The 288,358-nt window shown below is 36.6% G+C and overlaps 3 protein-coding genes and 2 pseudogenes across 3 annotated transcripts; 4 read left to right on the forward strand and 1 right to left on the reverse strand.

Annotated features, from left to right (window-relative positions):
* Positions 1-14,851: 14,851 nt before the first annotated feature.
* On the reverse strand, positions 14,852-180,833 carry LOC121437320 (annotated as a pseudogene).
* A 453-nt stretch (positions 180,834-181,286) lies between these two features.
* LOC121437321 (melanoma-associated antigen B4-like) lies at positions 181,287-185,024 on the forward strand. The gene is made up of 3 exons (XM_041637196.1): positions 181,287-181,319; positions 182,881-182,955; positions 183,486-185,024. Exons 1-3 carry the CDS (start codon positions 181,287-181,289, stop codon positions 185,022-185,024), a joined length of 1,647 nt encoding a protein of 548 aa, XP_041493130.1.
* A 32,743-nt stretch (positions 185,025-217,767) lies between these two features.
* On the forward strand, positions 217,768-219,209 carry LOC121437323 (melanoma-associated antigen 10-like). Its single transcript, XM_041637197.1, has 2 exons — positions 217,768-217,771; positions 217,909-219,209. The coding sequence occupies exon 2, from the start codon at positions 217,920-217,922 to the stop codon at positions 219,207-219,209; it is 1,290 nt and encodes a 429-aa protein (XP_041493131.1). The 5' UTR covers positions 217,768-217,771; positions 217,909-217,919.
* Positions 219,210-232,871: 13,662 nt separating this feature from the next.
* On the forward strand, positions 232,872-234,137 carry LOC121437324 (annotated as a pseudogene).
* Positions 234,138-264,382: 30,245 nt separating this feature from the next.
* On the forward strand, positions 264,383-265,033 carry LOC121437325 (rhox homeobox family member 1-like). Its single transcript, XM_041637198.1, has one exon. The coding sequence runs from the start codon at positions 264,383-264,385 to the stop codon at positions 265,031-265,033; it is 651 nt and encodes a 216-aa protein (XP_041493132.1).
* Positions 265,034-288,358: the final 23,325 nt, after the last annotated feature.

The following is a 288,358-nucleotide window of genomic DNA, read 5'->3' on the forward strand; positions in this document are numbered from 1 at the left end:
GGAGCTGGGGGAGGGATGTTTGTGCTCTCTTCTGGGACAATCCGCCCCTGGATAGCACACACTCACCCGTCCAGATGGGATTCCTCAGCAACTCCACTGTGTTGATCTTATCACATGCTTAATGTCATTTTTTACTAGTAATAATCAAGTGGGCTGCTGCTATTATTACCTCTGTTTTACAGATGAAAATAAGACTGTAAGATTAAGCTCATGTGTTAGTGATTGTAGATCCATGGTCTGTTTCTGTATGTTTTCATAACTTAAGAACCCAGTTTTCCAACAGCAATTCAATTAGATCTTCCTGTCCTTTGCCCTGGTGATCATATATACTGTGAGCATTTCATGAATAAAATCTAATCTTAGGATTGCATTGATTTTGCCTGTATTCCACCTTCAGACAGTCTAGTGGATAACAGTGATAGCAAAACAACTTTGGCAATACTACTAACATTCATCCTTTGGGAAGTGTGCTGATTCCCAGAAAGAAGGTGTAAGTTACAAAGCCCCTGGGGTAGGTTCAATTGATGCTCTGAGTCAGGATTTACAAGCATGGGGAAACAGTTCCTTTAAATGACAATGACAAAGAGAAACCATTTTAATGTGATCCAGATACAGTTATGATTTTGATTAAATGTTTGCTAGTAACCATACTTACATGGGAACATCTGCCCACTGATGAGCTCCCTGGAGTTTTAGCAGCTGAATTTATTTAAAAAACACAACTCCAAATGCTCTCTGAGGAGAAAAGTTTGGGAGGAACACATCTCACTTATATTTCTTTCATTTTTAACACAATTAGAAGATCTAAATAAATGTTTACCAGTCAGACAAAACTGTTTCCTTACCCAACTCCAGAGCGTTGACTTTGTATGTGCTCAGTGTGTGCTGATGTCTGCATCTAAGTCATGTGTGTGCCTCATGCTGGAATGTTCAAGATAAGTGCATAGCTCCAAATGTCTATAATAGTAACTCACTGCTATTCTTCTAAATACACACACATACATGCACACACACACATACACACACATTCATTTCTTCCTTTCACCACTGCCCTCTAAGATACCTTTTTATTGACATTTATATATTCTTCTGGACTCTATATCAGAAAAAACTTTAGTTACTTCCTAGTGTACCATATAATTACAAGAAACTGGAAAAAAATCCTCAGTAGTTTTCAGAATCCAGATGGGTACTCTGGGATGTTGTTTGAACAGGTTAACTGTCTTTTGAGTGTACCAGGATTCTTCCCACCTTGTTTCATCACCTATACTGAAGTCACCATGGTAGAGATTATCCAGCATTACCTGGATTTTATTCCAATATTGTCCTGTATATTACTAAATTAGATAAATTTATCCCTGAAACATCATAAGTCCTTTTTATGATCTTTCTAACTAAGAGACTCATGTCACTTCAAATTTATTTCTTAATGTTTCATTTATCTCACTTTTCTAATTCTAAACTGGAAGCACCCTGAGGGGATCAACTCCCTCACTACATTTTCTGGGTGAGATATAGTTTTCTATACATACTGAAGAGGCTAGAAGTATGGTGGGTGGCTGTCCTGATCTTCACTGACACTCACAAATCATTTCTCTTACATTATACTTTATGATATAGGCATCCTCCTCGGTTCCTAACATTGGAGATATTTACTGCCATGTGCTCACTCTTCCCATACCTTTCATCTTCTGTCTTTCCAGTCACTCTTCCTCATTAAGTAAACCTCTTTAGGTAATGAATCACTGCTCTTTTCTCTTCCTTTACTTCTGACACCATTTTGGCAACTTCAACCATTTGTATATGTTCATTTAATGCTTATCAGTCTTTAGACCCCTTTCTCAGTGATATTTTTCTCTGTGTCACACATAAACCACTGACTTTAATGGTTATGACCTAGACACCAAATTGACTATATTACATCTGTCAGTAGCCATAATGTCATGATTTTATTCTCTGCAATTAATCTATAACATCATCTATTCTCAGATAAAGTTATTCATTCTATGTTTGCTATAGATCTCATTTGTATTGCTTTGACTACTCCTATTTGCAACTGTCTTCTTGCTCATTAATGTAATCAGTTTCATCGAATTATTCACATCAGCACGCAAATGTGCTATAAGCATATCTCCCTTAAAAAGAGTTTTTCAAGCCAGATGCAACTCTAGCTATTGTTCCATATTTTTCCTTCTAGTAACAAACATCTAACAAATTCTGTATCAAAGCCTCGCTTTATATTTTTCCTAAACAGTCACTATTCAAGTTTATATTAAATAATCTCTATTCTTTTATTTTACTTTTTTCATACTACCAGTTTTAATAGTCATTTATAGACATCCACTTCACTTTTGCAAAACTTACCAAGTTTAACTTTTTGTAACATTATCTTCACCTTTTGGGATGTTCAATTCCACTGTACTTTTCTGGCTTCAGCTCTATTTTCTATATGCTCAGAGGTCAAAATGTTGCATCACTTAGAAAAAAAAAGACAAACTCTGTTTCCACCATAGCTGTATAAGAGTTTCATTTTTCCCATAGTCTTCCAAAAATGTAGTTTATTTTTGAAAATATTTAAGATTATAGCCATTCTAGTGGCTTCCTTGGCTTTTTTAGCTTGGGCCTGTGGTGATGCACAACATTATGGAAGGTGGCATGTGGCAGCACAGAGTTGCTTACTTTGTGGTGATTATAAATTAGAGTGGGGAGAGAAAGAAGAACATGGATCCAACACACCCTCCAAATCCACCTCTTTCCCTTAACTTATATCTTTGAACTAGGTCCTCCCCCTCTCTGAGTGCCCATCACTTCCCAATAGCATCTTTAGCTGGAGACTAAAATTTCAAGATTTGTAGAGTCACATAAATTTCAAATTCCAACAAACCTTTTGGTTATCATATTAAAAATTTGGTTATTATATTGTTACTATATAGCAAATGTATTTTATATTTATATTTTTCAATCCACTGGAGAATAAGCAACCTATCCAGGGGCTAACTCCCTGAAGAGAATTGATGTTCCCCTCCCCCAGTAACTATCAACTGCCAATAGCTCCTTAGGTAGAAGGCAGTTTAACAACATGTACTCACGTAGTAGGTTCTCCCCTAGGGTCTATGGTCGACCAGCCTTGGAGATTTTTGACTCAGTTAACAACACCAGCTATGACTTCAGTCTTTTGAAGTAGGCCTTAAATCTCGTTATAAAGCAGCTTGTTACTCCTAAATATTCCTGCCACTGTTCAACCAATGGATTTATATTTCTAGGTCAGTCATCTTTGTAGCTTACAAGGTTAAAAGCTGGGTAAAACTGATAATTACTTTTATCTACCAGTAACATTCACAGCATCTCCCTGCACTAAAAATTAACTAGATAAATAGCAACTTAATGTCTTCATATACTGGAACCAAAATTCATTATTTCTTCTGCAATATGGTCTTACCAGAATAGTTTGTTTGACCACCAAGAGCAATACCCATGCCCTGTATTGTTTTGGAGGCCTCTGGGACCACTTTGATCAACAACTATTTTTTTTAACTTTTTAATTAATTAATTGTTTTTATTTTAAAATTTAAAATTTCCCATTTTGATTTTTTAATGTTAATACGATATATTTCAGTCATATTCTTTTACATCTCAAAAGCCTCCCAAATCTCTTCTCCTTAACCACCTACCTTCATATTATTTCTCTTTCTTAAAACATTCACATACACATACATACACACACACACACACACACACACACACACACACACAAACAAACACACATTGAGACAAACAACAAAAAAGTATGAATACAAACAAGCAAATGAACCAAACAAAATACATTGAAGTCATTTTACGTTGGTCAACTATTCCTATAACCAGTGTCATCCCAATGAAGAAAACCATTTTCTCACTTGCCAAACAAGTATTGATTGCAAACAGCTACTAGTGTAGAGATGGAATTTTGCTTATACTTCAGCCTTCTCAGTTCTGAGATTTTATCTGATCTGAACCTGTGGAAATCTTCTGTATACTGTTTCAGTCACTCATATATCTATCAGTCCTTTTGTGTTTGGAAGACACTTCTCTTTGGAGGCATCAAACACCTATGACTCTTGCAACCATTCTGCCTCCTCTTATACATTGATTTATAAACCTTGAGGTAATGACTGTGATACGGACATTCAATTTAGGGCTGAGTACTTCAAATATTCTCACTCTCTATATGTTATATAGTACTGTGTTTCTATATTAATTGTTATCTAGTGAAATAAGAAGCTTCTGTGATAAGAGTTGAAGAATGTACTATTCTATGGAAATAGGACTAAGTTTGTACAAGTCATTTTATTGCTATGTTCACTCAGCAGAATCATTTTAGGAGGCTTCCCCATAGAGCCTATGAATGAAGTAATCTCAGGTTCTTGGCCTCATTAACAGTGTAGGATATGGATTCCATCTTCTAGAGTAGGCCTTGAATCTAATCAAAAGGTTGGTGGTTGGTCCCATTACATTTCTGTCACTATTTTCCCAGTTGGTGTATCTTGCCGTCAGCTTGCTATTGTAACTTACAGGGTGATATTGACAATTGTTTTTCTCTTCTGGCAGCATATATAGTACCTCCCAGCGTAATGAACACTAGTCAGTAGGCTGAAGCTCTAGTTGACCACCACCTTTTTTTTCTCCATGTTTGATGGATTAATATATGATATCTTTGGCAATAGTTTTTACTTTTGGATTGTGGAATGTAATCAAATATCATTAGCAATAACTTTGAATGTTTGACAGGGTCTAAAGTACCCTTTTTACCAGTGAGTGTAAAAGATATAACCCATTGCTGGTATTGTGAATTTTATTTGGTAACATACAATGTATAGTTTGAAAATGGGCCAGCAGAATGATATTTAGTTTTCAGTCTTGGGGCAATTTTTTGTTTTATAATTCAAGCTCTGGTCCCAGATTTGAAATTCAGATTACAGGCAGTCCTGTATCAGTGTAGTGGATGGGATGGGTCACAAATTAGCATGTTTCTAAAGCCCGTACATATAGTCTTACTCCAAAGACAGCAGAGCCAGAGAGAGGAAGACTCTAGGTCTAGCCACAAATGGTAGCAAATCCCAAGGGGATGGAGATGGTCTAGAGAAGGGGGTTGAGTGTGCAGCACCAGAAGGTCTAAGAGTACTCTAGAGAGACTAGAATATGAGAGGGGAAAGAGTACACAGAAATCCTACTTGAGTTCAGCCATCTGTGACTGCGGTGTGGTCCCTGAAGAGAGTGGCTCTGCAATTAGCACAAAGTCAGAAAGGAAAAGCACTGGGCTCTGAGAAGTAACTGAGCGGAGTGGTGAGGAAGAATTGGAGGCATCCTGCTTCTGCATCTAGAATGGTGGTTGAGTTCTGAGAATGGGGTTGGGATGCTTGGGTACTGCAGCTTTTAAAATGCGCATTGATGAATTAGTTGGTGATGGTGGCTCACACCTTTAATCCCAGCACTGGGAAGGCAAAGGCAGGTGGATCTCTCTGAGTTCAAGCCAGCCTGGTCTAGAGTGCAAATTCAGGACATGCTCCAACGCTATAGAGAGAAACTTAAACAGACAAAAAATGAATTGTTTATACTTATTCATTGTTGGTTGTGCTTTGTGGGCTGTCTACAATACATTGCCATGTTTTATATCTAACAGTTCTATATAACTTAGGACAAAAATCAAACACATACATTCAACAGATATGAATATTTATCATAAAAAACAAATCAGTAATTCAGAGGTTGCCAGACAATCTCTAACATTAAAGCTATCTTCTTCTACATAAACTTCTTTTTTCTTGGAGTTTTGGTGGCTATTTAAGTTTTTTTTTCAGTTTTCTAAAATTTTATATGCATGTGTGCATGCACATATGTGTGTTAGTATACTCATTTATGAATGTCCATGTAAATGAGTGTGGCCAATGTTGCTCATCTGTGTCTATTACTTTCACCATTATTTTTCTGAGACAGGTTCTCTCATGAAACCTATAGTTCGCTTGCTTCAGCTAAACTGGCTAACTAGTATGGCCCCAGGGATCTAGTTTCTCTGCCATACTCCAGGCACTGGAATCAAATAAGCTAAGCATGCCATCATGCTTAGCTTCTTATTTGGGTACTAAATTTAGTCCCTGTTACTTGCATGGAAGTCACTTTGCCAATTGAACCATTTTCTTTTTTTTTTTTTTTTGTCACTTCAATTTTTTTCTATTATTTATTTATTAAAGATTTCTGACTCTTCCCTGCCACCGCCTCTCATTTCCCTCCCCCTCCCCCAATCAAGTCCCCCTCCCTCCTCAGCCCGAATAGCAATCAGGGTTCCCTGCCCTGTGGGAAGACCAAGGAACCCCCACCTCCATCCAAGTCTAGTAAGTTGAGCATCCAAACTGCCTAGGCTCCTACAAAGCCAGTACGTGCAGTAGGATCAGAAACCCATTGCCATTGTTCTTGAGTTCTCAGTAGTCCTCATTGTCCGCTATGTTCAGAGAGTCCGGTTTTATCCCAGGCTTTTTCAGACCCAGGCCAGCTGGCCTTGGTGAGTTCCCAGTAGAACATCCCCATTGTCTCAGTGTGTGGGTGCACCCCTTGCGGTCCTGAGTTTCTGGCTTGTGCTCTCTCTCCTTCTGCTCCTGATTTGAACCTTGAGAATTATGTCCGGTGCTCCAATGTGGGTCTCTGTCTCTGTCTCCTTTCATTGCCTGATGAAGGTTAATATTCAGGAGGATGCCTATAAGTTTTTCTTTGGGTTCTCCTTATTTATCTTCTCTAGGATCACTAATTATAGGCTCAATGTCCTTTGTTTATGGCTAGAAACCAAATATGAGTGAGTACATCCCATGTTCCTCTTTTTGGGTCTGGCTTACCTCACTCAGGATAGTGTTTTCTATTTCCATCCATTTGCATGCAAAATTCAAGAAGCCCTTGTTTTTTACTGCTGAGTAATACTCTAATATGTATATATTCCATACTTTCTTCATCCATTCTTCCATTGAAGGGCATCTAGGTTGTTTCCAGGTTCTGGCTATTACAAACAATGCTGCTATGAACATCGTAGAGCATATACTTTTGTTGTATGATAAGGCCTCTCTTGGGTATATTCCCAAGAGTGGTATGGGGTAAGTTGATCCTGAATTTCCTGAGAAACCGTCACACTGCTTTGCAAAGTGGTTGCACAAGTTTGCATTCCCACCAGCAATGGATGAGTGTACCCCTTTCTCCACAACCTCTCCAGCAAAGGCTATCACTGGTGTTTTTTATTTTAGCCATTCTGACAGGTGTAAGATGGTATCTTAAAGTTGTCTTGATTTGCATTTCCCTGATCGCAAGGGAAGTTGAGCATGACCTTAAGTGTCTTTTGGCCATTTGAACTTCTTCTGTTGAGAATTCTCTGTTCAGCTCAGTGCCCCATTTTATAATTGGGCTGATTAGCCTTTTACGGTCTAGTTTCTTGAGTTCTTTATATATTTAGGAGATCAGCCCTTTGTCAGTTGCGGGGTTGGTGAAGATCTTCTCCCAGTCAGTAGGTTGCCTTTATGTCTTAGCGACAGTTTCCTTTGCTTTACAGAAGCTTCTCAATCTCAGGAGGTCTCATTTATTCAATGAGGTCCTTAATGTCTGTGCTGCTTGGGTTATACATAGGAAGTGGTCCCCTGTTCCCATGTGTTGTAGAGTACTTCCCACTTTCTCTTCTATCAGGTTCAGTGTGTTCGGACTGATATTAAGGTCTTTAATCCATTTGGACTTGAGTTTTGTGCATGGTTATAGATATGGATCTATTTTCATTCTTCTACAGGTTGACATCCAGTTATGCCAGCACAAGTTGTTGAAGATGCTCTCTTTTTTCCATTGTATACTTTTTGTTCCTTTATCGAAAATCAGGTGTTCATAGGTTTGTGGCTTAATGTAAGCGTCTTCTATTTGATTCCATTGGTCGACATCTTTGTTTTTATGCCAATACCAAGCTGTTTTCAATACTGTAGCTCTGTAGTAGAGTTTGCAGTCAGGGATGGTAATGCCTCTACAAGATCCTTTATTGTATAAGATTGTTTTGGCTATCCTGGGTTTTTTGTTTTTCCATATAAAGTTGATTATTGTCTTCTCCAGATCTGTGAAGAAGTTTGATGTGATTTCGATGGGGATTGCATTGAATCTATAGATTGCTTTTGGTAGAATTGCCATTTTTACTATGTTGATCCTCCCAATCCAGGAGCAAGGGAGATCTTTCCATTTTCTGGTGTCCTCTTCAATTTCTTTCTTCAAAGACTTAAAGTTTTTGTCAAATAGATCTTTCACATCCTTGGTCAGAGTTACCCCAAGATATTTTATGCTATTTGCGGCTATTGTGAAATGTGATGCTTCTCTGATTTCCCTCTCTGTTTCCTTATCCTTAGTGTATAGGAAGGCAACTGACTTTTTGGAGTTGATCTTGTATCCTGCCACATTACTAAAGGTGTTTATCAGCTGTAGGTGTTCTTTGGTAGAGTTTTTGGGGTCGCTTATGTATACTATCATATCATCTGCAAATAACGAGAGCTTAACTTCTTCTTTTCCGATACGAATCCCCTTGATCCATTTATGTTGTCTTATTGCTATTGCTAGAACTTCAAGCACTATATTGAAGAGGTATGGAGAGAGTGGACATCCTTGTCGTGTTCCTGATTTTAGTGGGATGGCTTTGAGTTTTTCTCCGTTTAATTTAATGTTAGCTGTTGGACTTGTTGTAAATAGCTTTTATTATATTTAGGTCTGACCCTTGTATCCCTAATCTCTCCAAGACTTTTATCATAAAGGGATGTTGAATTTTGTCAAATGCTTTTTCAGCATCTAATGAAATGATCATATGGTTTTTGTTTTTAGTTTATTTATATGGTGGATTACATTGATAGATTTGTGTATGTTGAACCAGCCCTGCAACTCTGGGATGAAGCCTACTTGCTCATGATGGAGAAGTTTTCTAATGTGTTCTTAGATTCGGTTTGCCAGTATTTTATTGAGAATTTTTGCATTGATATTCATGAGTTGTGCTAGTGAAGGGTCGCTAGATGCCTCAGTTATTGTAGGCACTGTTGGCAATGTTGGATTCCTTGGGTTGCGATTTTCCTTCTATTACTTTCTGTAGGGCTGGATTCGTGGCTACGTATTGTTTAAATTTGTTCTTATCCTGGAATGTCTTGTTTTCTCCATTTATACTGAATGACAGCTTGGCTGGGTATAGTAGTCTGGGATTGCATCCATGGTCTCTTAGCTTTTGCAGTACTTCTATCCAGGACCTTCTGGCTTTCATTGTTTCCATAGAGATGTCAGGTGTAAGTCTGATCGGTTTACCTTTATAAGTTACTTGGCCTTTTTCCTTTGCAGCTCTTAATATTCTTTCTTTAACCTGTATATTTTGTGTTTTGATTATTATATGGCATGGGGATGTTTTTCTTTGATCCAGTCTGTTTGGTGTTCTGTATGCTTCTTGAATATTCAAAGGAATATCTTTCTTTATGTTGGGAAAGTTTTCTTCCACAATTTTGTTAAAAATATTTTCTGGGTTTTTGAGCTGTGACTCTTCTCCTTCTTCTAATCCTATTATTCTTAGGTTTGGTCTTTTTATTGTGTCCCATAATTCCTGGATGTTTTGTGATGAGAATTTGTTGGCTTTGCAGTTTTCTTTGATCAGAGTGTTTATTTTCTCTATGGTGTCCTCAGAATCTGAGATTCTTTCTTCTATTTCTTGTATTCTATTGATTATGCTTGTTTCTGTAGGCTCTGCTCGTTGACCTAGATTTTCCATATCCAACTGGTCCTCATTTTGTGTTTTCTTCCTTGCTTCCATTTCAGTTTTCAATTCTTGAACTGTTTCCATTACCTGTTTGATCATTCTTTCTTGGTTTCCCAGGGTATTATGTACATATTTACTCATTTCTTCAAATTTTTGGTTATACTCCTCATCCATTTCTATAAGGGCATTTTTCACATGATGTTTAAGGGACTCTATTGCTTTCATAAAGTCAATTTTTTCCACTTCTTCTGTGTTAGGGTGTTGAAGACCTTCTGTTGTAAGATCATTGCGTTCTGGTGTTTTCATGCTGATTTTCAGATTATTGGGTGAGTTCTTGCCTTGGCGCCTGCCCATCTCCTCCTATCGATGCTATCTAAGGGGTCATTTAAAACTGGTTCAGGTTTCCCTGTTGGCCAGGGTCTCCTCTTACAAAATGCCCTTGCTCTGTTTCCTGGTTCCTGCCGGGGGCCAAGATCCCTCTCACCCCTCAGAAGGGTCTTCAGGAATAGGACCCAGCTCCTCCTTTGCCAGGGACCTCACCAACGAAGGGCCTACCTCTTTGATTTAATTGTAGTGGGGCGATCTGCTCTCAGTGTTGCGTGCGGTCCCTGCAGCCTACCTCTGCTGCCAGGATGGTTCCTGCCGCCTGCGGCCTGTGTCCTCTGCTGCCGCTCAGGTCCCAGCCAGTCCCAGCCAGTCCCCGCTGGTCCCTGCCTGCCGGGGAGGGCGTCCTTCGGCTGCCTTAGCAGTCCGGGTTCCCAATTGAACCATTTTCTAGAGACCTCAAGGTTTTGCCATTAAAATGTGAGTGGGAGTGACTACTCTCCCTTTTGAGTATTGCATCATCTTGTAGACCTGTTTCCTTTTTCCTGAAAAACTTAATGCATCCAAAGGCAGTTTGGATGCTTTACTTACTAGACCTGGATGGAGGTGGGGGTTCCTTGGACTTCCCACAGGACAGGGAACCCTGATTGCTTTTAGGGCTGAGGGGGGGGGACTTAATTGGGGGAGGGGGAGGGAAATGGGAGGCGGTGGTGGGGAAGAGACAGAAATCTTTAATAAATAAATAAATAAAAATAAATAAAAAATAAAAAACTTAACTGCATATTTACAATGGCTCTACTCCAAAAGCATAGGGGAACCTAAGGTTTAATTTATTTACTAAACTATGTAATCTCTATCCAATATATTGATTTGTTGTATAATATTATTTTAAGGTGTGGTACATTTGTTTATACTGTGGAATTTTGTTTAAGGATGCAAAGATGTGTCACAATTTTTTATGTTGTTGCACTTGTTTATCTCTGTGAAGTTGTGATACTTGCCTGTCTAAAACACCTGATTGGTCTAGTAAAGAGCTGAATGGTCAATAGTGAGGCAGGAGGAAGGTTAGGCGGGGCTGTGAGGCAGAGAAAATAAATAGGAGAAATCTGGAAAGAAATTTTGAGGAACAAGATAGAACGAGGGGAGACGGACATCAGGGGCCAGCCACCCAGCTATACAGCAAGTCATGGAGAAAGAAGTAAAGAAATGTATACAGAAAGAGAGAGAGATAAATGCCCAGAGGCAAAAGACAGATGGACTAATTTAAGAAAAGTTGACAAGAAATAAGCCAAACTAAGGTTGGGCATTCATAAGAAAGAATAAGTCTCCATGTGTGATTTTGGGAGTGTTACTATAGAACTGGTTTTAGACTGTCTCTCAAAAGAGCAAAGAGAGTAAAAAGAGTAAAAAAAATGATTAAACAGTTTAAAACCAGGTTTGTTCTATAGTAACACTCAACTGTACCATAGTATACTAAGTACAAACTCTTTCTTTTCCATTATTTTTTAATTGAATTTAATATTATTTTTGACAATTGTGATTATATTAACTGGCATGCCTTCTTTTATACTCTTCCTATTGTTCCCCTTCTTCTTCCAAAACGGTCTGCTTCCCACTTTTATTTATTTTGTGATTGTGTTTAATTAGGGATGAGATCATGGGCTATTTATTAGATAGAGCAAGAACAACTTACCAGTAACTGTACCACTAAAGATAATGACACCCCCTTTCATTAACCGTTAACTGCCTATAGCTATCCAGGGAGGAGTTAAGTCTCATGAGCCCTTCCACCATGCATGATGGAATGTTGAAGGACCCAGCCTTGCTTGTTTCAAGCTGCATGGTCATGATTGCAATAACAGTGCAATATCCACAAATAGTTTTTCACAGCTTCTCTGATTAAGGCTGGGAGCCATTTTGTGTATGGGTATAGCCTTAATTTAAAACACATTGTTTCATTAGGTAAGTTTAGATATGTACCAGAAATATATTCCTTGCGTGGTTTTCAGGTAAGTGGGTGAAACTGTTTTAAAAAGTCTAAAAGGAGGTAATCCAGGCCTCAAGGGACAAATAGTGCGTATTCTATTTCATATGAGAATCCTAGCTTCAACTCTTTTAATATGGTATGTCTATAATGGAGTACCTTTGCAAGTCAGGAAACAAGAATGACAATAAGGGAAAAGAGTTACCTCAAGGAAGAGGGATTAGTAGAGCATAAGAAAAAAGAAAGGGAATATTGTTGGTGCAAAGCTTTACAGAGGGAGGACAAAGAGGGAATGGGGATGGTACAGGATGTGGGAAACTTAATCAAGACAGAATATAAATAAACCAAGATAACCCTACCACACAAAAGTGACATGGCTATTGAGGGAGTAAACAACTGCTCTCTGAAAGGATACGGGACCCTCCTCACTGGCGCAGGGGATTACTGCAAGCCTGGCTAACAATATTTGATTTAAATACATCTAAACTCTAAAATGTGTGTTTTGGCCTGAAACTATGTTTAATTGGGGTTTAAATAGCTGTGAAGAGACACCATGATGAAGGAACTCTTATAAAAGAACATATTTAATGTGGGGCTTGCTTACAGTTTCAGAGATTTAGTCCATTATCATTACAGTTGGTAGCATGGCAACATGGAGGCAGGCATGGTGCTAGGAAAGTAGCTGAGAGCTTTACATCCTGATCCACAGGCTGCAGGCAGAGGAGCCTTCTTGTGCATTTTTATGGAATAGAGATAGAGAAATTTCTCTGTGGTCTCTCATAAAGATACTAACATTAAAAGACTGGAATATTTATCATTAATGATGTTTTAAAGTCTTATCTGGAGATACAACACATAGGCATTAGGGCTCAGAATAAGAATATTCTGAAGCTGAACTATTAAAAACATGCGCATGTGTGTGCATGCACACACACACACACACACACACACACACACACACAAACATTACAGGTCAATAAAAATGAAAGGCCAAAATATTTTCAGACAATTTTTAAAAATGTACAAACATATGAAGTTTATTCTCATTTTTAATCTGTGAAATTAAAATATTTTTCTCATTCATATTTCCAAGCATAAATAATTCTCATGCAAATATTAATAATAGTAATAAGCAAATCCTTTGGTTTATTTAATGATAGATAGTTTACAAAGTACTTTACCAGAATTATTTAGTGCTATTATAAAACAACATTGTGATATATTTCCATCATTATCTTCAATTTATGTATGGGCCACTTGGGACCCAGTGAGGTAACAGGCTTTCTCAAGGTCATGGTGGTTTCAAATTATAAAGCAAAGCCAGAACCTTAATCCTGAAATCTCATTTTTGTAGTTTCTTATTAATGGGAGCAATAGCAAGCTGATTTCCAAGGCAATAGGCACTGTTCTAAATACTTGGCATAAATTAATACATTTAATTCTACAACAACCTTATAAGATATGTAAAATATGACTGTTACCTCCATTTTGCTCATGAGAAAATAGATACAGTTAAAGGATCTGTAACCAGCAATCTTCAGAAGAAAATTCACTACCCGATAGATACAATTCTAAATAATTCTAAATACCATAACATTAATCCAACTATTATTGCAAATTGCAAAACTCTGATACCTGTGAAGGTTTTAAACTATATTAAAATTTTACCACTGAACATATTTATAAGCAGGTATGTCAGTCTGCAGCTTCATAAAATGATGTGTTGTTACGTATCAAAACTTTCCAGGGGATGCAGCCGGAAATTCTGTTCACCCCAGATAGCAAACCCATGACAGACCAGATGCCAACAAAGTCCAGCATGGTGAAACAGTTTTATTGGGGTTAGTTACAGGAATATGTGTGAGGGATCATTTACAGGAGCAGAACTCATTCAAAGACAGCTGCATCACCAAAGCCCACCACGTGCTGGAAACCTGGAACACACTGCATACTTTACAGACAATGCAGCATGCTTGAGAATGTCTTGTGCAGGTCCAAGTGCCTCAGTTGGTCTAAACCTTCTACAGGCAGATCAGCTGTTTTCCAGTTCTTCCAGGGAGATGGTTTGCTCTCAGAGTCTTCTTTTGCAGCTCAGTTACCTTCTGTCAGGGAAAGAACTCTCAGCTTCTATTGCTTATTCTGGCAGGAAGGGGCATAGTGAATCTGGTCAGGTTCAGGGACTTCCTGAAGCTATTTTGAGTTGTTTACCATCCTGCTTAAGGACCTTTTTGCAGGGTAGAATATTTCAATTTGAAAGGATATACAACAGATATGTTATCAGTGAGATACAACGAAGGTACTCATAGATTAAAAAATGAATAATCCTTCTGTAACAAAATGTCAGCAACTAAATGGTTTTCATTTATCCAGAACTCAGCCAAAGCAATGAAAAGTTTCATCATTTGTATTTGAGCCCTAAGCATTCTTAGGGAGCTCCTGGAAACTCTCTGCATTAACTCAGTAACAGGAAAGAGTGAGTCAGCTATAGACCAATATTATTAATGAATTATTCTGCATCTGGAGAAACAAATATCTCACTGACATATGACATGGAAATGACAACAACAGACTAAAACTATAATCTCAGTGTTCTCTAATCAGTAGTGAAGGAGGTTAATTTGAGACCTTTAGGGAGAAGAGGCCTGTTTTGTTTTGTTTTGTTTTTTTTCCAAGCAACAATCACAACAAGCATTACCCTTTAGCTGCTGACAGTAAAGTTCAAAAATTCCATCATGTCCTAGTTTCTTGTACTTGATAAAGGTTAATAAAACACAGTTTCAGGAAAGCAACATTTCTCCATTTCTTAATCCTCTGAAAAAGACAATAATAGGTTTTTCTTATGTTTTATTAATTTATTTATTTAGGTTTTGAATTTGGTTTTTCTAGAAAGGGTTTCTGTATGTAGCAACACAGGCTGTCCTGGAATTCACTTTGTAGACCAGGTTAAATTCAAACTCACAGATCTACTTGCCCCTGCCTCCCAAGTGCTGAGATAAAAGGTACGTCCCACCGACGCCTGGCTTGGTAGATCTTATAGATCTGAATGTTGATGAGACGATCCCTTTAATACATTTTCTTGAGCTGATGATCGTTGGAGGAAGTACCATCAGGGGAAGATCTTTTGGGTTCCGGACACAAATCATGATTCTTCTCTCGTCAGGATTGGTTTTGAGTGTCAATCATTTTTTGCAGCTGTTCTACTCCTTGACCCAAGTAATCTGAATCCGTATCTTTGTAGTCTGCTCCAAAATGTCTCCACTGGAAACCATAAACTGGGTCCAGGTCCCCTTCCTGTCGTGCAGAGAATCCAATGCTGTCCAGAAAAATCTCGGGACCCATTGGCATCCCAGATTCTCACTCCTTTGGAGGACAGTTCTTTAGCATTTGTGCATCCTTTGATAAACCACAGCAACTCCTTCAAAACACCCTTCTAGAACACTCGTTTGGTTGTGAGCAGAGAAAATTCATCTCTCAGGTTGTATGGTGCCTGCATGCCTAACACCGACAAGGTGCCTGTGCCCGTGTGGTCCTCCTTGAAACCAGAGGGCATAATGTGCTCCACCTGCCCCAGATACTGCAGCTTCCCTGCCTTGGTGTCTCCAAGCCCTGCTGCTGAGCGGTGGACTACAGCTCCAACTCGGAGCCGGCAACCGCCCCACACCAGATGATAGTAACTAGCAGGGTTTACATTGTAGTCCTGTGGGAAGAGAATATCTGAGAATTGGCAATAGATTACCCATCAGAATTGCCACAGTAGCTGGACAGTGAATAGCTTATGGCATCTTAGAAATGACGTAATATTTCATCCAGGACCAAATAATTCCACGAGCTTCTGAAATCTTCAGATGTTTATCCTTTGACTCTTTAATCACTTGATCATTTTTAAAAATTCTTTCTTTTATTTTTGAGATTATAATATATTCATATCATTCCTCATAGTACAAGCCACATTCTGGTTACCAGTACTTTCAGAAATTTGTAGAAAACATATTAGTATCAGTTAATCTATAACTCAAAGGTTAGGTGAGAACAAGTAAAGTAGATGATTGAACAAGAATTCAAATACATATTGATAGGCATAAATGGGCAAAACACATCAAATTGACTTTTAATGAGATTGACTTAATTTTATACCTTCAAGATAAAAAAACCTATTTCACATAACCATATTGGGTAGACTCATTTAGCAATAGCACTTGTAGAAGATATCTGGTTTAATGTCAATGGCAGTATGTATGAGTCACATACGTTTATATAATTTCAATTTCCCAAAGAACAAATACTGTCTTTGGCGACATGCATAAGTGTTTAGTGACTAAAATGAGAGGAAGGGTAATAAACATTTCAGAACAGTATTTAACAGTCTACTAATTTGGGGGTGTATTTAAGAAGGATGAACAATGAAAATCTACTTAGAATAGGATTATTTTCCAAGATGATAAGAGACCCAATGCTGTCTTACCTGTAGAGAGTAAACAGAAAGGAACCAGGGCACCTTCCTTTGACACTTGGTGAGGTATAAAGCTGTTAGATGCTTATATTAAAAGAATGATATTCTGTCTTTCTTTTAATTGCCACAGAGTAGGAAAATAGAAGAGAAAAGAAGAAGTAAATATTTAAACCAAATAGGGCAGGAGACATTGCTTAATGATGTTAAAGACTACTGGCTGTTCTTAATACCACCTGGTTTCAATTTCCAGCACCCACAAGGCAGCTAACAGTCACCCATGACTCCAATTCCAGGGGATCTAATGCCCTCTTCTTGCTTTCACAGGCACTGCATGTTTGAGGTACATGCAAGCAAAGCACTCATATACATACATACATACATACATACATACATGAATGCATGCATTGCAAAATCCCAATATAAGTGCCAGGAAAGAAACAAACTAAAAGAGAATGTGTGGCAGTAAGTGGTGTGTTACTTTAGTTTAGTGTTGTCAGAAAAGGGCTTGAAAGGTAGAGATGAGTTTTGAGTGAAGAACTATATCGGTGCAACAAGTAAAGCCCACAAGAATAACATATAATTTTACACTGGTTTATTTAGAGTCTAAAATATGTACCAATCTGAATGATGCTTATGGAGAAGAAAGAGAAGTATTATACGTGAAGGTGCACATACACATAAACTTATTATATATAAGTCAGTTCTTATTTCTACAAATTATACATTTCTACATTCAACTAACTTTGTACAAGTAACTTAAAACTAAATCTATACTAAGAACATTATTCTATGGACAATATGATATAGTGCTTTTTAGCCAGCTTTCGGGTTTTAAACATTTTGTGTATTAAGCATTATGAGTAATCTAAAGGTGATTTAGCATATATGAGAGGATATATATAGTCTGTTAATAAACAACAAATCATTTCGTAGTATATGGAACTTCATTCATAAACTACTTCATATTTTTTTTATTGAGGAAAGAAGAAAAAAACATAAACAAAAAACAAGTTTCCACCTCCTCCCAGCCTCCCATTTCCCTCCCCCTCCTCCCACCCTTCTCCCCCTCCCCCCACTCCTCTCCCCCTCCCTCTCCAGTCCACAGAGCAGTCCGGGTTCCCTGCCCTGTGGTAAGTCCTAGGTCCTCCCCCCTCCGTCCATATCTAGGAAGGTGAACATCCAAACTGGCTAGGCTCCCACAAAGCCAGCACATTAAGTAGGATCAAAACCCCGTGCCATTGTCCTTGGTGTCTCATCAGCCCTCATTGTTCGCCATGTTCAGAGAGTCCGGTTTTATCCCATGCTTTTTCGGTCACAGTCCAGCTGGCCTTGGTGAGCTCCCCGTAGATCAGCTCCACCATCTCAGTGGGTGGGTGCACGCCTCGTGGTCCCGACTTCTTTGCTCATGTTCTCCCTCCTTCTGCTCCTCATTGGGACCTTGGGAGCTCAGTCCAGTGCTCCTGTGTGGGTCTCTGTCTCTCTCTATCCATCACCAGATGAAGATTCTATGATGATATGCAAGATATTCGTCAGTATTGCTCTAGGGTAGTGTCATTTCAGGTTCCCAATCCTCAGCTGCCCAAGGAACTAACTGGGAACCTCATCTTGGGCACTTGGGAGCCCCTCTAGGGTCAAGTCTCTTGCCCACCCTAAAGTGGCTCCCTTAACTAAGAATTGTGGTTCCGTGCTCCCCTATCCACCTTTCCTTTATCCCAATTCTCCTGTTTCCCCAGGTCCCCCCTCCTTCCCTTCTACCTTTTCTCTCCCCATCTCCCCTTACCCCCATCCCACCCCACCCCCAAGATCCCATTTTCTCCCCGGCAATTTGGTCTACTTCCCTTAGCCAAGAGGATAACTATATGTTTTTCCTTGGGTTCACCTTCTTACACTACTTCATATTTTTATCCATGTTTTTAAACTTTAATTTTCTTAGTCACTTTCCTATTCGATTTTTTCTCTTCTGCTCAAAATTTTTGCCCAATTATTTCCGTTAACTTATTTGCTGTGTACTTATAGGTTTAATGGACACTTATTTTTATATCCTGGATATTAATCCTTGATCTAATGTGTACATTGCAAATATTTTCTATCAGATATTCACTTTCCTCTCTGTTTTCTATATGATGTCTTTCAATATAAAGAGGTACCTAAATGTGAGGAAGGTAAATTATTGTGACTTTCTTTTAGAAATTACTTAATTTTATTGAATAGAATTGGTCTTTATAGACAAGGTCATATTGGCTTAGAATAAAGTAAAGAAATGAAATCTAAGAACAAGTCTTGCAATATTCATATTATAATATTTGTAAGTAATAGTATAAACCAATAGAGGAATCAGAGAAGCAACCAGCAATAATAACCTTTTTAATATAGAATTTTGGAGAGGTTCCCCACTTCCTTGGTTAGGTTTGGTCCTAGATATTTTATGTTTTTTGAAGCTATTATGAATGGGAATGTGTTGCTTATCTCCTCTGTATGCTTGTGGTGGAGGCTGGGCAAGTTGGCTCTGTATTCTGCCACAGTACTGAATTTTTCTATGATTTCCAATTCTCTGGTAGAGTTTTTGGGATTTCAAATGCATAGTATCAATATTATCAATAGAGTTTGATTTCTTCTTTCCCTATTCATATTCTTTTAATTTCCATTTCTGTGTATTAGTGTGATCTAGAATTTTAGACGCAAGTCATTATTAATGAACAGGTGATTACAAAAATAAGTTAGAAAAAAATAATGTGTTTTTCCTTATGTATTACTATACCATTTCTTATTTTTGCTTCTTATTGTTCCTTTTTGCCACCAGTGGAAGTATTTTATCTGCTAAATTTTATTGCTTTGTACTTTCTGGATTTTAATGGATTATATACTTTCAAAACACTAGTAGATATTGCCTTTACTCTTTTCAAAACCTCTACTTCATTGTTTTCCATGTATATTAAACTCCAAAGTGAGCCCATATCTTTCTTATTTCAATAGAGAAATTGAGACACATTTAAAACATTCTCCTTTCATTAAATTGGTCCCTATTTTTTAATGTAGTTTATAACTGAATTCAAATTATTGTGCCACTATTTACAGTTTATCTACTTGTTAAGAATATTGAAATAATTTGACTTTATTTGTGATTAATTTTAGAAGCTACAAAGACTTATTAATTATTCAATATTAGTTTGGTCCTATCTTTCCCCTTTCTGTATGTGCTACCTTTGCTAGACATATCAGTCAATGTAAATATTATTCAAATAACTTTTGAGTATACTGGAGGAGACTGTAGTCTGCTTTTTATACTTATAGCTGCGTATGCAAGTCTTGGATTGCAGTATTTTGATGTATCTGAAAATATCACACTATCCTTTTTCTCTATTTTGTGTTTCAGTTAAGACATGTGAGAAAGGTTTCACTTATTTCATTTTTAATTTAACTTACATTATTATTCAGCTGATTGTAGATATTTTTATGTCTTTAACAAAGAAAAGCAGAAAGATCAAAGAAGTTGCTTATGTATGTTTATATGTGATTCTCTTCACAATGATTTTTTCACAGGTTCAGATCTTCCGAAATACTTTAGCAGTTCAAAAAAGGTTACTTTTGATCAGATTTCTTTTTTTTTAAATTTATTTATTTATTAAAGATTTCTGTCTCTTCCCAGCCACCGCCTCCCATTTCCCTCCCCCTCCCCTAATTAAGTCCCCCCCCCTCAGCCCGAAAAGCAATCAGGGTTCCCTGTCCTGTGGGAAGTCCAAGGAACCCCCCACCTCCATCCAGGTCTAGTAAGTTGAGCATCCAAAATGCCTAGGCTCCCACAAAGCCAGTACGTGCAGTAGGATCAGAAACCCAGTGCCATTGTTCTTGAGTTCTCAGTAGTCCTCATTGTCCGTTATGTTCAGAGAGTCCGGTTTTATCCCAGGCTTTTCCAGACCCAGGCCAGCTGGTCTTGGTGAGTTCCCAGTAGAACATCCCCATTGTCTCAGTGTGTGGGTGCACCCCTCATGGTCCTGAGTTCCTTGCTCGTGCTCTCTCTCCTTCTGCTCCTGATTTGGACCGTGAGAATTCAGTCCTGTGCTCCAATGTGGGTCTCTGTCTCTGTCTCCTTTCATCGCTTGCTGAAGGTTAATATTCAGGCGGATGCCTATATGTTTTTCTTTGGGTTCTCCTTATTTAGCTTCTCTAGGATCACTAATTATAGGCTCAATGTCCTTGGTTTATGGCTAGAAACCAAATATGAGTGAGTACATCCCATGTTCCTCTTTTTGTGTCTGGCTTACCTCACTCAGGATAGTGTTTTCTATTTCCATCCATTTGTATGCAAAATTAAAGAAGTCCTTGTTTCTTACGGCTGAATAATACTCTAATATGTATATATTCCATACTTTCTTCATCCATTCTTCCATTGAAGGGCATCTAGGTTGTTTCCAGGTTCTGGCTATGACAAACAATGCTGCTATGAACATAGTAGAGCATATACTTTTGTTGTATGATAAGGCCTCTCTTGGGTATATTCCCAAGAGTGGTATTGCGGGGTCCAGGGGTAAGTTGATCCCAAATTTCCTGAGAAACTGCCACACTGCTTTCCAAAGTGGTTGCACAAGTTTGCATTCCCACCAGCAATGGATGAGTGTACCCCTTTCTCCACAACCTCTCCAACAAAGGCTATCATTGGTGTTTTTGATTTTCGCCATTCTGACAGGTGTAAGATGGTATCTTAAAGTTGTCTTGATTTGCATTTCCCTGATCGCTAAGGAAGTTGAGCATGACCTTAAGTGTCTTTTGGCCATTTGAAGTTCTTCTGTTGAGAATTCTCTGTTCAGCTCAATGCCCCATTTTATAATTGGGTTGGTTAGCCTTTTACAGTCTAGTTTCTTGAGTTCTTTATATATTTTGGAGATCAGACCTTTGTCAGTTGCGGGGTTGGTGAAGATCTTCTCCCAGTTAGTGGGTTGCCTTTGTGTCTTAGCGACAGTGTCCTTTGCTTTACAGAAGCTTCTCAGTCTCAGGATGTCCCATTTATTCAATGAGGTCCTTAATGTCTGTGCTGCTGGGGTTGTATGTAACAAGTGGTCTCCTGTGCCCATGTGTTATAGAGTACTTCCCACTTTCTCTTCTATCAGGTTTAGTGTGTTCAGACTGATATTGAGGTCTTTAATCCATTTGGACTTGAGTTTTGTGCATGGTGATAGATATGGATCTATTTTCATTCTTCTACAGGTTGACATCCAGTTTTGCCAGCACAATTTGTTGAAGATGCTCTCTTTTTTCCATTGTATACTTTTAGCTCCTTTATCAAAAATCAGGTGTTCATAGGTTTGTGGGTTAATGTCAGGGTCTTCTATTCGATTCCATTGGTCGACTTCTCTGTTTTTATGCCAATACCAAGCTGTTTTCAATACTGTAGCTCTGTAGTAGAGTTTGAAGTCAGGGATGGTAATGCCTCCAGACGCTCCTTTGTTGTATTAGATTGTTTTGGCTATCCTGGGTTTTTTGTTTTTCCATATAAAGTTGATTATTGTCTTCTCCAGATCTGTGAAGAAGTTTGAAGGGATCTTGATGGGGATTGCATTGAATCTAGAGATTGCTTTTGGTAGAATTGCCATTTTTACTATGTTGATCCTCCCAATCCAGGAGCAAGGAAGATCTTTCCATTTTCTGGTGTCCTCTTCAATTTCTTTCTTCAAAGACTTAAAGTTCTTGTCAAATAGATCTTTCACATCCTTGGTCAGAGTTACCCCAAGATATTTTATGCTATTTGTGGCTATCGTGAAAGGTGATGCTTCTCTAATTTCCCTCTCTGTTTCCTTATCCTTAGTGTATAGGAAGGCCACTGATTTTTTGGAGTTGATCTTGTATCCTGCCACATTACTAAAGGTGTTTATCAGCTGTAGGAGTTCTTTGGTAGAGTTTTTGGGGTCGCTTATGTATACTATCATATCATCTGCAAATAACGAGAGCTTAACTTCTTCTTTTCCGATACGAATCCCCTTGATCCCTTTATGTTTTCTTATTGCTATTGCTAGAACTTCAAGCACTATATTGAAGAGGTATGGAGAGAGTGGACATCCTTGTCGTGTTCCTGATTTTAGTGGGATGGCTTTGAGTTTTTCTCCATTTAATTTAATGTTAGCTGACGGCTTGCTGTAAATAGCTTTTATTATATTTAGGTATGACCCTTGTATCCCTAATCTCTCCAAGACTTTTATCATAAAGGGGTGTTGAATTTTGTCAAATGCTTTTTCAGCATCTAATGAAATGATCATATGGTTTTTTTCTTTCAGTTGATTTATATGCTGGATTACATTGATAGATTTGCGTATGTTGAACCAGCCCTGCATCTCTGGGATGAAGCCTACTTGATCATAATGGATAATTTTTCTAATGTGTTCTTGGATTCGGTTTGCCAGTATTTTATTGATAATTTTTGTGTCGATATTCATGAGTGAGATAGGCCTGTAATTTTCTTTCTTGTTTGGGTCTTTGTGTGGCTTTGGTATCAGGGTAACTGTAGCTTCATAAAAGGAATTTGGCAATGACTCTTCTGTTTCTATATTGTGAAATACATTAAGGAGTATAGGTATTAGCTCTTCTTGGAAGTTCTGGTAGAATTCTGCATTGAAACCATCTGGTCCTGGGCTTTTTTTGGAAGGTAGATTTTTGATAACGGTTTCTAGTTCTTCGCGACTAACAGGTCTATTTAGATCGTTCACCTGGTTTTGGTTTAGCTTTGGTATGTGGCACTTATCTAAAAACATGTCCATTTCTTTTGCATTTTCTTGTTTTGCGGCATACAGGCTTTTGTAGTAAGATCTAATGAGTCTCTGAATTTCCTCTGTGTCTGTGGTTATGTCCCTTTTTTCATTTCTGATCTTATTTATTTGCGTGTTCTCTCTCTGTCGTTTAATTAGTTTGGATAGGGGTTTGTCGATCTTGTTGATTTTCTCCAAGAACCAACTTTTTGTTTCATTGATTCTTTGGACTGTTTTCTGCGTTTCTATTTTGTTGATTTACGCCCTCAGTTTGATTATTTCAAGTCTTCTGCTCCTCCTGGGCGTGTCTGCTTCTTTTTTTTCTAAAGCTTTCAGGTGTGCTGTTAAGTCTCCGATGTATGCTTTCTCTGTTTTCTTTAAGTGGGCACTTAGTGCTATGAACTTTCCTCTTAGCACTGCTTTCATAGTGTCCCATAGGTTTGAGTATGTTGTTTCTCTATTTTCATTGAATTCCAGGAAGACTTTAATTTCCTTCTTGATTTCTTCCTTAACCCAGGTGTGGTTCAGTAGTTGACTGTTCAGTTTCCATGAGTTTGTCGGCTTTCTGGAGGTAGGATTGTTGTTGAATTCTAACTTTAATCCGTGGTGATCTGATAAGATGCAGGTGGACACTGATATTTTTTTGTATCTGTGGAGGTTTCCTTTGTTTCCGAGTATGTGGTCAATTTTCGAGAAGGTTCCATGGGCTGCAGAGAAGAAGGTATATTCTTTCCTATTTGGGTGGAATGTTCTATAGATGTCTGTTAAGTCCATTTGCTTCATTACCTCCAGTAGTTCTCTTACTTCTCTATTAGGTTTCTGTCTGATTGTCCTGTCCATTGCTGAGAGAGGTGTATTGAAGTCTCCTACTACTAGTGTGTGTGGTTTGATATCTGCCTTGAGTTTTAGTAATATTTCTTTTACTTACATGGGTGCTTTTATATTAGGGGCATAAATATTCAGGATTGAGACATCATCCTGACAAATTGTTCCTGTTATGAGTATAAAGTGTCCATCTCAATCTCTTCTGATTGATTTAAGTTTGATGTCAGTTTTGTTAGAAATTAATATGGCCACACCTGCTTTTTTCTTAGGACCATTTGCTTGAAAGACCTTTTCCCAACCCTTTACTCTGAGTAGATGCCTGTCTTTGTGGTTGAGATGTGTTTCTTGCAAACAGCAGAATGTTGGATCCTGTTTTCGTATCCAATCTCTTAGCCTGTGCCTTTTTATAGGTGAGTTGAGACCATTAATATTAAGTGATATTAATGACCAGTGGTTGTTCATGCCGGATATTCTTGTTGTTTTTGGTAGTAGAATTTGTGTGTCTCCCTTCTTTGAGTTGTGCTAGTGAAGGGTCGCTAGATGCCTGAGTTATTGTAGGCAGTGTTGGCAATGTTGGATTCCTTGGGTTGCGGTTTTCCTTCTATTACTTTCTGTAGGGCTGGATTCGTGGCTACGTATTGCTTAAATTTGTTCTTATCCTGGAATGTCTTGGTTTCTCCATTTATAGTGAACGAAAGCTTGGCTGGGTATAGTAGTCTGGGCTTGCATCCATGGTCTCTTAGCTTCTGCAGTACTTCTATCCAGGACCTTCTGGCTTTCATTGTTTCCATAGAGAAATCAGGTGTAAGTCTGATCGGTTTACCTTTATAAGTTACTTGGCCTTTTTTCCTTTGCAGCTCTTAGTATTCTTTCTTTAACCTGTATATTTTGTGTTTTGATTATTATATGGCGAGGGGATGTTTTCCTTTGATCCAGTCTGTTTGGTGTTCTGTATGCTTCTTGAATATTCAAAGGAATATCTTTCTTTAAGTTGGGAAAGTTTTCTTCCATAATTTTGTTCAAAATATTTTCTGGGCCTTTGAGCTGTGACTCTTCTCCTTCTTCTATTCCTATTATTCTTATATTTGGTTTTTTATTGTGTCCCATAATTCCTGAATGTTTTGTGATGAGAATTTGTTGGCTTTGATGTTTTCTTTGATCAGAGTGTTTATTTTCTCTATGGTGTCCTCAGAATCTGAGATTCTTTCTTCTATTTCTTGTATTCTATTGATTATGCTTGTTTCTGTAGGCTCTGCTCATTGACCTAGATTTTCCATATCCAGCTGGTCCTCAGTTTGTGTTTTCTTCCTTGCTTCCATTTCAGTTTTCAATTCTTGAACTGTTTCCATTACCTGTTTGATTGTTCTTTCTTGGTTTCCCAGGGTATTATGTACATATTTTCTCATTTCTTCAAATTTTTGGTTATACTTCTCATCCATTTCTATAAGGGCATTTTTCACATGTTGTTTAAGGGACTCTACTGCTTTCAAAAAGTCAATTTTTTCCACTTCTTCTGTGTTAGGGTGTTGGAGACCTTCTGTTGTAAGATCATTGCGTTCTGGTGTTTTCATGCTGATTTTCAGATTATTGGGTGAATTCTTTCCTTGACGCCTGCCCATCTCCTCCTATCGATGCTATCTAAGGGGTCTGTTCAAACTGGTTCAGGTTTCCCTGCTGGCCAGGGTCTCCTCTTACAAAATGCCCTTGCTCTGTTTCCTGGTTCCTGCCGGGGGGGGGGGCAAGATCCCTCTCACCCCTCAGAAGGGTCTTCAAGAATAGGACCGGGCTCCTCCTCTGCCAGGGACCTCCCCAACCGAATGCCTACCTCTTTGGTTTAATTGTAGTGGGGCGATCTGTTCTTGGTGTTTCGCGCGGTCTTTGCAGCCTGCTTCTGCTGCTGGGATGGTTCCCACCACCAGCAGCCTGTGTCCTCTGCTGCCGCTCTGGTCCCCGCCGGTTCCAGCCTGTCCCAGTTGGTCCCAGCTGGCTGTGCTGGGCGTCCTCAGGCCACCAGGTGTTCCGGCCGCCTTCCGCTGCCAGGTGTTCAGGCCCGCCGCTCTGTGTTCCGGCCGCCTTCCACCTGCCTCTGCCTCCCAAGTGCTGGGATTAAAAGCGTGCGCCACCACCGCCCAGCCATGTGAATAATTTTTAATTGAAGTATTTTCATACAATATATATGGGAGATAGAGAACATTTCTAATGTTTGCCAGAGATAACAGTGGTATATAAACAATAGTTCTTTGCGCAAAGCTGCATGCTGCCTGTTATATCAAGAGACTTTGTGTGTATATGTGTTTGTATGTGTCGATGTATGCTTGTGTGTCCATGTGTGTATGACAGTGGAAGCCTTCAGTCGATGTCATGTTTTCCTTATCTGTTCTCTCCCCTATGTTTCCAAGACAGGGTATCCCCCTCACTTGGAGCTCACTGATTTGGCTTAACTGGTTGTCTCCTGATCTACCATTATCTTCCTGTCTCTTACCCTACCAAACACTGTGATTCCAAGCATTCATAATAACACATGGGCTTTGATGTGCATTCTAGAAATAGGAACTTAGGTCTTTGTAACCTGCCCAGCAGGTCCAGTTATTCCAAGGTCTGAAGGGGCACTACCTGAAAGAATGTGGGCGAAAAAGGGAAAGAAGTCCAAGCAGGCAAAACAGAATTCTGTTCTCAATTTGTCAAGGTCTTCACTTTTGAAGCAAGCTTTTTGTCTTATATACTCTTCTGTAGTAGTAGGAGCGGCGGGCTGCGTCCCCGGCACCCGACTGCCCACACGGCTAGCTTTACCCAAAATAATTACATGGAAGCTGTATTCTTTTAAACTCCGCTTGGCCCATTTCTAGCTAGCCTCTTCTAGGCTAGCTCTCGCACCTGGACTAGCCCATTTCTAATAATCTGCTGTAGCCCATGAGCTGGCTTACCAGGAATGATCTTAACCTGCGTCTGTCTGAAGTGGGAGAATCATGGCGACTCACTGACTCAGCTTCCTTCTCCCAGCCTTCTGTTCTGTTTTCTCCACCCACCTATGTTTTAACCTATGAGGGCCAAAGCAGTTTCTTTATTGCTTAACCAATGAAATCAACAGATTGATATATGACACTCCCACATCACTTCCCCTTTTTCTGTCTAAACAAAAAAAGGAAGGCTTTAACTTTAACATAGCAAAATTACATATAGCAAAATAGTTATCAAGCAAGAATTACAGTTACAATATTTATATCTATTTTATCTTTTATCATAACTAAGGAAAACTATAACTATCTATTCATTCTTCAACTCCATCAATGACTCCAGAAGGATATAATACTACCTAAGTAAACAAGAAATAAGAAAACTCTAGAAATGACAGAGACATCTCGCTGCCTGGACAGTCACCTAAAGTTCCTCTGCACTGTTGGGCATCCATCTTCAGCCTTCAGGCCCATAGTATCCAGCAGACATTTTCATGAAGCAGGAAATTCCAAAGAGAGTTCAGTCACTTTCTGCTGTGTCCTGCAGAATGTCTCACAGACTCTTTCATGAGTCAGGAGCCCCGAAAGACCTTCTCACCTTTAGGCAAGTTCAGCAGTCCTCTCTCTGCGGGTTCTTTGTGTCCAGTTTATGCATCAGTCCAGGCAAGAGCAGTTTCTTGCCCAAATGGCTATCAAACTCCATAACGAGCCTCTTCAATGCCCATCTTCCTCTTGAAGTAGATTGGTGCCGCCAGGAGCAGACATGTCTCATTGTCATGAAAAGTCCTAAGTTAATAAAATATTTTAAATGCCATATTCTGCAGCCTTTGAGAGAGATAAAGAATGCCTATATGAAATATAACTCTATATATCTAGAAAATCTAACTAACATGACTACAAGCTTTACTATTATTGATGATTATCCATTAACAACCTATATTTTCTAATTATACATTATACTTTTAAAATAAACTACACAATCACAATGCCTTATTCAAGATCAGAAATACATATACATATACCAAAATTGGCCTTAAAATCCACACCAATGTAAATTACTCATACCTATATCATTTCCCCCTTTAAATGTAAAAGAACATTTATAAACAATATTTTGGGAACATGGGCGCAGTTTTTTTTCTCTCCAAACTGCTTCCTGCTGAATGGGGGCGCTGTTAATCAGATCATTTAGGGTGTAACCTGTGTGCCAGGTTTATCTCAGTTGGCAGTTGAGTGAAGTAATTTTTTGAGGGTGTTCACAGAAACTTTTCGGGAGGTCGTGGTCTAACATACCATATCGGGATAGATGCAATCCACAGGGTCTGGTCCTCTGTGAAAACAAAAGAAGACCCTCTCCAAAGCATCATATCCTTAGACCCAAATTTTGAAATCATAATACCCTTATATCCATTCTGGATTATCTTGGCAGCCCATGGAATGAAATGTCTCTCTGTACTTAGCTCCTTCACAGTCAAAAATTTTAAAGAAAGCACAATAGTACAAAGAATCCAGACTCTGTGAATTTTCCATTTTTATGTGGCTTATTTTTCTTTATTTCTTTTAATCTCTTAACTATCTGTACTCTGTCTCTTTAATGACTTTACCTTTTTAAAACCATTAACTTTATTCTCTATATTCTTTTTCTTCTCTCTCTCAAGCCTACATACATTCATCCAACAGTGTGACTCTTTTAGTGGTCTGAATCTGTCCTATTGTGAATCTGCAATTTTTTACTATCCAGGAGCACTTTTGATTTGCGCCGTTAAATCACTAGGAGAATTCTCAACAGAAGAACTTCAAATGGCCAAAAGACACTTAAGGTCATGCTCAACTTCACTAGCGATCAGGGAAATGCAAATCAAGACAACTTTAAGATACCATCTTACACCTGTCAGAATGGCTAAAATCAAAACCACCAATGACAGCCTTTGCTGGAGAGGTTGTGGAGAAAGGGGTACACTCACCCATTGCTGGTGGGAATGCAAACTTGTGCAACCACTCTGGAAAGCAGTGTTTCGGTTTCTCAGGAAGTTTGGGATCAACCTACCCCTGGATCCAGCAATACCACTCTTGGGAATATACCCAAGAGAGGCTCTATCATACAACAAAAGTATATGCTCAACTATGTTTCATGGCAGCATTGTTTGTAATAGCCAGAACCTGGAAACAACCTAGATGCCCTTCAATGGAAGAATGGATGAAGAAAGTATGGAATATATACATATTAGAGTATTACTCAGCAGTAAAAAACAATGACTTCTTGAATTTTGCATACAAATGGATGGAAATAGAAAACACTATCCTGAGTGAGGTAAGCCAGACCCAAAAAGATGAACATGGGATGTACTTACTCATATTTGGTTTCTAGCCATAAATAAAGGACATTGAGCTTATAATTCATGTTCCTAGAGAAGCTAAATAAGAAGGTGAATCCAAAGACAAACACATAGGCATCCTCATGAATATTTACCTTCATCAGACGATGAAAGGAGACCGAGACAGAGACCCACATTGGAGCACCGGACAGAAATCTCAAGGTCCAAATCAGGAGCAGAAGCTGACGGAGCACGAGCAAGGAACTCAGGACCACGAGGGGTACACCCACACACTGAGACAATGGGGATGTTCTATTGGGAACTCACCAAGGCCAGCTGGCCTAGGTATGAAAAAGCATGGGATAAATCCGGACTAGCTGAACATAGCGGACAATGAGGAATACTGAGAACTCAAGAACAATCGCAGTGGGTTTTTGATCCTACTGTAAGTACTGGCTTTGGGGGAGCCTAGGCAGTTTGAATGCTCACCTTAGGAGACCTGGATAGAGGTGGGCAGTCCTTGGGCTTCCCACAGGTCAGGGAACCCTGATTGCTCTTCGAGCAGATGAGGGAGGGGGACTTAATTGGGGGAGGGGGAGGGAAATGGGAAGCGGTTGCGGGGAGGAGGCAGAAATCCTTAATAAATAAATAAATAAATAAAAAAAAGAAATCCACTTCTTCACTAGGGCAATAGCTACCTGGTGTTTGCTTTGTGATAATGAACTAAGCTGTGAATTTATCTATTGTTCACTGTATAAAACTTCATAACAAAGCTTAAATACAAATAAATGTCAATATAAGGAAAAAAAATAAAATGACTGTTCAACAACAACAAAAAAAGAATCTAAGCTGTGACATTCCTAGGTCAAAAACAGGTAATGCCTGCTGGCCCCGCCCAGTCCAACATGTCAGAGCCGCTCGTGCCTCTGATCCTTGCACATTGCACCACTAGCATGGCAGAGCTGCTTGTGCCTCTGAGCTGTGGCACGCAATGTCCCCTTTTTAGGCACGCAGCAGTCTAGTTGCCATCAAACAAATCGCAGCACTTTACTCCAAATGCTCCATTCAAAAGCCCTGTCTCTCGCTGGAGCCAGACAGAGATTGCTATGGCGGCACAGCCCAGAAAGCCGGCATTTTAAAACAGCCAGTTTTTTCCTGCTGCTGAGTCAGGAAAATTTCTCTCTGCAGCATGCCACCCACAAACAGCAAAAATCTGTGTTAAACTTTCTTTTCCTTATTTTTAAGCCTTCTTGGTTTTTTTTATTAATTGAGAAAAGGAGAAAAAAAACAAGTTTCCACCTCCTCCCAGCCTCCCATTTCCCTCCCCCTCCCCCCACCCTTCTCCCCCTCCTCCCACCCTTCTCCCCCTTCCCTCACTCCTCTCCCCCTCCCTCTCCAGTCCAAAGACCAGTCAGGGTTCCCTGCCCTGTGGTAAGTCCTAGGTCCTCCCCTCCCCGTCCATATCTAGGAAGGTGAACATCCAACCTTCTAGGCTCCCACAAAGCCAGCACATTACGTAGGTTCAAAACCCCGTGCCATTGTCCTTGGTGTCTCATCAGCCCTCATTGTTCGCCATGCTCAGAGAGTCCAGTTTTATCCCATGCTTTTTCAGTCACAGTCCAGCTGGCCTTGGTGAGCTCCCAATAGATCAGCTCCACCATCTCAGTGGGTGGGTGCACCCCTCGTGGTCCCGACTTCTTTGCTCATGTTCTCCCTCCTTCTGTTCCTCATTGGGACCTTGGGAGCTCAGTCCAGTGCTCCAGTGTGGGTCTCTGTCTCTATCTCCATCCATCACCAGATGAAGGTTCTATGATGATATGCAAGATATTCGTCAGTATTGCTATAGGATAAGGTCATTTCAGGTTACCTATCCTCAGCTGCCCAAGGAACTAACTGGGGACCTCGGCTTGGGCATCTGGGAGCCCCTCTAGGTTCAAGTCTCTTGCCAACCCTAAGGTGGCTCCCTTAACTAAGAATTGTGCTTCTGTGCTCCCCTATCTAACCTTCTTTTATCCCAATCCTCCTTTTTCCCCAGGTTCCCCCATTCTCCCCTTCTCCCTTTTCTCTCCCCATCTCCCCTTACCCCCATCCCACCCCACCCCCAAGATCTCAATTTTCTCCCCGGTTCAAGAAGCATACAGAACACCGAATAGGCTGGATCAAAAAAACCATCCCCTCGCCATATAATTACCTTCTCGGGTTTTTACGTGGATTTAGTCCATCACGTCTGGGCGCCACTCTGTAGTAGTAGGAGCAGCGGGCTGCATCCCCTGCACTTGGCCGCCCACACGGCTAGCATTACCCGAAATAATTACACAGAAACTGTATTCTTTTAAACACCGCTTGGCCCATTTCTAGCTAGCCTCTTCTAGGCTAGCTCTTGCACCTGGACTAGCCCATTTCTAATAATCTGCTGTAGCCCATGAGCTGGCTTACCAGGAATGATCTTAACCTGCATCTGTCTGGAGTGGGAGAATCATGGCGACTCACTGACTCAGCTTCTTTCTCCCAGCCTTCTTTTCTGTTTTCTCCACCCACCTATGTTTTAACCTATGAGGGCCAAAGCAGTTTCTTTATTGCTTAACCAATGAAATCAACAGATTGATATATGACACTCCCACATCACTCTTCAGTGAGGAACTCGGTCAGGGGGAAATTGGGAAGGAGGAAGGAGGAAGGAGGAAGGGATTCTGCAGCTTGCCGCTTAGCAGGGCAGTTGCAAGGTCAGTTGCTAGAACACCTGCTGTTAGTGATAAGCAGCAAGCAATGAAGACACTCTGTGGTGCTTTCCAGAGCTTGAGTCTCCTAGGTTAGCACATAATGTTTTGGTTAACTTTAAGTTTTCTGTCTCAAAGTTATACTTCAAGGCCTTGTAAGAAAGGAGAAGCATGAAATGGCTCCTGACAGGTCTTCATGCTTTTGCAGCAAGTACTTTGACCATCTGAGTCAACTCTCTAGCTCCTTGTCAGTATACTATTGTTTGGAAAATCCACACCCATTAGTTGATATACATTATTTGTATAATTTATGCTATGATACAGGAGTTCACTATCTGGAATTGAGACTGTAAGGCATAAAAAGATTAAATCAGAAAAAAAGCTGTTTTCTGATTCTTTACATTAAAATTATGCTGACTCCCAAATAAAACTGCTAATCTATCATAACTTGAAAGCCCTATCCACATTAAGACTCCAATATTCATGTCTTGATAAACTTTAATCATTTCTCCTATAATTTCATTTTTATATACTTCTTATGTCATTTCATTAATAATTCTTCCCAAATAAGAACACTAATTTACTACTTACTAATAATCTATATTACTGGGTAAAGTGTACATGGACTTTTTACTAGAATACATTAATGCTAAAAGAAATAGATTTTCAAGAATTTCTTTGCATAATATGACCTTGTCTCCTACTACTTTGCTCTCTGCCTACTGTGGTTTCGGCACATTAAAGTATTATCCCTCCTTTAGTTTGCCAATCATGTTCATGCTTTGGAAGTGGATACTCTGTGTTTTCTGGGATAATTTCACTGCCTTTGTTCATCACTGTCTTCTACTTGTGTCACACAGACAGACTTATTCAGTCATCTACTGTACATTATTATTCTTTTTTGTAAATTCATTCTCATTTTAATGTGATAATTTTTATTCATTATTCTGACATAATTGATTTCCTTTACAGAAGTGTTGGCATCATGAGAGTATTTCACTATGATTGATATTATAATATTACTGCATATCACAGTTCGGTAGCATAGTATGTATTCAACTAATATTTACAGAGTCAATGAATAATGGATCTAGGAGATACATTGGAGAAGGGCTGTTTTGGAAATCAGTGGTAGGCCTTTAGAATGGTAATGTGCAAGAACCTGGGTTCTAAACTTAGTAGTGCAAAAACAAAACATGGACACCTTTAAGAAAATTGGTCGATTTATTTACATAGTTAGATAAATATAGTAAATATAATTTCAGCAAATATAAGTTCAGTAAACTTGAACTAATTACCTCCTTTTCAAACTTGGGTTTATCATCTGCAAAACTGAATAATTAATAACACATATCCTATAACTTGATACATTGATTAAAGTGCATATAAAAGTTTGATCAACTTCAAGTGTGTAAAGAAAATTTTCACTTTGGATTTTGTCCTGACTGCTTAGAAACAAAGCACTGAAAACTTGATTCTAGCTGTAAAGTAAATGCATTTCCATTATAAATCAGATTATGTAGATAACAAATGCTATTATTATTACAAATGGAATCCTTTTAAGTAGGAATACTAAGTGACTGTTGTCAATATATGTGAGTATATTAATATATGTGCATATGTGTATATATATATATGCAATATATAAACAATATGTATGGAGAAAAGGAAGGGGAGAAGTTATACTTTGTCTGATCTACAACTGTTTCTTTTTGCAACCTCTTTTCATATTTTCTTTGGAAATTGTACGTGGTCTCTAAACAAATGTCTTGGCAGGAACCAACATGGACCACTCTTTCCCAGTATTTATGAAATATTGAACACCCAAAGAATGAATATGAACATTTTAGCTTCTTGAAGTTTTGTTCTGCTCTAATTTCAATACATGTCATTCTTTCACCTTAATATAGTTTTATAGTTTGCATGTTTGATGTATTACATTATTAGAGTGACTAAATGTTCTACTTTTCTCAGGACTGAAGGAGTTACTGAGACAGCAATCAACCCTGGATAGAGTGATAATGCTGCCTTTGCATATATGTTTATGTGGTCATATGTGTAGATATATTAATGTAAGTGCAATATTTAAGCTAGAATCATGAGGTAAATCTGATGATATATACATTATGTCTCCAAACTGTTGTAAATACCATCTTTTCCTGAAAATTTCCTAGAAACAGGTATTATGCAATTCCTTTGAACTATATTTTTCCCTATCTTCATATTATATTTGAATTTCATTTCCCAAGACTTAGTACCTAAAAATCTTGAGCAGGTATAAATTCATTTTGTAGGAATTCATAACAAATGCCCATTCTTGCTTCTGTCTATCTCTGTTTCAACTAACTGAGAAGTAGTTTGCTATTAAAATAAGACAAAATCTTTATTTTTGCAATAAAGATCATGGAATAATTATCATGTATAGTCTTGTTGGAGGCTGAGCAATTTTATTCATTTAAGTGATGTGCATCTTTAACACACTGATGCAGAAGCATAAGACCACTTTATCATTATCATTAATCAATGCTGTTACCTTTACTTAAATGCTTGGTTCATTAACTCCCGTTCATTGTGATGAATCTTCAATCTCACTAAAAGAATGAAGCTATACTTTGCAGTAAGAAAATCAACAGTCCCTGAAGTTTTACCAAAATATATTTGAATTTGCTTCTCTTTTTTTACCCACTGAAAAGAGAATGTAAATTGAAAGAATTTTCAAAGAGGGATTATATGTGTCTCTCACTCAAACTCAGGCAAAAATTAATTCAGTGGGTCATTCACAAAATGAAGATATTAAAGAAGAACTTGGACATATTGAGAATAGGAGTACCAGTGGGAGGGGGCGTGAAAAAGGCAAATGGAGGATGACAAGATTGAAATTCATCATGGATGTGTCTGAAATCAGGGCTGGAGTGATGGCTCAGTAGTTGAAAGGATCAACTGAGGAAGTGTCCTTGGGGTGTGATTGCTAGCTGTAAAGTAAAGGATAGTCACTCTGCATTCCACAGACCCAGAGAGGTAAGGTAACAAAGAGATCACAAGGGGGACACTCAGATCTCCCTGGAAAGGTAAAATAAAGGAGATATCCTAGGAGAATTGGGGAGCAGGTGAGGGCAGGAACATGGGGGAATCATGTGAGTGAGGGATAGAGGGGATAATACTGGAAAGACAACTGTAAAGGGAGGCACTTAGGGTCCCATAGAAAACTGATGGAAAGAAAACTCCCAGGAAACTACAAGAATGATCCCAGACTCTAAGCAATAGGGATATGTAACCTGAACGGACCATTTCCTGTGACTAGGCAAGACTTCCAATGGAGGGATTGGGACACCAACCCAACTACATAACCTTCTACCTGTATTCAGTTTCCAGAATCCCACATGGCATCTGTAAACTCTGATTACAGGAACTCTTATGCAATGCTGTCTTCTGACATCCATGGATACCAGATATGTAAGTGTTACACATACATATACATGCAGGCAAAACACTAATACACATCAAATAAAATCACTCATACACATCAAATAGAATCTTTAAAATGTATGAAACTGCAAAAAAATAAAAGAGGGATTAAACGTTTAGTACTTTAAAATGTGCCAGAGTAAGTCTGGCAGTTGTGACACATGCCTTTAATCCCAGCAATGGGAAGGCATAGACAGGTGGATCTCAAAGTTTGAGGCCAGCCTGGTCTACAGAGTGAGTTCCAGGACAGCCAGGGCTACACAGAGACACCCTGTCACAAACAAAACAAAAAAAAAAAAACAAGCAAAAAAGGACTAATATACATTTGAAAATAAACAGTATTCAAATAACTCCTGTATAATATATTGCTATCGAGTATTGTTTTCTCTATATAGTTTGTTATCATCCCATGTCCTCTTGTTCTCAATATCAGCAAAGTCATTCAGGAAACTCAAACGTTTTTCAACATGTTCTAGTAGTTATCAATCAAGGTATTTGCTGAAGGATGGTATTCAAGAAATGTTGGTTCAAAAACTGAAGAAATTTTGGAATTGTAAATTTGTGCTGAGAATGTGCTAGGTGATATTCCCATGTCCCCCTTCACTTCCCCTTAAATTCATGATCTGCTCTGATTTAATATTATTACATGTATGTGTATACACACATATGTATGCATACATGTATATATGTATATTTATATATGTATATACAACTTACTAAGTCTATTTAGCATTGCTCATGTGTGCATTATTCAGAGTCGATCCCATGAAATTGGACTACCTATATGAGAACTTGTTACTAGAGAAAACCGATTGTCATTTCTCAGTAACCATTGACTGTCTGTAGCTCTTCTATGAGAAGGTCCTTGTGAAGATACTTCTATCTGAATTGACATGTCAATTGCTGTTATCATCATGGATATCTTGTTTTAAAATGATTAATTATAATAATTTTGTTTTCCAGTGATCTTTTCTGGCCACTGTAGATTAATAATGATGAGTATCTTATGTATAACAATATTTTCACAAAATCTTAACACATCTTACTACAACTTACCTTTTTCTGAATAATTTTACCAATTCTTGTAAAGTAGATTGAAGTCTTTATCTTTCATTGGGGCTCCACTTTCATCATTTTAATGTCAAGTTGTCTAGTCTATGTTATATGAAAATTCAAAATATTTAATGCTGAGTTCACCTCCCAAACCAAACAGAATATCCACACATTATTTATGGAATGTTTTTTGTATGCATGATGTATATGTATGTGTGTGTTTCTGTGTTTGTATGTGAATGAGGGTATGCGCATAGAGATCAGAGAGCAACCTGCAGTGTCAGTCCTCACCTTCCTCCTTTGAGATAGGGTCTCTGTTGTTCACTGCTTATGTATGTCAAACTAACTATTCTAACAATCCACAAGCATCCATAGATTATTTTTTCCACTTCCCATATTTCTATAAGAACACTAGAATTAGAGATGTATGCTACTGCAGTCATCTTCCATGGGTGCTAAAAATGTAATTCTGGTCCTCATGCTTGTGCATTACATGCCAAGAATTTTTCTCATGGAACCATTTCCCATCCCTGGACTCTTCATCTTTAACAAGAATCCCATGAGTGTATTGATCTTGGCTATTTTATTCTTTGATTAATATAATCAGTGCTTAGCACACTGCCTAAACTTTGGACAATCTTTGGTATTCGTTCCAAGGGTGAACATTCTTGTTATAGAACAACTCTGTGCTTTGGAAACAGAAATTTTCTGAATCACCTGCATCTTAGAACTTGACATTAAATACTTAGTGGATCACATCAGATTCAAACTGTTTGCTTATTTTGTATGCTTGTGGTGAGATTGCCATTTTTACTATGTTAATTCTATCTACTCAAGAACATGGGAAATCTTTCCACTTTCCTGTCTCTTCTTCAGTTTCTTTTTTCAAAGATTTAAAGTTCTTGTCATATAAATCTTCCACTTGTTTGGTTAGAGTTACTCCAAGATATTTTATGCTATTTATGACTATCGTAAAGGGTGATGCTTCTCTGATTTCCTTCTTGGCCCATTTATCATCTGAGTACAGGAGGGCTACTGATTTTTTGAGTTAATCTTGTATCCTGCTACATTACTGAAGGTGTTTATGAGTTGTAAAGCACAATCCCAGAGAACCTAGACAATAATGAGGACCCTAAGAGAGACATACATGGATCTAATCTACATGGGAAGTAGAAAATTACAAGATCTCCTGAGTAAATTGGGAGCATGAGAACTATGGGAGAGGGTTGAAGGGGAGGGTAGAGTCAGGGAGGCCAGCAGAGAAAAATGTAGAGCTCAATAAAATCAATTAAAAATTTGCTTATTTTGGCTCCATAACTTTTGAAGATTGCTGTCTTATTTCTGATGGTTTTGTATGGTCATTCTAGAAAAATATTAATTACTGGTATTCCATCAGGCAGACAAAATGCCAAACATAAAGTATTTTCCTTAGTGCCTTTGTAATACCTTCCACAATACATGTATGTGTTTAATGTACATACAAGGAATTAATACAATAGAATAACTCAACATAAGTTTATGTGGATAGTAATTAAATTCCTATTAGCTGTCTGTTATGTAGTGCTACTATATTACTCTAAATTCCAATATTCACTAAAAATCACATTTGTTCATACATACATATGCATAGACAGGCACAATATAAGAGGAGTCCAATTGGAGTCCAAAATATACAGGCCCGGAAACACTAGTCATTTAGTACTCAGAAGTGAACAGATGCTATACTGACCATCATTTTGGCAAGCAATATCTGCAGGCAGAAGGTGAACTAGATACTGTCCTGGTGTTAGAGGGAATTTTATTTCAGATTTTAGCTATTCGAACTGAGCCATCAGTAGTGTAGTCAGATTGCAGTGCACTGATAACCTAATACTGAAGAGGAAGCAATGAAAATCCCTTTATCACTCTAAGGTTTTTACAGGAGAATTTGAACTAGAGGACTATTAAGAGATACAGGACAGGAAAAATATGTCATACTTCAATAATTGACCTTGACACGGACATTTAAGAAATGTAAAGGTCAATATGATCGAAAATAAATAAAAGCAGATATTATGTAACCAAGCAATCATTTTTACTATATCATCTACCAAAGCCCTTTGCTTAATTCTGGGTGTTGAGATGAAACACCATGTTTTTATTAAAATATATTCTCAGTCTTCCAGGCATTTGAAATATGTCCTCATTGAAGGTCAATAAAACAAAGTTTATTTGTTTAGCTCAAACAACTTATTTCAATTGAAAAATTTCTTAATTCATGCTAGAAATCTTAGTGCTTCATGACTACACAGAAAAAAGTATCTGGCATTTTAGATAATTAATTTGATAGAGAATGTTCTTGGTATACACTTCCAGGAGGACACAAGAAGACCACAGCTATGTACCTAATGACGACTGAAGATAAATGGCTTTTAGCTTACTGTCTTAAAACCATGGTGTGTCATACTGTGATTAATGGTTTTATTTTGCATTCTTTTCTCCACCCCTTACCCAGCCTCAGTAATCAGACTTCAATGCCTTGCTCTTTTAAGCTTTAGACATAAGGTACAGATTCTTCATTCCCTGGGTATGCTCTTGCCTTTGTTTTTGTTTCCTGTGGGTAACAGGCTTAGCTCCCACTGATAAATGCTTATCCATTCATCACATCTCCATTCAAATATCACCTCCTTTGGGAAATTTCCAGTAAATAATTCCTAAGTCCAAATGAGCTAATTTTCCTCTATAAATTTCATGGCACATTCTTTAATTGCAGTATGTATCATATTGTAAATTATCATGGTTTTCTAAAATCATTTTATTAGGTAAAGGGCTCACATATGCATTAAATATTGTATTAATTTAATTATACCAGACCTCATTTCCTCAAAATTTTATGAAACTAAAGGCTTCTTAACAAGAAATAGGTGAGAGACAAGTGGGAAACATGGTAACCAGGATGGGAAATAGAGACACGAATAACCAAGATTAGGCCTGTGGTATCCATCTTTGTTTTTTAATAAAATCAGCAAAGTGATAACTACTTAGAAGACAAAGAGCATAGCTGGAATCTATCAAACATCTATCTATCTATCTATCTATCTATCTATCTATCTATCTATCTATCTATCTATCTATCTATCTATCTATCCTTTCGTTGAATATACTAAGAGTTATTTTCAATACTTCTGTACAATTTTTTATTTACTATTATTGTTTGTATGTATGTTTTGTGTGCGTATGAACATATGCCATGTAACAGATGTCAGGGTCAAAGAGCAACTTTTGGAGCCATTTCTCTTCTTCCATGTATAGATGGGTTTGAGAGTTCCAACTTAGGTCATAAGGCATGCACAGAATGTACTTTGCCCACTGAGTAATCTTGCTGACACCTACTAAGCAATATTTCACCAAATCATTAAAATCCCCTATTTTCAGACTTAACTTTCAGCTATTGACACCACAATGTCTCCTAACAAGCATGGGAATTCACCAGATTAATTTATTCCAACAACTCTTCTTTTGAATTTAGGAACAAAGGCTTAAAGAGACAAAGCAGTGTTTCTTTCATGGTTAAATTCTCAAACAGTGAAATCATCTCTCTGAATTACATCTATGAAATGACAAAAATTAATAGGAACTCAGTATTCATTTAGCCCAAAGTTCCACAAGAAAATGATTCTAAAGTAAATTTGAATACAATGTACTAAAAGTCATTTCTCATTTTCATTAGGTCAAGTTCCCTGATGTTCTTTTTATGTTGTTTTTTGTTTATTCACAAATGGTCAATTTCTGTAGAAATTTCATGCATTATTAAATTATTTGATTTATTTTGTTTTCTGTGTCTGTGAGAGTTTCTGAGTCTGTGGTTAGGTCCTTACAGATCAACAAACTGGCATTTTCTGTTATGCCATGCATTGCTTTTGTAGCTGCAGTAAGAAATTAGTTTGATCACTGGTGTAAACTATTTATATTATGAATGGATGGTATGAGAACATGTTTTCTCATTGCATTTCAGAGTGAAGTTTTTAGTATATTCCTGAAAAAATGTCAATGTCTGTCATATATCCAAGGAATCAGCTGGAGAAAAGGGAGCAATTGGAGGGATGTGGAGGTTATGAAGGAAAGATAGACTGAGGATTGATGAGATAGCTCACTATTTGAAGGCCAATATGCAAAGTCTAAGGACTTCAGTGTGAACCCTGGGACCAAGCAGGAAATTCGAAAAAGGCCTTTTGTGGTAGAACGTGTTAAGGGAAGGAGAGAGCAAATTATGGGTAAAGCAAAAGTAGTGAGTTGCAATACTGGGGGGGGGGTAGAAAGGCTTATTAAAGGAAAGGCTTGGGATTATAGGGGAAATCAGTGAGTAAAATGGGGGCTAACACAAAGAACATATGAAAAGATATATGTAAACCTACTATCTCAGGACTTAACTTGAAGAAAATATATAAGGAGGATAGTAGGACACTTGTGAAATGAAAGAAGATGGAGGATACCGAACAATAGTAGATTAAGTGGGTATGGAGGCTGAATAATTGGGAAAAGGATGGGGCAGTGAGTAGCTTAGCCAAAACTAAGAATTTATGGAAAGCTTTATGGGAACCTTTGGGGAGCATCTGAAGTCCTGAGTGAAAGTGCATTATAAACATGAACATTGCATGGGCGTGTCAAGAACTCCAGTGACTCAGGTCCATGGGAATGCCAACCCTTTCACGGGGTCAGTCTCAGAGAAATCGTGGTTTTCTCTGGTCCAAATATGGATGTTTAAAAGCAGTTTACATTTAGTTAAAACCAGTGTGCACAGAAACTCTCAACTGCAGCTTTCTCCTCCTGGATGGCAGCCACCTAAGTATGTTTCCTTCCAGACACCTGCCACTGAAGTTAGCTAAACTGCCTCCTTCTCATTTGTGCTGTACATATAAACTCACTGAATTTGTGAGTTGTTATTGGTGTGTCTCCATTAGAGTGCATGGCCTACCAGATCCCAGCTTCTCTGTACATGTATCTGCTGTTTTTTCACTCCTTCATCTCTGTAGTCAGGTCAATACCAAAGCACTGCAGATCATGCCAGAAACTCACTAGTTAGTAAACTAATCTCAATACACAACAACAAAGGAGTTTGAACATAATTGTCATGCATTTGTGAACAAAGCAACTATCAGAAGGCAATGCCAATTGAAGAAAAAAATCACAGGAAGAGGCATGGGATACCTCCCTGTGAGTTTGTATTAAGGAGGACCCACAGGCTCCAAGGCAACATTGGGCTATTGTCATTGCCTTTGGCTATCCACCAGAACCATATTACTGAAAGAACCACCCATTTTGACTAAAGGGTATAGAAAAATCAGTCTCACAACCAGAAATCTTCTCCCTTCTGCCTACCATTCACAGTTCTGGAAGGTACTCTGCAGGATTCTGGGGATGAAAAAAACCAACAATGTTCTTATTCAGTGCCATCATGCAGGGACTCCCCTGCCACACATTACCTGGCCTTAGTGATCTTCAAAACTAGAGAGGAAGATTATTTGAACCCTCTGCTTTCATGACTCAAAAACCATCACCATGTGGACAACACTGCCAAGTTCGATTAACATTTTTGGTTGGGAACTCACTCACTGAACCTCATTTATAGAAGCTTTTGTTTGCTTTTTGATATTTAGGAACATTAAAGTCCTTAGGCCTTTTCCTTTCAAGGCTGGAAGCTTAGGTGGGTAGAATTTTGCTTTGAGAGTACACTCTCCTTTTGTCCAATGCAAATCTGGCTTCTACTTAATAGTAAATAATTGTAGCCTTCCTCCAACATAATCTTTAGCTGTTACATTAACTTTGCCAGCATTTTTCTCACTCCGAATAGTACATTTTGTATTTCTTTCTGTCCCATTTGATCTTTTGTAATTTGGAGCTGCATAAGAGTGATTATTAATGGCAACAGGACATAGTCGTTATTAGGCTGCCTTGAAATCACCTCTGCCAAAGAAATTAGCATATTACTTTTAAATGTATCCTTTGCCAGTTCTGATGTCAAGAACAGAAAACAGCCATATTCTTTCAAAATATGACAACCCTGGTTTCTAGCCTACTTGCTACTCTTGTTCTTTCTGAAACCTCTTGAGCTCCATAATCCACACGACTATTCGCACTCCTGTCTCCCAAACTCCTACTAGGATAACCAATTACGCTCTGCTTACATCATTCAGTTACTTCAATCTTAATTCCAATGTCTTTTAAATTCCTCCAAAAAAGAAAGAAAAGAAAGAATAAAAGAAATGTTAAAAAAAATAAAGAAAACAGCATGGTCAGATGTTACGGGAGGTCCTCCCACTCCTCCAGCCTATCGCTGCTGAGATACCAGCCCATTGGGGCATGGTCTCTCTCCCTTTAAAAAAGTGGCCACTTCCCTCTCCTCTCTCTTCACTTCCTGCTCCGCCGGTGACTAGACTCCCTTCCTGGTTGCGCAGAGGGCTGACGGTGATCTGTAAGTTTTTTCCCCTTTAAATAAATACCACCCTATTAATCATAATTCCAAACTGGTGTGGCATTGTTTATGACTTACGCCTACAGTCAGATTTTACACTGAAAAAGCTAACTCCCTGCTATGATGTTCTGTATCAATTTCTTTCTCTTACTATTTCATTGGAACCCCAGCTCACTTCTGCTTGTTCTGGAAAGCACCATTCCGCTCTGTCTCCCTGCAAACCCCACCCTCTCAGAGAATCTCTGAACAAAGGGAAGGCACCAAAATGCCCAGTTCCACATTCTTGGTAGCTAGTGCAGTTTCTTCCCTGATGCCATCAGCAGCCTAAGTCCCCACCCAAATCTTCCAGCTTTTGGCCATACTTGGTCACAAACCCAGCTTGTGGCAGACACAGCAAAACAGCATTGGCACTTACCTACAGGCTATATAAGCTCCCTGTTTTAGTTTCTGTGTGTGACTTTAGCTTTGATCTCTGGGGCTGAAGAACTCACCTGGGAGTTGCTTTCCTCAAGTAAAGCTTTACTTTTACTTTTTCAATTCAGCTTGATCTACCTTACTGATTCAGCAGAGAAATCTATTACATGGGTACAGAAAACCTATTAGTTACTGTGATAAATACCATAATCAAGGTAACTTTTAGAATGAAGGGTATGTTTAGTCTTATAGTTCCAGAGGGTTATGAGTCCATCACAGGAGGAAGCATGGGAGCAAGCAGCATAGAGACTCACATCTTAAAACACTCACAGGAAGCAGAGAGGGTGAATTGCAACTGGGGTAAGGGATTGAAATGTCAAAGCTTGCCCCAGTGATGTATGTCCTTTAGCAAGGCCACATCTTACAGAATTCCTCGAATTATACCACCAACTGTTAGAGCCTATGGGGGACATTCTCATTCAAACTGCACAATATGTTTCTGCACTGGATCTGGCCATGAAGATATGGGCAAGGTAGGCACATTAAGTCTAATTTGGACTTAATAAATGCCTTCTCAGTAAATGAAGAAGTATATTTCACAATAGAGAAATTTGTAAATGTCCTAAGAAGACATAGAAGAGTTTCAATACATCTTGGATGGATTGGCTTGAAATGTGAGAAAACTACGTTTGCTTTAGTGCAATACTGAAACATGTTTAATATTTTAATATTAACCTATTCTTTAAAGCCAGCAATATGAAATAGATATCTTTTTAATTTGAGACCCCTACTGAAAGATTAATAGCCACACAACCCTGACAGGTCCCCAAGTGGGTGGGAGAGAGACAGATATGCCATACAGAGAGAGCTTGGGTATAGAGTTTATTTAGTGGGTGTTGGAAAGAGTATAAGGGTAAGGGGATTATGGAGGGAAGAGAGAGAGGGAAAGAAGAGAAGGGGGAAGGAAGGGAGAAGCAATGTTTACCTCTTCAGAAGAAGAAGGAGAGAGAGTAGACAGAGAGAAGGCAAGAGATAAGTTTGCCTTGGGGGGGGGGGATTGTGGTGGGTGGAGCTTGTCTCTTAAGAGGGACAGAATACCCAGGTGATAGGGAAGGCTAGTAAAATGATAACACTGTTATTATTATCTTGAAATAAGTTTGTCTTATACTCTAGATGTAAATGCTTAAAGGTATGCCGATGATCATACAAAATTAAAACAAAATATGTAAATAATAAGGGTATAGTACCATAAAGTGAAATAATCCTGGTGAGGTCAAATCACAGGGAAGCAAAAGAATGTTTAAGGGTATAGCTGCCTTACTAATAAGGAAAGATCTCATCCCAAACATCTCAATTCCATTAATAACCTGTCATAGTTATTTATCCATGCAGTTAGCTAAGCCTTCTTTTCACCCACCATCAGCTTTTAATGTAATGAAGTGGTTTACGATGGTCATTTTCTATTGTCTGTTTCCTGATCTTCAAGGTTAATTTAAATGAAATACTATTTATAATGTATGAGTATATAAAAATTGTACCATAAGTTTCTGACTTTTCAATGTAGCTGAGAAGCTCTACATATTTTCACAGAATTAATAATATTTATATTTCCCTTTTCTTCTCCCTTATATTTTCTCATTGATTTTTATTTATTTATTTATATATTTATTTATTTATTTATTTTTTGTTTTAGAGACAGGATTTTCCTATGCAGTAGTCTAGATTAACTGAGAACTCATGGTGCTTCTATCTCAGCCCCTTGATTATTGAGATTGCAAGCATTTGCCACCATGGCCAACTTTCATTTATTCATTTTAAAGTTTATATTTCTAAATTTTTTATGGTGGACCAGCCACTGGAGTTAGTTATCTACTTTAGATACAAATATCCATAAGACTAAAACGTTTTCTTAGATGGAATGATTAATATGATGGACTAGGAATCTAACTCAAGCTTATTGAGTCAATTATTACTAAACAAATATCTCTATATTTTTGAAGTTCTTTACTCTGAGATAGGGGAGAAAAAGAGAGCCAAGGTCTTAATCTTTCTGTCTCCCTTATTGGGTAAGACATTTACACAAATGGTTTAATTCTCCCCACTCAGTAAAGGCTTTGTTGACACAAAGGCACCCTGCTGCATTACAGGAATTTGATGGCCTGGATCAGTGATCTCTTGTCCTTTCCTCTGTCATTCCCTGTGTGCCAGTTCTTTTAACACTAGCTAGCTGAATAAGACTGTTAAGTAGGACCTCAGTAACTGAGAAAAGACAGTTATCACTTGAGTTAGAATAAAAACCAAACCAAATGTATTTCTTAGTTGTCTGTAGTTCTTCATCTAAGGTTAAGGCCAGCCCTGAGACATACATAATGACATCATACTGACTGAGCAGGATGTACTTACATATTTAGAAATTTAATATATCTACACATACCTGTTTGTACATATATACACACATATACTATGTATATGTATGTATGTAACAACAGTTAATGAAAACAGAGGCTATGAGTTGGAAAGAGAAAAAGGAGTGAGTATACTAGGATTTGCAGGGAGTAAAAGGAAGAGGAAATAATGCAATTATATTATAAATGCAAAACATAATTTGAGAAAGAACAAAGTGCACTTCCTGTAGATGTGTGCTCACTCTTTCAAGCACATCCTTTTGATTAAGAGTAAAATTTGCCTCGTTCAGACACTTCAAAAAATATATTTTTGCCCCAGTTGTATTTAATTTCTTAATAACAAATAGATGAACATATAAATTGTATTGGGACTGGCGAAGAAAGGAAATGTAGTAATGGGATAATGCTAAGCAGGGGCCGCGTAGCACACTCTGATGGGTGAAGAAGAATGTATTATTTCAACAGGTGAGACTTAAATAAAATCAGAAAAATGAAGACTTATACATTCAAAAATCAGAGAGAAGAATTTCTAAGCAAAAGTAACATCATCTGAAAATTCCCAAAAGTATTAAAAATATTTGTCTAATATATAAATAGAAATGGGCCAATATTTAAAAAGAGGAAAATAGAATACATGAGAAGACAGGAGCTAAGCTCTTTGAGGTTGCTATAGACCAGTGCTTTGGGGTGGGAGGATGTTAAAACTTGTGTACAGAAGTGTATTGTTATTTAATTATACTTTTTCTGAAAATTTTGTGGGGATAATGAATTAAGGAGAGGAAATTAAAAGATTTTATTCTTAAAACAAGTTTAATGAATCAAAGCAAAGAATGAAAAGGTAGCTTAAAGTAGCAGCTATAGAAAAATAAGTGGGTGACTTAAAGATAATATTTGTAGATATGGCTCATAAGTAATATTAAGATGCTTATTTCTCTTTATCCATTCCAAGACAGGGGTCCTTTGAATGAAGAATTAATGTCTTATTCGTATTTACTTCCAGATGAACCTATTCAATGAAAAACATGCTTAACAGCTTGTGGTATCGGGTACATGGAGTTCACTCATTAAATCTCAAGGTAGATTTTTCTACGCTTAATGAAACCCTTGCTAGTTTTGATACATTGAAACATAATGAACAGGACCATATCTTCTTTTACAATGTCCATTTAAGATCTTGCATAATGATCAGCAGCATTATTTTAGGATTCTCATTCTTCAGGTTTAAGAAACATGATCTTTTGATTTTTCTGTCATATGGAAATTCTAGCTTTTCATTGGTTATTCTATTACTTTCCTCGGGATTCTCATTAGCCATTTTATGTCTTGTTTAGAATGTGATAACAATGCACTCCTTGTGTGAACCCACCACAATTTTGTATATCAGTCAAATGCTAGATTTTGGTTCTATTTCTATTTATTTTTTAATAAAGTCAGATATTGTAAGGCCGTTTTTTCATTCTAAGAAATAGGGTCCAAAGGCTACATATTCTCTGTAAATGCACATTATACACAGACCTTAAAATGAAGTGGTGTTAGTTTTTTTCTTGCCTTTGTCTATGATGAAACTTATCTATTATTATCTTCCCTTTTATATAGGCTATTGCAATTTTCTTATATTTTACCCCTGGAAGTTTGGCATTTCACTATCTCTAGAAGAACTTAGTGTCAATTACATTTGTTCCTTCAAATTGCTTATAAAAACTGTCAGATTGGGCTGACCGCTAGGAGATTTCTCCATTTGTGGTTTTTGTGTAGAACAATTTTTTCTCTACATTGTTTCTTTTCTGCAATGCACCTTTCTTTTCACAACAAAAATAGTCTTTTCAAAATAAGTAACATAAGGCAACGTTTTTAAAAGGTATTTTGAAATGAAAATGGCATAAAAAATTGTTCTAGTTTTTCATATTATTGGCAATGGAAGAATTTAATCTGATTAAGTCAATATGATTTCCCTTATAGAAATTGCATTCCTCCATCATGAATATATCCCTTCAGATATGTGCTTATTTTTCATGACATTGTTTGATATGTAGTAAAATTTAGAATCCCCACCAAAACCTTTCTATCAATACCAACTAGCATTATTTCTACATTTCTGATTACTATTTTTACCATTAGCTAATAACTTCAGAATCATTCCCTTTTCATTAAATCATATCCTTTTCAGTTTTCCTATGCTTTAATTTATCAAGTAAATCTATAAATTCATAGCATTTTATAATTTCTCTTTGTGTCTTTACCTTTACTCTCTCCTAAGTATCATGAAATTAGCAGCTTCTTCCTCTTGTTCCGATCACCTGTATGTCAGGGTTTGAAGCTATCCATTGGAGCCTGGTAGATTCAACAGTACATACAACTAACAGTGACAGCCCTTCTCTCAGAATCTATCTCTCACTCATAATTCAGTGGTAAAATGTAGGTTTCCTTGAGCCCTTTTCCCATCTTCCATTGACTGTTTATAAGGCTGGTCTTGCATTGGCTCAGTGCAGGTGAACTACAGTTGATGCGAGTTAATGATTACAGTAGATTTTTTTTCAGTCTGGAGAATAGCATTTCATGCCCCTTAGCTCTTTCTTCTGCATCTTATAAACTCCCCACACCCTCCCCTGCAATGCTCTGTGAGCCTTACAGAGGATGGTATAAGGGATTTTGGGTTTGGGTCTACATCATTGCTTATTCTCTGCATCTTGAATTATCATGAGTATGAGGCTTTGCATTCACCACTGTTTATAGTAAAAAAAATGCTTCTCTGATCAATTTTGGGAACTGATTTTGTTTTGGGATTTACATATACACATAGGTATTTAGAAGGATGTTTGCTGCTGAATCAATTGAGTTACTATAAGAAATAGAATATTCACATGGGCCTACTTCCCCTGGCCTGGATTGTTAGCCAAGTTTTCAGTGCTAAACATTGCTTCCCCCATCAGCAGTACAAAGGTTCTTGAATTCATTCAGAATGCAACTGTCAGCCCTTCAAGAGTCAGACTACAGAACTAAACAGAAAGTGCATAAAAGAAAGAAGCCAGGCAGTGGTGGCACACACCTTTAATCCCAGCACTCCGGAGGCAGAGGCAGGTGGATCTCTATGAGTTCAAGGCCAACCTGGTCTATAAGAGTTAGTTCTAGGACAGACACCAAAGCAACAGAGAAACCTTGTCTCAAAAACAAAACAAAACAAAACAAAAACAAAAAAAGAAAGAAAAAAAGAAGAAAGAAATGTAAATGCCTAAGAAGCGCTTTATTTATTTGAAACTCTATAGCCCTTTTCCTTCTTTTCTTTCCTTTCAGTCCCCGCCTCTCATCTCCTCTCTGCTCCCCATCGATTCCTCCTCCATTTCTATTCAGAGAAGGGAAGGGCTCCAATGGATATCAACTAAAAATGTCGTATCAAGTTGAAGGCTGGATAGGCAATCCAGTATGAGGAATAGGATCCCAAAAGCTGACACAAGAACCACACTGTTAGGAGTTACATAAGAACATCAAGCTAACACAACTGTAACATACATGCAAAGTTCCTAGGCCAGTCCCAGGCAGGCGTTCTGGTCATCAGTTCGGTTTCTACGGGCTCCTATGGTCACAGGTAGTTGATTCTGTGGGTTTTCTTGTGATGCCCTTGACCCTTCTCGCTCCTACAATCCTTCCTCCCCCACATTCTCTTCCATGGAATTCTAAAAGCACTATCTAATATTTGGCGGTGGGTCTCTTCATCTTCCCTCAGTTGCTGGGTGAAGTATCTCTGAAAACTATTGGTCTAGAAATCATCCAGTCTATGAGTATAGCAGAATATCATTAGAAATCATTTCAGTGACTTTTTTAACCACACACACACACACACACACACACACACACACACACACACACACACGACTTGTGAGTGTATACCCAAAGGACTCTCATATAATCAAATGTACCCTATTTCAGGGATTCCTAAACATTAGTGTCCATTGTTGCCATATTCAGAATACCTAGGAAATGGAGACAGCCTAGATATTCAACAACTGTTGAGTGAATAATGAAGATGTAGTACATGTACACAATAGAACATTATCCAGCTATAGAAAAATAATGAAATTTGCAGAAAAATGGATTGAGTTAGAAAAAAAATCATATTAAGGTAACCCATATACAAGAGGACCAACACCTTGTTTTCTCTCATATGAAGGATTTTTCAAATCTTTAGTATTGTGTGTGTACGTGCAATGGAGTAAATAGTAAATAAGTTGGGGGAGTGTCACCTTAAGTAAGTGGATATTATATAAAATAGCCTAAAAAAAAGGAAAGAGTCAGAATAATGTGAGTGGTAATGTTTAGACAGAAAAAGAATCGTGCATTTGGAGTGTAAAGAAACCAATTGGTAAATATTTAAAAATATTTGACAAGCATTTGAATAAGGTGAAAGATAAAACTTAACTGTTAGACTTGGCAAGATGAATATTTGGTCTCCTTAGCAAGAATTATTTAAGTAAAAATATGGGAAAAAAACTGAATTAATGGACTAAAAAGACAGAGATTGTAAATATAGAAAGCAAATTTAAAAGATTTTCCTCTAAACAAGAATAGAGTTTAAAAAGGGGTAATATAGTAAGAAATGTAATGAAAGAGTTAGAGTTGAATGCAAGGGGATGATAGAACTGACAATGAATAGAGGGCTGTAAAAGAGTTCTTTTTTTTTTTTATTTTTCGAGACAGGGTTTCTCTATAATTTTGGAGCCTGTCCTGGAACAAACTCTTGTAGACCAGGCTGGCCTTGAACTCACAGAAATCCACCTGCCTCTGCCTCCCGAGTGCATGGATTAAAGGCATTGCCACCTCCATCCTGGTTGTCAAAGGGTTCTTTGTGCCAGTGTTAGCATATAGTTAAATTTTTGGGGCACTAGAGGGAGTAAGTACATGAGAAAGTGGTAGATAAACTTGGTATTTTGGTAAGAACAAAAATTCAGATCAAGACAGTGTTTCAGGAACAAATATAGGCACACATCACTGATAAGATATCTGAGTTGAAGAAATCAGAAATCATATTTTTGTAGGAATTACCTAAGATATGTATACTGAAGTGATGAATGATAAACCTGTGACTGGGTTTATGGTGGAAATTTCAAGGTATAATGAATGAGCATTTATATGTGTTTTGCAATGTTTTCTAAAAGTTCTTTGTGTCTCATGATGTTTTGACATTGCAGTACCTCAGAATCAAGGAAAAAACATATATACATAGGCAACACTAAGCAGATTCAACAGGTCTTAGTTATATATTTACTCATATTTATATGTATTCATACATGCATATATGGAAGAAAAAGAGGCTATTAATTTGGTGTGAAACGCACCTGGGAGCAAGTGGAGAGAGAAGAGAGTGGAGAAAATGTTGTAAATAAATTAAACATATATGTAATTAAAAATAAATGTATTAAGAAAAGAATAGAAATTATCATCCATGGCTAAGTATGGAAGAACAAACCTTTAATTCCGTCATTTGGAAAGCAGTGGCAAGTGGATCTTATAGTGACCTATATAGTGAGTTCCAGGTTAGCTAAGAGCTTCATAGTGAGACTCTATCTCAAAAAAATAAAAGGTTTTACTAGAATACAACATCTACTAAATTCCTTTATATGTATTGGCTTTGCTATATTGACAGAGGTCCTACGGCCATGAACTTTAAGTATCTGGCCCTATGGAGGCAAAGATTAGCAGTTTCTGGTCCAGACCTATGTCTCTTATACTTTAGTGGAAGAGAATTTTCTTTAATAATATGTATCCACCCCTCCCAGAGACTCATTCAATTAGTCTGCTGTGCATGCTAGTTCTGAAAATGATTCAAAATTGCTCCAGGTGATTCTCACACAGAGCTCTCAAGCAGCAAATGTGCTAGTACTTTGGTGTGAGTCAGGGTTGTCCAGCTTTTCTTTCAAGTGTAAATATTCCAAGGTATATTTGGTAGGATATATATATATATATATATTCTAAGATATATATATCTTAGAAAATATATTCTTATGTATATAATACACATAGAATGTATATACAGAATATATATAAACCTTAGAATGTATTATATATAATTTAAAGATTCATTATCTGGAGATCAGTTCAGTCAGTTGTGGGCCTGACAGTGTGTTTCTTTGATAATCAGTGAGAAGAGAAGAGAATTTGGCAAGGTAATTGTGGAAATGTGATCAAAGTGCATTTTACACACAAACACACACACACACACACACGTATATATATAGAGAGATATATAATTTTAGATGGATATTATTGTGAAAGAGTAAATGAGTTAATGAGTCCCTGACCATTGGTTAATTCAACAAGCATAATACCTCCTTTTAAGGACATAGAAGTTAATCGGACAAGAGGGTGTGTATTATGTTAAAGAATAATTTCATGAGAGAACCACTATGCATCAATTAAAATGGAAAACAATAGTAACAGGGGTAAATGAATGATTGGGGAATGGTGACAATTTAGTGAAATGATTTTTAAGGTTTTCAGATTAGTGCATTTTATTCTTAGTGTACCACACATAATTATTGATATAAATCTGCTGTGGGTACCTTGAACTTGTGCTCAGGTGTGAACAGATGATGATTCTATATTTGTTGTTCTTTTTGTATTGATCAATGAAAATATCATACCTTTGGTGTCACAGACCTTAAACCTTCTTCCTCTGGGTTAGGTAGAACAAACTTGTATAAATATTTCAGACAGAATTCCCAAAAGGTGGACATGTGTGTATTTTGCATATAGTTAATTTTAGTTTCTACATAAATGTTACTACATAAAAATGAATAAAGCATAATACTCAAAAAGGAAAGAAATTAGGAGAAGCAAAACATAAGTATTAAGTTTTCATTTCCATGGTAACAGTACTACTTATAAAGGGTTTTGATGCAAACCTTCACTCATGTTTGACAATAATTCAACCAAAGATAGGTGTTATTATTATTTTGCTAATAATGAAGCCAAGACCAAGAGATAGGAGATAGAAATGCATAGCTTGAAGTCAAACTACCTGGCAATATCTTCTATTTCTTATTATAATGAAAGGGTTGCTCACTCAATTCTGTGACTTGCCTCAACCTGCTTTCTCTCCTCTGTTCCCTGGGAGCTTGCTTATTTGCAGTTCAACAAGGCTCCTGCAATTTTGATTTGCTTTTGCCAGCTGTTCCTGCTGTTTGAAAGCTGGGCCATCAAAGCTCAGTTTGAATTCTGCCACTTTAGCCATGGAAACCTTTATCATTTTAACTGCCCTACTTGGAGCTTTAACTATAGTCAAGTACATTCCTTCTCAGTGGAGAAAGTACCAGATCAGGAACCTCATGTGGTTCAAGCAGCTTAACTGAAGATAGCTTACAGTCTCAAAGGAAGTGGCTATAGTGTCCTAGTGGGAGGACATTTCTAGCCAATGAGCATATATATATGTTCCACCACTGCTCTTCAAATGTTCCTTCTCTGCCTGGCCATCTGTATCTATGTTTATTGTAAGGATTCCTCTGCACAAAACAGACTTTTTTTTTTAATAGAATGCATCAACCCAAACTATTCTCCCAGCTTTTTCTCATTTATTATCACTAGAGACATTTCCTGCTATGACCATTTGTGAGCGGACATTTCAAAAATGAAGCATTGCATTTTTGAAATTCTCCATCATTCCTATGTGCACTATCAACACTAGAGAGCATGGACTTTTCTCATGTCTATCTCAATCAATACTGATGCAGACAGTTCTGAGCTTCACCACAGGCTCTTTTTCATCTTGAACTATATACTCTTTGCTCTGTATCCTTTAGTGATTTTCTCTGATTCTCAGACTAGCATCAAATAGAAACTGCAGTTGTTCATGAGTTCTTAACAAATGCTTTTTTCAAGTTCATTTTGGATCTAGATGTAAGGCATTTTCACATCCAGACACATTTTCATTCTTTGCCATTAGATAAAGTCACTTGCTGTATCTGAAAATGTTCTTCTTCTATCATTGAACCTTATAATTTAGTTCCCATTCACTACTTTAGCCTACCCTACCATTTTCTGATCATCTCCACAAAACATCACGCAACGCTTACATGCACATAAGTGCATACTTATTATTGTTGAAACAACAATATTGAAACCTCTGATCTCAATGGATTTAGGTGCCCAATATCTGAGTTAAAATTTCATTTCACTACTCATGTTGTATATGATCATGAACAAGTTGCCAAATCTCTCTGGATCACAGAGTTTACATCTGGAAAATGGAAAAATTAAAAGGATTTGCCTTAAGTCTTTCTTCTTCATGGTTACAAAAATGAAAGATGGTAGAGCACAAGAAATGCTGACTTTTCTGGTTTCAGAGACCAAACAGGTCCTTGTTCTTATTAGATAAGCACTCTACATGTGAGCTCCACACACAAGACACTATGCTTGAAACAAGATACTAAAATTATATGTCATTCTGTATGTGTTCTGTTTTTTATTTGTTAATGAAAAAATCTGTTTCTACCAATGGCTTAGCAGAACAAAGTCAGTTGGGAAATCTGAACAGAGATATATAGAGTAGGTGGAGTCAAGGAGACACTATGTAGTTGCTGAAGGAGACAGACGCCTGGAACTTTATCTGGTAAAGCACAGCATTGTGGCGACATACAGATGAATAGAAATGGGTTAATTTAAGTTACAAGAGCTAGCTAGAAAGGTGTTTGAGTCATTGGCCAAGCAGTGTTGTAATTAATATAATTTCTGTTTGGTTGTTTGGGTCTTGGTGGCTGGGAAATGAAAGAGCATTTTCCGACAACAAAAAGTAGAATGATTGTGAGCTGTGTGATTTCTACCATAGAGAGGGTTTCTGTTGGATGCAGTCAAGCTTACTGGTTTCACAAGGCTGCAATGAAGCTTGGATCTGGTAATAGCACAGGGACTGCCAATAAAAGGTATTCTGTAAATAATAGTGTTCATCCCTCCATTTCATACTTCCTTCCCTCATGAAGACTGCTTTCTCTTGTGTATGTTTTTGCTTTTGTATGTTAATTGTTATGCTGCTATTTAAAAACTAGCTTTATTGTTCTTGTTTTGAATAAAGTTCCTAAGCAGAAAAAATATAAATAGGAAAATCGTTAGGCATCAGCTTTTCTCACCCCTTCCCCAGGAACAATAGAGCAGTAACTCAATTTTTAGCAAATTTCTTTTGATTCTACAAAGAAGTAGCCCTTGTAAGAGCCCTGCCTTCTGGTCATTTGGTACCCAAAAGCTGTTAAGGAAACTGAAATCCATATTATTCTGCTGGAAATTATTCTTCTTAATTGAGTGAGGTCAGGAGTAAAGTATGACCATTTCTCTTTGGTTCAGCTGGGGACACTTTTCATTTTGCTGGTTTGCATTGTTTCATACAATTCCAGGACTCTTTGGGACTAACAAATGTCATCTTTATGATTCTAGTTCTAGTGTCTGAACTTGTTCTGGGTTCTTTCTACATATCCTGATTTAGTTGATAGTTGATACATTCTAAGGGGAGAAAGTTCACAATTCTCTTGGGATACATATCACTTGATAAAAGTTATGATAAGCCAGCTTTGGTCTATACTCAACATAAGGAGCTGCCTGTCTCTTACTCTTTCTTTATTTTAATTCTTTAATGATTTTATACCTGTGTATAATATATTTTGGTCATATTTCACTGCCCGTTGCTCTCCTGTATCTTTCTTTCTTCTACACTTGCCAAACTCCTTTCTTATAAACCCCCTTCCTACATTCATGCCTTTCAATTACGTTTTATGTTCTCTTTCTCCCTCTCTCCCTTCTTTCCTCTCACCTCTCCCTATCTCTCTATCTGTGTTTATGTGTATGTGTGTATTTCATTAAATATAATTAAGGTTGCTTGCATGAAAATGAATGGAGGATTATACCTTGGAGCATGGGCAACTACGTACCAGTGCCTATACCACTGGAGAAAATTGTAACAATCCCCACTTCAACTTAACTTCTAATAGGTCCTCATAGATGGGTGGGGACTCATCTTGTTTAGAAAATTTTACATATTCTATTATCACTCTATTGAGAATTCTGCATTATTTTTGCTCAGATAGGTGGAAAGGAAAGCCAATCATCATGATAATACGTGAGCGAATGGAGGAAGATGATAGATTCTCTTGATCACATGATTCTTCTGCTTGATCTGTGTTCATTATTTTCACATTCTTTTTTATTTTTTTCTTCAGGATGGCCTCTAAAGTATACAGAATCTACTGCAAATGTTGATAGTACATGCCTTATGGAGCATTATTAGCTGGAAATACAAATAAATTAGTGACCGTGAAGGTCAATAATAAGCACAGATTGTTGCTAACTAGTCATGTCGCATTGCACTAAAGCTACATCTTGATAAAGAAGAAAGGATGACACCCATTAGAGGAATTAATTCAGTGATGGCAGTGACACTTTCTTTGATGATTGATTCATGTATGCTATCACGTCTGAGAATTTTCTAATGGAACCAGGTATGGAGTTGGAAATCAATTGATGGCACTGATCCTGTGTTGGACCTGGATAATGTGTGTGTTATATGTCAAAAATAGTTAAAAAATAAAAACCTTAAAACAGAAAATAACTTATATAAAAATAAATGCTTGTGTAGTTATGTTTGTGATTTGTACTATAATTAAAAGCAAATGTTAATAATATTAAAAGCTCATAAAATAAAATATTACAATAAAGTCAGATGAATTTATTGTTGAAAAAGAAGTATGTGCAATCAGGGTTCCCTGACCTGTGGGAAGTCCAAGGACCACCCACCTCCATCCAGGTCTAGTAAGGTGAGCATCCAAACTGCCTCCCACAAAGCCAGCACAAGAGGGGGACTTGATTGGGGGAAGGGGAGGGAAATGGGAGGCGGTGGCGGGGAAGAGACAGAAATCTTTAATAAATAAATAAATAAATAAGTAAGTAAATAAATAGAACTTGGGTAGGTAGGGAAGGGAGTGGATGTGGGAAGAGTTTGAGGAGAGCTGAGTGTTCTCCCAATAAGTTAATGGGTTATTAGAAACATTCAAAGAACTGATAAAAAGTAGCTAAAAAGCAAAAAGAAAAGAAGTTTATGTGCACATTATTGCTATGTGTAAGTACAGTTAATACATTCAACTACTCACTGACTTAAACACAATTTCCAGTCCTGCAAGTTCCATTCATGGCATCTTATATTTTATCTTTTTTGGGGAGGGGGTTTGAGATGCAGTTTCTATGTAACTTTGGAAACTTTTCTGGAACTAGCTCTTATATACCAGGCTAGCCTCAAACTCATAGAGAACCATCTGCCTCTGCCTCCTGAGTGCTGGCATTAAAGGTGTGTGCCACCACTACCCGGCTTATATTTTTACTCTTGTACATGATAGTTCACTGTGCCTTTTATGGTTATATATGTTCATATATGCAAATGCCATTGTATCATAATTTTATTCAGTGAAGTAGTATGCTATATGCTTTAGTGGCCTGGGACCATTCTTGTAATATGTAGTCTAGGTATGTAGTAGGTCATATTATCTCATTTTGAGTAAGTACACACTATCATTTTTGTATGAAGAATTTGCCTCACAAGACATTACTCCTATGTTGTGTGATATATTCCAGTATCATGACAACAAATCCCTACATATTTAACATGTGATAGTTGTTACTATTATGAGCAACATTTATGAAGTTATTATTTCTTTACCTTTAAATCCACTACATTAAACTTGATGTATAGCTTTTTAATCTTTATTACATTGAGAGTAAAAGCAAAATGGTTAACATTGTATATGTTAAGATTAAAGACAACTAATGAGTGTATTAGTATCTTGTTTCTGTGATTACGTAGAAATGACCAAAGAAACTGGAAGAAGATTTAGTTTTGCTTACTAAGGTTTCAAAAGGATAAAAGTACATCATGGCAGAAAGCTATGATAGTGATGGGTATGATGGCAGGAGCAGGAAGCTATGAGATCACATTTTCAACCACAAACATGAAGAGAGAGCAAAGTGTGAGGTGAGAGAATGACATCTCAAATCCCATAACAACTGATGCACTTCCTCCAGCAAGGCTAGACCTCCCTTGATCTCCTGAAACACTGCCACCAACTGAGGATCAAGTATTCAAATATGTGAGTCTATGGGGATATTTCTAATTTAAACTACCACATTTCACTCCCTGGTGTTTTAGGCTCCTGGCCATATTATAATGTGAAATGCTTTTGATTAAGCTTAAAGATTCCCCATACTGTTTCTCTGTCATAATACTGTTTGAAAGTACAAAGTCTCTTCTGAGACTCAAGGCAATTTCTTAACTGTAGCCCTCAACAAATTAAAAAGGCAAAAAACATACTTCTAACATACGGTGGTGAAGAATGTACATTATCATTCCAAAAGGCAGCAATGAGAGTACAGTGAGGAAATACTAGACAAAAGAAAAAGTGAAAACAAACAAATAAGAAACCGGAAAGGCAAATACAAAATTCTGTAACCCCACGTCTGATATCTAGGATTTTAGTTTCAAAGAGATTAGGCAGCTTGGGCCCTCTTGATTTCCTGTCTGTATTATCCATCGTTCTCTTGGCTTGATTCTGTTCCCCATAAATAGCTCTTCTTCTTGGCAGATGTCTGTATGCTATAGCATCTCCAGCATCTAATGTTGCCTGACCTCAGGTACTTTCAGAAATCATGGAAGAAAAGAAACCCTCTCACTATTGCATCTTTCATCCCTCTAAAATCAGTGTTATACCATCAACAGTGTCAAGTTTGGCTGGCAGATTAGAATAAACACTGGTCCCTTTGAATATCATCAGAAGAAGATTTGTTTTTTATTCAGTTGCTTTCTAGGAGCATGAAACTCTTTAGTAATTCTCTTTTTACGACTTGGAAGTTTAGCTGGGTGGGGTGTTGCCCTCAGAGCACAGCTCTTTTTACTCCATTGTAGAACAGGAGACCTTGCCTCAATTCTGGCAATCTCCATAATATTTACAGTTTGTCTTCAGCACAAGTTTTTTTTATGGTAAAATTAAGCTCGCTTGTGTTCTTATTCTCTCTAAAACATATCCTTTAAATTTATTTTTGTTACACCTTTCTGCTTTCATTGTAGAACTGTAGAAGCATAATTAGTTACTAACATACCACAGATTTAGCATTGTGAAATCTCCTACTCCAAAGAAATTAGTTGATTATCATCATCATCATCATCATCATCATCATCATCATCATCATCATCATCATTGAGATAGGGTTTCTCTGTTTAGCCCTGGCTGTCCTGGAACTTGCTCTCTCTGTAGAGCAGACTGGCCTTGAAGTCACAGAAGTCCGACTTGCCTCTGCCTCCCAAGTGCTGGGATTAAGGACATGTGTCACCACCATGTGACAGTTTATTAGTTTTTAATTTACCTTCAGGCCAGTTCTTAGGACAAGAAGAGAAGGAAACCATAGTTTTTCCAAACAATGACAGGAATGGTCTCTAGCCCTTTTGTTAATTCCCCCCCCCCACCTCTGAATTCTATTGGGTTGGGTCACAGTTCACATTGCTCTTACTACTATGCTGCAGGCTTCTGTAAGAATGGTCTGTTATACTGGGCTTATAGTGTTTGACTTCTTTTGTAGTCTAAAGTTCCAAATTCTTCCATGCCTTACAGAGGAGTCTATCATGGATGGAAGACATGATGGCAAGCAGCAGGCATGGTGGCAGAAATAGGAAGCAGAGAGTTCATATCTTCAAACACAAAAAAAGCAAAAAGAGCAAACTGGAACTGGTATGAGGTTATAGACACTTAAAGCCAGCCCCAAGTGACATATATCCTCTAGCAAGTCTTCATTCCATAACCTCTGCAAAAGAATAATACCAACTATTCAAATATCTGAGTCTATTGGAGGTATTTCACATTTAAGCCACCTTAGAGGTTAATCTTATGATTATTTTTATCTGTATGTTAATACTCCCTTTAAAATGAATAAAATCTTGCTTCAAAGATATGTAACTGAGTAATTTAAAAGTAAGATCTTATTTCTGGTGTGTTTACTACTCTAAAAGTGGTGGAACCTGTATAATGGAGCCTTATATGAGGCCAACTAAAGTCAAAGGCAATAGCCAACCTTATTCAGAGCATCAGAAAATTTATACTTGGACAGTTAAGAAGAGTCTCATGGGTAAAGTGTATAATCAAAACCACAAGCCACGTGTAGCAAAAACGTGTTTTTTCCACAGAGGTATGTAAACAAACAATAGACAACTTTAATGAATATTCTAAAGTAAACTTGCTCCTATATGTTACACCTGGAAAAAAACACAAAAACATACCCCACGAACAATTCTATGATTTTGAAGAAACTGAGGACACAAAACTCTTATTTTCTCATAAGCATTCAGAATTTTCTTCCGATGACTCCATTCTTGGACACTGGTATATCTAGGTAAAGGGTAGTATATGCTGTCTTCGGAAACTGTTTGGCGCTATTCACCCACATTAACCCCATTATCAAGGAATTGCAAGTTACATTTCAGAAGCTCTTATTTCCACATGCCCTTGAGTTTGCATTTAGTAGGAAAGGTGTTCATCCAAGTAGTCCCTATTTAATGGTCCAAGAATCATTTGATTCGATCAGCTTACATTGTGTGCTGATTCCTCTACTCTGTGAAATATGTGTATGTTGACTTGGCACTGAGTGACATTATGCCACTAGTAATTTGTATATGTAAATTTGTTCTCAAAGAAGATAGTTCTTGCTGTTGCTTTACATAATTAGGTTCTGCTGTTGTACTTGATTAACCACAGTTCACCTTCATTCATACAGGTTCTATTTTCATGCTTGATACCACAGTACAGTGGAATTAGAGACAAAGGAATTGAACAAGTTTGTTAATTAACCTATACCTTATCACACTATTTATGGTAATTAAACATTTATGAGATAAGCTCCTGCATTTTGTAATACCGTGTCTTGGGAAGAGTAAAGTAAAACAAGGACACCTGCATACAGGAAAACACTCTCATTGCTAGGTAATGGAACCTGTCTGTAATCCCAGCATATAGGAGGCTAAGGTAGGATAGTTGAGTTTGATGTCAACCTGGATTGTACAACAATATATTGCATTTTGGAAAATAACCGAAATACAAAACCTCAGACTCATGTGGTAATTGGTAGAAAGCTGTTTGTAGTATGTGATTATGTGTGGGCTGTCAAATAGCAGACCAGTCACAATATGCCCAGGAAATGCAAAAGACAATTCCAATCATGAATATGAAAAGAATAGAGAGAGAAAAAAATTAGGAATGTAGATAGAAACTAGGTGACACCTATAGAAAACTTTTGATTTAAGGTAGTGCTAGATCTTTCCAAAACAGATTTGAGTATACAATAAAGAAAATTTCTGGACTTAAGGCGTGTATAATTTTCATAATTATGAGTGTATGCTTTTATTTTGTCCAATATATTATTTTCACTTTCTGCTTCTATTTCTTACTAGTAGTTTTTATTTTTTATATTAAGGTACAAAATAAAACTCTTCACACCTATAAATTTCTAGAGACAATATTTTATGTCCAGTACTTATTGTTTTTTAAAGATGTATTTTATTTATTTTACTTTGTATTTATGTGTGTTTGTGCTATGTGTGTGCAGGTGGCTGTATGAGTTAGGCATCAGATACCCTTGAGTAGAAGTTCTTGGCAGTTGTGAACCATCAGAAATTGGTATTATGAACCAATCTTGGGTCCTCTATGAGAGTAACAAATATTAATTGTGCCTAGTCCCTAATTTCTGTTTATTCTGGGCATGTGCATATGCCTCTTGATTCAGATGTAGAACTCTTAGCTCTTTCTCCAGTAAATGTCTGCCTGCATGCTACCATGCTTTCTGCCATTATGATAAGGGAATACATCTCTGAATTGTGTGTCAGTCTCTGTAGTATGAGGTGAGCAGTGGGCTATGTCCTGCCACTCAGCTAGCTTAGCCCCCAAAATAACCACACAAAAACTGTATTCATTTAAACACTGCCTGGCCCATTAGCTCTAGCCTCTTATTGACTAGCTCTCACATCTTGATTAATCCATTTCTGTTAAATCTGTGTATCATCACGTGACTGTGGCTAACAGGAAAGATTATAACCTACGTCTGTCTCAGGCTGGAGATTCATGGCATCTGCCTGTCTCTGCTCTTCTTCCCAGAATTCTGTTCTGTCTTCCCAGCATACCTGAGGGCTGCACTATCAAAAGGCCAAGGCATTCTCTTTGTTCAACCAATGAAAGCACCATAAATACAGAAGGGCCTCCTACACTAAGACCCAACTAAATGTTTTATTTGTTTGTTTGTTTTTTTTTTCATAAGAGTTGCCCTTGGCAATGGTGCCTTTTCACAGCAATAAAACCCTAACTAAGATAGCTTTTTTGTTCAGGTGATAGCAATGCAGGTTAGCTGATGTCATTATTTTGGGAGGCTTACGAGGTGTGGCCTTTTGTATATCACCAGAAGTGTTTTTTTTTTTTTTTCCGAGACAGGGTTTCTCCATAGCTTTTGGTTCCTGTCCTGTAGACCAGGCTGGCCTCGAACTCACAGAGATCCACCTGCCTCTGCCTCCCGAGTGCTGGGATTAAAGGCGTGCGCCACCACTGCCCGGCCAGAAGTGGTCTTTGAAACTTTATTCTTTTTGCTTCCTCATTGTGGGTTAAGATGTGAAATCTCAACACGGTCTCAGCCTTCATGCCTCCCTGCTGTCATAGTGGGGAACTGTTATCCCTTTAGAACCCTAAATCAAAAACCACTCTAGAGTATCTTTGGCCTTGGTGTTTTATCACAATAGAAAAGTACGTAAGACAAAGTATATATGCTAAACCTAATTATTATGCATAATTATAAGGTAGACAGAAGAAACATTTGTGATATTCTTTAGAAACTGTTTTAGAAAGTACTAATAAATGTAAATAGAAACCAAAATTAAGGAAAAACCAAACTAATATTTCAAATTGAGAAAAGATTATTTGTCACAGTAAGATGTGTATTTTATGTGTGTTTTATATTTATTTTGTTAAGATGTAATGAAATTATGATTATAATTATAATAAGCAATTTTCAGAACTATTTTCATTGTCTAAATCTCATTTAAATTCACTGGGGAGCTGAAATGCATTGATGAACATATTTAATATTTGTGGAGGAAATTTTAGACAATGCCTCTATATTTTCCCAGTATTTCTGAGTTTTACTTTACCAGTGACCTTGGGATCCTTGCTGTAAGATCACAGGTCAGGTGGATAAAGCACAACTAATTCACCTTAGAGTGCTTGAATAAGTAAATTCCCTTAGATTCAATCCAAGTGCCCATTTTTCTGACTTCAATGCTTTTACTGTATTAGCAAAATTAAAGCTTACATTCAAACTTCTATTACTTCACTCTTTTTATTTAGCAAATTTGTGAAGTTCAGTATGCTAAAAGTAGTTTTGGGACTTGGAATTGTGAAGCTATGCTAAAACTAAGGGAATGCCATATTGAGCTTCTGGTTTTTCTTATTGACTTTCCAGTAATAACTTCTTGTGTTTACTCCTAACACAGGCATAGAGCTCTTCCTTTTAAGGTGTTTTACCCGAAGGCAAAACTCCTGTTAATCACAAATCTGACATGACTTTGAATGGAAGGGTACATGGTGACTTTCAAAGTGTCTTTTGGAACAAAGCATGAGTGAATTTACATATGTTGGAAAACACATATCATGCCAGGGCATTGTACTCAAATTGTTACTTTTCTTACCCAACACATTTATGAAATGTATATCTCCCATTGTATTATTTACTCCAGATTGACCTGGGGGTGGGGGAACTGTTACCCAGTGTGAGTCAGGGGTCTCAGTTTCCATTCTCAGTTTGTGCAATGTCAGGCAACTGAATTCAATTAACTCTCTTTAATACAGGAGATGGTTCAGGAACCTACTTTCTGTCTGCTTTATACAGCCAGGAACAATTTCTCCTTGTATATGGATGGCATGAAATGTATTTTTGGTCTCTGTTAGTTGACATGCAAATGTATCCACTGTATCCAAGTAAAAACTCATTAGAAGCTGCTGGAATGCAATTGTGTTATCTCCCAGGAACACAGAAAATAGCATTAGTCATCAGTTCAGCGCATTTCCATTTGCTAACTGAGTGAAATCACCCACCCCATCCCCATTCCCCCATGGTTTCCAGAGAAGATTTTTATATTTTATTCCAGTTTCATCAGAAAAAGACTCTAGGTGTCTATTTATCACCAATATTTTTTTTATTTAAATTGAAAACTGTCACTATATCCTCCCATGAAAACTTTTGTAGCAAACTATTTCAAGAATGTCTGTTTTTTTTATGTTGTTAAAATTTCGACAATAATGTTTGGAATTGCTTAGATAATGAATATTTAAATAAATTAGACAGAATAAGGGGATTTATATATAGCAAAGGTATATAATATTTTGCTTATTTGAAGGAAGAGACTTGTTTTGCTGAGAGATTGTCAGAGCATTTTGTGTCTGAAGGTACTCCATTCATAGGAACATAAAAATTAGCATTTGAGACTGGGAGAAAGCTCTGTTGGTAAAATGCTTGTTTTAAAGGCATGAGGGACAGATTTTAACCCCTTCGAGCCCATGTAAAAAAGCCCAGCACGTCAGTGTATGCTTATAATTCCAATGCTGCAGAGGGGGAGACAAGTAGATTTCTTAGGATCTTTGGCCAGCTATGTTAGTCTAATTTAATTTTAAAGGTTAGGCTAATGAGAGACTGTCACCTAAGTTATGGTGGGCAGTGCCAGGGGAATGATATCAGACGTTGATCTCAGGCTTCACTATGCACATAAAAACAACTGCACAAATCCTCATGAACACACACACACACACACACACACACACACACACACACAAATACACTCACTGTATTGCTTCAGTTTTCTGAGTGATTGAATGGCAGATGTGTGCCACCAGACCTGCTTAGGCTTATATTTACTTTGTGCATATTGTCCATAAATATTTTTTCATTTAATATGATATTTGGAGTACTCATTTTCTTTCCTCTTTTTCTTTACTTCTCTCTTCCAAATCTTTTCTTTATTTTCATACGTGAATGCAGTAATTTATGATCATATCTCCTCCCTCATTTCCCCCTACAACTTCTCTCCTATTCCAACCAGTGTGTCCCCTTTCCAACTTCATGTTTTTTTTAAAATTTGTTTGTGTTGTTGTTGTTCATTTTAGCTCAAAATTATCATAATCTTGCCTCAGCCTCTGAAATGCTAGGATTGCAAATGTTTACCAACATACCCAGACAGATATTTTATTTTTCTCAGTTCTATGGTAGAACCCAGGGCTCACTAATTGCATGAAAGTAGTTGCTATTGAGCTACATCCCCAGAACCAACAGTTATTCTTTGAGAGTAGACATATTTCAATTGAAAAAGTATCATGTTCATTGAGGATAGCAATTCTTTGGTATTGATACAAAAACAGACATGCAAGACTAGACTAGAAGAGGAATACAAAATTCTATCCAATTTTTTTCAAAGATACAGAAAATTCAGCATCTCCAACAAGTGTTACAGAGAAACCTGGATTTTAACATGCAAAAAATTGAAACTAGATTATTATTATTATTATTTCTCATTTTTCACAAAACCCAGTTTCAACCAAATGAAAGACCTTAACGTAAAGCCTCAAACCTGAGAAAACTGTTGGAGAAGACAGTAGGAAATACACTACAACTTACTGGTATATAAGGACTTTCTGAACAGTGTTCCAGGACCTCAGGCAGTGAATTTTTAACGTCTTGAGTAGCCAGTCCTCTTCATCACTTGCACTAGTCACACATGTTATCAGTGCCTTTGCTTAAAATGCTCTTTCCATCTTGATGAATTATAAAGGCAAATATCAGCTTCTTCAGAATACGTTACTTACCCAGGGACTGGTTGTATATTACTTTCTCTATAGTTCCATAGATTCTCATACATGCATTTAAAATAATGTTTTCCCCACAGCTTGCCAGAAATGATTTATACACCTGCTTTTCCCTCTTAATTGTGGTCCAGGAGGACTGTAAACATGCTGTTCCTCTGCATATTTTTAACGGGTACCACAGAATCTGGGCAAAATTATCACTTGAGAAATGAATAAATGACTCCCCATAAAGTTTTATTTTAAAACAAATTCCTTTATCTTCTCTTGTCCCCTGACCATACATATGCATATTATATGACATCTAAAACTGGTATCTAAACTAATTTTCGAAGCAGTAAAACATATTTAAACAAAAGATTAAACAAAAGTTCTTGGGATTAAAAGCTTATCTCAGCATCTTACTGTGACAGTATATAACTATTACCATATGGACCTCACTGATAGTATCTGTGAATTGTTAATATAATTATGTATTTTGGATGTTCTCTTCAAAGCCAAAAACCACAGTAAACAGGGAGTGACAGATATTCCGAACATCATTTCTGTCTTAGTGAAGCTCTCTATTGCTGTGATAAAATAACATGGCCATAAACAACTTAGGGAAGAAGGGTTTATTTCAACTTAAATTTCCAGATTTGCAATCCACAATGAAGGGAAGTCAGAATAGAACTCAAGGCAATAACCCGGAGTCAGGATTGATGTAGAGGCCATGCAGGAGTGCTGCTTACTGGCTTGGTCTTCTTGCTTGATCAGTCTGCTTTCTTATACTACATAGGACCACCAGCCCAGTGGTGGCACCATTGCCTATGGATGGGCCATCCCATATCAATTTTTAATCAAGACAAATCTCAGAGACTTGTCTACTGTCAATCTTATCGAGACATTTTCTCAATTAAAGTTCCGTCTTCCCATTGTTTAAGTTTTTGTCAAGTTCACAAAAGCAATCTGCACAGTATCTCACTGTATTAGTCTCCAACTTAAAACGTTTGCCTTTCTTTTCTACACATACATCCACGTTCTAACAAAATAGTTACAAATAACATAATTCATATACATATATTTAGTATTATCAAGGCAAAAATTAAGAACTCTGTATGCACTGATTATCCATTCCTTCATTCATTGAGCAGATAGTATTTTGAATTAGTTGTTGTTCTAAATATTACTGATAAAATAGAGAAAAACAAGAACAATGTATCTCTGCTTCAATATGCATCACAGATTAGGTAGTCGGAACAGTTAATGAGCACAAAAAAGCTAAATGTATGCTGTCACATAGTAATGCTATTTGAAGGAGAAATAATGGCAGTTCACAGAGGGCTTCATTGAAAAATCAATATTTTTGAGGAAGGATGGAGATAGATATGGAACAGGCATGCAGAAAAAAAATAACTTATAACTAATGAACAAGTGCTATGGTCTTTGAGCAAAAATGGGCTTAGCTTACTCATAAGATGAGAAAGCAATCATATAGTGTATAGAAGAGTAGAAGAAGCAGGGTCCAAATGGTATCAAATTTGAATTTTGTACTGGGTGAAATAGAAAGCCATGGCTCATTTTGATGTGGCTGGAAAATGGCTCAGCAATTAAGATCACTTGCTGCTATTGCAGAGGATCTGGGTTTGGTCCCTAGCATGTACATATTGGCATACATATTTTCATTCATCTAGTTACAGTACATCAGATGCCTTCTTTGGCCTCCCCATACACTAGGCACATAGTACACTAAGCTACATGCATGCAAAACACTCTTATACACAAAATAAAAATAAACAATAATTTCTAAAAAATACAACCGTTTTAGTTAAGTTTCCATTGTTGTAATAAAATACCATGACCGAAAGTGTCTTGAGGATGAAAAGGTTTGTTTTACTTACAGTTCTACATCATAGGAAGTCAAGAACTCAAGCAGGGCAGAAACTTGGAGGCATGAGATGATATACAGGTTATGGAAAATACTGTTAACTAGCTTGATCAGCTTGGTTTATATTTTTAAAGAATTTTTCTTCTTTTTTATTCAATATATTTTAATCATATTCTTTGCCCTCCTCCAATTCTTCACAGATACTTCCCACATTCCTACCCACAAAACTTTATGTTCTGTCTCAAAAATAAAACAAATCAAATAATATTATTTTGTATAATTTTATTATTTTATAAAATATATGTACTTTTGATAAGTGGGCAGATATTAACTGAGAAACATGGATGAATCAGTGAATATCTCTCATACTGTCTCTGTGCATATTATTACCTGCACCTTGTATTTCTTGTATTAGTCATATTCAAGACAGCTCTAGTTTGGCTCAATATCCTCTCAACATGTTATATGAGTATTGCTAGTCTCCTCTGGGAATTGTGTATGCAATATACATACTTGAATCCTGGTACAAAGGAGATCTGGTAACCTGTATATGAATTGAAAAATAATGTTGACTGTCTTACATTAAGCTATCCTACTAAATCCATGGTGTTTTCTTATTATCATAAGTCAATGAGTTTTAGCTTGGTAGGGATTTTCTTCTCTTGTCCCATACCAAGGAAGATGGGCTAATGTTTGAACATAACTTTGGTACATATAACTTGGAGATAAGTCATAAGCACTGCACTAGATAGTGATCCAAACAAATCATTAGCAGGTACCAAGGACTGATGGTGTAGATGCTGAAAATTATTGTGTAAGCTTCAAATTTATTGTAGGTTTAGTATAGAGTGAGATAAACCAGACCACTTCAAGGATTACAAAATTCTGAAAGACATTGAGTAGGAACATTGGGAAATAGTGGTCTCAGAATCAGAAGGTGAGAAGGTAAAGAGCTTAGAAGAATCCCTTGTCCTTGTGCAATATGGCCAAGGACATACAGAGTGGAACATATGTTATTCAGTTACTATACTAACCTTGAGAATCAGTTGCTATGGAGAAAAAGGATTATAATATAATTTCATCCAGGCAAGATAGAGCTTCAAGTTCTCTAATCTCTCCCTGGAAAGAAAATGAATGTTGTTACCTGCCTTGTGTTTTATCTTTTTTCTCTTTCCCCTCTCTCTGCATTTTTTTTCCATTTGTTCTTTCACCTAACTCAATGAAGCCTGAGTTGGCACTATTATATATGGCAGTCCTCTGAGGTAAAGTGAGTTTGAAAGTCTTTTCACCATTTATCTAATCTCACAGATTGTGGGGTCAAGAGATCTGAGAGATGAGTAGTTACAACAGTGTTCTCTGTTAAAGCCTTCAATCCTTCTACTCCTTTGGACAAATATTTGTCAACTCCTAACATAACCAGGATTCTTAGATATAATCTAGTTTTTTTCAAAATTATGTGTTCAAATATTTTTCTTCATTTTTTATTGATTTTTATTGAGCTCTACATTTTTCTCTGCATCCCTCCATGCCTCTCCCCTCCCCTACAATCCTCTACCAAAGTCCCCATGCTCCCCATTTACACAGGAGATCTTGCCATTTTCTACTTCCCTTGTAGATTAGGTCTATGTATGTCTGTCTTAGGGTCCGATTCTTGTCTAAGTTTTCTGGGATTGTAATTTTTGGGTTGTTTTTCATTGCTTTATGTTTAAAAACCACTTATGAGTGAGTACAAGTGGTAATTGTCTCTCTGGATCTGGGTTACCTCACTCAAAATGATGTTTTCTAGCTCCATCCATTTTCCTGCAAAATTCAAGATGTCATTATTTTTTTCTGCTGAGTAGTACTCCATAGTGTAAATGTACCACGTTTTTCTTATCCATTCTTTGATCGAGGGGCATTTAGGTTGTTTCTAGGTTCTGGCTATGACAAACAATGCTGCTATGAGCATAGTTGAGCAGATGTCCTTGTGGCACGATTGAACATCCTTTGGATATATGCCTAAAAGTGGTATTTCTGGGTCTTGAGGAAGGTTGTTTCCTAATTTTCTGAGAAATCACCACACTGACATCCAAAGGGACTGTACCAGCTTGCACTCCCACCAGCAATGCCAAAGTATTCCCTTTTCCCCACAACTTCTCTAGAATAAGTTGTCATTAGTGTTTTTGATCTTGGTGGTCTCTAATGAAAACTATCACATCATCAGCAAATAGTGAGAGTTTGACTTCTTCTTTTCCAATCTGTTTCCCCTTGATCTCCTTTTGTTGCCATACTGCTCTGGCTAGGACATCAAGAACTATATTGAATAGATATGAAGAGAATGGACCATCTTGTCTTGTTCCAAATTTCAGTGGGATTGCTGGGAGTTTCTCTCCATTTAGTTTGATGTTGGCTGCTGGCTTGCTGTGTATTTCCTTTATTATGTTTTGTTATGTTCCTTGTATCCCTGCTCTCTCCAAGACCTTTATCATGAAGGGATGTTCTATTTTGTCGAAAACCTTTTTTTTTTTTGGCATCTAATGAGATGATCATGTGGTTTTTATTTATCAGTTTGTTTATATGGTGGATGATGTTGACAGATTTTCATATGATGGACCATCCCTGCACCTCTAGAATGAAGCCAACTTGATCATGGTGGATGATGGTTCTGATGTGTTCTTGGATTTGATTTGCCAGTACTTTCTTGAGTATTTTGCATCAACGTTCATGAGTGAGATTGGTCTGTAATTTTCTTTCTTAGTAATGTCTTTCTGTGGTTTGGGTATCAGGGTAATTGTAGCCTCATAAAAAGAGTTTTGCAATTTTCCTTCTGTTTCTATTGTGTGGAATAATTTGAGGATTATTGGTATTAGATCTTCTTTGAAAATCTTGTATAATTTTGAGCTGAAACCATCTGGTCCTGGCTTTTATTGGGAGACTTTCAATGAATGTTTCTATTTCTTCAGCAGTTACAAATCTGTTAATTTGCTTATCTGGTCTTGATTTAATTTGGCGAATAATGTTTATCCGGAGATTTTCCATTTCCTTTAAGCTTTCTAATTTTGTAGAGTACAGGTTTTCAAAATATGACCTGATGATTCTCTGTATTTCCTCTGTGTCTGTTTAGTTATGTCCCCCTTTTCATTTCTGATTTTGTTAATTTGGATTTTCTCTCTGCTTTTTGTTTAGTTTAGATAAAGGTTTGTCAATTTTGTTGATTTTCTTGAAGAACCAACTCTTTGTCTTTTTGATTCTTTGTATTGTTTCTTTTTTTTGATTTCAGCTCACAGTTCGATAATTTCCTGCTGTCTAGTTCTCTTGGGTGAGTTTGTTCCTTTTTGTTCTAAACTTTTCAAATGTTCTGTTAATTCACAAGTGTGGGATTTTTCCAGATTCTTTATGTAGGCACTTAGTGCTATGAACTTTCCTCTTAACACTGCTTTAATTGTGTCCCATTATTTTGGGTGTGTTTGTGGTCATTTTCATTGAACTTTAGGAAGTCTTTAATTTCTCCCTTTATTTCTTCCTTGAACCATTGATGATTCAGGTTAGCATTGTTTAATTCCCATGTGTTTGTGCATTTTCTGGAATTAGTATTGCTGTTGACTTCTAGTTTTAAATCATGGTGATCTGATAAGATACATGGGGTTATTCCAATATTTTTGTATTTGTTGATGTTTGTTTTGTTACCAAGTAAGTGGTCAGGTTTTGCAAAGGTTTCATGAGGTGCTGAGAAGAAGGTATATCCTTTTGGATGGAATATTCTATAGCTATCTGTTAAGTTCATTTAAGTCATAACACCTGTTAGTTTCCTTATTTCTCTGTTCATTTTTTGTCTGACTGACCTGTCCAGTGGTGAGAGGGGAGTGTTGAAGTCTCCCACTATTAGTGTGTGGGGTTTAATGTACGATTTAAGGTTTAGAAGTGTTTCTTTTATATATGAAGGTGCCCTTATATTCTGACCATAGATGTTCAGTATTGAGATTCCCTCTTGATGGATTTTCCCTCTGACTAATATGCAATGTCCCTCTTTGTCTCTTTTGATTGATTTTAGTTTGAAGTCTATTTTGTTAGATATTAGGATAGCTACACCCACTTGTTTCTTAGGTCCATTTTATTGAAATATTTTTTCCCAACCCTTTACTCTGAGATGATGTCTGTCTTTGAGGTTGAGGTGTAATTTTTGAATGCAGAAGAAGAATGGATTCTGTTTTTGTATCCAATCTTTAGCCTGTGCCTTTTTATAGGTGAGTTGAGTCTATTTATATTAAGCAATATTCATGATCAGTGATTGCCATCCCCTGTTAATTTAGTTTTAATTGTTGGTGATGTTAATTTGTGTATTTTTCCCTTCTTTGGGATTTGCTGTTATAAGAGCATCAATTGTCTATGTTTTTGTTGGTGTACCCAACTTCCTTGTGTTGGAGTTTTCCTTTTAGTATTTTGTGTCAGACTGGGTTTGTGGCTAGGTATTGGTGAAATCTAGTTTTGTCATGGAATATCTTGTTTTGTCCATCTATAGTGATTGAAAGTTTTGCTGGGTATAATAGTCTGGGCTGGCATCTCTGGACCCTTAATGTCTGCATAATGCTTGACCATGACCTTCTGGCTTTTATTTTCTCCAGTGAAAAGTCAGGTATAATTCTTAAAGGTCTCCCTTTATATGTTACTTGGCCATTTTCCTTTGCAGCTCTTAATATTCTTTCTTTATTGTATATGTTTAGTGTTTTGATTATTATGTGGCAAGGGAACTTTTTTTTTCATCCAGTCTATTTGGTGTTATATAAGCTCTTGTATCTTCATAGGTATATTTTTCTTTAGGTTGGGAAAGTTTTCTTCTATGACGTTGTTAAATATATTTTCTGTGCTTTCGAGTTGAACTTCTCCTTCTTCTATACCTATTATTCTTACATTTGGCTTTTTCATGGTGTCCCATATTTCCTAAATATTTTGGGTTAAGCTTTTGTTAGATTTAATGTTTTCTCTGACTGGCAAGTCTATTTCCTCTATTGTATCTTCAGTGCTTAAGAATCTCTCTTCCACCTCTTGTATTCTGTTGTTCATGCAGAATAAAAATTTTCTTTGAGGAAATTTCTCATTTACGCTTTAAGAGTTTCGAATATTCTCCTGAAATTATTTTTAGGTCATTATCTTATGCTTCATCTATATTTAGTTGCTCGAATCTTGCTGTTGTAGGATCTTTAGGTTTTATTGGTGTTTTGTTGCTCTTTGTGGTGTTGTGTGTGTTATTACCTTTTCCACTCATCTTTTCCTCTAATAGGTGTGGTTGTGGCTGTCTGTGGTTCTGTTGATTAATCTTCTAGGTACCAGTGAATCTAAAACTCAGGTGGTTGTTCATCTCTGGTCCAGTTGGTGCCACAGTTCTAGTTACCCCCATGGTCACTCTGTGTTCTGAGAGGTCACTCAGCACTCCCGGGCTTTGCTCCACTCCCTTGGAGTTTGCTGTCTCAAGCCTGCTCTAGCCTAGGTTACTGGCTTTGACCTGGTTGTGTAAATATTGGTCTAAATCTGCTCCTGAAGAGGTCCCTCACTTGGAGTTAGTCCTGCAAATGTCTCTGGCTCCGGTCTACTTCTTCAGAGCTCCCATGCTCAGGTGTGCCTAGACCCACATAGGACCTGGCTTAGGCTTACTCCCTCAGAGAGGTCCCAGACCAACGTCCAGACCCACAGAGATCCTGGCTCAGTACTACTCCCTCTGATGTCCCAGACTCATGCCTGGACTCACAGAGATCTCTGGTTACTGCCTATTCCCTCGGAGGTCCCAGATTCATGCCCAGACCCACAGAGCACCTGGCTCAGGCCTAGTTCCTCAGAGGTCCTAGACTCATGCCCAGACCCACAGGGTTCCTGACTTAGGTCTACTCCCTTGAATGTCCCAGATTCACATCTAGACCCTCAGTGGTCTCTAGCTCTTGCTCACCTGCTCAGCGGTTGCTCCCCTATACCTGTTCTGGTGGAGTTTACTCTCAGGTCTGCTCTGTCCCAGGTCTTTGGCTCTATCCTGGTCCACCAATGTCCCTGGACTCGATCTGCTCCCACTCCTGTGGAGCTTGCTTTCTCAGGCCCACTCTGGCCTAGGTAGCTGGTTCAGTCCCACTTCTCTTCTGGTAGAGTTCTCTGTCTCAGGTCTGATCTGATCTAGGTCGTTGGCTCAGTCCTCGACATAATTTAGTTTTAAGAAGAAAAATTCTCAGACATGAATCATCTAAAACCTTATAGCACATCAACAGCAAACTCATTATAATAAGTCAGATTTTCTAATGCCCTTTTAGAAAAAAAAATAAAATTGCTACCAAGACTTTTAACTAAGCCCATGTGGTAGTGGGAACATTAGATAAAAAGATATGTTTCTGAATTCAGAAGAATGCTTCCTCGTTTTGGAAGTCTGATTACCAAGGTCTTGTCTGGACATCAAAGTATTCAATTGACATATCTGTAAAATTAAAGCTTATGTGGAAACATGGGAAAATTAGTAACAGCATCTTAAATTCAAAAACAGTGAGTACCTAATGACAAAGCTATTCAAGTCTTCCATGGTATACAGGCATATTAAAATTACCTAACAGAAACAAGGGCAGTTGTGTATTAGGTGCTTCCTCATAAATAAAACTCAAATGACACACAAATATATTGTGGTGTATTCAAATTCTGGAAAGACTAATGTAGTATACCCTGGCAGTCATTAATATGCTTATTGGCTCAACACTGGGGAACATATTGGACTTGATTTTCATTGGTAAAGACTAGCTGTGATCAGCTTGATTTAAGAGTTACTTGAGACAAGGCGAAATCACTAGTAATGAAAAAAAATCTACTGTGATGATAATTAAGGTTGGACAAGTCAGGCTTCTTGCATCTACTCAGCCGGGAAGTCAAAATGTAGACATCCTTTATTGTATGAGCTCACAGGTTCTACCTCCTTCTAGCAATCAAGCTAGTGGGAGATCACTACACATTTCAAGAAAAAAAGCAAAGATTTTTGAGTAGAAATAATTGCTGTTGTGAAATTGATGTAATCTCCCTGTCTCTGTCTGTCTGTCTGTCTCTCTCTTTCTGTGTGTGTGTGTGCGCGTTTCCCCTCTCTTAATTTGTTGGTTTGTGATCATTTATTCCTTGTGTTTTCTTGGGTGTTAACTCCTTTAGGTTCAAGTTTTCTTTCTTATGCCTTCTGTAGGACTGGGCAGGACTGGGCTTTTAGACAGTGCTTAAATTCAGTTTTTATCACAGAAAGCCTTATTTTATACATCTATTGTGATTGAAAGTTTTACTGGGTGTGATAGTTTGATCTGGCATCTGTGGTCTCTTTGAGTTTGTAGAACATCTATCCAAGTTGTTTTGGCTTTTAGAGTCTCTACTGGGATGTCAGGGATTCTTCTAATAATTCATCTGTTATTTGGTCTTTTTCCCTTGAACATTCCTTCTTTGTTCTGTCCATTAGCATTTTAATTATTATGTGCTGAGGGGAATTTCGTTTTTGATCCAGTCAATTTAATGTTCTGTATGCTTCTTGTACCTTAGGCATCTCCTTATTTGTTAGGGATATTTTCCTCTATGATTTTGTTGAAAATATTTTCTGTGCCTTTGACCTGGGTTTCTTTTCCTTACTCTATTCCTATTACGCTTAGATATGCTCTTTTCACAGTGTCGCAGATTGCCTGGATGTTTTGTGCCAGAATTTTTCACACCTTATTTGGCTGAGGTATCACCTTCTCAATTGCGTTTTAAGTACCCTATATCCCTCTTCCATCTCTTTTATACAGTTTGTGAGGCTTGCCTGTTTGCATTCCTAAATTTTTCATTTTCATATTTTCCTCAGTTTGGTTTTTATTTATACTTTTTTCATTATTAGGTCTCGAACTGTTTTATACATTTCCATCCATGATTTGTGTTTTCATTGATGTCTTTATGGAATTTATTCCTTCCCTTTGTAAGGATCTCCATCATATATAAAGGTTATTTTAAAGTCTTAGTCTTGTGTTTCAGCTATGTTACAATTCTCAGGGCCTACTGTGCTAGGGTTGCTGGGCTCTCATGAAAAAAATCTTGTCCTGGCTATTTTTGATTGCTTTTTTTTCATCTGGTGTCTGGGTATTAGGGTTTGGGATGGTAGCAATTTTAAGTACTGGTTTCTGGCTTAGTCTTTGTTGGGTAGTTGTTTTTTTTTCCCCTTGGTTTCTATTGCTCTCTCTGGTCCTTTGGGTGGGTATAGTAGCTGTATGTTGCCTGGTAAGGTATTTTGGGACCCTGCTGGGTGGGGCCACTAGGGATTCCAGGTAAAATGTGTTTCTAGGGGTATTGGGAGCTTCCATTTAGAAATGGGATGGGCTAGGATGGGCAGGCTGAGGGGGTCCACAGGAGGGATGGGGGAAAGCAGGATCTGCTTTATCCCCTGGAAATGGAGGTAGAGAATGATAGGAGGCCAAGACAGGTGGATTGGTACAAAATGAGGATGAGACTGGGGGAATGGATTGGGAGGAGAGGAGGGAGAGTGAAGATATGCAGCTAGCCTACCTCCTTCCCTGGCTGACTTGGCCTATGGGTTTCTAGGAAATGCCTTTTGATGTTGGGGACTGAGATAATGTGATGAGTTGGGGGATGAAAGGTTGGAGAGGAAGAACTATGTGATATACTAGAGATGGGGGAAGAGAGGAAGAAAAAGCCACAGTAAGTGTTTCTGTTACAGAGGTGAGGATGACATTGGGGGATTGGATTTGGAGAACAGAAGAAATTTTATAGTTAGCCTTTATGCTTCCCTGTCCAGAGTGAAACACACATTATTTTAAAGATGAGTGCAGTAGGTACTTGAGGCAAAGCATTCCAAACCACAAAGGCTGCTGGTTCATTAAATGTATGGGTATATTGTCTTCACTTCATTTTACTGCAGAGCCAGAAAACAAATAATGCAAAAGGGCAAGGTTACACGTCTGTCACCTGGGCATCCTGATTTCTCTCTATTTCTTAAACAAGTATACCTGTGCATTATGGTTTTGACAGATTACTTCTTATTCTTTTAGTGGCTACTTCAAACAAAAAGATCGAAAGCTAAATGCTTCCTACTTTCATAACGTAGCTTCAGGCTTGTTGATGAGTGAGAAAGGTTCAGTATTCTGCAGGGGGTGTATATGTTATCACCACACAGGGAAATCATTGATGGGCTCATTATATATCTGATTACTTTCTTTATGTACCATAAGATCTTTGGATATTCGATGCAGATATTCTGTTCATGACCATATTTAGTATGAAAGGGAAGAAAGAATGCATAAATTTTACTCCATCTGAAAATGTTAATCAAAACCACAATATATTAATCATTTTTTAAAACTGTTAAACTTTTAACATTTAATAGACATTGTGCTCAAAGTCTGTCTCTTACTGTAAGAAATTGGCAAGAGTCTGGATGTATGCCAACAGAATGGTCTTCATTAATAATTCTGTTTTGGCAGTTTGATATTCTCTTCAAGTTTAGGGTTTTGATTGAAATGGAGAAAGCCCAGTGGAAAGATGGAACAGTTTATAGATCAGTAGCAACAAATTACTGGCTGAATGCTTTCACCTTTGTCTGCCTTCTCTTCAAGTCTCCAACCTTAGTTATTAGGAATTATTGGATTATTTAATATATTAAACATATTTAAGAAGGGTTGTAGCATAAATATGAGTAAAACAAGGAAGACTGTATCTTTCTGATTACACTGAATTTAGTGTTTACTGGGTTTCCTAGGTTTTCAAAGAAAAGTTATATTATTTCTAAGCACTGACCACAGAAATCTTTGATTTAAGAAGTGATTTTTAATTAGGAATTATTTTATCTTACCCGAGAACAGATGAGAGAGGAGGATTTGCTACTTGACCTGCTGAGTGAAAACTAAAAGTATAGGTAGACTTCTTATAATATATAATGTATAATGTAGACAGAGCTTAATATGTTTATAAATATCATATAATGTATAACATAGCACCCTAAAGAACAGTTATTCAATTAAGAGTGTTAGTACTAAGGTAGAGAATCCCTGCTGTAGGTTTAATGTCATTTTTCTCCATAGATATTCCATTGTCTCACATATGCTTTTCAATTTTATAAGTCAAAACTCTGTGTGTTTAGGCACTGTATATAGTAGTAATTCTGGAACAAACTTTGAAAAACCTGTGTTTTATTTTTGTAGGTTTTTTTGCTTATTTAGACTACACATTTGATTTTATTTTCTAACAGAACTATGAACCAGTTGGAGATCATTCCTGTGAACTTATCGCTAATCATGTAACTTAAAATAAGAAATAAAATCTTCCATATTTTATAAATATCTTGAAATGTTACATGATTTTGTTTAAGTATGCATTGGTATTATGTATCAATAAAAGTGAAAAATATTATAATGTCTCATATTTACAAAATATTTGTTCTACTTTTAGTGTAATAGGCATAATATTCCAGATAAACAGTAGTGTTTTTATGGATGACAAGTTTGTTTTACTAGTGGTGATATACAGACTTTGGAATGATGTACTGCACTAATAGGATTTGATTTGTCAGCCTTAGTCAGGTCTCATACTTTGGAAACCATTTGTTTAAAACAGATTGCCAGTCAACGAGACAAAGATAATGAGATGTGTTGTTCGTTGTACATTAAAATGATGCAAATGTTTGGGGTGTGTGTGTGTGATGAAATAGTGTTTTAATGTTCCTTGCCATAATTCTGAATGTTGTTGTTCACAAGTGTCCATAAATACAATGCATTTAGTTTTCATTGAGTCCAGGCAGTCCAAGAAATTATTGTCAGTATTAATGAATGGATAGTGAATATATATCTTGATAAGAGAAGTCAAACAAGCAAGATACAATGAGATATACTGGAGATAAGCAATCAGTCCACTGTTACTTCTCAGTGTTCCCTGGACTAATCCAACAGTGGGTCAAAATACGATGACATGAGAGCTCAAAGGGAAATGAAACAAAGCACAATTTCCTGACAGCTGACACTGAGCTTCATAGTCCAGACTTTGAAATCACACGAACTTTGGAGATAATATTGAAGACCTCCTTTTTATCTCAATGTTCTTGAGCAGTAAAACCTCTGAGAATCCCAGTACTTTTATTTATATCTATACTATGAGGATAATGATATTTAGATAAAAAATTTTTGTGAAGTTAGCAATGAGATATCACATAAAAGAAGATGATTAACATTTTATATGTTTGAAAATGCTATATTGTAAATAAAATGTATTGTTTCTTTCTGTTATCATTCAATTTATTTCCACTTAGACTTTTACTTATAAGTTTAAAGGAAATCCCCATAAGTAATGCTGTTCTTATGTAAGACTTTTTGGTTTAGGTATTCTTTTATTATTGCTACTATTTTATTTTTGACGTGGTGTTTTAATTTAACAATAATCGATGATTTACAAAATGTTAACTATAAACTTCCCGATGTTGACATTTCACAAGGAGTTGGTTTTGATGTGAGCTGCTTTTGACAAAAGGTATTTTATCAGGTTGGAAATGTGGAAGAGGAAAAGTGACTTTTTCATATAGAGTCTTGTCTTAGTTGTGTTGTTAGTGTTCTATAATATATAAGACTTATGTGGGATTCCTCTTTGTATACTATGAATATGTTTTGATACCATTGTTTAAAAAAAAGCAGCTTTAGCCTATGGCAGGGCAGAATGTAGGCAGGAAAATTAAGCTAAATGCAGGGAGAAAGAATGCAGAGACAGGCAGATGCCATGTAGCTGCTAAAGGAGAAAACACCAGAACCTTACTGGAAAACCATGAGCCTTGTGGTAAAATATAAATCAATAGAAAAGGGTTAATTTAAGACTTAAAAGTTAACTAGGAATATGCTTGAGCTATTGGCCAAGCAATGTTGTAATTAATGTAGATTTGTGTGATTATTTGGGTCTGGGCTGCCAGGGAAACGAAAGCAGAGTCTTCATTTACATAAGACTTCATTACTCAGCAATTCAAAATGAAGTAACTTACTTCTGAGCTTTTAGATATTCTGTGATATCTGGTATGGACAATGTTAATTCCCTCCTCTCTATATACATAGAGTTTGACTAGTCTAGAATTCCCTAAGTATACCTAAGTATAGCCTTGAATTCATAGAAATCTGCCTGCTTGTGCATACTGAGTATTGGATTTATAAGTGAGACAGTGTATAATTTATTAAAAAATAAATTTTATGCTACATTTAAATGTGTGTGCATAGACACATATGTGTTCATGTAAGTGTCACAAACACATATACACATACACTTTTTTCTTTTTTTTAATTAACTTATTTATTTATTAAAGATTTCTGCCTCCTCCCCGCCACCGCCTCCCATTTCCCTCCCCCTCCCCCGATCAAGTCCCCCTCCCTCGTCAGCTTGAAGAGCAATCAGGATTCCCTGCCCTGTGGGAAGTTCAAGGACCACCCACCTCCATCCAGGTCTAGTAAGGTGAGCATCCATACTGCCTAGACTCCCACAAAGCCAGTATGTGCAGTAGGATCAAAAACCCATTGCCATTGTTCTTGAGTTCTCAGTAGTCCTCATTGTCCGCTATGTTCAGAGAGTCCGGTTTTATCCCATGCTTTTTCAGACCCAGGCCAGCTGGCCTTAGTGGGTTCCTGATAGAACATCCCCATTGTCTCAGTGTGTGGGTGCACCCCTTGCGGTCCTGAGTTCCTTGCTCGTGCTCTGTCTCCTTCTGCTCCTACTTAATTGAAAATGCAGAAAAATAAATGTACTGAGTTCTGGTTGAAATATATTAAGAACTGCAGTAGCTGCTTAAGCAAATGGTTATGCATGAATATGATACAAACAGAAAATCCAAGTGAATAGGCTATTTAAGAGTATAGACTTCAGATTGTATTGTTGCCTATTTAGTTCAGCTATAATCTCATTATCCTGTAAAAGAATTATTTATACTTCACTTATATAAAATCTTATCTAATACATTGACATAACAAAATCTATCCTGAAGTACAACTTAAGTTATCAAATTCCCTTTTTCCTGAAATTTAGGGATGTTCAATTAGATTTGACCTCCATAACAATATTTCACGAAGAATAAGAAGCATAGGTTAGTGAATGTGAACATCAGTAGATAATTGGCAGATGAATGGCCTGGTAGGTATATTTGATTAAACTGAGAGATAGTCTTAAAATTAGGTGTCAAAATAAGGGCATAAATTGTACCATTATCTACTAAATTACTACTGTTTTCCAAATTTTAAAAGACAGGGACAGAAATAACCCTAATTATGTAACAGCATGTGTAATATTTAACTTCGTGTATGTCTACCTAGATCTCCCTAAATGCAGTCTGGTCAGTTCCACAGATGACAAGGCTATCTTAGGAGTCTTCTTTCTTTTGTTCCTTTTGGCTGATTAATATTAGTAGCTCCTTGAGTTACTAAAGATGAATCTTATGCCAATATGTTACCAAAGATTTTCATCAAAATAAATTTGTTGGAAAACAAGAGGAAGAATAGAAGGGAAGAACAAAGTGATAAATTTTTCTAAAGCAAGTTCGCACTCCAGGCTTCTAATTCTGGAAGTGTTGTAATGTTTACATTCTATTTTGACATTTCCATTGTTTCTTTTTTATTCAGTTATGCCCTCAACCTCAGTAGCTCAGTGATTTGCCCCATAGAAAGGATTCAGAGGGCATAAACAGATGGTGAATTCACCATGGAGGTTATCAGTCCATCAGTGTAGAATTATGCAGAAATAAGCCCAGAATGAGTTTAAGCCCATTTATTCTACCTTAAAGAAAGAAAAATGACTAATAACATGGATTTGAATAATTCTCTACCTTTGTGGAGTAGGATTAATTTGGTTTAGCTATATTTTATTCGTTCTTTACTCCTAATAGTTGTATTTTTCATTTCTGTTTAGGTAGTTATGAGTGTTATTTTATTGTGTCATTCTCATGATTTTTATAATCTAGCCATCTTTTCTTGAATGAGTCTGTATGTATTGTATGAACTTCAATGTTATCTTTATTTATTTATTTATTTATTTATTTATTTTGGTTTGGCGTCTGCAGCTATGCATTGGATTGTGTGATACTTGCTGTGTAGCCCAATAGCCAGAGTTAGCCTCAAATTTGCAGCAATCTTCCTATGTTTGCATGCTGATTGCTGAAACTACAGATACATGACAACATGCCAAACTTTAAAAACAAATTTTATCTTACTTTTTTTTGAGACAGTCTCTTTTTCTCTTGTCCTGTCTTTTATCATCATCATGATTTCACAGATATTTATCAGGGTGCACACTTTTTTGGATCATTTGGTTCTTTTTCTTGTTATTTAATCAAATGCTTCCTATTGATGATGATTCTGCAGTGACAATATTTGTGCATATAATTGTGTGTATGCCCTTTTTGCTGTTACCTTAGGTAATAATTATAAAATATCTGCTAATTAATTTTTTAATTGCAGCACAATGTTAATTGCCTTTCTAAAAACCCTAGTATAATTTATATGCTCATTCATACACAAATATTCTCACATCAGTTGGGAGTCCCCTTGCTCCTTTATTTGTGTTAAGATTTCCTCTTATTATTAATGTCACGAGAAAAATAAGACATTTTAATCTACACATTTAATAACAAGTGAAGAGGAACAATATTTAATTTTATAACTATTTTCAATGTTGTTTATCACCTGACTTATTGTATTGTTCATTACTCACTCACACCATTTAAAAATACTATTGTTCATGGTTTTATGTTCATTCATAAACACTTTGAATATTAAAGAAATGTATCTTCAAATGTATTGAAAATGCTTCCTTCCCAACTATCTTTTAATTTCATTTATATAATTTTTATCTAAAAAGATGCTTCAGGTTTCTGTCAGCATATTTATTGATTTTTATTAGTTTCTTGATATGCCTGTAAAGCTTAAAAAAGTATGACCCACATTAAGATAATATAATCACTTACATTTAAATATGGAATCTTGGTGTAATTTATTTGAGGGCATCACAATGCAATAATCAAGCTTACCAGTGAATACTTAGGCTTTTCTGGTAAGAAAGACTTGTATTGAGGTCAGGCTCCACCACTTAATTGCCAAATGACCTTAAGAAAACCACTTAACCTCTTGGATCCTGATTCTTCATCTGTGAAAAAGAAAAATCATACTTTTAGCTCACAGATTTGTGATCAAAATGAAAGAATTCGTTAGAAGAATTCAGAACAAAATGTGAAAAGCAGTTTGTATGCAATTTATATTAGTTGAGCTTCATAGTACACCCATTATCATTCCAAGTAGATAACTACCCTCCCACATGATTTATTGATTAGTTCTCTTTTAGCAAGATTGAAAATGATGCTTTCATTACAAACTTAATGGCAGTACATAATTAGATGCATGTCTAAACTCTATAATTAGTTCAATTGTTCTGTCTGTACATATCCATGACATAATTATAAGAATAAAGAAATAAAAATAGTTTTTCATATCTGTTATGTCAAGACTGTATGATTATTCCTCTTATCTAAAATTTGCTAACAAATGTTTCATTTATTCTGGCCAGACAAATTTTGGAATTACTGGGCTAAGATTCATATACAAATGAAAAGGATTTTACTCAACATTTTTTTTAATTTTTTATTTTTTGGTTTTTCGAGACAGGGTTTCTCTGAGGCTTTGGAGCCTGTCCTGGAACTAGCTCTGTAGACCAGGCTGGTCTCGAACTCACAGAGATCCGCCTGCCTCTGCCTCCCGAGTGCTGGGATTAAAGGCATGCGCCAACACCGCCCGGCTCAACATTATTTTTAATTTATTTTTTATCTAAATAATATTTAATTTTACATACTAGCCCCAGCTCTCCCCTTCCCTTCTTTTGCTCCCCACCTTCCCCCATCCCACCACCATACACTCCTCAGAGAAAGTAAAGCCTCCCTTGGGAAGTCAACAAATTGTGACATGTCATGTTGAGGCAGGACCAAGTCCTTCTCACCTGTATCAAGGATGACCTTGGTATTCCACTATAGGGAATGGACTCCAAAAATCCAGTTCATGAACCCAGGATAAGTCCTGGTCCCACTCCTAGGGCTCCATTCCCCAACAAATCAAGCCACGTAACTGTCACCCACATATAGAAGGGTTAGTTTGGTTTCATGAAGGGTCCCCAACTGTCAGTCCCTTGTCCATGAGTTACTAATATCTCAAGTCAGTTGTCTCCTTGGTTTTCCCAATAATGATCTTAACACCCATTGCTCATATGATCCCTCCTCCCTTTCTTCAACTAAGCTTCAGGAGCTCAGCCTAGTACTTGGCTGTGGATCACTGCATCTTGTTTCATCAGTTACTGATGGAAGTTTTATGATGACAATTAGGGTAGTCACTAATCTGATTATAGGGGTAGGTCAGTTCCTACCTACCCCTATAGTGATTATAGAGGTAGGCACCCTTTCCACTATTGTTAGGAGTCTTAGTTGTGGTCATTCTTGTGGATTCCTAGGAATTACCCTAGCACCTTATTTCTCCCCATCTAGAGTCCTCATATTCTAATCCCTGATCCCCTTCTTTCTGCTCCCCCTCCCAGTTTGCCCAGGAAATCTTAACTATTTCCCTTTCAGGGGGCTGTCTATGTGTGTACCTCTTAGGGTCCTCCTTTTTGCTAAGCTTCCCTGGGTTTATGGATTGCAGCCTGATTATTGTTTGCTTTATGTCCAATATTCATTTATGAATGAGTACATGTTGTATTTGTTTTTCTGGATCTGTGTTACCTCACTCACGATGTTTTGTTCTAGTTCTATTCATTTGTCTGCAAATTTCAAGATGCCATTGTTTTGTACTGCTGAGCAGCACTCCATTGTTTAAATGTACAACATTTTCTTTATCCATTCTTCTGTTGAAGGGCATCTTGTTGGTTTTTACTCCCACCAGCAGTTGAGGAGTGTTCCCCTTACTCCACATCCTCTCTAGCACAAGGTGTTACCAGTGTTTTTGATTTTTGATATTCTGACAGGTGTAAGATGGTATCTCAGAGTCATTTTGCTTTGCATTTCCCTGATAACTAAGGATGTCTTTCTGCCATTTGAGATTCTTCTTTTTGAGAATCCCAGTTTTTAATTGGATTTTGATATTTTGTTGTAAGTTTCTTGAGTTCTTTATATATTTTGGAAATCAGCCCTCTGTCAGATGTGGAGTTGATGAATTTCTTTTTATTTATTTTACATCTTTATCACAGCTTTCTCTCCCTCCTCTCCTCCCAGTCCCTCCCCCTACCTCCCTTCTCTCCACCTACCAATGCACTCCTCCTCTATTTCTATTTAGAAAAGAGCAGGCCTCCCATGGATAGCAACAAAACATGGATTTTTTTTGTGGGGGTTTGAGACAGAGTTTCGCAGCCTGTCCTGAAATGAGCTATTGTAGACCAGGCTGGCCTTGAACTCACAGACACCCACCCGCCTATGTGCCACCACTGCCCAGCCAAAATATAGAGTATTAAGTTGCAGTAAGACTAAGCAACTGGATAAACCTTGACAGGATTGTATTGAGACTGGACAAGGCAACCCAGTAACAGGAATAGGTTCCTAGAAGCCAGAAAAGGAGTCAGATACAATACTTGTTCTCACTGTTAGGAATCCGAGAGGAGGACCAAGCTACATATCTGTCACATATATGTAGAGGGCATAAGTCAGTCCCATGGAGGATCCCTGGTTGTCGTTTCATCTCTGTGATCTCCTCTGAGCCCAGATGAGTTGGTTATGTGTATTTTCTTGTGATGTCCTTGAAACCTCTGGCTTCTACAATTCCTCTCTCCTCTCTTGAACAAAATTGCCTGAGTTTGGCCTAATGTTTGCCTGTGTCTCTGCATCTGTTTCCATCAGTTGCAGAATGAAACTTTTCTGAAGACAATTGGGGTAACCACCAATCTATAAGTATAGTAGAATATCTTTACACATCATTACACTGACATTGTTTTATTCCCTATGGTAGTGTTTAGTTTTATTCTAGGTCTATGGATCATCTAGCAAAAGGTATAAATGCTAATTTTGAAATTAACTTCCTTCATGTCTGACATGAAATAAATATTTAGATACTTTTTTCTAAAATGTTTGTATGGTAGTCGTAAAATAATTTTAGATAATACTGAACATCCATTTTTATTCCTAGAATTAATTTAATTTTCTCATCCATAATCACACATAGTTGAGTTTTTATTTGACCCATATATTTTATCTGTTAAGAAACCATTAGTTGTCTATCAAGAATTGACATAATTTTATTTTTTAACATTTTGCATGAAAAGACCACATTCCAACATTTTTTCTAAAAACAACTTTCCTCATGTCTTTACCTATCTGTTAACAAAATTGTCAAGAACATGAAGGACTTAGTAGTTAATTTTTGTAACTGTGATCAAACACCATGACCCAGGAAATTTATTTGGGCTTATGATTCCTGAGGGATGAGGTTGTCATAGTGAGGAGGCATGACATCAAGGAGAAGGTCAGCAACATAAAGCTGAGAGCTCACATTTTCAAATGCAAGCATGAAGCTGAGACAGCCAAAAGGAAGGGACAGGAGATTTTTAAGTCTATCACCCGTGGCATACTTCTACTGACAAAATTATATATCACCTAAACTTCAACAAACAGTACCATGGATTGGAGGCAAAGTATACAGATGTCCAAGACTTTTCTCATTCAAGCTACAAATATGAACAAAAGTTCATTTTAAGTTTCATTTTAAATATACAAAGAACAGAGATACATGCATGCTATTACATTTCTGTAATGACCTGAGTTCTACCTTTATTCAGGTCATTTGTTGTTAATTTCTCTCAATAAGGTTTTATACAGTAGGTTGGTTGCCTTGTTTAGAAGAAATTTTATTGATTTTAAATATATTCCTTGGAATTTTCTTCATATTTTTGACTACTTACATAAATGGACTTTTTCATTACATTTAGTACTTTTTTGATATAAAAAGATTTTAATCATTGTATATTAATTTTGTAATATCTTGTATATTAAATACATAAAATTTTAACTTGTTCCTTTGTCTAATTACCTGCAACAGTGAGGAAAGCAGCATACAATTGTTTTCATAAAATTAATATTTTAAATTTTTTATGTATAATTCATACACTTAAAAATTCATTTTTAGTCTTTTTAAAATACACATGCAAAGTAATGGGGTTCATTATGGCATTTTCTTTGTTTTTTATTTTTTTTAAAAAAGAAAACAAACTATCTTTTTTCATTATACATAACAATTCAAGTTCCCACTCCCTCCCCTCCTCCCATTCTCTCCACATACCCTTCCACCCTACCCCTATCCAATTATTAGAGAGAGTAAGGCACATTGCTTTGGGGAAGGTCCAAGGCCCTCCCTAATATATCTAGGCTGAGAAAGGTATCATCTAAAGAGCATAGGTTCCCCAAAAGCCAGTGCATGCAGTAGGGATAAATCCTGGTGCTACTGCTAGTGACCCCTCTGTTTGCCCCAGCCATGCAAGTTTCAACCACATTTAGAGGAACTAGTTTGGTCCTATGCTTGTTCTTTCCCAGTCCGGCCGGAGTTGGTGAGCTCCCTTTAGCTCAGGTAGACTGTTTCAGCGGGTGAACCCATCATGGTTATGACCTCTTTGCTCATATTCTCATTCCTCCCACTCTTCAACTGGACTTTGGACCTCAGTCCAGTACTTCAATGCAGGTCTCTGCTTCTGTTTCCATCAGTTGCTGGATGAAGTTTCTATGGTGATATTTAAGATATACATCAGTCTGACTACAAGGGCAAGGCCAGTTTAGGCACACTCTCCTCTATTGCTTAGGGTCTTATCTGGGGTCATCCTTGTCGATTCCTGGGAATTTCTCTAGAGCCAGGTTTCTTGCTAACCCTATAATAGCTCCCTCAATCAAGATATTTTTTCCTTGCTCTCATCTCTGTCCTTCCTCTTTCTTGACTATCCCATTCCCTCAAGTTCTCCTCCCCCTCCCCTTCTCCCCTTTTCTTCCCCTTCCATCCTTCCTACTACTCCCCCCCACCCCATGCTCCCATTTTTTCAGGCAATCTTGTTTGCTTCCAATTTCCAGGGGGATCTATATATGTTTTTCTTAGGGTTCACCTTATTATTTAGCTTCTCTAGGATCAGAAACTACAAGCTCAATATCCTTTGTTTAGAGCTAGTATCCACTTATGAGTGAGTACATATAATATTTATCTATTTGGATTTGGGTTGCCTCACTCAGGATAGTGTTTTCTAATTCTTTCCATTTGCATGCAAAATTCAAGATGTCATTGTATGTTACTGCTGAGTAGTACTCTAATGTGTAGGACATTAGGCTCCAGAAGCAGTCCTAGGATATCTAGAGATCTGAGTACCAGCCTGAGAGAATCAATATGAGGCTCAACAGATGGTGGATAGAAGGCTAGAGAGGAGGTAGAGTAACTAATGACAGAGTAGCCAGCTGGACAAAGGCCAAAGTCTAGGATAAAGTATAGGAACAAGAAGGGCAGAAGAACAAATGCCTGGGAGGAGGCAACAGACTCAGGGCTGTTATGTAGAAGACAGAGGTAAGGCCAAAATCTAGGTATCAGGATTGGACATGGAGACTGGAAAAGAAGGGCAGAAGTCAGAGGAGGATGGCAAGTTTCTGAAAGGGAGGACAGGAGGTACAGCGAGTGTCTCAGAGGTCAAAGGAGAAAATGTTTACTGTATCTTTGTAATGAAACATTTGAATTAGGACATATGTATTTATTATTTGTTACATGCCGCATATCACGGCCCCGGTCTGTGCTCTATGCGCTAGACCCCAGTTCGCAAGCTTCGGGCAAGGGGCTGGAGGTTGAGAATACACACGCAGAGACAGACTAACATATAGACCTTCAATCACTGATACCAAAACCCCTCTTTATTAGTACCATGTAGGCTTAAATACACTGCAGTCAATGGCCAACAGGTTAAAATCCCATCCTCCGATCCTCTAAACTAGGCACAGCTTCTAGGAACTTTAATTAGAAGGTTCTAGGAGGGAAGAGCAGCTGAAGGCCAGGACTCATTAATCCCAACACCCAGCTAAAGGCCAGGACTCATTAGTCCCAACAGTTACATGTAGAAATTGTGAAGCTAAGCCTCCTAATGTACTAATCAACTACCATAATGCATGTGTACACCCTTTACAAGGCATTATAAAAAAGAACCACATTAATGAATGAAATATAAAAAATTAGCTAAATTTTAATAAGAATAATCATTTCAGTATAATAATCTATGTAGCATCATTTTAAAGTCATCTTTTTTATTACACAGATGAAAATTATTATAAGGTATGGGAATAACCAATATATACTAGACTTAGTCGAAAGCATTTAATAAGATTCAACTAATTCAATTAATTATTCTACAAACTCAATGACAGTTTTTATTATTATCTATATTTTAGGAACAAAAGGGAATGTTTAGAGTCCTTAAGAGATTATGGCTTTATTCACTGTATCAAGATATCATCTTGGAAGGAAGTGATTCCCAAAAGCACTGTGAGGATAATTTTTGTACACAGATCCACTCAATAATAAATTTAATATTCAGAAAGGCTAGGGGCTAAATCTGGATTATCTTATGGAAGCCAACATGATGAAGGTGGGAATATAACTTAGGTCACCATAAATGGAGTGCAGTTTCTTGAACAGACTTTTACTTAGTATTTCTTTACCTGCTTTTCTTTTGATTCCTTTCTTTAAAAGTTAATTGTTTGAGGATTTTATACATGTAAAGGGGAAATATGTTCATGCCTACTCCAACTTTCCTTCTCAACCCCTCCAATCCATTTTCAACACATCTCACTTCCAAATTAATGTTATTTTGTTTTTAATAAACTATCAAGTCCAATGAAGGGTGCTCATGTGTATTAGTTAGAGTTTCTATTGCTATAAGAAAACTCCAAGACTAAAAACAACTCAGAAGGGAAAGGGTTTATTTATACTTACAATGTCCAGGTCACCCTCCATCACTGAGAGGAGCAAGAACAGAAACTCAAAACAGTTCAGGAATCTGGCAGCTGAAATTGATGCAGAGGACATGGAGGACTGATGCTTACTAGATTTCTCAATCTTCTTTCTTACAGTTAAGACCACCAACCTAGGGGTGGCAATAAAAATATCAATCACTGTTGTGATATGAGCGGCAGGGCTGCGGCCTGGCTCCCAGCTAGCTTTACCTGAAATAATTACATGAAAACTGTATTTTAAACACTGCTTGGCCCATTAGCTTCAGCCTCTTACCAGTTAACTCTCACATCTTGATTAACCAACCCATTTCTATTAATGTGTGTGGCACCACGAGGTGGTGGCTTACCAGGAAGGATCTTAACCTGTGTCCATCTTGGAGAGGAGAGCTATAGTTTCTGCCTAAGGTGTCTGCCTCATTGCCTTCTTCCCAGCATTCTGTTCTGTCTACTCTGCCTATCTAAGTTCTGTCCTATCAAAGGCCAAGGCAGTTATTTATTAACCAATAAAAGTAACACATAGACAGATGACCATCCTCCATCAAATCACTAATTAAGAAAATGCCCTTAAGGCTTGCCAACAGGCCAATTTCATAAGGACATTTGATCAACCAAGGCCCTCTCTTCTTAAATGACTCTAGCTTATGTCAAGCTGACAAAGACATAGCCAGGAAAATATATGTGCATCATTTTAATGCATCTACTGGAACATAATTAACCTACCAGTGATCACACCCTTGAAAAAAACTGGCCCTTCCTTCTCCAGCAGCTATCAATTGTTCGTAGCTCTTCAGCTAGGGGTGGGGCCTTGTGAGCTCTTCCTATATTCATTCTGGGATTTTGGAGGACTTGATTGTGCAGGCCTTGTACATGGAGTCATATTTGGAATTGTAATCACAACAAACTAGTGAAACAGCAATGCAATTACACTAAAGGAAATCAGATTTGTCAAAAAGAAAAAAAAAGCTATGTTTTTCTAGCATCAAATTGTTTTTTCATTTTCCCAGAAATAATGATGAATAATGAAAAACACAATGTTTGTTAGTGAGCTAGAGAGTGACTGATAATGATCACCCAGAGTGTTTGATTTCACTGTCATTAATTTCTATTTTATTTTCTTATTTCTTTCAATTTTGAGATTGTAATATAACTACATAATTCCCCTTTATCATTCACACCTTCAACCAGCCCATATATAATTCCTTGCCCTCTTTCAAATATAAGTCCTAATTTTCATTACTATTAAATGCATATATTTAATTATCTATAAATATGTATTCCTGAATACAACCTGCTTAGTCTGTGTAATAATACTTTGTGTATATGTTTTCAGAGCTGACCAAGGACAACACTTATATACACGTCAACATGGGCAGAGATGTGATAGAGAGACCTCATCGTTACACAAAGAACTATAGGTTGGTAAGGACTGTTGAGAACAAATGTGTCTCGAGTATCTATTATCTGTAAGAGTAGGTACTCAGCACCAAGTATAAATCAGTGAGCCAAGTGGATAAAAATTTTTACAATGGTTTAGCCAATTCTGCTGGATAGAGTATGTTTTGAAGAGAAGTGTAGAAGTTACAGAAGCAGGATGACTGGCTTAGCAATGTAGAGGCAGTAATGGTATAAAAATACTAGCATTTGGTACACTCAAGAAGAGCTGAGGTGAAGTGCCATACAAAAACACAAATACTCAGATTTTAAATCAAGAACTTCTACAGAAGACAGGATTAGGGCAATTGAGGTGAAGATAGAAGGAACTGTGAAAGTATGTGCTTAGAACTGGTAGATAGCAGGTTTTCACTTTTGTTTTCTGTTTCATTTAGAAAAATACATTTAGTAATTTATTTGTAAAGGTGAAATTAGATTATTATAATTTAATAATGTATCTATTGCATGAAGATATAATTATATGATAATGTAACATAATAATCTAATTATTACTATAGTTATAAATATCTTCAGTACCAGCAGTTAGGATGAATGAGGAAGATCATGAGTTCAAGCCCATCTTGGGCTATGTGGGAGCTGTACATCAGCCTGATGTATCTGTTTCATTAGTTTATTTTAATTATTAGATTGTGAATATAGTTTTGAGGCCCAATCTTCCCCAGCATGCATTTTTATGCTTATAAAAATTAATAGTTAAAAAACTTTCAGTTTTTCTTTCTTCTTTTTTTTTTTTTTTTTTTTGGTTTTTCGAGACAGGTTTTCTCTGCAGCTTTGGTTCCTGTCCTGGAACTAGCTCTGTAGACCAGGCTGGTCTCGGACTCACAGAGATCCGCCTGTCTCTGCCTCCCGAGTGCTGGGATTAAAGGCGTGCGCTACCATCGCCCGGCTTCTTTTTGTATGTGTGCATGTGTTTGTGTGTGTGTGTCTGTGTGTGTGTGTTCATGTGTATGTATGTGCTGTCATGCCACGAAGCACATGTGGATGCCAGAGAATAACCTTCTGGAGTCACTTCTAGCCCTCCACCTTCTTGAGGTGGGGTCACACTTGTTTCTGTCAAGCACAGCATGCTCCAAGTTAGCTCACCAACAATTAACTGGATGAAGGTACTGCTCTGTGGGTTCCAAACTTTTCGCTGGGATCAAGATACATTTATTCTTAAGGAAAAAATCATAACAAACATTCCTAATGTGTAATCAATACGAAGCAGCAGGGTTAAGGGAACAGACATTGTTAATCTTTTTACTAATATGAACTTTCTAATATTTTAAATTCTTGAACAAGTTATCTTCAAGATTTAATTTTCTTCTTTATAAAGTGAAAATGATTGCAACATGTTTATTGATAATAGCATACTCTATATATTTAATAAGCGACAGCAATTTGGTATGTAGCAGAAACTATATTTTTACTTAGCCTACTTCCCCTAACCATCTATAAAAATCTAAATAGTTATGACTGTGTAAAAGTTGAGAGAGACAAGAGCTAGTTTACTTTTTCATAAATGACCCACTTCAGAGAAATTTACAGATCAACCTCTAAAATTCTCCCAAATTTCTGAATAATGCCTTTACTAAAACACTTTGGAGTGTTGGCTTTCTGTGGCCTTGGAGCCTGCTTTACAAAGGTTTGGCATATATTATTATGAAGAACACCATTTTATTTAAAAAGCTCATAAACCTTCATCCTCAACTATTACTGATTTAAGAGTAGCAGATATATGGAAACTTTCACACTCTACTGAACGGAATTATACATTCTTCTCTGGCCCACATAACTCATATTTCCAGGCTGCTTTCTTCTAAGTTTTCCCCTTTTCTGATTAATGACGTGAATAACACAGCTCTAGGCAGTTTTCTCTTATCTGACCATGCCACAAACTCACTTTCAGTTGACCTTCAGAAGACATTTGGCAGCAGTTTAGCAAAAATTCTTTAGTAATTCACATCAGAAAAAGAAGTTAGCTTCTAAAGCACACACACAATCACTTGTGCATGCAGATCCTTTTTTCATTACTTGGCTTTCATTTTTCTCAAGGAAAGTATAGTTAATTAGGTAAATATACAACAAATTTCTCATTAAAGATAAATGGAAACTGGGAAGATCACACGGATAAGTCATCTCCTGCCTTCTTAAGATTGAAAGAAGTATGTGCACTCTAGAGAGAACAGGGAAAATGTGTATATTATAGAGTTATATGTTTTAATAACTTCATCTCATCCTATTAAGACTCTGCACCCAATGGTACCATAAAAGGTTAATATTGAGATCAACCCTTAGAACATAAATTAGGCATTGCCATAACTTCCCCCAAATGAGCCTTAAGCTATGTAATGACTTGATCAGCAGGAAATTTCCTTTTTTATTAAAGAAATGAACATACACTGTATTGAGTGACATTGCTGAGAATGCCTAAATTTTCTCATTATCCTGCAAGTGTTTAAAATCACTATTACAGATTTCTGTAGGCCAAATCCCAGGTCCCAGTGGCCTCATTCAGAGTGCTATGAAATACTATTAGGGAACATTTGCTATTGCCCAAAAATACATACTTATAGAGCCATATCTGTTATTCTCTGGTAGAAATAAAATATTTTATTTTCATTCCTTCTGTAAAGAAAGGTCATTCTAGAATGTTATCCTGGAGTTACAGGCCACAAATCAATACTGGGGCATAATAAAAAATACCCTTCATTTATGTACTTTTTATAGTATCAAAAAGCACAACCTTATCTATCTTACCTTGCTCCTTGTATGGTTTTATGTTTCAGCATTAGATATTACTTTTTCACATTTGCAATTCATCACATTTAAAACTGGTACTTGTCCAACAAAAATAGTTTGATATCCTTGGCAAAGACATTATACTTTTGGATTGCCATCTATATCACTATCTCCAGAAAGAAATTTTTAGATGATAAGTAATGAAAAGGAGGCTTTATCACAGGTAAAATAATTCTACATGAATCTTCCCTGACACCTACTGCTTTCAAATCTGTCAAATTTAATTTGTAAACTTCAAAAATTCTTGTTTCATCAGCATCTTTACAGAGATGTGAAATTCTGAATATTTTGAAGGGTATAAAACATTAATTCTTTAAATTATGTCATGAGACTTAGTGGTATTCATATTTCTAGGATATTAATATTTCTCCTAACATATATTCTTTTTAAAGCATTCCTTTTAATGTTCCAATAATTGTCTTGTAAAGGTTCAAATGCTTCTTATTTAAATATTCAAACAATTATGAATTATTATTGTGATTTAGATTGCCCAGGAAAAACAATGGCAGGAATATACCAAAAGGATGTGCTTTCTTAACATTAGTACATTAAAGCTAACAATGCTGGAACTGCATTCATCCTTTATAAGTAGTGATTTATCTTTTCTTCTTGAGTGATTGTATTAACACAGAGATATAAACAGAGCTTCTATATGCAATTATTCCATATCATTACTATACAGAAGAGTAATATTTACATTAAATATGTGTTATAAACATAGACATATAATGGGTGCTCAACAAGTATTTATTTGATGTAAAGGTTTTATTATGTGAAGAAATTGCAACTCAGTGCTTTTAAACATCATGTTATTGAAGCACAACTTGGGGCTGGAGAGATGACTCAGTAGCTGAGACTCCTAGTTGCTCTTCCAGAGGACCCAGATTAGATTTCCTGCACTCACATGGTATCTTACAACTCTCTGCAATTCCAATACTAGAAGACTTGATGCATTATTCTGGCCTCTGAGGGCACTGCACACAAGTTGTGTACTTATGAGGGGCCTGCAGATGAATACCAGAGGAATAGGCATTTTTGCCCATCCTGAGAGACAAGTCAAGTTGGCATGGTGCTCTGCTCTCTATAATATCATGGGGTCATACATGTGAGCCTCTATGATATACCTCTGCACTTACACGGCAAACACACTCCACAGATAAGAAGGAACTTAATTTTTATCACTCTTGCTACACTGGCCAGGAAAGAATAAGATCCCAGAACCTTGATAGTTCAAAGGAAAGCAGAAGAATAAGTGCACCAAGGATAAGATCAAGCCAGTACTGACTGGATGTGACCTCCCTCCAACAGAGACCACCTAAATATAGAAAGAGTAGGAAGACATGGCTTAAGCTCTTCTCATTACTTTAAACTCTGACCCCCCTCAAAATTAAGCAAACACAAACAAAAACAAACAAAAAGAAACCAGCTAGGCCTCGGTTCTAGAGTGGAAAAGAAATGGTAGAGACAGAAGAGACGGGAAGGAGGCAGGGGGAACTCACCTCTTACTATTTTTTTTAAAGAATGGGATTAAAATGTCTTCATAATGAGTTTTTATTGTCTTCATAAATATGACTTGGAGTTACTTATTTAAATTTAGTGAGGATTGCTTGAAATTCAGTCCATTGGAAACAAAGATTACAGTGTTTCTCAAAATTGCTATAACCTAACTATGCAGTACCTTGAAATAAGAAGTTTGCCCCACATAACCTAGCACTGTAGTATAGAGATAGTAAAATAATAGATTATTAATAATTACAATTTATTCATCATTTACTTTATACCATGTGTATGAATGATTTACCTGGTTCATAATATTTACACCTTGCAGCATTTTGGCAAAGCCACTTCATTATTGTCACTTTGTGAAGAGGGAAAATAAAACATAAATAGCAAGAGGCTAAGTAACGTCATTCAAGGTCTTAGGTGTAGAAAGAGGAGAAAGCATTTTCATTTAAGCAAATGGGATCTAGTTTATACTCAGTTTCCATGCACCACAGCTTCTATGGATACTGTATAAGTAAGAATAGCTTTGCATAAGTACATGCAATAAAAATTAGTGAATAAATAGGCGTTGAATTTGAAGGTATATGGGAGATATTAGAGCGATGAAAGATAAGGGAGAAATCTTGTAACTATACTACAATCTCAAATATATAAAAAAGATTAAAATTAAATGGACAGAATTTTTAACAAATCAATTGCCCTGATAAAGCATAAAGCAATCAAGTCTAGAAATTGAGAAGATCAAAATTCTTAGGCAGATTTAAAAATTATGGGACAGAATTTGTAAAAGATCCATCTATATAAACTGGCAATACAACATGACACAGGTTTTTAGATAGCAGATTTTTGTGAGAGGTAAAACAGAACGAGGTAGAACTATTGTGGAGACTGTGCTCCTCTTGCATTGGGGAATGCTGCAGTGTGTAGAGAGGCTAGTAGGACTAGAAATATATGTTCTGATATATTCTTATATGGATTTAGTTTTATGCGTCATGCCAGGGAATGCATGATCCTGAATCAATGAACCAGGGAACTCAACTGAAGTTGTTTATCAGTGTTGAAGAGTGATCCTGTCACATGGAAAAAAGAATCAGGATATCACAGCTCAGTTTTTCCAAATTAATTGCATTTCTGAAGCTTATTCACTCAGAAACAGGACATGATGGAGCAAGAAGAGTTCATGTAGGTAAGAGTTAGCAGGGATGAAAAGGCTGCCAAAACAAAGTAACAAATAAGCCACATGCATATTGTTCTTAATATATGGTTCAAACTTAAAATTCATATACACATGTACACACACATCCTCAACAAGTATCATTGAGAGTTTGCAAATTTCTTTGATTTTCATTGTATCACATTTAAAGTAGAAATTGTCTTTTACATATTATTTATTCTTCTATAGCACTTAGTTATTTTACAATACTAATAAGCAATCAATATCATATAGTTTGCAAGGAGTAAGCCTTTACTTCTAATGGAAGGGATATAAATTGTTCAAGCTATTATATCAAACTATCATAAAGAGGCTTGGAGATCCAAGTTCAAAGTTCCAGAACATTTAACTTAATTCTAAATCTTCCGTTCTTCTGGTTAGTAGACAGCTGCCATTCCACCAAATAGTCTACTGCTCCTTCTGCACACACACACATATGCATACACACAAACACATACACACATATGCATGTATGCACACAGGCACACATACACACATGGACAGGTAAATGCAACCCACTGAGTCCATTTAGAGTTCTTTGCTCATATGTATATATGTTTATGTATGATCAATGAGGATTGGACAATCTCTTAGGATGTTCATCTCTGGAAGAGACTGTTCTCTCCCTCCTCAGAATCCATCAGTTGCCTGTAGCTGATCATCTATGGTGGCACCTTGTGAGGATCCCCACATCCACACTGATAAATCAACTGGTGTTTTCACTGAGGAGGTTTTGTTTATTCAACCATGTTGTTGAGAGTTCACGTGAGCCTCTTCCATGTCCTATACAAAAAATGCATCACAGCAGATGCCCTGGTTCTTTGGTTACTACAATCTTCTCAACCTGTCTTCTGTGATGCTCCCTGAGCCTTAGGTGTGAGGATTGTGCTACAGATGGTGTTACTTGGGGTTGAGCTCACAATGGTCAGTTGCCCTTTGAAATTTGACCAGTTGTGCCTTTCTGTAATGATTTCTTTCTGCAACAAAAAGAAGCTTCTTTGGTGTGTGGCAAAAACTTCAGTTATCTGTGGATATGAGAATATGTATTCGGCATGCAATTTTGAATTATAGTATTTTAGGAAAGCGGTAGTAGTAGGTTCACCACTAAGATACAGGATCTCACTAACTAATGTTGTTAGCTAAGTTTACAGCACCAAGTATGATGTTCTGCCTGTTGAGTGAGCCTTATGTCCAATTAGACAGCTTTTGGTTATTGAAAGGATGAGAGTGCTACTGTTGCCATTGGGAATATCTTCAGAATCATAGTGGTGGTTTCTTGGATTTGCTGTTGGGTGGGACTAATGATTGTTTTTTGCTTTGGCAGCTTGTAAAGCCCCCCTTTCACATGCTATGAGATGCAGTTCTCAGGGAGCAGGCTTGCAGGTTACTTTCTTCCTGGTTCTTCCAAGTGCTGTGATGAAAAGCTGTAGTATCTTTAACAATAAGGAAGAGCCATCAAGTTCTGGGAGGCAACTTAGTGCAATGGCAATAGTCTATGTTGTTTCTATAGTCTCTTAGATGATGCTGACCAACTCTTGAAGGGATGTTTCTAATGCCTGGTATCAGGCATTTTGGAGTTTATAGTTTTTGTAAGGAGCATTATCACCCCTAATATCTTTTCCAAATGTTAGCTATTAGTCTTTTTCAGAATTTTAATTTTATTCTGATTTTATGTTATATTTCACATTCTTTTTGACAGAAAAAGAATAAAATATTTTATTATTTTTTTTGGTAAATGTTTTCCATCTCACATAATTTTAAAATATAGAATTTAATTGCATACATAAATTATTAACCAACTCACTTTCAGTGGATATTCCTATCATTTTCCTTACTTTCACTAGTACTAAATGTCAGCCTGGCATTCTTATACTTGTTTAGAAGTAAACTTAATACAAATTCATTTATAGATGTTAGTAATTGTGTAGTGTGTTTCCTATACATTATTTCATTGGCTGTCGCAATGACTCATTATAAAAAAGTCAAGAAATTTTAAAATAAAATCTTTCCAAATTACAATGAAATAAGATTTTCTGAAGTAAAATCTCATTTCAGGATTGTTCAGTATCATTCCTCTTGAGACAATCAGAATAACTATAGTATAACTTAATTAAAATATGAGGCATGAAATGGAGTTATAACAAACATGACTAATCATAAAGAATACTGACCTGATTGAAATTACAGATTTCGAGATTTGAATTTTCCAAAATTAAATATCATTTTTATAGAAATTGCACTGACTAGCACATTGTGATTTTGGAGCTGTATGAGAATATTTATATCCAATAACATTCAATATCACTATACTCTAGTTACTTAAGATGAGACACATTAGAAGCCAAATGTACACGAGGACAAAATTTTTTTATGTTCCTGGCTGTACTCATGTTTTTCTTTTTTGTCATATTACCTAACACTGAAGAGACAATACATATTTTCTGAACCAATAAATAAATGGACACTCATTTCTCAGCACTGAGTAATATATAGTAATTTTATCATATCAGGGAAAATATAAAATAGCTTGCTCTTTTGTATCAATTTCTAGCTTTTCCCATAATATCTATGGGACAGGAGCTTAAATTTGTAAGAGTCCCCTTGGTGATTGAAAACTGCACCCATACTTCAGAACAAGTTACCCAGTGCAAGTTCATTATCATTTTCTCCAAGAGCTACTTTTTAATTGAACTATTTCTCTTATAGTTTTAAGTGTGACCTTGAATCTCTGAGAATAATTTCTCTTTATAAATTATCCTTTGTCCTTCCTCAAACAAATTGTGCCTATCTAGTTTGCCACCAGATGTGGCAAAATATTGGTAGGCAGTCATGTAGATTCGGCTAGAATAAATGGAAATAGCAAATGTGGATACATTTACCAATATTGAAAGAGCCATTTTAGGTATTCCATTTCTGTGTTCACTGATTTGCAGATGTTCTGAAAAGCATCCTGTAAATTTTTTCACTGTGTGAATCAAGAGATCATTCTAATCATTTAAAAGAGTTTTCATTATCAGAATTTTAAAGAAAGTTGTGTGCTATCAAATGATATTCAATATATATATTTTGAAAAGAAATATATTTTTGAATAGTTTCCATTGAAATTCTCCTAGAAAACTGGGCCATGTTGTGCCTTGCTTCTCAAATGGGAATGTAGATTGGAATGAATTTTGGTTTGACTGTGTCTCTGATGGCCTATTTACAGAAATGGGAATTTAAAAGCTGTTTCATTTTCTCCCTAGAGACTAACTTCATTTTCAGGAAAACCCATCCAGGACTAGTAAAGCATACACAGACAGACTTGGATTATAGTTTCAGTTTTGCCTGATAGGATTAGATTGTATCATTGGGATTTCATTTTCTCATTTATAAAGTAAGAGTTATTTTAACTTCTCATACATACAAGTCTCTCTAAAGTAATTAAAATCTGATTGAACCGTACACTAAATAATGTTTCCCAGATATCTAATTTCAGGCTAGCTTCAGAAACTTCTGTACAGATATTTAAATGTGTAGATACCATGTCCCTACCTTGAGAATCATATAAATCTCCAGTTTCTTTAAGTATTTTCTGTAAAAGCTTCTCTACGTAGACCTGCTGCACTCATCCCCATGAATCTCTAGCTTTTACAGCCCTGCTTGCAAATACCTCCCAGAATTGTTTCTTTCATTATGAACACACATTGGTTCAATTTGAAAATATATTTAATTTTTATCTTATTACTTTCATTGTATGAATTGTGCAAGTGTGGGCACATATGTTGAAGTCAGACAACAGAGTTTATGGAGTCAGTTTCTACCTTTATGTTGGGGATCAAACTCAGGTAGTCAAGCTTGATCACCAAGTGTTTTTACCCATCAAACTATCTTATCAGCCATAAAACATTCCTTTAGTTTCCCCATTTTTTCATGTGATTATTTTCTTTTAGACTCATTTACTCACATAACACTATAATTAAGATTTATTGTACAGAAGGAATTTTCTTTTTTATTTCATATTTTCTAGTTAAATTCAATGTCCCAATATGGAAGAACTAAATCAAAGGCTATTGACACTATTAGGAGAAATTGCTCTGGATAGAAGATTCAAATATGTAAATGCAATATTTGTAGAATATCAAAAGTTCCTTATAGAACAACTTAATAAAATTGCAAAAATATAGGATCATATTGCTCCATTTTGATTTGTGCTCTAATATTCAGTACTTTGCTAGCATTATTTGAATATTTCAATTTCAAAATTTATTTACAAACCTTGAAGGAGAGGATCTATTCCCTCGCGCACCTAAGTAATCACCCTTCTTAACACGGCACTGACTGGCATTATGTAGAGCCTTATTTGGAACTCCATGAATGTCCTACAGATGCATTTTCATTTCAGCTCACCTATCAGTCACCCTGCCCACTGTATGAGAAAATAATAACTTATTGAGACAATTTCCCTCCCATTCATTTTATAAATATACCTTTGTACCAAAATACCACAATGAAGTTAAATGACTTGTAGATTTTACCTAAAATGGCAATTATAATATTAAATAAAAGCACAAAAGACATGACACTATAATTATTTTTGTTTGCTTCTTTCTAGTTTTGTAAACATTTCAGATCTCTGACATTTGGTCCACTTTCTCATCATAATTCTCTTCTAGATGTCTTGTTTCTTCATCAAAGCAGTGTGCTGGCCTTTGTTCCTATTAACATTTTCCCTTTCCATTATGTTTTGATACATATTTATAGTGCCTGATTCATTTTTTAGCATTTAACTAGATATTGTAATTACTCTGTTCTTTGGTTTATATGTGACTTGTAACTATTCCAAAGCTGGAATCTCCTAGATGCTAATTTGAGTATCTGCCTTTCAATAGACATGCTGAATTTTCTCTGCTCCCTTCCCTGCCTCTCCCCTCCCCTTCAATCCTCTTCCAAGGATGCCAAGCTCCCAATTTACTCAGGAGATTTTGTATTTTTCTACTACTCATATAGATTAGATCTATGTATGTCTCTCTTAGGGTTTTCATTGTTGTCTAGGTTCTCTGGGATTGTGATTTGTGGGCTGGTTTTCTTTGCTTTATGTTTAAAAACCACTTATGAGTAAATACATGTGATAATTGTCTTTCTGGGTCTGGGTTACCTCACTCAAAATGATGTTTTCTAGCTCTATGCATTTTCCTGCAAAATTCAAGATATCATTATATTTTTCTGCTGAGTAGTACTCCATAGTGTAAATGTACCACATTTTCCCTATCCATTCTTTGGTCAAAGGGCATTTAGGTTGTTTCCAGGTTCTGGCTATGACAAACAATGCTGCTATGAGCACAGTTGAACACATGTCCTCGTGGCACGATTGAGCATCCTTTGAATATATACCTAAAAGTGGTATTACTGGGTCTTGAGGAAGGTTGTTTCCTCATTTTCTGAGAAATCACCACACTGACATCCAAAGGGACTGTACCAGCTTGCACTCCCACCAGCAATGCAGAAGTATTCCCTTTTCCCCACAACTTCTCCAGAATAGGTTGTCATCAGTGTTTTTGATCTTGGCCATTCTTATAGGTGTAAGATGGAATCTCAGAGTCGTTTTGATTTTTATTTCTCTGATGACTAAGGATGTTAAACATTTCCTTAAGTGTCTTTCAGCCATTTGAAATTCCTCTATTGGGAGCTCTCTCTTTAGGTGTGTACTCCATTTTTTTTAAATTGGATTATTTGTTCTTTTGATGAGCAATTTCTTGAGTTCTTTGTATATTTTGGAGATCAGAATTCTGTCTGATGTGGGGGTTAGTGAAGATTTTTTTTCCCATTTTGTAGACTGTTGTTTGTCTTGTTGACTATGTTCTTTGCTTTACAGAAATTTTTCCGTTTCAGGAGGTCCCATTAATTAATTGTTTCACTCAGTGTCTGTGCTGTTGGGGTTAGCTATATTTAGGAAGTGGTCTCCTGTGCCAATGTGTTCGAGTGTACTTTCCATTTCTCTTCTGTACTGTTCAGTGTGGTCGGCTTTATGTTGAGGCCTTTGGTCCATTTGGATTTGAGTTTTTGTGCATGGTGATAGATAAGGGTCTACTTTCATTCTTCTATGTGTTGATATCCAGTTATGCCAACACCAATTGTTAAATATGCTTTCTTTTTTCCATTTGATATTTTTTAACTCTTTGTCAAAAATCAGGTGTTCGAAGGTGTGTGGATTAATATCTGGGGCTTTGATTTGGTTCCATTGATCCTCATGTCTGTTTTTATGCCAACACCAGGCCATTTTCAGTACTGTAGCTCTGTAGTAGAGTTTGAAGTCAGGGATTGTGATACCTCCAGAAATTTTTTTTATTATACAGGACTGTTTTGGCTATCCTGTGTTTTTTTGATTTTCCATATGAAGTTGAGTACTGTTCTTTCAAGGTCTATGAAGAATTTTTCTGGGATTTCAATGGGCATTGCATTGAATCTGTAGATTGCTTTTGGTAAGAAAGAAATCAGAGAAACATCACCCTTCACAATAGTCACAAATAGCATAAATTATCTTGGACTAACTTTAACCAAAGAAGTGGAAGACTTAAATCTTTGAAGAAAGAAGTTGAAGAAGACACCGGAAAGTAGAAAGATTCCCCCATGCTCTTGGATAGGTAGAATTAACATAGTAAAAATGACACCTGTGTTTTTAAAAACAACTTGTGTGTTTACCTGTGAGCCATCATACCAGTTCTGAATGCTTCTTCTCAATCTTACTCTAAGGAATAGTTGTAATGGTACTGATTTGATTTGTGATATTTCCCTACAGTGTTCCATTAACTCATTTAAATACGTTACATATGTGTAACTTACTCATACCAGCAATTCTTAGTAGTATATATTGTTGAAGTGAAAAAGACAAGATTAGAAAAGAATAGGTAACCTGTGAAAGATCAAATAGCTGGTTTATACTCTAGTCATTTTGCTTGATGTTAGAGATTATGCATTAACCACCATATGTTAAAAAGAATTCCTACAATTCCTTGTGTGTCATGACTTGGGTATATCTTTAGGTCAAATGCTCATGTTTTCTTAGCTTTTTATAAAGAGTACATTAAGACATGCTATCTACAGAGAATTTTTTTCTGCTCTTTAAATTATTTATATGTACTTTTCAAATAGTATCTGTCTGCACCATGCCAAGCAAACAAAATGTTTTCCTTTATACTAATGGAATTTTTCTTGTACTTGCACATTTTCATTCTGGTTTTCATTATGCTTATTGTTTCTCTTATGTAAATTGTAAGATGTTATCTTGTCTAATATGTTCTAATTGTTCTTTATACTAGTTCTTCCTAAAGAATAAATGTTGCTTGGATTTCTATTTTTTATATTCAATTCTAGTGACCTTCAAATAATGCTTTGGTGAGTACGTTCCCTAGGTAAATATTGCTTTAGCATTAAGATGCCATTTACCACTCCTCATGTAATGTGAAATCTCATGAAGAATTTTTTCTTTGTATGTTGACATATTGAAAAACTGTTTCAAGTATAGGATAACTGGCAAATTACTATCAAAATACTTTGAAGAGGCATAGTGCTCTAACAATATCTTCATTAATCTACATGCTAAAACTTTATACTTAAGACTGATTAGAAATTTACTGCAAATAAATGTTATCATTAATATCCAGTTCTTTATTCATCCATTCTGTTTCTTTTGTCAAATACGTACTTTAGGGCAAAATAAACAAGGCAAAGGTGAAGAAGTACTCAAGGGTAGATAATCAGTAGGAAAATAAAATAAAAATAAGGTATTCCAGGGAAAAATGTTTACAAATGTGTTATGTATATCCTGATTCATTATAATACTGATCTGTGTGGAAAAGCTAGAAGTGCAGAATCAAACATTTTTCTGCAGCTTCTCACTTTGGTGGACTGTTCAAATCAGATATTTTAAGTACGATGTTGACCAGAGGCTAGTAGTGTTCTGTAAGGATGTGCTGGGAACACACACAGTATCATTTCCTCAACTATTCACTATGGACACAGCACAGAAGCCTCCATAGGCAATATGAAAATGTATTAACGTCACTGTGCTCTACCACACCTTTATTTATGGATAGCAATATCTGAATTTCTTATAATTTTGAGCCTGCTACAAAAATGCTGTTCATCTTCTGAGTTTTCAATAATTTCAGAGTGTAAAACACTCTTATCTAAGAATCCACAAACTAGACTTGGCATAAAGGAGCAGAAAGTTAACCCGATCCCCTGATCTAGTTCAAAGAAGAGTCATTTTGTAGAGTACCTGCCTATATTGGTAGATAGATATAATGTATAAAAGACAACTGTTTGAAATGTTTTCTAACATAGCTAAAAGTATTCAAATTCTTAGCTAGTTTTTTTTATTTTTATGTTATTATTAAAAACTAACAGCATTTTGCTTATCAGTTTTGTTCCTTGACTTCCTCGTAAACAGAAAATGGAGCAATAGTGAGCTAAATTCAGATATACTCATGAGGATTTTAGATAGGGAACCAGAATTTAAAAAGATATTGTGTGTTAGAAACATTTTCTCAGATGAGGTTTAATAAATACAACTAATTAAATAGTAGGAACAGATGGATTCAAACATCGTATTCATCCCATACAAAATATGAGTCTAGAAATAAATCACTTTATCAAGCCTTTCACATTGCTAAAGAAAGGTGCCTATTATGTAAGGTACTGAGGATTAAATGAACATTTAGCACAGTGTTATGCATAAGAACGTAAGTGTTTGCTACAAAATTCTTTTCTGCTTTTCTTACTCTGTATTTATGTTTATGTTTTGTCTATTGATGGGTTGCTGGCTATCCATCTTCCTTTCCTTTTCCTTTTTTTCTGTACAATTCACCTTTCTTCTTTTAGTGGAGGCATTTCTAATGTTCAGGAGGGGACAAAGTCTTATAGGGGTTAAGATGCCATTTTGCTCCATGGATATAGTGCAGAAAATTCTTGGGCAACATACACAAGCTTAAACAAGGGAAGTTAGAGGCCACTATTTGTTTTATTTTGGGCTCCTGAACTACAATATTCAGAAACTGTGCTTGGGCCTGGTAGCTTAGTTTTGAAAAAACTGTGGAAGTATTTTGACAGCTCGGTTTATTTTTATCTTCATCAAGAGTTAAATTATGCTTTAATTAAAATTTATCATTTTGTAAATAATTTTACATTTTTGTTAATTCCATGATTGCATATTGATCGCTCCAAATGAAGTAAAGGACTCTTTTTAAGTTATGAAATTTAATTGTATTGCATTTATTGATTTATTATAAATAGACAATCTTGTTTTACTAGGATTTCTATTTAAAGTGACTTTATAAGTTCAACATAGCGATGAATTTACCTCTAGTTCCAATTCTCATATTATTTATTTTTACTTCATGAGACTCTACACCTATGTGTTTACTTTAAGTATCAAGATGGCTAATGAATATTTTTTTAATTTGCCCTCTGTTTTGAAAATAATATTTTCAATTTTGAGATTGTAATATGATTATATCATTTCTCCCTTACCTCTCTGCAAATCCTATCATGTACTCTTTTCCTTGTTCTTTCTCAAATCCAAAACCTCTTTTTTCATTATCTTTACATATGTATATACATATATTTCTAAATACAACTTGCACATTCTAGATAATATTTGTGTTTTGGAACTGGCCATTTAATACTGGATAACAAGTTGATGTGTTATTCCCTGGGGAAGATTCTCTCACTCTCAGCATTCCTTAGTTGCCTGTTGTTTTTTGTGGGGTTTGAGGACTCATAAGAGTTCTCTGTTCCATGTTACCATATCTGTTGGTGTTGTCCTTCTTCAGGTCAAGTCATGTTGGTGATGCTTTATGGTGCTGTAGGATGTCTTACAGCCAGTGGTTATCTGCCCACTGGGGCGTGGCCTCTTATATTATTTATGCTGATGTAGAGCATGTGTCCTGTGGGATTCGGTTTCTGATCTCCATTTTAGCAGAGGATTCTGATTTGTGAGTCTACCCCTAAATAAATAACCATCTATTTCTCAATTCAGAGCTAGTGTAGGATTTCTTTTAAGCATCCTTCCATATTTGGTGCCCAGCATGGATTCTGTTGAAGTGAGACCGTATTGCTCCTGGCAGCACCAATCTATTCCCAAGACAATGTTCATTGCTGAAGAAACTCCACTTGTAGCTTGTTTTCTTCTTGGCAAAACTGGCCTTTGGGAAAAACTACCCATGCCTCAACCACTGACAAGTTGCTTGGTATCTGGAAATGGACAAGCAGAACTGTCAAATCTTGCTCAGACACGGTAAAACAGTTTTGAAAATTTTCCTGCCTCTGAAAATGGTCTGTCAGTTATTCTAAGCCTTAGCCAAAGTTGGTTACTTCAACATTGCGAATGAGACTTTGGGTGATTGCCCAGGTAGCCAGTTGTCTCTGTCATTTGTTGCACATTTTGAAAGTTGCTTAATTGCACTTTCTGCTTACTCAAGTAATATTATTTCCCTTCTCAGATCTTAAATGGGGTTGAAGACTAGATAGTTGTAGTTACTTTCCTCTCATGAATTGGCCAGGTTATTTATTATACAAGACTTAAACTAGTTAGGATAGGATAATTATTGAATATGTTTGTTCATATTGTATATAATTTTGTATTAGGCTTAAAACTCTATTATTTAAACAAAAGGGGAAGGTGCTGTAGGAAGTCTTACAGCCAGTGGTTACCCACCCACTAGGGTGTGGGCTCTTATACTATTTATGCCAACATAGAGCATGTATCCGGCCTCTTTTCCAGTTTTGGAAAACGATTTCTGATTTCCGTTTCAGAAGAGGATTCTGATTTGTGAGTCTAGCCCTAAATAAATAGCTGTCTATTTCTCAATTCTGAGCTAGTGTGGGATTTCTTTTAAGTGTCGCTCCACTTTATGGGTGTAACTTCTGACAATTCTAGGAGACAAAAATCTCACAGCGAACTTCCTGATCCTATGATTCTAACAATCTTTCCACCTTTTCTCTCACAATGATCCCCGAGTCTTAGGTGTGGGGATTACTTTACAAATTTATCCCTTGGGAGTGGGCAAAATCCATAACTCTGAATTTTGAACGACTGTGCGTTAAGTAATGAGTTCCATCTATTGTAAGAAGTTTCCTTAGTGAAGGAGTGTGTTGGTTTGAAGGAAAATGGCCCCCAAAGGGAATGGCACTGTTAAGAGGTGTGGTCTTATTGAAGTTGGTGTGGCTTTGTTGGAAGAAGTATGTCACTTTTGAAGAAGGCTTTGAGGTCTCTTCTGCTCAAACTTTGTGACACTCAGACAACTTCCTGTTGCCTGCAAGATGTAGGACTCTCAGATATTTTTCTAGCATTATATCTGCCTTCAAACTGACATATCTCACCATGATGATAATGGACAGAACCTCTGAAATATAAGTGAGTCACTCCAATTAAATATTCCTATTTATAATAGTATCTGTGGTCATGTTGTCTCTTCACAGCAATATAAACCCTAACTAAGACATATGTGTGGGTAGAAGGATAAATAGAAACTAGTTTAAGGATTATGAGGGCTTAGTAAAGTTGAGTTTGTAGATTCTCCTCAAAGAGACACAATTTCATTAGCTTTGGGTGATTGGCTAGGTTTTCAACACCAGTCATGGTTTTCCTTTTGGTGAGCATATCTTAAGCCCAATTAAAGAGATGTTTCTTATCACTGAGGTAAGCATGCTGCTACTGCACCCTTAGAGCTAGAGGTCCAGGCTGGCCATTATTGTACTTCATAGTTACCTTAACTAGGTAGGACTACTGGTTGCTTTCCTCCTTTGCAAGTTTGTATAGTACCTTATGTTACTTTTATCTATACCAAGAATGCCTCTCACCATTTTCCCTATTTCTCCCTTCAGATCACTTGTACCATACTACTTCCCTCTCTGTATTTCCAACAGATGGAAATCATTACTTAAAGCACAATCGTTCAAAATTCAGAGTTATAGATTTTGCCCACTCCCAAGGGATACATTTGTAAAGTAACTCCCATACCTAAGACTCAGGGATCATTGTGAGAGAAAAGGACACTCCCATCTCTTGCGATAATCATTTTTTACTTCACTGGTGTCTGCAGTTAATGAGTGGAACTTTTTAAAAATTTTTTTTTAATTTATTTGTTTATTAAAAGATTTCTGTCTCTTCCCGGCCACCGCCTCCCATTTCCCTCCCCCTCCCACAATTAAGTCCCCCCCCTCAGCCCGAAAAGCAATCAGGGTTCCCTGTCCTGTGGGAAGTCCAAGGAACCCCCACCTTCATCCAGGTCTAGTAAGTTGAGCATCCAAACTGCCTAGGCTCCCACAAAGCCAGTGTGTGCAGTAGGATCAGAAACCCATTGCCATTGTTCTTGAGTTCTCAGTAGTCCCCATTGTCCGCTATGTTCAGAGAGTCCGATAAGGAGAACCCAAAGAAAAACCATATAGGCATCCTCCTGAATATTAACCTTCAGCAGGCGATGAAAGGAGACAGAGACAGAGACCCACATTGGAGCACCAGACATAAATCTCAAGGTCCAAATCAGGAACAGAAGGAGAGAGAGCACGAGCAAGGAACTCAGGACCACAAGGGGTGTACCCACACACTGAGACAATGGGGATGTTCTACTGGGAACTCACCAAGACCAGCTGGCCTGGGTCTGGAAAAGCCTGGGATAAAACCGGACTCTCTGAGTGGAACTTTTTAAAAGCATATCTAATTTCTTTATTTTCCTTATTTTATTCTCACATATAATGCTATTTTTAATTATGTCTTTTAATATAATTTTCTTTTTCCTAAAGTAATATTATCTAACATCTATTAGTTGCATGATGGCCATGTATTTTAAGCATGAAAATGAACAAAAAGGAGCACGAGAATTTCAAAACTTTAATGGAGCTTTTAATTTGTATTAGTCAGATATTGTAGCAAAAATAGATGGCATATTCAAAATGAATAATTGAAGATATTATTATGGCTAGATTATTTACAAATATGTGGACAAGGTCATAGACTTCAAGCAAGGTACCATAGAGGACCAAATTATGCATTCTACATCTTCATTTGAGGTGTTTATTAAGGAAATGATGTGATGAGAAATAAATACTAGTAAATAGTGTCAGAGCATCTTTGGGCTTACAAAATTGGAAACAATGATTCTATTCCTATTCCTGCTATGACAAGGGAAGGCAGTATTTCCAGAACTCAGCTGAAACCCTACCTGTAGTAGAATTTTAAATATAAAGAAACATTCTACATCAATTCTGCAAGAAACAAATAAGTTATAGAAAATAACTGAAATTTCAGTTTTTCTCTACTTTCACAAATCTCACCAATATATCCTTTTGGTAAAGGGAGATAAATCAATACAGATTTCTCAGAAATTAAAACAAGAAGTAGATAGATAAGGATTCCATTTATAGAGACAAATCAAGCACAACTAGAATTTAATAATTGTGAACAGGTATATGAGTGGTTGAGTATTATATGGAGTGATAAATATTATGCTAGAAAATGTTGTGTACCATTGAAGAGAAAATTAAAAAAGAAATATTTTTATTTTCTGCTTACTAGTTGTCTAGTATTATTACTAAACTATTCTAGGCACATTGATATGCATACTACTATTCAAATCTAATAACATCACTATAGTAATATTCCAATGTTCTCTGTTTCTTATGACTTCTTTTTCTTCTGCTGGTTGACTTTGTCCAAATCTTATGTGATGGCCTTTGTTTTATCTTGTTATATGTTAATTTGGTATGTTTTGTTGTTTGCTTTTATAAGCCTGTTATTTTCTGATGATAGACAGAAAAGGAGTGGATCTGGATGAGAGAGGGTATGGGTAGGAACTGGAGGAGAGAGGGAGGGAGACCTAATCGGGATATATTGTAAGAGAAAACATTTTTTTTCAATAAAAGGGAAATCAAAACAAAAATAATGAAAATATTATAGATACTCTGTAAACATCATTTACTTTGGATATCGACCACTACTTAAGAATCTGTAATATCCTAGTTACACCTATTATTTTTAGTATTATTTTTAAAGAGTAGCTCAGAATAGATGCTTATGTTATTCTTCCAGAAAATACTTAAGTGTATAAGTATATCGGATAATTTTTTTCCAGGGTCTCTGAGCTATCCAGACTATAGTTCTTTGCCTTCCAGACTCCTTCTCTTTGTGTGGGCCTCAATTTGGACCAGTCATTTGTTGACCACTCTCATAAGTTTTGTACTACCATTACCTCACCATGTTGTACAGACAAGATGGATTATGGGTTGAAGATTTTGTAGCTGAATTGCTGTCTTAATACCACTATCTGGTTATAGAAGAGTACCAATTCAAACTCTCTAGATTTTGCTAGGTCTACCCTCATAGATTCTAGGGAGATTTCACTGCATTAGACTTCTACATCGCCACACAAATGTCCCCAATTTCAGTTGTCTCTCCTAGTATTCAATTTCTCTGTCACTCCCAACCACACCTTACCCTTCCTGTTCCCATTTCCATCTAATTCCAGTACACCCTCTGTAAAAAATCTGTTTTATTTCTCTTATTAGGGAGACCCATGCATCCTCCCACTCAGCCTTCTCTGTTATTTAGTCTCCCTTGGTCTGTGAACTGTAACATGATTATCTTTTACTTTATAGCTAATATCATGTTTGTTTTTCTGGATCTGGGTTGCCTCACTCAGGATGTTCTGTTCTAATTCTCTTCAATTGCTTTTAAATTTTGAGATATTAGTTTTTAAGAGCTGAGTAATACTACTCCTAACAGTGGAAACAAGGGTCACCTCTGACTCTCTTGCCTGCTCTTGGAACCCTTTTCCTCCTACTGAGTTGTCTCTTCCATAAGAGTTTGTGCCTAGTCTTATTATAATTTGTTATGCAGTGTTTAGGTAATATCCCTTAGAAGTCTGCAATTTTTTCTGAAGAGAAACAAAGGAGTTGATTTGGGGGAGAGGGGATGTGGGGGAGGACAGGAAGAAGTGGGAGGAGGGGAACTGTGGTAAGGATGTTGATGTGGGATTCCCCTCTGTATGCTGTGAATATATTTTATTGCCATTGGTTAATAAAGAAGGTACTTTGGGTCTGTGCAAAGTAGAATAGAGTTAGGTGTGGAAAACTAAACTGAAAGCTGGGAGAAAGAAGGTAGAGTCTGAAAGAAGCCATGTAGCCATTTGCAGGAGACAGAAGCCTCCACTAGAGCCCACCGGATCCTTGTCGGTAAGCCACAACCACATGGCTATACAGATTAATAGAAATGGGTTAATTTAAGTTAGAAGAGTTAGCCAAAAATGTGTTTAAGCTATTGGCTAAACAGTATTGCAAATCATAGAGTTTCTGTGAAATTATTTTGATTCTGGGCAGTCAGGAAACAAACAAGCAGCCTCTGACAACAGGGTGTAGTGTATGAAAGAAGAATAAAAGATATATATATATCTTTTATTCTTATAATATATTCAAATATATATATATATATATATATATACTTTGTGTAATAGTTTTGTTTCATTGTCATGCCATCATTATACCTAACCCACCTAATCACTATACCTAATTAACCTTGATTAGATCCTTTAAAATTGATACCATATATGCTTAAATTTCCCAGATTCTCTTCAATATTCTGAAAAAGAAACTAATAAAAACTTTCATTTGTATTAGTTAAGATCCAAACAAGTTCCAGCCATTACACTTGGCTATCACATTTCCTGTATCTTTTTACTAAGTGTTTTATACTGGTCATAACTTAAATCATGAAATTCAATGAGAGACCAACCAGATCATTTGTACTAGACTTTATCTCACAGATTTGACAGATGTCTTCCTCATGACATTATTTAACATACTGTATCCCTTGTATCTCTATCATTTGTATTTGCAATATATGTGTAGTTGGTATTAGAGTATTACTTGTATTTTTCTTCAATTTTTAGCAAAAATAGTTTGTGGGTGATAGGGTAGATTCCTTATTGCATCCTATCTGGAGGCACAAATGGCTGATTGTGGATCATCTTACTTTCAATAATGTAAACTGTTATGTGAATTCAAGTGCTATCTCTCTGATTCTTCTACCATTATATTTCTAATCAACATTTCTCTAAATGTTTTCCTATTGATTTTTTTAAAATATTTATTTATTTATTATGTATACAATATTTTTATCTGCGTTGTGCCTGAAGGCCAGAAGAGGGCACCAGACCTCATTACAGATGGTTGTGAGCCATCATGTGGTTGCTGGGAATTGAACTCAGGACCTTTGGAAGAGCAGGCAGTGCTCTTAACCACTAAGCCATCTCTCCAGCCCCTCCTATTGATTTTTTGACATAGTTTATTATGCTGTTAGAGATACCAAATATATTCTAAAGGTCTTCCTGAATTATGTGAGACTGTTATAAAGAAGAATTTTTTATCTCAAAATTTTATCTGATTACCTTAGTATATAGTTTATAAGGAATTAGAAGATAAATGCTTATTTTTCTCTCATTTTTAATGCTTTCAAATCAATGTTTTAATGTGTTAGTAACTTTTGATGTTACCTAATGAGATTTAATCATCAAGACTTCATGCATTTTGATCCATCAAAATCATCAAAGCTCATATTATGCCATTTTTAAGCAGTGAGGGCTCTCTCTAATTAACTTTTATATTCAAATTCTACTTAACTTCAAACTGAATTCTCTCTTTGAATTATATTCATTTTTGACAGCTATTGCTTTTGAATTGCTATATGTGGCTGCCGGAATTCAATGGCTTATTGCATAGATATTCTTCAACAATCTTGTTACTAGACACACATTTAATTGTGTTTAATATTCATTTTATCATAAAAAGTATTATCAGTTGTTTCAGAATCAATTAAGTCATTCATATCACCTATGCATTTATCTGTCTGTGCCTGCCTATCTATCTATCTATCTATCTATCTATCTATCTATCTATCTATCTATCTATCTATCTATCTATTTATCATCTATCATCTATTTATCTTTCTATCTACCTATCTATATATGTTGTATACCCTTTTCAAGTCTAGGTATGTGGAGAGATTATGAGATAATTCCAGAAAGGCTCAACATAATTAATTCTGGAAAACAATGTTATATGTCCTAAATGCCATTTCAGTACAAATGTGAAGTATTCTATATTTCTATTGCTGTTGCCTATACAACTTATGCTGCTCTTTATATTCAAGCAGGCAGAAAGTTTTAATTAGAATATATCATTTTCAGTGGATTTATAGAATTCAAAGGTTTTTACATCATAGTCAATTTCTGGAATGCTGCACTGAAAACACTACATATATTTAATATACACATGTTGATTATATAATGTGTTGTATATATAAACACACATATACATATGCAAAGACACCACACACATATGTGTATGTGTATACACACACACACACACACACACACACACATATATATATATATATATATATATATAGAGAGAGAGAGAGAGAGAGAGAGAGGGAGAGGGAGAGAGAGAGAGAGAGAGAGAGAGAGAGAGAGAGAGAGAGAGAGAGAGAGAGAGAGAGAGAGAGAAAGAGAGAGAGAGAGAGGAGGGGAGTCTAGTGTGGACTTTTGAAACCTCAAGTTCTACCCCAAGTGTCATACCTCCTACAATAAGACCATTCCTCCTAAAACAAATCCACACCTGTCCTAATTTTTTCTTAATCTTCCACCAGTTGTGAACCACACATTTAAATACCTTTGGGGGACCATTTTCAACATTCAACAACATATATCACATTTCCCTTTGTATTATTGCGTTTGAAGAGATATTAATATCTTCAAAGTTCCTCTAAGAAGCATTCAAATGAAAACAACTTTCTTCTTTAAGTATTAGTGGGTATTAAGAACAAATAGTGGTCCTCATAGATTGGTGGTAAACAGGAACATAGATCTGAACATTACTTTTAAACCAAACAGGGTACTACCAAAATATAGAGCTTTGACAGTGCCAGACTAATGCAAAGCAGCCATGTTGAGGAAAAATGAATACAATTTTGAGAAACATGGGAGCAGGAATTCATCGTCTTCTTTGCTACTAATTAATTGCATGATTGTAGGCTCTTATTTAAAACTTGAGATTTCAATTTCTTTATTTATAAGGGTATTAGGAAAATGTCCCCCACTCACTTTTCTAGGTTTCTTTATGCCAAATGAGGGGGCTGTTTTGTTCCTTTCTGAAATGTCAATCTTGCAGTGTTAGAAATATCTTATGAGTCACTAATATAAAGGTCACATTCTAATTCATAAATCCTTCATCGAAAGCTTAGAGATGTTCAGCTGTTAATAAGAACATGAAAGGGCAGCAGGCTGAATCATTTGTCTGAAAAAAACTTCTTTTTATTTTATAACTTTTTGATTGCTTTTTTATATCAATTCAATTTTAGTGGCTGATTTTTTTTCTGTTTATGGGATCTGAACATGATGGCTTTTCGTGCATCTTTTGGTGTTTTTATATTATCATTCCTTTTAGGCAGAGTTAGTTAAAGTCACATTTGTTCCTCAAGGCTCCTGCAGAATTTAACATTTCTAATTCATCAAAGTCAAGGGGCTATAGTAATACCATAACATATTTTATTCATTAAATACATTAAGGATTTTTTCCTTAGCTTACTTTCACTGATTTTGTTACAATGTTGTGTTTGGAGAAAATTGTTTCCTTTTATAATAAAAATAGCAGGCATAAACTACAGACTGACAAGTGAGAAGAGTTTAAAATGTTCATTTTCACTAATAATGAAATAAAACTTAGATCATTGATCTCTAGTTTTAGCTTATCAAATTGACAAATATATAAAAGGATAGATAATCTGGCAAGATCATAATACTTCTTGCTATTAGAATGATTAACTAAACTATACTATGATGATGAGCAGTTGATTAAAGCAATGTAAAACACATGAGAAATGAATGATAAATACATGATTTTCTTGGAAGAAATGCAGTGAAAACTCAGCAGCAGCAAATGTATTTCGATGATGCATGATTTTGGAAGCTTTATTTTTAATCTCTCTCTCTCTCTCTCTCTCTCTCTCTCTCTCTCTCTCTCTCTCTCTCTCTCTCTCTCTCTCTCTCTCCATCTGTGTGTGTGCATGTCATAAGTGTGTGGGTTCTTGTGGAGACCACCAGAAATTGTTAGTTCCCTGGAGAGCAGCTGGAGTTATAGTAATTTGTGAGCTACTTGATGTGGTGTTGGTGGAAGATCAGCAAGTACTCTGAAGTAGTGAGTCATCTCTCCAGCCCCATGTTAAGATGATTTAAATTTTTGTTATGTTTCTTTTCTTTCTTTCTATTTTTGAAAATTTCTTTCAACATAACCTGACTGTCCTGGAATTTGCTATGTAGACCAGGATTACTTAGAACTTACAGAGAGCTACTTGCCTCTGCCTCCTAAATGCTGGAATTAAAGACGTGGACCTCTGTGCCCAAATGGTGTTTTATTTTTAAGTTTTACCTTCGATTTTCCTCTAGTGTTTATCATTGCTTTCAATTAAGATAAAAACAAAACAGAATATGCATTTGTGTATTTATTCACGTGTGTATAAGAATTATCCCCAAATTGACCATTACTATTATTTTAAAAGTTTTATCTACCCCAAATGAAAGCAGCATTCTTAACTGAGCTGGAACTATGCATGTAGTTTGCTTATCTTTTGTTATATCAATGTCTTTTGTTTTGTTTTTTGTTTTATGGGTAGTAGATATTATCAATATCAATATTGGAGATATCATTAGTCAATCTAACTGAAGTATTATTTGGGCTATAAGCTTCCATAACTTGTTGTTGAGATATACAAGACTAGTTTTTGTTCTATAATAGTAAGAAAGTATATTTAAACTAATATTTTGCGCTATAAACTCAAAAGTAGAACCTTATCTAGGAAACCACCATTTTTTTATGCATACTATCTCTAGCAAACATGTAGCCATCGATATTTGGTAAGTCATAACTACTTGTAAGGGTAAATCTCTAGGTAAATCCTATCGCAAGAAAACTTGTTCAACTATGTTCATTGCAGCTTTATTCACAATAATCAGAACCTGGAAACAACAGAGATGTTCTTAAACCAAAGAATAGATGAAGAAAATATGGTACATTTATACTAGTATAGTGGAAACAATGTGGAATTTATGAAGTGTCCCTAGTGAGGACTCCTGGTAATGAATGATACGGAATCTAATCCTGCCATCTTTTCTAGCAAGGAAAGGTTTCCAGTGGAGAGACTAGGTTGTGTTCTTTTGAGTTGCTGACTGAAGGAGTCCCTTGAAGATTACTAAACAACACAAGCTGATGCTAAGACAGAAAGTGGCTCTCTAAAAACTGACAGCAGAACTTTCACACAGGTCATTGAACATAGAGAGGATGAGCTTGTGCCTGTATGGAGCCTTCAGCCCTGTGTCGTAGTCTCTTTGGAATTAGAAGGTACTCTGAAGTCTATTAAAGGAGAAATCTGTTCACCATCTCAGCCACAAAACCCTCCACCTGTCCTGCCTACAAGATGTCCTGGGGCAATGGTGGCACAAAACTTGTGAGAATGGCCAACCAATGTAGAGGCCCACAAGAGGGAGCCTGTGCCCTATAATGCCTAGATGGCCAGGATCCTGAGACTGAATAGCTCAATGACCTGGGGTAGATTCAAACCTAACTGGAAAAAAATCAATGAAATTATTCTGCTATACTCATAAATTGATGCCTTGAGTTGTCATCAAAGAGGCTTCCTCCTGCAGGAGATGAGAATTGGTGCAGGAATCCATTACCAGACATTATATGGAGAGGTTGTCTAAATTGCAGGTCTCCATCAGGTCCCTCCTCTCAGAGGTCTTGGAACCTTGCAGAAAAGGAGGAGGAAGACGTATGAGACTGAGGGTATGGAGTACACCAGGAAAACACACCCCACTAAGTCAACTAAAAAGGGCTTAAAGGGCTCACAGAGACTGAAGTTTAAGCACAGGGCCTGCATGGGTCTGTACCAGGTCCACTGTGTATATGTGTATGTCAGCTTGGTGTTTGTGGTACTTCTAACAGTAGGAGTGGATGTATTTCTGATTCTTTTGCCTGCTTTTGGGACTCTATTTCTCCTATTTGGTTATCTTGTCCTGCCTCCTATTGGGTTGCCTTGTCCAGGCTCGATATGAGGACTTTTCCTTTGTGTTGTTGTATCTTGTTTTGTCCTGTCTTGTTGCCATCTCTTGGATACTTGTTCCTTTTTGAAGAGGAAATAGAATTGAGTGTGTCTGGGGAGTGGGGCGGTGTGATGAGAAACTGTGAGGCTTGGAGAGAGGGGAAAATATGATGGGGATGTATTGTATGTGAGAACCTATTTCCAATATAATATAAAGCTTACAAATTTATATTATCACCCTCCCATAAGAGAAAAAAAATAAAGTTTTACATACCATATGTTCTGATCATGGTTTCTCATAACCAAACTTATCCCAGATCCTCCTTACCTTTCCAATTAAATACTCCTTTGTTTCTCTCTTTAGAAAACAAACAGGCACAAAACAATAAAAATAATTTTAAAAATGAAAAAAAAACGAGAGAAAGCCGAAGAAACATGCAAGGCACACACAAAACCCATAAAATCACAAAATTAGAAACCATAATGTATAAACAAAAGAGAATTAAGACACAAATAGTTCCACAAAAATAATATGAGACAAAAAAGTCTTGAAAAATAAATATCACAAAGTACATTTTATGTGTTGGTTGAAAGGTCTACTCCTTTTTGTCTGTTTTGTTTTATCTCTGTTTTGTTTTCAGCTTTTTTATTTTTATTGTTTCATTTTTATTGCCTGTGTAATTCACTTTTTTTTTCATTTGTTTAACATACCAACCAGTTTCCTCTTACTCCTCTCTCCCTGTCCCCCTTCCCTTTCCCATCTAGTTGTTCCCCATGTACTCCACCTCCATCTCCATTCAGAAAGGGACAGACCTCCCAAGGTCTTGCACAAAGCATGGCACATCATGTTGAAACAGGACCCAGCTCTTCCCTTAATGCAAGGAAGGTTCAGGTAATCCATCATGGGGAATAGGTTACCAAACACTAGCTAAGCACCACGTAAGGTCCTGCTCTCACTGTTAGAAGCCTTACTAGGAAATCAAGCTACAGTATTATCACACACATACAGAAGGCCTAGGTTGGTCCCATTCAGGCTCCTTGACTGTTGGCATGGTGAGCTCAGGTCTGCTGTCTCTATAGGTTCCTCAATCGCAACACCCATGCCTGGTACTTTATCTCCTCCCATTCTTCCACAGGACCCTCAGAGTTTAGCACAGTGCTTACCTGTGGATCTCTGCCTCTATTTCCATCAGTTACTGGATAGAGTATCTCTGATGGAAATTAGGGAAGTCATCGATCTACTTATAGTAGATAGCCAACCAGTTCAGGCACCCTCTCTATCATTGCTAAAAGTCTTATTTTAATTCATCTTTGTAGGTTCCTTAGGGTTTCCCTGGAACTAGGTTTCTCCCTAGTCTAAAATTGCCCCCATAGAGACATCTCCTTTTTTAATTCCCCTCTCCATCATGCCTCCAACAACCCTCTCACATCCAGTCCTCCTGACCTGCTCCCTCTAGTTTCCATCCTTCCATTCCCCCTCCCTAGGAGATCTTTTGTACTTCCCCTTCCCAGGAAAATCCTAGCATCCCGATCCTTGGGCCCACCTTGGATTTTTTTTTTTTTTTTGCCTCTCTGGGGCTGTGGATCGTAGATTGGCTATACTCTACTTTACTTCTGATAACCACCTATAACTGAAATATATCATTCTGTCATTCTGGGTCTGGGTTACCTCATTCAGGATGATTTTTTTTCTAATTTCATCCATTTGCCTGAAATTTTCATAAGGTCATAATTTTTTTGGTGCTGAGTAGTACTCCATTATATAAATGTACCACATTTTTCTTACCTGTTTTTCAGCTGAGGGGCATCTAGGTTGTTTCCAGGTTCTGGCTATTACAAATAATGCTGCTATGAACAAAGCTGAGCAAGTGTCCTTGTGGTGCGATTGCACATCTTTGGGGTATGTGCCTAAAATTGATATAGCAAGGTCTTGATGTAGAATGATCCCCAGTTTTCTAAGAAACCACCATACCAATTTCCAAAGAGGTTGTACAAGTTTGCACTCCCACCAGCAATGGAGGAGTGTTCCCCTTATTCCATATCCCCTCCAATATAAGCTGCCATCAGTGTTTTTGAGCTTAGTCATTCTGACAGGTATAACATGGCATCTCAGAGTCATTTTGATTTGCATTTCCCTGATGATTTAGGTTGCTGAGCAATTCTTTATGTGTCTTTTGGCCATTTAGGATTATTTTGTTGAGAATTCTCTGTTAAGATCTGTACCCCTTTTTAATTTTTATTTGGTATTTTGAAGTTTAGCTTCTGGAAAACTTTATATATTTTATAAATTAGGTTTCTGTCAGATGTGGGGTTGGTAAGGATCTTTTCCCACTCTGTAGGCTGCCATTTAGTCTTATTGACAGTGTCCTTTGCATTACAGAAGCCTTTCAGGTTTAGGAGGTTCCATTTATTGATTGTCGATCTCAGTGGCTGTGTTACTGGTGCTATATTAAGGAAATAGTCTCATGTGTCAATGTTTTCAAGGCTACTTCCCATTTTATCTTCTATCAGGTTCAGTGTCACTGGATTTATGGTAACGTCTTTGATCCATGTGGACCCGAGTTTTGTGCATAGTGATATTTATCAATCTATTTGTATTCTTCTACGTGTCAACATCCATTATGCCCGCACCAGTTGATGCAAATGCTTTCTTTTTCCCATTGTACCATTTTGGTTTCTTTGTCAAAGATCAGGTGTTCATAGGCATGCAGATTAATGTCACAGACTTTGATTCAATTCCATTGATCCATGCGTCTGTTTTTATGCCATCATCAAGCTGTTTTTATTATGATAGCTTTAGAGTAGAGTTTTAGGCTGGGGATTGTGATGCCTCCAAAAGTTGCTTTCTTGTACAGGATTGTTTTACCTATCCTGGATTTTTAGTTTTTCCATATGAAGTTGAGTAATGTTTTTTTTTTTTTTTTTGGACATCTGTGAAGAATTGTGTTGGAGTTTTGATGGGCACGGTAATGAATCTGTAGCTTGCTTTTGGTAAGATTGCCATTTTTACTATGTTGTACTACCTATCTAAGAGTATGGGAGACCTTTCCATTTTCTGATACCTTCTTCAATTTCTATCTTTAAAGAGTTAAAATTATTGTCATATAGGGGAGTTACCACAAGATATTTTATATTATTTGTGCCTACTGTAAAGGGTGATGTTTCTCTGTTTTTTTTTCTTGACTCATTTGTAAACAGGAAGGTTACTGATTTTTTGAATTAATCTTATATCCTGCCACATTACTGAAGGTGGTATTTATCAACTGGAGGAGTTCAAAGGGCCTATTCTTAAGTGTGATTAATATACCTAGTGAGACTCCACTGGAGAAAACTAATTTTTGCTTTGCAAATAGACAACAATTAGAGATAACTTCTTGGTTATGGATGGAAGTCCATTTCTACTTCCCCTGCTCAGTGTTGGAACCCCGTCTAGCTTGAACTTGTGTAGCCCTAAATGTACTGCCACAGTCCCTATGAGCTCATATGCAATCAGTCCTGTTGTGTCTGAAAATCACTGATTCCGTGATGTCATACATCCCCTTTGGCTCTTATAATGTTTCTGCCTCCTCTTCACTGATTCCTGAGGGGAGGAGTTTTATAAAGTCATATCATTTCAGACTACCATTTAGAAACCTTTGAAATTTCATACTCTCTGCACTCTCCAGTAGTAGGAGGGTAGCTGGAACAGGAGAATTAAATGTGGAGGGAAAAGGAAGAGAAAAGAATGGGAAGAGGAAGGGAAGGAAGGGAGTGCAGGGAAGGACAACTAATACAAAGGGCCGTATGAGTAGTCATATGGAACTCCAATACTGAAAAAGCTTTTATTTTTTTTTGTTTGTTTATTTATTTATTTATTTATTTATTGGTTTTTCAAGACAAGGCTTGTCTGTGTAACAACCCCGGCTATCCTGAAACTAGCTTTCTAGACCAGGCTGGCTTCGAACTCACAGAGATCCACCTGTCTCTGCTTCCTGAGTGCTGGGATTAAAGGTGTGCATCATTTGTTGAAGATGCTTTCTTTCTTCCATTGTATACTTTTAGCTCCTTTATCAAAAATGAGGTGTTCATAGGTTTGTGGGTTAAAATCCGGGTCTTCTATACGATTCCATTGGTCGACTTCTCTGTTTTTATGCCAGTACCACACTGTTTTCATTACTGTAGCTCTGTAATAGAGTTTGAAGTCAGGGATGATAATGCCTCCAGAAGATCCTTTATTGTATAGGATTGTTTTGGCTATCTTGGGTTTTTTGTTTTTCCATATAAAGTTGATTATTGTCCTCTCCAGATCTGTGAAGAATTTTGATGGGATCTTGATGGGGATTGCATTGAATCTATAAATTGCCTTAGGTAGAATTGCCATTTTTACTATGTTGATCCTCCCAATCCAAGAGCAAGGTAGATCCATCCATTTTTTGGTATCCTCTTCAATTTCTTTCTTCAATGCCTTAAAGTTCTTGTCAAATAGATCTTTAACTTCCTTGGTTAGATTTACCCCAAGATATTTAATGCTGTTTGTGGCTATCGTGAATGGTGAAGCTTCTCTGATTTCCCTCTCTGCTTCCCTATCCTTTGTGTATAAGAGGGCGACTGATTTTTTGGAGTTGATCTTGTATCCTGCCACATTACTAAAGCTGTTTATCAGCTGTAAAAGTTCTTTGGTGGAGTTTTGGGGGTCGCTTAAGTACACTATCATATCATCTGCGAATAACGAAAGTTTAACTTCTTCCTTTCCAATTCGAATCCCCTTGATCCCCTTATGTTGTCTTATTGCTATTGCTAGAACTTCAAGTACTATATTGAAGAGGTATGGAGAGAGTGGACATCCTTGTCGTGTTCCTGAGTTAAGCGGGATGGCTTTGAGTTTCTCTCCGTTTAATTTGATGTTAGCTGTCGGCTTGCTGTATATAGCTTTTATTATATTTAGGTATGACCCTTGTATCCCTAATCTCTCCAAGACTTTTAACATAAATGGATGTTGAATTTTGTCGAATGCTTTTTCAGCATCTAATGAGATGATCATATGGTTATTTTCCTTCAGTTTATTTATATGCTGGATTACATTGATAGATTTTCGTATGTTGAACCAGCCCTGCATCTCAGGAATGAAGCCTACTTGATCATAATGGATAATTTTCCTAATGTGTTCTTGGATTCGGTTTGCCAGTATTTTGTTGAGGATTTTTGCGTCGATGTTCATGAGTGAGATTGGCCTGTAATTCTCTTTCCTGGTTGAGTCTTTGTGTGGTTTTGGTATCAGAGTAACTGTAGCTTCATAAAAGGAATTAGGTAATGATCCTTCTGTTTCTATTTTGTGGAATACATTAAGGAGTATGGGTATTAGCTCTTCTTGGATGTTCTGGTAGAATTCCGCATTGAAACCATCTGGTCCTGGGCTTTTTTTGGTAGGGAGGTTTTTGATAACAGCTTCTAATTCTTCGCAACCAACAGGTCTGTTTAGATTGTTCACCTGATCCTGGTGTAACTTTGGTATATGGTATTTATCTAAAAAAGTGTCCATTTCTTTTACATTTTCCAGTTTTGTGTTATACAGGCTTTTGTAATATGATCTGATGATTCTCTGAATTTCCTCCGTGTCTGTGGTTATGTCCCCCTTTTCATTTCTGATCTTATTAATTTGTGTATTCTCTCTCTGCCCTTTGATTAGTTTGGATAGGGGTTTATCAATCTTGTTGATTTTCTCCAGGAACCAGCTTTTTGTTTCATTGATTCTTTGGATTGTTTTCTGTGTTTCTATTTTGTTGATTTCAGCCCTCAGTTTGATTATTTCCAATCTTCTACTCCTCCTAGGTGAGTCTGCTTCTTTTTTCCTAGAGCTTTCAGGTGGGCTGTTAAGTCTTCAATATGTGCTTTCTCTGTTTTCTTTAAGTGGGCACTTAGTGCGATGAACTTTCCTCTTAGCACTGCTTTCATAGTGTCCCATAAGTTCGAGTATGTTGTTTCTTTATTTTCATTGAATTCAAGGAAGACTTTAATTTCTTTCTTTATTTCTTCCTTAATCCAGGTATGGTTCAGAAGTTGACTGTTCAGTTTCCATGAGTTTGTAGGCTTTCTGGGGGTAGCATTGTTGTTGAATTCTAACTTTAATCCATGGTGATCTGATAAGACACAGGTCGTTACTAATATTTTTTTGTAACTGTGTAAGTTAGCTTTGTTACCGAGTATGTGGTCAATTTTCGAGACGGTTCCATGAGCTGCAGAGAAGAAGGTATATTCTTTCCTCTTCGAGTGGAATAATCTATAGATGTCTGTTAAGTCCATTTGCTTCATTACCTCCATTAATGCTCTAATTTCTCTGTTAGGTTTCTGTTTGATTGACCTGTCCATTGGTGAGAGAGGAGTGTTGAAGTCTCCTACTATTAGTGTGTGTGGTTTGATGGCTGCCTTGAGTTTTAGTAATGTTTCTTTTACATACGTGGGCGCTTTTATATTAGGGGCATAGATATTCAGGATTGAGACTTCATCCTGATGAACTGTTCCTGTTATGAGTATAAAATGTCCCTCTCCATCTCTTCTGATTGATTTAAGTTTGAAGTCAACTTTGTTAGAAATTAGTATGGCCACACCTGCTTGTTTCTTAGGACCATTTGCTTGATAAGCCTTTTCCCAGCCCTTTACTCTGAGTAGGTGCCTGTCTTTGTGGTTGAGGTGTGTTTCTTGTAGACAGCAGAACGTTGGATCCTGTTTTCGTATCCAATCCCTTAGCCTGTGCCTTTTTATAGGTGAGTTGAGCCCATTGACATTAAGTGATATTAATGACCAGTGGTTGTTAACTCCGGTCACTTTTTTAGTAGTAGGGTTTGTGTGTTTCCCTTCTTTGAGTTGCGCTGGTGAAAGGTCTCTAGATGACTGAGTTATTGTGGGCATTGTTGGACTCCTTGGTTAGTGATTTTCCTTCTATAATTTTCTGTAAGGCTGGATTTGTGGCTACGTATTGTTTGAATTTGTTTTTATCCTGGAAAATTTTGTTTTCTCCATTTATAGTGAACGAAAGCTTGGGTGGATATAGTAGTCTGGGCTTGCATCCATGATCTCTTAGTTTTTGCAGTACATCTATCCAGGACCTTCTGGCTTTCATGGTTTCCATAGAGAAGTCAGGTGTAAGTCTGATAGGTTTACCTTTATAAGTAACTTGGCCTTTTTCCTTTGCGGCTCTTAATATTCTTTCTTTATTCTGTGTATTTTGTGTTTCGATTATCATATGGCGAGGGGATGTTTTTTTTTTGATCCAGCCTATTTGCGGTTCTGTATGCTTCTTGAACCTTCATAGGTACCTCTCTCTTCAGGTTGGGAAAGATTTCTTCTATAATTTTATTAAGTATATTTTCTGTACCGTTGAGCTGCACTTCTTCTCCTTCTTCTACTCCAATTATTCTTAGGTTTGGTCTTTTTATTGTGTCCCAAATTTCCTGAATGTTTTGTGATGAGAATTTGTTGGTTTTGCTGTTTTCTTTGATCAGTGTGTTTATTTTTTCTATGGTATCTTCAGTGTCTGATATTCTCTCTTCTATCTCTTGTAATCTGTTGTTAGTACTTGTTTCTGTCATTCCTGTTCGTTTACCCAGATTTTCCATCTCCATTCTTCCCTCGGTTTGTGCTTTCTTCATTGCTTCCATTTCATTCTTCATGTCTTGAACCGCTTATGTCAACCTGTAGAAGAATGAAAATAGACCCACATCTTTCACCGTGCACAAAACTCAAGTCCAAATGGATTAAGGACCTCAATATCAGCCCGAACACACTGAAAAGGATAGAAGAGAAAGTGGTAAATACCCTACAATAGATGGGCACAGGAGATCGCTTCCTATGTATAACCCCAGAAGCACAGACATTAAGAGCAACATTGAATAAATGGGACCTACTAAAACTGAGAAGCTTCTGCAAAGCAAAGGACACTGTCACTAAGACACAAAGGCAACCTACTGACTGGGAGAAGATCTTCACCAACCCCGCAACAGACAAAGGTCTGATCTCCAAAATATATAGAGAACTCAAGAAACTAGACTTTAAAATGCTAATTAACCCAATTAAAAAATGGGGCACTGATCTGAACAGAGAATTCTCAACAGAAGAAGTTCAAATGGCCAAAAGACACTTAAGGTCATGCTCAACTTCCTTAGCAATCAGGGAAATGCAAATCAAAACAACTTTGAGATAAAGGTGTGCATCACCACTGCCAAAGGAAATGTCTTAATTCATGTTTTTTTTGCCTTGTATTGACTATATAACGTGACTATCTCATTCATATAATGGCACAATAGAATGTGAGGTTTTGTTTGTAATATTATTATTATTATATTTCAGATTTATTTATAGAGTTGAAGGATAATTTATAGAGAATGGCAAGTGCCCAGTTTGATCACATGCTTAGCTATTTTTCAATTGGCTCAATTAAATTTTGGTTAAACAAAGGGTGAACATATGGCTGTCTAATTTTTGGCTACCATAATTGTTTTGACTGTGTGTCATAGCCTGATCACCAGTAACATTGTAAACATGTGCATCTATAAAAAGATTAAATCTGATTATTGTTCAATGGGGATCTATTTCAGCCACAGGAAAGTAATTCTGCATACTCTACATGTGCTTGAAAATAACATCATGTTGTGTTGATAGCTATAACTCTAAAAAATATAGGTGATAATTGTAAATTTTCCTTCTTGAAAGCATCTATGTTTTTATGACATTCTCCTCTTTAATGCTTATTATCATTTTCTCTGATCTGTTGCAAACTAAGAGTAAAACACATCCTTTTTGTTCACTACTGACTGTACATTGTATTATATTCCTTAACAAATACCAGGTATCCAATTTTTATCATTATTACATATGTAATATGCATTTACACATATAGATGATATTTATTGATTTTATACTTAAGGATTCATTAATTTTCATCATCTTGTTCCCAGTTTCTAATAAAGTTTCAGATAATTGTTAGGTTCACTATAAACTGTAACTGTAGGTTTTTTGTGTATTTTCAGATGGCCACTAAGAATGTAACCTATTGATTTATAATAAACTCCAATGCTATTACTTATTGAACATTTATATATATGTATATATATACATATATATATATAGCATTATATAAAGAGAATGCTTTCATTGGTAATGTATAAATATATTTATGTAAATTTATTTATTCATCCAATAAAATCACCAATCAAGAGTTGAATATGGAGGAAACATTTAACATATTGATGTAATATTCTAGCCATGTTTGGGTATTTATTTGAATTCCGTAAAGATTCTACTTTGAATTATCAGGCTGTTTCTTACCACTGGGGCTTCTGATGTTTTTTTTTTTTTTCTAGTTTTTCCCCTAGTCTCTTAGATCAAAATAGTCTTAAATATTGAACAAAAAAGTTTATGAAATTGAAGTTGTGTTGAATTTATTTGAAAGTTATCTTCTACTAATGACTAACTTAAGGGAATAATTTTCCTAATGTCTACCAATGTGCTTGGTCCACAACTGAGTTAAAATATATTTATTTGCTCTGTTTAGTGTTAAAAGAGAAAAATGAATTCACTACTGAGAGTAAAATAGCATAAAAATAAATGGACCTAGTTCTGTTTGTTTAAGAAATATGTGTTTGCATTTACACCTTCTAAATTAGAGCACCAATAAAATGTAACTGATTGCTGTGTTAACTCTTTTTGCAAAATAGCAAGATTATGGAAAATGTTGCCAAATACACATGAAAAACGTTCAAATCCTGAATACCTACTGGGCATACTTTTACATAACTTCCAGAATATTTGCTCATGACTTTTAATCTTTTTAAATCTGACAGTTTCAATGTTAAACTTAAACCAATATCCCCACATTTCTTTTTTGTTTCATGTTTCCTTTTGTTTTTAAACTCTTCTCTCAATCCCCCCCCCCCACCGCCCCGTGTGTGTATGTGTGTGTGTGTGCGTGTGTATGTTTAGAAGAACGGAAGGCAGAAGGGAAGAAAGGGAGAGAAGAAAAGCATGAAGGAGGTAGGGAGAGAGGAAGGGAAGGAAGGAGAGAGAGGGGTCACAAGCCAATGTTTTTTTGTACTACCTAAAAGTCCTATAAATGGAAAATTATGCATTAGGGGTAGGATTGTTTGCTTTCTTTCTTTTTTTTTTTTTGGTTTTTCGAGACAGGGTTTCTCTGTGGCTTTGGAGCCTGTCCTGGAACTAGCTCTGTAGACCAGGCTGGTCTCGAACTCACAGAGATCCGCCTGCCTCTGCCTCCCAAGTGTTGGGATTAAAGGCGTGCGCCATCATCGCCCGGCTATGGATTGTTTTCTTTCATGACTTTGTTTCTTCATAATATTTTATATCTTTATCTTGGCAAAGAAATACATCATTTGTGGTGAGATTACACTTTACTTTATAAAAACATTCCTTGAATATTTTATTACTTAGCAACCATAAAATCAACCCTGGGCATCAAAATAGGTTTTTTTCTCAGTTTGTGAAAAATAAGCAGTATAGTTAAAGAGCTTTGCTAAAGCCATGCTGCTAAATGTTTACCTGTCTGACAGTCAAATATATCTCAGTGAATCAACTTTTACCCTTTCCAGTAGCAGGGTAATTGTAGGAATTTTCTCAGCAGGACTTACAACACGCAACACCATACCTTATCACACTCAAACCATCACTCTGGGTGAGTCTGAAAAGCATTCAAAGAAAAGTTAAATCACTTTACTCTAGACTGGTTCAGCTAACTTTTGGGAATATTCTCATATTTTTGCTTGACATTGTATTTTATCCTCAGTACTCAGTCCTAAGGGAAACTCATTCTCCCTTGTCTGTTTTTTTCTGAGGGGAGGCTGACTTCATCATGATAGTTCCAACTCTGAACAGACTTTTCATCCCAGGTGGCTGAGTAGAGGAAAAAAAAAACAAATTTCAGTATAATAGATTTTAACAACTACCACCACAACAAGAAATTCTGGGGAAAATTTTACTTTGGTTTCTTGGAATGTCTTTAACTGTCACTCATTTATTTTTACTTCCCTCATTTCCTTCAAACATTATTACTGTTTAAGTAAATAGAATAACTTGCAATCCTCCAGATTGCAAGAGAAATGTTGAAAATATGACAAAAAATGCAGAGAGAATGCTGTCTTTAATGAGCCCAGAATCTAGAGAAGCAAACAGCTATAGTGTCATTTAAAAATTCCAGCTTATAATAACAACTGTTCAAAATGTATCTGTTTCTTACAGGTAAACAAGCTAAGACATGCAAAGGCTTTTATTGCTTCTTTAAAGAGTAATGTTTGGGCAATGGCAATCTGACGACTAGTTAGATAGTTCCTACCTTGCTTGCTCAATGATGAGATGATTTCTCAAAGTAAGAGATTTTAAAAATAGAAGAGTATATCAACATTCAGAAAGATGCAAATAGATTCATATATATTACTTTGCATAAAACTCATGTCTTAGTATATCAAAGAATTCAGCATAAAACCAGATACACTGAAACTGATAGAAGAGAAAGTAGGGAAATAACTTTAAACACATTGGCAGAGGAGACAATCTCCAGAATAGCACACCAGTAGTGCTGAAACTAAGATTTATAATTAATAAATTAGACCTCATGAAATTGAAAATTTTCTGAAAAGTAAAGGACACTTTCAACAGGACAAAAACAACAGCCTACATGATGGGGAAAGATTTCTCCCAACCCCACATGTGACAGAGGGTTACTATCCAAAATATTTGCAGAACTCAAGAAACTAGACATTAACAATCCAAATAAACCAATTAAAATGGGATAAAGCTCTAAACCGAATTCTCTACAAAGGGATCTCAAATGGACCAGAAACACTTACAGAAATGTACAACATACTTAGCCATAGGGAAATACAAGTCAAAATGACTCAGATTCCATCTTATATCAGTCAGAATGGCTAAGATAAAAAACACAAATGACAATTCATGCTGGTGAGGATGTGGATGAAGGTGAACACTCCTTCACTGCTGGTGAGAGTGCACACTTGTACAGCCACTTTTAAAATCAATATGGAGATTTCTCAGGAAATTAGGAATTCATCTAGATCAAGACTCAGCTATACCACTCTTGGGAATATACCCAAAGAATGCGCCATCCTACCACGGTGAACTAGCTCAACTATATTCACAACATTACTCATAATAGCCAGAAAATGGAAACAACCTAGATGCTCCTCAACTGAACAATGGGTAAAGAAAATGTGGTACATTTACACAATGGACTATTACTCAGCTGTTAAAAATAATGCTGTCACGATATTTGCAGGCAAATGGATGAAACTAAAAAGACAAGACCCAGAAAGACAAACATGGCATGTACTCACTTATAAGTGGACATTAGCTGTTAAATACCTTATAATCATGTGACAATTGATAGGTTTTAAAATGTTATTTAACAAGAAGTACTCAAGGGGGAATGAATAACTCTCCCTGGGAGAGGGAAATAGAATAGATATTTCAGGTGGAATGGGTGTGTGAAGATTGTATCAGGAAGGATCAGGTGGGGAAGTGGGGAAAAGAATACTGGGTGAGACATTTGGAATTGGGTCATATTTCAGGGTCAATGTAGAAAACTGGCACAGTGAAAACTCCCAGGAATCCATGAAGTTTACTCTAGAGAAGACTCTTAGTAATGGAGGACATAGAGCCTGAATTGGCCATCTTTTTTTTTTTTTTTTTTTTTTTTTTTTTTTTTTTGCTTTTTCGAGACAGGGTTTCTCTGTGGCTTTGGAGCCTATCCTGGAAATAGCTCTGTAGACCAGGCTGGTCTCGAACTCACAGAGATCCGCCTGCCTCTGCCTCCCGAGTGCTGGAATTAAAGGCATGCGCCACCATCGCCCGGCTGGCCATCTTCTTTTATCTAGCAAGATTTCCAGTGGAAGAATTGGGACACTAGCCCAGTCACAAAACTTTTGATCTAAAATTTGTCTTGCTTACAAAATATACTGGGATAAAGTTGGTGCAGAAAGTATAGGGGTGGCCAACCAATGACTACTCCAACTTGAGATCCTCGCCATGAGAGGGAGCCCACACAGAACATTGCCTGGAGGTCCAAGAACCAGAGACTGATAGTCCAGAGACCTAGGATCAAACCAAACATGACAAGCAAAACAAACATAGAATGAAATAATGCTTAATGATACATTGTTATAATTGTAGAAAAGATCCTAGCATAATCATTATCAGAGAGGCCTCATCCAGCAACTGATGAGAGCAGATATGCAGAGCCACAGACAAACATTAGGTAGAGTTCAGAGAATCATGCTAAGAGGGAGAGGAAGGATTATAGGAACCAGAGGGGTCAAGGCCACTATAAGAAATTGCCCACAGAATCAACTAAACAAGGCTCATAGGAGCTCACAGAGACTGAACTCACAACCGGGGAGCTTGTATGGGTCTGATGTAGGTCCTCTACATCTATGCTATAGTTGTATAGCTTTGTCTTTATGTGTGACTACTAACAGTTTGAACAGGGGCTGTCTCTGACTTCTTTGCCTGCTTTCATGCCCCCTTTCCTCTTCCTGAGTTTCTTGTCGAGCCTTAATATGAGGGGTTGTTCCTAGCTTTATTATGACTTAATAAAATATTTTTGGTTTATATTTCTGGGAGGCCTGCCAGTTTCTGAAGGGAAAGGAGGAGTAGGTTAGGAGGACAGGGGACTTGTAGGGGCACTGGTAGGAGTGGAGGGAGGGAAAACTGTGGTTGGGATGAAATACATGAAGGAAGAAAAATATGAATAAGAAAAAATATGAAAGTGATAGTCTCAGTAAAGAAGATGACAAATGCTTATATGTAAAAAGTTACAATGTGTTTTGATCCAATTCAAGGTTATAGTGTATAACATGATATAAGTTCTCCTTCATTTAGAGATGTAGACAATAACAAATTTACCTTGATCATTTCAATAGATTAATGGGATATTTTCTACAGAAATTGTCATTGACCAAGTAACTATTATCACAAGATGACTAGAGATACAATCTCAGATGAATTTAATCGGTGTTATTTTCTTTTTTGGTTATGCTAAGTACCACAAACACTTCCCCCAAACTTCTTGAACTTATCCTGCTAATTGCAGAGAATCTTGTGAAGGGAAGAAGCTAACAATTCATTTAACTTAATAAATAACATACATTTAATGTGTGGGCTATAGACATGGAGTATACTTTCAAACTTAAATAAGGATATTATATTTATGAATATGTCATGACATAGGTGAATTCTGGGCCAATGTAAGTCAGCTAGTTTATATTTGGTATTTTGCAGTTGTAAAAACTCATTTATCTGGCCATTCTTGTATAAACTCATACCACTGGAACTTCATTTTTTTACAAATGCTATAAAATATACATTATTAAGCTTGCTTCTCTGTTGTAGGAGCTGTGGGCTGTGTTCCTGCCTCCCCAGCTCCTGGTTGCCTGGCTAGCTTTAAACCCAAAATAACAACATACAAACTGTATTCATTTAAACACTGCTTGGCCCACTAGCTCTAGCCTCTTACGGGCTAATTCTCATATTTTGCATAACCCATTTTTAGCAATCTGTGTAGCACCCGTCTTACCGGGAAAGATTCAGCATGTCTGACCTGGAAGCTTGCTTCATCTCTTCTGCCCGGGAGAGGGGAGCATGGCCTCTGAGCTCACTTCCTCTTCCTCACAACATTCTGTTCTGTTTACTCCTCCCACCTATGTTTTAATCTATGAGGCCAAGCAGTTTCTTTATTACTTAACCAATGACCTTCCTCCATCACTTCTCCCATGTTATTTTTGACAGGGCATAGTAAATTTATGTAATTCTATTTCTTATCTCCTTAAGGAGTCATCATTTCTTGAAGGTCCCTTTTATAATTGTGGAACTTTTGAGCAAGGGATTATTTTATTATGTATACTGTTTATCAGAGTGTAGTCTGAGACCACCTATTTCAGATGTCCTATATATAATGATGGAGACCTCTCAGTGTAGTCCATCTCACTGGATCTGTGTGGAAGAATGGGATACAGATACTTATTTTTCTAATAAGTGATTTCATATATCTCAATATTTGACACTTGGTAATTTTGACAATAATCCAATCCTATCATTTCCTAAACAAATAATTTGCAGTTCAATCATGGGAAGCAGATTTTCTTCCAGAATTATAAAAGACTATTGACTTCTCAAGCTTTTAATGTATCAACCCAGGTTTTGTTTTTGTTTTTGTAGTGTAGTAATTGTTACATATCCCAAACATGTGTACATGTATCATAAAGTTTTCAGGAGGAAGAATTTTGGTGATATTCTTCCAAGGCAAAAATACTTATGACTTATTAATGTGTTTATTTATTGTATGCTTGTGACAATAGTGTCTCATTCCAGAGATCTAGGTAAGTGGGAATGCAGCCTCAAAACAAAATGTTTAAAAACAGAAAGCATTAAGAAAAATAAAACCTCAAGTATGTAATATGGTCTTAATTAAGGCTCTAAATTTATGTAAAATATGTGCAATTAAAATTGTTTTATAGAACATTCTGAGAAACTAAGCATCTTGAGTTCACTAATAAAAAGAAACTCCTGCCTATGTTGTATGCCCTTATCCTGAGTGTTATGGTATCTGTTATCTTTATTCTTCTCAGTTGCCATAAGTTTAATGAAAATAAGAACATTCTTGATATTGCTCAAAGGAACAACTCTAGAAGTCAGTGTTCAACTGCCTTGAAAATCTAAGTGATTGTTTTTTATTCTATTATGCCATACCTCAAGCAACACTTGTCATTTAAAGAGATGCATCATTTTGCAGCCCTAAATAGAGACTTCCTGTATTCTCTAGTCAATCTGTAGGAGAGAAAAGGCTTCCCTGTTGAAAACACTTTAAGCAATTTTGCCTATGAACAAATGAGAACTTCAGGCCGTGAAAAATTAAAGCTTTTTGAATGCCAACATGTGGTGCAGTTTTACAGAAAAAAAAATATTTTATAGGTAATTGGCTGTCTCCTCAGAACAATGACTCTGTGTCAGGTTGGCTTCATTTCTGTTCTCTTAAAATGAGAATGATTTTGTATCTGGGAACTGTATGCCTTTCTCTGTTAGAACTGCCAGTTCTTGTATTTCTGCCCATGTGTCCTACATCTTATCTTACCTGATAAAATGCTCTTACAGAGTCATTTTTTGAGAGTTTTGAAGCTTCATTTCTGCAAATTAAATTCTTGGCTTTTGAAGTTTCAGATTTTACTTCTGATGATTTAGGTACATACCAGGATAAGAAATGAAGAGGAAAAATATTTCACCTCACTTAAAATCTTCCCCATATATGTTAACTGTCTCATCTGGAAGGTGAGAAAGGGCTTTAGTAGCCTTTTCAAGTTACAATTAAGGGAACCAGAGGTTTTATAGAGGGAATTCTAAGCAATGCCTGTTTTGAAAAGTATACGTCTTATAACTTCATATCCTGGTCCATCTTCCTTGAATACCTCTCCTTTATTTTTATTGGCTTTTTCCCACTTTCCTATTCCATATCATTAATATAAAAGGTGAAATAATAGCCATGTTCATAACTTTACTATTTTTCTTGTCAGAAATAAATTCATGGTTTGATTGTTGTAATACTGACTTCTTCCCTACCCTACTTCAATGACATGCAATTAGAATATGGAAAGATATTAATAAACTTTATCTGTCTTATTTGTTTTGGTATGGATTTTTAAATGAGAAACCAATGATACTTTGACATTTTAGAAGAGATTTCTGCACCTAAGTTCTCACATGAAAAGATAGGGATACCAGGTTACAACATGTTATAATAAAAATGCTGTGGTACAAACCTTTGTTGCAATAGGTGTCACTAAATATAATGTACTTAGAGGAATACCACATGTTTATTTTAATCCAATATTACTAGGAACTAAAAAGCATGTAATTGTTTCTTACATGGAATCACAGTTGAAATTCAGCTTACTCTAATTGACAAGTTCATAAATATAGATAGAATCAAACAATACATGGTAATTATTGTTATCTTTTATTTAATGAAAGATTTTAAAGAATATTTATTCATGACATTTTCACGTGAGGTTCAATAGAGAAATAAAAATAAGTGCATTCATTATGAACTTTTTTGTTTAAAGTCCATGACTTTTTTTTTTAAATTTCTGTCTCCTCCCTGCCTCCCATTTCCCTCCCCCTCCTTCCCCTCCCCCTACTCTTTTTCCCCTCCCCCCACTCCTTCCCCCTCTCTCTCCAGTCCAAAGAGCAGTCAGGGTTCCCTGCCCTGTGGGAAGTCCAAGATCCTCCGCCCTCCATCCAGGTCTAGGAAGGTGAGCATCCAAACAGATTAGGCTCCCACAAAGCCAGTTCATGCAGTAGGATCAAAACCCAATGCCATTGTCCTTGGCTTCTCATCAGCCCACTTTGTCTGCCATGTTCAGATAGTCCGGATTTATCCCATGCTTTTTCAGTCCCAGTCCAGCTGGCCTTGGTGAACTCCCAATAGATCAGCCCCACTGTCTCAGTGGGTGGGTGCACCTCTCGTGGTCCAGACTTCCTTGTTCATGTTCTCCCTCCTTCTGCTCCTCATTTGGACCTTGGGAGGTCAGTTCCCTCGTTTGGACCATGGAAGCACAGTCCGGTGCTCCAATGTGGGTCTCTGTCTCTATCTCCAACCATCGCCAGATGAAGGTTCTATGGTGATATGCAAGATATTCATCAGTATGGCTATAGGTTAAGGCCATTTCAGGTTCCCTCTCTTCAGCTGCCAAAGTGAACTAACTGGGGACATCTCCCTGGACACCTGGGAGCCCCTCTAGAGTCAAATCTCTTGCCAACCCTAAGATGGCTCCCTTAATTAGGATATATACTTCCCTGCTTCCATATCCACCCTTCCTTTATCCCAAACATCCCATTTCCTCAAGCTCTCCCCATCCTCCCCTTCTCTCTTTTCTCTCCCCATTTCCCCTTACCCCTATCCCATCCCACCCCCAAGTTCCCAGTTTTTGCCCAGCAATCTTGTCTACTTCCAATATCCAGGAGGATGTCTATATGTTTTTCTTTGGGTTCACCTTCTTATTTAGCTTCTCTAGGATCACAAATTATAGGCTCAATGTCCTTTATTTATGGCTAGAAACCATTTATGAGTGAGTACATCCCATGTTCATCTTTTTGGGTCTGGGTTACCTCACTCAGGATAGAGTTTTCTATTTCCATCCATTTGCATACAAAATTCAAGATGTCATTGTTTTTAACCGCTGAGTAGTACTCTTATATGTATATATTCCACACTTTCTTCATCTATTCTTCCATTGAAGGGTCTTTAGGTTGTTTCCAGGTTCTGGCTATTACAAATAATGCTGCTATGAACATAGTTGAACAAATGCTTTTGTAGTATGATAGGGTATCTCTTGAGTATATTCCCCAGAGTAGTATTGCTGGGTCCTGGGGTAGGTTGATCCCGAATTTCCTGAGAAACCGAAACACTGCTTTCCATAGTGGTTGCACAAGTTTGCATTCTGACCAGCAATGGAGGAGTGTACTCCTTACTCCACAACCTCTCCAGCAAAGGCTATCATTGGTGTTTTTGATTTAACCATTCTGACAGGTGTAAGATGGTATCTCAAAGTTGTCTTGATTTGCATTTCCCTGATCACCAAGGAGGATGAGCATGACCTTAAGTGTCTTTTGGGCATTTGAACTTCTTCTGTTGAGAATTCTCTGTTCAGTTCAGTACCCCATTTTTTAATTGGGTTAATTAGCATTTTAAAGTCTAGTTTCTTGAATTATTTATATATTTTGGAGATCAGACCTTTGTCTGTTGCGGGGTTGGTGAAGATCTTCTCCCAGTCAGTAAGTTGCCTTCTTGTCTTAGTGACAGTGTCCTTTGCTTTACAGAAGCTTCTCAGTTTCAAGAGGTCCCATTTATTCAATGCCCTTAATGTCTGTGTTGCTGGGGTTATACGTAGGAAGCAATCTCCTGTGCCCATATGTTGTAGAGTACTTCCCACTTTCTCTTCTATCAGGTTCAGTGTGTTCAGATTGATATTGAGGTCTTTGATCCATTTGGACTTGAGTTTTGTACATGGTGATAGATATGGATCTATTTTCATTCTTCTACAGGTTGACATCCAGTTATGCCAGCACCATTTGTTGACCCTCAATCCTATGAACACCTGATTTACGATAAAGGAGCTAAAAGTATACAATGGAAGAAATAAAGTCCATGACTTTGTTAAAATTTTTAATTATATTCTGTCATGCCTTTTGGTTAGATTGGATAAGGGTTTGTTTATCTTGTTGATTTTCTTGAAGAACCAACTCTATGTTTCATTTTTTTTTATATTGTTCTCTTTGTTTCTTTGTTATTGCTCTCAGTCCTCAATTTGATTATTTCCTGGTGTCTTCTCCTCTTGGGTGAGTTTGCTTCCATTTTTTCCAGAGCTTTCAGATGTGCTTTTAAGTAACTAATGTGAGCTTTTTCCATTTTCTTTATGTGGGTACTTAGTGCTATGAACTTTCCTTTTAGCACTGCTTTCATAGCATCCTATAGATTTGGATACATTGTGTCTTCATTTTCTTTGAATTCTAGGAAGTCTTTATTTTCTTTCTTTATCTTTTTTTGACCCAGTGTTGATTCAGTTGAACTTTATTCAGTTTTCATGAATTTGTAGGCTTTTCGTAATTTGCCTTGTTGAAGTCACACTTTAAGCCATGGTCATCCTATGTATGCTGCAAATATGTTTTATTGCCATTGGTTAATAAAGAAGTTGCTTTTGGCCAATGGATTAACAGAGTAACGCCAGGTGGAAAATCTGAACAGAGATGTAGAGGGAGAGAGTAGGCAGAGTCAGGGAGATTCTACGTATCTGCCAGATGAGGAAGACTGCCTGTGCGTTGGTACCAGTAAACCATAAGCCTTGTGGTAAAATATAAAATAAAGAGATGGGTTAGTTCAAGATGTAAGAGCTAGCTAGAAATGTGCATAAACTAATAGACCAAGCATCATTTTGATTAATACTGTTTCTGTGTGGTCATTTTTCATCTGGACAGCCGGGAAACAAACAAGCAACCCCTGCTAACAGTTATTTCATTTTTTTGTATCTGTTGAGATTTGCTTTGTGACTGAGTATGTGGTTAATTTTAGAGAAGGTTCCATATGATGTTGAGAAGGTCTATTCTTTTCTGTTTGGATGGAATGGTCTATGGATCTCTGTTAAGCCCATTTGAGTCATAACATCAGTTAGTTCCCTTATTTCTCTGTTAATTTTCTGTCTGGCATACCTGTCCATTGGTGAGAGTGGAGTGTTGAAATATCCCTCTATTAGTGTGTGGAATTTGATATGCAATTTAAGCTTTAATAATGTTTCTTTTATGAACGTGGGTGCCCTTGAACATGCAGAATAAATGCTCAGAATAGAGATTTCATCTTGATGGATTTTTTTCCTGTGATGAATGTGAAATGTTCTCCTTCATCTTTTTTGATTACCTTTAGTTTAAAGTCTATTTTGTTAGGTACTGGGATAACTACATCAGCTTGATTCTTAGGTCTATTTGATTGGAAAGCCCTTTCACAATTTGTGGATAGGTATTGTTTAAATCTGGTTTTGTCATGAAATATCTTGTTTTATTCATTGATGGTGATTGAAAGTTTGGCTGGCTAAAGTAGTCTGGACTGGCAACCATGGTCTCTTGGTGTCTGGATATCATCTGTCCAGGACATTCTGTCTTTTAGGATCGTCATTGAAGTTAGGTGTTATTTTCATAGGTCTGCTCTTGACTTTTATTCCTTTGCAGCTTAATATTTTTCTTTATTCTGTATATTTAGTGTATTGATTTTTATGTTTCAAGGGGAATTTTTTTGGTCCAGTCTATTTTATGTTCTGTATAAGCTTTTTGTATCTTCATAGGCATTTCCTACGTTAGGTTATGAAAGTTTTCTTCTATAATTTTGTTGAATATATTTTCTGTGACACCAAGTTGCTATTTTCCTCCTTCTTCTATCCCTATTATTCTTGGGTTTGGTATTTTCATTGTGTCCCTGATGTACTGGATGCTTTGTGTTAATACTTTGTTGTCTTTAGTGTTTTCTTTTACAGATGAATGTATTTCCTCCTTTGTATCTTCAGTGCCTGAGATTATCTCTTCTATCTCTTTCATCCCGTTGGTTATGCTTGCATCTGAAGTTCCTGTTCGTTTACCCAGATTTCCCCTTTCCAAAATTCCCTCAGTTTTTATTTTCTTTATTGCCTCTATTTCAGTTTTCAAGTCTTGAACTGTTTCATTCACCTGTTTGGTTCCTTTTTCTTCGTTTTCTTTAAGAAATTTATTGTTTTCTTACAATTTTTGTTTTTATTTTTCTCAATTTCTTTAAAGGAATTTGACATTTCCCCTTTAAAGGTCTCTGTCACCTTCATAAAGTTATTATTATGGTCATTTTTCTTCTTCTGCATTGGGATGTTCAGGTCTTGCTGTTGTAGAACAACTAGGTTCTGGTGGTACCATATTGCTCTTTAGGTTGTTGAAAGTATTCTTGTACTGGTGTCTATTCTTTTCCTCTTCTGGTCAGTGAAGGCAGTCTCTGTGCTTTTTGGTTTGACCAGTGTATTTGGGGTCTGTGTCTCAGGGAGGTAGTCTTGATCTGATTGGTGCAGTTGCTGTCTGTGTCTCAGGAAGCTACTGAGGTCACTGGGGTTGGGTGTGTTTGGGGGTAGAGTCGTACTTATAGGGTTCGATGGGACAGTAGTGGGAACAGTGTGCCTGCTGACGAGCTAATGCCACTGAAATTGATAGGTATGGTCTGGGGTTGTTCCATGGAGCCTAAAGCCTAAAGACTGCCATGTCTGGTTAGGAAGCCAATCCCTCAACTCTTGGTCTCCTTGGTGCAGTCGCTGTCTGTGTCCCTATTTTAGCATTATAAAGTTTAATGGTACGCTTCTTATATACTCTTTGTAGTTCGGATTTTGTCCAGAGATACAGACTATTGGTAGATAAAGCTATTTCAGGAAATCTTAACAAAAGTTCTATATGCAGAGGAGCTTAAAACATGCACTATGACTAGCAGTCACATGAAATACATATTGATAGAAGGTTGTTTTCATTTTAAAAGAAGGAAGGGTTTTAGAGAAGTGGCTCAGCAGTTTTGAACACTTGTTCTTCTTGAAGGAGACCTAGACTTAATTCTCAGGACCTACATTGAGAGTCACAACTATCTCTAACATCATTTCTAAGAGATCTGACTCTTTTTGACCTCCATAGGCCCTGCATGCATGTGGTACATAGACATGCAAAACACAATGGGTACAGACAAAACACCTGAACACACAAAATAAACATAGGCAACTCATAAAATGGCTGAAGCAGAGTATGGTATGGTAGTACATGCCTGTAATCCCAGAACTCTGTCATTTTCTTCTCACTGCTCTCATTCTTATCTCCACATTTTCTATTTAATACAGTAGGCAGAGGATTCTGATAACCTGAAAATCAAATCATGCCACTCATCTGTTCAAAACCCTCCCAGTGGTGACCCATGTCAAAGTTGGTGTCATAAACTCCAAGACACTACATGACCTTACTGACTTCTCCCACTCCAAGTACTTCTAGCATAGCTCCATTCACTCTCTTTCCTTGCTGCCCTGTAAAGAACAGGTACTGGAACAATGACTAGAGAGGTTAAGAGCACTTGATGCTTTTTCAGAGGACCAGAGTTCAGTTCCCATAGTGGGACCTACACACATATGAACTCACAGAGACTGAGACACCTTGTACTGGGCCTACATGGGTCTGCACTAGGTACTCTGGTTATTTAACTGTTTTAATGAGATTTCTCACTGAATGTATGAGTAAATCTTGAATTCTTGTGCCTTCCCTTGGACTTTTTTCCTTCTTTTGGTTTGTCTTGTCCAACCCCAATGTGATTGTTTTTTGCTTTATCTTACTATATTATGTTCTATTTTACTATTACCCCTTGGAAGCCTATTTTCTAATGAGACACAGAAAAATAGTAGATCCAGATGGGAGCAAAGGGGAGGAGGATCTGGGAGGATTAGAAGGAAGGGAAACAGTAACCAGGATATATTATGTGAGAAAAAAAATCTATTTCCAATAAAAGGGAAAAAGTTTTAAAACATGAAATTTTACAGCTTACCAAACAAGAGAATAAAATGGAATGGATGTTGTGTTTAAAGAAACACTGGCTAATGATCAAAAGCCAACATGAGAAAGAAACTGAAGCTATTATAAAAATTGAAGGCAGTGTCCTGGAGCAATGCCTTTCTTCTAAGCCAGTGCTTATTCTCTTGTTTCTATGTTTAGTTAGTTGCTTGGAAAGTTCTAAAATAATTTCATAGACTTGAAGAAGCAATTAAATGACAGGAATTTTAGAAGCTATATTAGTGTGTTATTATATTTTAACATCTAAGGATGCTATTTTGGAGCAACTAATGCAAAGCAAAGTAATATTCAGCTTAAGTTGGCTTTTGCTGAGAACTAATTTATATCCAGTAAATTTTACCCATTTGGAATATTAAATTTTATTAGTTATAAGGCGTGTATAGTACATGTTCAAAACATTTCTATTCATATCAAAAAGTTTCTCCATGTCCCTTTATAGTTAATCCTTTCTTCCTACACCAAGTTCTTGGCAACCAGCAAATGGACTATATTTAGTGTGATTTTTTATGAGTTTGACTTTTCTGAAATGCCACACAAGTGACATAGATTTTATGCTGAGTATTTTTCACTTAATATAATTGTTTCGAAAGTATCCATGTTGCTCATATGCCACAATCAGTTTTAGGATAAAATAATATATGTACTTTGTTTTTAAGTGAAAACATGAAACAAATAAGAAGACATTTCAATAATCTTCTTTCAAAAATCATCAGCATATTAATTTATTTTAAAATATTAACTCCTGGTTTTATTGATGCATATAGGATTTATAATATACATATTGCAGTGTTCATAAGCTTAACTTTAAGATCTATAAGTTTCATAATCTACATCAGTAATTTACTAATTTCTGTACATTTAGGGATCTTATTTGCAATTTCTAAACTTTGTGATGCACCTGTGCATTTGTGAAGACACCGTGCTCCTGAGAGTAGAAACCCTGGATATAAACTGATCACAGGTTTCTCAGTTTGAGAAATAAAAGAAAGGGGCTTGGTTATAGTAAGTATAATGAATATAAAAAAAGATAATTCTATTATTCAGAAGGATCAGTATGGTGGAAAAAGTACAAATCAGACTATAAAAATTAACAAACATATCAACAAAAAGAGTATATTGGAATAACTCCCCATTATTGAATAACACATTAAGCATTTAATTTCTATTACTGTACTAAACACTTGTTTTAGCTTTTTCCTTAAAAATATCTACTTATTTGCTATTCTTCTTGAAGAGTCTCTTTACTTCTGTGCCTTAGAAATAACTGCATTTATATTCCTCACCTAACATTTTAATAAATATATCTAAACATGTTTTCTTATCGCCCATAGTTAATATATTTCTCCTCCCATTATTACAAGCACCTGTGTAGTTTACTTCCCTACATTTGATGATTCTTATCTTTACACTTAATCTTTGTGTTTCAGAATCCCTGGGAGCTTGTCGTTACATGTTTGCCATCATCACCATTACTAAATGATTGTTGTGTATGGGGCTGCTGAACACATGAGTGAGTTGGATTTGGTAGTATGCCTTGTCCTTCATATTATTGTTCATGTATCTGTTTTTTAAACTTTGATGTTCATGTATCTGAGCAATATGGCTCAGAAGTCAAAAGCAATGTCACAAAACCTGAGTACCTGTTAGTTCTTGAAACCTCAATGGTAGATGGAGAGCAAAGACCTCTTAAAGTTGTCCTCTGACTTCTATATGTGCAATTTGAGAAGTATACCCCTACATATGCGAGTGAACATAAAATAACTGTGTGCTCATGTGGTTTATATGTGTGTTCAGGTGTTCATTTCTTTGCATGAGGGTTTGTAGGCAAGAGGTTGTAGGTTGACATTGAGAGCCTCCCCCAATCATTTTTTTCACACTTTATTCCTTCAGATGGGCACTTTTCCTGAAAATGGAGCTAACAGATTGGCTAGACTGTCTGGCCAGAGTCACAGATATCCTCCAGTATCTGCTTCCCCTTCTTTGTTATTGCACTGGTATGTGACTTCTGCTATTCTTTTATGTAGGTATCAGAGAACTCAGGTTCTCATGTTTGCAAGCCAATGTCTTTCCCACTGAGATCCCTCTTCAGTCAAAATTTATTTGCATTATAACTAAAAGAAAACATTTCCTGTTTCTTCCTTGGGCCAGATATTTTTGCTGCTTACTCTGCATTTGGAAGATGAAAGGTTAGAAAAGGTGAGTAGGAGGGAGGGAGGAGAGCAGGGAGAATGGGAGAGAGTTGTCTTACTGGTTTTCATTCCATTTGGGCATCCTTAAATTCACACTGTTAGTTAACTAAACCTTAAAGTTTGCTCTGCGACATACTGCTTCAAACCTAATGTGTTCCATCATCTTTTATATCCTTTTTCTATTTTCATAATAGATTTTCCCACCTTGGGCGGATTTCTTTTTCATTTCAATTCCATCAGCATTTTACTCCATCTGGCATTTCTCACTTTATAGAGGTAAAACAGACATGCAGTTAGGATCTGGTTTTTGAATCAATGCTTTTAACCAATAAGCTATATAGCATTCTCCATGTGGTCTTAAAAGTTCCCCAACTGAATAAAAAGGCACAATCTCCTCAAGAAACATTTATCTTCATTAAAATTGGCACAACTACATGGAAACATCGCTAAACTTTTATCCTTAGCTCTTGTCTCTCCAGAGTATTTCTATATATATTCATAGAGCTATTTTTGTTTGAACTATTGCTGGTACTGTAAATAGTTTTATTTTTCTTTGTTTTCATTTATAAGCCATAATGGAGAAAAGAAATCTCATCTTAATCAGTTACCTATAAAACAACAGCAGAACATTTGGTCCTTGACTAGTTTTAGAGATGAAAGGATATTAAGCTTTTCAATTTTAAATCCACTGAATACAAGTAAACTAAAGCTTAAAGTACCTTAATTAGGAAGAGCAGTTTGTGCATATTTAATCGGTTATGAAAACTAAATCACATGCATTTGAAAAGTGTTTGGAAATCCAAAATAAACTCAGTCTGTTTCCCACGATGGATGTTTTATCCATCTGAGTCTCCCTGTCACAGACATGGCAGAAGTATTCATGCCTACAGAGAAAGGCTGGAGAGTGAGTGAATCCTCAGAGACCTCTCTCTTGAAAACTTTGAAAAGTACCTGTGAAATCAAGTTGGTTCAGTTCATTGCTGTGTAGTTTCTGTACAATCCACAATGCGTATTTACCTTTTCTTTTTAAATAGACAAATATAGAGGGCTCATATTTTTCTTCTGTTCAATATTTTTAGTCAAATGTATTCTGTTCAAAAAGATTCAGGAGGCAAGCCTGTAAGGCCTAATTGGCAAAGAAAAAAGAATGGTCATATCAAACTCATTTCCCTGTAAATTGAGGACCAACCTTAGGCCAGTAAAGTATGTATTACATGACTGTAAAGGATGCACAGATGGAATGAGGGAGATACTTAGATTGAACTAAAGGCTCTCCTAAATCATTGTCTTTTTGAGTGAAAACCTATCTGTGATATGGGACCCCCCCTCCATATGCTGTAAATACTATTGGTTAATAAACTATTTAAGTTTTTCTATTATCCCAGCACTCACTATATAGATTTTGTTTCTTAGAATAGATCTACTTGTTTTGAACAATTGAAAACACACCTTGACCATGCATTCTCTGATTTTCTCTCCTTGGTCTTCCAGATCTCCACCTATTCTATAGATCTTACTTAAAAAAAATGCTTGATATCTGTCGTCCTAACTCATATGTTGATTTTGAAATCAAAATAATTTGCCCCTACAAACTGCTTGCTTTGTTATTTAAGCTTGCATGATGCTAAGTCTAAGTTACTTTACAATTCATCTTCTCATAAATTAATAGTACTAGACTTAGGTATACACCAAACCATCCTATCCTCTCATTAGTTTACCATATCTCATATCTGCTGATCATTCAGTATTAATCTTAGATAGTTTTAAAAATTCATTATCCTCTTCATTTATAACAAATAGTGTTCTTGTGTGACAAATTAAACACTTAAATATCTGCTTGTCAAAAAGATATTGTGTGACAAATTTATAGTAATAGAATCAAAGAGTTTGTAGCACTTAACTTTTGCTTTTCATTTACATATAAAGACTTTTCTGTATTGTCACTGATATTTCTTTAATCACTGGCTTTCAAGTAAAAGGCATAGAAGTAAAATAGTAGTAAGAAGATAGGGAAATACAAGAATAGTGAGAAATTTCATGAGACTCAAAAACAGGAATCCAACTGGGCTTAAGGGAGAAGCAGACACAAATACTGTCAGGATTTGTTAACTTTTATCTCTCCTTTTCCCTTGTTTATAGGCTTTATTCTGTCTCCACATGTTTGACCAAATGTCTGTTTGTAGTTCTTAAATTTCCTCAAGACTTTCCTCAAGAGAGACTAACTTTATTTTTTACCCTCCAATTCCTATTTCACACAAAGGTCTTGTCTTGATTTTGTTCCCGATGCAGGTTTAAACTTAATACCCATATTTTGATGTATGGAATGACTACCCTCTCATTATCTGCATTTATAGGTAGGAAGTTCTGGGAAAAACTGGTATAAGATATGGTAGTATATATACACACATACCCTTAAATATATGCATTTACGAGTTATGTAATATTTATTATTCTTTTCATTTATGTATATCAATGTTACATAGAATAACAAATTTCTCATTTACATAAGTGATATTATTGATAGTCTCTTGAAATATTTCTAGCAATGAAGAACTTGCTACCACATGAAGTGTAGTTAGATTTTTTTTTTTTATTGATTTTTATTGAGCTCTAGATTTTTCTTTGCTCCCTTCTCTGCCTCTCCTCTCCCATTCAACACTCTTCCAAGGTCCATATGTTTCAGATTCTTGAAAAAATATTACCGCCATTACTTTGCCACTTGTTTTTTTTTATAAGTCAGATTTCATATTGTATAGCTTAGAACACTACAAGACCACCAAACCAAAATGTGAAATGTAGAAATATACTTGAAGCTGCAATTCACCTTGAATCTATATTTTCTTTGACATCAAATCAGCAGTTAGGATGAAACTGTGTGTATCTCTCAGACAGAAACAATGGTACTGTGGAGATTTTTCTGGTGTAACTCAGATAAATTTTCTTGGCATTAGTTGGGATAAACAGAGAAAAGTAAACAATGATTAGTTGATGTTACATGTTTTGATTACTGTTACCTAAGTTACTCCATTAAAAACAAAAACAAAAAACAAAAACAGTATGATTTTAGATTGGACCTTGCCATGATAGCTTCCATATTGCAAGGAGCTTTTGATTTCCTTTTGTGGATGGAAGATGACTCAGAACAGGGATGGACAAATGGATGACACTATCTATCTGGCACCATCAATGAAGCCTAGGGTCATAATTGACTTATTCCTGGGAGTGGAGAGAGTGACACTCTATAAATTTATTAGGATGAAGTAACATTTTGGGTCACATGTATGTATTAATGTCATCTCAGATAAACCAGGCCTGAGAACTAATTGGCCTCATTGAGTCAAGGAAAGATGTAATTCTTTCACATGAACCCTATATAGTTACCTAGTGTTACAATGATGTTGTCCACACAGTTCTCTCATCTGACTACCCAGTGGGCAAGTTGAGAACCAGCAAGAAGAGAATTTCTCCTCTCTAGAGACTGCCACCTGGTAAGTTATTTCACTACCGAGATACACATTTTTTTTAAATTAAATGTGTTTTTTAAATTATTATTATTATTAAAATTTTCCACCTCCTCCATTCCTCCCATTTCCTTCCCCCATCTCCTCTCCCTCCCTCTCCAGTCCAAAGAACAGTCAGGGTTCCCTGCCCTGTGGGAAGTCCAAGGTCCTCCCCCCTCCATCCAGGTCTAGGAAGGTGCACATCCAAACAGACTAGGCTCCCACAAAGCCAGTACATGAAGTAGGATCAAAACCCAGTGCCTTTGTCCTTGGCTTCTCATCAGCCCTCATTGTCTGCCATGTTCAGAGAGTCTGGTTTTATCCCATGCTTTTTCAGTCCCAGTCCAGCTGGCCTTGGTGAACTCCCATTAGATCAGCCCCACCATCTCAGTGGGTGGGTGCACCCCTTGTGGTCCTGACTTCCTTGCTCATGTTCTCCCTCCTTCTGCTCCTCATTTGGACCTTCGGAGCTCAGTCCAGTGCTCCAATGTGGGTCTCTGTCTCTATCTCCATCCATCGCCAGATGAAGGTTCTATGGTGATATGCAAGATATTCATCAGTATGACAATAGAATAGGGCCATTTCAGGCTTCCTCTCGTCAGCTGCCCAAGACAATGATATCTTAAATTTTGCATGCAAGTAGATGGAAATAGAAAACACTATCCTGAGTGAGGTAACCCAGACCCAAAAAGAGGAATATGCTATGTACTCACTCATATGTGGATTCTAGCCATAAATAAAGGACATTGATCCTGTAAGTCGCGATCCTAGAGAAGCTAAATAAGAAGGTGAACCCAAAGAAAAACATATAGTTATCCTCCTGGATTCTGGAAGTAGACAAGATGGTCAGGCAAAAAATTGGGAACTTGGGGGTGTGAGTGGGGTGGGGGTAAGGGGAGATGGGGAGAGAAAAGTGAGAAGGGGAGGATGGGGAGAGCTTGGGGGAATGGGAGGGTTGGTATGGAGGAAGGGTGGATATGGGAGCAGGGAAGTAGATATCTTAATTAAGGAGCCATTTTAGGGTTGGCAAGAGACTTGACTCTAGAGAGGTTCCCAGGTGTCCAAGGAGATGTTCCTAGCTAGATCCAGATACACATTTCTATCTGCTTCTTTGCTTCTCAGGCTCCCAAAACCTCTATAACTCTTCTGTGTACTCTATGACATCCACACCCTCCTCACACACATACATAATGTGTGTTCAAAGAGTTAATATTGTTATGTAAAATTTAAGTAAAATAAGTTGTTTTTGTTTCAGTCCGGATTATTAAGTAAAGTGTTGAGTGTCTGATAAATTGTTATCATTGAACCTGCTATATTTTGTGAACTGATTGTTATTCAGTAAATTTTGAAATTGTGTAAAGACCCAAATATGTTTGTCTATGTTTTCCTGATGCAGCACATTTAGGACAATATAAATATAAATTTTACAGTGTTCTAAAAATACAGAATGATAATGGGTAAAATATGGAAATGATGATAAATTAAAAAGTAAGATCTTCACCAACCCCGCAACTGACAAAGGTCTGATCTCCAAAATATATAAAGAACTCAAGAAACTAGACTGTAAAAGGCTAACCAACCCAATTATAAAATGGGGCATTGAGCTGAACAGAGAATTCTCAACAGAAGAACTTCAAATGGCCAAAAGACACTTAAGGTCATGCTCAACTTCCTTAGCGATCAGGGAAATGCAAATCAAGACAACTTTAAGATACCATCTTACACCTGTCAGAATGGCGAAAATCAAAAACACCAATGATAGCCTTTGTTGGAGAGGTTGTGGAGAAAGGGGTACACTCATCCATTGCTGGTGGGAATGCAAACTTGTGCAACCACTTTGGAAAGCAGTGTGGCGGTTTCTCAGGAAATTCGGGATCAACTTACCCCTGGACCCAGCAATACCACTCTTGGGAATATACCCAAGAGAGGCCTTATCATACAACAAAAGTATATGCTCTACTATGTTCATAGCAGCATTGTTTGTCATAGCCAGAACCTGGAAACAACCTAGATGCCCTTCAATGGAAGAATGGATGAAGAAAGTATGGAATTTATACATATTAGAGTATTACTCAGCAGTAAGAAACAAGGACTTCTTGAATTTTGCATACAAATGGATGATCCTGAGTGAGGTAAGCCAGACACAAAAAGAGGAACATGGGATGTACTCACTCATATTTGGTTTCTAGCCATAAACCAAGGACATTGAGCCTATAATTAATGATCCTAGAGAAGCTAAATAAGGAGAACCCAAAGAAAAACATATAGGCATCCGCCTGAATATTAACCTTCAGCAAGCGATGAAAGGAGACAGAGACAGAGACCCACATTGGAGCACAGGACTGAATTCTCAAGGTCCAAATCAGGAGCAGAAGGAGAGAGAGCATGAGCAAGGAACTCAGGACCATGAGGGGTGCACCCACACACTGAGACAATGGGGATGTTCTATCGGGAACTCACCAAGACCAGCTGGCCTGGGTCTGAAAAAGCCTGGGATAAAACCGGACTCTCTGAACATAACGGACAATGAGGACTACTGAGAACTCAAGAACAATGGCAATGGGTTTTTGATCCTTCTGCACGTACTGGGTTTGTGGGAGCCTAGGCAGTTTGGATGCTCACCTTACTAGACCTGGATGGAGGTGGGGGGTTCCTTGGACTTCCCATGGGACAGGGAACCCTGATTGCTTTTCAGGCTGAGGGTGGGGGACTTAATTAGGGGAGGGGGAGGGAAATGGGAGGCGGTGGCTGGGAAGAGACAGAAATCTTTAATAAATAAATAAATTTAAAAAAAAGTATTAATATTCAGCATCATTTTTCTATTTTGTAGAAATTATTACACATAAACTTGTTATGTTTCTATTTTCAACATATAATCACAGTGTTTTAAATATAGATTCATAACTTATAAACACTTGCAGATAACTTATTCATACCAGACTTGGTTAAAAATTTTTATTGTCATCTCCTTGCCTGATGCTTGTGTGTTATAATATGAAGTGAGGGGAGCAACATAACCCTCATTGGAATTTTGGGAAAACCCTTCAATTTTCAGTGTCACTTTTGTGGGCTATAACAAATAGATTTGCAAATTATAGCATAAGCTGCGGGGATTGAATCATATATTTAACAAATCAGTACTTTGTATAACTGATAAAATTGGTTTTTCCTTAAAATGTGTCTAAATAATTAAAAAATTCAATGGATAAATAAAATAACATATAAGCCTAAATTTATGAACTTATAAGTAAAATCCATGTTCTTAAAAGGTTTTTCATTTACCAGTGTAGTTTTTTTTTTTTTTTTGGCTTTTTGAGACAGAGATTCTCTGAGCTTTGGAGCCTGTCCTGGAACTAGCTCTTGTAGACCAGGCTGGCTTCAAACTCACAGAGATCCACCTTCCTCTGCCTCCTGAGTGTTATGATTAAAGGCATGCACCACCATTGCCTGGCTTAACTGTTGTATTTTTATTATTTCATTTCGTTTTGTAATTAAATCTTTTTCATATAATACATTTTATAATGTTTTCCCTTTCCCAAGTCTTCCCAGATCCTCCCTTCCTCCTTACTTCCCTACTCATCTAATTTTATGTTCTTTCTCTCTCTAATCAGTAATTTGCTATGTGAGTTTACTGTTGAAGAATCCAAGAGGTGGAATTGTGTGTAGAATTTTTATAAGTACTTCAGAAGTGAATATTTTCAGAAATTGTTACTGTCAAAGTGGCCTTCAGGACCTATCATAATTGACATATTAACGTTCCTGGGGCAACCATTAATCTTAAACTGTGAATACTTTTTTTCATGAAATATATGAAGGGAAATGAGAAAACTATTGTTATAAAAATTTTAAAAGCAGATAAAATAAGATGTAGTTTTTTATTTAGTCATGTATCTTTTCTAACTTCCACGAAATGATGATTAACTGTGTCAAATATACCCTTTAACTTTTTCTATGTATTTTGCATGCTTGTGTTTCACAGTTGGTTCATATTCTTCAATGTAGCTAAACACAATATATTCATTTCCGTTGAATCATAGCCAATTTCCTTTTGAATTAAAAAAGAAAAGAAAAATGGTTTTGATATATATGTCTCTTAGCAATGATACATCTTTTAAGCTTGTAAATGCTTCTAGACAATTTTATATACATGTTTATTTCAGTCTTGCCTTCTGTCAGATAGATAAGATAGTTGAAGTCCTGACTTCCATGCTCATGTTCTCTTCTCCTTCTCTTAATCTGGGCCTTGGGAGCTCAGTCCAGTGCTCCAATGTGGGTCTCTGTCTCTATCTCCATCCACCGCCAGATGAAGGTTCTATGGTGATATGCAAGATATTCATCAGTGTGTCTATAGGAAAAGGCCAGTTCAGGCACCCTCTCCTCTGCTGCCCAAAGACATAGCTGTGGAAATCTCCTTGGACACCTGGGAACCCCTCTAGAGCCAAGTCTCTTGCCAACCCTAAAATGGCTCCATTAGTTAAGTTATCTTCTTCTCTGTTCCTATATCAACCTTTCCTCCATCTCGACCATCCCATTTTCCCAAGCTCTCCCCAATCCTTCCCTTCTCCCTTCTCTCTCCCCATCTCTCCTCCCCCCATCCCACCACCACCCCTATGCTCTCATCTTTTACCCAGCGATCTTTTCTACTTCCAATATCCAGGAGGATAAATATATGTTTTTCTTTGGGTTCGCCTTCTTATTTAGCTTCTCTAGGATCTCGAATTATAGGCTCAATATCCTTTGTTTATGGCTAGAATCCACTTATGAATAAGTCCATACCATATTCCTCTTTCTGGGTCTGGGTTATCTCACTCAGTAAAGTGTTTTCTATTTCCATCCATTTGCATGCAGAATTTAAGACGTCATTGTTTTTTACTGGCGAGTAGAACTCTAAAGTGTATATGTGCCACATCTTCTTTATCCATTCTTTATCCATTGAGGAGCACCTAGGTTTTTTCCAGGTTCTGGCTATTACAAATAGTGCTGCTATGAACATAGCTGAACAAATGCTTTTGTGGTATGATTCGGCATCTCTTGGGTATATTCCCAAAAGTGGAATTGTGGGATTGTGATTGTTACTTTTTATTACTGATGTGAATCTCCCTGACTGAGGATATTGTAGCAGTTTATTTTTTGTGTGTGGTAGTAGACAAATAAGTTTATTATAAGATACTTGATCAAATTATCATGGAGATTCTTTCTGGAGATTCTTTCTCTAAAGTTCCTTCTTGTCTAGAAGCTGAATCAGGTGCAGGTTGTGGAGTAGGTGGTTGATCACAGACATGTGGGCGCCTTCTCACAGGCAGGGTTTTATTGCCAAATGATGTACCTCTGATCAAAATCACGTACTCGGGATCACAATGTTTCTCAGATCTTCAAATCTCAAGAAAAAAAAAAGACCATTATTTCCTCAGGCCATTCATGTCACTGATTAGTTTGCTCGAGTGCATGCAGTTCTTGATGTATTAAACCCTGAGCCGTAGGTTAGAGGAGGCAGAAGCCCTGAGGTCCTCTTGCTGATCACCAAACTCATTGAAATGAAAGAAAATGACTTTGCTCAATTGTTGGGAACGATAAGGGTCAGGTCAGCTTAAATAGGAATTGAGTTCACGATCTGTTCTCAGTACACTAGAAAAGGAGATGACACCAACATTCAAAGGTCTATAACAAAGAAAAACACAAAGACTGTGGATCGCAAATATTTTTGCTACTCATAAGGTAAGTGAAGTTTGGATGGTAATTACATATACAGTACGTGTTTTAAATGAAATGTATGCTTTACATCAACCGTTCATCAATAAATCAGGAATGAATAGTGACTAGAAAGTATGTTCAAAACAAGACTGTACTTTCTGAGAAACATATGCTGCCATTCATTTTCTTTTCTTTTATGCATAGAGATTTGTTTTACCTCTTTTCATATGCTTTCTGGCTTATTTTTCCACTCAGAAGAAAATAAATATCATAGAACAACTGATTTTTATAGTAAATCAACATCACATAAATATGTATCCAAATCATGCCATAAATATGTAGAATGAAAATTGTTATGCATTGCTTTGGAAGGAACAAATTTGCAAGTGCCTATAGTTACTGCTTTGTGCAATCATCCATTTTTATGATACTGATCTGTATTTATAATTGAGTACCATCACATTTTGGCAAGCATGACAAGCCCAAGAATGACCTCATGCAATTTAGGTGCCTTTTATTGTGTAATATTTGATTCTCAAGCCAAGACAAATCTTGCTCTAGTCTGCATTATGTATATTGTATTCTTAGTCTTTCAAGAGATATGTTGCTTAATACTGTGATTAATTTGAAAAGTCTTGAAATTGTGAATAACCTCATTCTAAATCTTTAAAATAAATTTTATACCTAATTTAAACCTGATAGAAACTATAATCTGAATAATGTCTTCCTTTCTATTATTGTCATAACTATATCCAAAATATTTGCAATGTATGAATTTTTTAGTTTGTACAAACTGGATTGATAAATTTAATCAGGAAAAATCAAGTATATGTAAGAATGCTACAGTAGGAAGAGTTTTCAAATGCTTCCAAAGATATCTGGCCCTTACTGTATGAACAAACATGAATTCCGGTAGTGTTATGGAAATATTGTTAGATGTAATTACAGTCCCTAAACTTTCTTACTAAGCATTTTAGCTCCACTTCCCATAAATAAGTTGTGGAAGGGGTTTCTCCCAGATACCTCTCATTTGTGAATTTGTCTCAATGTAGTAACCATATAACATTAATGATGTGCCTTTAATATGAATTATTAATGTATATACAAAAAATAAAATATCTAATTAGGTAACTTTTAGATCTATGAGATATTTGTGAGGTTCGTCATAACTAGGTGAGAGTTTAAATCTGTATCTACAGGTCATAAAAGAAGAAATCAGAGAATCAGCAAGTGAAATAAGCACAAAGTTTATACTGTATATTTAAAACTGGAGATAAAGAAATTAGTTGGCTTCAAGGATCTGAGAGTGACCTTACTTAACTGCCAGGAAGAAAAGGCAGATCTCATTTCTAAAACCATTCAATTCCACCTTAACCTGAATCAATTTGAAAGGATCAAAGCACCAGAGCACACACTGATCCCAATCTTAGGGAAAACTTGATCATAGAACTCAGCCAAGGCATCTTTTTAAACTGTGAGGTAATAAATGAGCATTGCTTTACGCTGAAAATGTTGTGTTAATTTGCTAGGTAGCAATAGAAAACAGAGATAATTTGCCTTTTCAATCTGTATTTCCTCTCCAATGAGCAGTGACTGTAATTACCTTCATGTTTTCAAAAAAGGAAAAGGTTTTAGTGTTTAGAAAGTCCTGCAGTTCCCACAAAGTGATTTAGCGGCCTTAACTTCATTTGAGATAGACTCTCATTTTAAAACCTAGAGTGGCTTCTGAGGCATGGCAGTCCCTACAGCCTCTGCCTTCCATGTACTGCAATTTAAAGTTTTAGCAACAGTGTCCGACTCTATTATAATTTTTTAAAGTTTTAGATTTCTTTATTTCATGTGCATGAGTATTTTCTCTCCCCATGTACACACACACACACACACACACACACACACACACACACACACACACACACCTGTTATCTGTGAAAATCAGAAGGGGGGCGCCCGAGACCCTAGAACTAGAGTGATGGATTGTTTTGAGCCCACATTTAGCTATTGAGAAGTGAACATGGGTTGTCCACAAGAACAAGTACTCTTAATAACTTAACCATCTTTCCAGCCCCAATATATTTTTTAACTATCCCCTTTGCTGAGTACATTCTTTTCTTTGTCTGTTTCTGTACCAATATCATAATACTCTCCACCTAGAAATAGTCCCTAAAGGACTCTTTAGTATCTCCAGTATAAATCTAATTCTTTAAGGTTTAACTCAAATGCCATGTCTCAAAACCAACCATTAATTCCTACAGCTTTTATGAATTATCACTTCTCTTTACCTTCAGAGATTTATCCTAAAGCTCTCATGAATTTTCCAAGTTCTTCACTGTATATTATTTATAATATTTTAATTTTCTTTTTAAGGAGGTACCATCACTATAACACTTTTGCTATCCTGCATATAAGTAGTAAATTCGGTACTGGGTGGAGAGAGAGATAGGTAGAATATAGATAGAAATAGAGATTAATGAGTTAGTGACTACAGAGAGTTGACTTTTATTAACTTAATTATCTACTCCACTTTCCATTCCCCTTTTGTAAATTTCTCTCTTTCTTTGATTTGATTTTTACCCATCCTAGTCTTCACATTTTTCCAAAGTTGAATTTCCTATTGTTCTTTTCTTCCCAGACATATAAAGGAGTAACTTGAAAACCCACTGAATGAGAAATTATGCTATTATTATAATGCTCTGATTTTGTCCAAGTGTTTTGCTGAATGTGACATAAGTATGTGATTATTCAGCTGCTCTCACATAATTCTGAAATAACATTTAGAAATAAATCTTTATTTTATATATTGATATGCATGTGTATGTGTTTGAATTATCCAGATATTTTTAGATTGTTTCAATTTGTTTGTTTATTAAGCATTTGCAAAATATAAGTAAAAGTAAAAATCTACTTCACCTGGTGGTGAAATGTTGTAATTCCAGCTACTTGAAAAACTGAGGCAAGGAAACCATAAATTAATAGCTTGGTAGAAATGGGCATCAGGATAGGTCAAGGCAAATCCGAACAATCTGGCAAGATGTTTTCTCAAGATAAAATATTTTCTCATGGCTGATGATAGAATTTGGAGAATATTGGACACTATCCCTAGTTCTCTCTTTCCCCCCCTTTTTTCCCTTTTCCCACACTTTCTTCCTTACCATCTCTCACACACGTGTACACTCTCTTGCTTTCTCTCAGTGTATGAATCTCTTTCTTATACTCATAAGAATCAGCATTTGCATACACACAAATAAGCATACATACACATAAGCACACAGACAAAAGAAGTCAAAGTCTTTTGAAGTCAAAGTCCTTAGAGACTAAGACAATAGAACATTTTTTGCTCATATTATTTTTAATTTTTATAATTGCTGTACAAAGTAATAGATCTCATTATGGCATATTTTCCTTTATTTTCATTCATATTTATTGTGATTATATCCACACATTTCACTTTCAGACATCCTCTTTCTTCCCCTCTGAGCTTCTTCTTCCTCTCTAGTTCCCTGTTAGAGAAAATGACTTCTCTTTCTCCAGCAAGCCTTCAGAGTCATTTGCTCCTCAGGAAGGGATGGGGTCCCATGAGCACGTCTATCCATGATGAAACATTGGAGGGTCCAGTCTTGTGGAGGTATCCAAAGCTGTTGTGCATTCATGGTCGCAAAAGAAATACACTTCTTCATCCTCAGACTCCTAAATTCTTTGTGTCCACTCGTTTATAATGGTCTCTGTGCCTCGGAGAGTGATATAGATGAAGGATGAGAATTCACCATTAACTTATTCTTAGTCTTTTGACTAAATATGAGAATTTACATTAATTATTAAATGAGCTTCTACCTGGGCTATGAGTCATATTTTTTGGTGTATATAAACACAAATATTTAGAAGATAGTTTGACATGTCCATTTAAGAAAGCAACAATTGTTATGTTATGCACTTGAGCTTATGCCTTCCCAAGCAATAGCCTTTAGACTAGGTTCATTGTAGCAGGAACATATTCATTCCTGTGAAGTGAGCCTCAAATATGATTGCAAAATGGCTGGTCACGGCCAAGATACTTGGGTCCCTATTGAACCTGTGGATATATCTTGCCTGTTGTTTTGATATTGTAGCTCACATGATTTACAGCTTGGTAAGACTGTTTATGAGTTTAATCTCACAGAGCCTGCATAGCACCTTCCAGTACTATGAACTCTAGAGAGCAGGGCAGGAATCTCTGGCTGAGTTTCTGTTTTGACTTCTCTATGTCCCATAACCCAAGTTCACGATTTTTGTAGCAATCGGGTCTTACTATCTATTTCTGGCAGAAAGACCAATGGCAACTACAACAGCCTCTTTTCATGGAGGTCCCTGAGACCAATCAATTCAATAAATCATGGGTAGATGTCCTGTGCTTGGCACCAACTTTCTTGTTTATAAGCCTATGACTTCTGAAGAGCAGTACTATATACTATATACACGTGGGGAATACCACTGTTCCAAGTACGCTTTGCTTTATTTTATTTTTATTCAGGTTTAAAATAATGTTTTTAGTTTATAAAACACAGCAGTTTTCTATGTGGCATTTTTGTATATCCTTAGATTTGTTAACAACCTGAAGAGTAGCATTTGTGGTGACAATATAGTGACAAACATGTGCCACGAGGGTGAGGAAAAAGAATCACAATGAAATGTTTCTAGTGCCACGATTTTGTAAAATACATGGGAACACATGGAAGTATATAAATTTGAATGTTTCTATGAATATTTGATCAGAACAGTTACTTTTATTACAAAGCCTGCAAGAGTGATGGTAAATATATAGTGGCTGGGGATTTAATGGATAGTTTGTGAGTAACTCAAATGATAGTTGTTGATATTTCTTACTATTTGTACTAAAGAAGGGATTCCAATTAGTAGATAATATTTCAGTTAAATAAATGGGAATACATCATGTGTTTTTTTTTTTTTTTTTTTTTTTTTTTTTTTTTTTTTTTTTTTTTTTTGGTTTTTTCGAGTCAGGGTTTCTCTGTGGTTTTGGAGCCTGTCCTGGAACTAGCTCTTGTAGACCAGGCTGGTCTCGAACTCACAGAGATCCGCCTGCCTCTGCCTCCCAAGTGCTGGGATTAAAGGCGTGCGCCACCACCGCCCGGCTACATCATGTGTTTTTAACAATAACTATACTATCTAGTTGATGCTTGTTGTGAAAAAAAGCCATAATTTTCCATGTAAACAGAAGTTTCTCTAAACAGAAATCTCTTCAACTTGTTCTCTTCCCTTTGTCTGCTTTCTTTCAGCCACTTTCTGCCCCCATCTACACACACACACACACACACACACATACACACACACACACACACACACACACACACACACACACACGTATACATTTCCCCTTTTTCTTCCTTACCTTTCCCTTCATCAATGAGATGCTAGGAATAGAATCCTTGTCCTTATTCTTGAACATTTTACCACTGGGGTATATCCTTAGCCCCTGTTTTCTGATTCATGGCTATCTCTGTAAAGATAACAATGATGATGATGCTAAAAGTCACCACCAGATAGTGAGGGGTTGTTTGTGTTATTTAAGTGAAGTGTTTATTTAACCATGTAAGTGGCAAGAAATTTCTGCCATTGGAAAGCAGGCCTAGCAATACACTCTTTGGGAGACTAGAACTCTGCAGGCTTTTATGAAACTCAAACCCCTTGTCACTCAAAAAAAGTACTCTAAAACACCAAGAAAAAGATATAAGCAAAGAAATTAGCTGACAATAAAGAACATTAATTTGAAAAAAAATGTTAAAACAACAAAAATAACAGAAAAATGAAGAAAAGCTTGAAAATTCTAAAAGCCTGATTGATCTAAAGTGTGAACCAGAGACACTTAGACTAGCAATACTGTTAAGTAAATATACAAAGCAAGTTAGTCAACAAATACTGACCAATTAATTATGCATAACTTTCTGTTTTAGTTGCAATACGGGATTAAATAAATAGGTATATTATATGTTTTTCCTGATTCTGAAAATGAGTTTTCTTGAACAGATGCTTTCACTTTGATAGATAAATAGCATGAAGCTCAATAGATAATCTCTTACAAATCTAACATTGAATTTAACACTGGAAATTCCAGTCAGATCTAACATTGTAAATATAACAAAAAGAACAGCATATAAGGCTGAGGAGATGGCATATTTATAATGTGAACTTGAAAACTAAAAACAATATTTTATTCATTCTTTGTTTTTCTGCATAATGAAATCTTAATGGACAATATGCTATACAAGTTTCTATTGAAGGGAATGTGGAATCTATGTGTTCTACATTATGTGCTGAGCTTCATACTGAAACAACAGAGATTTTAATATATAGAGAGCTTACAGATTTAAGTATATGGAGAAGAGGAATACCAAGATGTGATTAACTATGATTTTGATAAGAGTGAAGAGAATATGAATTTATGAAGCACTTATAAATGTGATTCAATATGAAAATGGTTGTGATACTAAGGGTAACTTGTAGTTACAGTTACTAAGGATATCCAGATGTTTGGCGAGACACTCGGTTCATTTTTTCACAACATCCCAAGTCTCTGTAGTTATATAGCAAGATTTTACATATACTCAGAGCCTTACCTTAGAAATGGGGAAGTGAATCTATAAAACAAAGCACATTGTGCCTAACAACATAGCTACTTTCCCTTGAAAATAGTTCCTGCGACTATATTCAGTAACATAACTCAGAAAATATTAGCATACTTCTGACAGTAGGCTTTTAGCATAGCACATCCTTGGAACCAGTTAAACCATATAAATATTTTAACTCAGTGTTACTTTTTCTTGGCTTTTCATCTTCATCACCATTGCGATGGAAGCCTTTTCAGAAGCCTTTTTATAGGAAATTCATAAATCTAGATAAATTGTCAAAATCTACATACTCTGCTTAATAGTTTTCTCAGTTACAGTAGCACGATGAATATACAGCATAGATTTCCCAAGACTCAAGTGAATTTCTTTTCTTACTGCTTTACAAATACTTTATGATTTGTCAAAAAATGTGTCCTGGTTGATTTTTAATTCAGAAAGGAATATCCTCAAGTCAATGACATGTGTACTTGTGTAGTTATTTTATAATGTAAACCATTTTATATTAGCTGTAAATAGTTCAAATATAATTAAAAACCCTATTTAATCTGTGAAAATAATAGAACAAAAGAAACTTATTCAAAGAGTTTATCTTTGCCCTTTTAATAGGGAGGGTCTCATTCTGTTGGTAGACTGACCTCGAACTCATGGTCCTCCTGCCTCAAACTGTCCACAGAGCTGGTATTACAGTTGCAATTTGGCCATACATTTTCTTTTAAATGTAGTCTAGTAGTTACATATCTTTTCATGTGTTTCCTATATGGCCAACCATTTTGGTTTAGAAGATTATAACATCTTTTCTTTTCTCTTCATGATCTCTTGCTTGGGTGATGCTCGAGGATCAAAACACTCCAGCCCTACATGTGCTTCTGAGAGCTTAAAAGTGGAAAGCAATGGGTTCTCGGGGTGTATACCTATTCCTTATAAGGCAAAGCCTAAGAACAAGGTCCTGTGGCTCTGAGATATAACAGTAGGCCTTATGCTTCTTTAAACCTTCTCAGGAGTGACTTCAAGAAATAGCCCAATTCAGGGTCATAAATTGGTAGTAAGATGGGAGACCAGCCTGATATTTACCCTGGTGAATGACCAAGTCTAGAAAGTTACATATTAGCCCTGTGTCTTCCTTCCCAAAGGCAAGTGACTATTTCTGTGTGACAAGAGGATGGTCTAATACTGGGGATTGGTGTTCTAAATGTCTTAGTCTGACATGGATGTACAGGAACCATAGTTTGATCACCAAAGCATACGTAAAAAAGCAGGGTATATTGGCATGTACTGGGGAGCTAGCATAGCCTGCTTTGCAAGACTCAGGCCAGTGAAAGACATTGTCTCAAAAATCAAGGTGGTATATCCTGAAGAATGATGGTTTTCATAACACATATACAAAACTAAATTATCACTTAGAATGTACAGTGAATCTTTTCTGAAAATGAATCTAAACCATAATTACAATCTCCTCTGCTACACTAATACACAAAAGAGGAGATCATAGTTCAGTAAGTGGCAGAGCCCTTTGAAATGAACACTGAATCTTTTTCCTTTTGTTCTGTTTCCCAAAGTTTTTCTTTCTTTTCGTCTGAAATTAATGTTTTTCTGCCCTCATTGACCTTGTAGACTTAGCTGATTTCTAAGACTTCAGTTTATTTTCTGGAAAATCCAAATCTGTACTTGGTTGTCATCTTCCATCTTTTTCACTTCCTCCTTCCTTTTCTCCGTGATTGTCTACCTATTCAAAGAGAGAACAAGTCTAACCTGTCAGTTAGATAGGTGGGCAATCAGTCACAGAGTTTATATTGCTTTGTATCTGGTACAGTGATTTGCACTACAAAAACAAGTAAGTTTTCCCCTTTTCACAATCCAACCCAACATTCCTTGTCATTTGTTTTTTGTTTGTGTGTGTGAGTTGTTGTGGTTGTTGTTGTGTTTGACCCAAGTATTTCTGACTGGATTAACATGAAATCACAAAGTATTTTTATTTGCATTTCCCTGATAGCTAAGAATGTTGAATATTGAAAAAGTTTCCCAGTCATATTTATTTTTCAATATATTTTGTGTGTTGAAAATAAATTTCTTTTCATACAAAATATTCAGATCATAGTTTTCTCTATCCTCAAACCTCCCTGATCCTCCTCACCTCCTCAGACACACCCAATTTTATATTTCTTTAGAAAATAAGCAAACAAAAAAATGAAAATGAAAAAGAAAAATACAAAAAAGCACAACACACACACATGATCCCATAAAAAAAAAACAAAAGTGGAAACTATAATATCCAAACAAAAGGCCATTAAGACATATATTTTCCAAGACAGGGCTTCTCTGTGTAACAGTCCCAGCTGTCCTGGAACTAGCTCTAGTAGATCAGGCTGGCCTTGAACTTACAAAGATTCTCCTACCTCTACCTCCTGAGAGCTGGGAATAAAGGTGTGTGCCACCACCACCTAGCTAAGACAGGTTTTCTAGTTTACTCACTGTCAAAAGAATAGCTAGTAAAGATTTTTTCCCATCTTTTACAGGCTTCCATCTCACTTGACTAATAGTGTCCCTTTGTGTACAGAAACATTAAGTACTGCATTGAAGGCGTGGAAAGGGTGGACATACTTCTCTTGTTCTTGATATTTGGGCAAATGCTTTGAGGTTTTCTCCATTTAGAGTGACATTGGCTATGGGCTTGTCAATTACCTTTTTCATGTAGAAATATGTGTACTATATGACTAAATTCTCCAGAACTTTTACCAAGATGGGCTGTTGGGTTGCATCTAAGAACTTTTCTTGGCTCCATATATCTGTGGGCATAATTTCAGGTCTGGTCAATCATAGTTTCTTGCTATTAGATGTTATAAGATCAAGAATGAGGCCATGATAAAAACTATACATTGATTTTCTTTTTTTTTTAATTTTTATTTTTACTTAAAAATTTCTACCTCCTCCCATTTCCCTCCCCTCCCCTCATCTCCCTCTCCCTCACTCTCCAGTCCAAAGAGCAGTCAGGGTTCCCTGCCCTGTGGGAAATCCAAGGTCCTCTCCCCTCCATCCAGGTCTAGGAAGGTGCACATCCAAACAGACTAGGCTCCCACAAAGCCAGTACATGAAGTAGGATCAAAACCCAGTGCCTTTGTCCTTGGCTTCTCATCAGCCCTCATTGTCTGCCATGTTCAGAGAGTCCGGTTTTATCCCATGCTTTTTCAGTCCCAGTCCAGCTTGCTTTGGTGAGCTCCCATTAGATCAGCCCCACCGTCTCAGTGGGTAGGTGCACCCCTCGTGGTCCTAACTTCCTTGCTCATGTCCTCGATACTTCTGCTCTTCATTTGGACCTTGGGAGCTCAGTCCAGCGCTCCAATGTGGGTCTCTTAATTTTCCTACGTAATTTTATAACAGAAAACACCCCAAATAATTTGGGATGGCCTATTATAGCCTATTAAGTAATCAGCTACAATATTTTGGACTTTTATGCTTCTTGCATTTGAGTAAATGCAATTCATTGTTTTAGGAGTAACTGTCCTGTGCATTTGGAATATTTAAGGACATTCCCATACTCCATCTAGTAGAAGTCAATAGCACCATCCACCATAGAAAATGATAAATATCTCCATATTGCAGGATGTGCCCTTGCTCAAGCCCCTGCATTGCAGCATTGCTTTAGTAAGGAAATGAGAAGGATTTTGCTTTCCAACAATAGATAAGGACATACGCCTCAAAGTGTTCCTTAAACTTTGAACAGATCTGAATCAGTCTGACTATTTGTTCACCGAGTCAGGCCTTTCTATGCCTAGTAGGCTTAGGTTTTACTGAGGGGATGTCAGAGTCAAAAGTTAGAGTCAGCAGGAAGGTGTTTTCCATGTCAGGGAATGGAAAACTTTCCGAGCTTGTTTAGAAACTTTGAGGAGATCCCATACAGATTATTGCAAAACTTCTGTGTTCTTAGGACTAGAAAGAAACTTCTGAGCATAGAGAAAAGGCAGAACAAGAAGGTTGCAATGTCTATCACTATGCTTCATTTTCTTGGCAGAACTCTGGAAGCAGCCATATTCAAGGGAAAAAAATGCCTTAAATGCCTGAGGTAGTTTTCAGTACCCTAAAATAATAGAGAGTGGTGCTATGATTTCAGTGTGCCTCATAAAATACAAAGAGTTCCTTTGAGAGAGGGCCATGAGTATGTGTGCAAAGACATCTTATTGTTGTTGAGAGATAAATGCTGATAGGCACAAAAAGTCCAGAAAAATCATTAATAAAACCCATTCTCAAAAAAAGTACAGAAAATTTTGCCATAAGCCACAGAGGTGTAGCAGATATTTCTGAATTGGCTTCTGCTACCTTAGCCAAATGGTACTTAAAAGAAAAAAAAAATGATCCGGACTCTCTGAATATGGCGGACAATGAGGGCTGCTGAGAAGCCAAGGACAATGGCACTGGGTTTTGATCCTACTTCATGCTCTGTCTTTGTGGGAGCCTAGCCAGTTTGGATGTTCACCTTCCTAGACCAGGATGGAGCGGGGAGGACTTTGGACTTTCCACAGGGCAGGGAACCCTGACTGCTCTTCAGACTGGAGAGGGAGGGGGAGAGGAGTGGGGGGAGGAGGAGAAGAGTGGAAAGAGGGGGAGGGAAATGGGAGGTTGGGAGGAGGCGGAATTTTTTTTTTCTTTCAATAAAAAAAAATAAAAGAAAGAGAAAAAAATGAAGGTTATATTTCTTGTTCCCCTGAGCAGGTGAACTGATATATAAATTAGTAAGTATAAAATGGAAAGTAATTCTTGTGTCAGAAGTTTCAGACATGAAAACATAATTTGATTTGTCAGTTAAACTGTGACTTAAGAAGTTCCTACTAGGTTGCAAGAGCTCTATGCAAGGGACCAAGAGGAAGAGAGAACTTCTGCCCATACAGAAGTGGACACAATAATTGATATTACTTCTTGTTATTAAGCTCTATTATAGCGTATGTTTAAGGTAATATACGAACCCATACAGGGACACTTAAACACCTTCAATGACAGCAGTAGAAAAGAATTCTGGATTTCTGAGTTGAAGATTATACAATATACATAGACTTCAGCATGCTCATAAGCTTTGAAACAGCCACTATTTGCTAAACAAACTTCAAAGGCCAAATGTTATTGCATTTGAAAAGCACTAGAGACCTGGGTTTGTAATTTGCACAGACTTAACACTTGAATTCCGTTGTATCTGTGCAAATATTTTAAGTGCATTAGCACAAAGTTCAAATGCTGACTCTGGTTTATGGGACCTTGTTTTTTGAAACTGGTAACACACAACTTTAGAAACATTCATTTTGATAGCTCCATATGAGTCCCCAGCATGCATAGAAGAGTTGGCTGTAGTTTGGTGGCTTCAGAACTCCAGATTTTAGTTTTTCGAATACAGATGGCAAATCCGGAGGGGATATTGCTAGTCACAAGGGATGATGCTAGGCACAGTCACTATCTGGCAGTAATAGCTGACAGAAAATAAAGTGATTATAAGTCCTTTCGTAGGCTGGATGGTTTGCACTGAATCACCACAGCTCTGTTTTCTTCTTTAAAGCAGCCCTCTGCAAACCCTTATGTTTTGAGGCTAATTAAATTTCAGCAGGGGAGAATGCATAATAAGCAGTGGGTGCTATGCACCTGGAATTTATTATTCATCTTCCAAGACCATGCATACTCGCTGGCCTTTGGTGATTAGTAATAGGTTAATCATTTGAGAGTAATTGGCAGTTATATTAATCACCCCCTTCCTGAGCTCTCTAGAACCTGATGACTAGCTGCCTACAAATGATTTAATGATACCTAGATTGTTGACTTTATTCCTGATTGGTGCTGATACTGTTAGAAAATTCATTTGATGCTTACAACGAAAATAGATAATTTTATATTCATATGCTTTCTATAGTAGCCTTACAAATTCATGCTCTATAAAACATTTCCAATTTGAGGAGAATTTTATGAAACTTTTCTCTAATTATAAGGTAGGACTCATATTTCTTTTTTGTCTGTGGGGCTACTTAATCATAGCTATTATCCAAGTAAAACAAATGTTTTTAATTATATCTTCTTTGTATTTTGCTTCGTAACTATGAATGTTTTATGCGATATGTTTAATATATCAAAGTCTATATTAGCTTCTCAATGTCTTTATAACAATGTCCCCTAGAACTTTAATGCCTGCTTTTAACCTAATAATTCCTAAGTGTGGATATTTTACCATCTATGGAATATTTAGCAATATTTGGTTGCATCATTGATTATAATAATGACAGATAATGGGGTGTTCTTAGCATTTCTGAAGAAGCCAGGATGATTCAAAGTATCTTAAAGGACAAAGAATAATGTTGCCCATCAAATAATTATCCTGCCACAAGCACAAATCATGAAAAGATATAAAAACCTCAATTCTAAGCTGTCATAATACTAAAAATAATTTTAATTTTTCATAATTTCATGCATGTGTTCACCTGATTAGAATGATATATTTATGTTGGGATACCACTTCCCTAGCTAGTAAAAGATTGCTGTGGAAATTGAAACATTGAAATGAATTTTTCTAAAATGTCACTAATGTTTAACAGATAGAAATATCCAGCACCAAAAGTACTCATTTTAAGCACTATAAACCAGTACAGGAAGATAATATTTAACCTGTGAGAAAATTAATAGCTAAAGAACAGTCTTTCCTAATTAGATTTTAGTTTGTGATACAACAAATTATAAATTAAAGACTTATAGTAGGTTTATAAAGCCACAATTATGTTTTCAAGAAAATGGTTTGTCATAAGCCTATCACCATAAATAGTGATTCCAGAAGAAAGTTATAGCTATCACAGGATTTTAATTTTTAATTTTTTCTCCCCAAAGAATGTGATCTGAGAAATATATGCACATGCTACATAGAATTTGTTCTAAATAGCAATTTTCCATTTTCCTTTAAGAACATTTAATAAACTTGGCATCATGAGAACATCATGATTTCAAGACGATCTTTCATACAAGTATTGTTTTCTTATATTTTCAAATTACAGAAAACGTCACCCCTCAATGAATCATGTAGAGAAATATTTGAAAAAGCATCAGGTAGTCTAAGCAGAGATCAATATGTTTATGAAACCAATGTTTCTCTTCATCTTCTACCATTTTTCCTCTATCTCCCAAATACTGGGATTATTGTCATATGCCACCATGCTCAGGAAGCATATCACCATTTTGAATCGGTACATTAAATATTTTTCTTCAACTATTAAATTTTAAAATTATGTGAATTTTATGTGCATTTAAAATTATGTAAATCAAAATACGTAAGCAGAAATTCTCCTTCAAAGTGAATCAATGAGTACAGGCAATAACAAGAGTGCAGACAACAAAAACAAAACAGATACAAATAGTCAGTGAATATTTTATGAAAAAGATCATGGATTTGAAATTGGGAGGACAATTTCGTGAATCTGAGAAAAGTTGGAAGGATAGTGGATAAGAGCAAAGTACACTGCATGTATCTATTTCTCACAGAATAGATGAATAAAGATTTTAGAAACCGTTATATTCAAGGAACAAGAGAATGAACTTAACTGTTTAGTTCTTTTTTCTTTTTAAATCTGCCTTTTTCGTGAGAAATTAACCATGGTTCATAAATATATTCAATATTATATAAAAATTATCATAAATAATAACAGCCTTTTACAAGCTGAATTTTAGCAAACGATATGATGCTCATTATCCTGTATCCCTCTAGCTTCTTCCTATCTGTTTCCTTTTATTCTAGTTAAATTTTCCAAATGCAGATTTCTCTTTGTTTCTTCTTTATCTAATGCTCTCTGAGTTCAGTTGCTATTACTGATCAGCAGTTGCACTTTGCAAGATTAATAAGGATGACCTAATTATCAAATTCAATATCTCCTTTGTGGTCTCAAAACAAATCATATTTTCTCAGAGAAGACCTTTCTGATCATCTGAAGAATGTCACAAGGTAGACTCACACATTACCATGTTTTCTTGATGGTCATTACTAGAGGTTTAGGGCACTAGATTGATTTTCTTTACGTTTACATTAGAATATAAAAACTGAGTAAAGGGACTAACTTGCTCTTCCTATGGATCCAGCTTCTACACTATACTTAGCGTTTGTAAGGTAAATATCAACTAAGTTTCTGTTCACAATTGGCACTCTTTTGTCTTCCTCTTGCAAGGCCTCTCTGAAGCATGCATATAAACACATACACTGCATACCAGCCTCCTCACACAAAATCCAAAGCTGAATATACTTCAAAAGTGCTGTTTCACTGACTCATGCTGTAATAATGGAAATTATTACAAGATATGTTGACAGTGTTGTTAGTTTCTTTGAGGAAAATCTATGTTCTTTTTTATTCATGGCTTCTAAGAGTTCCATTGTGTTTAAATAGATTTTGCATCTAGATTTTTCTTTTAATGCATCACACCTTGTAAATATAAACAGGAACTTAGGTTATACACATGAAAGTGACAATTTCCCTGTTCAAACAGTGAGTCGCTGGCTGATCTGGGAATGAAAACCCTCAATCGGTACTCTTAGACTTCATAAACATTTCTAAAATGGTTTTTCTCTCCTAAAATGATGCCTATATAAAGGAGTTCTACTTCAATTTTTTTAATTGCTCCTGTTCTAGGGTTACGAGTTATTTTAACTTCACTTTTAAGCTGCGTTTGATAAATATACATGTTCTATAGTTTATTAAATTATTGCTTGAATTGTTTAATTTATAATTTTGAGAATAAATCTATATTCTTGAAATTTATTGCTCTTATAACAGGTGGTTCATGAATAGGCTTTATTGTGCACACAGCTGTTGATGAGCCTCAGTCCAAATCACAACTTGACTATAATAAGTAAATCATCCATTTTTTCAGCTTTATGTACACATATATTATAAAAAGCTTTGTTATTAGAGTAAATATGCACATAAGGGTTATTTTAATTAAAAATATGAATTCAGGAATGCTACAGGTTGTTTACTACCCAGTAGAAGGCATGCATTCAACCTGGAATGTAGAAGCTGTAGACAAAATCTGCACATTGTTCAGCTCTATACACAGTAATCAGCTACCCTCAAATAATTCAGGGTTTCATAATCATAGTTGAGGCCAGCTTGGGATATGTGAAACACTGTCTCAAAAAAAGAGGCTTGAAGATAACAACAAACAGAAATCTTGTACATGAACTCTGAGTACTAGTAACCTAAAAGGAATGTTTAAGTCAGAAGATTGCAATGTGCACAGTCTCTTAAGAAAGAATTGGTTTCTTTCCAGTACCACCAAAAAATGCAGATTATGGTGAGTGAGAATGATATGCAATTGAAGAAATAGACTATGTTAAATTTTATTTTATTTTCCATGTAAAAGATAATTATCAGCGTATTTTCTCTCCTTCCAATTTAGACTTTTCATATATTCAAGAACAATATCACTATAACCAAAACATTTTATGTGGAGGAAATCTAACTTTAAGGGTTCTTACACAGTATTGCTAGGTGACTAGATAGGTGTCACTGTAAAATGAATACTGACTACAGCTCAATTGAGTGAAACATATGTGGGTTAAGAGGTTTTGTTTTCCTTTTCTTAGTACTGTCTGTTTCTAAGTTCTATGTATTTTTGTCCTTGTGTCAGTTCAAGTTGTGTAAGTTGATGTTCATTAACTCTAGAGGAGATCCTACTGCTGATATTTTCCTAGACCAGTATAATTTTAACTGGTTTCTAAATATAGATCCTTATGTCCATAAATATGTGTAGTTTCCAGCCTTCATGAAAGAACCCTATCTTTGTAGCAGAGGCCATTACAAAAATCTGAAACCGGTTAAAATACAGGAAATAACTGACTGTGAGGTGATCAAATCTAATTGATTCATTTACAACATAGCCCCTATGATAAATTTTGGGAGTATTGGTAAATACTGTAAGAACCAGACAACCAGGACTTCTCTGCAAGATTGTTTCTTATAGATATGACAGTGGTGTTATACCCATGAAATATTATAGTTATATGGATACCTTTCACAATGATATCATTTGATATACCAACATGGATGATGGAAATATCACAAATTCCCACCCCCCAGTGAAGAGTTATAAGCAATTAATGATTACTGAGAGAGAAACAACCAATCGTCCCCAAAGATGAGCCCCCTGATAGGTTATCCAATCTCAAGTAGTCAGCCCTAAACACATTTGAATATGAACAACACTAAATGGCTCAGCAGATTGTATTTATTAACTTTTATATATACATATATATATGTAGCCATATATAAAAAATAAGAGACAAAGAATTCAAAGCATAGAGTCCACAACCCCAATTAATAAAATGATTTTGTAATGATTATAGAATATTTAAATGCTTCTCAGTTGATACTTTTTATAATATTGCAATCTGATGATCAAATAAATGTATGCATTCATAAATTGATAATTTAATTTATTCTATCAATTACATGTTTATTTGATGAAAATGACTTAGAAAGTATGATTCTACTCAGAAGTATCTATGGATTTTCCTATTGTACACAGATATAATGTAATTATACTTTGACTTACAAGAAAATAGAGAATTAACTACAAAGACAAATTAACCTATCTTCAGTAAAACAAGAGCAAACATCTCTGGTGGGAGATGGGAAAGTATTATTTTGTGGGGGACGGGATGATTCTAACTAAAATATATGTCTAATAGATTAATTCAGATTAGTCATACTGGGCATTTAATAGTGTTTTATCAGACTATGCATATGTGCAAGGCACTGTGATTAAGTTCACCAATACTTGTGAACTGACATTAAATAAACAGCAAATTTGTTTGATGAAAGCTTGAAAACTATCTCATAAGAAAGTTATAAAATGTCTGATTACTGATATATTCCGGAACTGAAAAATTTTAGTGACTCACAAGTATAGGACACAGTAAACATGAAACTGCTGCTTTTAAGTCCAATATTAACTTTATAAACCATGTGCAGGATCAGTAAATAAATTGAAAGTGCCTAATTTTTCCTCTGAACACCACATGTGGCAAAGAGAAAAGGTAACTCTCATAATATTCTCAAGTGTTCTGTTTACTGTTCAAAAAGGCAAACAAAACACCATGTCCACTACTGGAATATCAATTTGTAGCTTTCAAACTCCTGAGATACCATCTGCACCAATAACAGTACTGAAAATGACTCAACATTCCACTCTAGAAAGGCTCAAGTAGTCAAATATGCCTTTAGCTCAGAGGTTTTATTATGAGAGATGTACCTTGTCATCTTATTGCAAGATGGATCCACTTTTATTTGTTGTTCTCAAGATATTAAAAGGAACAAAGTGATTCCAAGAAATATACGCAGTATTCCACTAAACACTGGAACATGTTTTGTTGGAAGTAAATTGCCTGAAGAAACCTGAGCATAACTCCAGATGAGGCAATATTAGTCTCTCATATTTCAGAAGCCCTTTCTACAATACTTCTGTGTTCCCACTAATGCATCAAATATTTTCTTAACAGAAATAAATCTTAGTGTATTTGATGAAAGGATGAAACCCTTTTCATTCCTTGATTCATGATCAAATGAATACTAACAAAGTAGAAATAATTTTAAGATAAAATTATGTACAATTTATGTTAGTCTGTGACAGAGTGAATATAGTAGCCTACAAATGTAAAGACAGTGACTAAAACATCTTTAGTGGATATGGTTTGTGTTATTGAATATTTTTGGTCAGAATTCCAATGGAAAGCCTCAAAAGACTCTCTTCTTAGAATATCTGACTCTTAAGGCAAATAGTTTATTCAATGAACACTGCTTATAACTTCAAAGGTTATAAGCAAATTTTAAATGGACATAATGGTAGCTCCTATGTCAAATGTTAAGGTGAATTTAACTTAGTATTGTGTGGAAAGCATTTAAAATAATACAAAAGTGGTACAAATAAAACAACTAAGAACAATGGTGTATGTTTAAATCAACCTAAGTCTCTCAGATTAAATATCCTTTACAAAAATAAGGAACTCATTAGAATGAGAGTGGCTATGAAAAGTCCAGACTTTGAGAACTTGTAATTTATAAGGAAATTGGACCCCAGAAATAGATCTGTTCATCTACAAACCGTGGCTCAAATCTGCACTTTACTTCATGTACATTTTAGAATTATTCATTGGAGAACCTGGGATGCTAAAACTCTTCTGAAGTATTAATCTAATTAATATTTTTCAATAAAATACTGGGAGTCAGATATATAGGGGTAAGAGCCTAAATGATCAGAGAAGCGGGAAGCAGTTACCAGGTGCCTCCTACTTCTTCCCTTCCTCCATCCAAACAGCCTGAGATCCTCTCAGCCCTACCTTACTACTTCCTGTTTCCTCTCTGTCTAAAGTCCTCCAAACCTCTGTGGTTAATTTTGGTCAGCTAATGGCTAGCTCTGCCCTCTGACTCCAAGCAAACTTTATTTGTCTGAACAAAATCAAAATATCACACAACACTCTTCATACATATTTCTTCCTTCCATCAATCCACCTCAGCCCCCTTTTACTCACCCTTCTTCCCCTTTCTTGGTGTATATGGGGAAACTAGAAAACATTTGGAATTTCAAGAGCCTAATGCAACAGTATTTCTATATACAAGGAAAATGAGCCCGTAGTAACATTTACAGAGGTAATTAGGCAGTGTTTTTCTAGAACAGCTAAGAAAAGAGGATTTTTGTCCACCATCATGGATTGGAATAAAGTAAAGCAATTAGTTTCCATCACTTTTTTTTTAAACTACACTAGACTGAACCCAGTGCCCTTGTTAGTCAAATGCTAGGATATACCTTTAGACCCTTTATGATATACATGCTGAGACAGGATCTCACTACAATGCTCAAGATGCATTTGAACTCACTCTCTAAACTAGGCTCTGACTTTGCAATCTCCTGGTTCCACCTTTGAGTAACTGAGATTTTAGACCTGTTACACCCAGAAGATGTTAAGCAATTACTTTAAAAAGTGTATTCTGAGTAAGAATTCAAGAAAAGGGCACATGAACCTAAAGATACATATGCATCTCATGTAATTTGAAGATATCCTGTAACAACTGGGGATGACTTCTCTAGTGCAATCAATGAAGAAAATGAACAGCAACAACCTTTTGCACTTCCTAAGTATTGTGACATTTAATATAATTTCTTTTAGAAGTCTCTGAACAAATCTTAGAGGCAAATATATTTATGGCAGGACTGTCTCTTGAGGGTATATAATGTAAGATCTAAATGGAAGCTATTATAATGAAATCTCAGTCCCATCATAGCACCTACAACATTATGTATTATAAGTGTCTCCAAGTACATTTACACTTCCTTGAAGTTAAGTCATTTATCCTCATCATTAGAACATAATCTAAACTCCTTTTTTTTTTTTTAACTTGGAAGTCCTTTTCTAGGTTCTGGTTTTTTCTGGCACTTGGATCCTTGGCACCCACTCTTTCTTGCTTTATTTTTACACATACTCTCTCTCTCTCTCTCTCTCTCTCTCTCTCTCTCTCTCTCTCTCTCTCTCACACACACACACACACACACACACACACACACAGAGAGAGAGAGAGAGAGAGAGAGAGAGAGAGAGAGAGAGAGAGAGAGAGAGACCATAGAGTTCTTTGAATATATCAAGCTCTTCTTATCTCAAGACATTGTGATTGTGTGGTTGCTATTCTCTGCCTGAACAACTCTTTTCCCATTCCACAGTGGTCTTTCCTCCACTGATCTTATGTGTCTACTGCAACTTTACCAACTTAGAAAAGCTTGCCTTGACATCTTGGCTCAATTCTCTTGCGATTTCCTGCTTCCTGCTTTTCACCTTATCACAACATTAAAAATCATCTAGCTGAGGTGTCATGTCATTCTTCATTATAATATTACGCTAAAAGGATAAGTAGGTGCTTTTTGCTGATGTATGCTGATTACATAATAGGTTCTGAGCACATTTATCTTCAGAAATAAATGTACTTATGCATTGGTGAGAGGCTCAGCAGTTAAGAACATTTATGGCTCTTTCAGAGGACCCAGGTTCATGCCCCATCGGCCACATGGTTGCTCAAACCTGTCCATATCTCCAATTACAGGGAATTAGATGCCCTTTTTCAATTTCTGTGGATAATAGGTACACACTTGTTATATATACAAATAGATGAAACTTCATACATATAAAATAAAAAAATATAACAGCTATTAAAAATAAAAGTGTGTTTAATGATGAAATATGCAGTATGTTTTCACCATTATGGGAATGTTATTAATGCAAATTTTCTTCTAATGAAGCAAATAAGTACCTGTGTTTGAGTGATAGTTATGTTTTCCAGGAGGAAGATGAATGTAGGTAATCAAGGGAAAATTAAAGAATCTTGGTCTTAAAATTTGGATCCCCAGGGAGATGAATACTTCTAATCATTTTCACATGGAAATAGGGTGCATCATTGACACATAGATATTAGTTCCCCTCATAGTCAGGGCTTACTTTGTTTCCTAGAGTAAAATGTCGGGAGTTCTATACTTTTAGGATGTTGTTAAGTGGGATATTCTGGTGCTTGCTAGAGAGGATTCATAGACAAAAGATTTATCAAGAAGGAGTCCATGAGAAAGGAATGGAAGACAGTTGTGGAAGTCTGTGAACCTTTGCCTATTTTATGCCTATTATTAGAAATCATGTTTGGGTAAATAAAATGACAGGTTTGAAATTGTTGACCTACTGTGTTCCTTTTTAAAAAATATTGGAATATGGTACAGCTTTTTACATTTTGATTTTTAATATACCTTAGTCACTGCTGTTTTGCTGTGAGGAGACACCATGACAAAGAAAACTTCTATAAAATAAACCATACAAAATTGGGAGGTTCCTTACAGTTTCAGAGGGTGTGTCTACAACTATATAATGGTGAGGAGCCTGGCAGCAGGCAGGCATGGTGCTGGATCAGAAGCTGAGTGCTTATATTCTTATCCAAGGTTATATGCAGAGAGGGAAAGAGACTGGACCTGGCATGAGTTTCTGAAACCCCAAATCCCACTCTAGCAAATATGAACCAAACATGCACATATATGAGCCTTTGGGACATTCTAATTCAAACTATTAAAACATGTTTTTAAAATAATTAGAATTGCATCACTTTTCCCCCTCCCTTTTCAGGTCCTACTTTTAACTATTTATCTCTGTGTCCTTGGTCTGAATAAGGAGAATCTTTTTGGACTTTGATTGCATTCCAAAAAGTAGGAAAACCTTTCCAGCCTGGAAAAAAATATTCAGAAAATTTCCTTAATAAAGAAGTATAATAGAAAATAATGAAGTTTTCTTTTTCTTGTTGATGTAGTGGTATTTCATTTGTATTTTACTAAATAAAACTTGCCTGAAGATAAGAGAGTGAAACAGCTCCACTGGTCAGCCTTACAGACCAGGCAGTGGCAACACACACACACCTCAGTCTCAGTCTGAGATTCCTAGAGTCAGGATAGCCATTTTCGGACTGAGGTCAAAGTAAGAGCTAGCTTTTCTGGTCTTCAGGTTGAAACCCTATTTCCGTCTCAGTGAATGTTAACCGTGCTTCACACTGGTATTCAGTGTTGGAGTAGAGAGGGCTGCACTGTCTTCTGCATCAGCTAGAATTTAGTCAGGATGAGTGATGGGCATTTTGAAAGGCTCTATCTTGGAATCGAGGGAGGTGAGACTACTACCTCGATTAGGAATTAGAGGGAGTTGGACTTATTTGGTTAGCAAAACTGAGATCCATCATTGAAGGGCAGAGCCCAGATTAAAGACTGATTCTTGTCCTTTCCCATGGAATGGTGGGATGCCAGTCCTGCCTCCATAGTCAGTTTTTTCTGGGAAACTCAATAGAAGGTCATGGCATTAACCATTATATGCAGCCTCAGTCATGTAAGACTCAAAGGAAGGTGAGATATGTAGAGGGTAGGCTATGGTAGGCAGAAGATGATTCTTAGAATTGGAAAATACTAAAGAGAAATTTGAGGCAGGTATGTGAATATTGCAAGGAACTTTCGGAGCACTTTTTGCATTATTACCAGCCAGTTAGGACAAAATATGAAAATACAGAATTTAAATTCTACTTTGTAAATCAGGGGGGAGCAAAATTTTTGAGGCATGTATAATCATCCCAGAGTTAACCATTGTTGGACTGCAGCCTGTTAGTCTTTCCAATTAATTATACACACACATACATGTAAGATGCTGTGACTTCAGAGAATCCTGACTATTACAGATTTTGGTATCAGTGGTTCTATAGAAACAGAAGTAAAAAAATAAGTCTTTTAAGTATCTGAAATATGCTTTTTAGTTATCTAGCACCTTCAAATTCACCAGCATCTTCAGGTACTGAAACCTCTCCAGTACCTCTCTCTCCTAGGAGGTCAAAGAGTACTAAAAGTCCATGGTGCAAACTATACTTCAAACTTAAAGAGATAAATGCCTTTGATTATTTTGGTTTATTAATAGTGAGTGGCAATGGATTTAATAGCCCTATATATGAATGTTGTCACAGTTTTGGAAATGATGCTTCTGGTTGATTACTCAATATCTCTGGATAAATTGGTAAAGGATAGGAATAAAGCTTCATCACATAATTAACAACTTCAGAGTATATGGTATAGGACAACATTGAATTTAATGATAAAGATGAATTGTTCCATATTTTAATAAAGAGTTTGAAGGTTTTTAAGTGTGCCTTGAAATATGATCTTCTCTCCTGCAGCCATAGAGCTGAAGTTACAGAAAATCAAACCAAAACCCTCATTATAAGGTTGGCCAAACTACAGCAAAAATTCAAGTCCCCGAAGATATCAGTGGTTAAAGTAAGAACATTAATTTTTAAAGCATGAAGTCCTATAACCTGGGATGGAATTGTGAAGGAGGGCCCTATTGAAGCTGAGAATTTTAAACCTTCAGAATCTCAAGGGTCTATCTCACCTGAGGAAGTAGTACTCACAGCCCCACCCTTTGAAATATTGCTCTTTTCACTGAGGAAATTAATCCTTCAGTGTCTACTAAACAAGCAGTGACTTTTTCTGAAAGAAATACCATAAAATACAATACTGATGTCCCTCAAGGCCACCAATAGTTGCCTCTGGATATATAAATAGACTCAAGCCAAAGCAGGCTCTAGAAGGGAGGTAGAAAGTGTAGTCCATGAGGAAGTGCACTACACTATGGAGCTTAATTATTTTGCTAATTTGTTCAAGCAGAAGTATGGAGAATATGTGTGAGAATGGATTTTAAGGGTATGGGATAATGGCAGAAAGTACATAAAAATAGATCAGGTTGAGTTTATTGATATGGGTTCTCTGAGTGGAGATTCAGTGTTTAATATGGAAGCTTGCATAGTTTAAAAAGGTGTGACTAGTTTGTTTGAATGGTTTGCTGAAGCAATTATCAAATGTGGTCCACTAAGAAGGAGTTGGAGATGCCTGATACCAGTTGACTTAGTGTTGATAAAGGGATTTTTAAGACTCAGGGAAATTGCAATGATGGAGTAGGTACACTGTGTAAAACCTAATCTTCCACAATGGGAAGGTTCAGAAGACATGCCCTTCATTAATCCTATAAGATGCAAAAATGGTGAAAGGGGCACCAGAACATTTGAAGAAATTTTTGGGTCAGACCTTAGGGTTGGGGAAGCTGCTGCTCAACTGGATGAGTTAAATTTCATGGGTTTAATTGGCCCCCTAGGTAGCAGAGGCAAGGTGGCAACATTTAATTGTCAGAGGAAAGGTGATCATGGCGTTCATAATGGGCAATGTAGACAAAATAATGTTTATAATGGCCTAACTCATAATGGTCAGCACAAGAAAAGTGAACTTTATAGTGACATGACTCATATGGACCTCTGGAACTGAATAATCAAGCATGGTGCTTCCAGGCATAAAATAGATAAGAAGCCTATTGCATTTCTGTTTTATCTGTACAAGCAGAATAATTCTCAGACAAACGAAAGAAAGGCCACATTGTATTATGGCAAAAGGCAATATCAGGCAGTAAATCAATTTCCAGACTTGAGACAGTTTGCAGGCCCAGAACCTCTTGAATGAAGTGATGGCCAGGTTTCCCTGAGAAAGGAACCTGATGGAACACCTTAACATTTATAGTAAACATTTCTCTATTTCCTCCCCTGAGTGATCTGAGGCCCTTTACAAGGTTAACTGCACACTGGGGGAAAAGAAACAGTCAGACTTCTCAGCGTTTGTTGGATACTGGTTCTTAATGGATACTGATTCTGGGAGATCCCAAGAAACCTTATGGCCCTCCAGTTAAACTAGGATTGTATGTAGGCCAGGTGATTAATGGAGTTTTATCTGATGCCCAACTCACAGTAGGTCCAGTAGGTACCTGAAATAATCCTGTTGTTATTTCCCCAGTTCTAGAATGTATAAATAGGATAGATATACTTAGAAGGTGGCAGAATTCTTACATTGGTTTCCTGACCTCTGGAGTGGGGCCATTATGGTTGAAAAGGCTAAATGGAAGCCTTTAAAGTTGCTTTTGCCAAAGAAAATAGTGAACCAAAACTAGTATCATCACATCCCTGGTAGGCTTAGAGAAATTAGCGTCACCATCAAGGACATGAAAGATGCAGGGTGGTGGTTCCTACCACATCTCTCTTTAACTCTCCTTTCTGGCCAATGCAGAAGACAGATGGATCATGGAAAATGACAATAAACTATCAAACTCAATCAGGTATTAACTTCAATTTCAGCTAGTGTACCAGATGTGGCATCCTCACTTGAGAAAATTAACACATATCCAGGCACATGATATGCAGCTATTGACCTACCAAACACCTTTTCCTTGATACCTGTCCATAAGGACAACCAGAAGCAACTTGTTTTCACTTGACAAAGCCAGCAGTATACCTTCACTGTTTTCCTTCAGAGATATATTAACTCTCTTTCCCTGTGTCATAATTTAGAAGGGATCTTGATTGTCTCTTCCACAAAATATCACACTGATGCACTATATTGATGAAATTATGCTGATTGGATTAAATGACCAGGAGGTAGCAACCACTTTCAATTCATTGGCAACACATAGGCATATAAGAGGATGGGAAATAAATACAATTAAAATTCAAGCACCTTCTACCACAGTGAAATTCTTACAAGTTCAGTGGTGTGGGGCATTCAGAGATATTCCTTCTAACATGAAGGATGAGTTATTGCACCAGGTCCCTCCCACCACTAAGAAAGAAGCCCAATATTTAATGGGCCTATTTAGATTCTGGATACAACACATTCCACACTTGGGTTGTTACTCCAGGTAATGTACCTAGTGACTCAGAAAGCTGCTAGCTCTGTGTGGGACCTGAAACAGGAGATAGCTCTTCAACAGGTCCAGGCTGCTGTGCAAGCTGCTCTACCACTTGGACCATTTTATTTGGAGGACCCTATGGTACTTGGGGTACGAGTGGCTGATAGAGATATTGTTTGGAGCCTTTGCTAGGCCCCTTATAGGTGAATCACAGAAAAGACTTTTGGGATTTTGGAGCAAGGCTCTGCCATCATCTACAGACAACTCTTCTCACTTTGAAAGACAGCCCTTGGTCTGCTATTGAACTTTAGTAGAAACTGAGCATTTGACAAGGGCCATAAAATTACCATGAGATATGAACTAACCATCATGAGCTGGTTGTTATCAGACCCACTGAATCATACGTATGATGTGCACAGCAGCAAACAGTCAAATGGAAATATATATGAGATCAGGAATGAGCAGGTTCTTAAGGTACAAGCGAGCTACATGAAGAAGTCACCCAAATGACTTTCTACTCCTGTTAATAATTCCAGCTACTCCCCAATATTCACCTATAGTCTTATGGGGTCTTTGCTATTATCAGTTGACTGAGAAAGAAAAGACTAGGGCCTAGTTTATTGATAGTTCTTCACATTGTATAGGCATCTCCCAGAAGTAGATAGTTGCAGCATGATAAACTCTTGTTGGATAAACCTGAAAGTTACTGGTGAAAGGAAATCTTCACAATGGGCAGAACTCCAGGCATTACACATGGTATTACAGTTTGCAAGGGGAGATGGCCAGATGTATGATTGTTCACTGACTTATGGGTTTCAGCTAATGGATTGGCTGGATGGTCAGGGGCTATGAAAGAGCATGATGGGAAAATTGGTAAGAAAGACATCTGGGGAAGAAGTATGTGGATAGATCTCTCCAAATATGAAAAGGATGTGAAGATACACATATACCATGCAAATGTTCACTAAAAGGTGACTTAAGCTGAAGAGCATTTCATTAATCAATTAGTGTTGTCTGAGTTTTCTGTCCTGCCTGGTTTTCACAGTTGTTAGGTCTGAAAGAAATCACACAGAGGTCTACTTTAGCTATAAACTTACTGGCCCAGTAGCTCAGGCTTCTTATTAACTCTTATAACTTATATTAACTCATTATTTTTATCTATGTTAGCCACATGGCTGGGTAACTTTTTCAGCAGGGCAGTCACATCTTTCTTCTTCTGTGATTGGGACAGGAATGGGGAGGAATGGGCTTCCTCCTTCTCAGAATTCCCCTGTTCCCATTGACCCGCCTCTACTTCCTGTCTGGTTGCCCCCCCCCACATACTTCCTACCTGGATACTGGCTAATCAGAATTTATTTAAAACATAATTGACAGAATATAGACAATTGTCCTGCACCACTTACCCCTCTAAAAAACAAAACCAAAAACAAACAAACAAAAAACCCCATAAGAACATCCATAGTTCATTTTTGGGGAATGTGGGCATAGTTTTCCAGGCTACTTCCTGCTGGTTGGGGGGCTGATAATCTTATGGGGACCTAAAGAAAATTTAGAATTATGATCAAGTTCTGACTAGAGTATCCTGTGAGTCTTGATCATCTCAAGCAGCAGTCTTGGATCTTTTCTGGATGTAGAACTCAGACATCCAGGCCATCTGTTCCTACCAGAGATTTCTCAGGTGGTCTTCCATGATCAAACCTAATTTTTCTTAACTGAGAATAAATTCACAGCCTCTCATTTCCTATGGAAAATGTGTACCACCACACCCAACTATTCTCTTTCTTTTTTATTTTAAGGACTTTAACCTTTAGCCTGCATATATTTTTAACACACTGTAAACCATTTAGAGGTTTTCTTCATCTTGTTGTCTGGGTTTCTGTCCTGCCTGGTTTCTTCAGTCATTAGGTCCCAAAGAAATCACACAGAGGTCTACTTTAGTTATAAACTGATTGGCCCATTATCTCAGGCTTCTTATTAACTCTTATAACTTATATTATCCCATTATTCTTATATGTTAGCCACATGGATGGGTACCTTTTTTCAGCAGGGCAATCACATCTTCCTTCTTCTGTGGTTGGGACAGGATTTGGAAGGAATGGGCTTCCTACTTCCCAGAATTCTCCTGTTCTCATTGAACCACCTATACTTCCTGTCAAGTTGTCCTGCCTGGCTAATGGTCAATCAGCATTTATTTAAAACTTAATTGACAGAATATAGACAATTGTCCCACAACAAAGTATCTAGTATGTGTGATGTGTTTTGTGGACAGTCAGCCTCTTTCCACAGACAGTTCTGCCATTGCTCAATGGGCCTATGAAAAAAGCAGCCATGGTGACAGAGATGGGGGTTATGTATGGGCTCAATAAAATGGACCTCCATTCACCAAGTTTGACCTGGCTACAGCTGCTGCTGAGTGTCATATCTGCCAACAGCAGAGGCCAACACCGAGGCCCAGTATGGCACCATTCACTGGGATGATCAGCCAGCAACCTGCTGGCAGGTTGACTATATTGGACCATCTCCTCCATGGAAATGACAACACATTTTCCTACTGGGTAGATACTTATTCCAGTTATGGATTTGCTTTTCCTGCATTCAGTGCTTCTCATCAAAACCACCATCCATGCAATTATAAAATGCCTACCTGCTGACATGGTATTCCACACAGTATTACTTCTGACCAAAGAACTCACTTCACAGCCAGAGAAATGTGATGGTGGGCCCACAGTCATGGAATGCACTGGTCTTAACATGTCCCCCGCCATTCTGAGGCAGCTGGCCTGATAAAAAGATGGAATAGCCTTTTCAAGATATAGTTATAGTGCCAATTAAGTGGTATCAGTCTGCAGGGCTGGGAAAAGAATTCTCCAGAAGACAAAATATACTTTGCATCAGCATCCAAAATATAGCACTGCTTCTCCCATAGCCAGGATCTATGGGCCCAGGAATCAAGGGGTCAAAAAAGAAATAGTTTCATTCACTATCACTCCTAGTGACCCACTAAGAAAGTTTTTGCTTCCTGTTCCCACAACCCTAAGTTCTGCTGGCCTAGAAGTTTTGGTTCCAGAAAGAGAAATGCTCCTGCCAGGAGCTACAAAACATTCCATTAAACTGGAAACTCAGTCTTTCTCCTAATCACTTTGGGCTTCTAATGCCCTTTAACCAAAAGGTTAAGAAAGGAATAATAGTGAGAGGATGGGTGACTGATCCAGATTACCATGAGGAAACTGGATTGCCTCTCTACAATGGAGGTAAGAAGGCTTATGTCTGGAGTGCAGAAGATCCTTTAAGGCTACCCTTGGTACCACTGTGCCTTGTGATTAAAGTTAACGGAAAACTACAATAGCCTAATCCAGGCAGGATGACCAAAGACACAAACTCATCAGGAATGAAGGTATAGATCACTCCTCAAGAAAAACAGTCAAGGCCTGCTGAGGTGTTCAGAGGGTAGAGGGAATACTGAATGGGTAGCAGATGAAAATAGTTCTAAATAATAGCGTCTAAGGCTACATGACCCAGTTGCAAAAATAAGATAATTACTGACATGAGTGCTTCTGTTGTATTTTGTTAAGAATGTATTTGCATAGATATTTGTGTTTTGTTCAATTTCCCTTATATGCTGTAACATCAGTTAAGAGACTATCAATGGTTATAATATGTAAGTTTGAGGTAATAGAAGGATGTCCCCAAAAGGGCATTGCCACTTCTAAATTTAAAATGTATTTGCAGTTGTACAAGGGATAGTTATATCATGTTAAACATAATTATTTCTTGGTTAAATATATGTAATATGATTGTATGTGTGGCAGTTACATTATGATTAGGCATTATTATGACTTAGTTATCTTTTTCATTTGGAAATTACTCATGACATAAAGAGATATGATTGTGTAACATGTTGACAAGAGGTGGATTGTGATGGCTATTCTTGGTTAGCAAGTTGACTATATCTGGAAGGAACTACAATCCAAACATGGAGGGCAAAATTGTGAACTAGATCTTGAGGCTGGAAGACAGGTGCCTTTAATCCAGATCTTAAGGAAGGATGACACATGCCTTTAGTATAGATTTTGAGACTGGAAAACACACTATTAATATGGGCCACACCTTCTGCTGGGAGCCTATATAAGGACAATGGAGGAATGAGGCATTGTTCTTTCTTGCCTGCTTGCTTTTGCCTTGTCAGCACATCTATTCCATCAATGGGATTGGAGACTACTCCTTTGATATCCCAGCATATCAAGATCAACTGAGATACACAGCCTCCTAGGACTGAGCAAATATTACATCTTTGGACTTTTCATTCACAGCTAGACGTTGTTGAACTACAGCCTGTAAGCCATTCCAATAAATTATATGTGTAATATATATACATACACATATATATATATGTATATCCATTCCATAAATTATTTAACTCTAGAGAACACTGACATTGACCATGTTTGTTTCCTCCAAGGGTAGGAGTGTTGATTTAAGAAGTGCAATTTCTGGTCTAATGAGATAATATCTTGTTAACATAGAATGACCAAGACTGTATACAGTGAAGATTAATATTACAAGAATAAGAGAATCTCCAGTTTCTCAACCTTTACCATCAGTCTTCCCACTAAAAGAACGGAGAATGTAGCCCAAGAGCCACAGTAGGATGAGTCTCATGTATGACAGTCATTAGTGTGAACATGAGGGTACCATTCACTGAGGAGACCTACATTCTTCACAAAGCTATGCCAAAATTTCCCATCACTGAGGAGTCCCTGAACAGCTGTGTTTAAAGATGGTGTTCCATCACATCTTACTTCTTAATTTTAGGAATGTGGAGAATTCTCCAGAGAATTTGACCTTATCCCACCAGATACATTGAATCCAAATCATGCTAGTGGAAAGGTGATCATAAAAAGACTAGCCAAACAAACTCTGGTGATCCCAGGATGTGAACTTACCTGTTAAGGCTGAGAAGCACAGAGCTGTGCTGGCATGCCTCAGCTCAAGCTGCCTTTCTATTACTCTTATAGAGCTTTCTGAAACTGTGGTTAGCTTATTGATGTCAGTCACATGCTCTCAGCAGTACAGAAGATTATCTGGAAGTGTCAGGAACCAAGATGAGATACAAATGCTGAATAGGTCCCAATGACACAAACGAACTAGACTAGAAGAGACCCCCATGTATGCCATTCTACATACCTCAAGGAGGGTCCTGTGACCCAAGATCTTGACAACTTTCAGTGCCTTGAGAACTTTTCTCTCTCTCTCATATTGCCACCAGTTCCCAGAGGAAAAGCCAACTAGAAAGAAAGCTGACCAGTGAAGTTCTGTGATATATCCTACTAAGAAGATCTGTAAGTTGGCTTTTCTTTTCACAGCCACAAGGGTTGAGAATTTTAGCTGAGACCATTTACTATTTCTCTCCTTTCCAGGCTTGTGGAAGCTCATCACCGATACATCTGCTCATACTTCTACCCACTGCTTTTTGTAAAGTCATCATGCGCCGTTATCAAAAGTGTTTATGTCTTCGTCTGGAGGGTGATTTTCAGGATCCAAATGAAGTGAAGGATTTGATGTTTGTATTGGTTCCCATACCTGAAGAAGAGGAGAATGGGGAGAAGAAGGCTGAAGAGGAAGAAGAAGAGGAAGAAGAAGAGGAGGAGGAGAAGGAGGAGGAGGAGGAGGAGGACGAGGAGGAGGAGGAGGAGGAAGAAGAAGAAGAAGAAGAAGAAGAAGAAGAAGAAGAAGAAGAAGAAGAAGAAGAAGAAGAAGAAGAAGAAGAAGAAGAAGAGAGTGAGGAGGGGGGAGAAGGAAGAGATGGGAAAAAGGACGAGGAAGAAGAGGAAAAAAATAAAGAGTTAGGGGAAGAAGATGAGGAAGAAGAGAATGAAAAGGAGAAGGAAATGGAAAAGTGGGAAGAGTATGAAAAAGAAGAGGGAGATGAGGAGAAAGATGAGGAACTGAGAGAATATGATAACTATGATACATCTTCCATACCTTTTTCCTATTTAAATGTCTCTTTACCTACACTGACACCTAACTTCCCCACCACATTCTCCAGCTCCTTTCTGTTTCAGTGCACTGAGGAAGAGGGGTATGCTTCAGGAATACTGACCCCTCAGAAAGCTCAGAGTTCCATTGCATCGACATTTCAAAGAACTTTAGATGAAGAAAATAACCATACAGAGGATGAAGAGAGTCCAGGCATTATCCAGTCTTCAAAAGACACTCAATCTTTGTTGAATAGTCAACTAAAAGAAAAGATGACCGATTTAGTATATGCTATGATTTTCAAGTACCAAGTGAAGGAACCTATCACAAAAGCAGAAATGTTAGAGATTATCAGCAAAGAATACAGGAAACAATTCCACGCGATCTTTATGGATGCATCTAAGTGCCTATACATGCTTTTTGGTATTGATATAAAGGAAGACTATGCCATAAGAAACTCCTATAACTTTGCCAATTCACTGAACCTCACCTATGAAGAAAAGCTGACTGGACATCAAAGAATGCCTAGAAATGGCTTCCTTATATTTATTCTTGGCTTGATATTCATAGAAGGGAACTGTGCTTCTGAAGAAAGTATCTGGGAATTCCTGAATACAATGGGAATATATGATGGGGAAGTGCACCCCATCTATGGAGAGCCCAGAAAATTTCTGACAAGAGACTTGGTACAACAAAATTATTTGACATATCAGCAGGTGTCTAACAGTCATCCCCCATGCTTTGAGTTCTTGTGGGGTCCAAGAGCTCATGCTGAAACAACCAAGATGAAAGTTCTGGAATTTTTGGCAAGGATCAATGAGCGTGACCCACTTTCTTTTTTATTTTTGTATGAAGAGGCTTTAAGAGAAGAGGAAGAGAGGGCTTGGGCCCAAAGTATGTCTCCAAATATAAGTCAAGTCACATTGACTTCAGGGCATACTTTTCCAGCTTGTACTCAGAGTGATGGATTTGTTTTTTAATGTATTCACTCTGAGTTTGAAAAGAGGAGTCAAAAGTCTATGTAATGGAAGGTGAAAGTTAGCTTGAGTAGAAAACAGTGGAGCACAACATTGTTTTATATACCTCATGACGGGATTATCATTTTTCATTTGCGATAAACTATCAAATGATATTTCTTGCAGTAAAAATTTATTAGCTTTGAGATCTAAGTTATGAATGACCTTGATCACATGTTCCATACTATTTATTATGTTTTTGGAAAATATAGAGAACAAAACTGGGTAATGTTTTCTTTTTAGATTTACATAATCTTCTATTCTGTAAAGTTAAATGATGTGTTTTATTATTTGTGGGGCTTACTGAAAAGACAAAAACAGAAAAATACCAGTAAATTTTAGCAAAAACAATCTTAGCTCACTGACTCATTCATTTATGAAATGTTAGTTGAGTATTTATCTTTGGATGATACTACTTTAATAGCACAGAAAACATGGATAAAGCTAGACACACACCTACTCAGAGAATTATAGAATCTACAGAGAACTACTGTATCAAGAACAAGGTGAAATGTCTTATATTATATAGGAAAACAAAAGAATAAACAAGAAAAAAGAGCTACCCATCAGGAGCAAAAGTCAGAACAATTTTCCTGGAGACTTGGCAGACTCTAACTCTTTTCGACATAATTTTATATTAAGGCATAGAAAGTTTCAGGGACCATACAAACAGAGTCTTGTAGAAGAAAGACAACCATTAAATGAAAATTACTCTGAGCAGTTTTCTTGGCATTTGGGATAAACAAGAGAGGGTTCTTGATCTTGTCAGTGTAGAAGGTGCTCTAGTCTTGTCAGTACATGCACTAAATGTTATTATACTCACAAGAACTGAAAAAAAAATTCTGGGGAGTAATGTGTGAATCTCTTGGACTGATGCCCCGATACCATCAGGCTGTCTTTTCTTTTCCTGGTCTGGGAGAGACAGGACCCATTCTATTATTATTTCATCTTGCTATTTGTCTAAATCTAATCCGGGTCATGGATTTCCTGGTATTAATTTAAAAGTATATCCAGAAAATGAGCAGCTAGAAGGGAGAACAAAGTTAGTCTTTGACTGAATTCTAAGAATCCTGAGTTACCTTTGACTGAGTTACAGTACTTTAATTAGTGTATAGTTAAGTTTCAATTATACAATCATTTATCATCTAACATGGAAAATATCACGACTTTTATTTGTAATGCTCATTTTTTCATCGTTTTGATATTCTTTACCATGTTGAACTACCTCTTTTCTGAATTACAGACAGCAATATGAAAACCTGAGGGAGAGGACGGCAGGGTTCACCCCACCATTCACTAAACTGTCAATATGTCTTGGCAGTGTACCAGGTGATTTATGCACAGTCAATGAAGTTTTACTGTGCTGTCACATCTCTCAAAACTGATTCTGAGAGGAGCAAACTCAGGTTCCTAGTGCTTGAGAATTACCCCCAAGGTCATGTAGCTGGTGCATGCCAGCACTCAATAAGCATTTATCTAGAGTGCACATTGCTCCAACTCCGCTCAGCCTCAGGTAACTTCAGTTCATTTCTTGCTATTCCGAAATGTCTTACTGGAAAAAATCCTGCCATGTTCACATAATGGAAGCATAAGGAACTAGACATGAAAAAAAAAATAAAACACAATGTGAGATGTGTCTTCATTGTATGAGGATTGTCTTGTTCCATCCCTTAGGAGATTTCATTGCATGATTTCCTGAGATGCTGGAAGTTTGTTCCTATACCCTCATTTCAAAGCAACCTTCTTCTGTTGTTTTCCATTGTTTATTCCTCCCCAAAGCAGGAATCTACTATATTGAGCATATCAATACTGCATCCTCCTCTGCGAGCTATGAGTCTCTTCTAGTGGCATTATTTGTTGCATCATTCTTTGTTCTTCCCTTGATATTGAACATTTCAATGTTTTGTAAAAAGTGTCCAAACTCTACTCTCTTGATCTTTGGAGTCCCTCTGTTTTGCTTTGATTGTTTTCCCTTTAAAAATTCTCAGGGAAGCTTAATAGAAGGTGAGTTTGTTATGAGGGGCACTATCTTATAGCTAGATTCACATTTTTAAAAGGACATGACACTCAAGAGAAATTTTTCTTCTTTTGTCCTTTCTGGAACGGAATCAAACATCATTCATACTCCCTAGAGAATGATTGTACAGACTTGGGCCTTAGCAGCATTGAGCAGCTCACACTTGACTCCAATTCTGCCATTTTCTTACTTTCTTAAGCAAAAGATCAATAATACCTTCTATAGAGAGCAAGATTAAGGCAATGATCCCCAGAATAGTAAGACTCCTATGGACATGACTTAAGAGACTGAAACATTTTCTCTTTACTGGAAGAAACAAGGATTTGGCAAAGTTTTTTAAGAGCTAGGGTGAATGTTCAATCAGAACATTATCATTGAGTGAATGAAGGTAAGTTTACAGAAACTATGAAAAGACTAAATGGCAATGCTTCTCAATCCTAAACTCCAAATTCGACAGAGGGTAGGAAATGATTCAAATGTAATATTTTTTAAAAGTGCAGAATATAGGTAAGGTTTCTGCTGAAAAGAAGACCTTTGTAAATAGAATTTGGGAATACTGAGTCATCACTACCAGTCAGATGTTTCAGTGTGGTCCAGTCAGGTCTAATAATGGATTGGGTCAGTGAGTCACACCTATGTTCATTCACAAGGACACAACAATGTATCCGGCGTCCATTTGGTTGATCCATTTCTTTTGGCTACTGTGGTAGTTCAGTGTTCTTCGTTCTGTGTCAGGCCTGGAACATTCTTGAAGCTTACTGAAGGATGTTTAGTTTCCTTCCTTCATGCAGTTCCTCTATAGACTGGAATTATGTTAGTGTCTAGGGTAAATATTTTATGACTTCAGCTGAGGCAGGCAGACAGGGAGCAATGAAGACAGTATGAAGCAACATACGGTTAAACAGAGGTGGGGATTTCTTCGGACTTGGTATAAAAATTACATTGCAAATAAAAAAAAGTAATGAACATTTCTAAAACAAAACAAAAATAATAATATGGGTGTACCCAACTCAGATGTTTCTTTTGGATTTTTAAGTGTCAGCGCACTAAGGAGTAGATACTATAATGCTGCAGCAGCTGGCCTCCTCCATTCACATTAGATTCTATCTGGGGTAAGTTTACAAAGATGTAAACTTTTGCAAGAAGATGTAAATGACAGAATTCTCTCTGAAACAAATGGGGTCTGTTGGATTCAAACCTAAAGCCTGATACATCATGTGGTTGAGAATACTATTGCCTTGAAGATGGTGTTTGTATATCAAAACAAGATTTCTATGTTAATTTTAGCCATGGCACTCTCCCATGGGAATTAAAAAGCTACATAAACAATTATACTCTAGAATTTTTCCATATGGATAAATAAGACAAAGGACATGTCATACAATTCAAATCCCTGAATATGACTATTCACTCTTTTGATTTAATGATTCACCCTTTTGTTTTCTTGTTTCTCCATAACAATTTGATGAACTTATAAGTCAATAAGAATAGTAAATATACAAAGCAGAGCAAAATCACAAGACATTTAATTTGGGTAGTATGTGAGAGAACAGAGGGGTAGAAAGGTTCCTGGAAACTATAGGAAAGTTTTATAAAATGGTAGAGAAGTGCATACATATTCTGAGTCCTGGAGGTTCCTGATGAGGCATGATAGTGTCCTAGTTTGCTTTATATTACTGTTTTACTGGCTATGGCTAAATGCAACAGGGGGATGAAAGGGTTTATTTTGCTTCCACTTCCAGATCTTAGACCATTGTTTAGGGAAGTCATGTAGAGAGATCAAGGCAGGAACCTAGAAGCAGGAATTGCAGTACAGGCCAAGAAGGAACAATGCTTACTGGCTTGCTCCCATGGCTTTCTTGATTTGAATTGTATATACCCAAGATCACCCACCCATATAGCACAGCCTTCAATAGCGTAGGCTTGCCACACCAATTATTTATTAAGAAAATGCTCCATAGACTTGCCTCAGACTGATCTCATGGGAATTTTTACTCAGTTGAGGTTCTGACTTCCCAAATGGCCCTAGAGTAGGGCAAGTTTATCAAAAAAACAGCCAACCAGTACAAATATATTCCTCTTAATAGAGATTGGGGATCAATGCGAGAAGTTTTGTTGTGATTTGGATTAGGAGTAAAGATGAAAAAGGGTGTACTTGAAGGTTGGCAGCAAACATAAATATAGTGATGTTAAGGATTATCTGGTGAAAGTGTTCAGTATACAGTTGGAATCGAGAGTTAGATTGTCAGAAGAGGGATCTTGGCTAGAAACCATGTTTAGCTGAATCATAGAGATTGTTTAAAATGGTTGTGCTCCTTGTGACTAGATACAAGGTTGGGTTACTGGCCCAATACATTAGTAGACCTGCTTTAGACCATACCAAAAACCTAACTGCTTTTGAGACAGTTGAGTTAGTGAAGACTCAACTATTTCCTAAGCCGACTTACAAAGGTCTCCTATATCATATCCTTCCTTATGAAATAGAAAGTGGTATACATTCATAAGGTCTATAATCTAGTATATGGCTTTTCCTTGTAAATTACTTCTGACGTTTACATACTATGGAAAAGCATCATTTTTATCAATTTCTGAACTTCTTCATTCCTCTTCCACATTCAGAGACAAACAAATATCTAAAACCTGGGCATTTAATTTAGCATATGTTTCCTCATAATACTATCCACCTTTAAAGTATTTCAAAAATATTTTTAGGAATTCATTAATGTGATTGATGGTTTAATGTGAAAATATTGCAACAAAATTTATTTTTAGCATATGTAATCTTTTGTAATATATTTTTTTCTAGTGAATTTCCTTTCACTGACATTTTAGTAACTTTCTTTCATCTGTAGAATACTACATGGACTGTTTCTTCTCTGAGATCCCCTGCTTGCCTTTTACAACATAGGTCCTGAATATTGGACACCCATCCCCTGTCTTTTTACTATAGTCTAAAACACTTCTTATATCTCTTTGAATATATCAAACTCTTCCTTTCTTAGGTTTTTTTTTTTTGCTTACTTCTATCCATCTTCCTCCAGCCTACAAGACTCTTTGCTCTACTGTACTTTAAGTCCCTGTCCCAGTGAAACCAATTCAGAAAGAGTCTCTGCCACTATTTCCTTTTTATGGTTTCCATTTTCATACATTGCTGAATAGTTAAATGTCTCATTTTCATAATATAAAACTTAAACGAGTAGATAGAACATTTCACCAGTCTTTGCTAAAGACATTGGTTTTAAACATACACATTTCAAAAATAAATGATTGGGTAATTAAGGCACACACATTGGTTACTATCACGAGAGCACTAATAATTTAAATTGATTTATTACAACTAGTGTATTAATAATACATTCTGAATGATAGCTACATTTTGGTCAATTAATTATTTTAACCTTGTGGGTAAAACATTTGTCTGGATAGTTCAATAGAAGTGCAAACAATAAAATTGACAATAAATACTATTGTTGAAAATGTCTATTTTGTTCAGTAAAGGCAGACTCACTCAGTTTTAGTTTGTACTAATGTAGAGACCAATTACTTAGAAATAAAATTGTAAATAAAAGTCATGGGAAAACATATTTTGTTTCACTTCTAATAGAAATAAAGAAACTGTTTTCTGTGGATGAACTTATCATATGGTGACAGTGTCTAAAATCTCATTTATTCCAGATTATCTCATAATTTGCAAATATTTATTAAAATGATTTAAATATACTTTATATATTTAATTGTCTGTGGTCATATTCAGTTGTCATTTGTTCAGTCTTATCATATGTCTTTATGTTGTTTGTTGGCTTTTAATTTCCCCAATTCAATCATTCCCTGTCCAATAACTTCCCTTATCAAATATGTTTGTGTGAGAAGATCACTGAGAAATGCAAATCCACGTAAGTATGCCACTCAAGTTCCTTAAAAGCATGTATTTTTTCACATTTCAATTCATTCTCATTGTTCTAGTTAGTTTTTTGTCCAGTTTTAGAATCACTTGAGAAGAGGAAACTTTAACTGAGAAAATGCTTCCGTGAAATTGATTGGTTCATGGGCAAGTCTCCTGGATATTTTCTTGAATAATGATTGATGCAGAAGTGCCCAACCTACTGTGGATGGTGTCAGCCGATAGCAGTTGGTCTAGGTCTTATAAGAAAGCAGGTTGAACAAACCATGGAAATAAACCAGTAAGCATTGTTCCTTCATGGTTTCTGCTTCAGTTCCTGTATTCAACCAAGTTCCTGTTTTGTGTTTCTTCTGTGATTTCCTTTCATGATAGACTGTGATCAGGATATGTAAACAGAAGAAAACTCCCTCAAGTCTGAGTTGCCTTGGGTTATGGTCTTTATCAAAGCAACAGGAAGCAAACTGAAAAACATTTACACATATAAACACAAAATTTTATATGTTGGTGAAAGTTTATGTATCTATATATTCTCACATGAGTAAGAGCTATAGGGTCGTATTTTGTTTATTAAAAATTGAAATAATAGTCTACATTTTTTTGCATTTGCTGTTTCTCAGGTAGGAATATACAGCAGTATATTCTTTCTACTACCTAATGTAATTATATTTTGTGTGTGTGTGTGTGTGTGTGTGTGTGTGTGTGTGTGTGTGTGTATTTCACCTAGATTTCTTATACAGCCCTGGCCCATTTGCCTAGGAGTGGTACCTCACACAGTGAACTGAACATGCATCCATCCATCAATTTGAAATCTAGAAAATGCACTTATACATGTACCCATTGGCTGATACGATTTAGACATTCCTCAGTTGACATTCCCTCTTTCCTGGTGTGCCAACTTGATATAAATTTTCATAAAGGTAGAAATAGAATATATATAGAGAATATATATAAATATATGTATATATAGATAGAAAAACGTATATATATTATAGTATAATTTCATCATTTCTGCATTCTTTTTGCTACTTTCATACCCTACCATGTATATAACATAAAATAAATAGAAATCCTCACTGGATTATCATTAAATTTTATACTAATCTTTTTTATTCCAATAGCATATAGAAGGATATATTGCTAAATTCTTAACTTTTGGTTTTAATCCATGGAAAAATTTTATGACAGTCAATTTGTTAAATGTTGTAATATATATTTATATTAATAAGTATTGCCATTTTTCTAAAAAATTTTAAAGCTTATTTTCTCAAAGTTATGAGTATATTTATATCTATATTCTAATAATGACCAGGGTTTAATATTTACTTTATTATTTCCAGTTTGATAATTAATTATAAAATGATAGGCATTCATTTTGGGGGGGATTTGTCAGAGTACTAGACAAATGAAATTGTAAGATGACTTATATTTGCTTTATGGAATTGGCCTATACTTATCTTTCTATCTGGTCATTTTTATACATGTAATAATAAGATAATTTAGAAGTTATAGATGTTAATTTTTTATCCACCACCAATATTAAGGACACAGTGTAAACACTTTTGGTTTCTTACAAATAAAGACTTCAGTTGTCACAGATCTTCTTTACTGCAGTTGAGAAATCCTGGCAATGCACAAACAAAATAAAGAAATTCTATAAGATTGAACATAGCGGACAATGAGGACTACTGAGAACTCAAGAACAATGGCAATGGGTTTCTGATCCTACTGCACGTACTGGCTTTGTGGGAGCCTAGGCAGTTTGGATGCTCAACTTACTAGACCTGGATGGAGGTGGGGGGTTCCTTGGACTTCCCACAGGACAGGGAACCCTGATTGCTTTTCGGGCTGGGGGGGGGACTTAATTGGGGGAGGGGGAGGGAAATGGGAGGCGGTGGCTGGGAAGAGACAGAAATCTTTAATAAATAAATAAATTAAAAAAAAGAAAAAAAAGAAATTCTAGCTCTTGTCATTAATATTTTAAAACTTTATTATATGTTCATGGCTGCTGAGTATACTACTCAGCCCCATTTCTACCTGCGCTTTATTTTCATGCCTTCTCATCAATCTTTTTTATTCCTCTAGATGATTTTATTTCTACTTCTGTGATGACTAATCATGGTTATCAAGTTGACACACCAGGAAAGAAGGCACATCAACTGAGGAGTTGCCTCAATCCTATCTGCCAAGGGCATATCTTTGGGAGCATTTTCTTGATTATGTAGGTGGGCTTAGTCCAGTTTGAAAGGTAGCACCTCTGGGCAAGATGGCTAGGACTGTATAAGAAATCTAGGTGAACATGGGCCTGGGAGCGAGTAAGTAAGCAGTATTGCTCTTTGGTTTCTCCTTCAGACTTGGTTTTCTTTGATGATAGGTGTCAATAAACTCTTTCTACCTCATGTTCCTTTGCCATGGTAATTATTATAATAGTAGAAAGAAAGCTAGAACAACTTTCATTGAATATATATGTGTGTGTGTGTGTGTGTGTGTGTGTGTGTGTGTGTGTGTGTGTGTGTGTGTGTGTGATTTTTGTGACTATATAAAATCCAGGAGCCACAACAGATAATATTTTATTTAACTTAATTTGCTTAATACGATTGTCTATACTTCTATCCATTTTCTTGAAAATTACATGATTTTGTTCTTTTTTACAGCTGAAAAGTATTCCATTTTGCACACATATAACATTTTCCTCATTTTATTCTCTGTTGTAGGACACACATATTGCTTCCATTATTTAGCTCTTGTGGGTAACACTGCAATGAACATTGACATGCAAGTATTTCTGTGATTTGCTGACTTTGAAGTCTTATAGGTAAACAGCCAAGGATGAGACAACTGAATCATGTAGTCGGTGTGTGTTTAGTTTTGGAGACACCACTGCAATGATTTCCACAGATATTGGACTAATTTACATTTATGACTGAAGTGTCTAAGGATTTTTTCTTCTCTGTATCCTTACCAGCATTTGTTATTGTTTGTTTTCTTAGATACCAATATTTTGAACGGATTAAAATAGGATCTCTATGTAGGTTAGATATGCATTTCTTTTATGGAGAGTAAGGTTAGGAGAGTAAGGTTAAATATTTTTATCCATTTGTCACTTATATATTACATATTGAGAATTATCTGTTCATTTCTTACTCTCATTTATTAATTAGTTTGCTTTCTTTCTTGTTCCTCAGTGTTTGTCGTTCTTAATAAGCTATAAGTATTAATCATTTGTCAAACTTAAAGCTGGTAATGTTTTTAAACATTCTATGGACTATCTCTTTGCTTTATTAACTGTTTTCTCTGCCATGGAGGTTTCAAATTTAATCAGGTCCCATTTGGCCCTTTTTTTCCGTATGTCCTAAATTTTAGGCAGAGAGTGTGCATTTATTTCCAGGCTGCCCCTACCTAAATAATCACACAGACATTGTATTAATTACAACACTGGCCAATAGCTTAGGCATATTTCTAGCTAACTCTTATATCTTGAATTAACCCATTTCTAATAATATGTGAATCACCATGTGGTTGTGGCCTACTAATAAAGTTCTGGGCATGGCCTACTCATGAAGTTCTTGCATGTCCTTCTCCTTCAGCAGCTACATGGCATCTCTTTGACTTTGCCTACTTTTTCTCTATATCACTATTTGGATTTCTCATCTGGCTTTACTCTACTAAGCCATTGGCTGAAACAACTTCTTTAATAATCAGTGGTAATAAAACATATTCATAACATGTAGAGGGGAATCTCCCATCACTAAATGACTGTGATTCTATTCAGAAATTCTTCTCTTATCCTTATATCACAAAGTGTTGCAAATGTTTTGTTTTTATTTTTCTTCTAACAGTGTCAGAAATATGGCTATTGCTTTATGGGCCTTGATCAATTTGATGCTGACTTTTGTGCAACACAAAAATAAAGACCTAGCTTCAATTTTCTGTTGATAGATGCATAATTTTTTCAACACCATTTGTTTAAAAGGTTGTCTTTTTAATGCATATTTCTGCATCTCTGTCAAAAAGTAGGTTACTGCACTACTTCAGAACCATATCTGGAACCGCTTTTCTGATCCAGTAACCTATGTGTCTCTTCTTGTGCATATACCATGCTTTAAAAAGATTTGTCTTATTTTATACATACTAGGGTTTTGTCTACATTTATATTTGTATCATGACCTTGCCTTTTGCCCATAAAAGTCAGAATTTGGTGTCAGATTCCCTATAATCGGAGTAATGGCTGATTGTGAGCCACCATGTCAGTGCTAGAAACTGAACCTTAGTTCGTTGCATAAGCTGCAATTTTTTTAACTGCTGATTCAGCTCTCTAGCCCACCCTATTGTGTTTATCAGGTAGGCTGAGACCACTAGCATTTTTTTGCTCCAAATTCATTTGATCATCCGTGCTTTCATATGAATTCTAAGATTATCTCTTTTTTCTATCTCTGTGAGGAACACCACTAGAGTTTTGATGGGGATTACATTGAATCTATAGATCACATTTAATAGAACAGTCATCTTCAAAATACAAATGCTTCCAATCCATGTATATAGAAGGCCTTTTCATATTTTAGTATCCTCTCCAATGTATTTTTTCGGCATTTTATAATTTTCATCGTAGAGCTCTTTTACTTCCTTATTTAGATCTATTTTAATGTATTTTGGAATCAATTTTTAAAGTGGTAGTTTTCCTAATTTCTTTCCCAGTTTCTTTGTTATTGATATATATAATGGCTTTTAGTTTTCCTATAATTTTGTATCCTGCCTCTTTTCTGAAAGTGCTTATCAATTCTAAGTGCTTTATTGTAATAAAAATATAAAGATGTAATGAGAAAAGTATGCTGGTCAGAAACTTTAGAACTAGAGAAAAAAATGAAAAGAACTATAAGAAATTATTTTCCTGCTTTTTGTTTTGCATATATATATATAATGTATACAGTTTATACACACAGACTATATATATATATATATATATATATATATACATACATACATAGTTTTGGTTTTGATTTTGCTTTTTGATGCAGGGTTTCTTTGTGGGGCCTTGACTATCCTGGAACTCTCTCTGTAGAGCAGGCTGGCTTAAAACTGTTTCTCTTTGAGACTGGATAAATCTCCTGTAGGCCAGGGTGACCTTGAACTCATAGAGATATGCCTACCTCTGCCTCCTGAGTACTGCAATTAAAGGTGTGTGCCACCATTGCCAAGCTTATTTTTTTGTATTTTTAATTGCTTTGGGGAAATATAGATAAGATCAATGCTGAACAATAATGTAATAAGACAGATAAGGAAGAAATTATTTGTCTAGCATTAGAAAAAAAACTTTTGCATCACTTGCCCTATACTAGCTAGATAAATTAAAACTGGCCTTGTGGAAGGACCATCTCCTCCTACATCTTGGTTTTATCAAAAAGTATTGTAGCATGTATACAGAAAAGTAACATTATACAGACCAAGCAGCTTATTTTTAGGAATATATTCACACACACACACACACACACACACACACACACACACACACACACACACGCATATATGTAATAATTAATTATTATAAAAAGAGGTCGTGGATTTGAAAGAGATCGAGGAAGGATATACGGGAGGGTATGGATGGAGCAAAAAAAAAGAGTTAAATGATACAATTATATATAAATGGGAAAAATGAAAAGGAAAATTGGAAATTTGATCTCCCATTCTGTGCCTGGCTGAAGCTGGCAAGTATGATATTTCCCTGTAAGGCAGGAAGTGAAACTTCCATCCCCTGCCTAGAGATTTCTCCATATGACTTTATAGGAAGATACTTTATATCTCCATGTATATAGTAGTGCTACTTTATCCATCAATTAATTGGCTGATTTACAAAAAGCTCTATTTCTACTCCTCTGTCAAATTACATACTTCTAGTGAGGTGGTCCTTTTCAACTTTAGTGAAGACACTGAGACTAATTTTATCCAAGCTGGCATAGTCAGCACATTGCTATGGAGAACTTTCAGATATTTTTATACCTATGATAATTTGGGGACTAGAGATAAAAATCAGTTGGCACGATCCTATTGTTGCTCTTTTTTCCTTTTTTTTTTGCTTTATATATGTTTTATTTTATTTTTTATTTGTTTAATTTATTTATTTTTATTAAAAAATTTCTGCCTCCTTCCCGCCTCCCATTGCCCTCCCCCTCTCCCCTCCTCCTCCCTCTCCAGTCCAAAGAGCAGTCAGAGTTCCCTGCCCTGTGGGAAGTCCAAGGTCCTCCCCCCTCCATTCAGGTCTAGTAAGGTGAGCATCCAAACAGACTAGGCTCCCACAAAGCCAGTACATGAAGTAGGATCAAAATCCAGTGCCGTTGTCCTTGGCTTCTCAGTCAGCCCTCATTGTCCACCACGCTCAAAGAGTCCGGTTTGATCCCATGCTTTTTCAGTCCCAGTCCAGCTGGCCTTGGTTCCTTTTTTATTGATTTTATTGAGCCATACACTTTTCTTTGCTCCTGTCACTTTGAACCCTGTCCCATGGGCCCCATGCTCCCATTTTACTCAGGAGATTTTGTCTTTTTCTACTTACCATGTAGATTAGATCCATGTATGTCGCTCTTAGGGTTCCCTTTGTTATATAAATTCTCTGGGGTTGTGGATTGTATTCTGGTTTTTCTTTGCTTTATGTCTAAAGCCACTTATGAGTGGTTATATATGGTATTTGTCTTTCTGGGTCTGGGTTACTTCATTCAATATGATGTTTTCTAGATCTGTCCATATGCCCACAAATTTCAAGATATCATTTTTTTCTGCTGTGTAGTACTCCATTGTGTAAATGTACCATACTTTCTTTATCCATTCTTCAGTTGAAGGACATTTAGGTTGTTTCCAGGTTTTGGCTATGACAAACAAGGCTGCTATGAACATGTCCTTGTGGTACAATTGAGCATCCTATGGATATATACCTAAAAGTGGTATTACTGGGTCTTGAGGAAGGTTGTTTCCTATTTTTCTGAGAAATTACCATACTGATATCCACAGGGGCTGTACCAGCTTACACTCCCACCAGCAATGCAGAAGTGTTCCCTTTACTCCACAACTTCTCCAGCATAAGTTGTAAGTTGTCATCAGCGTTTTTTATCTTGGCCATTCTTACAGGTGTAAGATGGAATCTCAGAGTTGTTTGGGTTGGATTTCCCTGATGGCTAAGGATGTTGAACATTTCTTTAAGTATTTTTCAGCATTTTAAACACCTTTTTTGAGAGTTCTCTGTATAGGTCTGTACCCCATTTTTTATTGGATTATTTATTCTTTTGGTGACCAATTTCTTGAATTCTTTGTATATTTTGGAGATAAGTACTTATTCTGATTTGGGGTTGGTGAAAATCTTTTTTCCCATTCTGTAGGCTGCCATTTTGTCTTCTCGACCATGTCCTTTGCTTTACTGAAGCTTTTCAATTTCAAAAGGTCACATTTATTAATTGTTTTTCTCAGTGCCTGTGCTACTGGCATTTTATTTAAGAAGTGATCTTCTGTGTCAATGCATTCAAGTGTACTTCTCACTTTCTCCTCTATGAGATTCAGTGAGGTTGGCTTTATTTTGAGGTCTTTGATCCATTTGGACTTCAGTTTTGTTCATGGTGATAGATGCGGATCTATTTACATTCTTCTACAGTTTGATATCCAGTTATGCCAGTACCATTTATTGAATATGCTTTTTTTCATTTTATATTTTTTGCTTCTTTGTCAAAAATCAGGTGGTCATATGTTTGTGGATTAATATCTGTGTCTTCAATTCAGTTCCATTGGTACTCCTGTCTGGTTTTATGCCAATACCAGGCTGTTTTCACTACTATGGATTTGTAGTAGAATTTGAAGTCAGGAACTGTGATGCCTCCAGAGTTTCCTTTGTTGTACATGAGTGCTTTGGCTTTCCTGGCTTTTTAGTTTTTCCATATGAAGTTGAGTACTGTTCTTCAGAAGCCTGTGAAGAATTTTGCTAGGCACTGCATTGAATCTCTAGATTGCTTTTGATAAGATTGCCATGTTAATTCTACCAACCTGAGAGCATGGGGGATCTTTCCATTTTCTAGTGTCTTCTTCAATTTCTTTCTTCATAGACATAAAGATATAAAGTTCTTGTCATACAGATCTTCACTTGTTTGGTTAGAGTTATTCCAAGATATTTTATGCTATCATAAAGGGTAATGTTTCTCTAATTTCTTTTTCAGCCTATTTATCATCTGTGTAAAGGAGGGCTACTGAATTTTTGAATTTTGAATTTGATCTTGTATCCTGCTACATTACTGAAAGTTTATGAGTTGTAGAAGATCCTTGGTAGAATTTGGGGGGTTGCTTAAGTAAATTATAGTATCATCTGCAAGTAGTGAAAGTTTGACTTCTTCTTTTCTGATTTGTATTCCCTTGATCTCCATTTGTTGTCTTGTTTCTCTTTAGAACCTCAAAAACTATATGAAATAGATATGGAGAGAGTGGACAACCTTGTCTTGTTTCTGATTTCAGTGGGAATGCTGTGAATTTCCCCAGAACTTTATCATGAAGGGATGGAGTATTTTGTCAAAGGCTTTTTTAGCATCTAATGAGAAAATCATGTGGGTTTCTTTTTCAGTTTATTTATATGATGGATTACACTGAGAGATTTTCATATGTTGAACCATCCCTGCATCTCTGTGATGAAGCCGACTTGATCATTGTGAATGACTTTTCTGATGTGTTCTTGAATTCAACTTACTAGTATTTTATTGATTACTTTTGCATCATGTTCATGAGTGAGAGTGTTCCGCAATTCTTTTTCTTTGTCTTATTGATTCTTTGTATTATTTTCTTTGTTTCTATTCTGCTGATTTGAACTCTAAATTTAATTGTTTCCTGCCATCTTGTTTTGCCCGGTGAGTTTGCTTCTGTTTGTTATAAAGTTTTCAAATGTTCTGTTAATTCACTTGTGTGGAATTTTTCCAGCTTCTTTATATTGGCATTTAGAGCTAAGAACTTTCCTCTTAACACTGCCTTCATTGTGTCCCATAAATTTGAATATGTTGTGTGGTTATTTTCATTGAATTTTAGGAAGTTTTTAATTTTTTTCTTTATTTCTTCCTTGAACCATTGGTGTTTCAAATGAGCATTTTTTAATTTCTTTGTGTTTGTGGGCTTTCTGGATTTAGTGTTGCTGTTGAATTCTAATTTTAATCCATGGTGATCTGATAAGACACAAGGGGTTATAACATTTTTTGTATCTTTTGAAGTTTCTTTTGTTATCTAGTATGTGGTCAGTTTTTGAGAAGGTTCCATGAGGAGCTGAGAATAAAGTGTACTCTTTTGTGTTTGGATGGAATGTTCTACATATGTCTGTTCAATCCATTTGAATCATAATATCTATTATTTACCTTATTTCTCTGTCAATTTTCTGTCTGACAGACCTGTCCATTGGTGGGAGTATGGTGTTCAAGTCTCCAGCTATTAGTGTGTGGGGTTTAATGTGTGATTTAAGCTTTAGAAGTATTTCTTCTACATAAGAGAGTGCCCTTGTATTCAGGGCATAGATGTTCAGTATTGAGATTTCCTCTTTCTGTATGTGACTAATATGAGATGCCCTTATTTTTTTCTTTTGATTGATTTTAGTTAGAAGCCTATTTTGTTATATATTAGGATAGCTGTACCAGCTTTTTTCTTAGGTCCATTTCATTGAAAAAATTTTTCCCAACACCTTACTCTCAGGCGTCTGTCTCTGAGGTTGAGGTATGTTTCTTATGTACTACAAAAAGATGGATTCTATTTTCGTATCCAATCCGTTAGCCTATGTCTTTTCATAGGTGAGTTGAGTCCATTTATATTAAGGCATATTAGCAACCAGTGATTGCTATCTCCTGTGTTTTTAGTTTTCACTTGTGATTTTATTTTGTGTGTTTTCCCCTTCCTTGGGATTTGCTTTTGTGAGATCAGCTGTTGTCTGTGTTTTTGTTGATGTAGCCAAATTCCTTGGGTTGGAGTTTTCCTTCTAGTACTTTGTGTAGGGCTGGGTTTGTGGATAGGTATTGGTTAAACCTGGTTTTGTAATAGAATATCTTGTTTTGTTCTCTATGGTAATTGAAAGTTTTGCTGGGTATTGAAGCCTGGGCAGGCATCCATGGTCTCTTAATGTCTGCATAACGCTTGACCAGGACCTTCTGGCTTTTATTATTTCATTCCATTGAGAAGTCCAGTGTAATTCTGATAGGTCTGCCTTTATATGTGTCATAGCCTTTTTCCTTTGCAGCTCTTAATAATGCTTCTTTATTCTGTATGTTTAGTGTTTTGATTATTATGTGGCAAGTGGACTTTTTTTGATCCAGTCTATTTGGTGTTCTGTAAGCTTCTTGTATCTTCATAGGCCTATCTTTCTTTAGGTTGGGAAAGTTTTCTTCTATGATTTTGTTAAATATATTTTCTGTGCTTTTGAGTTGGACTTCTCCTTGTTCTATCCCTATTATTCTTAGATTTGGCCTTTTCCTGGATATTTTGTGTCAAGCTTCTGTTAGATTTAATGTTTTCTTTGACTGATGAGTCTGTTTCTTCTCTTGTATCTTTAGTACTTGAGATTCTCACTTCCATCTCTTATACTCTGCTGTTTATGCTTGCATTTGTGGTTTCTGATCATTTTCTCATAATTTCCATTTTTATTTATTTTTTTTAATTTATTTATTTATTTATTAAAGATTTCTGCCTCCTCCCCGCCACCGCCTCCCATTTCCCTCCCCCTCCCCCGAACAAGTCCCCCTCTCTCGTCAGCCCGAAGAGCAATCAGGGTTCCCTGCCCTGTGGGAAGTCCAAGGACCACCCACCTCCATCCAGGTCTAGTAAGGTGAGCATCCAAACTGCCTAGGCTCCCCCAAAGCCAGTATGTGCTTTAGGATCAGAAACCCATTGCCATTGTTCTTGAGTTCTCAGCAGTCCTCATTGTCCGCTATGTTCAGCGAGGTCCGGTTTTATCCCGGGCTTTTTCAGACCCAGGCCAGCTGGCCTCAGTGGGCTCCCGATAGAACATCCCCATTGTATCAGTGTGTGGGTGCACCCCTCGCGGTCCTGAGTTCCTTGCTCGTGCTCTCTCTCCTTCTGCTCCTGATTTGGACCTTGGGATTTCAGTCCGGTACTCCAATGTGGGTCTCTGTCTCTGTCTCCTTTCATCACCTGATGAAGGTTAATATTCATAGCAGCATTGTTTGTAATAGCCAGAACCTGGAAACAACCTAGATGCCCTTCAAAGGAAGAATGGATTAAGAAAGTATGGAATATGTACATATTAGAGTACTACTCAGCAGTAAAAAAACAGGACTTCTTGAATTTTGCATACAAATGGATGGAAATAGAAAACACTATCCTGAGTGAGGTAAGCCAGACCCAAAAAGAGGAACATGGAATGTACTCACTCATATTTGGTTCTAGCCATAAATAAAGGACATTGAGCCTATATAATTCGCGATCCTAGAGAAGCTAAATAAGAAGGTGAATCCAAAGACAAACATATACACATCCTCCTGAATAATTTCCATTTTTATAATTCCCTCATCTTGTGTTTTCTTTTTTGCCTCTATTTCAGTTTTCAAATCTTGAATAGATTCTTTCTTATGCTTGATTTCTTTTTCTTGGTTTTCTTTAAGGGATTTGTTGATGTCTTGCAATTTTTTTGTCCATCTTTTCCTTGAGATAATTTAATTTCTTCTTCAAGAGCCTCAAACATCTCCTAAAGTTATTTTTTAGGTCATTTTATTTTGCTTCATCTATATTTGGGTGTTTAAGTTTTGCTGTTGTAGGGCCACTAGTTTTTATTGGTGTCATGTTTCTCTTGGTGGTGTTGCATATGTTATTACCTTGTCTACCCATCTTTTTCTCTGGGTGGTATAGTTGGGGATGTCTGTCTCTCTGGTGATCAGTCTTCCAATTTCCAGTGGATCCACGGCTCAGATGTTTACTCCTCATGGTGTTGCCAGAGCCATGGTTTCAGTTACCCCATTGGTCACTCTGAGTTCCTGGAGGTGTTTCTGGGGGCCACTCTTCAACAAAATGGTAAGGCAGAAAAAAATTTAATTAGATTTCTTGTTGACTCCATGAAATGGAACCTATACCAAACACTGCTAAAATGAAAAGAACCTGAGATTACATAGAATCTAAAATAAAACCAACTACTATCATTGTGCTAAAGGAACATAGCAATATAATTACTCTGAATGACATAATGCTATTGATACCCACAGTTGGACAATGTAGAGAGAGTTAGAACTTTGGGGTACTCAGACCTAAATAAGATGTCTTTATAAAATCCTTCTTATGAAGCCTCAATGATCTATGCAGAAGAAGAGTGAGAAAGATTTTAAGAGCCACATGTGGTATTTGCCAGACACAACAGGGTTTATACAAATGTGAATTCAAAGATTTCACGCAGAAGACCTGTATAAATTTAAACCTGACAACATCTTTGTCTGAAGAGGGGTAAGCAGACAAAAATTCCCATGACTAACAAAGAAACTGTTTGCAATTGATAAATTCTGGAAAAGAAAAAAAAACCTATTTTTCTCAACTAAGTGTCCCTAGGTTTATCAAACACACTCTAAGGCAGGCCTTATGCCCATGAATAGTTGCTCAACAAAAAACGAATTCCTTCTCTATCCAGGTCTCGTAAGATGAGCATCCAAACTGCCTAGGCTCCCACAAAGCCAGTACGTGCAGTAGGATCAAAAACCCACTGCAATTGTTCTTGAATTCTCAGTATTCCTCATTGTCCGCTATGTTCAGCTAGTCCGGATTTATCCCATGCTTTTTCAGACCTAGGCCAGCTGGCTTTGGTGAGATCCCAATAGATCATCCCCATTGTCTTAGTGTGTGGGTGCACCCCTCGTGGTCCTGAGTTCCTTGCTCGTGCTCCGTCTCCTTCTGCTCCTGATTTGGACCTTGAGATTCCTGGATAGAGGTGGGCAGTCCTTGGGCTTCCCACAGGTCAGGGAACCCTGATTGCTCTTCGAGCAGATGAGGGAGGGGGACTTGATCGGGGGAGGGGGAGGGAAATGGGAAGCGGTTGTGGGGACGAGGCAGAAATCCTTAATAAATAAATAAATTTAAAAAAAAAAAACGAATTCCTTGTTTCTGTGTGCTTTTGTTTTTGCAGCTTGTATCTTATTGGTTTTTTGTTGTTGTTGTTGGTTTGTTTTGCTATTTTATTTTATCTTATCTTATTTTTATTTTGTTGAGAGGTGCTGGGGACACAGAATGAAGTTGTCTGGGTAGGAAGATTGGGAAGATATTTTTAATGTTGGCAGGGGGGAACGAATATGATCAAAATATACTGACAGAGTATAGAACCAGGTCAGGAATAAGAAGGTGGAAAGGAAGTGCTTTCAGTTCAACTAGTGGGAATAGAATAGAGCTCTGTCTGCCCCCTGAACCCCAGAAGTCAGAGAGCTGGGTAGTTCCTGTTCCAGAGCTCCATCCACAGATTCAGAAGAATGTGGCTTCACATTAGCATAAGGCATGATCCTAAACCTGACCAATCAAGAAAAGAATGTGCAAGTCTCTCTCATAACAACTAGGAGGCACTAGAGCTTGGCATCCATCATATCTCTGGCCTGGAGCATCAGAGATTGTTTATTGATTACAGTTTTTCTTTTGCTTCATGCCCTTTTTCAGGCAAGTAGGTTTTCGTGAAGGACATAAAACCTAGTTTGGGAGGCAGAAGCTATGACTTTGAACTATCAAAGGGTGTGAGACCCAGAGGAGGGAGGAGGAATTTTTCTTCTACCACAGGAATAGAGGAAAGTTTGGAGGAGCTAGTATATAATGGCTCCAGTGCCATTTGCCACTGGTACAGGTGGTCACATTCAAAGCATGAGTGTGAGGGTCCCAGTGCTTTTTGTGATTGGAATTGGACAACATTTTCTAGAAGTTCTGCCTTGTGTAATACTGACTAGGAAGTGGGGAGAAGCTGTCAGGGCATCTTGAGGACAGAACAAGGTACTCCCACCTTTCTGGAGAAATAGTGCTGGAGGGCTGCCTAGACTGTTAAGCCAGTGGAGGTGGTTTATTGTGGGGGTAAATAGGTGGGTCAGTGGTGGTCTTGGCTTGTACTGGCTGCCTAGTGCTGTTGTGTCAGTCTCGAGATAGTGAGGCTTTTTGTAAGTGAAGCAAGAGGCCAGTGAAGTAAATAAATTCTGGAATTTATGCCTTTCAGGGGGGAGGTCACTGAGGGAACATAAGAAAGGAGAAAGAGATTTCCATGTTGGAGAAGTGGAGAGCTTCTTCTTGTTTCTTAGCCATCCTGCTAGCTTAGAGTGTATTAATTAAATAACTGCTTGGCCCATTATCTCTAGATTCCTATTGGCTGTTAATCATGTATCACCACATGGCTGTGACTTACTGGCTAAAATTTCAGCACATCTGTCTCTGGTGGCAGCCCCAAGGCTTTTCCCTGACTCTGCCTTCCTTCTCCCATGATATAGGCCAAAGCAGTTTTTTTAGTCATTAACTAATAAAAGCAACACATAGACAGAAGGACCTCCCACACCATTTCCCCTTTTCTATTTAAAGAAAAAAGAAAGCTTTAACATAGTAAAATTACCTATAACAAAAAAGTTATCAAGCAAGAATTACAGTTATAATATTTATATATATATACTTTATCTTTTATCATAATTAAAAAAAAAACTATGCCTACTTCTATCTATTCTTCAAATCCATCAAAGACTCCAGAAGGATATAATATTACCTAAGTAAACAGGAAGTACATTGTAAGCAATTTCCAAAACTCTAGGAATGACAGAGACATCTTACTACCTGGACAGTCACCCAATGTTCTTCTGTACCATTGGGGCATCCATCTTCAGCCTACAGGCTCATAATATCCAGCAGACTCTTCCACGAAGCAGGAAATTTCAAAGATAGTTCTGTCTATATTGGCAGTTTGTCAGTCACTTTCTTCTGTGTCCTGCAAAATGTCTCACAGACTCTCTCATGAAGCAGGAACCCTGAAGGGTCATCTCAACTTTAGGCAAGTTCAGCAGTCATTTCTCTGTGGATCCTGCATGTCCAGTTAAGCAGTCCAGGCAAAATCAGTTTCTTGCCCAAATGGCTATCAAACTCCATAAGGAGCATCCTTTATGCCCATCATCCTTTTGAAGTAGCTTATGCTGTCAGGAGTAGATGTGTCTCATTGTCATGAAAAGTCCTAAGTTATTAAAACATTTTAAATGCCATATTCTGAAGGTCTCTGCCAGCTGAAAAAAAAATGCAGCTAACTTTGTGCACGTGTGTGTGTGTGTCTAGAGTTCCTTTCCAAGTCCTCTCATGTTTTATATGGATTTAGTCCACTACATTGGCACACCAATAAAAGCAACACATAGACAGAAGGACCTCCCCCACCACTTCCATTTTCACCATAGAATCAGTGGGTACTAGAGTCCCAGCTTTTGAACCCCTTAACCCAGTGAGTGGAAATTGACCTTCAAGTTTTGTACTGGCTTTCCAGTGCCATTGTTGCTGCCTGAAGATGGTCAGGCTTTTGCTTGGTGTCAGGCCTCAGGATCTTGGGGGAAGATCTCATACCCTTGGGAAATATCAAGGGAAGCAGTATGTGTGAGCGGATTCTGAATAAAGAACAAAAGGCTGCTGGCTGATGACTGGGGACCTGGGTGTAGGAGGTCCTTCTGTATTTGTGTTGCTTTCATTGGTTATTAAAGAAACTGCCTTGGCCTAGTATAGGGTGGAACTCAGGTAGGCAGAAAGACAGAACAGAATTCTGGGAAGAATAGCAGTGTGGCAGATGCCATGAATCTCCCCCCTGAGATGGACATAGGTTAGAATCTTTCCCTGTAAGCCATGACCTCGTGGTGATACACAGATTGATAGAAATGGGTTAGATCAGGATGTGAGAGTTGGCCAAGAAGAGGCTAGATATAATGGGCCAGGCAGTAATTTAATTAATACAATTTCTGTGTGGTTATTTTTGGGGCTAAGCTAGCCAGGCGACAGGACACAGCCAGCCCGTTCCTCTTACTACAGAGACCTTTCTTGCAACAGATATATGAGAGTAATATATCTATTACTTCCTTAACTGTTTCCTCCTAGAAGCAGGCTGTGAACCCTCAACAATTTCCTGAGTTCAGTCTGTTTGCCTAAGGGAGATGAGAGCTTTTCTTCTTGTTTGCTCATGTGCTCTCTCTCTCTCTCTCCTTCCTTTCTTTCTCTTTCTCTTTCCTTCCTTTCTTTCTCTTTCTTTTCCTTCCATTCTTTCTCTTTCTCTTCCTTCCTTTCTTTCTCTTTCCTTCATTTCTTCAGCTTTCTCTTTGTGTTCTCTCTCTTCTGTTCTTTCTTTCTTTGCTTGATTCTTTGTGAGGGGAAGAGACTCAGATAATTAGGGGTAAAGTCCTACACCTAAGGCAGAGGTCACTGTGGGAGGAATGGAGCAGTCTTTTTTTTTTTTTTCGAGACAGGGTTTCTCTGTGGCTTTGGAGCCTGTCCTGGAACTAGCTCTTGTAGACCAGGCTGGTCTCGAACTCACAGAGATCCGCGTGCCTCTGCCTCCCGAGTGCTGGGATTAAAGGCGTGCGCCACCATGGCCCAGCTTGGAATGGAGCAGTCTTATCCTATACAGGAATGCTTATGGGAGGGGTGAGTCTAACTTGTCCAGAAAGTTGCCACCAGAGGCTCCTACCTAGGCCCTATATTGAAATATTTGTTTCTATGAGTGCCATATCCAGAGTTCAGGGAGTAAGCTGTTTCAGAATATTACTTAGACTTCAGGTAGGTCTGAAAAATGTCTAACCTTGGCAAATGCTAAGGGGGGGGGGATCTTGAGGGACGCCAGTAAGGACAATGAGGACGATTTGGGAACCTTTACCTTCCTTGCCTTTAGAGATCTGTTTCTACCTTTCCCAGCTTTCTTACCTGGAATATTTCAGGCAGGCTGACTGGTGTGTGGTTTCCAGGGCTGCATCATGGGAGGCATAAGGAACTGGTGTTAAGTAGGCACAGGAGTCTGAACTCACCACTAGGAGGACTCTGAGGGATTGATTTATTCTTTCTCTAACATCCTTATTTATACACACAGTTGGGCATTAGTTACAGACTATATCCCTGATAGACTCTGGGCAGGGTAAGTGATATGTAGGTTCCAGAGGGGGCTCAACTCTCATCATTTGGAGGAGTAATTCCATCCTTGAGTGATAAATATGTCACCACAGGAGAGTATGCTTTTCCACATCTGAGAAAAAATGGTGTTGTCTGCTCTGATTGTCCAGACAGTTGTTCTGGGAAGCTCCATGTTATGTTTTCATATGATACATGTTGGCGATACAAAAGAAGAGGTGAAGCTGGGAGTGAGGAATGACCTAAAACCAGAGAGTATCATTGCCTGAGGGACAGAACAATCACAGGAGAAAGAAAAATAAATAAAAAGAAAAACGGAGGCATTTTGAGTCTTATGAGGTTTATATATAGCTATCACCATCCTGCAGAGAATTGACTATATGCCTACAATCTCAGCCACACTTAATTGGCAGGGCTGAGACCCTAGAAATAGAGGAATCAAAGTCCATTCTCTCACCCCTAACTTGCCCTTTTTAGGATGGAGAGGGTTTCCAGGATCCAAAGTACTCAGGCCCAAAGAGCCCAGACAGTGCCTCAAACAAGAAGAAAATTCTAAGCTAGGACCAAGTTTTTCCACTCCACACATCCCTTAGCAATGCTCTTCCTCAGCAATTCTCTTTGGAAGGTGGAAGGCAGGGTTCCTAGATTTGGCATACTCTGACTTCTGTTATGGAAGTCCAAGGGAGGAAGATTTTCCTCTGAAAAGGTCAAACTTTGCTCAGCTGAAAGTGTAATCTTTGACTTGGTAACCATCAAGTAAGAAACCAAAAGAGAGGGATCTCTGTTCAGATGGAACATGATATTCTCATTGGGCTTTGTTTGCCATCAAGAAGGCTCAAGGTGCCTACCTACACTGTTTTCTGAATTCCATTTGGCAATTCTGAGGTTTATGTTTCACAGAAGGTGAAGGAGGTTATCTAACCCTGGCCAATCAGGAACAAAATGTTCCAAATTTGAACTAAAAGCCTCTCTCACCACTGCTGTAGAGAGTACGGAGTTCCCTAGGTTACTGCAGTTTTCCCTGAAGCACAACATGATAAGACTTGTAATCTTTCCTGACTTCAGTATCTAGAGTCTGGGGGGGGGGGGGGATGCAAGGCGCTGGACTCTGGTCTGCAGTAAAACAGTCCTAAGTTTGTGAAATATTAAAGGAAGGACTTTGGGTGAGGACTGAGCAATCTCCCCTGTCCTGGAGAAACAGAACTCCTAATCCTCTCTTCTTAAGCATTAACCCCTTGAGATTCAATTTCCTGTCACAGCTTCTATAAGTAATAGGAGTGCCATTAGGAAGCCTAGAGGAGGTGAAGCAATATTTGGGGGGACTGGACTGAAACTGTGACAGCCGAGAGATGAATCTTAGCCTTGGAAACATCAAGAAGAAGAGCCTCTGAGACTGAGAGGACTCTGAAAGGAGATTAGGAGCTTTGGCTTTCTCTAAAGGTACAGAGGATCTTGATTTTTCTTCTAAAACAGATAACCCAGAAAATCTTCAAACAGAGCAAGTAAAGTAGTTTCTAGGGTTACAGTTTGGGAGTTAAAGGGAAGTGAAGCGATTTTATATGCAGATAGACTCTGGTTAGCAGGGCTGGGAAGTCAGTGAAAGAGCAGTTGGAGCATGACATTTGCTCTCAGAAAAAGCTTGCTTCCGATACAATTTGCCTATGTAGTGGCTCCACAAATCTCGACAAATTTTTGTACTAAACTCAGCCACCGAGTTCTATGTTTGGAGTCTGAGGGAAACTGCATTTTTAAGGAGGTGAGTGTGCTAGATTGGGTCTAGTATAGGTTTAAGATGAAACCATTTCTTGATTTTGTACGGGGACTTTGAAAGAAGTTAGGCTACTTGAAAGTTGACTTCATTTGGGACAGGGGTTACCCTGTCTAGATAGCCATTGAGAGGAAGTCTTTAGGAAAGTGCTGGGAGGGACCAGAGAAATCCTTATAGGGGTAAACCAGTTTCACCTGATCAGGCAGTTTCCTTGCTTTTACCATTGTCATTCTGTGTTCCGTGCTTGGAGCCCAAGGTAAGGTTTTTCTGAAGGGCTTATGAGGACAGAAAGGGAAGGGATAGAGCCTGTTTTCTCACTCATTGGACCCTAAGGTAAGACTTTTTCTGAGGGGAGTATGAGGATGGGGAGGAAAGAGATAGAGCTTTTTCTCTCACTGGGAAAACCCACATTCCCAAGGAGACGGCCTGGGAGCCTCTGGGTCCGGTACATTTAGGAAAACACATTAAACGATGTAGTTCCCTAAATGTTGTTAGAAGTAGTCTTAGGGTTTCAAAGAAAAATATCTCTAACCTGAATAAAGTGTCCGGATATGACAACTTTACTTCTGATCAAAAGGGTGTTCAACTCTCACTGAAATGGTGGAGGAAGCACATCCAGCAGATAAGGTCTCCAACTTTTATCCTTAACACCAGAGGGGCTCGGCTGTTCCTCCTTTGCTGAGATCTAACCTCATAGTCTATTCCTGCTTGGCTAGCTTTGGAAAACAGCAGAAAAAGCAAAGGGGAGGAGGTGGGGAATGTTGCGGACTGGATAGGCATTTCTTTTTTTTTTTTATTTTTTTTATTTTTTTTTTATTTTTTATTTTTTTTTATTTTTCGAGACAGGGTTTCTCCGTAGCTTTTGGTTCCTGTCCTGGAACTAGCTCTTGTAGAACAGGATAGGCATTTCTAATTTTTTCTTATTTTATTTTTATGTGTAAGAGTGTTTTTCTTGCATACATATATAGACTATAGGTGTGCCTCATAGTCACGAAGGTCAGAAGAGGAATTTGGATGCTCTGGGGCTGGAGTTACAGACACTTTTGAACTGCCATTAGGGTTCGGGGAATTCACTCTGGGACCTCTGGACAAGTAGCCTGTGACCTTAATTGTTGTGCCATCGCTCTACTCCAATATTCCTTTTTAACAAAAAAGAAAGTTGGTTACACTGACTGGTCAAATATTATTGGAGCACAAAGGACAATAGGAATAGAAAAAAATAAGATTAGACCTTTCACAGAAGGCATCTATCTCAGACACAAGTCTGAGAGTTTGTGTGTTCAGTACTAGACAAAGAGTTCAAGGCTTCTTATAAATTATTTGAAAGGGAAGATGGAAATTTGATGGGTTGTATAGTTGGAAGCTGGAGGGATATAAGGCTTTCAGATTTTGAACTGAACTTGGGTTGATAGGTAAGGAGTTCTAGTAATGAGTGAGTAGGAGCCTTTCCCTACAGGAAGATGAGGGTGTTGGTCCCACATGCAAAGAAAGTTGCTGAAAGAATCTCCATTCCTGGCCATGACTCACACTAGTTTGTTTCCCAGATTTTCATGTCTTGAGATCATCTGTACTCAGATCACTAAGGAAGGATTTCCAGCCCGGGAAAAATATTGTGGGTTTTATAGAGATCTCTTGGTTCTTGTCTTCTTGGAGGAATGAATTCAGTTACTCAAGAAACTCAAGACAGTTTAAATAGAAGTTTATTTAATAAAGGTAAACAAAGAAAATACCCCAAAGACAGAATGGACTGTGCTGCCCTAAAGAAAAGAGCTGTATTGAAGAGTCTATATAAGGATTTTAAAAAAAGTTTCATGTGTATTCATTCATCAGATATGTGGCACATTTCTAGGATAAGGTGACCAACAATTTCCCCTTACAAATAATGGTGGACAAGGTCTCCCCTTTTGCAGTTTTTTTTTTTATACCAAATCCTCTAGAAAACCTGAGAAAGGGTCAAAACCATAACATAAGTGATATACTGAAGTTAGAGCCTTTTAAGGCTATTGCTCTCCATGTGTGGAAAACTGTTCTGGTATCTTAGTTTCTGATAAAACAGCAGCAACCTAAGCATCACTTCAGGAATGTTTAACCACAAAGGTTAGAAGAGACAATTACCAGGGTCCTGCTTGCAGCTTTGAGCAGTTCATTCCTATCCAAGTCTTTGCTTTCCCAGCATCATCATGAAGGCCTTACCTTATAGGAGGTCTGGGAAAATTTGCTGTGTTCTAGGCTCCCACAGATAGAATTATTCTGCCTGTGCCCTCCCAAGAAGCCATCCCTGCCTAGATAAAAGAAGGTGAAACAATGTATGCTTTCCTGGGTTTTGTCTTGCAAGGTCAAGGAAATTGAGAGTTTGGAAAGAGAGCTGGAGTTTGAGTCCTGAGGAGGTGGAACTTGAGTGAAGAATATGAATATTTTCCTCACCCAAAGCCATTACTTAAGTCCAGCCCCACTCGCCAGGGTACTTCCTCCTGACAGTGGGGGCTCCAGGCTATCACAGTTCTAATTATTTTCCCCAAGTTCCATTTCTGGAATACAAGCGGGTTTGCAGCTTTTTTCGTCTGTGGTTTCACTCCCTTATGAAGCATATCCTTCAGTGTAAACAATGGTCTTAAGAATAGAATCTTCTTTTCCTTCACAGAAACAGTGAAAACATCATCTTTTGCACCTCAGGGTACTCTGCTTTAGGTCATGGCTTAAAATCCTTATTTTTAGTAGTGTCATGATCCCAGTCTAAAAGAGGTGGGGATTTGGGGGTGTGTTGGACTTAGGACTGCTGGAAAGGATTCCCAGACAAGGCAAACATTCAAGTGAGGGAGAACTATCAGGGTTCCAGGGGGGATTAAGAGGCATCCATCTTCCAAAAAAAGAATGGAGCTGACATTGTCTACCCTGGCAATCATCTCTCTGTTGCACTATGGGCTGGAAAAGCAGTGTGCTGTTTGTTGGATTACATATTGATAGACTAGGGGGATGGAGGTTTTGGATTGTATAGTTCTAACCTTGGTAAACATCAAGGCAAATACAATGGCAGTTGAGGATTGTCAGTTTTCCCTTTCCCCATAAATATTATGGCCTCCACTCATGTGTTTTTAAGCAGTTTCCCTAAAGCCTAGAGGTTGCATGTCAATTTTGGATGAAATAATTGTTTCCCTGAATCCCATGTGGGAAATACAAGGAAGATGAATATTTTAAGGAATGGGCTGGATCCAGGTCAGCAAAGGAAGTGGTCCCAGGATTGAGAAATATTGAGGAGAGACCCTCTGAAGAGTGAATGGAAGTTCCTCATGGGGCTTTGGGAATATCCTACTCCCTTACATGTACAAGGATTTGGGCCTCACCTTCCCCAGAATTCTTAGGAGGAAGCATCCAGAAAGGGTGAAGGATCTGCTATTTGTAGTTTGTATCTTGTTGGCTGGTGGCAGTGAATTATTTGGAGGAGGTAGGATTCTCCCACACTCATCTTGGGAGAATGCTAGCTTTAAAGCTTATGGTCCTAATGGAAGAATAGAAGGAAGTCTTTCTGAGCACTATAGAAAGAGTTAAGTGACAATGCTCCTTAACCAGGCTGTGCCCTGGGAATTTCTAGGCAACGTTGCAGCTCTAAACATTGTTTCCACAAATTCAATGTCAGAAGTCTGTGGGATCAGAGGCTTTCTGGACAGGCCAAGACTCAGAAGAATTCCTAATCTGGAGGGGAGGAGCTTGAAGGTTGGATGGGAGCCTTCCCACCTCTACAGAAATAATAAGGCTTTAGTCCTCTTTGACGAAATTGTGGTCCTAGGAATCTCTAAGCAAGGTTGTAAGTCTAAACATTGTTTCCACAAGCTCAATATCAGGACTATGGGACTTGAGGTTTTTGAGAAAAAAACGCGAAACCGGTTTATCAGGAGCAGTCTCAGCCTTGAGTGGGAGGAGCCTCAGAAAATAGCGGAGGCTTTCTCTGGACAAAAAGAGGTGTGGCCCATTCCATTTGCATAGACAGCTGCCCCAAAGGCATCCAGTCTGTTCCAGCTTGGTATTTGCTACCTGGAGCTTCCTGTCCGAAGCCTAAGGGAGGTAAGGCCTTTTGTGAGAGGGCTTAGTGGAGCACAGGTTCCAACCTCCGGAAATGTTGAGAAGAGAGGTTTAAGAGTGAAATAAGAAGTTGAGGAGGGATCAGACCCACATATATAGGGGTCTGCCCAGCATTCATCTCAGAAATGATCCAGAAAGGGCAAGTCGTGTGTTGTTCCCAGCTTTCACCGGGGATACTGAAAGCAGTAAGACATTGAGAGTGGGCAGAACTGGGTCAGCAGGGTCTAAGTCCACGTCTGGAGGAATGTAAATAGAGGGCCTTGGAAGGACATCGATGGAAGATTGGGAAACTTGGTGTGCAACACAAATAATAGGGGTGTGTGAATCCTTTCATGGTTGAGAGAGGCTTTTAGGGAAGGAGCTAAACTCAGCACATTGGAGGTACTTCAGCTTTGAGTGGAAAGGTGCTAAAGGATAATATGAGCCTTTTCTTTCCACAGAAAGAGGCATAAATAGCCTCACTAATGTAGGACCTCCAGGGAGACCAAAGGAAAATAGGTTCACGCTGTTTGTTTCTGCCTTCTGTGCCCAGAGTTCAAGGGAGATGAGTTTTTTGTTGTTGTTGTTTGTTTCTTTGTTTGTTTGGTCAGGTTGCTGGATTATGGCTGGCAGGGGAACAGTCCCAACTCCAAGAAACATGGAGGAATTTGGGGCCTACCTCTTCTCCTCAGATAGAAAGTGGTTGTTCCACTTTTTCAAACAGCATTCATCTCAGGCATTATGAGGAGTCTACTGTTTCTAGAGGTTTTTTCCTAAGAAAATAATGAACATTGTAGTATATTTTCAATTTCATTTTCAGTCCACATGAATAAACTAATTTTCAAGCCGAATATACAAAGATGCAATTTGAACCTTGAAAAGGAAGAACTTGAGAGAGCAACCTTGTTGCCATCCCCTCCGCTATAGAAATTGAGATGGAATGTCAGTGCTCCTTGCCCAGGAAATTTCTTATTTAGGCTCTAGGCCAGTGATTCTCAACCTTCCTAATTGTACAACTCTTTAATACAGTTTCTCATGTTGTGGTGACCCCCAGTCACAAAATTATCTTCATCACTTCTGTATAACTGTGATTTTGGTACTGTTCTGAACTGTAATGTAAATGTCTGATATGTGACTTGTGTGAAAGGGTCATTTGATCCACAGGTTGAGAAACATTGCTCTAGGCCATGAAATCTTTTGCTATGACCCTGAAATGTTCAGGGAATAAGAGAGGTAATAACTTGACTTCTGATACTGACTTGGATTTTTCACTTTAATTCCTACATGGAGAAAAATCAGGAATAGATCTCTAAGGAGGACTGGAAAGACTCTGAGTAAAGATTAAGACTCTACCTGACCTCCACAGAAATAGACCTCTGCCACAGTTTTCCTCAGTTCCTGTCTCTGTGTGACTCTAGGCAGAATGATCAATGGGGCATTTCCCTTACTTTATGCTGAGTCTTTTCAACAGGGTATTAGACACCAAACACCATGAGTAGTAGTTCCAGTCCTGAAGGACATGACTCTGGGTGAAGAGTCACAGCTTTTCCTTCTCCCACAGAAACAGTAGGGAAATAGTCCTGCTTGCTAAGGTATTTGCTTATTGGTTATTAAAGAAAAAACAGTAACCTGAAGGAGGCTTATGAGAACTCTGAAAGAAGAGAAGGATCCTCTGGGAGGAGGAGTGATACTCTCCCTTTCCCTTCAGAAATCAGTAGTGTTTGTTAGTCTTGCTTCTTCAGGCAACCATATCAGGATGCTAAGATTAGGTATCAGCAAGAACACATTTTAACCATAATTCTGTATTCATATCCCAAGAAAGATTTGTCCTCTCAGAAGGGGAATGTATTCCAAAAATCTGGGAAGGATTCTTTGCCTTGGAAACTATCCAAGAGATTGTTCCAGTGATGGAGCGCTGGGGAGAGTCTGACAAGGTTCTCACACTGATATTTTACAAACTGCTGCTGCTGCTCACTGTCCATCCTCTTCACAAATTTAATTTACTGACATAGTATACCCCCTCTCCATCTGCAGCTCCCCAGACTATCAGACAAAAGGGGAAGTGAGGTCCTTTACATCTGTAAGGGATGAGAATGATCCTAACTACTGCTCTCAGTCCTCTCTCAGGGTCTTTTTCTGCTCATTTCCTGAAGCTGGAATTCCTTACCTATAGAGTATAATCCAGCATTCTGTATACGAGCCTCAATTTCAGAGACCCAACATGGAACTCAAGAATCTGTAACAGTTCTTTTTTTTTTTTTTTTTTTGAGACAAGGTTTCTCAGAACTAGCTCTTGTAGACAAGACTGGCCTTAACCTCACAGACATCCTTCTGCCTCTGCCTCCCGAGTGCTGGGATTAAAGGCGTAAGCCACCACCGCCTGGCAACTTTAACAGTTCTTAATTATCTGGAGCATTCCAGGACAACTACCTGGCCAGTTAGGCATGGCTTCCTTTAATTTTGTGGTAGTAGAGAAGATGTATGTTTCTTACAGCAAAGCCTCACAAGTATTTTACCTTCTCACTGCTCTCTGTATTCCCAGGCAGTAAACATCTTCATAAGAAGAGAAGCCATCTGGAAAAGAACAATAACAGATCAAAAGAGAGAAAAATCTGTGTGGAGATCAGGTAATATTCCAGAATGAGGAGTGAGGACACAGTTATCTTCCTCTTTTGAAGGACAAGAAGTGTACTAAGCTTGACTATGTCCTCTTGCCATCTCCTAGAGGAGCTGTGTAACATGGTCTTTAGTGGTTCATATCCTATCTCTATGATCAAGTAACTGAGTGCTTGTTCTGGTGTGGGCAGACCAGGGACAACAGAGGAAGAATGCTGAAAGTTGTCATGATAAATAATGGAAGATCTTTTGGCAACCTGAATATGCCATGCTTTGTTGATACCCACGGGAGGCCTGTCTCTCTCTGAACAGATACAGAAGAGGAGTAGATTGCGAAGAGCAGAGGGGAGGCAACCAGAGGACAGGAGGGAGTGGAAACTGCAGTTGGGTTGTAAGATGATAGATAGATAGATAGATAGATAGATAGATAGATAGATAGATAGATAGATAGATAGATGGGTTGGTGCATAGATAAAAAGGGAAAAAGGAATGAAAGAACCTCTAACCTAGAAGAGTTATGATCCCTGCAGTTTGGCTGGTACTTTGTTGTCATTCAGGTTAGCCTGATATGGTTTTGAATCGTGCTCCATCACTTTCTCTTCATAGTATTAGCAATGTTAAGTTTTGTCCTGTGAATTAGACCTTAGTCTACCAGATGGGTATAATCCATCTCTTCATGGGACAAAGATAACCACAAAGGGGGTCTTTCACTCCACAACTGTTCAGAGTTTAGCATGGACAGCACTGAGAAACCACTGCTCCACATTGTTGTTTGTTTGTTTATAGCCTGGACAGCACTGAGAAACCACTGCTCCTTATTTAGTCAGTTTTTTTCAAGACAGATTTTCTCAGCAAAAAACATTTTCCTGTCCTGGAACTCATTCTGTAGACCAGGCTGTCTACTTTTATTTTTAACCTAAGGATGATACCACCTAGTTTTCTATTACAGAGCTTCCAGGGACTATAGTGAGAACTTTGGGATTAATTTTGTGTTTTCAAAATCATAGAACAAAAGAGATCCTGAAAGTGTCAAGAGTCCAAGAGTCCAAGTGGTGTATATACCTCCATATACACAAACATTGTACTGCAGAATACAGGGACCCCAACACAATTCGTCCTACATACTCTTGTATGTGTACTCCCTGAAATCAGACTCTGACTTCTGGCTGAGCTCAAAGAACCTTTATCATTTTTTTCTGTAGGTTCCTAAAGGACAAACCAAATAGAAAGTCTGCAGAACTCTGTGGTTATACCATATCACCTGGAGAAGATCGGTAAGATGGCTTTTGTTAGAACCTTCATGAACAAATATTTCCCTTTGTGCCGGGTCGCTCTGTTTTTCTCTTACTTCCCCATGCCTGTGCAATCTCATCCCCCTTGACCTGTTTACTTTTCTGTCTTCTGCCTCCAGAAAGCAAAATAATGTCTCGCTACGGAAAGCACCCACGCCTCAGCCTGGAGCAAAGTGTAAGCTTCCAGATCCCAGATGAACCAGATGAGTTCCCACTGGTTCCCACAGCCGAGAAAGAGGAGAGGCAGGAAGAAGAGGAGGTAAAAGAAGAAGAGAAAGAAGATGACAATACGCAGAAAAATGAGGAAGATAACAATGAGAAGGAAGAAGAGGAAGTAAAAGGGAATGAAGATGAAAAGGAAGAGTGTGGTGATGAAGTGGATGAGGAAGAAAATGAGAAGGAAGAGGAAGAATCAGAGATAGCTTCCATGTTTTTCTCATCTTCTAATGTTTCTCTACCAAGTTTCACCCCTCCTTCTCCTTCTTTCTCCTCCTCCTCCTCCTCCTCCCCCCCCCCCCCCTCCTCCTCCTCCTCCTCCTCAATCTTTTCTCTGTTTCAGAGCAACCTGGAGGGAAATGCAGGCTATGCTCCTGGGATACTGAGCATTTTTCAGAATGCTCAAAGCTTCTTCCCCTCATCTATTTTAGGGGTGAATTTAGATGAAACAAGCAGCAATGACGAAGAGAGTTCAGGTGCCAGTCAGTCTTCTGAAGATCCTGAAGCTCTGCTGGATGTTGTGATACAAGAAAAGGCTACTGATCTGGTGTTTCTTTTCATTTACAAGTATAGAATGAAGGAACCCATCACATTATCAGAAATTCATGAGGTTGTCACCAAAGATTATGAGAACCATTTTCCTGTCATCTTCATGGAAGCTTCTAAGTGCTTGGAGATGACCTTTGGCATTGATATAAAACAAAGTGATCTTCTAAGCAGTGCTTATGTCTTTGTCAACTCTCTGAACCTCACCTATGAGGACACGCTGAGTGACAATGATAGATTGCCTAGAAATGCTTTCCTGATAGTCATTCTGGGTGTAATATTCATAGAAGGGAACTGTGCTTCTGAAGAAAGAATCTGGGAATTCTTGAAGCTGGTAGGAGTGCATGATGGGGAGGAGCATTTCATTTGTGGGGATCCCAGGGAGTTCCTCACTATAAATTTAGTGCAGGAAAATTACCTGGAGTATCGGCAGGTGCCTAATAGCCAGCCTCCGTGCTTTGAGTTCCTGTGGGGTCCAAGAGCCTATGCTGAAACTACCAAGATGAAAGTTTTGGAGTTCTTGGCAAAGATGAATGGGTGTGACCCAACTGATTTTTCTGTCTGGTATGAAGAGGCTTTGAGAGATGAGGAAGAGAGGGCCTGGGCCACAAGGGACTCCGAAGATGGAAGCCCAACCATGTGGCTTGCAGAGCGCTGATTGTTAGTTTCTCTTACCCAGTGCGTGGGACCTGTTTTTGCATGGGCTCACTCTAATTTTGAAAAATGCAGCCAAAATTTTAAGTAAGGGAAAATCAAGCCTAGGCTCAGTAGAAAAGGTTAAAAAAATTACTAATTGGGGGTTTGCTTAGCTGTTTAATTTTGGATTAATTTTAAATGTTATTCCTTGTAAGTAGAATCTATGATTGAAACTGGTAACACAATTTTACTGTTTTTTTTTTCAAATAATGGAGTGGAAATTATGTAATGTAGCTTACTTTTGAATTGTTTTAAACCTATTAGTTTATTCTGTAAAATTAAAATGAAGAGTACATTTATTTACCAAGCTCATGTAAGAAAACAGGACATATTAATAAATCTTAATAAAGACTGCTTGCTGACTCATTCATCAAATATGAGTGAATCTTTTCTGTTGGGAAAATAATATGATATTGGGGTGAGGTGCAAGAAAAAATAATACACTTCCCTACAGAGGGAATAGCAGAGTCTGGAAACAGCTATCATATAAGGGACATGGTAAGATGTGTGTCAAGTCATAAAGAACAAATAGAAAGAAGGAACAAATGAGGAGGATGGGTTCCAGTTATCAGAAGTCAAATGCAAACATTCCAGAGCCTGTGAAATTTGTGATTTGGGAGATTAAATGCTTTGGGGTATATTTTACACTAAGCCATGAAAGGTATCAGAGGCCACAAGCTTGGTAAATCAAAACTAAGTGTTCTCCACTCAAAGGTTCAGGGATTTCCTAGGAATAAAACAGATGCATCCTTTGAGTCTGCCTACAAATTACCAGTGTATCATTATTTCAATTTCCCTGTGAGTCAGAGCCCTCTCTCTTACAATGCATTAAAGTTGGAGTTCTTGACAGCCATTTGTCCAAATTCAAACATCTTCAAGAAAATAATGACAGTGAACTTACTGTAGACAGAGAATGAACAGTCAGGAGAGGAGAAAAGAAAAAAAAGCTAGTTTTTAATTTAACTCTAGGGGTTTCCAATTTTATTAGCTAAGCATGCCAGACTTATCCCCCAAATAATATATTGTCTAAAAGGGAATGTATGAATTTTAGTTGTAAAGTTTTTTTTTTCTTGATTCGGTATTTTTTCCCTCCTTTAGTTGCATTTTTAAACACACTCTGGTTAACGACATCAACAAAACCCAGGGGAGAAGATGGCAAAATTTATTCTCAAATTAATATTCAAAATAACTTACATTCATTTAACCAATATATTTGAGCAGGATGCCAGGTGTTCTATGGTCACTGCATTCTCACTCTGGTACCACATTTCTCAAACCTGCTTCTGAGAGAGCAAATGAAGGCATCTGGTTCTTTATAATTATCCAAAGATGAGGCACCTGGTATATGCCAGGGTTGGACAAGAGTCTATCTATACCTCACTTTGTTCCCTATCTCCAACCCTAAGGTAGATCTTTGGATTATTACTTCATTTCTTGCTGTTCCAAAGTGTCTCACTTGACCAAAAAATGCTGTACAAATATTTGAAGCATAAATGGAGATAAAAATTTCTCATTTCTTTTCACAGTAGTGTTAGAGTTATCTTGACCTTATAACCAGAACGTTTTTTAGCTGTGTCCTTGGAAGTAAACAGCATCTCCCATCAACTGTCAAATTTACTGGTATTGAAATTCAAGCCTCCAGAAGCACTTTATCATTCAAATAATCAGAAAATTAGTCTTCACCCATAGATTGTTATATTTTTGCAATAGCATGAAGATTGTTAGGGTTCCTATGGATGTGACTTAAAAATTAAGTATACCAATAGAAGCTTCTTGCCAAACTGAGCAACATGGATCTTCTCAGAAAATCTATAGTCAGTGTATAAACAAACATAATCTGAGAGGCTACTGAAATATTCATAGGAGAAAAAGTCCTGAAATCCTCAGGAACAAATGCAAAGTTAATCCAGAGCCCAATAATATCTCCCACTCAGTTGTGATACTAGTGTTCAGTATAGCCTGAGGATGTGTCCAGAGGAGAGGGGGTGAAGAATCTTAGTAAGGACTGTGGTTGTGATACATGATTCTTTACTGACCAGGCTTGGTGTATCCTTGAATTTTCAGTCCAACTTTAGGATTCAGTAGGATCTGAGCATGCAGGTACAAGGAGTGCCCCAGAGATGTTCTAGATATTATGTGTTGCTGTACAATACCACTGTGTATTGTCACAGAAAGCCAGTTGTGTCTTCTGGAAAATTCTGAGTAATCCACCTCCCTTGATCACTCTGACAAGTGTCTGTGGTCTACCAATGTTCACTATGTATGTATTCATTCTTCATGATGCCCAAAGCTACAAAACTGTTAATAGGGTAAGGGCTACATGGCCTGTAATTTAAAAAGGAAAGAAAAAAATTCAAGTTCAGTGAATAAAAGTGTTTAGTTTGGGGATGAAGAATTTAAATGAAAATTCATAAGGATACTATGTTGAGGGAAATGCATCTGGGAATATCATATAGATGTTCTTAGAATTAACCCCTTTAATTCCTAGATTTTGTCAACTCGTAGGTAATTATTTTAAGATTGTCACTATTGTTTTATATTGCTACCAGATATTATATGTGGTATTAGCACAAGGTATAGTCATCTTATTCAGCATAGATTTAAAACATATGCAGACAGAATAGATCCCTTTTCTAGCAACAAAAATATGTAGTTTGAGAAACAGGGAGCTCCATGAATCACACTTTTGAAAGCACCTCCATACTGAGAAAATGTTCAGCTGTGAGAAAGAAGCATACAAATGGCACCATGCCCTTGCTCCCCATGAAAATGCTGAATAAACAGATCATTGGTAACATTTTGATTTTCTACCAAGGAAATGAAAGACCCAGGTAAAGCTCAGAGTCTACATTTTGATTCAACACGTGGAACATCTGCAATTTTATGCATTCATTCCCTCACACATTCTTTCTTTCATCAAATACTTACTGAGTAAATGTAACAAAAATAATGAAAGACAGCATAGGATTATAACTAGACATCTAACTGAAACAGCACAGGGAAATGGGCAGTCCTAGAGAATTTGAGGAAATTCATAGCATTGAAGTGGTGGTAACTTGTACATACTACCAACTAATCTTTCATAATTAAAAGGAAAAAGTCTTTTAAACATTCTTTCTGTTGATTCTTTCTGAATTTCACATCATACATCCTGATGTCACTCATCTCCCTGTCTCCCTTCTTTTGACCTCTGCTCTTGGAACCTCCCCCACAATACAAAATTTAAAGGTAAAACCAACAAAACAAATCACAAACAAAAACAAAATAAAAACATATGGAGGTGGTTTCAAAAGTGTGATTTATGGAGCTCCCTGTCTTGCAGCAAGAACAACAACAACGAAACAAATAAGAAAATCTCAGTGTGGAAGCTGAAGTGAGACACAGTGAGTCACACAGTATGCAGTTTAGTCCAGACATCTTTACTTGTAAGTGTTCTTTGCAATCAGTCATTGGTCTGGTTGACGCCACTAAAAAAGTACTATCAAATTTAGCCATCAACATAAATAATGGATGATCCAGTATAAGGGAAATTTATTCTAGGAATTATTTATTTTAGCATGACAAAATAATGTATGAGCACCATATAAAATAATATATAATAGTTAAATTATTGAGATGTTAATGATAATGGAGTACAAACTGCCTCCGTGTAACCCAGTAAAATAGAAGAGTCCGAATATCAAAAAAAGAGAAAAAAGAAATATTCTAAAGAAAGAAAGTGAGGTAGAAACCTCAGAAATTCACAAGTTGTTGACAAGTTACCTGAAAATTGTGTAGCAAAACTGTGGTGACTCATGAAAAAAAAAAAAAAAAAAAAAAAAACAAGAAGAATGTAGCTCCAGACTCTTGATTCCCAGTTAAAGATTCCTCCAGAAGTTAAGCCAGAGAGGCCTGAGGATAAGGATCTTGCACTCATTCCTGCCTGCAAGAGAAGTCCATAGTCTTTCAAGACCCAAAGCAGATGCAGGTTCTGGTGAGTGAGTAATCATGTACAGGTTGGTCAGCAAGGGAGAAAAATTTCATTATGTCTTTCTCTGTAACTGGAGAGAACAGAATGCAAGGTATCTTGAGAGATAACTTATCCTTGGAAACTGAGCTACACTGGAGCCTCAAGGAGGACCAGTATAAGATTAGAAGTTGATATGCAAACGACTCTAGGGTGAGAGTTTGCCCAGGGATGTTACTGTGGAAACAAACACTGGCAGAGATTTAAAATGTCACATAGACTCAGTGCAGAAATAGTGTTCTTTTTTTTATTGAAAAATTTCCACCTCCTCCCCGCCTCCCATTTCCCTCCCCCTCCCCCCACTCCTCCCCCCCCTCCCTCTCCAGTCCAAAGAGCAGTCAGGGTTCCCTGCCTTGTGGGAAGTCCAAGGTCCTCCCCCCTCCATCCAGGTTTAGGAAGGTGAGCATCCAAACAGGCTAGGCTCCCACAAAGCCAGAACATGAAGTAGGATCAAAACCCAGTGCCATTGTCCTTGGCTTCTCATCAGCCCTCATTGTCCGTCATGTTCAGAGAGTCCGGTTTTATCCCATGCTTTTTCAGTCCCAGTCCAGCTGGCCTTGGTGATCTTGAGAGGACAATAATCAACTTTATATGGAAAAACAAAAAACCCAGGATAGCCAAAACAATCTTATACAATAAAGGAACTTCTGGAGGTATTACCATCCCTGACTTCAAAATCTATTACAGAGCGACAGTATTGAAAACAGCTTGGTATTGGAATAAAAACAGAGAAATCGACCAATGGAATTGAATAGAAGACCCGGATTTTAACCCACAAACCTATGAACACCTGATTTTCGATAAAGGAGCTTAAAGTATACAATGGAAGAAAGAAAGCATCTTCAACAAATGGTGCTGGCATAACTGGATGTCAACCTGTAGAAGAATGAAAATAGATCCGTATCTATCACCGTGCACAAAACTCAAGTCCAAATTGATTAAAGACCTGAATATCAATCTGAACACACTGAACCTGACAGATGAGAAAGTGGGAAGTACTCTACAACATATGGGCACAGGAGACCACTTCCTACGTATAACCACAGAAGCACAGACATTAAGGGCAACATGGAATAAATGGGACCTCCTGAAACTGAGAAGCTTCTGTAAAGAAATAGTGTTCTTAAGGAAAAGAAATGTGCTCTTAGTTAGAAGCAGATCTCAACTGAAAGTAATACTGGAGTTTGATTACATTAAGCCTGAGATCAGGATAAGATTCATTCAGTGCTACTGAGCCTGAAAACTCTGAAACTTTTGAATCATACTCAACAGACACATCCTCCTTCAGGAGATGAAGGACATATTTTCTTCCTGTACAGATTTAATTGCTGTGACTTCTTTTGAGTGTACCAACACTAACTTAGCAATATTTTTTATATTTTGTTATTTTTAAAAGCATGTTTTTGCTTCTTATTTTCTTTGATCCATTCCTCCAATTATGTTTATACTTTTAGTCATTATCTAGCATTTTCCTTTCTTTATTGTTCTTTTTGTCTTATGTCCCCTCTGTTTGTCCATTTTTTCTCTTTACTATAGTTTTCATATTCTTTAGTTGCTGTTTAAAAATAATGCTTTCTATTACCCTTCATAAACTAATTTAATCTCTCATTTTCTTTTTTGTTTTTATTTGGCAATTTCTTTCTCATTTGATTTCCTCTCTATAACATTCTTCTCTACCTATCTTCCCTTTGATTTATTTATTTAAACTTGCTGCTTTCATGTTTCTCTTTTCTCTGTCTCCTGCCTTTTTCACATTCCCTTGCTGTTTTTGAAATTTACACAAGGAGATTTTAAATTTTCTCCTTTGATTTCATCACTATATTTTAATTCTCCATGTACTTGTGTAACTTCTTTCATTTTCTTTATTATTGACTTCTGATTTTAATTCATTATTGGGTGCAAAAGTTATGCATGTGAAATTGGTAACATACTTTGATTTAGGAAAAGTTGCATTTTGGAGAAAAGAAAAATGATTCTCTTTTGCTGACTTATGATTACTGGCAATATAGGCTTTAATTCAATTTTAAGTGTCTTTCTACATCTTTTACAGTTTGATGTGATTCCACTGGGGATGAAGCCCTCATAAATAGTCTGCTCAAAAGAAGGAAATACGGATAAAGCAGCGAGACATATCTGATTCAATAGATGATCAAAATGTTTCGAGGAAGTACAACAGGCGTTAAAAAATTGCTAGCATGACTCCTCCAAAAAGACAAAGACAAACAAGACACCAAACCAAACAAAACCAAATCAAACAATAACCCTGGCTCCTCTCCAACTGAGTAAAAAGGTAAAATACAAAAAAACTTGCATAAAGCTTTTAAAAGTTCAGTAATAAAATTGAGCAGTAATTTCAGAGACTACAAGGCAATTAATCTCAAACTGACCTTGAGGAGGAAAGTCAGCAAATTAATAGAAAACATCAGCAGAAAAATCAGTAATATTTATGAAACAGTAAACAATAAGGAATGAAAATTCAATGATGAATTTGTGATTTACAAACTAAGCATATGACAGAAAAACAAAATTAAGAAAATAATTTAATTAACAAGACAATAAAATTATAATTCTTCAGTATAATACTCAGGATTGAGTTTTATATAATATATACATAAATTATTAATGAGAAACTACAAAATTGTTTATTTAATTTACTGGAAAGAAGTCATAAATATCAAGGTTAGACATGGTGATATATGCCTTTAATCCAAGCAGTTGGAAGGTAGAGACAGTTGGATCTCTTGTGAGTTGGAGGTCAGCCTGGTCTGTAAAGCATTTTTCAGGACAACCAGGGCAGTTACATTGAGAAACCATGTCTCAAAAATCCAAAAAAGAAAAATGTCATAAATATTTATGACAGAAAATTTAATATTGTTTATAAGGTAATTAATACTTGCAAATTTGTCTATAAGTCCAATGCAATCTTTAGTATTAGTTAGAAATTGGAAAACTAACTCAAATTTATATGAATTTGACTTTGAAGTAGCAAGATAATTTTGATAAAAAGAAAATTAGATGATTCTATTTTCGAGTTTTAAAGAAACTAAAGGAACCACTAGTCTCAGTTACATAAATGTGACTAAAGAAATAACCCTTGTTTTGTCATTAGTCATATTTTTAACATGGGTGTAACGATTATTGAATAGAGAAAGTCCAGTTGTTGCAACAAATAGTGCTATAAGCAATGGATGTAATTGTACCCACAGTATGTACAAAAATTAAATGAAAGTGGATCAATGAACAAAGTTATAAACATTTCATAGGAGAATTTGGGGACTGATATAAGATAACTCTGTAGGAAAAGTAACTATCACACAATGACAAAGACCAGAGTTTGATCCAAATATTCCACATATAAAAATCAGACATGGGGATGGGAAGTTGTAAACTAGTTGTAAGGAGGCAGAGAACAGCAAATACTTGAGGCTCAGTGACCAGTCAACTTAGCTTATTGTTTGAATTATAGGCCACTGAGAGACCCTGGAACTTCTGGTCTCCAGAGTCACCTGTATTCAAGTGAAACTATCCTTCATAGAAATAAACACACAAAAAAACTCTTAAAATTTTACAAAGTTGTACTGCTCCAGAGGAACAACACCGAAAATTATCCTAGTGACTTCACATATACAAGCTCACCTACACAAGCAAAAGCATGAGTACATATGACCATACTTGCTGGTGCTTTTGTTTGTGCACAAAGACATGCCCACAAGTACATACATACATAAAAAACAAAGGAAATATCTGTAAGTGATCATGACTTTGGATTAAGCACTGGCTTTTTGGAACTTTCCCTGTTGCTAAAAGAGAGTAAAAAGTTTTAAAGTTTAATTTCATAAAAAATATTTAATTTTAATATACATTATAATGAAATGTAAAATAACACACCAAATATAAAGAAAACACATGGGAATCATTTATATGAGGTTCCTTTCTATATATAAGCAACTATTAAATGTCCAGCAAAGAGAATCAATAATTCAGTTTTTATTAGTTGTACTAATGGGAGTAACAGACATTTCTCCAAAATATATATTAAAATAGTTAGCAAACTCATAAATAGATATTCATCAAAAGTTGTAGCCAAGCATAAATGAAATGCAAACTTCCCATACTACTGGAATAAAAAAATAGAAAAATCCCATAATAATAGGTGCTAACAAGGATATATGAAAAAAGTGAGAAGAGGAGGATGGGGAGAGCTGGGGGAATGTGATAGTTGGGATAAAGGAAGGGTAGATATGGGAGCAGGGAAATATATATCTTAATTAAGGGAGGGATTTTAGGGTTGACAAGCGTCTTGACTCTAGAGGGGTTCCCAGGGGTCCAGAGAGATGTCCCCAGCTAGGTCTTTGGGCAGCTGAGGAGAGCGAGCCTGAAACGGCCCGATCCTATAGCCATACTAATGAATATCTTGCATATCACCATAGAACCTTCATCTGACGATGGATGGAGATAGAGACAGTGACCCACATTGGAGCACTGGACTGAGCTCCCAAGGTCCAAATGAGGAGCAGAAGGAGGGAGAACATGAATAAGGAAGTCAGGACCACGAGGGGTGCACCTACCCACTGAGACGGTGGGGCTGATCTATTGGGAGCTCACCAAGGCCAGCTGGACTGGGACTGAAAAAGCATGGGATAAAACCGGACTCTCTGAACATGACGGACAATGAGGGCTGATGAGAAGCCAATGTAGTAATAAGGGCGGCGGGGCTGCATCCTCAACACCCCAGCCGCCTGCCCGGCTAGCTTATGCCCGAAATAACAACACACAAACTGTATTCATTTAATCACTGCTTGGCCCATTCTCTTCTAGGCTAATTCTCACATATTAATTTAGTCCATTTCTAATCATCTGTGTGTAGCACCCCAAGGTGCGCTTACCGGGGAGATTCTAGCCTAGTCCATCCTGGGTTGGAGCTTCATCCCGGGAGTGGGGCATGGCGTCTCTCTCAGGCGTCTGCTCCCGAGAGGAGAGATGTCGAGACTCTGAGCTCACTTCCTCTTCCTCCCAGCGTTCTGTTCTGTTTACTCCTCCCACCTATCCTCTAACCAATAAAATGGGCCAGGGCAATTTCTTTATTAGCCAATGACCTTCCTCCATCAAGCCAAGGACAATGGCACTGGGTTTTGATCCTACTGCCTGTACTGGCTTTGTGGGAGCCTAGCCTGTTTGGATGCTTACCTTCCTAGACCTGGATGGAGGGGGGAGGACCTTGGACTTCCCACAGGGCAGGGAACCCTGACTGCTCTTTGGACTGGAGAGGGAGGGAGAGGGGAGTGGGGAGTGGGGGGAGGAGGAGGGAAAAGGGAGGTGGAAATTTTTAATAAAAAAAGAAAGAAAAAAAGAAAAAAAATCACTTTAAAAAGAACATTTTTTAGTTCCTCATTTATTCAACATGTAATTACCATGCATCAGTAAATCAGATCTCAGGTATATATACAAGATATTGAAAAACACATGTACTCAGAAATGTGGTCACAAACTCTCATTACAGTATTCATAATTTATGAAACCTGAAAATCCAAAATATCCATAAATTTAAAAATGGACACACAAATATGGTTTACTTAGCCACATCATGACATGCTATGACATGCTACACCATGGCTTAATCCTGAATAGTATGATAAATGATAGAAGCCAAATAGAAAAGATTCATTTTGCTTTTGTATGCTTAATTAAATGTGTAGAAAAAGGGAAGTTGAGATAGAAAATAGAGTAGTTCACATCAAGAAGAACAGTTATATGTAGAAATGTGTATGTTTTTGAGATTTTAAAATTATCCTGGAATTGGGTAGTATTATTGCTTAAATGAGAAATGTTGTCATACTCTTGGGCATTTGAACACTTAGTCTCCAGTTGATGGTTTGGTTTGTGCAGCATTGCTAGAAGAGGTCTATTGCAGGCACTGGAACTAAAAACCCTCACCTATTGGTCTAAAAAATTAATAAAATTATTTATAATGATATTCACTATATTTATAGATCAGTGCTTTATCCAGTCATCATCAGACGCGCTTCCTCCAGGAGCAGAAGAGAATGGATGAAGAGACCCACAGCCAGACAGTATGTGGAGAGAGTTTAAATTGGAGGTTTTCATCAAATTCCTCTCCTTGGAGCTTAAGGAATTCTATGGAAGAGGAGGTAGAAATATTTTAAGAATCAGAAGGGATGGGGGAGAAACTAAGACAACAAGGACCTCTGAATCAAATAAACAATGCTACAGAGACTGAAGACTGTAAAGCCTACAGGGAGTAAAGCACCAACCATAGGGCCTATGTGGGTCTGCATCAGTTTTTCAGTGAATACCTTTTACCTGTTAGCCTAATACTTTTATGCATCGCCTGACTGTGAGAATGGGTGTTTTTCTCACTCTTGTGCCTGCTCTTAGGACTCTTTTTTTTCTTCCTGTTGTGTTGCTATGTCAGACTTTAGTGTGATAGCTTTTGTTTTATCTTACTATTTTTGTTTTGTCATGTTTGAATGTTAAATCTTGGAAGCTTGTTCTTATCTAATGAGAGACAAAAAAAGAGTGGACCTGCAGGAGAGGGGAGGTTGGGAGAAATTGAGAGCAGCAGAGGGGGGAGAAATTATTATTAGGATATATTGTATGAAAAAAAAATCTACTTTTAATAACAATAATAAAAAGAAACCTCCCCTGATTCCAGTTTGCTTTGTCTGCTTCACATTTGCATTTGCTTCAGTGTCCCATTCTTGCTACCATGTTTGCTTGTCATGGACCATAACACTCTGAAATCATAAGCAAAAGTGAACTTTTACCTTAGTCATGGTGTTTTATCACAGCAATAGAAAAGTGACTAATAGGTAGTGATGATGGCTCTACTATATTGTGAATGTATTAAAAATTATTTATTGGAAATTCAAAAAGCAAATTTTAAGTTATGAGAATTGTATATCAAAATGATTTAAAATTTTAAGCAATATTTGTCAAAAGCAAAGTTCATTTAATATTCTCACTCTGTATTTGAACTCACAAACAAGTGTCATTTCTGATTTTATATTTCCAGAGTTTGGTATATATTGCAAATGAGTGAATATTAAAGTTGTACATATAATATACTTATTTTTGAATTCATTATAAGAGTTATTTTTTTCATTTAGCATGTGTTTATGGAAAGCCTACTATTACTTACATACTTGAATGTACTAGCTGACATTGACAGAAGTGAATTTCACTAATCCTGACCTCTAATGCTTTATCCAAGGAAAATACAAAGGGAAAGAAAAATGATCAACCCTTTCAACTTGTTACTTTGACTGAACAAAAGGGGGCAGAAGCATTATTTCAAGGATGACTGAGTGCAATGGAAAGGTGAACGTGTTCATAATATATTGCAAATGTGTATGAAATTCTCAAATCACAAATTAACAAATATATTAAAATGAAAGCCTGTGAGTGACTTCAGCTTGAAAACATGCCTTTCAGTCAGAACAATGCAGAAGGCAAGAGAAGCAGCTTCTATCTGGATTCTATATTGGACTCTTCCTAAGAGTTATTATTCAACAAAACCATTATAGTTTGAGGAATGTCTTGTGTTCTTTAGACTGTGTGTGCTTAGAAGTTACCTTAGACCTCTCTTTTCTTTTTTCTGTTTGTATTTGTCTGTGAAAATATTCTATTTTTTAAAATCACCAGTTCCTTTTAGGAGATATCAGAATTGGACCATAAACAATTTGGTCAGGGAAAGACTCATGTATTTACATATAATTAAATCTTTCTTCCCTGCAGTGCACCACACCTGTCTGCCCTCTATGCGCCACCACACAGTTCGTGAACCAGGCAAGGGGCTGGAGATTGAAACACTCAAAAACTCACAGAGACATGGGACATCCTTGAAACAGGAATGCCCCCTTTATTGTGTCCAGGGGCAGCTTATATATGATCCTTAACTGATAGCCATGCCCCAGCCAAACTCACGAGAAACCACTCCCCTGCCATCAGGAACTCCTGAGGGTCTTGTGCTCAGAGCAGCTGCAAGCATTACAAGTTGTTTACCAAAAATTCGGGATCTGGGGGGTTCACAGCTCCCAACACTTCCCATTTCTACTTCTAGGATAATTTTAACCTAGTTAGTGTCATTAATACTTAAATGAAAACTACTTTAATTTTGTCTATGGGATAATAATGTGCATTCTAAACCAAAACAGTGTCTATTATCTTCATACTGTAACTTTATTTCAGGAGAAAAGAATTACTTTAAGTTTAGTATTCTTGGTCATAAAGCAATAAGTTTTGATTTAAATTTCACTTCTTCGGGATATTAAGAATATTGTTGTTACTCTGACTTTTATGGGGACAGAAAAAAACAGAAGTGGCAATTCATATCGGATTTTCCAACCCAACAGCATTAAAACCCTTGATAACTATTTGATCCAATGGGTTGCACTCTCAGCCAGATCATACATCAACACTAGGAACACTAGAACTGAAAGTGCACATGGCATAAATAGAACATTTAAATGTCAAAGTAATGAGCTTTTTGAATTTCAGCACTGAGGATTTAAGAAAGAAAAAGTCTTAGATTAACAATAAATTGCAAATGAAGCAAAAATAAACTTGATAAATTAATGTATTGCCATTTTGCATTAGAAATAATTAATAGATTTGAGACTGCACATAAGTGCAATATTCATCTCACATTAAGCATTTTTCAAATGGAAATATATACTAATAAGATTTTTGCAGTTTAAAACTGATTAAGTGTATAATTTAGATGCTTAATTGAAGTTTTATTGGATTTTTTCACAATAATTCTCTTTGATATATATGTGTAATTAAGCTCTGGAAACCATGTTGCCAAAATAAATTTATACATTCTATAAAAATTAATCATTTTTCTAATAATGTGCTATACATTTTGATCTATGTTCAGTTATACTTTCCTATTTTTTCATAATTACACATATGAACACCATTTCCACCTCTCCTCTCCTGGCTAACTCCTCCCATGAACTTCTTCAGCTACTTCTGTAATTTATGACCTCCTTTTCTATAGATATTATTGTTCAAATATGAATATGATTATCAAATATAAATAATTGTCAAAATATAAATAACATGTACATATATATATATATCATATTTAATCCACTTAGCATTGCTTATACGTACATGTGGGTAGAGCCTGCCACTGTGCAATGAATAATCTGTGAATTCAACCCTGGAGAAAATGAATTCTTACTCCTTCAGCAGCCATTGACTATATGTAGATCTTTGTTTGGGGCTTTGAGACTACAAAATTTCCTTTATCCATATCTGCCTGTAGACTTGTACTGTGATTATGTATGTATTGTTTAGCAAATCATATTTTTCACGTTTTATGGGAGTCATATCCATCCCTATCATGTTTAGAAGACAGTAAATCTGGTCAGTCATTTGTCTATTATAATCTTGCTTACCTCTCTGCTGAAATGTCTTCTGAGAGTTAGGTCATGTAGTAAATATATCAGTTGTGTCTGACACACCCTTGGTCATTTATTCTCTTAACCTTTACAAGCTATGGATCTCTGAAGTATCCTTCTACATCAAAATGAAGTTCATTTGGTGAGATGTTGGAGCTGTACTTACTATGCTATAAGAATAGTATTTAGCATGAACCTTTTGTCCACAAAAGGCAGGCACCTGGGCTACAGTTGCAGCTCCTTCATCAAGACAAAACCTTCCAAGCATTTATCAGGCACTGATTCCATCAGCCACCAGAGTCCCATTGGATTGTTTGATGTCAGTGGTAACTTTGGCATGGCCCTGGGCACCTAAGCCAATGATTGGACTTGCCACCTCTGTTCACAGGTGAGGGGCTGGGAGAGACCCCACGACACAAGACCTGTGAGAACTGTTAGTGATACCATGGAAAAATTGACCATTAAGTACAAGTATATGTTGAAAACCATGCCCAAAGTCCTGTGGCTCATATGTAGGATTACCTCTTATGTGGCCTCCTGTGAGGCCTACAAGGCTTTCAGATTTAGAACGCTTCAAGAAAATATACGGTACTGTTTCCTGACCACCAGCAAATGTGAAATTACGAAACAAATGCCAAGTCCTTTCAGGTCGGCAACTTAGTGTATTTCTTCAAAGTGGGGATGCTTAAAGAAGATGTGTGCCTTTACCGAAGGCATGGAGGCCACTAGAAGTAAAAGTACTCAGAGAACAACCCATATCCAAGATCAAGGATTTCTCTACCTGATAAAAAGCTACTGACTAAGATAGTCCCATATCTTCTGGTGGCCAAGCCAAAGAAGTTTTATGCTATGCCTCCCATTTCTGGTATGCCAGTCTCCGTAAACTAGCAGATCCAGAGATCATGGTCATTATTAGCTATGCCAAGCACATCCTTAGTTTCTTAAACCTGTCACTGGGGAACCAGGTGGGCCTTCTGAAGAGTGCCTGTAGGGAGACTTTCATCTTAGATACACTGTACTTCTCATTGTCCTATGATGACAAGCTATTTTACTTGAAAAACTATATTATTGATAAGGAATACTCTTGCCTGACCAGGTTGATGGAACTTTACCAAGCTATCCTGCAGCTTGTGAGATGGTACAAGGAACTCAAGAAGGAAAATGAGGCATTCGTAACAATCAAGTCTCTGGCCCTGGCAATTGCCAAGTCAGATTCCATGTACATTGATGTCCTCGAGGCTATGCTGATATTTCAAAACCTGCTTTATGGGGCACTGCAAAGCTACAAACTGAGTCAGCACCATGAGAAGCCATAGAGGACAGAATAGCTGCTGCTGACACTGCCCCCTGCTGCAGAAGACAGCAACTAAGGCCATGAAACAGTTTTATACTGTAAACCCACAAGTTAAATTGTCCACACACAAACTTCCTGGAGATACTGAAGGCCAATGCATGACAGCCCAGCACACATACAAATGAACAGACCCATTTGGCGACCTCCACAGTCACCAGCCTCAATTTTCCCCATCTGCCTCCTCCTTGGAGCTGTAAGATGTCTTAGTCTTAACTCATTTCTATTCATCTGTGTACTGCCACGTGGCTGTGGCTTACCATCTAAAGTTTTGACATGTCTGAATCTGGCAGGTTCATGGCTTCTCTCTGACTCCACCTTTTTTTCTCCCAGCATTCAGTTTAGTTTTCCATGGATACCTAAGTTCTGCCCTGATATAGGTCTAAAGCAGTTTCTTTATTCATTAATGGTAATCATAGTATACAGAGGGAAATCCCACATCACTGGGGGGCAGCACATGGGGAGCTGGTGATTAGAGCGCTATAGGGAATGATCATTTACCACATTTTCCTTGTTGTTTTTATGTCTCAATGGGCCAGTGCTAAGGCTCTAGCCATGACTGACATCCCTTAGGGCTAGAGACTATCAAAGGAAGCATTCTTCCTCACCTAACAAAGGCAACACATTCATGTGCTACCCCTACATCTTCAAAACCTCATTGTACCCAGGTGGGCATAACTTCATAGCCAGTACCAAAGAAACTTAGATTGGGTGTTCCTGGAGGTGTTGATGCTACAGAGGTCTAGTTCTTTAAGGTCCCTGTGCCTTTTCCTGAGACTCTGTGCCTTCCCAATTCAACTGGATCTTCCTCTATCCTCTTTTTCCATTGCCCCAACATATAAGAGGAGACTGCTCATTTATTTCCTGGCCACTCAGACCTGAATAATCACACAAAACTATTTTAATTATAACACTGTTTGGCTAATAGCTTAAGTGTGTTTCTAGATGTGAGAGACATCTTAAATAAATCAATTTCTATTAATCTGTGTATCCGCAAAAGTCTGTAGCTTACTGGTAAGAACCCAGTGTCTGTCTCCTTCAGCAACTATATGGCATCTCCTTGACTCTACCTATTTTCTCTTTGTATCTGTCTTCAGATTTCCCACCTGGCTTTGCTCTGATAAGCCATCAGCTGAAACAGCTTTATTCATTAACCAATGGTAATAAAACATATTCACAGCATACAGAGGGAAATCACCAGCACACTCAGATCCCAGTTGGCATTCCTAACAGCCCAACAGTGGTCACTTCACCTCCAAGAAGTGTTTCCTCTGTTTCTTTTCATTAGCTCAACCAGCCTAGAGAAATAACTCCAGGGTATCAGCATGGGAACTCACTGGCTCAAAAGTTCTGGTTCAAGGTCCCCCTGCCAATTCTGTTCTCTCTTCCTCCTCTGAGACTTGTGGAAAGTTAATGGCCTGACCCTATCAGAGGGCACCTTCACTCACTGTAAAATCCCTCAGGCCAAACCTAACCTGCTTCCAATGATTCGGAGAGACAAGCAGATCTTACCTCTCCCTAGAATTCAAAGAAAGAAATGTGTAGCCCTATTTAGTTAAAAAAAATTTAAATAACAATGACCAACCCAGAAAGATGGTTTGTGGTGGAGTATAGACCTTTTGACCCTGGAGATAACAAATACCTGTCATTTGGATTAAAGGCCTGACAATAGAAGTAAATTAACTGATGCCTGATACTATGAACCAAAAACATCTAGACCCTAGAAAAGAAGCTACTACCATCAATTTTCTAAATTATACAGGTTATGACTATATACTAAATACATATTCTTTATATGGGAGGAGGGCTTTCCTTATTTATTAGATTACAGAACATGTGGGGCTGGATGTGAGAAACCCTCAGGTGATGTGGAAAAACACATAGAAGAAATACATGCACATAAGTAAGGAAGCACAAGAGACTGTCAGTATATATTCATTCAAGGAAATATGTCTTCAGTTCCCATTATCCTCTTGGGAGTAGATCAATGATGGGAGGAAAAGTCATGTCTTGTGTCAACAGAATTATGTTATTAAAATATTTAAATGCCATATTTGGTAGGTCTTTGGAGTATTTGAAGATTGTCCATCTAAATGGAATACATCTTTTTGCATCTAGAAAACCAAACTATCACAAATATAAGTATGACAAATATAGATGATTATTAACCTGTAATTCTTAATAACTTATAAAGCTTTAAAGTTACACAGTATAAAAATAATCTGTAAGCAGATGTACAATATTAGGATAATGACCTCAAAATTGTGACACTATACAAAAAAATCTGAATCAGAGGTAGAAATATATAATGCAATATCATAAAAGTATCCTTAATTTACATCAGTATACAAAATATTTTAAGCAGAAGTAGAAAGATACAAATGACAGATATAATTTTTAATTTTATCAATAAAATTAGCTTTAACAAAAAATTAATTTTACTTTTCTATAAATATAAAAAATTCATAGCATTGCAAATGATCTAAAACTGATAGTTGTTAATTTAGTTTATGAGTAGATACAATAATTTACCTTATTGTTCTAAGGAGCAGAAACAACTTTCAAAGGATTTTATCAGAAAAAAAGGTTTTTCTTTGCTTTGGTGGTTTGAGAGATAGTTAATGTGAATGGCCCCCATAATCTTGCATAATTGATTTTGAGTTGGTGAAATTGTTTGGGAAGAACTAGGAGGTGTGACCTTATTAGAAGAAGCATAACACTAAGACTGAGCTTTGAGGTGTCAAAAGACTTGCGTAATTTTCTTTCAGCTCCCTGTGCTTCCTGCTTGTGATTTGCACCTTAACTTCACCAAAATGAACTCTTAACCTCTGGATCTATAATCCTGATTAATGTTTTATAAAATTTTTAGTAATATTGTTTTATCACAGCAATAGAAAAACAACTAACATATTACCCATTTTTAGTTATTCTTTGAAAAACCCTCTGTTCAGATCCATGGCCCAAATTTTAAATGGGTCACTTGTTTTCTTGATTTTTGGTTTTTTGAGTCCTTTGTGTATTCTGGATATTAATCTTCTGTTGGATATATGGTTAGTAAAGATTCTCTCCCACTCTTTGAGCCTATTCTTAACTTGATTGTTTCTTTTGTTGGAAAGACTTTTAGTTTAATGAGGTACCATTTGTAAACTGTTGATCATAATTTCGGAACAAATGGAATCCAATTCAGAAAGTTCTTTCATACACCTGTACCTTGTAGGGCACTGTCCACATTTTCTTATAATAGTTTCTGTATTTCAGATTTTATATGGTGGCATTTTATCAATTTGGGGTTGACTTTTGTGCAGAGAGATAGGAAAATAATTTTATTTTTCTACTTGTAGACATCCTATTTTCAACACCATTTGTTTTTTCTCTAGTGCAGTGGATCTTCCTAATGCTGTTACCCTGTAATATACTTCCTCATTTTGTGGTGACTCCTAAACATAGAAATATTTTCATTGTTACTTCATAACTCTAATTTTGTTACTGTTAAAGATTGTAATGTAAATATTTTTCGAAATTAAGCATTGCCAAAGGGGCCATGACCCATAAGTTGAGAACCACTGCTTTAGAGCATTTTTGGCTTCATTATCAAATGCTCGATGGCTGTAATTAAACACACTAATATTTGGATCTTCTGTTCTGTTTCATTGATCTACCTGTCAGTTTGTATTCCAGTACCAGTGTTATTTTTATTACTGTGGCTCTCTATTATAATTTGAATTTTTTTATGATAATTCATCCAACATTATTCTTTTTGATTAGGTGTGTTTCAGCTTTCCAGAGTCCTTTGTTATTTCATTAAATTTTTAGGATTATTTGTTTATTTCTTTGTAATTTCAATAAAATTTTAGGATTATTTGTTTATTTCTGTGTTTATTATTTGTTTAAGTTTTGTCATAGAACTTTTGAATAAAATTTTATTGAATCTGCAAATAGCTTTTCACAGGATAGTCATTTTAACAGTATTGATTCTACAAATCAATGAGCATGGGAGATCTTTCCATCTTTTACTATCTCCTTAATTTCTTCAGTGATTTAAACTTTTCATTGTGAATGTATTTCACATTCTTAGATATGTTTATTATTAGATATTTATTTGAAGCTATTGTGAGTGAGCATTTGTTCAAGCTCTTTTTCTTAGCATGTTTTTGTTGATACATAGATAAGATACTGATTTTTATAAGTTAATTTTGCATCTTTCTTCTTTGCTGAAAATGTTGATTATTTCTAGAAGTTTACTGGTAAGACTTTTGAGATGTATTATGCATAACATCTTATCATCTGCAAACAGGAATAGTTTGACTTCTTTTTCTTTTAGCATCCCTTTGATCTTTTTCTCTTACATTCTTATTATAACTATGTATTCAAGCACTATATTTAAAAGGAGTGAGGGATCTATCTATCTATCTATCTATCTATCTATCTATCTATCTATCTATCTATCTATCTATCCAAAATGGTATTGCTGGGTCTTGAGGAAGTTCTTTCCTAATTTTCTGAGAAATCGCCATACTGATATCCAAAGGTGCTTTACCAATTTGCACTCAAACAAGAAATGCAGGAGTGTACCCTTTACCTTACATCCTCTCCAGCGTAAGTTGTCATCAGTGTTTTTGATCTTGGCCATTCTTCCAGGTGTAAAGTGGAATCTCAGAATTGTTTAGATTTGCATTTTTCTGATGGCTAAGGATGCTGAGCCTTTTCTTAAATGTCTTTCAGACATTTTAGATTGTTCTGTTGAGAGTTCTCTGTTTAGATCTGTACTCCATCGTGCCACAATGACATGTACTCAGCTATGTTCATAGCAGCTTTGTTCATCATAGCCAGAGCCTCAAAACAATCTAAATGCCTCTCGACTGAAGAATGGATAAAGAAAATGTGGTACATTTGCACAATGGAGTACTACATAGCAGAAAAAAATAATGACATCTAGGATAAGCCTGAATACAAAAGACATCTGGGAATTTGAATCAGGCAGGAGCCATACTGGTGCAACTCTGGATTGGTCTGAACAGAAAGAGGCAGTACAGGTCCGAGTCTTGGAGATTCACTTGTGTGATTCATACTCACTGGCATAAAGTGGGTGGGTTGGACTCGCCCAGCTGGTGCACTCTGACAACCAAGCTAATGCACAGTAACCACCCAGCTGGTGGAAACTCAGAAGTGGGCCTGGGTGTGTGCGAGTATTGTAAGTGAGACTCAGGGGCTCAGATGGGCTTTTATAATTATAGTTTAACAAGAACAATGCTATCTAGTGTTTTCATTTAAACATATATGTTGTTATTTCTAGTTCTGGTAATGGCAATATTGTTTATTCAATGATACTATGATTTTTTATTATAATCAATTTTAAAACAAATTTATTTAAGGTACTAGAGTAAGAATAAAAGCAAACAGAAATTGGAGTGGATTCAAGTTTTGATAATAGGGTTCATTAGGTAAGATTCACAATTACAGGACTTTTCTGTGACATCCTTAGTCATTACTGAACATTATTAAGTAGAAATTCATCATTTAATTGATCGTCAATATTAGCAAACATTTTTATTATTGATGAAACAAAAGTTAAGAAAGTATAGCCCCAAAAGAAGAAGCCAAAGGTAGCATTGTGTCAAACATCCAATTGTTTATTTTTTTTTAACCCCTAGTGATTTAGGGAAAAATTCACATTTTTCTTTCATGGTTTGTAGAGTTTGTTTTCATTCCAACAGTTACAGAACTTGGTTTTAAACCTTAAGAGTTAACAGACTAATTGTAACAAACTATAAAGTAATTTTCTTAATGCATGAGATCAAACATTAGTCTATTTTATAAAATAACACCTCCACCAAAAACAAAAACAAGGCATTCTTCCAAAGAAGACAGATAATCTTAAGAACTAACTCAGAAGTTGGTTGTTGCTCTTTTAGAGGATCCTAGTTAGTTTCCAGCATCCATATCAGGTGACCTGCAAAACCCTTTGTAATTCTAGTTTCAGGGAGGTCTAATGTTCTCTTCTGGCATCCATGAACACCCCTATTTATGCTCTCTCTCTCTCTCTCTCTCTCTCTCTCTCTCTCTCTCTCTCTCTCTCTCTCTCTCTCTCCCTTCCCCCCCTCTCTCTCACACACACACACAAACACACACACACACACACACAGAAGAGTAAATAGTAATTTTTTTAAAAAGACAGTATATCCAGACTCTCTGTAATAGACAAATAAAATAAACCTTCCATCTTATGACAGTTACTGGACTTGTAAAGAAGTAGAATTATATTAATCTTGACAATCATACAAACAAATTGGATTACAGAAAAACTGAACTTTTTATTATTTTTTTATTTTTATTTTTTTTAATTTATTTATTTATTAAAGATTTCTGCCTCCTCCCCGCCACCGCCTCCTCCCCGCCACCGCCTCCCATTTCCCTCCCCCTCCCCCGATCAAGTCCCCCTCCCTCATCAGCTCGAAGAGCAATCAGGGTTCCCTGACCCGTGGGAAGTCCAAGGACCACCCACCTCCATTCAGGCCTAGTAAGGTGAGCATCCAAACTGCCTAGGCTCCCCCAAAGCCAGTACATGCAGTAGGATCAAAAACCCATTGCCATTGTTCTTGAGTTCTCAGTAGTCCTCATTGTCCGCTATGTTCAGCGAGTCCGGTTTTATCCCATGCTTTTTCAGACCCAGGCCAGCTGGCCTTAGTGGGTTCCCGATAGAACATTCCCATTAACTTTTTAAATGTATCAAGAAATACACCATTAAATCTGCGAAGTAAGCAGCATGAAATTGGATGATAAGGGGCAGATCATGTATCATACAAGGTTCTATTGTAGAGTATGTGATGAATGCTTATAACTCACCAACAAAAGGCAGACATGATAATTGAAATGTTGGATTGATATTTTAGTGGGCATTTCTTTCTATAATGTATAAAATTATTAAGAGATGCAAATGTAAACTACAACAAGCTACAATTTCAGAGTCATCATTATTATTACTCTAGAAAAAAATTATAAAGATAATAAATAATGATATTTTGGCAAGTAATATTTGGAAGCTTACTATACTATTTCTGTTAGAGGAAGTAGATTATTATATCTATATCTATTATTATTATAATAGTAGTTGATTTGGATAACAATTGGATATAAATTATGAAGATTAAACACACAACTCATAAATTAGAGATATACACTTAAAACAATGAAATATTTTTATTTAAACTTGAATATAAATGTTTGTAGCAAAATTATTTGTCATTTTTAATAAGGAATAATTCTAATCTCTGTGACTTGATTAACTGCAAAATAAACCTGTGTATATCTATATGAAGTAGGAGACTCTTCAATCATAAAATGAATACAGTTCTGACACATTTTAGAGCATAAATAAAATTTTATATTATTATACTCAGTGACTAAAGACACATAAAGAAGCCACAAATGGTCTAATTTGATTTTCATAGGTGATAGTTAATATGCACCAAAGCAACAGCAGACTTTTGTCTTTCAGGGTGAAGTAGGGGACACAGAAAGTAGGTATGGTAGTGATATTGGTTAATGGTGTTTGGGGCATTTTATTCAAGGGTTTCAAAATGTCTACAAATAAGATTGTTTTTAATATTATACAACTCTGATTGTACTAGAAACCACTGAAATCTGTAATATAATTGCGTATATTTAATGATATGTAAATTATATCTTAGTAAAGCAATAAAAATTAAGTATCTTTTTAAGTTAGTTCATTTAAGAAAACAAATCAGGCCGGGCCGTGGTGGTGCATGCCTTTAATCCCAGCACTCGGGAGGCAGAGGCAGGCGGATCTCTATGAGTTCGAGACCAGCCTGGTCTACAAGAGCTAGTTCCAGGACAGGCTCCAAAACCACAGAGAAACCCTGTCTCGAAAAACCAAAAAAAAAAAAAAAAAAAAAAAAAAAAAAAAAAAAAAAAAAGAAAACAAGATTGAGCTGTATATACAAAACAATGGACTTTGCAATTAAAATTCTTCCCAGAAGGAAAACTTTTAAGAAGTCATTATTAGTCAATCTTCTTGAGCACTTTAAGGAAAACTTAATAACTTTTTTTTCAAACTCATCCAGGATGAGATTACTCTCCAAAGGTTTTGTGATGGTAACTTGATATTGAAGGTAGAAAATATAGTAAAATGTAAGTGAAACTTACACAATACATGTTGAAAACTATATATAATCACAGAATTTCATAAATTCTAGATATGCACCTAAAATAAAAAAAAATTGTTAGTGACTAAGAGTATATATGTGTGCCTGCAAGATGGCTCAGAAGTAAGCATAATTGCCACCAATGCTGATGACCTGATTTTAATCCCTAGAATCTACAGGGTAAGGGGAGAATTGAGTATCATGTGCTTATCAGAAATATCATATAAATGTATAATATTAATGATTATTAGTTTTGGAAAGAATATGTATGTAAAATGTTTAGCTCAATATTGGCAACTCATTTGTCTAAAAATACAAAGCACACTTTATATGAAATAGATGTTTACACAAGAAATATAAGAGTTGTTCAGATTATGAAGATTGATCAGTAAAACCTGTTTGTTGATATAATGAAGGCTCAAATTCATATATTTTCTTTACCAAAAGCAGAATAGCCATTACTGCTTAGAAGAAAAAAAAATCAGTAAATTGAGAATAAATGGCACTTATCACAGTCACATAAAAAAAAACATGTGTATATTTTGTATTGAGTATCATGATAGATAGCAATTAATATATTCTTCCTAAAGTATATACCATAGACACCCAATGTTCTAGCTTCTGTTCATTCCAAAATTATCACTGAGATTCAAAGCATTTACATTATTTAATATGTTTATAAGAAGAATTCCAAATCTTGAGAAATTCTTCTGAATTTTAAGTTTAGTTTTATATCTACATTAAAAAATAATGAACAATAGACCAGAATAGAAAAACATTGAAATATTTCCTCATGATAATGAATTTTTACATAAATATTGAAGCAATCTTTATAAAAATTAAAATATTTTAGTAAATGATTCACATTAGTTTACCATGTATATTTAGATGGTCTAGACTCCCATCATCCTACTACACATAATTTTTTTTCTGAGAAATGATTGTTTCATTATGTAGCCCTGGATGACCTTTTATTCTCTATATAGACCAGGATGGCCTGAAAGTCAAGTCACAGACACTGCTTGCCTTTAATCTCACAAGTGCTGAAATTGAAAGCATGTGCCATCACATACCACAATACCATAAATTTGTTATACTATGCTCCAAAATCAAGTCTTGAAACATTTTAAATTTACTAGCTTTTCCTGCTGTCTGAGAATCAGAGAGACATTTTTAGAATGTGAATAAAGTTGATGGAATTTGGATGGAAGGGGAACTGGGGATAATCTGGAAAGAGTTGGCAGGGACAAAGCATAATCAAAATATATTGTATGAAAAAATTCTATTTTCAGTAAAATAAAAATAGCAATAAAATAGCCAATATGGAGTAAAAAATAAAGATTAATATGACAAGACCAAAGAAGTTAAAAGGCAGGGATATTTTACACTCAGGTAAAAGAATATAGTTCAATTACCACAAAAAGAAGGTACAATATTTGATAATGAGTACCAGACAAGACCAAGAGAAATTTTTCACCTCATTCTATCCCCAAGAAGAAGTAGTACTCCAGGTACAGGTTCATCTGTAGGACTGCTGTGCTAAGTAGAGCTATTGTTTCAGTAAAGCGTTTATTTGCTGGTATACATTTCATAAACCCTTCTAACACTTATGAAACCTTCTAATTTATAACTTATTCAGTAAGTAGTGGTGATGAGAATATTTTCATCATTCATGCTCAATCTTCTGTCCTTACTCTCAGAATTAGACAAAATTTCCCATTTTCAGTCAGAGATCAACAATAAAAATAACTACTACATATACCATATGAATGCATAATCTACATAGGTATATTATGGATTCAAATGTGTGTTCTTAGCAGAATACCCAACTTTCACTAGTTGCCTAAATTTCTCAGTAATAAGCCTCTCTTACTCACTGCATATTTAACTTTCTGTCCCAGGAAATGGCAATCAATAGATATGAGTTTTTAGCTTAATTTATCTGGTACTGTGGATCTTTGAGACTAAGTGTATTCAATATCACAGCTGTGAATTTGATTCATGTCTTTTGTCTTTTGGTGTGATAGAATACTCTGACAAAAGAAGCTTAGTGGAGAAAACTTTGATTTTGGTTTATGTTCCCTGGTTATACTCCATAGCGGGGAATCACAGTAGAGGACTCAAAGGAGCTGGTTACTGCACTTCCATAATCAGGAGCAGAGAACAATGTTGAATACATGCTTTTTATGCTCAGCTTGGTTTCTCTATTGTAAATACAGACCCCACTCCTAGTCAGGGAATGGTGCCACCCACAATGGACAAGCCTTCCCACATCAATTAGTGTAATCCGGATAATCCACCACAGGCATAACCAGATGCCCATCTCCCAGGAAATTATATATCAAACCACACTGACAACACTAAACTTCACACTGATTTCATTAATTTGCCAGCAATTTTTTAATTCTGTGCTATTAAGGATACTCCAAGGTAAGGTTTAATCACTGAAACCTCTCTTGCTGTTAATGCTTCTTTCAGTATAACTGAATATCCAATCTTGTGTGAATTTTTATGAATATTCTACAGGTTTTAAGCCTGAAGGTAACTTCCACTCTCCTTTGTTCAAAGATATGAATGAGTCAAAGATCATATTCCCAAGAGACTAGCCAAGATTCAAAGCAAGGTTGAAAAGAAAACTGTTTGTTTGTTTATTTATTTATTTATTTTGCTGTCATATTTGAGGCTTCCATTTTTGCTTGCTTTCCTTCTTTGTTTTGTTTTGAGACTGGATCTCACTATGTAGCTTCAGCTAGATTAGAGCTTTTAATGTAGACATGACTAGCCTGAAATTAATAGAGAACTGACTCTCTATGCTTCTCAAATTTTCTGCTTAAGAGGCATGTGTTACCCTGCCCAGCACTACAATTAATCATAGACTCATAAAGAGTGGTCACAGCATCTGTTCAGAGTATTGTAGCTTTACTAACTAGTCTTACTCTATTAATTTTCCTACTTGTGGCACTTCCCTCTGTTGCAGAGATATTTAGTTTCAAAATTTATAGAAATATATACATTCTGGTAATATAAAAAATTCAAAATCAAGCAAAAACAGAACCACATCAAACCTTATGAAATGCAAATCTACGAAAGAATTCCATGGTACCTTGGAAATTTGAAATAAATTCTCAAATATAATTTGTTGAAATGCTTTGTAGTTTTCATATATATATATGTCATATACTACATTTCATCACATGTTTTAATAGTTATAGCTGGAGGTTAAAGCAATATGCGCTTTTCATGAAGCAATGACTTAGAGAATTTTGAGGGATGATGTAATTTATGATTAGTGCTATAATTTTATATAAAAAATTCTACATGTGGTCATAGATTATAGCTGTGAAAATTAACAATCATTTCAGCTGACTTCTGTCACTATGGTGATGAGGTTGCATGCAAAACGGTTACACAGCAGTGATGCTGACTGTGCATCTTTCTATGTGCCCCTGTTTCTGACTATATATAACAGACATGAAGCATGGAGTGGTGAATGAAGGAAGAAGTGAATATATGTTAATATTGGTAAATCATTTTGCCATCAGCCAGCTTTCTATAAAATGTTAAAGTGTTGACCTCATGAACAGAGTAAGTCAATGCTGTAAAACTAATGGAAGGAATATTTGGAAAGGAGGCAGGTGGGAAAAGAAATGAGATAATAAGAACCTAAGTGGGAAGCCCCCACTGGAGGGCTGTGTGTAACTGGAAATGATGTGTGCCAATATTGAAGACAGAGTCAGTTCCTCCTTCTTCTGCCTTCTGTGAGTCTGTCTTGGTTTTCTGAAAATTAACAGCTATAAAATGTGCTGACCTGGAATGCATTATCCTGTCAAAATAAAATAATCTTTGTGTTAAAAAAGGTTTTAGTTTTATGAACATGGTTATACAGGTGTTTTAAATATTCAAAAGTATTTTGTTGTTGGAAGTGACTCAATACAGGTGATTTTAATATTTAGTCATATATTTTCTAACCGCATTGTCATAGTTATAATTATCATCACTCAAAGTGTTGTATTGTTAACCTATAAGTAAGTTTAGATTATCTGCTTTTGTAAATATGTTTGTATGTGTGTTTGTGTGTGTGTGCATGGATGCATGCACTGTGCAAATACAAGTTTCATTTAGATGCCTCTTATAAGATCAGATACCAGGATATTTGTTACTGGATAATTATCATTTCTCAACTCAGACACCAGAGTATGAGGCAAGTGGAAGATTAAGTTTACTCATTCTCTGAAGATATGTCTGCAGGAAATTGTGAAAGAACACAAGAAAGGTAAGAAGAAAATGTGAGAATACGTTAGAGAAGACAAGGGAAGAAAAGGTGCTGAGAAAAAGATAAATTATGGTGTCAAAAACTCAAGAAGATATGTGTTTGGAAATTGTCATTAGAATTAGAGTTTCAGTCATTGGTGGTAAGGATACTTTCAGAAAACTGGGTTTGAGAGAAATAGAAAGGTATAATATGAATATTTTCTAGATTACCTAAAGTAATAATGCCATGAAGTAAATATTAAAAATTGGCATAAATGAATTACATAGCTTTCCTTCAAAGATATTTAGAGTGAGAAAAAGGATACGATGTCATTCAGACATTCTTAAAACTTCTTAAACTTTTTCTAAATTCTAAAACTTTATATTTTGTAAGAGCTATAGATAATTATTATATATGTTATATATTACATTAAAATATATGAGATACATGTATATTGCATTGGAAAATATAGATAATTACTAGTAAGTTGATTGCTATACATTAGCATCAGCTCCAGGATTAAAGGGCAAAGAAACCCAGTTGAAATATCATTTAGAAGACAGGGATTCCTTCACTGATAAAACAGAAAGTTTCAGGGGTGGTTTTTGTTAGTTTCACAGGCAAGAAAAAACACAAAATAGTCAGTGTTGATATTTTTATTGTGAGTACAGGAACAAATTTGAGTAATTGACTAAATGAGTTCCTAAAATCAGGTTCACAGATTTTAGTTAAGCATGGTGTTAGTTTAAATTACCCCAAAAAGGACCTTTTCAAATTATTTATCACTCCCTAACCTAAGACACCTTTTCTGTAAACCACCTGGCAGCACCAATCTACTTCAAGAGGAAGATGGGCATCGAAGAGGATCCTTATGGAGTTGGTTAGCCATTTGGGCAGGAAACTGCTCTTGCCTGGACTATTGCATAAACTGGACACCGAGAACCCACAGAGAGAGGACTGCTGAACTTGCCTAAAAGTGAGATGATCTTTCAGGGTTCCTGATTCATGAAAGAGTATGCGAGACATTCCGCAGGACCTTCTATGTATATCTGAAGGCTAAGTCCTCCTATTTTTGCTATTCCCAGAGGATATATTATTCCTAGGAATTCCTTGTCTACAGGTCCTTCTTAGATGTATGATTCTACCACAATTAAAACATTTGGCATTTTGATGTCTCCTCATTCCTTTGGAAATTGCTTCTCCTACCTAAGATTCAGTTTTATAGTCACACGTCTCAATGTTCATTGTATGCATTGTTGCTGATCTAACCTTTAAAGTCCCAAACATCTTTGTGCATTCTAAATTTGCAATTTCAAAAGCCAGAGATTCAATAAGTACTCATTTAGCATCTGGGTCTGTTACTCCTATTTGTACAGCTTTAGTCATTTAATAAGTCAGTAAAGTGTTCTCTCTGGCCCTGCTCAACCCTGGAATATGATTCAATTAGTTTTCCTAGTTCTTGAATCCTGTCCCAATCATGTAAGACTGCTTTGTGGCATAGGGACAAGATTTGTTCAATGTAAAGAGCTTGAGCCTGTAAGTCACTGTAAGTGCCCTCACCAAGAATTTGATTTTGGGAAATATCAAGTCTTTGTACTTTTCCCTGTTGTTCCAAAATTTTAGCCTGTTCTCTGAAATAGCATCTAAACATCAGATGAGGCCCATCATCCGGGACTGCTGAAACTAACCGAAGCTAGTTATATGGCAAGACTTTAATTCTAGACACCCATGCCTTTACCATCTTTGTAACAAATGTAGACTGCAAGCCATAAGTTATAATTGCTTACTTAACTTCTTTTACATCATTCGTCCTACAGGTATCCATCTACCTTCTTTGAATACTTTTGGGCCTTTAGAACTTGATGCTCTGTCAGAGTAGATTACAAGGTAGGAGGTTAAAACCCTAGGAAAGTCATCTTTGACCACTACTGGCAATGTAGAATCCTGTCCTTGTACGTTATTTCCCTGCTTATAAGCACCAATAATTTCCTGAATCATTTCAAGTATTTTACTATTGTATTCTTGTCCTCATTTACTCTTATTTACTTATTTACTCTGATCCTCATTCCACATATGTGATTCCAAGGTCTGAAGTTTTTCCTTAAATATAATATCTCATCCTTGGAGATTATTTGGATAGCATGCAGATTTGCACATCATTACTCTATGTGCTAATCTATCATAACTTTTTTAAGAAATTTTGATTGTCAAATTCTATAGTATGAATTCTTTCAGGTAATTTCTCAGTATCTTTTGACTCAGATTCATTTTTTTCTGTCAAATTAATGTTACTCTTTTCAATATTATTAATTTTTTCAGGTAACTTTTAATTTTTGATTGTATTAATCCTATCAGCTAGATGTTCATTAATAGTTTGTAAGACTGTATCATTTCTAAAAGTACCTCATTCTTGACTCTGTTATGAAACCATTTGCTTAAGAATATAATATGAAGAAAAAAAACTGAATCACAATATTCAATAAATGAATGTATAACTATAACCATAAAACCCTTGAAGAATACAATTCATACTATTAGCAAAAAAGTTATTAAAATTTCAATGGTAATGTTGTCTACAATTAATAACTTTCAAGTTTATTGATTTATTAATTACCTCTTATGAAATCCAGTAAATTGTTTTTGATGTAATAATCTTTATTTTCCAGCAGGTGTCATGGTTACAGAATAGCGACTAGAGGTGCAACCGGGTGCCATGAATACTCCTGAGCAGCTTTGGTTTTCCTGCCTTGATACTGGTTAAATACTGAGAAATATGTGTTGTTTGCCAAATTAAAAACAGTTAAATCAATTCCGTACATGGAGCAAGAAGTCGAGAACTCAGGAGCCAGGAGTACAAACAAACCAGAATCTGAGCAAGTCGCCACACAGCAGGGAACACAGCAGTGGGGAGGATGTGCCAGAGTTTGGGAAATTTCCAAGTCATCGCACACAGCTCTGCTGTGGTGTGGGTATAAACTGCTTGGTAGGTAAAAGCAAACCAAGTGGGCAGAGGTGGGAAACTTTTTGGGCTGTGGACCATTTAAGCCTTTAAGCTGATCCACCCAGTAGGTGTGGAGTTCGGATCCATGTGGGGTGCCAGATGAAGAAGGATGCCAAAAAGAGATCTCATACTAGCTCAGAATTGAGTAAAATAGAGGGTTATTTATTTAGGGGAAGACTCACAGACCACAAGTCTCTGCTGGAACAGGGAACAGCAACCGAATCCCTCAGCCAGAAAAGAGGCCAGACACGTGCTTTACATTGACATATATAGTATAAGAGGCCACACACAAGTGGGTGGGTAACTTAAAGGCTACTGGTGGTAGAAATTCCTACAGCACTTTATCATAGCAATAGAACAGTAATATAAAAATTACCATATGATTATAAAATATCAGAACTAGTCATTTGATTTCCAAATCCTGGGTTACTCCTATGAAAAGAAGGCTTTCCTGAGGAGGACCAAGTAAAAATTGGAAATATGAAGCCCCTCCCTCCAACAGTATTACTAATTACACAAGGTTGGGTACAGAGTGTTGAACAAAGTTCAGGGCTCCTCTAAATTGCATCTGCTATAGATAGAGGATATTGTTAGTTTTGCCACTTTTTCCTTACAATTTACAAATGTTTAGCTCTGCCAATGGGCACCTTTACTTTTACAAGCCTTCAGACTTTGTCACAATGAAAGAAGACTTTGGATTCTGAATATTCATTCATCACCTTGTACTTACTTAGTGGGACTATGTGGTGTTTGAGACATTTATTACCAAGTACTGAAGATACTTGCATTCATATACTATAAATGAAGTTACATCTCATATAGCCATGTACATGTATTTATAGAAAGCCTAAATTTAATACTTAAATAATAGGGTAAATGATTTGGCTCACATTTACTGCAAACAAAAAGATAAAAACTAAATTTTTGGGAGAATACAAAAGTTACATATCTATAGAAAGAAAATAGACCAGCATGATGACTCTGTATGTCCCCAAATGGTAAATTATACCTCTTCCCAAAACGTTTATGTGTTACTTTATATAGCAGGATATTTAACATATAAGCATGGCATTAGATATCTATTTTTTGTTTTCTCCAAGCAAGCACTTTAGTCTTTTGAACATTATAGCCTTAATATTTCTTTCAGGGCTGAGTATCAAAATAGTTTCAAGTTATTTAATTTCTTGCTACTCATAGACATCCAAATATAGTGAAAATCTCTGACTAGGTTTGCCTAAGTAGAGTCAGTGAGAAAGAAAATTGTTTTGTGTGTATATATTTTCCAAGATTTTTATATAATGATTATGCATTCACTTATCACCAGAAACACTGTGATTAGATTATATTGCAGAAAAATATTATTTTCAACAAAATTATAAATCTAAATGAAATATATAGGCATTAGTGATTGAAAAGAGAATGATCTTTTTAGTTTCAGGAGGTCCCATTTGTTAATTGTTTCTCTCAGTGTCTGTGCTACTGGGGTTATATCTATGAAGTGGTCTCCTGGGCCTATGTGCTTAAGTGTACTTCCTATTTTCTCATCTATGAGGTTCAGTGTGTCTGGTTTTATGTTGAGGTCTTTGATCCATTTTGACTAGAGTTTTATGCATAGTAATATATATGGATTTATTTTCACTCTTCTACATGTTGATTTGCAGTTATGACAGCACCTTTTGTTAAATATGCTTTATTTTTCCAATTTATATTTTTTGCTTCTTTGTGAAAACTCAGGTGTTTCTAAGTGTGTGGATTAATATCCAGGTTTTGGTTCAGTTTCATTGGTACTTCTTTCTATTCTTATGCCAATACCAGGCTGTTTTCAGTACTGTAGTTCTGTAGTAGAGTTTGAAGTCAGGGATTGTGATGTCTTCAGAAGTTCTTTAATTGTACAGGATTGTTTTGGCTATCCTGGGTTTTTTGATTTTCCATAGAAAGTGGAGTACCATTCTTTCAAGGTCTGTGAAGAATTTTGCTGGGATTTTGATAGGCATTGCACTGAATCTGTAGGTTGCTTTGGCATTTTTACTATGATGTGGAATCTCCTCTGTATGTTATAGTTAACATTAATGAATAAAGAAACTGCTTTGGGCCTATAGTAGAGCTATAGGGGAACAGAGCTAGGTGGGTGAAACTAAGTTGAATGCTGGGAAACGGAAGGTGGAGTCAAGAGAGAAGCTGTGGAGCTATTGCCAGAGACAGATGTGCTGAAACTTTTCTGGAAGACCACCACATTGTGGTGATGCACAGATGAATGGAGATGGGTTAAATTAAGATGTAAGAGTTAGCAAATAGGAAGCTAGAGCTAATGGGCTAAGTCATGATTTAATTAATATTGTTTCTTTGTAATTATTTTGGGTCTGAACTACCGAGATGCCTGGAACCAACAAGAGGCATCCTTCTATATCACTATGTTAAATCTATCTACCAAAGAGCATGGGAGATCTTTCCACTTTCTGGTGTTTTCTTCAATTTTGTTCTTCAAAGATTTAAAGGTGTTGTAATACAAGAAAGGACACAGTCAACAAGACAAATGGCAACATACAGAATGGGAAAATATCTTCACCAACCTAACTTCAGACAGGGCTCTGATCTCCAAAATATACAAGGAACTCAAGAAATTAGTCATCAAAAGAACAAATAATCCAATAAAAAAGTAGACTACTGTTCTAAACAGAGAACTCTTAACAAAGGAATCTAAAATGGCTAAAAGACACTTTAGGAAATGCTCAACATGCTTAATCATCAGAGAAATGCAAATTAAAATAATTCTGAGATTTGATTTTATACCTGTAAGAATGGCCAAGAACAAAAACAGTGATGACAAGTACACTAGAGAGGTTGTGTATTAAAGGAAACACTCCTCCATTGCTAGTGGGAGTGAGAGCGGGTACAGCCCCTTTGGATGTCAGTATGGCAATTTCTCAGAAAATTAGGAAATAATATCCAAAGCATGCTCAATTGTACCACAACGGCACGTGCTCAAGTATGTTTATAGCAGCATTGCTTGTCATAGCCAGGCCCTGGAGACAATCTAAATGTACCTTGACCCAAGAATGGCTAAGAAAAATGTGGTATATTTATACAATGGAGTACTACACAACAGAAAAAAAAATATTGACCTCTTGAAATTTGCAGGAAAATGGATGGATCTAGAAAACATCATATTAAATGAGGTAACCCAAACCCAGAAAAACAATTATCATATGTACTCACTCATAAGTAGTTTTTAAACATAAAACAAAGAAAACTAGCCTACAAATCACAATCCCAGAGAACCTAGACAACAAGAAGGACCCTAAGAGAGACATACATGGTTCTAATCTACATGAAAAGTAGAAAAAGACAAGATGTCCTGAATTAATTGGAAACATGGGTACCATGGGAGAGGGTTGTAGGGTAGGGGAGAGGAAGGACGGGGGAGCAGAGAAAAATGTATAGCTCAATAAAATCAATAAAAAAGGGAATGAGGATCAAAGAAAAAGTATTAAAAACTTCATATTGCATGTCAGCACCTATTTCTTCTTACAAGGGACGATAATTGTAAGTTCTGAGTATTATAAGACTATGTTAAATGAGTGCATGGAAAATTATGATAAAATTAATTATCTTACTTAATTAATATATGCTAAAAGAAAGACATTTAATGAGAAACACACATCTACAGTAATTGTTGACTGAGGTTTTACTGTCCTCCCGGGTTCCCAAAGTTGTTAAGTCCCAAAGAAATCACATAGAGGCCTTCATTAATTACAAACTGATTGGCCTAGTATTTCAGACTTATTAACTCTTATAACTTATATTATCCCATAATACTTGTATGTTTTAGCCATGTGACTTGTACCTTTTTCAGCGAGGCAGTCGCATCTTGCTTGCTCTGTGTCTGGGTGATGGCTGCAAACTGAAACTTCCCTCTTCCCACAATTCTTGCTGTCCTGCCTCTAGTTTCTGTTTGATTTCCCCACCTATACTTCCTGCCTAGATACTGGCCAACCAGTATTTTATTAAAAGTAATACAAGTTACAGGATAAAAGACCATTGTCCCATAGCAAGTAATCTCAAGTTTCAAACTAGGGTCCGGTCACTTCACCAACTAGATCAAGATTCTATTACAGAAATTAAAGTTTAAGAACTCAAAAATTGTTCATGTTCACGATTATCTCTGCATACAATATCCAGAAGTTGAAAGAGATTCTAGTAACTGACAAAATTCTAGAACAGACACAGACAATTATGCCTGTTCGGAGTTACAGAAAGAAATTATAACCTAGACAAGATTTAAATTAAGGTTAAAGAATACTGTGGTATAGTAGTGAGAATGTCATAATTCAAGCAATCAGCACAACTTTGCTACATACCTTCATTCTGTAAACAGCGACTGTATATTCATGGCTGCCCAGACTCAAATAATCAAAGAGAAACTATATCAATCACAAAACTGCTTGGCCTATTAGCTCAGGATTCTTATTAATTGACTCTTACATATTAAAATAACCCACTTCTCTTAATCAATGTATTGGTATTAGGCTGTGGCTTGTGTACTGGTAAGAATTTAGTATATGTCTTCTTTAGCAGCTACATGGTGTCTCTCTGACTCTGCCTACTCTATCTATATATCGCTGTTCAGATTTCCCACCTGTCTTTACTCTGCTCATTCATTGCCAAAACAGCTTTATTCATCAACTAATAACAGCAGCACATATACAGAAGGACATCCCACATCACCCCCACATTTCTAAGTAAAAAGGAAGGTTTTAACTTTAATATAATAAAATCATATATAACAATACAGTTATCAAGCAAGAATTATAGTTAACAATATTTACTCCACTTTCATTTCACAAAAAAGGAAAATACTCTATCATCTATTCTATCTTTGTGTGTCTAAAATTTTATACCTAATACATCTTTTATCATAACTAATAAAACTATAACTATTCTTCAACCCCATCAAAGACCCCGGAATGATATAATAATACATAAATAAACAGGCAGTACATTGTAAGCAATATCCAAATCTCTAGAATTTATAGAGAGATATCACTGCCTGGACAGTCAAACAAGCTCTTCCATAATATTGAGGCATCCATATTGAGCCTACAGTCCCATTGTATTCAGTAGACATTTTCAAAAAAATAGAAATTTGAAAGTCTGTTTTGCCTATATTGACAGTTTGTCAGTCACTTTCATCTGTGTCCTAAAGAATGTCAGACAGATTCTTTCATGAAGCAAGATTCCTGAGAAACTGCTCACCTTTTTTACATAAATTCAGCAGTTATTTTTCTGAGGGTTCTGTATGTCCAGTTTATACAGTATACCATTAAGCAGTATAGGCAAGAACAGTTTTAGAAAACTTCATAAGGAGCTTTTTCAATGCCTGTCATTCTCTTGAAGTAGATTGGTGCTGCCAGAGAAGACATATCTCACTGTCAAGAAAAGTCTTAAGTTCTTAAAATAATTTTAAGTGCCATATTCTGTAAGTCTTTGAATGGTTTGAAGTATACCTATGCTTCTGAAATATATCTCTGTATATCTAGTAAATCTAACTAACATGACTACAAGTTTGATTATTATAGATGAATGTATTTTTAAAATTATTCATTACTTTATTAAGTAAACTGTACAAACACAATACCTTAAATAAGATAGTACTATACATATAACTAAATTGACCTTAAATTTGCATCAATACACCAAAGTCCATATCAATATAAATTACTTATCTCTATATCATATCCCCTTTTTAATAAAAACAAATATTTATAAACAACAATTTTTGGAATTTGGTTTTATTTTTCCCCAAACTGCTTCCTGCTCTTTGTTGGATAAGGTATATTTAAGGTTCATGAAGACCTTCCATGGGATCAAACCAGATTCTCATCTTCTGTGGAAACAAAAGCAGAACCGTTTTTACAAAGTAACATATCCTTAGACTCAAATTTTGAACTCAAGATGCCTTTATATTGGTTTAGCTTAGCAGATCTAACATGTCTCTGCAGTCAAAAAAATTAAAGAAAACTCAATAATATTCATAATCCAGACTTTCTGTGTATATTCCATCTTTATGTGGCTTATTTTCTTTATCTCTTTAATCTATGGCTATCTTTACTCTTTTACATTTCTTTTACTGTCTCTTTAAAGACTTTGTTTTATTTTTTAAACCTATTTCTTTTTATAATTGTTTATACTCTTTTTCTACTCTCTCCAAAGCCTACATACATTTCTCCAACAATGTGACCCATTTAGAGGTCTTGTATTTTTTTATCTGAATCTGTCTTTATTGCATATCTGTCTGTGGCGAGCTGTGTGGAGTCACACCTGATGGAGATGTATAATCAACTCCTGAGACGTCTAAGGCCTGACTTATGCTGTGATAACGCAATGATTATCAGCTGCTTGCATATGCGTGGACCTATGGGCAATGCCCACCTGGCAATCCGGGATTGGCAGCCCATGTCTACTTAAAGGCTGGGAGAGGTTTGCCCGGAGAGAGAGGGGAAGAGAGGGGAAGAGAGAGAAAGTGAATAAAGTCCTGGAATAAACTGCAGTGAGAAGAGTTCCGGTGTGTCTCGCGTCATCCTTGCTGGACGAGGTGGGGCGTGACATCTGTCATCATTTTTTAACCAGAAGTGCTTAAAAATGCTAAGTGGGTAGAGTCAGTTGCCAGCATGCCATATGCGAAGAAGAGCTGTGGATGTGTAGCATAGCAAGTTAATATTGGGCTCATGCAGTCAGAGGAGTCCTCGGGTGCACACACATTCAAAATTCCAGATCCAGGCTGACAAAACCTCTGAACAGGCTACAGTGTGCTTAAAAATGTGTGTGTGTGTATATATTCTGTATATGTATTTTTTCTATGACTGTATAGAGTCATATGACTGTATATAGTCATGCAGTCATAGAAAAAATCCATAGTTTAAAAATAATAAAGACTTTAATGGACGAGTAAAGTAATATAAAAAGAATAAGCCAAGCAAGGATGGGGAACACATAGTTTATGTTGAACCTGTATGATGTTTTGTTGACTTTGACATTTTAAAATACTGATGTAAAATATAAAATAGCTGCTGAAAGACACTGGATTATCAAGACTGCTAAATTAACTAAACCTATATATTTTAAGAAGTCAAAAAATATTTCGCATTAGGGGAGAGGTTATTTCTTTGTTTCCTCAGGAAACAAAGAGTTATATTTATCTTCAAAATTAATGAAGATTGTATTTGGATGAGACCTCCCGAAAATCTTGACTACAGACATAAAAAAAGAAAGATTACAGGAAAGATAATATGTACATTGATCCCTCTACATGGGACTAACTCTGAGACTGAATGAGACATGAAAAACCTTGCCAGCTACAGAGTTCTTATTACTATTTATTACTAATTATACTATTATTACATGCCATCCTTTTATATGGTGTTGATAGAGAGGTTTGATTATACAGTCCAAATGGACTTATAAAGTTAACAGATGTCTTTTACCTGCTTAGTCATAAAACAAAAATCATTTTAAATGACTTATGCACACTGCATTTTCTACATTTGTATTAATACACACACACACATATATCCTTTAAAAGTTTGTGTTTTTAGAAATAATAAAAGGACAAGACACCAATGAAGACAAGTAGACCATGTGATTCAGCCTCTAAAAAATTCTTCTCTTATAGTTTCCTCAAAATTATGCATCCAGATCAATTTCTAAGTAGCTATATAAGATGGTCCAGCCTCACAGACTATCCAGTCAATATTTGACAATAAGCTTTACACTTCACATTCCCAGCAAACCTAGACTGGACAATAGCTAACTCTACCAGGACTTAATCAATATCCGAATTGTTGCAGGGGCCCCTAAGGATACAGTTAACACAAGACAGCAGGAAACAGACAAGAGAATGTGATGTCCACATTTTCAAGAGGTGAGGAGGGAGGCTTTTGGGTTATTAAATGAATTATGCATGTTTATCATTGGTTAGAGGGACTGATTGAAAGTTGTTGGTCAGGTTCAGGGAAAAGAGAGAGAGAGAGAGAGAGAGAGAGAGAGAGAGAGAGAGAGAGAGAGAGAGAGAGAGAGAGAGAGAGAGAGAGATTGGATTCAGGAATTTCTTTCTAAAGGGAAAAGGGAAGATAAAGTATAAAAATAATGGGACAAAAAGTGGATTGTTGAGTCTACTTTTGAACAACCACTATATTCACTTATTTAATATTGGTATGAATTTTTGTATATTGATACAAATTTAAGAATATTTTTATTTTACTACATACATATAGTATATATATAAATTTATATATATATATTTATATAAATTTATACATAAATTTATATATATATAAATATTTCTCTATTTGTGTAATATATTTTACTTATATGTAACTCATTTAACAAGTTAATGTAAATTTCAATAGTCCTTAAAAGTTATTATTATAAGCTACTTATGAAAATTAAGAAATACAGGTTAGAAATTAGTGACCTATTACAATCAAATTTGTGGCCATATTATACAACTGCTGTTCACGTTCCAACCTGCCAGTTCCTGAGAAGACACTCTGAGGCTTAATATTGATTATAATTTTTTGACTGATGTTTCAGGCATATTTCTAACTAGATCTTAAGTTTAAATTAACTAATTTCTACTATTAATTTTTTATCAAGAGGCTCATAGCTTGTTATCTCACATCTTGCTTCTCTGGCCAGTACTGTTGTCTCTCCAACCCTGTATTTTTTCTCTATGTTTTTCTTCTTGGATTTCCCACATAGTTATATTCTGTCATGCCATAGGTGAAAACAGTTTTATTTATCAACCAAAAAAAGCAACACATATTTGCAGCATATAGAAGGACATCTCACATCAATGTTAGGTATGTTTTCAATATCAAACAGATATATTTTAGATAGACAGATGGGCTCCAAACACTTCAGAGACCAATAGAATATGGCATCTATGATGTTTTTTTAATAATCTAAGGCATTTCATGACAACAAGACATGTCTGCTTCTGAAGAACCAATTTACTTCATAAAAGCATTGAAGAAGCTCCATGTAGATTGCTTTCTTTGTGAAAAAAGCTAGACATTTGAACAAGAAACTGACTTCCCTTGACTGCTGAATGTATACTGTTAAAACTGGATGAAGAGTACACTCAAAAGAAAATTACTGCCAGACTTTGCCAAGACAGGGTAGGCTACTCCTTCAACATTTCCTACTTCATGGAAAACTGTCAAATATTCTTGGTTCAAGGCCAAAGTTGGATGCTCCAACATTACAACAAAACCTTGGGGGCTGGAGAGATGGCTCAGAGGTTAAGAGCACTGACTGCTCTTCCAGAGGTCCTGAGTTCAATTCCCAGCAACCACATGGTGGCTCACAGCCATCTATAATGAGATCTGGTGCCCTCTTCTGGCCTGCAGGCATACATGGAAGGAATGTTGTATACACAATAAATAAATAAATCTTAAAAAAAAAAAAACCTTGGGTGACTGTCTAGGCAGCCAGCTTTTTTTGTCATTTCGGTAGTTTTGGAAGCTGTTTGCCCTACTCTTCCTGTTTATTCAAACAATATTATATTCTTCTTGTGTCTTTGATGGGGTTGAAGACTAGAAAATTATGTTCATAGTTTTCTTTGTTACCAAATTCTCAAAAAATACCATCATAAAAGGGGTATAAAGATTATAAATTTTAGAGACCTAAAATCTTTAATTGTTTATCTAAAAATATGTTTTGAGGTCTGAAAAGCTAATTTTAGGATGGGTAATGCAAGTTATGATTGAAACATTTAGGTATAAAAATTTAAATGCCTAAACTATGATAGAAAATACAGCATTTTCTCCAAATATACCAAATACAAATTGACTGGACATCATCAATTTAATTCTTAGCCTTATTTTTTCTTACTTTATATAATTTTAGTATGTTAGAGTTAAGACTTTTCCTTTTTATTTAGACATAATGAGGGAAATGTTGTGATATATTTATACACTTTGTGAAGAAATATTGTTGCTATTGGTTTAATAAAGAACCGATTGGCCAATTGCTAAGCAGGCGATATAGGCAGGATGTCCAGGGAGAGAATGGAAAAGGAGGAGAAATCAAATCATGGAGGAGACACAAAGGAAACATGGACAGAGTTGGACATATAGAATGAAAGATAGGTAAAATGTAGATTAAGAAAAGCAGGATAATTTCAGTTATAAGAGCAAATGGGACAAGCCTAAGCTAAGGCCAAAGTTTTGTAATTAATAAGTCCCTGTGCTGTTATTTGGGAGTTTTGGTGGGACATAGAAAGACTCATTTATCAAACACACATACATACACACAAACAATTAATAAAAAAAAATGAGGCCCTGAGTTTGAAAAAGAGCAAGGAGGGAAATATGGAAGGATTTGGAAAGAAGAGAGGGAAGGGAAAATGTTGTAATTATATTATCATACATTTTTTAACTCAAAAGGTTAAAGATATAATTTTAAAATCAAAAGTCTTTGGGATGAGATGGCAAATGGAATTAGTCTACAAATAAGATCCCTAGAAAGCTTATGTGCTCAGAGAAACCTTACCAATTACAAATTAGAGTGTATTCATATCTGACCCTGAATTACCTCTTCTAAACAGGAATTATTGTCTCCATATTGTTTCTACTGAGCCTCAGATGAAATAAATGATTTTGCTAAGGTCTCATAGGTATTATGTGGAAGATGTCAGGTCAAAAATTCATTGATTCCAAACCCACATATTTACTTGCCATACCAACACACAAGCACACACACACACACACACACAAACATATATATATATATATATATATATATATATATATATATACATATATATGTTATAAACAATGAATCTTCTTTCCTCTATCAAGAAATACAGAGGCAAGAAAAAATAGCCTTTTCATATATTAATTGAATGGGTATTGAATGATGACAAAAATATAATTTAAATGTTTAGTTGAATGCCATGTTAAGTTGAAAATCTGCTTGTGTTACTGGTGTAAAAATTTAACACAAACATGTTTTATTGGGATGTTCATATTTTATATAAAATGCTGCATCCATTCAGTGATTTTTGAAAACCTATGCTTAGAATGGTAGAGGTCTTACAACCATCTACATGAAACTATGTAGAATTTATTCTCAAAAGAAAGTTATAATCTTTTGTGTGGTAGAACAGGGTAATGATATAAAAATACAGTAGTGACATGAATGTGTAATAGAAATATTAAGAATATATAAAGGAGTACACAGATTGGACAGTCTTCAAGAAGAATCTTTAAAGATTTATTGAATATATTTACATTCATAGCATATGTCAAAAGTGTCTTAAAAAGCATGAAAAATGACACTATTTATCACATTGCATCAAGGAAACTGGAAGATTTATTAGAAAGCAGAGATTCAAGAATGAATGAAATTTAGCCAAGACTAAATACATATCAGAATTATTGACACCACTAGTTTAACAAGTTCACTATTGATAAAATGTAAGTTTTGAGGTAAAGTTAGAAATCAAAAATGTAAAGGTATATGTGGTCTGTATAAAATTGTATAGTTTATCTAGTAAACGGAGATTATCTTTCAAAGTGTGGTCATCAGGTACCTATGTATCTGTAATATTTTACCAAACATACAAGGCCAGAATGAGTTCATAATTAATTAATTTTGCCTTTTTGTGTGTTGATATTTAGATTTATCACATAATACAAATGAGGGAATCAAACTGTATAGTAGCAAAAATCAGGAAAGGTACCAATGTGCCCTAGTATGCTCTGAAACATACTAATCATCTGTATTTCTCAGAGTCAGACTCTCATAACTAAAATGTAAGCCAGTTTTCATTAGAAACTTATGTTTTGAATTAAGTCATGATTGCATTAAATTTATTATTATGAACCCTGAGTATAGCTCTTTTGTATATTTAACATGAAAAGCTCAATTCAATGCATGGAAATCACTTCTACTGCAAACTGATGCACAGAGGTTGTCTCCAGAAGAATCATTTCTATTATTACTTTGTTATTTGCATGAGACACTGTTTTCCTTGAAAGAATAGTTGTAAAAACAACTTGTCTGTAACAGCTGGCAGCCCAACGTGGCCAACTAACTCCACGTAAAACCTAAGAGGGCTTAAAAATGAATTCTAGATGGAAAAAAATAGAGTTTAACACAGCTTTTTGCTGTTTGCTGGCAGTGTGCCACAGAAAGATTTTCCTGACTCAGCAGCATGGTTTTAAAACGTGGCTTCCTGTGCATGAACTCTGGCTATGAAGCATCTCAAAGGCATTTGTGGACCTGGGTGTTTCTGTGCCCCTTAGAGTTGTTAGGAAAGTGGCTGAGACCATGCTTGTGGCTCAGTGCTCCCTGCCTGGGCAGGCAGCAGGATCAGGTCTACTTGGCATCCACAAGCAGAAGAGCATGACGGATTTCTGCTGCCATACAGAGAGATGTTTCCAGACAGCGCAGTGCTCTGCATGGCAGATTTGGCTGTAAATCAGATAAAAAGGGTTTATGTGCTGCACAGTTATTCTTGGACTTGGGCTGCTGAGTGCAGCTCCTGCCTGGCAGCCCCAGAGCTAGCACTGGTGGTGCTTGCTCCATTTTAAAATTGGAGAGAGGCAGAGCCAACAACCAGAGCAGCTGCAACCAAGCTGCTTAGCATTTTAAAAGCTCTTCTAGACAGTAGAGAATTACAGACAATGCAATAAGGACAGATTAAGCCATAAAAGACCTAAAAATGAGTCACAGTGTTGGATAAATGTACATAGGCTTGGGAGAGAGAAGAAAAAGAGTATATAGAGTCATAAAATAAAGTTAATGCTTAAAAAAGGGTAAAATTTTTAAAGAGACAGAGTAAAGTAATAGAGTAAAAACAAGCCATGTAAAAATGGAAAATTCACAGGGAGTGTGGATTGTGTAAATATTTTTTTAATTAATTTTTTGACTGTGAAGGATCTAAGTACAGAGAGACATTTCATTGTATGGGCTGCTAAGCTAATCCAGCATGTATATTATATAGGTATCTTGACTTCAGAATTTTGGTCTAAGGATATGGTTCTTTGGAAAAGAGGTTCTTCTTTTTTGCTTTCACAGAAAATGAGAACCTGTGGATTGCTTCTAGACAAATATGGTTTGATAGACCATGCCCCCACGAAAGTTCACCATGAACACCCTATAAAAATTACTTTACACAACTGCTGACTCAGATGAACCTATCAACAGGATACAGCATGAAAGACCTGATTAACTGCACCTCCATACAGCACGAAACAGTTTGGAGAGAAGAAACTACACCCATATTGCCAAATATTGTTTATAAATGTTATTTTACATTTAAAGGGGGATATGATATAGATATGAATAATTTTCATTGGTATGGATCTTGGTTTGTTGAAGCAAATTTTAGATCAATCTTTGATGGGGGAGAGTCTTCTGTTTTGTGTTAATTTCATTGGTTAAATAAAGAAACTGCCTTGGCCCTTTGACAGGACCGAAAATTAGGTAGGCAGAGTAGACAGAAAAGAATGCTGGGAGAAAGAAGCCGAGTCAGGCAGTCGCCATAATTCTCCCACCCGACACAGAAGCAGATTAAGATCTCCCTGGTAAGCCACTAGTTTGTGGTGTTACACAGATTATTGGAAATGGGTTAGATCAACATGTAAGAGCTAGCCAATAAGAGGCTGGAACTAATGGGCCAGACAATGTTTAAAAGAATACAGTTTCCGTGTAATTATTTTGGGGCATAAGCTAGCCATGCAGCGGCTGGGTGCCGGGGATGCAGCCCTGCCGCTCCACACAACAAATTTTGCCATTTGTATATTTCTGCCCTTGATTAAAGTATTGTGTTTGTGTAGTTCATTTGAAAATGTAATGTATAATTAAGAAATGTAGGTTAATAGATAATCGTCTATAATAGTTAAGTTTGTAGTCATGTTAGTTAGATTTTCTAGATGTACATATATATATATATATTTCAGATAGGCATTCTTCATATCTTTTAAAGACTACAGAATACGGTATTTAAAATGTTTTAATAACTTAGGAGTTTTCATGACAATGAGATATGTCTGTTCCTGTAGCAGTCTAGTTTAGGTACCCATACTAATTTAGAAAAATTAATCAAAATATTTTGAAAGACATAATTTTCACATTTTGATATGTCCCTAAATAAACCTTAATATTTTGTGCTACCTATTATTTGAAGCATCATTTTCATTGTTGGAAATTATTTTTTTTTCATTTTTTTTTATTGAGAAAAGGAGAAAAAAAAGTTTCCACCTCCTCCCAGCCTCCCATTTCCCTTCCCCTCCTCCCACCCTTCTCCCCTCCTCCCACCCTTCTCCCCCTCCCCCCACTCCTCTCCCCCTCCCTCTCCAGTCCAAAGAGCAGTCCGGGTTCCCTGCCCTGTGGTAAGTCCTAGGTCCTCCCCCCTCCGTCCATATCTAGGAAGGTGAACATCCAAACTGGCTAGGCTCCCACATAGCCAGCACATTACGTAGTTTATTTAATTATCTTATTTTTATTCATATCCTTCCTCCACCTCTAAATCACCTTAAAATGCATTCTCAAGCATCGTCAAGATTTGCTCGTAGATCTAAAAGAAACTCCTCAGCTCAGGACCAACTGCTGGTCTGTTTCTCCAGCAAGTCAGAAAACTAGCGTTCTCCTTCAAGCAGTCTTTTTTATTTATTTCTATTTTTCATTTTTTTCCCAACACTACTTATTGCAACTGTCATTATTCCATGCACAAGTTCGTGCCCACATTCCACCCCTTGTATGCCTAAACTAGAGCCTCGCCCAGGGTTGTGAGTTGAAAGCCAATAGCAGCAATAGCAGTCTGGAGTAACAATTTTAGCCTGGAAATCCCAGACAGTTCCTCAGGGGGCTTCAAGGCACACAGCCATTTCAGAACCCACAAGGGGGCGCTTTCTGATGCGCTCAGATCATGGCCTGCAAGTACTTCTACTTCGACTATGACTTTTACCGGGTGAACTTCTATGAGGAAGAAATAATGACTGAACCTGAGAAAACAGTGGCCTACACGATAAACAGTGGCAGCTTTGACCAGGGAGTCATAGAGGCCCTGAATAATCTGTTCTGTGAGGGCCAGAAGAGCTCTGTAGACGACCACAGCTACCAGGACTGGGATATAAGTAATAGCCAAGACATTGAGCAAGAAGAGCTGGAGATGGCCATGAACATGGTCGAAGCCAGTGAACAGCCATTACTCAAGTTTCGCCAGAAACCATACATATTCACGCCTGGACAGCTGTGGGAACTGCGAGCAGTCTTTGAAGAAACTCAGTACCCAGACGCCATCAGACGAAGAGAACTGGCAGAGCTCATGAATGTGGATGAACAGAAGGTGAAGAACTGGTTTAACAACAAGAGAGCTAAACTTAGGAAGAACCAGAGGGCAATACTGAGAAAAAAGCATTCCCCTGCTATCAAGGACAACCTTTACATGAAGACTCTGGTGGAGACCAAGAACATCTTCATTCTCCAGGAGCAAGTGGGAGATGGGCTCTTCTGGTGTCGCAGGAAGTTTGTCGCCCATACTGGCCAGGACATTCCTCTCTTTCTCTCCTTATATTAGCAATAAAGCAAAGTTTATCCATTTAAAAAATATTTTGAAAGAGTAATAAAATACCACACTATTTTCTAACTACTGTTTATATGTTTTTCTATTGTATTTAAACCAAAATGATATTTTACAAAAAAATGAGTAAAGAACAAATATAAGAATCCAACTGTCATTTATCAAACTATATATGAAGGAACTTGTAGAAAATATTCATACTTCTCTATGGAAGGATGCTTAAAAGAAATCCTACACTAGCTCAGAATTGAGAAATAGATGGTTATTTATTTAGGGGTAGACTCAAAAATCAGAATCCTCTGCTTGAATGGAGATCAGAAACTAAATCCTGCAACTGGAAGAGAGAGGCCAGGAAAGTGGCCAGGCACATGCTCTACATAGGCATATATAGTATAAGAGGTGATGCCCCAATTGGTGAGTAACTACTGGCTGTAAGACATCCTACAACACTTCTCTTATTCATTTGTTTTTTGAAAATAGTTATTTTAGTAGTTTTTTAATTTGTAACCAATATATTTTACTTTGACTTTAGTTTCTAATACAGAAAATATTATTTGTTCCAATCCACACAATAATTAAAACAAGCATCAAAGAGCCTTAAAATTAGAAACTTTAAAAAACTCTGCTATAGTTTAATGTAAAGAGGTTGTGAAGATTAATATTTTTAATATGAAAAACGTTTCCACCAGAGTGGTCTATGGGCAAATCTGGAGCATTAAAGGGGTCAGGGAGAGAAATTGAGGCCAGGCAAAGCACTGATAAAAGTGTGGCCTGAGTTGCAACAGAAAAGGAAGAACAGGCTAAAACTGAGGGCTGGTACCATGTGGCGGGCTTACAATGCCTGAAGAGAGGCAACTCGGGAAGGTATAGCCTCAGTTGCATTGGAGATCCCTGCATTCTGAAATGGTGGGGTGATCACCAAAGACAATGGCAGTTATGAGATGAAACAATTCTGGACCTATGGGACAAGCTGTGTGTACTATGGAGGGCAAAATTAAAAAAAAAAAGGTGGAGCTGTGTAAGCACTTTGAAACCCAGAAGATCTTGAGTTCTAAATGCCAGAGACTAGTTATTTACCTTTCTAAACTTTAGTTTTCTTCACTTTATTACTGTGCCCTAGTTCTTCCATCTTGGAGTAAGAAAGTAACCTCCTTTTTATTTTTACAGAAGCCCATTTTTATATAGGATACACTTTGAAATTTTAAAGAGATTAAATTTTTTTCAACTTTTGAGATGTTCAAATATTTTAATGTGTCAACTTGGCAATTGTCAAGGTTTTTTTTTTATATATAATTTTGATGGAAAGTGTGGTCATCTGGGAAGAGGGAGCCTCAACTGAAAAAAGAATAACCTCCCTCAAATTTACAAATAGGTAAGTCTGTGGGGCATTTTCTTCATTAAGGATTGATTTGGGAGGCCCCATCTCATTGTGAGTGGAGCCACTCCTGTGCTGGTGGTCCCAGGTTTTATAGGAAAACAGGATGAGCAATCCAGGTAGAGCATTCTGATAAGCAACACCCGTCAGTGATCTGCATTTTAGTTTATGCCTTCAGGTTCCTGTCTTTAGTTCTTGCCCAAACTGGAACATGGCCAAATATATACTTCCTCCATGAGTTACTTTAGGTTATGGTGTCTCATTACATAAGGAATCAATTTAGGACAGAAACTATCAACACTTTGTTATTCTGACATATTACTATAGCTGTGATTTTTGTGACTGCTGAAAAAATCAAATGCAGATGTTGTTTTTAGCTTCTCATGCTTAGAATAACAATGTTTTATGTTATAAATATTAAACATTTCTAGACTACAAACAAAATTAAAAGAAGGTAGGACTTTCTGTTATAAATAATGATTTTGATGTAGAGACTCCCATTGTTCACTTAAATTACCCATGCAAGGATTTGAACTCATGATGTGTCTAACTCTACTAGCTATTAAGTTTTCACCACACTATACTTCTATCCTTTGACTATGTATTGAAAAACATAAAAACATAAATATTTCTTTAACTTTTACTACTTGAGAAGTTACTCTTGATAAGGAGTCCTTTGGGTGCATAAGATAGCTTAGTTGATAAAGGAAACTGCTCCCAAGCCTTGTGACCTTTGTTCAATCTCCACATTCCACACAGTAGAACGAAAGAACTGATTCTTACAAGTTTTCCTGTGACCACACACTTATAATTCCCATGTGCCCATACTCAGATACCACATGTGCACCTACACACAATAAGATAAATATATTTTAAAGAGATCTACCATTTTTCCTTATTTTCTTGATCAAATTTTGCTTTCTTTATAGAAGTTAGAAAAGCAGTTTGTTTCTGAGACAAATACACAGTCACCAGAAGTTTCTTGTAATGATAACATGATCCTAGAGCATTGTCTTCCATGATTGAAAACAAACAAGCAAAGGTCAAACTATACCTGTATACTCTCTCATAGTCTTGGTTTCTTTTCCATTGCTGTTATGAAATACACTGACAAAACCAATCTAAGGGAGAAAAAGTTTACCTTTGCCCATATTTCAAGGTATAGTCCATCATGGTCTGGAAGTCAAAACAGTGAAAAGTTGAAGCAACTCGTTATCACGAATCCATAGTCAAGAAGCAGAAAGGGATTCATGTATGCTACTAGTCAACTCTCTTTTTCCACCTACATAGTCCAGGACCAAAACAGCATGGGTGGGTTTTCCCTTCTTAATGTAATAAAGATAATCTCTCCTTTTCATGCTTAAAGGGCCATGTTCCTAGTAATTCTATGATTCTCGTAAGTTGGTAACATTAACCACTACACTCATGAATAAACACACACAGTATAAAGCTTAACTCTATTTCCCCTAGAGCAGCAGATAGAAACTTATCACCTTATAAAACAGAGGTTAGTTTTCTCATAGGTTTGGAGATCAGAAATAAAACACAAGTCCAGTGTTGGGAGTCCTTCTGTATGTGAGTTGTTTTTACTGGATAATAAATAAAGAAGCAGCTTTACCTTGTGATATGACAGAGTAGAGATAGGTGGGAAAACTAAACTGAATGCTGGGAGAAAGAAGGTGATGAGAAGCTATGTAGCTTCTGGAGGAGACAGACATTTCCTGGAACCTTGCTGGTAGGCCACAACCTTGTGGTTATGCACAGATTAATAGAGATGGGTTAATTTAATATATGAACTAGTTAGCAATATGCCTAAGTGATTGGTCAAGCAGTGTTTTAATTAATACAGTTTCTGTGAAGTCTTAAGGTCTGGGTAGCTGAGAAATGAACAAGCAGTCTTCTCCAACACTGGTCTAATGAGTTAAAATGGGACCTGGAAGGGTATATACTTTCTTCAGACTCTATGAAAGCATGTGTTAACTTTTCAACTTTTAGAAACTGCCCACATCCCTTCTAATTATTGAATGTCTTTGCTTAATTTAAGGATAAAAGACTACCACTCTTATTTTACTTGGTGTACACACATGCAAATCCGCACAAATGGCACTCACTCGCTTAAATAATTTTACTACATAAAATACTTTTATTACATAATATATTTTCTTAATTCTTTGTAGTATTGTATAAACCTTACTCCAGATTATGTATCATTCTTCCCATTCTCCGACCTAGTGTTATCTAAAACATCAGTATCAGGTGACAAGAAATTGAATGCCCTAAATTCTGCTAAAGATGAGTTATTGCTAATTAGTTCTTTGAACAGACTGAATGATGAGAGCTTCTTTGAATTTGCAATTCAAGGGAATAAATTTTATGCCAACAAAATCCATAAAGAGTTTTATAGTGTTTGCCTCTATTTGATGCATTGCCTCTTCATTTTGATCAGTTCTCTTTTTTTCCTGACCAGACATATTAGAAGGAGGGAGGAGAGTCAAGAAGATGGCACTGATGCATTTGTTCTGACTGCACATGATATATATTTCTACTTTGGACAAGTCTATAAATATTTCTCAGCAAATCTATAATGTGATAGCACCTTCTAGTTTGGACTTGTTGCTCACCCAGATTCAACACATTCATATACCTCAGTAATTGCTAGTTTTCATTTTCAGTTTTATACTTCAAACATCCTAGCATTTTAAACATTAACATAATAGTACATTAAGTAGGACAGGTACATTAATATACACCCATTTTTCTGCAAAGATGGACATTGAATTTTAAAATTACATATGATTCTCAATGATTACCATTCACCTAAGTTTATATGATTCTCATTATTAGAATAACTTGGTACTTGCTGCAGTGTGCATTAGAGGACATTTAGCAATGTCTCTGGCTTCTTTCAGTAGCACCCCTACTTTTCTGGCAGACAAAAAGCATCCCCAGATATTGTCAAAGATCTCCTGGGGATCAAATTGCTATTAGCTGATTACCTTTGCCTTAGAATACATGTGATCATCAAATTAAATTACTTTTTTTGAGCCAAATTTCCTGGGTCAGCATTTATTCACCAACTAAGTCTTTGTACAATTCTAGATGTATCGTTGGATTTTTTACTAAATGTTGTCTAAACCGTCTATGCCCACCAGTAAAATTGTATACTTTCTGTAGTAGTCACACATGGTATCACTTTAGTTTTAGCTTGCAGAAATAAAGAATTTCTACTTTTTGTTTCTTTTCTTGGATACTATTAAAATAAAGTGTAAGTCAATTTATTATTTTTTTTGCTTTATTTTTTAATTACCATTTCAAATCAGCTCACTGGTGTTACAACATTTATTTAACTAATAAAAGGCAAATGGACAGCAGAAGAGCATCAATTGTTTCTAGTAAGAATTAACCAATGAATTTTAAATGTTTGTGATTTTTGTTTCAAGATTTTACTTTTATTCAAAAAAGACAGTATATAAGATCATCATTAAATCTTACTTTATGATTTGTCCAACCTTTATATTTGTACTTTTTTGTGAAAGACATGGTCTAGAATACAGAAATTATATATCTAAAATGCGTTCCAATACCTGGTAGAAAAATTTGAAAATATGCTCACTGGTGCCATAGTGTAATGAACATCATGGGAGTAACTAACAACTTGAAGATTAGATTTAAGTCTTACTCAAGATGAAACCCATTCCTGGTATAATTTTTGGCTGAGAACCTATGATTAGCCTAGGGGAGAACCCACTATTATTATTTTGTTAAATGTGCATAGTATTATACTGATTCTTGATGAATTATCATTATACTAATATAAACAGGAAAACTTATATTTGAAGTAGATGTAATTATCTCAGAAACCCACAACTGTCCAAAAAGTAGAGGCTAACAGACTGTGGAATATGCAACACTAAGTGGAACATTTATATCATACTCCTCTACCCAAGACTCAAGGATCATTACAGAAAAAAAAATGCCAGAAAGAGTGTGAGATCCAGAGACACTGGTTGACAAAGAAAAAGTGTCTTCTGGACACAATAGAGTAGCTGCATATATGAACTCAAAATGAATATGAAAGCATGCACAAGTTCTGTACAAGCTCAAGTTAGTCTGGTTCCAATGAAAGAAAGGAAAATTGTTTAAAGTCTGATGCCATCCAAGGAGTAATTTATTGCTGCTATAAGGAGTGTTAGTTGTCTTCAATGGTACAGTCCCTGGTAAGCTGACCATAGTTGAGTAAAAAAAATATGTATCCCAGAATATTTGGAACACGAATTGGGCTTGAGGGATTAAAAAAGAGGACACCAATTTGGGGTGTTAAGAAAGGAGTTATGGAATAAGAGAAGAACTGGGAAGGAATATGATCAAAACAAGTTGTACAAATTTTTAAATAATTGATAAAATTTATTGTTTGATAAAATTATTTAGATAGTCTAAATTATCTCCATTTACTTTGTGAGTAAGTTGATCATAAAGCTATTGTCTCTTAATGTTGTAATCTTGAGAACAAGATATTTTCTCACTGTATAAATGATAATCGACTTCTTTACATTACTTACTTACCACTGAATATGTGTTGTTCTTCTCCACTCTAAGTGTCTCATAGCACAATTTCCCCCATCCTACGTCCTAGAATACCATAAATACTATTGAGAAATTCTATTATGTTTATTATGTCTTGCCAAGAGAAACTTAAGAAGCCAACTACATAAATATGGGCTAGGCATACAGATGAGAAACTGACTTATCTTTCTGAGAATCAATTTATTCATCTTTCTGCTGAAAGTACTGAAATCTCTGACTCCAGAATGAACAAAATGAGGTCAATCAGAAACAACAGCTCTGGGCCTCCTCCATGCTGTTACTCCTGAAGAGCTAAAAATTTCTGTGACAAAGTCAAGACAAAGAACATAAATGCCAGTATCTTTACAAAGTAAAGTCATTCAGAATTCCATCCTGAAGATAGCTGTTGCAACAGTAACATTTTTTTAAGAAATTTAAATTCTATTTTAGTCATCATCAGAATAAATAGTATATACATTCATTTATATAATACTAAATATATCACAAAATAGACTAAAAATAGACTATTTTGTAACTTTATATGAACTTTTAGCACTAAGAAATTTGACAAAAAATAGCAAAGTTTATAGTCTTTTGGTTAAAATTCAATTCCTGAATACTGATTTTAATTAAATAAGGGGTGTCTCTTTAACAGGACTACAAGCTACAGCTAAATAGACTTATAAATGACAGTGTTTAAAGCAAAAATGTTCAGTCCAATAACTAGGTAAGCTTGTTATGTCTTCTGTTATGATGTGTTTCTTCCCCGAAATGATCACTTGTCTTCATTTTGCAAAGTTTATTGCTCCAAAACGTTACCAAAAAGGGCACAAATTGCTATCTGCAACAAATTTTCTAGTAGATTTAATATCACTAGTAAGGCTGTTTCAACACTAGTTTTTGTAGGGAAAAATCATTCTTTCATTTTCCTTGTCTTTCATTTTTGAGAGCATATTTAAGCAGTTGAATCAGACAACTTATCTATACTTTTAATGACCAAATCAGAAGCTGAAATCTGTGACCAATGATCTATACACTTGATCATTAAGACTGGGTGAAACATTGCTGGCTATATCTTGCATCATACAATTGCACAGAAAAACAGAATATAATTATAAGGTACATATATCTAATGATAATGGACATGGGATGAAAAGGTCCATATTATCCAGTTAAGTCTCAGTCATTAGAAGATGATGTTTATAAAAACAAAGGAAAAATTATGGATAGTTCAAATGCTGGCCTCAAGTTATAGGAGCATATGGTATCTTGATAGCTTTTATAGCATCACATTTTATGTAACATTAAGGTTGATGGTAATTAGCAGTGCCCCTGTTTACAATTTACAAGATATAAATGATTGGTAGAGGAAAAAATAGTAAAATTGTTTTATGAGGTAGTTCAGAGAACTCTTTTGGAAGATGATGAGAAATTCAAAATACCAAAAGCCACTTATTTTCTGTAAGTGAAGGTCATTTAGTGATTTTATTGAACATTGTCAACTACTTTTTCATCTTCATCTTGCTTTTTCTCTCTCTTTACTCTTCCTTCCTTCCTTCCTTCCTTCCTTCTTTCTTTTTCTTCCTTTTATCCCTTCTGTCCTCTATCCCTCCTTCTCTCCTTCCTTCCTTCCTTCCTTCCTTCCTTCCTTCCTTCCTTCCTTCCTTCCTTCCTTCCTTCCTTCCTTCCTTTCCTTTCCTCCCTCCCTCCCTCCCTCCCTCCCTCCCTCCTTCCTTCCTTCCTTCCTTCCTTCCTTCCTTCCTTCCTTCCTTCCTTCCTTCCTTATTTCCTTCTTTCCTTTCTTACTTTCTGATTTTCTTTTATTCAATAGTTGCATTGAACTCACAGGTCTCTTTCTTCTCCCTCTCCAGTGGTGCGATTGCAGGTGCATCCTTGACCCTAGGCATTAGGTACCTTATGTTAGCTCATTTAGTGCATTCTGAATTTTCAATCTAAGCCATTTTTGACACGCAAATTATTAGCATGAACTTAAAATCAGATCAAGTTAAAATGTTAACAAGTAAAGAAGTTACTGTGGAAGAAGTTTGAGAATGCCATGTTTAAAGCCTTCTTATAAGTGGAGGCTTCTCTTTCATTTCCCAACCTCTCAGACCCAAACAATCACACAGAAACTATATTTATTCTAACATTGTTTGGCCAATGGTACATGCATAGTTTAGATAGATATTGTATCTTAAATTAACCCATTTCTGTCAGTCTTGTATCACCACAATGCTCAGGGTTTACTGGGAAGGTTCTCCAGCATCTGTCTCCTACTACAGCTACATAGTGTCCCCCCTGACTTCACCTATTCTCTCTCTCTGTTCTGAGTTAACACCTGGCTTTACTCTGCTAAGCCATTGGCCATTGGCCATTGGCCAGAACAGCTTTATTCAGTAACCAATAAAAACAAAATATTTACAGAGGAACATCCCACATTATCTCTCCTTTTCTGTCTAAATAAAAAATAAGGTTTTAATTTTAACATAATAAAATTACATATAACAAAATAGGTATTGAACAAGAATTACAGTTACATTTAGTAATCTATCTTATCTTTGTGAATCTATATTTGTATATGTCATTTATCTGTTACAATAGCTGATGAAAGCTATAATTTTAACTATATATCTTCAGCTCTGCCAAAGGCCCATAAGGACATAATAATACGTAAGTAAACAGGAAATACAAAGTAAACAGGAAATACATTTTAAGCAACTTCCAAAGCTCTAGAATTGACAGAGACATTCTGTTACCTGGACAGTCACCCAAAGTTTTTTGTAACATTGGGGCATCCATCTTAAGCTTACAAGACCATAGCATCCAGCATAATTTTCCATAAAGCAGGAAATTTGAAGATATGTTCTTATAATGGAAAAGTTCACCAGTTGCTTTCTTCCCATATTTTGGAAAGTTTAGTGTCACTTTTCTGTGGGTCCTGCATGTCCAGTTCACACAGCATTCTATCAAGCAGTCTAGGCAAGAGCAGTTTCTTACCAAAATGGCTAGCCTTGTCACATTGAAGGCAAATTTCATAATGAATTTCTTTGATGCCTATCAACCTCTCTGAAGTAATTGATGCTGGCAGAAACAGACTTGTCTCACTGTTGAGAAGTCTAGGTTCTTAAAATCTTTTAACTGCCAGATTCTGTAGGAGTTTGTAAGATTTGAAGAATACCTATCCATCCAAAATATATCTCTGTACATATAGAAAAATATGATTACAAGTTTGACAATTATAAATGAGTATCGATTAATCTATATTTATTAATTATATGTTATCTTTTTAAATGAGCTGCACAAGCACAATACCTTAAACAAGAGTAGAAATATATATTCACAGTACAACAAAATCAACCTTAAATATGTATCAATAGCCAAGAACAATAACAAAGCAAAGTATTCATTTCTATATCATATGCCCCTTATTTTCTTTAAGAAATTGACTATGACCATTAATCACTTATAATCAACAATTATATATGTTTATGAAAACATTTATAAACAATATTTTGGAATTTGGGTGCAGTATTTTAGACTATATTTTGCTTATTGGAGGCTCTGCAAATCAGATCTTTCATAGGAGTATCATGTATTGTTGGTCCATCTCAGACAACACTCCTAAAGCTGCCACGGATGTTAGATCACCTGGGCCATCACTTCAGGGGGTCTTTTTTTGATCAAACCATATTAGCCAGCAAGGAATCTACAGCTTTCTATCCTCTGTGGAAACAAAAGCAGAACTACTTTTCCAAAGTAACATATACTTAGTCTTAAATTTTGAAGTTAAGATACTTTAAAATATATGTTGCTTTATCTTTGCAGCCATCAAAGAAAAATTCTCTCTGTAGTTAGTTCATTCACAGTCAAAAATTCAAATAAAACACAATAATATACATAATCCAGATTCTTTGTATATTTTGTCTTTATGTGGATTATTTTTTAAACTCTATTTCTTGTTTTTTATTTTTTAATTTTTTTGAGACCAGGTTTCTCTCTGTATCTTTGGCTGTCCTGGATCTTATTCTGGACACCAGGCTGTCTTTAAAATCATAGAGATCTGCCTATCTCTGTCTCCCAAGTGCTGGGATTAAAGGTGTATGCCACTGTACCCAATTACTCTTTTTTTAAAAGGACTTTCTCTATCTTTTTTCTTTCCTCTCTCAAGCATATGTATATTTTTAAACAAACTGTAAACGGTTTAGAGATTTTTTCCATCTGAATCTGTCTTTACTGTATATTTCTATCTTTTTATGAGCGCATGAGTCTTTAATTTGCTAAGCTATATGGCTAAGATTAAAGTTTCAGCTGCCTCCACCTCTTTTGGCCTTTTAATATGGCAAAGGTATGCTTACTGCCAGCTTTGGAACTGGTGGGTGAGAGGTGTGTTCACCACCTCAACTCTGAAAGCACTTTGTGGCACAAAGACCTTTTTGATTTTTGGTCTAAGTTAAAGCTAAATCTGTCATGCAGCACATTGTGCAGCCTGGAAATGTATCTGTATATGACAGCAAGAATACACCATGTTCTCCTACCTGTGCATGCCTAGCAGACCCAATCAGGCTGGTTGCCTATGCAGGGGTTCTGAGAGGCAGACATACACTCAGCTACTTTCCTCCTAACCCCAAGCAGGCATACAAGCACCCAGACCTGATGCCTGTGGCTGCCCACACATGTTATCCCCAAAGGTATGGGTACCATTTTACAGTGGTATGCTGCTCATTTGTTTCCTGGTCACCTAGACCCAAATAATTACACAGAAACTATATTCATTACAACACTGTTTGACAAATGGTTCATGTATATTTCTAGCTAGCACTTATATCTTAAATTAACCCATCTCTAGTAATCTATGCATTGCCATGAAACTCATGGTTTACTGGTAAGGATTCCTGGTGTCTATCTCTTTCAGCAGCTACATGGTGTCCCCCTGACTCCACCTACTCTCTCTCTCTCTCTCTCTCTCTCTCTCTCTCTCTCTCTCTCTCTCTCTCTCTCTCTCTCTCTCTCTCTCTTTCTATTTCTATTTGGAGTTTCTGTCTGACTTTACCCTGCTAAGCCTTTGAACAGAACAGCTTTATTCAGTAACCAATAAAAGCAATACATATACAGAAGGACTTCCCTCACCACCTTCTATATACTGGAAAAATTCTCAAGAAATAAGAAGGGAAAATATAAGCTTATCATTTTTAATGAGCTTTGGATATCTCTACTTATTAAATTATGAGATTACCTCTCACTATATAGTCCAAGCTGGCCTCAGGCTCACCACTTCCCCATGATGTTCTCAAATTCATACAAACATTTTGTCTCATTTCCTGAACTCCTTGGGTTGTAGGCATTCATCACCATTTCTGATTTCTAGTGATTTAAATTTCATTATTGATTTTTTAAAAGACTTATTTTATTTTCTAATTATGTATATATTTTTTGCATCTGTGTGTATGGATGAGCCCATTTGAGTACATATGCTAGTAGAGGCCAGAAGAGAATATAAGATTTCCTTGGTATTAAAATTGCAGATAATTGTGAACCATCCAAAATGGTTGCTAGGGACCAAACTCAGGTTCTCTGCAAGAACAACAATGGCTTAACAATCAAGTTGTCTCTCCTGCATCCATTTTTGCGTATTTAGTTATAGTGATACAAGTCTTTAGAATAGTACTTAAAATGTCAGTTTCCAAGGCTCAGTCCACTATACACCTGATTAACATGTAAAAGAAATCATCATTCAGGTTTGAAGCAAATTAGTTCATATTTTATTCTAATTTTGTTCTGTATTCAGTACTTCAAGCCTTACTATCAAATCTTACAGCTGTAATTCTTCATTGTATGTGCAGTGCAAACAATATCCCACAGAAACTTTCTATGAGTCCCAGAAGGGTTGATTTAAATTAAAACCAAAGCTGTGAAATAATAACAAGACAACAGAAGAGGAGTTCTGCAATATTATTTGAATGTGCAAATGCAGTATTGACTCTAGGAGATAACTGTGGTACTTTTCCTTTTAAAGATGAAGAAGCAAGTTTAGACACATTAAGTTATTTTCCAAGGACTACGCATTTGTCCAAGCAAATAGTTAAGGATTATTGATGGAGGAAGGTCATTGGTTAAATAAAAAGAAACTGCTTGGCCCTCATTGGTTAGAAGATACGTGGGAGGAGTAAACAGAACAAAACGCTGGGAGGAAGAGGAAGTGAGCTCAGACTCCACAGCTCTCCTCTCGGGAGCAGATGCCTCAGAGAGATGCCATGCTCCGCTCTCCCTGGCAGACGCACGCGATGAAGCAAGCCACCAGGTTAGACATGCTGAACCTTCCCCGGTAAGACCGGTGCTCACAGATTATTAGAGATGGGTTGATCAGGATGTGAGAATTAGCCAGTAAGGGCTAGAGCTAAAGGGCCAAGCAGTGTTTAAAAGAATACAGTGTCCGTGTAATTATTTTGGGTAAAGCTAGCTGTGGGGGTGGCTGGGTGCCGGAGACGCAGCCCCACCGCTCTTATTACTACAGATTATTTTTTTTTATTTTTCCTGTTTTTAAATGATGCCTCTTCCAATTATCTACTTATCTAAGAATTCACTCCAGATTTTGTTAATATCTCTGTAAAATGAAAACATTTTAAATATTTTAGTCATATATTATTTTATTTTAATGTGCCATAATTAAGGGTACAATTAAAAATCATGTTTATTTTCTATTTTTCTTTTATTGAAAATATATTTGTTCTCACTTAATATTCTTAATTTTGGATTCCCTTCCCTTTGCTACTCCTACCTACCTTTGCGCCTATCCCTATCCACCCCCTTTCTGTCTCTCATTAGTAAACAAGCAAGCATCTACAGAATAATTACAAGATACAATGAAATCAGGTAAATCAAAAATACTCACTGGAATAGAACAAAACAAAAATAGATGGAAAGTAGACTAAGGAAAGGCATAGGAAAATTGGGAATCCCATAAAGCAAAACTGGAAACCAGAATATATACAAATAGGACCTACGTGCCAAAAAGAAGAAAGAAAAAATTAATATATATAATAAAATATAAATAAAAATGAGATAACTTTTAATATGGAAAAACCTGACATAAAATTATGAGACAAGGAACTTCTGAAGATACTGTTGGCTATATAGCCTATCTTTAAGAGTAGTTTGTTTTCCTGATTAGACTCCTTTGGAGAAAATCAAATTTTCATTTGAAGATGGTTATAAATTGGAGATATCTTCTGGGCTAGGGACGGGGACATGTGCCCACTTCTTTCAGCTCAAGGAACCCATCTGTTATAGACTTTTATGGGACCTCTTTATCTCAGTCTCTGTGAGTCCACATGTGCTTCACTTCTGTTGATTGATAGACCCATGTGTTCTTGTTGTCCTCCACACCCTCTCACTCTTAGACTCTATGACTCCCTTTTGTCTAGTTTCATGAAACCTGGGGGATATATTTGAGGAGACATCCCATTTGGGGCAGAGTTTTCAGAAGTCTCTCACTCTCTACATGATGTTTGGCTCTGGATCTCCATATTTGTTCTAATTCAGTGCATGAGGAAGCTTCTCTGATGATGGCTGAGCAAGGCACTGATCTATTTTATTATTGCTGCATTCTTGGAAACAGTAGTATTTATTTACAAATAAAGATATATTCACTTCTCCCCTTGCTATTTGCATCCCATTAATCTCCTTCAGTTGTCTTATTCTTTCGAGTTACGACTTCAAGTACTATATTGAATATTTGTAGATAGTGTTGTCAACCATATTCTATTGCTTGCTCTTGTTTTAGGGTAAATGATTTAAATGTTTCTTACAATTTAAGTTGATGTGGAGTATGGGCTTTCTGTAAATTGCCTTTATCATGTGGAGGTATGTCACCTGTATCAATGATATCTCTAGAAGTTTTATTCTGAAGGGCCATTGGGTTTTCTTCAAGACATTTTTTGCATCACATGAGATGATCATGTAGTTTTAAGCTTTCAATTTGTTTATGTGGTAGATTACATTTATTGTTTTCTGCATGTTGAACCATCCTTGCATCTCTGTGATGAAACCTATTTAATCATACTGAATGATCTTTTTGATTTATTCTTGGATTTACTTTGCAAGTATTTTATTGAAATTTTTTGCATCTATGTTCATAGGAGAAATGAGTTTATAATTCTTTTTTTTTTTTGGTTGGGTCTTTAAGCATTTGGGGTATGGGGTAATTGAGGCATTATAAAGTGAATTGGAAAATGTTTCTTCGTTTCTATTTTGTGAAATAATTTGAAGTGTACTGGCATTAACTTTTGAAAGTATTGTAGAATTCTTCACTAAAACTATCTGGCTCTTTTTTGCTTTTGTTTTGTTTTGTTTGAGTTGGAGACTTTTAAATACTGTTTCCATCTTACTGAAGCTTATTTTTTTTTTCATTTATTTGATCCTGGCCTAACTTTGCTAAGTGGTATGTATCTAAGAAATTATCCATTTACTTTAGATTTTCAATTTGGTGGAGTTTAGTTTTTTAATGTATACACTTATTACTCTCTGTGTTTCCTTGATGTCTGTTGCCATATGTCCTTATTAATCTGGAACTTCTTTCTCTAACTTTTAGATAATTTGGTAAGGGTTTGTAAATCTTATTTTCTTATCAAACAAGTCTTTGTTTCATTGATTCTCTGTAATATTTTGTTGTTGTTTGTTTCTGCTATATTTGTTTCAGCCCTGAGTTTGATTATTTCATGAAATGTAGTCCTTTGGGGCATAATTTCTCCTTTTGGTTATAGAGCTTTTAGGCATTTTGCTACAGAACTTGAAATGAAACTGGAGAATTAGATGTGGAGGTGGTGGTGGGGGTGTTTGAAGCTAGCCCTTAATTGTAGTTTTTTTCTCCATATTCCCTTCCTCATGCCCTTTTCCCCAACCAATCACTATCTGATCCTACCATTCTAGCCCTTGTTTCTATCCATAATTATATATTCTATTTCACGTTCCTAATGAGATCTATATTTCTCTACTATTACCTTCCTCTATATATAACTTTTATGGATCTATGGATCATTTATTGGTTATCATTTGCTTAATGACTGATATACAGATATAAGGGAATAAATAACATTTATCTTTTGGTGCCTGGATTGTCATTCAGGATGAATTTTTACTAGTTCCATCGATTTGCCTACACATTTCATGTTTTCAATTTTTTTTCTAAGAGCAGAGTATTACTTCACTGTATAAATGTACTACATTTCTTTATTCTTTTAATGAGGGACATCTATGTTATTTCCAGTTTCTGGCTATTTTGTGTAGAGCAGCAATGAACATGGTTGAGCAGCAACTGCCCAAATGGTAGGAGGAATCATCCACTGGGTATATGCTCAAGGGTCGTACAGCAGGATCATGAGGTATATTGATTCCCAACTTTCTGATGAACTGCTGTATTGATTACCTCTATGGTTGTACAGATATTGAGGATCTATACCTTACCTGCCTAATTTCAACATGTATTGGTTATTATTGAAAAAGATCAACTGGAGGGAGGAAATAAATTTTCTAATATTAATATATTCCTTTTATTTAAGATAGGTTTTATTCTCATACAATATCTTGATAATATGGATATCTAGTGGAGTGGAAACTTCTTAAAATTTATGAAGGATATCCTAATGAGGTCTTCTAGTAACAGGGGAGACAGAGTCACAACTGGCCATCTCTTGTCACAAAAGGAGTCTTCCAGTAACAGGATTGGGTCATATTCAACTGAGTTGTTGGCCAGGAAGAACTAATAAAATTCCCCAAACAACTCAGGCTATTGCTAAGAAAATAGATTGTTTTCTTTAAACTAAGAGAGGAGGTCTCACTTGCAAGGACATCACCAACAAAACTAGGTGAATAAGGAAAAGTTGAGCTGGTGTCTACATGGAGATCTCACCTCTGCACTCTAGACATTTTGGTGAAGGATGGTACTCTGCAGGCTACTGAAAGAGAAATGTGGAACCAACCCCACTGTAGGAATTCTTATAGCCAGTAGCCTTTAAATTACCTGCCCACTTGGGTGTGGCCTCTTATACCATATATGTCAATGTAAAGCACATAGTCGTTCTCTCTTCTGGTTTTGGGATTCCGTTGCTGTTCCCCATTTGGTCAGAAGACTGTGATCTGTGACTTTACCCTGAAATAAATAACCCTTTATTTTACTCAATTCTGAGCTAGTCTGGGATTTCTTTTTAATGTCTGTCTTCACAACCCTGTCATAAAACATTTGAGATACAAGCAGTCCTGCCTGAGCAATATGCTAGCTCAAGGTTCGTACAGAACCTGTGAGAATAGCCAACCAATGTCCAATACCACTTAAGGCCGACTGCAGGAAAAGGATCCCATACTCAGCACTGCTTGGGTGACCAACAACCAGGGACTAGATAGTCCAGAGACATAGGGTAAAACCGAACACTACTAGTCAAAGAATGAGAACATAAATAAGATGATTCTTAATGATAATCTGCTATACTCATAGATTGGTGCCTCATTCAGTCATTAAATAAGCTTCCTCCTGCAGCAGACATGAACAGATGTAGAAACCCATAACCATGCTTTACACATGTCATTGGAAAACACAACTCTAAATGTATGTATTAATCAATTCTCTCCCCTCGGCGCTAAGGGAATCATGCATAAAGGGAGGTGTAAAGAGTGTAAGAACCAGATGGAATGGAGGACAACAGGCCCATCTGAATCAACAAAGCAAGGCTCATATGAACTCATAGAGAGTAAAGCAGCATGCACCAGGCCTAACTGGCTTTACTCCAGATCCACTGTGTATATGTTCTAGCTTTCAGCTTAGTATTTTCATGCAACCCCTGAAAGTGTGAACAAGTGAATCTTTGATTTTTGTTCCTGCTCTTGGGGCTCTTTTACTTCTGTCGAATTGTTTTGTCTAGCATCAATGTGTGTTTTATCTTATGTTTTATTTTGTCACATTTAAGTTGTCATCTCTTAGGAGCCTATTGTTTTCTAATGAGTGGTAGAAAGGGAGGACTTGTAGAGGGGTGAGTTTAGGGAAAAAGAAGAATAAAGGGAAGGGAAAATGTGGTCAAGATATTGTATGAGGTCAGCAAGGTCTTTGGCTCAGGAACAGTTTCTTGCTCCTGCACTAAGGCTACCCACCCAGAGGGGTGAGTGTCTGCCTGCTTGGCAGGCCTGAAGGTCCCTGCAAGGGAGTGTGGGCACCTTCATCTTGTGCTACAGGGTCTCCTGTGTTCTACTCAACCCTGCCCTACCGCCCAAGTTCACCCTTTTGTCTGCAGTGTCCTTGGGCTACCAGGCGTCCCTGTTTCAGTGCTGAGGAGTTCCATCAGGACAGACAGGAACAGTTCCTGCTCCTACACTGAGGAGATCCACCCCGAGAGTCAGTCACAGCAAAGACTGGACCAAGACACCAGGCCTCTCCTGGCTCCATTTGAAAAAGATATGGGCAGGTGCCAATGCAAGAATTCCTCCAACAACCTGAAAGGCAACATGACATCACCAGAATCCAAAGAACCCGAAACAAGAAGAATTGAACACCCTACTCCAGAAGAAATAGAAGAAATTGACTTTAAACAGAATATATGAAATTAATAGAGGACCTTAAACAGGAGGTGAAAACTGCCATAAATAAATAGAGATGACAAACAAAAAGGTAGAGGAAATGAATAAATCTCTCAAAGATACCCAAGAAAAACAAGTAAAAGCAATAAAACAGGTAAGGGAAATGGTTGAAGACTTGAAGAATGAAATGGAGGTAATAAAGAAAACACAAACCGAGGGAAGGCTGAATATGGAAAATCTGGGTAAACGAACAGGAACTACAAAGACAAGTATTACCAACAGAATACAAGAGATAGAAGAAAGAATCTCAGATACTGAAGATACTATAGAAGAAATAAACTCACTGATTAAAGAGCAAATTAAACCCAACAAATTATTAACACAAAACATCCAGGAAATCTGGCATATTGCAAAAAGACCAAAACTAAGAATAATAGGGGTAGCAGAAGGAGAAGAAATTGACTTTAAACAGAATATATGAAATTAATAGAGGACCTTAAACAGGAGGTGAAAACTGCCATAAATAAATAGAGATGACAAACAAAAAGGTAGAGGAAATGAATAAATCTCTCAAAGATACCCAAGAAAAACAAGTAAAAGCAATAAAACAGGTAAGGGAAATGGTTGAACACTTGAAGAATGAAATGGAGGTAATAAAGAGAACACAAACCGAGGGAAGGCCCAGAAAATATATTTAACAAAATTATAGAAGAAAACTTTCCCAACCTAAAGAAGGATATTCCTATGAAGGTACAAGAAGCATACAGAACACCAAATAGACTGGATCAAAAGAAAGCAACCCATCCCCATATAATAATAAAAACACAAAACATACAGGATAAAGAACAGATATTAAGAGCTGCCAAGGGAAAAGGTCAAGTAACATATCAAGCAAAACCTATCAGAATTACACATGACTTCTCAATGGAAACCATGAAAGCCAGAAGGTCTTGGATCGATGTGCTGCAGACACTAAGAGAACACGGATGCAAGCCCAGACTATTATACCCAGCAAAGCTTGCATTTACCATCAGTTGAGAAAACAAGATATTCCAGGACAAAAACAGATTTAAACAATACGTTGCCACAAACCCAGCCATACAGAAAATGCTAGAAGGAAAATCACAAACCAAAGAAGCCAATAACAACCATAATAACACTAGATAACACTAGCATCTGACAACACTCCACCAGCACAACTCACAGAAGGGAAACACACAAACTCTACCACCAAAAAAAAAAAAAAAAAACGGAATTAAAAACCACTGGTCATTAATATCACTTAATATCAATGAACTCAATTCACCTATAAAAAGGCATAGGTTAAGAGAATGAATACGAAATCAGGATCCAACACTCTGCTGTTTACAAGAAACAACCTCAAACTCAAAGACAGACACTACCTCAGAGTAAAGGGATGGGAAAAGGTATTCCAATTAAATGGACCAAAGAAACAAGCAGATGTGGCTATACTAATATCTAACAAGATTGATTTCAAACTAAAATCAATCAGAAGATATGGAGATGCACACTTTATACTCATAACAGGAACAATTCATCAGGAGGGAGTCACTATCCTGAATATCTATGCCCCTAGTGTAAAAGCACCCACATATGTAAAAGAAACATTACTAGAACTCAAAGCACATATCAAACACCATACTCTAATAGTAGGAGATTTCAACACTCCACTCTCACCAATGGACAGGTCAACCAGACAGAAACTTAAGAGAGAAATAAGAGAACTATCAGATATAATGAACCAAATGGACTTAACAGACATCTATAGAACATTTAACACAAACAGAAAAGAATATGCCTTCTTCTCAGCAATGCATGGAACCTTCTCAAAAATTGATCACATAATTGGTAACAGAGTAAACATCCATAGATACAAAGAAATTGTAGTAACCACCTGTGTACTAATGGATCACCATGGAATAAAGTTAGAATTCAACAACAATTCTAACCCCAGAGAGCCTACAAACTCATGGAAACTACTGAACCACACCTCGGTCAAGGAAGAAATAAAGAAATAAATTAAAGTCTTCCTTGAATTCAATGAAAAAATAAAGACATATCATACCCAAACCGATAGGACAGTATGAAAGCAGTGCTAAGAGGAAAGTTCATAGAATTAAGTGCCCACATAGAGAAAATGGAGAAAGCACACATTAGAGACTTAACATCCCACCTGAAAGCTCTAGAAAAAAAAAGAAGCAGATTCACCCAAGAGGAGTAGAATACTGGAAATAATCAAACTGAGGGCTGAAATCAACAAAATAGAAACACAGAAAACAATCCGAAGAATCAATGAAACAAAAAGCTGGTTCCTGGAGAAAATTAACAAGACTGACAAACCCCTATCCAAACTAATCAAACGGCAGAGAGAGATCCTGCAAATTAACAAGATTAGAAATGAAAAGGGGGACATAACCACAGACACAGAAGAAATTCAGAGAATCATTAGATCTTACTACAAAAGCCTGTATGCCACAAAATTGCAAAATGTGAAAGAAATCGACACTTTTTTAGATAAGTACCATATACCAAAATTAAATCAAGACCAGGTGAGCAGTTTAAATAGACCTGTAAGTTGCGAGGAATTAGAAGCTGTCATCAGAAACCTCCCAGCCAAAAAAGGCTAGGACCAGATGGTTTCAATACGGAATTCTACCAGAACTTCCAAGAAGCGCTAATACCTATACTCCTTAATGTATTTCACAATATAGAAACAGAAGAGTCATTGCCAAACTCCTTTTATGAAGCTACTGTCACCCTGATACCAAAACCACACAAAGACTTAGCCAAGAAAGAGAATTACAGAACAATCTCACTCATGAACATTGATGCAAAAATTCTCAATAAAATACTGGCAAACTGAATGCAAGAACACATCCAAAAAATTATCATTGCAATCAAGTAGGCTTCATCCCAGAGAGGCAGGGCTGGTTCAACATACAAAAATCTATCAATGTAATCCATCATATAAATAAACTGAAGAAAAAAAAACATACGATCATTTCATTAAATGAGGAAAAAGCATTTGACAAAATTCAACACCCCTTTATGATAAAGGTCTTGGAGAGAATAGGGATACAAGGTTCATTCCTAAATATAATAAAAGCAATATACAGCAAGCCGACAGCTAACATTAAATTAAATGGAGAGAAACACAAAGCCATCCCACTAAAATCAGGAACAAGACAAGGTTGTCCACTCTCTCCATACCTCTTCAAAATAGTGCTTGAAGTTCTAGCAATAGACATAAGACAGCATAAGGAGATCAAGGGGAGTCAAATTGGAAAGGAAGAAGTTAAACTTTTGTTATTTGCAGATGATATGATAGTGTACATAAGCTACCACAAAAACTCTACCAAAAAACTCCTACAGCTGATAAATACCTTTAGTAATGTGGCAGGATACAAGATCAACTCCAAAAAATCAGTTGCCCTCATATACACAAAGGATAAAGAAACAGAGAGGGAAATCAGAGAAGCATCACCTTTCAAGATAGCCACAAATAGCATACAATATCATGGGGTAACTCTAACCAAGGAAGTGAAAGATCTATTTTACAAGAACTTTAAGTCTTTGAAGAAAGAAATTGAAGAGGATACCACAAAATGGAAGGATCTCCCTTGCTCTTGAATTGGGAGGATTAACATAGTAAAAATGGCAATCCTACAAAAAGCAATCTATAGATTCAATGCAATCCCCATCAAAATCTCAACAAAATTCTTCACAGATCTTGAAAGAAGAACAATCAACTTTATATGGAAAAACAAAAAGCCCAGGATAGCCAAAACAATATTGTACAATAAAGGTACTTCTGGTGGCATTACCATCCCTGACTTCAGACTATATTACAGTCCTACAGTAATGAAAACAGTTTGGTAGTGGCACATAAACAGAGATGTTGACCAATGGAATCAAGTAGAAGACCCGGATTTTAACCCACAAACCTATGAACACTTGGTTTTTGACAAAGGAGCTAAAAGTATAGAATGGAAGAAAGAAAGCTTCTTCAACAAATGGTACTGGCATAACTGGATGTCAACCTGGAAAAGAATGAAAATAGATCCATATCTATCACCATTCACAAAACTTAAGTACACAGGGATTAAAGACCTCAATATCAATCTAAACACACTGAATCTGATAGAAGAGAAAGTGTGAAGTGTTCTACAATATATGGGCACAGGAGACCACTTCCTACATATAACCCCAGTAGCACAGACAATATGGGCATCATTGAATAAATGGGACCTCCTAAAACTGAGAAGCTATTGTAAAGCAAAGGAAACTGTCATTAAGACAAAAAGAAAACCTACTGACTAAGAGAAGATCTTAACCAACCCCGCAACAGACAAAGGTCTGATCTCCAAAATATATAAAGAACTCAAGAAACTAGACTTTAAAATGCTAATTAACTCAATTAAAAATGTGGCACTGATCTGAACAGAGAATTCTCAACAGAAGAAGTTCAAATGGCCAAAAGACACTTAAGGTCATGCTCAACCTCCTCGGCTATCAGGGAAATGCAAATCAAAGCAATTTTACACCTGTCAGAATGGCTAAAATCAAAAATATCAATGATAGCCTGTGTTGGAGTGGATGTGGAGTAAGAGGAACAGTCATCCATTGATGGTTGGAATGCAAAATTGTGCAACCACTTTGGACATCAGTGTGGCAGTTTCTCAGGAAATTTGGGATCAACCTGCCCCAGGATCCAGCAATACCACTCTTGGGAATATACTCACGAGATGCTCTATCATACTACAAAAGCATTTGTTCAACTATGTTCATAGCAGCATTATTTGTAATAGCCAGAACCTGGAAACAACCTAGATGTCCTTCAATGGAAGAATGGATAAAGAAAGTGTGGAACATATACACATTAGAGTATTGCTCAGAGGTAAAAACAATGATATCTTGAATTTTGCATGCAAATGGATGGAAATAGAAAACACTATCCTGAGTGAGGTAACCCAGACCCGAAAAGATGAATATGGTATGTACCCACTCATAAGTGGATTCTAGCCATAAATGAAGGACATTGAGCCAAAAAAAGATATTGTATAAGAACAAAATCTATCTTCAATAATAAGAAACATATTAATATTTGAAAATGTATTTCTTCCCTCTGGTTGATCTTTTTTTCTGTAATAATCAATACATGTTGAAATTAGTTGTGTGTGGTATAGATCCTCAGTATCATACATACAAAGAAAGATTATAAATTTGTGTGTTTTGTATAATCAATAGAGTCTTCAATACTCTATTACAACAACATAAACTGATAAAATAGTATAAAATTCTCTTTTTAAGCATATGCTTATATGTCATATTTTACAGGGGAAAACTGAGATACTCAGAATACTATGGCATTGAAATATAGGACAATTGTGAATTTCCAAATGTAGAAAGGAATGGATATCTATAATGTAGCCAATAGGATACATTTAGGCATATGAACCAATGAATGGAGACATAATAGGTAGACACATGATTATAAAAATGCACCCAAAAGCACACATTAAGGAAGGACACATGTGCAACAACACATAAAACAAATGCAGGAATTGCACTCTAGTGTATCAGAGTAGAACTGTTGACTGGAAGAAAATTTGTGGTAGACAGAGAGAATTTTAAATTGGAGAATAGAAATAAAGGGAAAAAGCCAATAATATTAGTATGCACTGAGGGCAAGAATAGCAGAAAATTAAAACTGCAATTTGCAAGAGTAGAATTTACAATCCTATCAGGAAAATTAAGCAATACCAACAGTCCTTATTGTCAAATAAATACATAAAGAGATGTTC

This window comes from Microtus oregoni, unplaced genomic scaffold (assembly GCF_018167655.1).
Source record: "Microtus oregoni isolate MIOR12 unplaced genomic scaffold, Mior012 000052F_000, whole genome shotgun sequence".
In the NCBI taxonomy this organism is placed as follows: Eukaryota; Metazoa; Chordata; class Mammalia; order Rodentia; family Cricetidae; genus Microtus; species Microtus oregoni.

Coding starts and splice junctions, on each gene's coding strand:
- LOC121437325 (XM_041637198.1), top strand. CDS start 264,383: ATGGCCTGCAAGTACTTCTACTTCGACTATGACTTTTACCGGGTGAAC.
- LOC121437323 (XM_041637197.1), top strand. CDS start 217,920: ATGTCTCGCTACGGAAAGCACCCACGCCTCAGCCTGGAGCAAAGTGTA.
- LOC121437321 (XM_041637196.1), top strand. CDS start 181,287: ATGAGGAAACTGGATTGCCTCTCTACAATGGAG. Junction 181,320..182,880: donor ATTGCCTCTCTACAATGGAG/GTAAGAAGGCTT, acceptor TCTTAATTTTAG/GAATGTGGAGAATTCTCCAG. Junction 182,956..183,485: donor CAAATCATGCTAGTGGAAAG/GTGATCATAAAA, acceptor TCTCCTTTCCAG/GCTTGTGGAAGCTCATCACC.